A 288,358-nucleotide genomic window follows, 5' to 3' on the forward strand; every position below is an offset into this window, starting at 1 on the left:
CATAAACAGATATCACTTCCTGTGAGCAAAGGGATTTTTCCCAGGAAACTGTCATTCAATCGTTCATTTCCAGGGAAATGTTATGAATCCTTCCAGTAAGAACGACTCCAAGGACATAATTCTGGATAAAAACTGGTGTTTGTTGCAGCGCACGGCAGTGATTAAGAGTTAAAGAATGAGACTTCCTGCTTTAGTAAGAATCCGGGGTGTGTCTGAGGAATTTGTCCAGTTTGACCAAAAAAGAGAAGTTGGTTGGACGAGTCTGTTGTTTGGAAACGAAAAGGAGAAGAGTCAGCAGTGTTTACTGTAAGCAGTCAGATGTGGTTACAGTCAGATGAATGGATGGATAAGAGCAACTCATTCATAAAGAAAGTACAGTATGTGTGTGTTTGTAAGATGGTAAAAAGATGCATTTAGAGCATCTTGTCTCTGTGAAAACAGTGTTTAAATGTGTTTTATTGCTTCGGGACACTTGAACTTTCTTTCTGACCCCCAAAACTTTGTACTTTTTTCTTTTTTCCTTCTTCATTTTTGGTTGAGAAACTGATGAATTCTGACCACCTCTTCTCGTCCGTGTGAGTCATTTATCAGCCGGCGTTGGCTAATAAGGACACATTTACCTCCTCTGCCCGGTGTTTGAGGAAATCGCATCACAGACAGGAAGTTACGCCTGAACACTGAGAGCCAGAGAGGAAACACAGAACACAGAGTGAAGTTTGAAAAAGTCACTATTTCAAAATGTTCTTATTGCAATGGGAGGGGGGGAGAGGCTGGAGTATTTCCTCCTCTCAGTATAGATTTGTAACAAAAACACACAGAGATTTTCCTCCAAGTGACCAGCGTGTGACACCAGGATGTGATTGTGCAAACAGGGTAAATTTATAGTTACTCCCTCGAGGCCGATGGGAACATCTTTGCCCAAAATTTTGTACTTAAAGATGATGAAATCCTGCTTATTTGCCCATACATGATTAACCAATGCAGGAGTTCTCAGCTGATTCAAGAGTTTGTGCTTTCTACATCTCGGTCGGCTGAAAACACCTGACTCAGTTAATCAGGTGTCAGTAGAACACAGGAAGGATGGGAGATGCTGCTTTATTTACTTATTATTATAAATTATATCCGTCTTTTAAAGGAGATTAAAGCGCTCATGTAGTGGTGGAAGAAATCTTCAGATACCTTGTGTAAGTAACAATATCACAAGGTAAAAATATCCATTACAAGTTCAAATCCGTCAGTGAAAATGTTACTTACTGCAGGTAGAAGTGGGCTATAAAATGTGCTTAAAGTATCAACAGCAAAAAGTAGGGCAGAACAGGGTAAATAGAGCCAACCCCCTTTATCCAGGTAACCATAAACAAAAGTAATCATGTGACCACACGTTAAGAAAGTATAGCTCACATGACTCCATCTTGGACTCAAGCACATGGAGAAATGTCATGCCAAGTGAATTCATCATGTTACTAAAGTTATCAGTCTTGTATCTTAATTAAAATAGATAAGTTTTGGACATTATTACATGTTAATTTAAGTCAGTGTAAACTACAAAACAAGGTCATAAACTCAGCATAACTGTGGATCTGAGTCACTGTGTGAAACAGTTTTGTCTAAATGGAGGTTTCGGGGTAAAACGTGACAGTGATGTTGGAGCAAGTTGAGTCAATGGATCAATTTACCCCCAAAAATTATTTTCTGATATTCTAGAGACCAGAGACACTGTTCCTGTTAATGTTTGATCAGTGTTACAATGTTGATGAATAAATACCTAATTGTTGACTAATGTTAAGTTTAAGCCACAAACAAACATGCTGAACATACAGACGGGTGACAAATTAAAGGAAAAACCAACATAAAGTGTCTTTAGTAAGATGTTGGGCCACCAGAACAGCATCAGTGATTCTACAGTCTCTGAACTCTTCTGGAGGGATGAACACTATTCTTCAAAAAGATAATCCTTCATTTTGATGATGGTGGTGAAAAGCGCTGTCTGACACATCAGTCCAAAATCTCCTGTAGGTGTTCAGCTGGGTTGAGATCTGGTGACTGTGAAGGTCATAGCATATGATTCACATCATTTTCATAGTCATCAAACCACTCAATGACCCCTTGTGCTCTGTTGATGGTGGTACTGTCATCCTAGAGAAGACCACTCTCATCAGGATAGAAATGTTTGATCATAGGATAAAGCTGATCAATCAGAACAACTTTGTATTGATTAGCAGTGACCCTTCCCTCTAAGGGGACAAGTGGACCCAAAACATGCCAGCAAAATACCCCCCAAAGCATAACAGAGCCACCAGATCCCCTCACTGTAGGGGTCAAGCATTCAGACTTGGACCAGTTTTTCCTTTAATTTGTCACCGTCCATATATTTACACTCATATTCATTCTGTAGCTACAGTAACACATAAAGATCACAGTTTAATCTTTACTGAAAATGTTAAGGTAACATGTTGAACAGGACATAAACATATGGTTTTACTTAAAAGTATGAGTTTTTGTTAAATTGACGGCATTAATAAAGTTCAAAATTATCTCAAATTTGTTTGATTTTATGTCATTTTTATATCAGTATATAATGGTATCACTATTTACCCATAGAGCGCTCTATTTACCCCATGCTCATTTTACCCCTACCTTGGGGTAAGTTGTGCCATAGGACTAACTTTTTTTGATGGGTCATTATTCTAAAACCATAATAATTAGATCACTTGTTTTAATTTCCATGGATACACAACAACCTGAGGTAACTATGGTAACTATTATTTGAAACAAACACACTTTAATTTTGCAGTAAAATCATCAAATGTAAAAAGTGGCTCATGTTACCCTGTTCTCCCCTGATGCAGAAAAACAGCTCATACAAGTTTTATAAATTATTAATATATTATTGACGCATTCATGTATATGTAGCATCTGTTACTGTTGTATCTGGTGAAGGTAGAGCTAAATGAACTAGTTTATATAATGTTGGGTAGTTTAACCTGTGACAGTGCGTCATATTATATGAACTCATCAGATGTTTTCTATAATATAATCTGAAAATATGTAAAGTAACTGTAGGTCTCAAATGAATATAGTGGAGGAAAAAAAAGGACATTTCCCTGTGAAATATGGTAGAGTAGAAGTATTAAGTTTTGTAAAATAAAAATACTTTCCACCACCGCACTCATGATACAACCTAAATTTGTAAAAAGGCCAAACTGCAACTGTACTATGAAAAAATGCAGGTGTTCTCTATTTGATGTCATTATAAACTTTAAGATTTCCTTTTTGTCAAACATTTACCTCGTTTTCTAAATATTATATTCATACTTAAAAGCTTAAATCCATCTATATGATGAACTAAAAAGTAAAGGTTCAGACAGGTGCGAGCTAACAGGAAAATAAGGAATTTCCAGCGAGATGCAGCACATTTCGTCACTGTGGAGATGTTTGTATTGCAGGTTTCGGGCTGTAAGGTGTTTAAACACAGCAGCAGTTTACAGTCAACCAAACTGTTTGTGTAATTCAATAATACTGTTTTACTTCTAATAAGCCAGAAGCCTACGTGCACACCGACACACTGAGGAAAGTGATTTTCCAGTTTTGACAGTGATGCAGTGATCAGACCTGCATCACAGCAGATAGATGTTTCTGGGAAGGTAAACGTTTGTCTCTGCACACACAAAGATCACACAACAGCTTCTGCTTCAACAGCTTTATTTAGCTCAAGAATGCATATCAGGATAAACCGTAAAAATAAAAAGGAAAAACATTACAACAGTATGAAATTTTCTCCCGTATTCTGAATCATTGGGGACGTTTAGAGCAGAGCCTGTGTGTTGCTGACAGGTCGTTTCCTCCTGGATGATAAAAAGGCACAGAGAGCTTTGGAAGAGCTAACATGTCTGAAATAAACAAAAAAAAAATGGCCATTTCACATTAATTTAGGACGGATAGTTTAGAGTTGGCAGTTTACATGTTATAAGAAAATCTTCCCTTAACTGTCTGTGGACAAATAAAAACAGACAGTGAAGTAGCATCACAATATTTCATTAAACTCTTCTACTTACATGTGAGGCACAATTTGTTACAAGTCAAATAAAATATAACAAAAACATTAATACTAGTGTTTCATTACATTTCTAAACGTATATATATATATATATATATATATATAGAGAGAGAGAGAACCTCTACCGTTTGTCTCATTAATCATTAACTATTTCACTACCGCAACTTAATCAGATAATATATTTAAAGTTATAATAAAAGGATGTATCAAACTACATGAATCAACATGTTTCATGGTTTTTGTTTTAGTCCACTTTGACGCCAGACATCAGCTGATAGGGAGTGTTAGATAACGTAAACCCCACCCACCCGGCACGTCAGGAGGATTAAAACAAACACCTACAAGAATAAATTGCAGATAACTGTTGACTCAGGCAGATAACATAGAAGTTGAGAATTCATCTTTCTTGTAAAATGCACCATTTAAAAAAAAAAGGAAGTGTATAAAAAGATGCCACTGAAACGATCGATGTTGCCACTGATGTTCGCAAGTTTCTTTGACTCAGAAAAAAAACAAAAAAAAAACGCAGAAAACGTTGTTCCTATTCGATGTTTGGCTCAAAGTCAAAGCAGAGCATTATGGGAGTTCCTGCACATGTTTAAATGATGACAAAGATGTTAAATATGGTCAGAAAAAACTTGAAAGCTGCACAGAGAAAAAGACTTTTCAGGTTTGTCACGCTGTTAAACGTTTTTTAACACCTTTTAAAATAAAATGTAGCACCACCTGCTGTTTCCGTGAATCAGATGAAACAGACAGACCACAATGACGATTCTTTCTCACATTAAATCAGCGATGAAGTGTAGAAGAACGGACCGCAGCACTTTCAGCCTGACCTTTAAAACACCTCATCTCAGCTTTTGATTCACAGTGAGAGAAAGAAAAAAAAAAACCCATCACATGTGACTGTCTTGATTCAGCTACAAGCAACGGCATGGTTACACAGCGGATGTTGTGAGTGTGTCTAAATGTGTGTGTGTGTGCGTACGAGTTTCGTGGTGTGTTGAGTTTGTATGTGTGTGTGCGCGCTCAAGGTTGCTATGTTTTTTTTTGCTGGACAGATCTGGCGTCGGAGTTTCTCGCTTTTGAACGCAGAAGTTGAGCCATCTCTTGAACTGACTGACTGACGGGTGCTTCATCAGGTCATAGGTGAGAGAGGCGGCGACAGGTCGGGCGGGCGTGGTACGAAGATGTCCCTCATCAGAGCTGGAAGAGACAGAAAAGACACTGTTAGGTCGGATCATGCACATTTGCAGCTTTATATTTGTAGACCGGGGCTCTACTGGAATATCTTTACATGATACAGTTAAAAAACCTCCTTATTTATCGTAAACTGGCCCTTAATGCAGCCCCTCAGTTCAGCCTCTGTCTGAAAACAGGCCGTTTTAGCTCCTGCTCTGTTCTGATTGGTTAAACAAACAATAGTTTTTCTCTTAATTTACTCAAAATGTCAACTTCTCACGTATCGATGGCTGAAGAGCAAAACCTCCGATCTGAAAAATGCACTTTTTTGAGAAAACTAATGCTATTTGTTAAGGATACCCAATATACAATACACTGTTTTTGGACTATATTATTATATAATGTGTTATAGGTATTAATGCCTTGCAAAGTGCAGATCGGAGCTTTTGTACTTGGTGCAAGTTGGAAGAGGTTCTACAAAACGATGCTCTAAATTAAGTTAATAATTAAAATGAAATTAAAAATGAAATTAAGTTTGTTTTCAGGTAAAAAGATGCAGTAAATGTAATAGTTTCTACATTGTAGTATACTAGGGTCAGAACTCCTTATATTCAGTGTATTTGCTTCCTCTTTCACTAGAAATGAAAGTGATTGTGTAACACACTCGTGCTGTAGCCTCTCTACACACTCAGGGACTCTGCGTTGTGTTTTTGTTTTGTTGTGTGACTTTTCTGTCACAACGAAGGGCGGGATTATCTTACAGACAGACTGAATATGAGCAGCTTTCCTTGTTCTCATCATCCAAAGTGAACTCAGCCAATTAGAAAATTCTGCAGATAGGAGGTTTTGTGCTTTGGCCATCGATATATCCGTACATGTTTGAGCCTTAACCGGGGATGCACTATGTGTGCTGAAGTCCTCCACCTGCTTCAGTTGATTATTGAGATGCAATTACAGTCCAGGCAGAATCAATATGATCAGAACACTTATCAATATATGGTGTAAACACAAACTGTCCATGATCAGAGGTTATTATCCGGATACATCACATGTTAATATCAGAAATGGGGTTTTAGATAAATAAACATATATCTACTGTATATGTATACTGTAGATAGAAGAATCTCTAATAAAATCAAAGACTAACAGAATATGTAATTGTGTGACATAAAAATATAAAATAACTTAAAAAGTGGATCTGAAAAGCAACATCAACACCATGACCAGTGTCGTCCATATGTGAAGTAAATATAAGTAATGTGCACTAAATAAACAGCTTGAGTAGCTTTGAATTAGAGAGGAGCGAGCTGTGAGCTGTTATGTAATAACATAAATCTGTCCGATGGATCAGTGATTGATAACACAGGCAGGAGAGACGTAGAGCTCCGACGTGGCCACCAGAGGGCGTCGTGTCACCTTGATCACTCTGGAAGCTACAGCCTAAAACATGTTTTACTATCGAAGTTAAAGTCAAACCTCAAGATCTCGATGTAAGGATTTAATTAGACAGACTTCTCTATTTCACTGTTTCATTTTTATCAATTAGTTGTGAGGGGATTTTTTTATTAGAAAGCTGAAAGTAGAGAAGTGACAGAAAATGAAGCGGAAGAGAGAGAGAGATGGAAAATAACACGCAGAGGTCTATAACTGTGTGTGTGTGAATCATACCTGCAGTATCACAGAGTCCCTGCATGCCTCCTAGAACAGGGTCTCTGTCTGTGAGCAGCTGACTCCGTCCTCCAGGACCCGGGTCCAGGAGCAGATCTGATTGGTCGGTTTCCTCCAGAGAACCCTGAGCAGGAAGTTAAAAAAAAAAACACAGTCAGAGGAGCGACAGAAACTTAAACATGGAGGTTAAAATCCCTCTAAGTCATTAACTTACACTGAAAATGTGTTTTCTAGTTTTGAAAGGTAATATATTAATGAATTACACCTGTTAAATCCTGTGTAAACTGATTTATTATAATAAAAAACATATAAATGTGATTGAAATATTGATTAACAGTGATCAGAGCTTTAAAGTGCAGCTTCATAAGCTCATCTTGCTCTGTGCTTCCTGTCTGTTGCTGTCGATCGGCCTGCGATCTGTCAGCGTTTATCAGAATTTTTAGGATTTCACTGCAAACGGAGCTCAAAAACAACCAAACCGAAGTGAATCAAAGCAAACTAACTAAACAAAGAGTCTTGTTTCACTCGACAGTCTCTGCTCTGCAAAAAAGGTCAGACATATTAAAAATGTCTCCTATCAGCAGATCGTTTTTTCTGACAGTTTCACTTGTTTTCCGGAGAACCGATTACTAACAGCGGAAAGTTCTCGAGCCAGAAAATGATCCTTCTTTTAAATTCCATGATTCTCTGGTAACCTTTTAAAGAAAAGTGCTACATAAACATTTTTTCCCCTTGCTTTTATTACTCCTCTTCCTCCTCCTCCTCCTCTATTCACCAGTAATCTGTGGCTGAGAAGCAGTTCCTCTTCTATTGAGGAAGGATCCTGTTTCTGTCTCTTGTCCTGAATCATCAGCTGGGACGGCATTTCCTCATCTGGGTTATGGGTCCTAAAAGAGAGACAATAAATCTTGTGAGACATTTGTAGTCTTTAGAGATAGCTCACATTCATTCACTCCCAATGTAGGATTAGTAAAGATTAAGAATAGGGAAAAATGTTGCAATGTTATTAGTCATCTTATTTTGAAAGGCAAATGTCTGGAGTTTCAAGATAGCTGCTCCCACAGACCGTCATATACTGTATGTTCAGATTTCTGCTGCTTTGCAAACGTCCTACTTTACTCCAAAAGGTGCAGTTTTTTCCCTTCAAGTCTCCTCCAAATGACTTCATATCAGACGTGTAACGTGACTGATCATCAAAGTCTTGTACACAAATATAAACAAACAAGACAGATGTTGCAGACAGCAGCAGGAGAAGGTTATCTCATCTTTTTATATATATATTTTTACACACTTGCATATTTTTGTGACATTTTCTCGTCTAATTAACATGTTTACTGTCAAACATCTGCTCCATCTCTCTCTTTAGTTCATATTTTCTACACTTTTTCCCTCTTATCTGATCATTTGAGGGTTACAGGAGGGACGTCGTCGACTGGTTGCTGTCGGTGGTCTTTTGAAGGATAAAACGTACGGGAGGGAACTGTTCTATCGTACCGTTTCCTGCTCGCTGAGACTACGGGCGTCACAGCTGAGGGCTCAGACGAAGAGGAGGGAGATTTGTCGGCTTCCTCTGGGAGGCTGCTGAGGAAGGTCAGCTGGAAGTCATCGTCCATAGAGATGTAAGGAGCCAACATGTCCAGGTCCATCCCCTCCATGTACTGAGAAAAGACAGACAGGAAATTAAAAATAAGAGAGAAACAGAGATGGAAACTAGTGTTCATACTCTCAAAGTTGTGCACAAATAACTAAAATCTTACTTTCACAGTTTTAGAGCTGTTTTGTTTTAAATGACTTAATCTCTACATCTCGTGGGCATTTGTGAGTTTCTATTCTGAAACACATTTTAAAAGCTGGAGCATGAGAACTTACACTTTTTACAGCTACAGTATCAGATGTCGACCAGGACGATATCTGATGGATTGTTAATAGTTTACGGATCACAGCATCTTTATCACAATCTTGCTCGTTTGAAGTGCGAGTCAGATGTTTGGCCCAATTTTCACAAACTCAACTCATATCAGATTAAACTCATTTCATTCTGAATTGAAACCAAAAGTTGTTTTTTTTCTGCTTCAAGAGGTTCAGTTTCTAACGAATGATTCCACAAATAGAAGGTGAATAGAAAATAGAAATGCAAATAAGCAGCTGTTCAAAGTTATTTAGAAAAACAATAAATGCTTCTACACTGTTCTAATATTCATCCTGAGACTTGTAGTTCACATTTTTTCATAATATCGCGACAAATAAAAACAAATAAGGAGCCCTTCAGATTTGATGACGTCATAAATAACAGAGGAAAGAACAGAAACATGGTCTTCTAATCTAAATGAAAGTATATCTGTGTGTCCTGCTTTTACCTCCAGTGTTTGTCCTTCTGCCTTCTGACCGTCTTCTGGCCAAACAGCGAAGAACTGCTCCACCTTGCTGGTGTCCATCACTTCCCGCTCACAAGAGCTCTGAGGGAGGAGACGACAAATCTGACTGAGAGACACTTTGAGAGGAAAAAAAGAAAAAGATTTTAAATATTTAAGGTTTGTATTTACCGGCTCTTGCTTAGGATCAGGTGATGATGATGATGATGATGAGGGTGGAGTGATGGGGTTGAAGATGGGTGAGAGGAGCTGGCGCAGCTGTGGCGTGCAGAGATCCTGTGGATGGTCCAGCACTGAGCTCGGACTGAGCGGATTGGCGAACGACAGCTCGACGAAGTCTGACAGAGACACAAAACACGAAGAGTTCAGACGACTCAGCCGAAGGATTCAACAGCTCGGACACAGATCACTGATCGAAGACAAACTGTCTTATTTAAGATTCTTAAAAGTCACAAAACAAGCTTCATGTAAAACTATTCCTCTATAATTTAATATATGATTTGGCCACATTATTTTATGCAAACTGGGGAGAAAAAACTCCCATTTGTTTCTCTATATTTAATTTTTTGCAACTTTTAGTGCAACTTATTCACCATATATGAGGCCATAATTATTGATACTGTCAGTACAGGTAGTTAAAATAAAAGTATTACATTCATCATGTACCGTAGTACACTTTTGCATGTTAGAGAGAGGAACAAGAAAAGTACATTTGATTCTGATAATGAGAAGTTTTATAAAGTAAGTTAGCTGCCAGTTCCTGTTTTGTGTAGACAATGAGGTAAATTAATAAATGACTTTTTAAAGAGTGATGCTCCTGTGAACATTAAAGTCTGACACAAACCTCCGGTCAGCGGTATGATGGTGTCTCCGGGCTCGGGAGCCAACTGGAGAAGCTCCTCCGGCTCCTCGTTCAGTTTCAAGAAAAGCTCTGCAGCGCTGCCGGGATTCGAACCCGCGTCCTCGGTCTGACCGCAGTCAGAGAGACGCTCGCCGTCGGGGTCACAGAGGTCAGAAGTCTCACGTTCCTCTGCTGCAGCCGAAGGTGACTCGAGTTCAGCTTTAGGCAGCTGGCTGCAACGGATCTGCTCGACGGAGAAAACGACGTCCGGCTGCTCTACGGCGCTGCAGAAGAAGACGACAACAGAGGAGGTGAGAGAGAAGAAGAAAAAATAGAAATAAAAAGAAGTTGTCTTCTTGGTCATGTTTTGGTTTTCTGAGCTCTGTCCCAACTCGTGTTAGAGCAAGAGTTATGTGACGCAACCTCGCTGTTTTTTTAAAGTACCTGAGTATGAAGTTGAGGCAGACGACGGCCTCGGGTTGCGACGTCTTGCTGCTGTAGAGGACGGTGGCCTGAGTCTCCGCCCAGACGAAGCCACCGCTGTTCGCCAGGAAACGGTAGTGACTGGTGCTCACCTGACCTTTGGAGAGCACTACACAGCGTGGACGGAGAGACGTAAACAGGAGAGAGTTGAGTAAAGAGGGATGGACGCAAAGTACATACATGAGATACTGCAGCATTAATAAAATCCTGCTCCTGTGTGGGCAGACACATCCTCTGTCTGGTTTGTTTGTGTTGCTCTATGGGCAAAAAAAAAAAATCTACAATCCTTGAAACAAAAGAATTAGAAACACATTGAATAACCTCATGTGCAAATATGGTGAAAAAGCTAAAAAATGCTCATTTTCTTACAGTAGTTCATGGAAATTTGTACATTTTGCAGATAAAAAGGTGACAAATCTTGTGTTTTAAAGACAGTTTAGATGTTTATATCCATTATTAATACTGTATTCTAGGTATTTTTATAGAGATGTGCTGCTTATTCAAGTTAAAAACAATAAAATAAAACAATTTTCCTCATAATCACTTCATTGTAATTACATGTGTGTCTTTTTTCTGATATGGTACACACACACACACATATACACTCACATGTGTGCAGGCTCTTGTTGACGTGATCAGAGTCGAGCGCGTGATGAAACTCAAAGGCTGAGCGGCCAATCAGATCGTCAGGTTTGTATCCCACTAACTCTGTCACCCTGGAAACAGAAAGAGGAAGAGAACAAAAACAACAGACGAATTAAAAAAAAGAACAAATAAACAGGTTTTCTGAGGGATTTGACATTCTGGTTTTTCATTAAATAAAACTGTTCTCTTGCATCCCATCTACAGGAGGTCAAAGGTCAGGGTCAGCTGGTGGTCCTACCTGCCCTCGCAGTGTGTGAAGCGCAGGTCCATGCTGTGGCGGGTGAGGAAGGTGCAGGTGTCCAGAGGGAACTCCACACTGGACGGGTGAGGGACAGGCTCACACAGCACAGTCATCACTCTGGCTGCAGGGGGCGACGAGGAGCCGCCGAACGGTCGCATGTGACCCGTGCAGTGAAGAACCTGCAGAGAAGGGAGATTCATTTAGATACCGTTTTAGTAGCAATTTCACAATAATACTTTTTAAATAGCTTGATTTACTGAGTAGAAACATGTTTTTCTAAACTAGTCTAACACCGAGGCCCTCTGCAGGACAACACAGAGCAGGCTGAGGTCCTTCAATATGTGCACTAGGCTGCTACAGATGTTCTACCAGTCTGTAGTGACCAGTGTTTGCTGTGGTGTACTGGGGGAGGTGGCATAAGGACAGGCAAGCTGGTGAGGAAGGCCGTCTCCGTGGAGGGAGATGGAGCTGGACGGTGTGGAGGCAGCGACAGAGACGAGGATGAGAGAGAAGCTGATCATGGACAACGACTCTCATCCTCTCTACGCTGAGCTCAGGAACACGTTCAGCCACAGACTCTTTCAGCCACGTGTCTTTAACCGCTTAGTGGATTCCTTTGTGCAATCAGCCATCAGACTCCAAAACGCCACAATAACTCCTACCTCCACTGACTGAGACTCAAAACCACACATCACTCACAGTTTAACTGTCACTGATATTGCACATGTTTATACAGATACTACTATGAGTGTGTGTACGTGTGTATATTTTTAGGACAGGCAGATCTACTTTACTGCATCTATTCTGTTTCTACTTACTTTTTTTAATGTATAAATTTGAATCCCTTGTGCTGCTGTGTCAAACTGAATTTCACCTTAAAGCCACAAACTGTTTAATCATCTTGCATGTCGTCTATGTCATGTATAGTCACAAGTCTTCATAGTCAAATCTCTCTGGTGTCTGATGCTGGTCATTAAAATGACATGAAACTTTAATATTTTCTGTTCAGAGCTGTTTATAGTGTGTTTTGCACATCAAGTCCCTTTGATGCGGTTAAATATTCCAGCTGTGTGACGCATTTCTGTCCCTGTTTTATGTATTTACTGCTTCTTGGCCAAATACTGAAACGTCTGTGTTTATGCTTTCAAGCCTGAGGTCAAGTTTTTTTTAGAGAATTAGGCCAAATAGTCAAGTAGATCAAGTCTCACAATCTAAATCATGTTTTTATTTCTGTCTCTCAAGTTGAAGTTGAGTTCAAAGCTTCGGTCTGCAGCTCTGGTGTCAACAAATATGGTATCAGGCATAAATGAACACAAGACATCTGTTGCTCTGCGGTGAGTGTGTGAACTCTATGTACCGAGTGTGTTTCAGTGTGAGCAACTGTGAGTGAACCAGGAACACAGAACAGCATGAAGAGAACAAGGCCGACTGCCAGAGATGGTCCGACCCACTCTTATCTCTTTCAAACTGGACTTGTGTACAGTACCAGTCAAAAGTTACCAGTTGACTGGTACTGTATGTGTGTGTGTGTGTGTGTGTGTTTGTGTGTGTCCTCAGAGAAGCCTCTCTTGGCTTGGCTTTAGCGCTGAGTTAAGTGTGTGTATGTGTGTCTTTTTATAAAGTCTGTTAAAACAACCTTCCATGTGGCGGACTTGATGTTGACGGTGCGCCCCCTGCTGGTCAGTGTGCTCTTCATACGCAGGAAGAAGTTCCTCTCGCTCGCCTGTTCTGTCAACGGTTTCTTACTCGAACCTGAAAACAACGAGACAAAACTAACTCCTCTCGCTCACAGAGATTTTATCAACTCAAAATAAGCTCTTTGAGTTGTGTTTTTAAACCAAGACATCTATCATTTATATTATATTATAGAAAAAAAGTCAGAACTATCTCAATAAAATGATTGAAAACACAGAAATCTTACAAAACTATGATCAAATCATTTCTTTGCCAAAAAGAGTGGGTGTGTTTGTCCAACATTAACATGGATCCAAGCTTTATGTCATAATTCCTGTTTGGATTTGAGAGGAAATCTTGAATATGTTATCTGTTTTTAAGGATTCTTATCATAATAATAATAACAATAAGCGGTGTGTCTGACCTGGGCGTGAAGCCAGCAGGTCTCGGAGCTCCTCCTGATCACAGGGATGAACAAAGTCATAGACACTCTGACCCAGCAGCTCCAGCTGTGGACCATAAAAAACAACAACATCTGTCAGTAACTTGAGGTTTTGCACATGTGTTATATGTAAATACATGTATTTAGTACGACTGACGCCTTAGTTAGAGGCTTGTCTGGACTTCACTTTTTAAACTACATTATACTTTCTGGAAATGTTGAAATGAATCAAAACAAACTGTATCAAATTAAATCCTTGTGCTGAATCTTTGCTGAGAGAAGTGACAGTGAATGTTATGATTACTGGATTAAATCATTACAGCCCTGTGATACTCAGTAGGACAGGAAGTTTCACTCTGTATTTCATCACGAGGTTATTGTAACCTAGTTGTGCTTCAGTGAGAAACTGGATCTCAAACAGAACTAAAAATAGATTTCAGGGATGTCTTGTCTCTCTCCATCCTGCTCGAGTTACTGAGAATAGGTCACATACTATCCCAGAGGCGTACAGTAAAAGCACCGACTCCGATTAAAGAAACAGTCGTTATAAACCAAGTGTAGTAAAAATCTGGAACCACAAAGTGTATATATGAAATGATCATGATGGAGGTAATTCTACGTCTAAAGTTGAATGAACCTAAAGAGCCTGACAGGTGAGAAAAAGGAAAGCAGCTGAAACAGACACATAAACAGGAAGCCAGCAGGTTTGAAATGTGTGAAAGAAACTTAATACATGAACATATCAGATACTTTATGATCTGTGTGCACAATGTTTTTACCAACATGTGTGAATCTAATTATTATCATTATTATTATTATAATAATATATATATAATATATATTATACCTGAGTGATGCCGATGTGTCTGCTGACGTTGTCTGTCAGGTAGATCATGTCTCCTTCCTCCGTCATCACCATGATGAAACCAGCCAACACCTGAGGATAGAAAGAGTCCATCGGATCTTCTTCCACCTCCTCCTCCTCCTCCTCCTCTTCCTTCTCCTCTTCCTCCTCCTTCTTCTCTTCTTCTTCTTCTTCTTTAGACGACTCCTTCTGATTCTCACCTGTTGTAAAAACAACCAGATGATTATTGCGGCAGACAGAACTTGTTTCAGAGCAGATCTTTAATTGTTTGTAAACCTCTGCTGGATTATAAGTGAAAATTGAAGAAATAACTCAATTTCTGCACATAATGGAAATGATATTATACATTAGTGGAGTTTTCATGAACCAAAAGTATTTTCTTACCACTGTCTGACTATAACAATCCATCATTTGTTAATGAAATAACAGTTAATATAATTATCCCATTTTTCCAGTGATTAAACAAATTTAACCTTGTAACGAATTCAACTCAAAGTATAAAAACTTTCACCCACAGTTGAGTAAAATAAACCGTTCTCTTTTTTCCTCCCTCCTCCGGCGGAGTTTCGGGTTATGAAAGCTGTCAGCGGAGCCACGCGTCAGAGATCCTGATGCATTTTTCATATTTTGTCATCTGAGTAATATAAATTCAACGATGTCCCTTCATTATTGATGAGTTCATTACTCTGTTCTCACACCTGAGGGAACAAAACTTATGCCGAGCCAACTCACATCACCGGGATAACACGCTGATAGAAAAACACTCGTGCAGAGTATCGGAGCGCTGCTTTTTCCAATCAAGCAGGCTCGAGAAGCCTGACTGAGTTCACTATTGAATCTCCTTCAGTCATGAAGGAGAAACGAGAGGATTTTAATTGAGACGACTGAGACGTGGGGAATGTTATAGCGGTGTATCAGCCAGGTGGAGGCCGAGCAATCGCTCAAAATCCTCACGTTTCATTGAGTTATGATGTTTTTTAAGGAGTTAGAGGAGAGTTAGCAAGTTAAAGACAAACAAATAATTGAGAAACCGTGTCTGAACCTGACGGGAGTATCTGGTTCAGGATTATCTGCAGATTCTCACCGGGTTGGAGGAGGTGGCGCATCCGCAGGTAGCTGAGGGTGACTCTCATGATGGCGGCTTTGTCCAGGTGGCTGGAGATTCGGCGGGGGAGGGGGAGAGTGCGGGCGAGCTCATAAAAGACCTCTGTCTCCTTACTCCGCCTGCACCTGGCCGCATCACGGGAATGCAGCTTCCTCTGCTCTGAACTGGTCCTGGAGGAGGAGGAAGAGGAGGAGGAGGAGGAGGATGAGAGGGATGTGGGATAGGTGTGTTGGGACAAGAGAGAAATGTTTGAAGAAAGAAGAGGAAGAAAGTGAAAGAAGGGGATATAAAAAGAGGAAGAATGAGAGGGAAAGAGGAGGAGGAGGACAAAGAAAGAAAGAGCGTTTAGATGTCATAAACAAAAAAGAAGGGAGAGGCAGGTGGGGAGATGAGGAGAGACGGCAGGAATGTGGGAGAAAAACAAGAGTTGAAATGGGACAGAAAAGAAAATATGTCAGCAAGGAGTTAAGGATCAACAGAAGAGGAAAAAAAAAAGATCATATCACACTCCCTCCATCACGTCCTCTCAGCCTTTTAAACATTTTCCCCTCAAAAACAACCCTCAGGTATCCATTTTTTTCAGTTCAGTTCATGTTTTTCCTTTTTTTCTCTGCTAAAGACACTGTTTTCATTGTTTGTTTGATCTAAAACACAAATGCATTTCTGTAAGTTCAATGATAAGAAACTGAAGAAAACTCTGATTAAAATACTGTAAATACACCAACGTTTCATATTACTAACGTTTGCTAAATGGGAAATTAAACCTGCAATATTAAACATTAAAGTTCTGCTGCTGTGATCTTTAAAGCATCGTTATCATTTATCTGTTTTTAATGTCTCTTTTCTAATCATATTATCATCTGATGAAGTCACATCTATGACCAAATAACACGGATCATTTAAATGAAAACACTCTTTCAGATTGTATCAACAAATTCCAAAAGGTTCCTCCCAGATGATGTTTTCCAACTCAGCTGTGATCTGTGATGACTTTTAAAAAACTGTTAGCTGTAAGAAAATTTGGGAGTTTTGATGCAACAACGAGAAAACAAGGACTGCATCTTCCTGCTTATCCTCAACTAACACTCATCACTGATACTTTCAATTATGACGGATATGATTCAAACTTTTATTGCTCTTTAAAAGTCTTAAAATCTTCTGTTTTGTCTTGAGACCCTCCGACGTCCCGCTGGAGTTTCCTCGACTCCGCTTAAGGAACCACAGCAGCGACCCTTCTATAAATTCATCCCTGGCATTCTTGAAAGTGGGAGAGGGGCGGGGGGGGCATAAAGACCTCCATCTCTTTATTCGGGCTATAAACATTCCTAGATTTTTTTTTTTTTTTTTGCCCAAAGTGGGAAAATAACGGACAGCAAAAATAGAGAGAAATGTCCAAAAACCGAAGAGAACAGAATGTTATTTAGCTACTGGGAAAGTGTCCAGATCCTCCCTCGCTGTTTGTTTTTTCCCTCTCTCTCTCTCTCTGAATCCAGAAACATGTGCTGACAAAAGGGACAAAAGCAGGGTTAAATTTCTCACACACACACACACACACACACACACATATGCAGTGTTTTGTACAGTGGGCGGATATCCAATCACATCCAATTAGACACAGAAAGCAACACTGTGGATTTGCTCTACTTGAAATGACTTCAAACGCAACTAATTTCTGCCCTTTGAAACTACAAACACTTGTAATGTGCAGCGACAGTTGTTAGAGTGCCGTAACAAGACAAAAAAAAAGGAACCAATAATCACTGACAATAAAAGAAACATTAACTTTAGTATCACTCAGTCAGACTCTCCGATGAATGATTAAACACACGACAAGGACAAAACACAAGATACCGCTTCAAAACTATCTCCTCAGTTGTGACTGTGATACAAGATAAACTGATACTTTACACTACAATACAAAACCATATAATTCAACATGCAATAATGTCTGCACTTCCTGAAAATTATACTGTAGTTTTACTGTATACAGTGTTACAGTCCGGCTGTGGGCGCGACATGAAAATGAGAAACACCAGCAACAAGGAATTTTGGCGCCCTTTCAATGTTTTTGTCATAGTTTTTTGGCTTCAGGGTGGGCTAGCAGCAAAACAACAACCAGAAGGAAACTAAAGTTACTGAACCTCGAATTACCGAACCAAACAAAAGAAACAAAAATATAAATCACTGACCAAAAGAACAAAAACAGGAGAAGAAGTTAAATCAAAATGCTGCCCGCCCCTGCAGAACCCAGGCTGTTATTTGCAAAAGCTATTTACAACCTTCTACACAACAACATAATGGCCGGCAGGGTGGTCAGCTTGGTTCCAGCCTTTCAAAACCACAAGTTTGGAGACTGGAACCAGTCAGCTCCCTGAGTTAACCTCCACACTCACACTCATTCACTCAGCCAATCAGGGAAGCTCATCTGCAGCCCGTTATACACAGGATTAGCAGAGAAAGTGAGAGAGAGATCCTCGAACAAGCACAGAGACGACTAAAGCACATACACAAATACACAGAAAATGTTTATGTGACCTCTGAGTCACAACAGCAGTGGCCCTGCAGGGTGTGTGGAGGATATTCATCATTTTGAGATTAGTGCACAGCTTGGATTTGGCATCCTCATCCTTGTTGCAGTCGAGTAAAAATGGTTTGGCACAAAATATACATAAACTGTTCTTATAGTTTTATGTAATATTTATATTTTTCTGTCTACTCTGTTTATACAACATTTATGACATGGATCTGTCCTGGAAGAAGGATGCTTCCTCTGTTGCTCTTCTTAAAAAGGTTTCTCTTACACTCTCTTAAACTTATAATAAACTTCACTAAACTGTAACATGTTTACACTACATTGAGTCGCCTGTTAAAGCTACAATATGCAAGTTCTGGAAATCAAGCTAGCGCTAGTATGATCATGCCTAAACCTAACCAACCTAACCAACAAAAGCAACGAGTACTAGCCAATCAGAGTAGGGCGGGTCTTCGTGGATTGCAGTACCAAAATATTGATAAGTTCCTGGTATTTATGTAACGTTAATTCATGCTAACATAGCTGGCGTACGTGGCGGTAATGCACCTTAACACGGGTTGCCATCTGCCATGGACGACAGAGGAGGAGGAGAGGAAGGAGCAGCAGAAGAAGAAGAAGAAGAAGAAGAAGACCACCCAGCAGCAGGCTGAGGAGACAGCTGCCGCCCACGATGAGTCTGAATGAGTCTGAGGCAGGAGAAGAAGAGCTGCCCGCAGGAAGAGAGACCTTGCCCGGGCTTGTCAGGCTCCAAGATAACGTTATCTTCTGCCTTCTGCTCAGACGTGCTCACAGTAACGCAATACAATATAGTCTCTGGCTTTTGTTTGATATCTAGTATCTGCAAAAAAATGCTGCCTGCGCCAGATATCACCCACTGATGACACAGCATAGTTAGCACGCATTAGCTCGGAGGGCTAACTTGGCTTGTTTATATCACGTGAATAATTTAACTGTTATGTTTGTAAATAAATAACTGTTGAATCTTTTCATGTCATGTCTTTATTTTTTGCACCAAATTATGGAGAGTAGTATCAATAAGAGTACAGACAAGTATCAATGTCGATAAGCAGTACTGGTATTAATAAATCCTAATGATACCCATCCCTGACTGGAAGTAATGGAGATCTTGCACTCAACCAGTGCAAGTATTGGGAGCCATAGCGACATCTCCCAGCAGCTAATACAAGCATGTAGCCTTGTTATGAGATGAGTAGTGGAAGTGTTCACATATTGATTGACAGCTGTCAGCTCCCACCCCTGACTTTGGCTTCCTCTGATTGGTTAGAAGGGCGACGCTCACTTAAAAACTTGAGAAGGGAATATCTCTGTTTCGCTGCCCGGCTGGTCATTGAAGCCTTTGACATCTCTCCATGTTAAGATATGCTTTGAAGTATATTTAACTAAGAAAATATAGGGGGGGGAAACTTACATACTGAGGCTTTAATTCAATTACAAATGGACAAAATGGCGCAGGTATATGGACTGTGGAGCTGATATGATTAGATGTGAGACAGTGATCTTTTATTAAAGAAACAGACCTCAAATTACAGTCGGCAAAAAAGCAGATGAAAGACAGAAAAGTCTGCACATATCTGATATTACATGATTTACTTGTTCATAAGCAGAATATGTCACTCGTATGACCTGTTAGGAGTGCAGCGTCGACCGGGGGAAGTGAAAACAAACACTATTCAGTAGTGAGTGAACAGTGTGTGAACTCAGCTCTCAGTATTCAGACGGTAGCACACAATGTTCCTGGACTCTGACAAAGACTCAGCTCCACTGCATGTTCCTCAGCCAATCTGACAGTTAGCATTAACAGCGAAGCAAAACTTTATGATTACCATGCAAAAACATTTGAGGAGGGATTAGTGATGTTTGTGTTTTTCAGTGCTGCTGGATCAGAAGATGACACAGTAAATTACTCGTGACTGGCTTTCACTCACAGCTCAAAGTGGCAGCAGATGTTCCCAGAAGCAGTAAATACACAGGGAAACAAATCTATTATGACATATTCATCCATGTTATGGCTTTTATACAAAGGTTAGCAATGTAACGCACACATGCTCACGTGTATCAGTGAGTGTCACAGCAGCCAGGATACTGAGTCAGTCGGTTTATCTGACAAGTCTTTGTGTTTTCATGTTGGCAAATCTTACTTTATATCTGCTGCTCAGTGTACAAACACAAGATATCAGCTGCTTATCAAATGATAAGTAGGAGCTTTTACCGAAAAGGGATTTGGTTTGTTTATCACCGATGCTGGGAAAGGTTCGATGTTTTCAGAGAATTTCATTAGAATTGTACCCAATAAAATCCTGTTTTATTGTTTAATCAACATTTTTGGTTGAAGTCACTCATTGCAGTGATGTTTTTCAGCTGGACTGCAGAGGTGGAAGTCTGTCCCTGACTGACTGACTGATGAAGTCACACCTCGGCTGACCGACGGTGTAACATTTGGCCACATGTCACCACTTCAGTCGCACTAACGGTCGGTCAAGTGTCACTTCCTGTATCCGTCTTCTCAAATGAAAAGCCCTCCAGCGTTCCGTACGCGGTCCAGCCATGTGTGAGGTTTTGACCTGGTCTCGTTTCACTACATCTGTCACAGATCACCTGTCAGAGAACCAGGTCGTCTTTTATTGGATTTTCTCTGTGATGTTTTAGTTTATTTAGAGGATATACATTTTTATTTTTTTTACTTTTTTTGTGTTTCTTTTTATAAACAAGTTCAAATTATATAAAAAAAAACACATTACATACCTCCTGTACACCAAATTAATTATTTTTTTTAACCATAAATCTGTTATTGTCTAATATGAGTTGTTGTAGAGAGGAAAACTGACATTTATGTGATAATCTGATGGCTAATTGCTTTTTAAATAAGTATGATTATCAAAGTTTAACACTTTGAGAACCAAATGAAATATTTCTGCAGCATCAATGATCAAAAACTGTCTTCGTCCTGGAGAAGACACTGAAGGACTCGCTGCAACAAAAAAACACATCCTGCACCGCGCTACGAGCTGACAGCCAGCCCTCGTTACATAATGTGAAAGCGATACGAGGGGGTGTGACATTACTTCAGACCCCCGTAACTCTATCTGAGTCAGCAGTGCATGAGATCAGCTGTGAGCTTCAGGATGCAACACACATCTGCACGGTGTCTATAATCTGTCTGCAGAGAGTCTCTCCTGCAGACTCGACTCTCAGAAGTAGAAAATATCTTTCTGTGCTGTGTATCAATAAGCAGAGTGTTACAAAAAACCAGTCTGGTGTCACATCTGACATGATGGCACAGGAACTAAATATGGACATAAGAAACAATACTGGTGTAAATTAATGTTGAACTTAAAACTTTCCATTAATTTGTATCTTTATATACAACAACACATTTATATATTTCTCCTGTTTTGCACAATTAAGCCAGAAGATGTGATTTCTGGCTACCATCTTTGTTTGGATTGAGAAATATCTTTTTTTATTGTAAACCAACTTTCTTATGAACAGGAGTTTCTGACTAGAGCTGCAAAAATTAGTCAATTAATTAATTAGTGGCCAACTATTAAATGAATTGTCAACCAATCAGTTAAACAAACTCAAAGCAAGGACATAAAGACCTGGATGAGCTGCAATTATACTACTAAACTCAGATAAAACTGAAGTTATCGTGTTTGGCCCTAAACACCTTAGAAACTCATTATCTAATGATATAGCTACTCTAGATAGCATTACCCTGGCCTCCAGCACCACTGTAAGGAATCTAGGAGTTATCTTTGATCAGGATATGTCCTTCAACTCCCACATAAATCAAATTTCAAAGACTGCCTTTTTTCACTTACGTAATATCACAAAAATCAGACACATCCTGTCCCAAGAAAAACTAGTCCACGCATTTGTTACTTCTAGGCTGGATTATTGTAATTCCTTAACAAGTCTCTAAAGACTCTCCAGCTGGTCCAGAATGCAGCTGCACGTGAACTGACTAAAACTAGAAAAAGAGATCATATTTCTCCCATTTTAGTATTATCCCACTAGACCACTGCACTCCCAGTATGCAGCTTACTGGTGGTTCCTACAGTCTTTAAAAGTAGAATGGGAGGCAGAGCCTTCAGCTATCAGGCTCCTCTCCTGTGGAACCATCTTCCAGATTGGGTCCGGGGTGCAGACACCCTCTCTATGTTTAAGAGTAGGCTTAAAACTGTCCTTTTTGATAAAGCTTATAGTTAGCGCCGACCAGGCTCACCTAGTTATGCTGCTATAGGCCTAGACTGCTGGGGGACTTCCCATGATGCACTGAGCTCCTCTCTCCTCCTCCTCCTCCTCTCCATCTGTATGCATTCATGTAACATCAATGCATGTCACTAACTTGGCCTCTGAGTTTTTTGTGCTTTCTCATCTGGCAGGAAACCCTGGGTTGCAGGCCGAGCCTTCACGGTCCTTCACAGTCCTGTTAGCGTCCTTCCCTGGCTGTTGCTGCCTTTATTGTTATTGTTATGATTGTTGTTATTCTGTACATGTTTATTTACTATTATTGTTTTTATTGTATTTATTTCCTTTCTCTCTTTTTTTGCTGGGGGAAGGTTAAAACTAGACCAATAAAAAAATAGTCAGCAACTGTTTTGATCAATTAATCAAGAAAATAACCAGCAGATTAATCGATAAGGAAAAGAATCGTTAGTTAATCCCTTTCACATGTGCTGTGTATAACTGTACAGTATATTGGCTTTTATAATGTTATATTTTGTCTTGTATCACTCATTAAGACTTTTGTTTTTTGTGTTCAAATCTACATAACTTGAAGAGTCTGGAGGATTTTGAAAATACCTTCAGCAGTTAAACATCTTGTGAGTCAAAGATCGTCAGAGACAAAGAAAAAAAATTCTTCTTCTTCTGTGACTTGAACGTACAAACAGTATTTTAAATAAACTGGGTCTACAGTCCCACCGGCTTTGTGTTTGTATGTCTGCGACTAAATTCTTCCTAATTTTCGTCCAACTGAACCTTCAACATTAGACAGTTTTGTTCTCTGGTGTGTGTCGACAGGGCTGCAAGCATGACTACAAGCTTTTCATCCTGTTAAGATTGTTTTGGTAAAATATTATTAATTATTTTGATAAAAACACAGTTTACCAGTTTTACCTCCTCTGTATATTAAAGAAGATCTCGAGCATACACGGTGTACCGTTTCAGTCCCTGCATGCAGACGTGTCTCTTTTGAGTAAATAAATAGCGTAGCAGCCGCGGCACACTACAAATAGTTTATATATAAAAAAGGTCACATGCCAGCGCCTCCAAACACAATTCCTCCTGTCAAATATATTTTTATATTTGAGGATTGTCACGCTACATCTGAGAGGAAGCGCAGCTGAACACACAAACGTCAGCGAACCACAAAAGGGTAGACAGGACAACCATTATATACACATACTTGCATGTCGAGACACATGAGGGTGTGGAGACAAACACAAACCCACGTCACCCAGAAACACACATCAACCGTCCGGTTGACAGGAATCACAAACAGACAAACCCACTGCGAGCTGCTTCTGAGGGATTAAGACGTCTGAGCGGTTCACATGGGGACGACTTCACTCAGCTGGAAGTAACAAGGCTCCTTCTGATTTCACAACTTGTGGCTTTGTCACATTACTCGTTAAAGATTATCACATGATCCCGTAAAACTTTATTCTCAGAGCGGCCTGGGAAACCGATGAAACGACGACGGGGGACTCTCTGACAGATGATTTGAATCATAAATGTAAAGGATGCTGCCCTGAGAATGTTTGGTTTGGTTTGACTTTGTAAGGCAGCGGGTCACAACCTGGGGGGCGTGAGATTAATTTAAAGTCCCGCTTCACTTAAAAAAAAATGTGTTTTTCTTCTTTTTCCGTCAGTTGAATGTTTGAGCTTCGCTGTGCAGAATGATGTACGTGCAGAGTTTGAACCTAAAAGTCTGTTCTCACATTCATCTGCTGAGAGTGGAAAGTTTCTCTGCGGTCACTGAAAATCTGATTTTTAAGGGGGCGGGGCCTATGAGCAGGATTTGTGACATCACAAGTAATTTGGAGCCAATTGTGGACCAGTATTTAACTTAAACAAGTATGATGTGGAAACCTGAAGCCTCCAGAAACACAAACACCGCTTGTGTCCAGCAGTTATACTTACTTTATATATGCTATATACTATACTTGAAATTAAACTTGCATATCTATAGATTCTAGATTTGTTTAATGAGGAAGTAGATGCCATTTTATGGATTTTAATGTTGTAATTACACTTTTTTTGGTGGACAAACAATATCAGACACATTATTATTCCAAGCAGAGTATGTTATGTCTTAATAAATGTCTTTTGAAGCTTTTGAAATGAAACATATTTGCATATTCATGTATTCTGGATTCTTTAATGAGGTAGACAGAAGATGCCATGTTAAGGATTTTTAAATGATTTAAATGTGGTAACTGAACATTTCTTGTCATGTCAAGTGTAATTTATTATTCCAAGCAGATGATTTTTATATGTCCAAGAACATGTCTGGATGGGATCTTTACGGGATCAGGAAATGATTCGATGATTTTACTGGATAATCTGACGTCTTCAGGCCTCTGAATGTTTTTAATTAGTCTGAGAAGGTGAAATAGACAAAATCACTTACGTGATGGTTGAACCGGTCATAACTTGTAGAGGTACAAACTGTCACAGTGAGTCACAAGCAACGTTTGGTTTTAGGAAATTCCAAGTTTCACTGAAGTGAGACATAATTCAATATGTGTGATGGATCGTCTGACACTCTTGTGATGTTGAATTATTGAATTAAGTCCAAACTAAAAATGTCAGTCATAACGCTGCTGTATGAGGGTTCGGTCTGGACTTTCTCTGACATTCATTTAGCGTTCAGAAACATTTTAACTGGAAAGTTAGTTACTACTTTTACTGCTACTGCAAATAGTTCTGCTAGTACTTCTACCACCATTGTTAATATTGCTACTATAGTTAACACTACAACTAATACTATGGTGCAGAATTTGAATACAGATTCAGATAAATTGGCCTTTTATGGGTTCAGTAATATCTCCTACTTCGTCAGCACAATAAACCATTTAAAGACGTTTCGGATCATCTGAAAAACGTTTCGTCACAAAGCTGAAAAAAGGCAGTTTTTCCTCATGAAACTGATGTTTTGGAAATATGTAAAAAAATAAATGTAATACATAGAAAATAAAACTGAAAACTGTATTAGAGGGTGTATCACACTGTAAGAAGAAGCAGGTGTTTGAGTGGACCGACTATTGTCAAGTCAATTTTATATCCATCAACCAGCTTTACAGTCTGTCTGACCTGCCATCAGTACACCTCTAATAATAACATTACTGCCATTGTTACAGCTAACACTAATCCTATTATTACTAATGTTAATAATAGTACCACTGCGGTTAATAATACTGCTTCTGCTGAACTGGTGCGGTCACTCGGTCTCTCACAGCAGCAACACAAGTGTGCCAGCTGGGAGGAGCCTGAGGGAACAGACTGTCCTTGGTCAGAGAGCAGAGCTGCATTTTGGCGACCATTTGTTATTGCTCAACACGAGTGTGTGTGTGTGTCTGCATGTTTGTGTGTGTGTGTGTTTGTGTGTCTGGGAGACTGTGAACACCACAGTGTCTGTGTGTGTGTGTGTGTGTGTCTGTGTCTTGGAGAACAAACTGTGGTTACTGACTATAAAGCTGTTTATTTGCAGGAGTCGTCCTATGAGATTGTGTAAGAGGGAAAACACCCACACACACACACACACAATCTAAATAAATACACACCTCCAGCCTGTACTCACACACACACACACACACACACACACACACGCAGACGTCTCGTATCCCTGCTGACATACATGTCAAACTCAGAAGAACGTGAAGCTGGGACTAGTTTGGGTTGGAACACACTTCAGCAGAACAAAGACGACTGAAATGTGTGTGTTGGCACAAAATCCGCTGTTGCTTCCAAACAACACATGGGAGTTAACATACATAACTGTCTCGCAGTCTTGCATGATGATATTAAAACAGCTTTGTTATTTTTTTTGTTTTTTTTTTCTCCCCCACTGGTAACTGCTGAATTTGCCAACAGCCAGTATTTTATGAGCTTAAAACAGTAACAGTTCAGTTTTGGCATTCAAAATAAAATTTGGCATTTGCAGTAAAAGAAATTACTTATCTTACTTTACTTTGATATTTTTGGCATTTTAATGTCAATCTTCAGTTTTTCAGTTTTTTTCAGTGTCACCAGCATCATCTTGGCTGCTGGCGGTCCGACTCCTGCGTCATCATCATCTCGAGGAGAGAAAATGATCCGACGAACCGATCCGTGCAGCTCTTTTGGTAATTTACCGCTGGCTCTTATGTCTCTGCGGCATTTTGATATATGATATAACTCCTATTTGGAAGATAAATGTCGGTCTCACAGATGAAATCTAACAATTGTAGCTGCCACATTAGTTTGACTGAATGTAAAGTGAAGATTCATGTTTCAGTGCTGCCAACAATCCCACAGTGCAAAGAATTTTCCATTGAGGACACTCTAGTGGATACATGTTACTCTCAGCATATGGACCACTGCATCAAATTAAAGTCAATATCAGCAAGAAAATAAAGGGAGTATTTTAAGACTCAGGACATCATCATCATCATCATCATCTGCAGTTGTATGTCATCCAAACAAAACAGGTTCAGGTTCCAACTGGACTTGGCTGTAAGTGTGCAAAATAACAAAGTGATCATATTAGATGACGACCACACAGATGAGTCACAATCTGATGCTGAGTGCAAGCTTGAAATGAGTAACACGCCTATATACTGCATATACCAGCGGAAAATATCAACCTCGGCTGAGTGAGGTCGTGTATGTGCTCTCTCTCTCTCTCTCTCTCTCTCTCTCTCTCTCTCTCTCTCGCTCTCTCTCTCTATGGACTGGGAGTGAGTCCGCTCTATTTCCAGCTTCAGTGTTTGCATTAAACATTCGCCCAATATTTATACCCAAATATGGATGCCTATACTGATTATCGACATGTATTTGAGATGATTATAGACACAGCATTAAATGAAAACTGTTGTAATGGATATTTTTTTACTCTTATTGTGTTAAACTGCCTCCTGCTTCCTGTGTGAAAACGTTCCCAGCAGGTTCCATCACAGGTGAGCTGTGGGACTCGGTCACTGTAACTTTGGCTTCTCATTAGCCAGAAGCAGAGCGGGAAAGTCCGGGAAGGAAAGGCGGTTAAGGACTCGACCTTCAACTGAAAGAAACCCCCTAAAGATACGCTGAATTAATTAAAAATAACTGGTAGGGTGACAAAAATGGGATGATTGTGACGCATGCAGCTGTATGTAAAAATACAGTGAACTTCATACAGTATCTACAGATCCACACTTGCAAATGTGTATTCTTGTTATTGCAATAAACCCTTGAAAGACAACCACCACAACTGTAAAATCAATATTTTGTGTTATGCAAGTTAATCTGTCCAGTTATTTTTGAGACGATACCACTGAAATAGCTCAATTATATAAACTTTGGTCTGCCTGTATTCCATGATTGTCCTTGCAGGCCACCGTACTCTCTAGTTCTGTATCAAAGGATGGATGATAATAATCTATAACTTCCAACAAAGCAGGCTGGTTCACACGAGATATAAAGCCAAACATACATTCACGTGTATTTTCTAGGCCAGAATGAAAATATGTTTCTTACTCAATCTTCCTAAAACATTACTTCATTTTTATCTTTCACTATTTAGTGAGTAAAGATCCTCAGAGAGCTAAAAGAAACACTATTTTTAATCTTTTTTAACGCCCAGTGGTGTTAATACATTTTTCAAGCGTGTCAAGACTCCTTTTTTTAAATGATAAATCATACTGGGAGAAGAAGTTTTACAAGTCACCAGAGGCCAGTCAACACTGTGCTGCATGACTCAATGTGTCCGTTGCTGCGGGACTTGATAGCTAAATAAAAGCAACGTAGCATGAAATGTGAGTCAACATAAATCCTTGAGGCAAAACACCACGAATGATTTACACTAATGACCAGTCGGTGACATGAACTAAGGCTTCTATGGAAGTCTGACCAACTATAATGACGCGACAGGACACTATACGCAGATTAATGCAAGAACATACAAGTACAAGTACATACAAATATACCAGAATACATGTTGAGAACCATAAATAAACCACACAGCCCTTTTATAAAAAGATGCCGTGTGTTATTGAAATAAGACCCCACCGAAAGAGAATTGATTTTAAAGTTATTTTACTTGTTTAAAAAGCTTTACATAACCTTACTCCTCCCTACATCAGAGATTTTCTTTCACTGTATGTTCCAGATCACTAAATGTTCCTTATGTGTCCCATAAAAGTACCGTTGAGGCTTCCTTCTGTCTTTATACCCCTGAACTGTGGAAAACGCTGCCTCTGATATCACAATGGCAAGCTCTCTCTGTGTTTTTAAAAGGAAATTAAATTGTAATTCGGAGTAATGTTATAGCTTTAGTTTATCTTTCTATCTGTCTATCTATCCATCCATACATCCTTTATTTAGCCAGGAAGATCCCATTGAGTTACATGATCTCTTCTTCCAGGGAGTCCTGGTCAAGACAGCAGCATTTAAGCAGTTTCACAACATTTTAACATGATAGAACATAAAATACATCTACTAAAGGAGGGAATCTCTGTCTGTATGTCCTTTGTGTAATGCTTGAACCATTCATCCGATTAACTTCACACTTGGCGGGTGTTTGGCTCGGGACCAAAGGGAGTGCAATGTTGAATTTGGTGCAATCTGGACACACAGTACGATTAATATTAATAAACTCAAACTCTGAATAAACAAGCGATCAGCAGTGGCGGGGTGGGGCTTCTGGTATCTGTGATTGGAGCTGTACAACCCCGTCATGAGAGATATGAGGGGACGACATCTCTCTTTGTTTGTAACGTTAAAAGTTAGGCTTTGTCATGGGTTTCTTGACTTGTTTTAAAAAAGACAAGAGAAAAAGAGAGAGATGAGAGCACAAGCGGGAATCAGAGAGACAGACTGGAAAGCTTTCCCTGAGAGAGAGATAAATGACAGACGGCCCGGGAATGACAGAACGTTATCTTCTGATTGTTTCATGGTGGTTACGTCCTAAAGCACAAATAAACAACCATCAAACACTCAGCAGGTGATTTACTGTGTAACGCCACATGTTATATGTATGTTATATATATTAATAAGCTTTGAATAAAGGGAACAGCGTGCCGCTCAGCTCTGTGTCTGAGCGCAGCGGGGGCTGTTTGATATAAACAAAGTCACATCACAGCGGGGCGGGGGCAGGGATTCTGGCCTCAGTTAAACTGCCCGTGAGAGAAGAATGAGAGAAAAACAGAGCCGGAGGCAGTAAAACTAGCCAATCTGAGTGTTGACATGTTTGATTGGCAGCAGAATCAACCAATCAACCTCAGTTTAATCTCACTGGTAAAGTCTCTGGCTGCGGTTGAAAAGTATCATCTTTTCCTTGACCTTGATGGAAAACGTCACAAGGTCAAGGAAGGATGTGAAGGAGAATTCATAAAAGACAACCGAGGTGATGAGAGAATCCTACTGCACTCACACCGGGCTACGTAACTATGCGACGGCAGATGTTATTGACGTGGGTCTGCTGTGGTGAAACTACAACGTTCTGAAGATGGATGGATGGATTAGATACTTCACCCTGTGTGTTCTTACTGTGTTGTTTCATGCATTTAAATAAATGTGGACAACATGTTGGTGAAAAATGTTACTTCATTACCAAGAATATAAGCTACCAGCAACAAAACTGTCACATTGAGATCCACCCTCCTGAATCCAAATTATTGTATGAAAATGAATAATAAATGTCTGCATGATAACATGTTAGGCCTACAAATCTACTACTGTACGTATCATTTTGTTTGAGTTAGTATGTGGTGCATCACTTGGTTGCTTTAAATATTGCTGCTGCAAGGAATCGTGGGCAGACTTATCTCCTTTCTTTTAGTAAAGGATGGTTAAATGTACCTTATGTTAAAGGAGATAAGAAACTGAAGCACTGAAGCACCTTTCCTCAGCAGCTGGAGAATGTGACCAGCTCTTAAGATACTTCCAGATCATTTCACTCAGTTCCTTCCTGAGCAAAAAAACTATTCGACCGCACCCTCTGTCTGGATTCAAAGCATTTCATTTATTAAGTCATGATCATTTTAATTGATAAGTGGTTCTCGAGAAATATTCAGCAACCGGCCCGTTCTGAACAGTCACTGCACCAGTAAAACATGAGAAAGAATAAAAGAAGAGAAAACAGGCTAGAGGCCAAACCATCTATAACCACAATAACACAATCCACCTCAAGTCAAGGTTATATAAAACAACAGCATGTTTCCTTCAGGGCAGCTTGCAAAAGGCCCTCAACAATGGGAGTGCCTTTAAGATAAATGGTATTTTGCAACTCATTCCAGACCCATGATACATAAAAGGAGAAAGCAAGATGAGTTTTTAAGTTTTAACTGTTGCTTTTTATATCATTTTTATTCCTGGTGTTTATTTTAATGACTTTTAATTATCTATTTTCAACACCTGTATTATTGTTGTATTTTTTAATCTTGTTTTCTATTTTGCTTTTATTTGCTTATTTATTTATTTGTCAGTGTTGTTATAATCCTGCTAAGTGAAGCACTCTGAGCTGCATGTTTGTATGAGAGCTGCTATATAAATAAAGTTGAGTTAAAAATCACTGTTAGCTGCATAGATTATAAGCACTGAAAGGAAAATACAGACAGCCTATATTTCTCTGTAATGCAAGCAGCATGTGGTGTTAAAACCTTTCTAATCTGTATCAAACAGCCACTGATGAGTTTCGAGGTTAAACGACATCGCACCGCACAGCCCGCATTGTTTTCCTCACCGGGACGCGTGTGGGAAAGTTGCAGCGGACATACAATACGGATTAAAAACATATTAAATGTGTATTTGAATAAACCAGTCTTACCGTTTGACCACGACGGTCCCCTCTTTCTTCTCCATCTTCAAACTGCTCGGTGAACCACGATTCTGCCTTTATTATTATTGTTTATTCTGGCACGACGACACCGTGGAGACACCAAACCCTCCGCCGCGTAAAGTGCGCAACTGTTACACAACGCTGTTTCCTGTCATTGTTTTCAAAGCAAGAGTCTCTTTGAGCTCACATGATTGTCTGTTAGTCAGGACTAAGATACAGCTTAAGATTCTTGTTTATAAAAGTATTCATAGTGTAAAATAGGATGGTAGAGGATTTCAGGATAGGATGGTGAGTCTCATTATGGGAGTCAGAATGACAGAAGAATGAAAAGTCCAAAATTCAGACTTTAGTGATTTATTTGCACAAATGGTAAAAACTGACACGTGTGGTAAAAAGTTGAGGATCAGTCAGGAAAGAAGCAGCAGCAGCTTAAGTAGCAGCGAACAGGTGAACACGATCAGGTAAACGATGGAGGCAGAGACACAGGTGCATTCTGGTCAACTAATGAGGAACTGTGAAGGATACTATAAAGAATAAGGAGTGAAGGTAGTGAAGCAGTCAAACACATAGAGAATGATGATTTCTTTACACAGAGTTGTCCCTGAATCCCTGAATTTAGCAGTAGTGGAAGTATATTAACTCAAATATTGTACTTACACATTTTATGCTCCTTTATACTCAGCTGTCATTACATTTTTACTCCATTACATTCATTCTACAGCTACAGTTAGTTCTCACTTTGATTTTACAGACTAAACATATCATCAACTAGTAAAATATGATGCATTATAATAGATTAAAGGTCCTGCATCTTCTCAGGTGTTCAGTTTCCTGTAGCTATCACAGGTATTCATGTTGGAGTTGTACAAAGCGACGCTGGGATTTATGTGAAGTTGTCAAACTTCATGAACTAACAATGCTGATGCAGATGTCAGGTAAGTCCAGTCTGTGCACATCTGCACAGTCCTGAGAAAAGCTATAATCAGGTCTAACCTGTGGGGGGGAGGACCATGAGTGTGCACGGTCTTTGATCTACCTGACACTATTTAAAATATCTACAATCAGCTTTAAGTCAACCAGTTACATTATAATGCTTCATTTTTTTTACTATAGTAAATTGGCATTTTTGTGCCATTTCATAGACTAAATAATTAATTACTCAATCATTATTTTAATCACTGACTAATTAACATTGATCAATGATTAATATGGGCTGCATTGTACCACTGTGGTTTGGATTGTAGCTCGTTTGTATGTTGCTTTGGTTTAAAGTGTCAAAGCCAAAGGAATAAATTTAAATGTAATGAATATAATAAGTAGCTGCAGCCTCAGTTAGACTACATATGAAAGTTTAATGATCCCTGAGGGGAGAAACTAAACCATCTGATCATACAATCCTTTTCTTTTCCTGACAGAGATTTTATTCTAAAGACAGAATGAAAAGGTTCCGGTTGTTCACTGACAGTCTCTGACTTGACGCAGACAGAAAACAACCCCCATCATGGGCGAGCAGACGGAGCTGTCGGGACGTCACGTCACGTCACGTCGGCACTTTTTTTTCCCACCACAAGGACAAAAATTGAAACTGGCTGTATTTGTCTGCACTGCCCTCTATCGATAAAAGAAAGGGATGAGTTATTCAATAACTACTGAGCTGCAAAATACACTCACCGGCCACTTTATTAGGTACATCTGCACAGCTCTGATATAAATTCCACATTTATGAAGCTTAAACATTTTCAGTTGCTGTTGACATTGTCAGAAAGGTGATAATTCTGCTTAATGTTTATTACTGAGGTCGTAGTGGGTGGTGTGTTGCTGTACTGGGGTGCATTATATTGAATGGTGTTCTTAATATTTTGTAATATCTTACTTGTGTTCTGAAAATATTTCTTTTGAGGGAAGATCACTTTAATAAAACACTAAATTATTTGATCTATTCTAAGTCTGCACTGCAAGGCCTTTTAATGGCTTTAATGTGACTAAGACAAATTTAATGTAGACTTTCAAGAGTCTGATAATGTAATTTTATAACATATAGATATAAATGGAAACCAAAGGATAGAAAATATCTTCTAGTTTCTTTATAAGGCAACAACATGGTTTCAAGGTGTGTTTAATGTGTGATTAATGGGATAAAATATGTAAAAAACAACAACAAAAAAAAACACTGAAATTCACCACAGATCAGTGAAATAAGTAGTTATACATCATATTTTATGCCAATATTAAATAACTTTAGATTTGATCATTTTGTTTCCCTGCAGAAACCTCTAAAACACTCCAAACCTCTTCACTAGAACAGATGAAATCCTATTTACACTTTATAAATTTGTAGATATTTCATAATAAAATACTAGTTAATAACAATAATTATTTCTCTGTGGCTGTAGTCAGAGAGGAACCGCCGTCATATTGACAGCAGGCATTTAACCAGTATCATGTTATTATAATATACTGTAAATTAACCAGTAAAACCAGTATGGATACAGCACGTCAGTCACACACAGAAAACATGAGAAGATGATTGTTTCAGTTTCAACGTTTTAATAACAGATCTCCATATACAAACCGGATACAGTGACGTCATTCTGCCGTTATAACCTCCACCAGAACAGGCAAGTGTGTGAAAGCGTGTTTGTGTGTGTATGTGTGTGAGAGTGTGTGTATGTGTGTGAGTCTGTGCATGTGGTAACTAACGGTATGGTGATAATAGAGAATGCATATTTTAACACATGCACACACACATACACACACAGAGAGAGAAATAAAAATAACTAATAATTAAAATAAAAAAACAAGCCTTTAAACAAAGTGTCTTGTCTTACTTCAGCCTGAAATATCAAATTAAAAAAACGATCACGCATACTGTACATACAACATACATGGAATGATATTTGTTCCCTCAGGATGTTTCTCTGAGTTGTAGAACAAGGCTTTAAGAGTAAAAACACAGTCTGAGCTTTAGTTTTTCAGTGTATTCTGGCATCCTAACTTTTTGTTTTTTTTAGCTTTGTTGGCTCAGGGTTGTTTTTTGTCTTTCCACTTGACATTGTTTGTTTTTCCTTCTTCTGCTCATAGACAGACCGGACACAGCGATTTGTAGAGGTGAGACGTGAATTATTGACTTCGGGCCGCAACAATCGTCTGTGTGGGATTACAGCCGCTCCGGTAATCAAAGCTTTTCTTCTTGAGTTCACAGTCTCTCGAGAGTCGGTCATATTGCTTCTCAGCCGAATTAAAACACTACTTCAAACACTTTCCATTCATTTAAACCATGAGTTGGCCCTGTTTCAACGGTAAAAACATCTGAGTAATCTTTGCTCCAAAATGAGGCAAAATGATCGGTGTTCCCTCTAATAGGTATGAATATTTCTTTCTCAAAAAGGAAGCAAACTAATTAGGGTTGTTTTTAAAGCACAGGAGGTACCTTACATCACAGGATGACAAATAGGTAGCACTTAAAACACACTAAATCTTGTGTTTGTTTGAAATATTGAGCGTTCCAGTGAGAATTTTCTTGTTTTGAAGATGAACTACTGATCTGCAGGGTGTTTTAACAAATGCAGGATTCATATTTTGTTATGACAGTTTGGCTGTGACCACATCTGGGCTCGATACCGCAGACAAACCGTCATCTCTGCTCCGTTACAAACCAACAGCTCGCTCGTTATTTTACACCGGCCTTCACTGTCATCATTGTCCTACTGTAACTTATCTGCAAACTATCTTACAGTTAATATCTACGACTTTCTAAAACCGTCAGTTGAATCTAAGCAAAAAGTTTTACACACGGTGCCAAAAATATGACTTAAAAAATGTCAAATAGTGATGTGAGTGGGAGGGTATTATGAGGTGATGATGTACAACACACAAAGTTTGACGACAAATTTAACCGACTCATGTCTTCGCACCTGCGGTCACTTCTAGTTTAGCCCTTCAGTTCAGGAGCAGGATCGTTGTGTTCTAACTCCTCTCATGTTTTTCACAGATTTAGCCTATAAATAGGAAATGTTAAAGTGCAGGACAATCCGAGGCTAAACAACTGTGCTACGTAAACCAAATCTCAAAGATTTACCTCTTATAAACTAAACTCCTCGCAGACGACGCCCTGGTGTATCACTATGATTGTAATCGTTTAGTACATTGTGAGGGGGAACCAGGGTCGTGTTCAGACCTGCTGTCTTTTATCCAAAAACAAAACATCCTGATTATGCTCTGCATGAATTAGAACATGTCTCAAATATATCTTGTATTAGCACTTGTTTTTGAAAAGGAAAAAAAATATATATATATGTTTCGCTTCCCCGCTCACAATTTATTTTAATATTGGGGACCTGAGCTCACTGCTGCACAGAGAAATATATATTTATATATGCATTTTGAAGTAGAGCTAAAGAAGAGGACTGTGATTAATGTTTGCACACTTAATTAAAAAAAAATCCCACAGAAAAGCTTCAAATGAAAAAGTGAGACATGATAATGAGGAAGAGAGAGGGACAAAGTGTGTATTTACTTTGAGTACACACTGAGTTTGCAGGGTTTTGCATCATGTACAGATACCAACGTACTGATCAGGCTCACTTTACTGCAGTCAGGTATACATTTGCATCCACACAACAACAATTATAGAGAAATGCATCCCTGACCACATATGAATGTGAGACATTAGTGTGTAACAGGGCCTGTGAGATAAGCAGGTAAACATCAGACAGATGGACACAAACATTTAACCACAAAATACTTGGATTCAGCTGCACAACCTGTTCGGAGAAATTCAAACTTGTGTCCTTCAGCGTTTTAGATGAATCTGTGGTTTAGATCATTTTCACACTGGGGTGAATTATTCCTTAAACATCAGAAGAAAGCAGATCCTAGTTCTTCTTCTTCTTCTTCTTATCTCAGACATCGTGATGAAGCATTAATTTAGCCTTAAAGCTGAGACTGACCCTTATAAGCCTATGTGCTCATTCAAGATACACTCAGCAGACATGCTGTTCCTATGACAACAAAGGCGAGTATACGGGGTGCAACAATCCCCCCCCCTCCTCCCCACCTCCCCCCCTCCCCTCTCTCACACCGGCTCAAACACAGAGCAGGGAAACCGGTGGTTTGTCTGTTGCTCCAAGGGCAAAACCTTGGCTACTGCAGTCTTGGAAGTTGCTCTGCTATTTATAGGATGTATTGTCAGGCAGGTAACTCTATAACTCACACAAAAAAAAAAGAACAAAGAAAGCAAAAAAACACAAAGGCTGACAAAAAAAAAAAAATACTGCGGGCATGCTGCGCTGTAGTGTAGTTTTCAGTTGGCATTGACATGTAAGACAGGTAAGTCAGTCAGTAGCTGGTTATGGCAAAAAAAAATCATAAGATTCTGTTCAGAAACACCTCTGCAGCTCCTTCTCTCTGGTTTATGGTTTAGAAGTGGACAGAAGTGGTTTGGCATATAGATTAGCAGCTAAGCATAGCGCTGGGTATCGAGAACTGCTTCTGAATTCAACAACCAGCTATTTGTTATTGAGAGAGATGCTTTTTCAACTTCGACTCCTGAACAAACATGGCAGGACAGGAGCGAGCAACTAAAGTGTTTCACAAAAGGCAGTAAAGATACAGTAAAAAAAATGTAACAGCTGCACAAAAATATTTTTCATGTATGAGAGAGTGTTTTTGTCTGGACTCTGGAATCTTTGTTCACATCTTATTTTTTTGTTTTTTTTTCCAGCAATTAATCAAGCCAATCAGAGTTTTGTAGTTGGTTTAAAGAACGGTGAGGTCATTTTCCTGCACCAGAGTCAGAAAAATAGTGAAAATTTCCAGGAAAATAAAGACAAGCATGGATGAGATCTCTGCAGCCGTACAGGTCATTATAAGAGAGTCTCAAGACAAGGGAATAAAATCTAAATCTCGACACACTGCTGTGTTTTCCAGTCGAGATGTACAACCATTAAAATATCCAGTGAGTGTTGGGGGTTATGGGAGCTGTTTCTGCACAGATCAAACAAGACAACGACACCCCCTTTATGTGTGTCACCCATGGCAGCTCAGGATGGACTGTGGATTTATTGAATGTGCAAATTCTTGCAAGAGGCAATTCAGGTGCGACAGGAATGAGTCCAAGATACAGTATATATGATGCTACACCATAAGGGGATTGCATGTGTGTGTGTGTGTGTGTGTGTGTGTGTGTGTGTGCATGTGTGTGTGTTGCGTGAGTGCATGTACGCGTGAGCCATTTTTTAAGTCCCGAATGTGCAAGTTTGTGTTCGTGAGCAAGTTATTCGTTAATATGCCGTCTGTCCACGCGTGATGTTCAGGAGAATTAGTATTATTTGGACCTATTTTGACTCGGACAGTCAGCTGAACTGTACAGCTAGCAGCCACTTCAAAGATTGCTCTCTGTGCTCGACTCGGGTCAGTCACACTGGAACCCGAAATGTTTTCCGCCTCGACGTCGACGGATCACACTCAGCTCGCTTTCAGGGACAAACTGGAGAAAACTCTATCACACGAAATAAAAACACATTGACATCTTCAAGTTCCCTAAAACAGCAGACATTCAATTTTTTAACTGTGGTTGCTATGTACAATAGAAGGATCTTCATATATTAATATTCTCCATCTTTCCTGTTTTTTTCTTCACTTCCTTGCTGTCAAGTCATTATTTCCATACACGTTTTGTCCTTTTTGTATTTATAGAGTATTTTCAGTATTTACAATATAAATTACTACACAGTCTTGTGATAAAATAAATAACTTAAATACAATGGCCGTGGCTTTTGCAGTGTCTTTTGCAAGAGGGGGGGCGGGGGGGGGATGGGAGGGATCAGACGGAGGAGGGACTGAAGGGCCGTTCACTCCTTGTTGCTTCAGGGTTACAGATAGAGAGGATAAACAATCTCTGTTTGATGCAGTCTTTCTGTAGAGAAACACGGAGGGGAGGGGGAGGGGGTGAAGGCAGAGGGCTGAAGCACTGGGAATAAAATTTACTCCCACAGTGGCATGAGGTGGGAAACTCTGAAGAGCAAGTACGGTGTAGCTCTGCGCTACTGCTGACCACCTTAATAACATCAGGAATCAGACATTTATCATTTCAAATTGAGACAAAAGGTAAAAGGAGGAAATGCTGCCCTATAAATCTAGTTACATCATGTCAGAATACTAGTTTCTGGTTTTTGGCAGGTGTCCATTAAAATCATTAAACTCTGGTGAAACCAACTTAACTTCTGGTTAAATCGAAACTTTAAAAGTGGATGACTACTAACAAACAACCTTAATTCTCCTTTGCAAAATGACACTGATGTTTACACAGCAGAGAATGACAGACATGGTGGAGGTGAAGGATGCCTTCATCATCATGACACCGTATCATACGGTACATTATCGCTTACTTACTGCCAAACTCACTTATTTATCAAGTATGACGATACAGTAGATCTTCATATTTGATGAAGCACAAAACATTGTGCACTGTTTATTAGAACCTGTGGGTGTAAATGAGTCTTGTACTTAAATTTTAAACAGAACACGAAAAACTATAGTTGTAATTTTTATATGGCCAAAAGTAAGTGGACACCTGAAGGTTACACCCATATGTGATTGTTGAACATGTTACTCCAAATTAAGGGCATTAATATGTTGCTTTAACAGCCTTCACTCTTCTGAGAACACTGTCAACACACCTGGAACCTGGCTGCAGGGATTTTCTCCCATTCGGCTACAAGAGTATCAGTGAGGTCTAACACTGATGTTGGGTAATAAGGCCCGGCTCGCAGTTCATCCCAGAGGTGATGGATGGGTTTAAGGTCAGGGCCCTGTGCTGGCCAGTCAAGTTCTTCCACACCAAACTGGGAGAACCATTTCTTTATGGAGCTGACTTTGTGCACAGGTACACCGTCACCTTGAAACAGGAAATGGCCTTCCTCAAACTGGTGGCTCTGAACAGCCCAAGACAAAAGGTGAGTCCACATACTTTTGGCCATGCAGTAGATATGGTCCACTGCAGCTAGCTACCAGAACCTATTCCAAGCAATTAACTGATGGCTAATGGCTAACTAGCTGATATGCTAACTAGTGTCTCAGTTGTCCCGGCTAACCTTCCAACTGTTAAGTCTTTCTGAAGTAATGTTGCGTGCGCCGATGCTTCAGCAAGAGTTTCCCACCAAAGTGGCCATCGTGAGAGTAAAATCATTAGGGAACAGGGTTTTGGGTCATGGCAAGAACAGTTATAATGAGGGTATAATACTGCAGTGGTAGGGTACGGTCTCTGGTTGTTGGCCCCCAATTTGAAACTTTTGAGGATGGGTGGAGAGGCTTTCGGAGAGGAGACAGGAGACAACGGAGATGGAGGGAGGGATGAGTGCAAAGCTTCTCCTCCAGCTATACCACTGTGCCGCTTGGAGAGTTACCGTTTTGTGCTGTCAAGTTCTGGAGAAGAGACAGAAAGACAAAAACATAATAGAAAGTTAGACAGTCAGGGACAATCGCAGTAAGAAAATACAGTCTCCATTTGAAGGTGCAGGAACATAAAAAGCCATTGTTGTTGTGGAGAGGAAAAGGTGAAATCATCTCCAAATGTTGAGTCATTTTTTAAGCTTTTGAAGTGGTGCAGCCTGAAATATCCACCCGCTAAAAAATACACTCAAAACAAACTGACCTGCAAAGAAAATAAAACTTGTTTACAGAATATCACTGTACTTATGAACTTGCCTAAAATTCATTGTTGTAGTCTAATTACAATATATAATGAATGGCCTGAAGTTAAACCACATTGAAAGGCTGTATGACTTAATCTCATGGGTGAAATTATTATTTATAAAAGGGATTAATTTGAGGCTTTACAAATTTAAAAGAGAATGACAGACCAGAGTTTAAGATGGCTGCCGACAGCAGGGGTGGTTTGCCTCTATATACCATCTTTTCTTGCCATTTTTGTCTTCACATCTTTGAGTGAGTTTTGTTGAGTATTTTTCAACCATCTCATCCTGATTTAAAGGACAACTTCAATCCTCCATTCAACAACATAGGAAAAAGTTACAGACATAGAGAAAGGGTGTATGCCTGCTTATGGCGGTTTTGTTTTTTCCACTTGGACAAAGCCTCAGTATAGGAGACATCATATCAAACATCAAACACCTCTGCCAAAGTTTCACTCTTACCGGACAGAGCACAACTGAACTTTTTTGGCCACGGATACTTTGTAATTTACTCCACCTGTTGGCAGAGAATCGGCGTCGTGCGACAAGCAGAAGCCAACTAAGGGGAAATAGCACACTGCATGTCTTAAACACACTACTATTCCTACTTCTGCTGAGTGGAGATATACGGCTGAACCCAGGTCCAACCCCAGACCTTTTAAGTAAAGCATCAAGTGCTCAGTCCTCCACACTCAACTCTGGAAATGGATACAGCTTCGATTGGGACTGTAAACCAATTTCACCTTGGTCTGCCTGGGGTGTCGGGAACTATTCCTGGCTTGGCAGAAAAGAGGAATAACCATTTCCTATATATCATATGGACACCATCCAAGACACGGCGTCTTCTGAACAGCAACATCTCAGCGCCGACTTACACCAGGAGAGACGCGAGACAGTTATTGGTCATGCCGCACTTAAACATGCAAAGGTAATCTGGGACTTAAAATCTAAACTGAAAGGAATACTTGGAGGTAATTTAAATATTTGGAGTATTATATCAAACAGAGATCAGGTTCAACATCTATTGATGGACTCTAATTTGTGTTTCTTGGCTCCGAGTGAAACTTGGCTGAACAATGATGTTCCAACAACTATGATTGATGTTCCCAGGTATGCTTGTTATAGAAAAGACAAGAAAATAGGGAAAGGGGGGGTGGGGAATCCTGATCTATATCAGAGACACCCTCAAGTGCTGTGAATTTAATCTGCATATGTTTGATTTAAAATGTCTAATCTTAAATATTGTCTTGTCACTTAAGATGAATTTTAACATTGTAATTCTGTACAATCCTCCTTCTTGCAATGTGTCTTTTTAATTGTAATTTAGATTAATTGTTGTTGTCAAATTGTCACAGTTAAGCTATATTTCTTGGAGATTTTAACATACATTGGCTAGACAAATAACATCAAAATATAAATTGCATCAAATGACAAAAGGCCTCACAAGACTGAAACGAACAAGTTAAACATTTATAGATCTAATGTTTACGAATAAACCTGAGTGAGTGACAAGAACTTCATTTAATTTATCATAATTTGACCTTGATTGTCAGGAAACTGATGAAGAAATGTTTTCTATGGACCAAACATCAATAATCAACAGAATTGGATTAGAAAGAATAAAATCAGTTTTGAGATTAGTTTGAGAGGTAAGTATGGAATATAAATTGCGATTCAGTTCTACAAACATACAATTTAAATAAATGTTGAGGTATCTTTATATATTCACTAACAAATACAATTCAAAAATGTATAAAGCCATTGAAATAAGTAAAAAGAAAAGACCATCTCTGCCTTGGGTTAATGATATTCAACTAATGAAAAAGAGGGATTTTGCATTTTAAAAAAATCACTTTTTACTGTGTAATTATACACAGATACTCTTATTTTTAAAAGGACTAAAGGACTAAAGTGGTCAATGAACTGAGAAAAGCAAAGACCGTCTACTCAGTGCTGTTAATTGCACAATCAGGGGGAAATAGCTCATCTCTTTGGAGACATATCAGTGGACTTACTAAACGAGAGTCTAATTAGAAAAAAAGGAATAATTCAATTGAATGTAAATGGAGTGATCACTTCTGATAGCATGGTAATTGCGAATGCACTTAATGCCTATTTTGTCCAATCAGTGGAAGAACTGGCAGCAAACTTTAAACCAATAAAGCTGTCAAAGACTTTAGTATGTGACACAGCAAATTCCTTTTCCATCACACTGACTGATCAAGGTAAAATTCAACAAATTATTAATCAATTAAATAATTTATAGGCTAAAGATGTATTTGGGTTAGACACTGATTTCATATAAAAAGTATACTGATACTCTGATAAGGCCTATAACATATATGATAAATGTATCCATCATTGGGGAATTTCTTTAAATATTTAAAGAAGGAAGTATAACAATTTTTATGTCTGGAGAACCGGACCAAGCTTGTAATTATAGACCGATCTCAATTCTCCCTGCAATCTATCTCTTATTGAAAAGTTAATGGCAGAGCAGCTGATTAATTGTCTTGAAAGAAACCACCTTCTCCATCCAAAACACTGTGAGCTTCAACAGAAATGACTACATGTTATCTTGCAGAAATGATTAAGAGGTCACTAGATCAGTGTTTTTTTCAATCCTGGTCCTGAGGCACCCCTTCCCTGCATGTTTTAGATGTTTCCGTCTTCCAACACATCTGATTCAAATTATCAGCTTCTCATCAAGTTCAAGAATTCATTTGAATCAGGTGTTGGAGCAGGGAAACATCTAAAACATGCAGGGCAGAGGTGACCCAGGACCAGGATTGAAAAACAGTGTACTAGATGATTGTAAAGAAGTAGGAGCAGTACTTTTAGTGCTGAAAAAGGCCTCTGATACTATGAATCATGAGATACTTTTAAATAAACTTGCTTTTTAAAATTAAATCTTTTCCCAACAAGCTCTCAGCTGGTTTAAATCATATCTGGAATCCCGAAAGCAATGTGTCAAAATTAATGGTATGACATCATCCCTTTGAAATTGCAAAATGGGCGTACCACAAGGTTCCATCCTGGGACCACTGCTCTTTTGCTTAAACATTAATGAGCTACCAGACAGCTGTAAAGAGGTTGGGTGCCAAATGTATGCTGATGATGCAATCGTTTATGTATCGACAAAGACTCCACAACAGACTGCAGAGTTACTGAACAGACAAATGATCGGTGGCTTTAAAATAACATCCTAACTCTGAACTGTGCAAAAACTTTTTAATGTGCTTTTCAATACATGAGTAAATGAGTTCTTCAAGGTGTTATCTTGGATTCCCAATTAAAATTTGAAGCACATATTAGGAAAATGTTCAAGACCATCAAGACTAACCTTAACTGATTTTTACTTAGAAGATCCTATTACCCATAAAGGCCGCCCAACTATATATGCACGCCTTTATTCTATCGCATCTCTCTTATTGTGTAACCGTCTGGGGCCAGGCAACTCAATTGGCAATGAAACCTATAATGTCATTATATAAACAGGCTTTGAAAATACTTGATCAGAAGCCAATAAAATGGCACCATTATAAAATTCAGAAAAAGCATAATTTATTAAGCTTTGAGAATTTTATAAATCTCTCATTTATGAAATATATTTTTAAGTGTATGAATGGCCTTGACTCAGAACTAGTCAGTCAAATGATTTTAAAATATAAAAGCAAAGGAGCCACTATGAGGAGAGCAGTTAGTGGAGACTGAAAACCAGCAAAATGCAAAGCAACATTCGGTCAGTCCTGTTTTCCAGTTAAAGGCCCACAGATTTAGAATACCCTGCCATCAGAAATAAAAACATTTACTTATTTTAAAGCTTTAAACAGTAAGGCAAAACTACGGCTTAAACACTGAGATACATGGGTTTATATAGCATACATATTTTCTTTCCCCTTTGTTCTTAATCATGATTTTCAGTCACTGTTCTTAATTGTCATTTGTAGTGTTTGTTGTCTCAATTATGGTTTGTAGTGGTTGTTTGTCTATGTCTGTTTTATTGTTAGCCTCTATGCCTGTATCAGAGAGTTTTATTATGGGTTTTATCCCTTAAAAGCCTAAACAGGGACAAGGACTGCAAATTAGCTACAGCTAGAAGTCCTATATACATCAGTTGCATTTGTTTAAATGTAACAATGCTGGCATGTATCATAAATGAATAAATAGATAAAATTTAGATATGTAAAACTTGGAAAAACGTGTAACATGTCATCACCCTACACCTGGAAATTAATCTATATTGGACACGTCAGCTTCATCTACTTCATCATCATGTTTTTTACGTTTTAATCAGTTGTTAATTGATGTCACCTTGGGCTCTGAGAACTTGTGATTGGCATTTTTCACCCATTACTTACACTGAGTCGACTAAACAATTAATTGAAAAAATAACTGACAGATTGATTGCTTACAATGAGAATAATTGTAAGTTTCAGCCAAAGTATTGATGTTTTATCAATGTTTTTCCTAATAAAAGAGTTAATCAAAGCCGTACCGCCTTCCCCGGTCGTGCCCAGGTACAGATGAGACCCTCTTGGCAGGCTGTGATGATGCAGTCGTCCATGAACACCAGGACGGTCAGCCTCTCGTGTGCAATCTTCTTGCACACTAGCGGCTCCAGCAGGGGCACTTCATGCATGCGTGGGCACAGTGTGGTGCCCAGGACCTTGGCTGCGTCCAGCCGGTTGCTCCTCGGCGCCACGTTGATCTTATCGTTGCTCTTGCTGATGTTGCCCAGGCTGTGGTAACGCTTGTGCTCCTTCTCCACCCCACCGCTGCCACCAGACTTGTCCGACTTGCGCTCCTGGAGTGACAGCGTGGCAAAGCGGCCGATGCTGAACGGGGTGCTGTTTCCTCCGCCGCTGCTCCCTCCCCCTCCTCCTCCTCCCCCGCCGCCCTCCGAAGCGCCCTGGCCCTTGGAGGCGTTTGCCACGGCGGGGTGGGGCAGAGAGTTGGAGCGCGAGAGGGAGCGAGGAAGGGGTAAGGGGAGTGTTGGTGGGTTGGTGGTGCCGGTGTTAGTGTTAGGCGGGTGATGGTGTCCCTCCACCCCTCCCCCACCTGAGGTGCTGTTGACCCCTCCGCTGCCAGAGTTGGACAGCGAGGGTCCAAAAGTGTTAGTGAAGGCGCGAGACAGCGGGAGGCGTGGGTACAGCACATCATCCGTCAGGTCCCACAGACAGAACTGGGTGTCCTGCCCCACTGAACCAAACCGGTACGTGACCGCCGCCGAACCGCCGCCTTTAGAGCTGTGCCGAGAAAGACGCGACAACGTGCTGCTGGTTCGAACCCGGCCAAAGTGCATGGAGTTATTTGGCGCCCCCTGGTGGAGGTCCTCCTCACTTCCGCTAAGCTCCATGGGTTCTTCATCTTCCAGGGAGGTCGTGAAGGGGTCAAACGCCACCACGTTGACCCAGGACTTGTGGCCGTGACCCCTCGCTACCACGCGGCTCTCTGCAAATGACCAGACGGTAACCAGGTCATCCTCTCCACCCGTGGCGAGATATTTCCCATCGGGGCTCCACGACACACACAGCAGCCCGCCAAAGTAACTCTTCATCACCCCTTGCAGCTCCATCGAGTCAAAGTGGAAGACGCGCAGGCAGCCGTCCTGGCCCACACACGCCACATGCACGCCGTCCGGGGAGAAAGCAAACTCGTTGAGGCCTCCCTCGCCCACGGCCCATCGCAAAAGCGGGTTGCGCGGCGTCTTAGTTTTACAGGCGTAAACGGCGAAGCCTTCGCCCTGTCGCAGCAGAGAGTACTGTGGGGCCGTGGTGCCACATGGGTGGTCCACATTGTAGAGGTAGAGGTGGCCGCTTGCATGGGAGGCCAGGAACAGGTTCTCCGACTTGGGAAGCCATTTTAGACACGTCACCTTGGATTTGTCTATCAACCTCTAGGAGACAGGAAGGACGTGGATTGGAGGAAATGTGGGGAAAAATAGGAAAGAAGGAAGGATGGAAGAGGAAGAGGAAAGAAAGAAGGAGGCACGGGGGAGACAAGAATAAAAGTAAGAGTAAAGTAAAGATAAGACAAAGTTTATTGTATTATGTGGACACTAGGTAGAGTCACATCATCGCTAGCAAAATGTAAAATCTAAAAAAAACCCCCAAAAACGAAATTTAAACTACTGAGAGAAGCACACAGAGAACAGAAGCCTTGGAAGACAGAGAAGGGCTGTAGAGATCTAGAAACAAGCGTGAGCTGCAAAGAGACAGACTGAAACCAACAGAGAGAGAAAACCAAGGGAGCAGAAGATTACGAAAGAAAAAGATTTAGAAAAAAGCGAATCCCAAGGAAGTGAATAGATTCAGAAGACACGCAAACAGGAAAGTCTGCATGCAGTCGTGCACACATACACTCCCAGCCTCTTAAATTTAATAGGGAGTCCCATTAAAGAGAATCCCATTAAACAGACAGGCAGTTCAGGAGACACAGAGAGAAAAAAAAAAAATCAAAGCATTTTAGACGGACAACAATGAATACAGTGTCTGAATGTCTAGGCTACATCACAGCATCTAAAGTAGGGGAAAAAAAAAAAAAAAAATCAATGCAAGGACAAATTACTACCTCTGCTGAACTGCAGCAACCTTTGATTACAACTTTCCCTAACACAGAGGAAATCTAATATTTGCAGATACAAATGTAATACCTCCTCATTGAAGAGTTTACTGGTTTCCTTCTTGATGGGGTCGAGATACTGGACCTGTCCGGCCGAGAAACCCACGATGAGAGCTACGCTCTCTGCCGTGGCGGAGTACTGGTTGAAGTCGTGACACGTCGGCTGAGTCCCCTTGTAGATCCTCTTGTCTATCGGCTTACTGAGGTCTACAGCCTGCAGACGGACAGAAAAAAGGGGGAGACAGAGAACTGTGATGTACAAGCAAAACATCTGCCAAGAAGTGAGATTCAGGGACATTTAGAGGTCCGCTAGTCCCAGAAGACTCGTTTGAAAACAGAAATCCACACTAAAACAATTTACCACAGCTACAAACATCTGCTGACAATGTGGCTCGTATTTCAGGGCTGTGAGGGAAATTATGGTATGAATATGAACAAAATGCTTGTGCGAACTTGTGAAAAGGTTAAAATGCTTAGCGACAGTCATAGAAACCGAGTCTGTGAGTCTGAACGGTGTGTTCCCGTGTGAAAGAGAAAGCATCTCTTCACGCCATGGGTTGGTGTGAAGGAAGTCTTCGCCCCACTCTTCAAGCGCTCGCTCCTCTGCAGCAGTTCGTGTCGAGTGTGAGTGTGCCATGCGCTGAGCATTAAAAAGGAAGTGTGACAGCTATACTGAGAAATAGTTTCTTTCCTCATAGAAGTCAAACGCGAGAGGTGAACCCGCCACGACAGGGCCCGTTTGTTATTTTCTGTTTTTCTTATTTTGACTTAATCAATCACTGTCACATTGAGATAATTCCAAAAGTAGTGACAGCGGAGTTTGATGGGAAACATTCTTCATTTATCTAAAAAGATCAATGATAAACATCAGGTTTCTGGTGTCGGAATGAAGAAGCAAATGTTTCTTTCCAGTGCTGCTTTGTGTCTGCCGACATTCAACAGTCATACAGGGAGAAATCCATCATACGAGAGATGCTGACGTTTCCGCCGACGGTGGCCACGAGAGACCGGGGAAAGCAACATGGCTGCAGGTTTATTTCTAGACTGGAAACACACTCGCTCGTGTTATTGGTCTCCTCGCTCCCCCGCCGACAAAACGCTGTAAGGTCACACCCGATCTCTGAGGGTTTCATACAGTCATTATACTGTATTCCTCACTGTCAGGATTTAAATTTACATGAATATATCAAGCTGGAGCAGAGTCACAATCAACCATGATACAAATAAAATGATACCGGGGAGAGAACAGACTCATTATGCCTAATAAATCATGTTTTGACAATTATTTCTTGTGAGACATTTTACATTAGGGAAATGTGGGACGTCTCAGACTGAAGATAAACGTAGATGAGACTCCCCAGTGAGAAGTGATTTTTTGATTTACTGGTCGAATCCAATAAACGACAAATCAAACTTTTCAACCGAATTCAGGACAACTATCTCTATCGTCTTGCGAATGAACGCACGCTCGCTGCAAAGCAATTTACAACACTCGATCATATAATAACTTTGGAGAGGCAGTGCACATTAAATCTGATTATTAGAGATGCATTGATCCCATCTTCCTGATCGTATCGGCACCGATAATGACCTCATTAGGAGAATCTGGGTGTTGGCCGGATGTGAATGAGTTTTCTTGCCATCGGTTACATTCATGTTGATGATTTCACAGTTAAATCTAGGGCTGCAACTAACTGATTTTCATGAAATATTTAAAAAAACAGTGAAAAATTGGCATTCACAGTTCCTCAGAGGACACTGTGATGTCCATTTGCTTGCTTCATCTGTAGAACAGTCTGTTTTTGCTTGACTGAAACGATTAATCGATTATCAGAATAACTGCAGGTAAATTATTCAATTAATCAGCAGCTCTAGTTGGATCATTAACCGTACTGGCAGCAGGTGAGACTGTGTACAAACCTTTGAAAGAGCATCTCTTCTTGAGGTTAGCTGACATAAGGAAGATTGGGAATCCCTGAGGATGTGGAGTATAATTTACTGCATGTCATGCTGCCTGAATGCACATGCTAACTAAATGCTGGATGTTCTGCATATTAATCGTGACACGTACCTTCAGCCGTCTACATGTACGGTATCTGTATCAGTGATAAAGACACACATATTCCTGGCAGATTAACTACATTTATCATATTTATGGAGCGATTTCATTCTGAACCAGAGAGTATGTCTGATGGCGTAGAGTGAAAGAAAAGTCTTGACATTTTAAAATGTAGTCAGTTACAACCCTTTCCCCCCCTCCCTCATCGATCTATGTCAGGTCCATGTTAGAGGAGAAGCTTTTTACATTTGTCCTCTAAATGGGTTATTAACATCCCTCATTAAGAAGCAAGTGGTGTAGCTAGCTGCAAGCAGTTTCAGCTCTCTAAACAGGATCCTTGGTGAATGCTAGCAATGCTAAAAACAAGCTCTGTAAAAGGAAAGAAACTGGAGAACAAATGCAGATACTACTCCTTCCTTCAGGCGAGTGTGTGTTAAAAAGGTGTCAGATTTCAGTGATGTGCACATTTGTGAAACAATTCTTGTCACGAAACAGATTAAAAACATTGCCAATTATGTTTTTTTTTTCTCCATAATGAATTCTGACTTTTAACACCCACTTCATTATGAGCCTGTAATGCAGTGTGAGAGCTACATGGAGATTTTTTTTTTTTTTTTTAAAACAACAGTGTTTTGTCTTGAATCTAAACCATCTGCTGCCAACTGAGTCACCTTGCAGCACTCTTCATCATGAGTACACTACTTTTACAGCAACTCCAAACTGTATGATTAGAGGACAAAGTAAAGATCCAGATTAACATTCAAGATGCAGCAGAGGGAATAAACTGCCTTCAGTTCACATGGTTTCTAGTAAAAACGCAGTGAATAGAGTGCTGTCAGAGCCTTCCTGTCTGTTTCCTGCTCGTTATAGTAACACTGTTGCCCTGTATCCGTCTGGATGATGCACCATTCACTGTCTATTCAGCCAAATTATCTGCCACTCCATCGCACTGCATAACAGACACACATTGAATTATGTGCATGTTCGCCAGCTGTGTGCAGCGCTAGCAGCCAAAGAGGCTCATTTTAAATAACAAAAAAAAAAAAAAAAGATGACGAAATGCAAGCTAATAGCATCAAATCAGCAGTGCAGGCTAACATGCTAGGCTAAAACCTGACCATCCGATCTGTCATTCCGGCCAAGAGCGGAGAGAAGAGCAGGCTCACCTTCTTGATGTTGGTGTACGTGTAAAAATACAGCTCCCTGCCGATGTTGAAGCACACCCTCTCCGACTCCTCGCTCGGGTCTTCTGGCTGCAGCTTGACCATAGAGACCCGGACCGGCGGCAGGAAGCCCGCCGGAGAGGAGTTGGCTGCGGCATTGGAAGAGGAGGAGGCGGCGGCAGCAGCAGCGGCGGCGGCGGCGGCAGCAGCCCCGGGCCCCTGCAGCAGCCCGACCCCTCCGCCGGGTATCGGACCGGTTCCAGCCCCGGGGCCCAGCGTGGCTCCGGCGGACGGACCCCGCGGCAGCCCGCCCCGCTGCTGCGAGTCCGAGAGGGTGAGCAGCTTGTAGAAGCCCTCTCTGGTCCGGAACTGGGATTTAATCTCATTGATATCCTTCAGAGCACCGCCATCTCCGGCCATTTTTAGTACAAACAAGCCGCACAGGAAACAGTGATTTTGACCTGGAAATAATAACGCTGCAATAAAAAAAGTACTAGAATAGAAATGGGAGCGGCGGAGGCGAGCAGCAGCAGCCGAGCTCAGCTAGGCCGACCAGCACACCCGGTCTGCTCCAGTGCATTTTACACCAGAACCGGCGACCATACCGCTGCTACCTGGTAAATAAACCCCGAGAGAAAGCCCTTCTGAGCCGGTGTAAGCATCATCCTCGACCAGCTCTTTGCCTCCGTTCATCCACTGTGCGTAAATACGTGCGATCAATGATGCGTCGGCTGCTGGCCCAGTCTGGCACTGCGCACTCCCACTAATGTGTCGGGGGTTAAAGAGAAGGCGTCCGGCCCTTATCCGGCCCAGCTTGATTTATCAACCTCCCGGTGACACCAAGACCAGTTTAAGATATGATTTGTTGAATCAAGTGTGCCACTCATGAAAAAAAACAACACTATAATAGGCTTATTGCTTTCAGGACATTGGCTATCGTTTTTTTTTCTGGTACCTCTTTAAAATGCATTATGTGGTGTCTTTTTATGGAAAGAGATTAGTGCCACAAGCGAGGGCTTCATTTGAATTGCAGAAAACTGACACTGTCATGCTCACATTGAGCTTTTAAAGAAAACTGCTTCCCTGAATACATTAAAAAAAAAAAAATAAATTAAATTTAAATTAGGAATTTGACATGCACGGTCTAAAACTGAACGCAATGGCTTGTAAAAGTAGATGCAAATATTATTGATCGTGTGTGTTTTGTAGTGAATTCAAATTTGTTGTTTCGCCAACACTTCCATGCACACTATTAGCGAATCAACATAGTACCACAGCTTGTCAAATGTGACCTAATCACACCAGCTAAACACACTGACAGAGATTACTTAATTAACTTTCACCTTTCATTAACTGTAACTGATTTGCCCCGTTTCCCCTCCAAGATCAATACAATTCACCTCATCTTGTGTTAATTAACTTTATTACAGTGTAGCGGCAGTGAGAAGTGTGTGTCTTCGATCCAACACTGACATACAAACTCAAGGTTACAAAACACACAACATGAGCAACAGCAACAGTGCTGCTATGCTCCAGTCCTTTATGCTTGTATGAGGTGTCTTTGGGGAAGCCGTATATATATATTTCAGTCCTGCGGGCAGCTGCTGCTCATATCGACAATGCTGTGGCAGAAAAAAAAAAGTAGATACTCCTCTGTAGTGTTAGAGGAGGACCTTCCTTCACTATTCATTTAGGGTTTTTTCTCAGCTATCAGGATTCAGGAGATTGTTCAGGGTTTCACATACCAAGTTGAAATTAGCATAAATAAGAGCAGACTCCCCCAGTGTGAGGGATAAAGGCAAGAACACAACAATCATCTTAAGTCGGTGTAACTTTGCAACATCCTGCCATCACTTCCTTCCTGATGTAGTTCCTGTCTTCTCATTTAGATATAAAAATACTGTGGCAGCGACGGATCCTTGCCCGTCAAAGTTAATGATGACAGACGACGGAAGATCCAAATGTTGTTGACAGATGTGTCCGTTCGCTTCCACCCTTGAATGCTGCAAGTCCCGGGGTAGAGGCATTCATATAGAAGTGGTGTTTGGGAGTTTCCCAGCAAACGAGAGACTCAAGGCAGCATTACGTAGTTCTCAGCAATTTCCAGGACGTACAGGTTGGACAGCCCCGACTGGTCCTCTATCTGGTGCGTCTCCATGACGACCATCCTGCAGTGAAAAGGTCAAGCGGGTCAGAGGAGGTCAAGCAGGGAGATAGTGAAATTTAAACCTTCCTGCACTAAATTTATAGGACTAACAGTATCAATCTGATGTAAGTTATGAATGAATAGGGATCACATGAACTTTTCTGTCCTAGTTGCAAATAAAGGATAAAATATTCAGATGAATTGCTGAGTTTGGATATATTCCTGATCTTTACCTCAGTGGAAACTGTATGTTTCACCTCAATACCTGTTTATCACATCAGACAGTTCCTCAGTGAATCCAAGATGTGTAATGTTAGAAAAATCTGTCAAATCAAAGCGTAGAAGCGAAGCAAATGGTGTTTTTTTTCTGTGGCAGTGAGATAAAATCTCTGCCACCTAAAGATGTGTTGATGTGTTTTTACATTTTCTATCATTTGACACCAACAGAAGTGGAGCTGAGTAGTTGGCATTAGCAACGGTAGCCTCCCTGCCTGAACAGATAAAGAAAAAACTGCCACCTGCAACATGAAATCTAAGCAACCAGACATGTATTATCTTTGTTCTTATTTCCTTTGCCCTACTCAGGTCTCTCTTGCAAAAGAGATCTTGATCTTAATGAGATTACCAGAAAAAAAAACAAAAAAATCCACAGCAGTGAGCAATGAGCAGCAGCAGCAGCAGCAGTCAGTGAGGGCATGCTGTACCTGTCTGACTGCACCAGTCTGTAGATCTTCCTGGGGTCTGTGGTTTCCTCCAGCACCTCAGTGAAACCGTGTCCTTTCCTCTGCCAGCCATGACGCCACACTGCTAACAGTGTGTCCTCAAAATACACTGGATAAACAGACAAACAAACAGAGTTAACGCTGAGCTACAATCATTTATGATTTGGTCATGATGGACAAAAATCTAAATCAATGCAGCAGAACCAGAGATATTGTCTTTTTTATTCTATTCATTCTTTATCCTTCATTCCAATGCAACTCAATTGCAATTCGGGTGTGGTTAGCTACTAGCTGATAACGTAGCCTAGCAGAGATGAGGTCTGGTAACCTCACTTCTTTCAGTCCCAACTGACACTCACTTGAAGATATTTATCAGATTTCACACAGCTTCCTCTGGAGCCACAAAAGATTTTTTTTTTTTCACATATGCAGTCGTGCTTCCTGACACCTGTAAACAGACTCTGATGTGTATAATTGGTGGACTTCCCCTTTAACTGTCACTGGTTTTGTGGCTGCATGTACTCACCTATAGACTCCACTTCATGAGAGAAGGTGGTCTCATATAGCGTAGACCTGCTGCTCTTCAGCTCCCCCTCCAGGCCTACTATATGTACTGACCCTGTGGAGGAGAGACGGGTAGTCGAGAGATTATCATCTGCTACATCAGTGTGGAAATATGGAAGTAGATTAAACATAACGCCGTTATAAATCCCATTATCACAATTATTGCCAGATTCTAACCTTGTCTAGCAAACACCTGAACTCAACAATCTATACCTGAACATTTCTCACCTCACTTTAATTTAACTGCCACACAGCTTCTTCCCATAACTGCACTGAATTTATCTGAATTCTTTTATTACTATTATTAATGTACTTTTACCATCAGAGCACCAGTGGGAAACAAAACCCCTCAAACTCTGACAGTTTTAGGTCTGCCTGACGAAGAGAATGACTTTTTCACCTTGTTACCTAATTCTCCATATTACAACACAAACCTATTGAAGAATAAACACCAACCAAATTATATTTTATTTCTTTTTTTATTATTATTTATTGGTATTTTGATATCAATATCCTGATTATTTTAACCTTTATACAAATAATCACTGTTCAATAATCGCTGCTGCAGGAATTTGACCAAGTGAGACCATAATAGATACATAATATCATGATATATTGCACCATAATAGGCTGGATGTCCTTTATTATATGATGGGGGTGGACACATTAATATGAACACCTGTACAATCTAATGCAACCCGACACAAAAACCATGGAAACCATTGGAAAACCATGCAACAAATGGTCTCTTCTGAAACTGATGATGTTCAGTGTGTCAAAGTATTTGTGAGGTCAGAACCGGCAATATTATACAGGTACTTGTGTTGATATGTGCTCTTTGATAATGTCTGATAAATATTATGTATTGTGAGTCTTTTAATATGAAAAGATATTAAAAGAAACTTGGATTTACTTACTTTCTACGAGGACGAGCAGTGAGTTGGGGTCCAACTGGTTTACTTGAACTACATCCGGGCAAGGTTTCTCTGTAAGAACATACACACACAAACACCATCATCAGCAACAACGACAATAAACAAATAAACAACAGCTGGTGTAAAATGCAGAAATTTTTCCTGGGAATTCAGATCACGGTGGGTTGTTTGTACCTCTTTGCATTCTAAAGTCCACTTACCCAAGCCAGAGTTGGTAAACCAGGAAGTGTTGGAGTTGAGGTTGATGTATTCTACATTGACCGGCACGTTGGGGCTGGACCCCCGAGAGACACCGATGCACACCAGCGGGTACTCATGATGGGGCGGCATCACCATCTCAAACACTCGCAAAGGGTTGGGCAGGGGGAAGTCGAAATTCTGCAAGTCAAGATTTTAATTTCTTTTTAAATGTCTTTGGGTATTTAGCTGTTTTTCAGCAGCCTATAAAGCAGACAGCTTAAGTGTTTTGCTCAAAAACACTTAAACTTGCAACCTTTCAGCCGCAGGATGGCGTATAACTCAGGGCACCAGTGAGTCTACCCTCAAAACCATAACCATTTTATGCTCAAAGGTCTAAAACTAGCTCATAAATTTAATGGTGACCATAAAATGTTTTATTTTCCTTCCAGTCATTTTATTAGTCGCTGTCAGTGTTAACAGTCTCATAAAAATGGTAAAAAGTTAAACACAGACAAGTAACAAAGATCAGCTAATGGAATTAGACTGTACGTCATCTAAACTTGCACATATTTTATGGTATATTTTTATAATGCACATGTATATCCTATTTAGCATTTATGACTTTTATTCTGCTCCTTTTCCTTATATTATCATATATAACTATTTAATTTACTCCCCACAGAATTAGACTTAAACATTAAAATGTCAGAACATACAGGAACAATTAATGCTCTGGAAAATTATAATAATTCTTTTACAGTTTTCTGCCATTTTATATACAACCAGACAATAAATGGCAGATTAACTGGTAATAAAAATAATCTGCAGTTGCAGCCCTACATACCTTAATGAGCATGAACTTGTGCATCGGCTCGTACCACTGCAGCAGCACCACGCTGGACTCCAGAGCACAGCACAGGAACACGCAGCCTCGCTGCATGTTATCTGCTGCAGGGAGACATGACAGAACACGAGGTTTAATTGGTTATCTCTGACACACTCACATCAACACTGGAAAACTGCCTACTGTGCAGTATCTGCATCCTAATGGAGCTTCAAAATGAGAAATGAAGTTTAAAGGTACCCTGCGGAGTTTGTGCGGGTGGCACGATTCACCTCCCGCTGCTGGTATCACGCTGTTCAGCTAACTAAAGGATGGGTGCACAATTCTTCAAATGTGTCTTGAAATAATAGTCAGGTGTCCTTGTGAACAGTGAAAGAGGTTTTCCTCACTGTAATCATTCCTCCTGTTCATACTGGCTATTAAAAGATCCTTCAAATGTGCTTTCAATATAAGTGATGGAGGCCAAAATCCACAGTGTGTCCACACAGTCATTTAAAAGTTGATGTGAAGCTTCTATGAGGCTTCATCAGTCTGAGTTAGTCATATCAAGTGGATATCTGACACATTTACAGTCTTTTTAGCATCAAATTCCCTCTTTGTGTTTCCTCAGACAGTGTTTCCCTGTTGAGCTGTGGTGGAAGTATAGTAACAAAAAGAGGAACTTTGGCACTAAAAAGACTGCAACGCTGAAAGATATCTACTTGATTTGACTCATGTGGACGACTGAAGCTTCATATTATCTTCAGATAAACTTTTAAATACATTTTTGCACAGAAGGAGGACTGTGGATTTTGTCCCCCATCACTTCCATTGTAAGTGCATTATGAAGGGATCTTCTAATGGTCAGTATGAACATGAGAAATGATTACAGCAAGAAAAACATGCTCCTGACTTGGAAAAATTGTGAACCCATCCTTTAATATCTAGTGATGGTAACGTGCAAACAGACATACCAGTGTGCCAACAAATGCAAGGGAGAAGCTGACTGCCATCTAGTAAACATGGATGTGATTTATGCACAATTTAAGATATTTCAAAAATCAGCTTTGCAAATGTTTCTTGAGGAAGGAAATTCAATACGTTTGTTAAACCTCAAGGACACACACACACACACAACGTGTTTTTGGTGAAAAACACTGAACTGAATATAAACTGAACTTTTGCTTGTTTACAAGAAAACTCCACAGGGCACCTTTAACTTCTCGCACTAGCAGGCAGCCAATTTGGTTTTTGAAAACATCAGGGAGGCAGAGAGGTGTAAAAGAAAGAAATTTAGAAACCTTTCCACTACATCAACTAATCAACTACATCTGAACACACACACACACACACGAACATACACACAAAATATCAAACATTACTTGGTCTTACCAACTGAGCAGGTCCTGCAGCCTTTGGTATCAGGTATTTTACAGGTCACTGCACATTTCCTGATAACAAAATAAATAAATAATTTTTACTGAAGAATTAATTGGCATAAGCAGATGTGTCGCAGTGTTTCGAGACAAACTTTTCAAATTAAATAAAAGAGAACAGAAAATGAAACGCAGAGAAAGTCCAGCGTTACCTAGGTAACAGCCGGTGAGTCGGCAAGGAAACCATCCTCTGGTCTTTCCGAGCCTGTTCATACAACTCCTTCAGTGAATGGGAGTGAAGCTGCGATGATTTACCTGTAAACACATCATGCATTCATTGTTTCTTGACCTAAATTAAGTCACAGCAGAAGAAGAGAAGCAGAAATCCTTTGAGCTGTTAATTAAAACATGTCTGGTGCTTTGTTAGCAGCTCCACAATATGTTCTTTAAAGTTTCCAGTGAGACTCCCAGTGTCTCTTCTCTATTTACCTGATACAGACATGAGGACGTTATTAATGATGTAGACCCATGTACACTTCCCGGGATACAACTGAAAGAGAAAGAGAAGACATTCATTCATTCACTGCTTCCTTATTGCTCCAGTGTCTCTTATTTTTTTGTTGCTTTTGTAAGAGCTTTGCAGATAAAGTGTGACAAATATTTTGAGATGAGTCTGTCAGACTCATCTCCAATATTTTTTTCTGGGACCACCAAGGGAACAAGTTTGGCCAAAACAACATTACCAACGACCCAAAGTAAAATATTGCTGTAGCTCTGCAGTAAATTAGAAAATGATCCTACCAGCTCCATCGTGGCCTCTGAGCTGTTGAGGTTCAGGGTGTAGATTCCTTCCTCTGCCCCCAGGATCAGATGCCGGTCTGAAGGGGGGGGAGGGAAGAGACACAGACTGGTCAGACAGATAAAAACACAAGTCTGATAAAGATGAAAGACAGCAGAGAATTTACTGAGTGCTTTATTCCAGGATACAACCTTTGGTAGCCGGGTTTTCCCAGGTTGTGGAGCAGTTGATTTTAAGAGGGCAGCCATGGAAGATCTTCTTAAAGTACACCTGGAAAAAGAAGTGACGGCGTTAAATTCATTTAATCCCATCTACAGTAGTTTATATCAGTTATACATCTTCAAACCACTGCATGAAGTCTTGCTAGAATGACTGTATTTATCTACAAATGAACACTTCCTCACAATGCTAATGCTAATGATAATTTGTTTAGTGTATTAGCAAGCTAGCACCAAGCAGAATTCATGAGATTTGCAGGTATTTAGTCATAAACCAAAGTACTGAACAAAATGACATTTTGACTGTGATTGATGAACAGTTAGGAATTATTACAGTTCATCCTCTGGGAGCCATGAATGTGTGTACCGAATCTCACAACAATCTATCAAATAGTTTGTTGAGATATTTTAATTAAGAACTAAAAGTTAACCTCAAGGTGGCGCTAGAGGAAAAACCAGAGGGTCACCATTGTCTGAGGAACATTAACTTCTGAAACCAAATTTGTGCCGATCCATCAAGTAGATGTTGAGATATATTATAGCATAAGTCAAAAGTTTGACCTGTTGATGGTGCTGGACAGGGTCACCAAAATCATTATATATACATATATAGACCATGAATGTCTGTACAAAGTTGCATCAATCTGATTAATAGTTGTAGAGATGTTTGGACCAAAGTGGTGGAAAATGAGCCACTAGCACGGCTACAAAAAATGAAACATAAAAATATTACAAAAGGGTATCGCTACACAGAAGCATTTTGTGTTTAATATTTTAAAAAAAGATATAAATTACTCAACAGTTTTGTCTGCTGGGCCTTTTTGAATGTTTTATATGGATCCCAGAAGTGAAAGATCCAACCTTATCATCTTTAAACTTGAGATATTGTAATAAATATCTGGATCCTGCTGGATTTTAAGCACTGACAGTCTCCCTTGGGTAAAGAGACGGTACACACATGTGCAACAGTCTGAAAACATCAAACACCACCCCAGCATCTCAAGACAGTAGAGATATATGAGGGGAGGGGGATTTTTTTTTTTTTTTTTTGGCAAAGCAATAGGAACTCACAGGAGGTTTCTTCATAATGGGGCTGACACACTCAGCAGGGTCCTGAGAACAAGAAAGGAAAAGCTGATGATGAGTGTGTCAGGATGTGATAACAAGGGGAAAGAGAAGATGTGGATAATCAAAAAGGAAATGGAAAGACATGTGACTCATTTTCCTTCATTATCTACAGCTGAACATGAGCTTCTGTAAAAGCAATCTGTTACTTTTGGGGATATTTCTACTATAATAGCAGCTAAATCCTGTTCTAACTAGTGTGTAGTGTGACTGGAGGTGCACCAACATTTAAGTGTTGAACAGACACTCTCAGGCAAAGAGCTACGAAAGTGAGTGAGTGAGTACAAAGAAGGGAAAAATGAAATCCTTTTCCATCTTTTATATCCTCTGTTCTACCTTTGTTAGGGGCGTCCGTCTGCGTATGCCTTTAGGGGGGAGCTCAGGAGGGAGGAGGTCTGCCGGGTTCTCATTCAGGTGGACAGGGAGGGACGGAGGATCTGGATCACACACATAAACACGTAGTGAGAAACTGTGTGATGTAATTGGCACTGCATTCATGTAAAAAAGGTATTTTCTGTTATGTTCTACAGTTTCCTGGACTTTTTTCTAGACTATTGTGTGAGTGGATGTGTATGTGTGTGGGTGCTGGTTTCTTTCAAACTATGTAGCACATCCTTTATACTGCGAGGATACAAAACAGAGACGCTTAGTGCTGGGGAACTTATTCTCTGCTGGTGGAAAGGTCAAAGGTCGAATATGTTAAAGCTCAAAGCTTCATTTAATCAGCCCATCAGAATAACTTAACATCAGGCTGAAACAGCAGTGTTTTGCTGCCCTCTCTGGTTAAAAGTTTTAAAGTCTGCCTCACTTGTGAACATAGGCAGCATCACTGATGGGTGTGTTAGGAAGTGTGCTCTGGTGCACACCCAACAGTGATGTCACAGCTTCCTGTTAGTTAAAGCCACCAGAGGTCAGTAAAAAAGAAGATTCTCATGGGATGTTAAGTTACTCTTTAATGTTTGTATCATTATGAAAACATTAAAAATATTGTATAAAAGCAATATTTGCTATATTGTGTATTTTGGTATTGAATTCCTTCAGCTGTGCCTATAATAATAATGTTCCTTCCTCTCATATGTTGTGACTTACATACAGTGGAAATGTCCGGTGGCTCACCTGAGTGTCGTGTGGACCGTGGTTGGGGTGTAGGTCGGACATGCGTCCCACTAGAGGTCCTCATGAGAGGAGTGGGGGCGTACAGCGAGCAGGGTTTCCTCGCCCGATCGTCATCCCCCGCCATGCTTTCCTCTGAGCTGGTCCGCGCTTTGGGCTGCGCAAATGAAAACATACAAACATGTGTCTTTACATTAAGATTTTTATGAACTGGTGTGGTTGTATGAGTATCTATAATCAGTCATGCATGAGTTCTTCTATCCATGTATCAGACAATGATCCTGTTAATTAATGAAATTTCCAAGTAATACGATAAAATATACAAACTCCTAATTGAGTAATAAGTTCCATATCCATAAAACTACTAATATTAATAGTCAAATAACATTGCTAACTAATATTTAATAGTAGAATAATATAAAGAAAAACATAAAAATTGTCACTTATACAAAAATTTGATGTCAAATGTGGTATGACCTCTGATGTTTTTGGTGATTTTGCAATTGTTTAACACCTTACATTTCAATTTTTGGTTTTTACATGAATGTTATAAAATCCAAGAATGTAATAATCATGTAATAAAAGTTATAATAACAAATATGTTTCATTTTCATTATGTTTTTTCATGTAAATAGGATGTAATAATACTTTTAATAATACTTTGGTTTAACCTTCACAGTTTGTCACTGTAATAAACACACATATAAAACAACGTTCTATATATAGATTTGGTTATTTGTTCCTTATCGAATTGATAATCACCTTCGGAGGAAGTGGAGGAGGGGTTTCATTAGTGGGCATGATGACACTGTTGGCACAGAGAGGTTTCGGTTCAGTCTGATGTGTTTATGATGCAAATACACATTAAAACAGATGTGACAGTTTTTGCTTTGGCAGTTTACCTGGTGGCTTGTATCGTAGGGCTGCAGTGGACAAAAGACAGAGAGAAAATGTCACTGTAGTCAATTAAAATTATTCATATAATCGACCGTTAATAAAGAGAAAAATATGAGGAAATAACTGCTGGGAATAAAGTCACAAGCATTAGTTTTTTTCTGAAGTAACTACGGTCCTTAGCTAGAAAAAATTCTATGTGATTGTGTGAGTTTGTAAAATATGTAGCCGCTAACATTGCGTAAGAGTTCAAATTCAGGCTACTGCAGTGTTTTGGAATTAATGATTTATATGCTGTGTATTGTAATTGTGTGATGTCGTCCTTACATATCCACATCATCGTAGTCATCATCTGAGTCTGTGTCCTGGTCCCTGATAGAGAGAGAGAGAGAGAGAGAGAGAGAGAGAGAAGTTAAGTATTTATGCAGATTTGTCATCGATATTTAATGTGACTCCATGTCTGTGACTGGTTCTATGATCTACTTACCTCATCGGACTCTTGGTAATGCTGGGTGATCCCACTGAAACCCTTAACTGTAGAGAGAACATTTTATAAAAGGTTACAGTCTATACAGTCTCATACAAACGTATAAATGTATGAAAAACAAGGAGGTAAAAAGAAGAAACCGGAAAACACAGAACCCAAAAGTCACAAATTCTCATTTTACACCCCTCTATTTGTTGTGGCAAATTAATATTTTATGATAAATATAGATTTTGTGCTCAAATATACGCTTGGAAAGTCTCCATCTCTCTCACAGTAAAAACAAACGAGGACTCAGAGTTTTCTCTCTGATGAGTCCTGTAGTTCTTGTTGACATTAACAGGACATAACAGAGGTGAATTTTGATGGAGAGATCTATTTATTGTTTGTGTGCCTGTCTCAATGTCAGCAATGTTGACTTTTAATAGATTGTGATATTACTAGTTTGAAAATAGCTAATATTTACTTTGCAACACTGACAGTGATCAAGATAGACTGTTCACATCACTAGTTGTGTCCTGTAGGGGCACCATGTACAGTATGTATATATCTATGCAATATGCAATATATGCACATACTATATGTACATATATATACATATTAATACATTCACAGTACAAGTTGAATCTATGTATGTACAATTATATGTATGCTTGTACTTTATGTGCACACTGCTAGTAAGTATGTATTTATATATGTGTATATCAATGTAGTGTATGTTTGTTCATACATGCATACTGAACATATAGTACATTTATGTATGTATGTGCATATTGTGCATATACAGTATATGTTTGTGTACATGGATGTATGTCTAACATTAAATGTGACATATGCTTACCGTGGTGTCAGGGGATTGTTTCTTCATAGGTCTCTGAGTATAAATCTGTTCCACTGAGAAACAGTAACATTTTTCACAATTAGAAACTTAAATAACAGCAGCTGCAGTACTGACTTGTATTCTTTCAACAGCATCATAATCATCCAATAAATAAATAAAGACTAACAAGACTGAAACAGATGTGCCTAGTTAGCAGAATGAGTGACTTGATGTGATCCCCAGTTTATTCACACACCTTCATTAACATACATATATATAAGATGAAGTACTGAGAACACAAGTAATACACATACAAGTAGTGGCACAACAGGTGAATAGTTTGTGCTCCATACCATGTGATCGTGGTCTTGAGTCAAAATAAATGAATGAATGAAAGAAACCATATCTACTGTATATGGATCTAAATACAAACACCTGTAGTATTGTGAGTATTCATGTTGCTATAAACAGATTAAGTTTGTTATTTACTGTTTACAGTGTATCCACATACTATATATTATATATACTATAAAACTAAATGTGCATATGCTGTGATGATAAGCTGTTAAGTTGTAAAAGATGCTGACAAGAAACATTTGAGAAAATCAGATGAAAAAATATATTCAAAATATATATTATATATATATTATACTGAGAAAGGGTATGTTTGCTTACAGCTAATGTCAGAGTTGGTCCTCTCTGCCCGGTTGTGTTTGTTGATAGACTGGATCCTCCTTAAAGATCCAGGCACTACCACCTTAAATCAACGAGAAAACATCTGGTTAATGATATCAGAGTCTGTAATCTCAGCTAGAACATGTAAGAGATGGACAGAGATAGACATCCATGGTCATCAGTTGGCTAAAAATGTATTTTAATGCTTTATTTCTAATGTAAAATCAAATTAAACCCCCCAAAATGTAAGTAATGGATTTAAATAAAAATATATTTTTTGCTTCATCTACAATAAAGATACTGATAACTTAAGGCTGAATCATGATGACCGTGACCAGGCTCTTCAGTTTATCATAATTAGGTGTTAATAAGAATCTAGTTAAAACCTCCATCTCGTCATCGTCTGACACCAGGCTGGTCTTCAGTTTCTCAGGGTGTCTGAACTTCTCCAGCAGGTCCAGGGTCAGCTCCTGGTTCAGGCACTGCTGGGTCAAAAACATGTGCTGCAGAGAGGGAAGAGGGTGGAGAGGAGACGGAGGGAGCAGAGGATGGAGACAGAGACAATCAGTACAGCTGACGAGAAACAGTAAATAAGCAGAAGTGAGATCCCGAAGACTGTAAGCAGCAGGGCGGCGGTCTAAACTAGCTCAGTCCAGACCAAGTATAGACAAAGTTTACAGGAGGCCAAGACCGAGGAGAGACTTCAAACTGAGTGAGACTGCATGACAACGTAATGCAGTCGCTAGATTTTTAACACAGGAAGACTGAACTGTGTTCCACTGTTGCTTTGAGTTTTAGAGGTGTAATATCTCTTTCAAGTCTCTGTAAAAATCAGTGCCGCTACATTTTCAGGGTCATTGAAAAACACATTACCTGCCTGTAACTACAAAAAACCCCCACTAGAGTCTATCAGATTGTATCCTTCCACCGCAGCTCAGCAAAGAGCCACAAAGAGGGAATTTTGTACTAAAAAGACTGTAATTTTGGGAGATACCCGCTTGTTATAGCTAACTCAGACTGCTGGAGCCTCATATTAGCTTCAGCATTTTTGCACAGAAGAAGAGACGTGAACTTTGGGAAATAGTTTCAGGGCCAGTATAGAGACTAGACATCATTATAGTGACCAAGACCTTTATCCATGTACACATGACACATGACAGTATTGTATTAAGACAGACTTGTTGCAGAATTTGATGCAGAAATTGCACAATATAAACTTCTTTGAGCGTATGTGAGCAGTACTGACTGAGAGCATCTTGGCAGCGCTGGGTCTCTTCTTCGGGTTCCTCACCAGCATGGCCTTCACAAAGTTATAAAACGTGGAGGACCTGCAGACAGGAGATATGATGTAAGATGTAATCTACATGTAATTACTGGAACAGGAATGACTTCAACGTCAATACAACTTATCTACATTTGTTGCATATCATATTATTAATGTATTTTTATGAGCAGCTTTATCTTTATCTGACCTGCAGAGCTTTTACTGCAGATTATATCAGATTTAAACATTTCATATGTGTAAACTAAGAAAACTACATGTGATCATAACAGCTCGATTGACATTGAAGGAACCATTTGTTCCCATAATTAAATGATTAAATAAAATGTGGATATGATAATAGTGTGGTAAGTGGTTTTATTTACCATTTTGACTTGTCCTTCAGTTTAGGAGGCTGGTAGCCACTTTTGGACATCAGAAACAAGACCCTACAGGGAAAAATATGATGAATGAGAATCTGCATGTGCATGAAATGTCACATATATTTACACAGGTCCTGTAACAGATGATGTTTGCAGGCTGGACCACCGTGCTTTGTTTTTTACACAACCACACCATGGGCGCAGACGCTGGGACACACGACGACATCAAGTTCCAGTACAAAGACAAGACTTCACACTCAACCAATAAAAAATGTTTAAAAAAGGCCTCAACACTAGTGATAACCAGCGAGTCATGACTTCCCTTGAACTCTGGTCTTTTTCTCTAAATTGGGACGTCACCTTCTTTCCTGTGCAGTGCACTGACTGCAGCAGAGATGCAGGCAGACATGTTCTACCTGTTGATACGTGGTGTCCCTCACCTCATCCTTTCACTTGGTAGCAACGAGCCTCACCGGGAGGATGTCACACACAGGATGTTTATTTTATCATCGTGAGCATCAGTATTGCCTCGTGTTAACAGTTAGAACATCAGAACTACTTGAAGACAGAAAGTAACTGGGACACTGGTTCTGGAAAGAGGTTTTTATGAGCCATTTTCCTGTTTTATCAGCACCATAAATAAGATGAGACTTAATTGATCCCCACAGGAGACATTTACATTCATTGATGAGGCATGAATTATGTAGTTAATGGTAACAACTGTGCACCATCTGACCAATCAGAATCAAGCATTCACAGCGGTTACATTATTACTGTGAATACTTGGGAACACGTAGCCACTGAGAATTCTTGAGTCTGATTGGTCGAACGGTGCTCAGCAGTTGCCGTTAACTGCATGGTAACGTAATTTTCACAGCTGGAAATCTCCATTTAGCTATTACTAGGCAACAGCTGCATGGAGGAGTGAACTAACATTTACATTTACTAAACAAATTCTTGATGGGTAAGCAGTCACTGCAGTAATGCATGACGTGGAGGCTGATAATTACATGTGTGTTTGTGCAGAGGTGTGTAAATGTTCAGGCATGTGAGGGTGTGTCTTTTAGTGTGTGTGTATGTACCGCAGCGGGTGGACATCAAACAGTGGCGGCTGCAGCTCTGCCAGCTCTATGGCTGTGATGCCCACAGACCAGATATCACACAGTTCGTTGTAGCCGCCTTTAATCTCCACTGCTGCCACCTCTGGCGCCATCCTGAGGAAAGGAAGGAAACAGCAACAGGTGATTTTAACATCACGGATATGAAATATGATAAAGCAGAGTGGATGTGTAGTTATATTACACACACTTTTATCAAAGGCAGAGCTGCTCTAAAGAGAAATAATCACATCAAAGTATAGTCCAGTGAAAACAGCAAGAAGTGAAAGAGGATGAAGCTTATTATGAAGCAAAACAATGATGCTACTAAATATAAAAGATTTTCTGGGTCATTTACAGCAGTTACAAGATAGGAGCATGCATGCACAGGTGAGGTGCTGGGCTGAAAGTAAACAAATGTAGAAATAAACAAGTAAACAGCTCACACACTGCAGGGCTCCAAAGTATACTTATTATTTATTGCACTGAGGTGATGTTTTGAGCTCCTCTGCTCTTCATCAGACTGCTCACTTGAGTCAGATGTAATAAATAATGAGTGGACATTGGAGCCTTGCAGTGTGTGAGTTGTTTATTTGTTTATTTCTACAGTTACAGCAGTTTGCCTAAGTAAAAAACTATAAGACATATACTGAATATCACTGCAGAAATGTTTGCACTAGGCACATAAACATGTAATATATCATTTCAGTTGTTTCTCACAGCTACTTTTTTGCAGTGATTTTTATTTAAACTGAGCTTTTGAGGTCTTTATATGTGTTATCAACTGAAAACTATACATTGTTTTATATGTTTAATAAGAGTTCTGTTCATGAGTTACCGTAAATGATATTGTATGCATAAGAAGCATTAAACAGTGTCTAGAAATGTACTTCCTGCATCTACATTTTCAGCTTCAGGTGTTTACAGGACAACATCAGAAGCTGCAGGTTGATCTCCGGGTATTGAACTTACCAATATGGCGTCCCGATGAAGGACATCCGCCGGGCCAGAGTGGCGGTGATCTGAGCTGAGATCCCAAAGTCAGCTACACAACAAAGGAAGCATAATTTTTTTTTTTTTTTAAAAACACAATAGTCACTAATGCAACACCTGTCATATTTGATACAGAGTTAGTTTTGTTATGTCACTGCAGCTGGTGTGCAAATTAAAAACACAGCTGTGTGTTCAGACCAGGTTCTGTATCTTTTCATTTATTTCTGAGTTCATGCACACTCTAAGCCATGCATAACGCCACTTTTTTTGAAAAATATCTTTCATAATTTCTAAAATCGTTGTGTTTTCTTTGGATTATAAATCATTTAATATTTCTTCCTTTCTTGATTAAAACGGAAACCAGAGCGGTGCATCATCAAAAGGACCAATGCCTACCCCTTATCACACTTTTGCTGATGAATAAAACCAAATATTAAGTGTGATTCAGATCACAACAAAACAACCTCTCCATCGGTTTTAAACACCGCGACGTAGGCCAATTCAACCCGTCAATAACAAACAAATTAACGAGGCAGCCGAGACGTGTTAATTGAGGTGTCAACTCTGGGGGAGGATGATTCATTTTAGCAGACAGTGTAAACATCTACTCACCCAGCTTGACCTCGCCCTGATCATTGAGGAGGATGTTGGCACCCTGCAGAAAGAGGACGAGAGAAACATAAACACAAACACAACCGCAGGAACACGTTATCATATCCAGACTCTCTTTCACCCACTCACAGATCTTTCACTAAACCCACGCAAGATGGAAATTTAAAAAAATCTGTTAACTTAAAAGCCTAATTGAAACTCATCACCTTATACCTAATTACTTGATAAGCATTTGATGCATAACCTTCAATAAGCATACTTATTTTCTAGATTTTAATCTAAAGACACACTGCATCGTTTACTAAAATCGTTTTTCATCATAAAGTTATATGATGATAAGATTTTCTTCATGATGTTTTAATCATATCCGTCAGGAACACGCGCCTGTCGAACTCTTATCTTCTGCAAAGTGTACGTTATGTTCTTGTTTACATCTTACTCTTTGCTTGCTGCAGTGACCCAGTTTTTCCAACAGCAATCTTATAGTTCCATCTGTATTCTAATGCGTCTTACCACCAATAAATGCAAGATACAAAGTAAACAAACAAAAAAAAAAAAGTAGAGTAAAAGTCACCGCTCACCTTGATGTCTCTGTGGATTTTCTTCTGTGCATGCAGGTAGTCCAGACCCTGCTCACACACACACACACACATACACATACATCCTTATTATTATTATCAACTGTATGATGTTTCAGATGATCAATAATGAATTAATACTGTAATAAATGTGACTTTACCTGTAGCATCTCCCTGCAGATGTATGCTATCTGTGACTCAGACAGAGGACCAGTCACTGTGGAACACAATTTACTTTTTTATAATTCAGTTACTCAGATATTATTGTTTCATGTGGTGATAACTCAAAGGAAAGTAGCGTTTATAGTCTGCACATGACTGGAAAATACAAATAAAGCCATCAAGATTCATTTCAATATTAATACAGTTGCGTAATGCTTATTGAGTGACTCAGGGAATGTTTTATATAACATATCAAAACTGGAAACTGAGACATTTTATAACTCAACGTGACGCCACAAATGATCTCATTTGCACAAATGTTAATAAGGGGGACTGAAAGAACATTTAGGTTTTTTTTTTTTGCAGTCTGGGTTTTACTTTTGTAAATGTGGATGTGAAAACATTTTACTGACCAGTTTTACTGTAGAGAGACACAGAAACCACATGTGTGTGATCAGACAGGTTTCACAAAGGTCCAGTTTAACCAAATCAGCTAAATCACTACTAGAAAACAAACCTGCTGTATACTCGTCTCTTTTCATCGTCCATTTCCTCGTTAATTCCCTGTTGATTCCTTTGTTAAATCATGCGTGCAAGTGTCACGGTGCCCGTGTGTCTGCAGTAAAAGTTGTGACTAATCTTTTGGTAACATTTGCAAATTGATAGTGCTGATTTCCTGTTTTTGCAAGAGATAATAAGACAGGAGCTGTTACCAACATTAACACTGATTAGTCATTTTTCTTATACAATAGGTTTCGAATTAAGTTTTTTTTGTCTGCGTTTTTGTGCGACTTAAGGATCGGATGGTGTAAATGTTCTCAATTGAACACGTTATCCGAGGGATTTTATTTCTAGATATATATAAATATATATATATATTTATAATCCAATTGCATCAGATGAATAAAAATATAATCTCATGGTGGGTTTATCAAACATCAGCCACCCACACACACACACACACACACACACACACACACACACACAAACACACACACACACACATACATTCCTACATTACTAACAGTGGACTATCACTCTACATCGACCAAGTGTGGACCTCTGTTTCTGCTCATTTTAAAAGAACAAAAATAGAATAGAAAATATACTTTTAAGGTCTTTTCCTATAATATTACTGCAAATGTGCTTTTTAAGAGGGGACTTGCATCCTTGTGTGATGTCTACCTATCAAGGAGAGGACCTCCATATACTGCGGTGCAACTGTCTGTACGCCATTCTTTCACCAAAGGAGTGTTTGTTTGTTTTTTACCACAAAGACTTTCACACACACACTCACCATGATAGATATCCTGGAGGGATCCTCCTCCACAGAACTCCATACAGATCCACAATTTATTGGCTCTGGAGATAGAAAAGAAAAAAAAAAGTTAATTGCTGTTATCTGAGATTAATAAGCGAGCGAGAGAGAAAACGCAGCTTACCGTATGTAGCTGCCATAATATGCCACTATGTTGGGATGTTTGCAGCTTTTCACTATGATGATTTCCTGCTGGATGATAGAAAAATCATCCTCTGTGGGACCAGAAGAAGAGAGAGAGAGAAGATACGTTACACATGAACAAAGGTGTAATCAGTGAATATTCAGGTCGAGCACCAGCCGGTTACAGGTCTTATTTAATATAAGAGGGCAAACAGAGCAGATATATGAACGTGTGTAGCCTAAAGTAACTGAAACTGAAAAGGAGAAGAGGGTCAGAGTGGGCTGACCCAACCACAAATACATTTAGGGACAAATTAAAGTTTTCCTTCATCTCACCTCTTTAACACATTCTTGATATGAACCAAACATGAGAGGACAGTTGAAGTTAAAGCAAAGGTCGAGCATATAAATATCTTAAGTATGTTTCAACTCCCACTTATACCCCCCCGTTTCTCATCTGGAAACATGGTGAAACCTCCATGTGAACAAAGGTAGAGTGGATAGTGTGAGGGTTTAGAGGACAGAACAAGGTCAAATCTGAATTTCATGTCCTCATATGTCATTTATCTGTCATTCTTTATCCACCTAACATCCAGTTTGCCCTCTTTGTTCCCCTAAAGTATCTTTAAGGTTGTTAAATCTTATATATAACATACAGTGCCAATCATAAGTGGGAAGGTGTGCCCAACACTCCTTGTTATTTATGGCTGAACTGTTCCATCCACTGGAAATATTCTACTTGTCTTGTGCGTAATGTTTCCCCAACGTTAAGCTTCACATATTTAGTATCTTTGGAAACTTTGAGGTGTCTATCAGCATTTAAAATGAAATATCTGTGGTTTGGAACAATGATTGACCCACAGGAAGGTCAGTGAGGTTTAAACGGTTAAACCAAAGAGTCGAGTTTCCATTTCCGCCTCACAACAGAATTTCAGGTAAATAAAATTAGTCAACGTGGTCTAAATAAAGAGGTCAGAGGGTGCTGCTTTGTCATTTAAGTAGAGCGGCTTTAATGATACATTCAATGATACACTGAACCGTTAGGCGTCTAATGGAAGAAAGTCGCAGCTTGTTTTCATTAGTCATTGCTGGAGTCTCATGATTTATAGCTTTGATTTGTATGATTTATGCCGCTGCCGTGAGAAATAATGACTCCCTTTGTCACTATGTGTGCGAGCTTTGCTCTTCCTCTTAATGTTTACTGCAGTCTAATGTTTTGTTAAAAGCTCCCTTAATGGAATCATAATGAGTACGGGAGCTGGTAATTGTGTTGTATTAAATCAAGTTTAGAGACTTTCAACAGATAAAGCTGCACTTGACACAAACCAGAAACATGTTTATTCCCTTTGTCCAGATCCCTCTGTAGCTCACTAACAGCACTGTGTTCGTCTTTTAGCATTTTAGCATCTCATATTGCAAAACGTTTATTAAAAAACAAAAAAAACACTGTACACTGTAATCACTAGTAACACTAAAACATCCACTCTACCTCCAAATCACATATATTTATTTTAGTTTAAAATACAAAATGTGCAATAACATAACCCCCTTTTATTTATGTTTTTACATATTTATAATCTTTTCTTTAGCTTTAATATTATTTATCTTTTTCCTTTTCCCCTCACTTTTACATGCAGGCACATATGTAGATGAGCAGGAGTATAACCAGATGTATATACATAGATATGTGACTTTAAGGGTATATGTGCACATATATATGGGTATAAATAGGAAGATACCGCTTTTGTTGTTTTGTGTTTTCTTTTTCTTTTTTGTTACTATGATGATGATGATGATGATGATAAAAATAAATATTTATCACAGCATTCTGTTCAATATCTATTTTAGCATTCCTGGCACTCTTTCACACCTTTGCATTATTTATATCCTGTTTACAGTTCACATAAATGGTTTCACCTGGAAATAAACACTGTGTGTTGTCGTCTGCTTGTTCTTTCTCTACGTCTATGTCTGATTTTTTATTTTTTTCACCCACATGCTTATACATGACAGTGATACGATCATGTCTTAATTATCTTTGTTCGGCTTGTTGTCCTCGTTTATCTGTCTGGAGATGTTCGTGTGTGACCACACTGCGAGCCATTAGAAACCACAGTCAGACTCCTTGTTTGTGTAAACATCCTTTGGCCAGTAAATTCTGATTCTGACAGTTTTAGTGCTGAAATGTAACATATGGGGAGGCGTAAATGCAAATAATGCATATGAAACAAAAGAAGAAACATTCAGATAATCTCACCTGGCTCCATCTTGATGACCTTAATGGCTGCCAGCTCTCCATTCTGCTTGTTACGTGCCTGAACACACAAACAAAACAACAACACAAAAACAGGTTTACTCTATAGCTGTCAGTACTGTGCGGTGTGTTTGAGTTGTGTTTTCCTGTGTGCCAGCAGGGTGGTATTTGCATGTTTGCTGTCCAGATCAGTGGAGTGCAGCAAACAGCCGACTGCACACCTCTTCGGCCTTAAAGACAAAATAAAAATACATCTACGGTAACACGAGCACATTTATAGCACTTGTTCACACGCGTGCATGATGACCTTTAAAAGTGCTAACAGATAGTGTCAATTCTGTTTACTTATGTTATTAAAAATGGTAACCATAGAGACTGAGACACATGATTTCCTTTATAGTTAAAATATTCTAAGTGATTCCAAGTCCTTTTTCTGACGTAATGGTTGACCTGACGAGAAGCTGGAAAAAAACAGACAAACCGTCCCGCAATAAGATTACAGTTGTTTGTTTTTTTTCGATTGCTTAGACACATTTCTTGAAATTATGCTCCATTTCCCATAACTCTAAACACAAAATGTTTAACTGCAGTCTCATCTTCACAAACCTGAAACGTCCATGTCAAAACCAAACTCTCCCCTCGAAACCATGTAATCTTACATCTAAACCAAACTTTGTCCCCCAGACGACACACAAAAGCCATCAAATACACATGAACTACAAAACACACGAGACACTACAGTAAAAATCTGTTACTGTAATGAATAATGGCGCTTATGGTTTTTCCCCCCAAACGAGCAAGATGAACACAATCTAAAGACACAACACATGTATACATTTTTTTTTTTAAAAAGTGTTTAATTCCTCAATGTACTGTGGTAAAATAAAGTCAGCAAGTGGAGAGTGTAATATCACACGCACACTAAACTACATAGTTTAGACATGACAGAACTGACGGCCCACTCAGTTCACTCAGAGGAAATACCCATTCACACTCTGCCACTCCAAAAATAGACAACAGTCATGAGAACACTCAGATCAGTGAGGACAGGACAGGTAATATATACTGTAACAACAGAAACTCCCCAGCCTCAGAGAGGGATTTTTAAAAACATGACACATTGAGTTTTGACCGACGCTTCCGTTCAAACGCGCCAAATATTACCCAAAAAACGTGCAGCCGGCGTGCGCTGCAGAGTTGATGCCATACTCGATCACGAGGTTGGGACGACGATTAGAAGATCTATACATAATGTGTGTTGTATTTAAAGTTAGAAGAGTAAGATGTCTTAAGATGCTAATTAAACGTGGAATACACTTTCCCCGAAATGGAAAGGCGACTTTTTCTCAGACACGACTACAAAGCAGCCATTGCCACCTCCGCTGTCAAGGTGCCTACATTTGTTTTGTCGGAAAGTTAAACAACCCCCCCCCCCCCCTCAACTGGCAGCTGACATTTTTCAGTTGGGGGTATCTCTTATGTCGGCGGTGGTCTGTGTTCTACCGAAAGTCTGCCTTTAAAGTTTAACATCGAAATGGCACAGTGGAAAGTCAGGGTGTTGTGGTCGCAGAGGAGGATGGTCATAAATAATCGTTTCACATTTAAAAGAGACATTTTTTTTATTTTCAGCTGGCGTTTTCCTTTTTTAACAATGACCGAAAACAAACATCACCTTTACTCAAACTGATCTTAATCACTAAAATCACCGAATACAAATCTCTCACTTTCCCCTCGTAGCATCTAGACACACAGGTAGCTTCGTTTTATCTGCTGAGGTTTTGAGATATCTGCCTCTTAAGACTTCCGCCACTACCCCAATGATAATGCAGGTGAATAAAATTTGGTTTGTGGTTCTTCTCTGTGCTAAAAATTACATTTAAAAATTAACATATGTGAGCGGTGTGTCTTCTCAGAAACATGAGTGTCCCTGTTAATAATGATGATACACTGACGTTGGATCTACTTTCCGATGAAAAGGTCTTTGAACTGGGCCGGAGTTGCTTTAATTTAAGGCTCCATTAAGCAATTTTTTGACAAGAAAACAAACTTTTAGCAAACAGTTGCCAGTTAACACACCCAGAGAGCAACAGGAGTGTTTCTGGCCAGCTGATGAAATTTACACAAGTCCATTTTTCACTGGTCTAACTGGTCCACCAACTCCTGAGAAAAGTCTTGAGCTGCCAGATGCTACATTTTCTTTGCATACACTCACTGCAGTGAGAGTCAACACACAGACTATGCTAACTAGACATTAGGTGTTCATCTTCTGTAGGTTTAGGTCTTACAAGCGAGAGTAATTTCCTTGACAATATCAAAAATATCACTTCAGGCAGGTTTAACAACATGCATATTTTTTCAGGGAATGCCTGCTTCAGTTATCAAGCTGCATTTCTTCTACTGTGCATATGATTCTTCTGTAGTTTGTGCTCATGTCACTTGAGCGGTTGCGTTTAACACTAGACAGCGACGACCTTTTCTATGTGTCCCCGAAGCTCAGTGCAGGCTGTGGACTTCAGTAACAGTCTGATGTCGACAGTCAGATGTGTTTTGGGTAAAGTTTAGTCATGTTTAGAGAACAGATTACATGTACCGGTAAAGTACCTTAATGGACGTTCATACAAAACATTTCTGGTTAAAACTGAGGCATAAAAGACTCAGTCATATTGTGCTGTACTCATGTGTAGAGTACAGTACAGACAAACAAAAGCATTGAGTGGATGAAAGGTAAGTAAGATCATGAAAGCAACAATGACAGTGGAAACACCGTTCAAGCAAATGAGTCTATGTGTGTGTGTTTTACTGTTTTAAGTGGGTGTGTGACATCAGAGAGGTCACAGAGAGGAAAGCCGCCCTGCGAGTGATCAGTAAACAACTAAACACACGCTACAGATATGGACGTCAGAGCGGAAGCCGCGGCCCTTCCACAGTAACATTTCCATCTCGATGTTCAGTAGTTTCATCTGATCGGTTCAGCGTGGACGGGTCTTTCCTTTCGCTGACCTCTGCGATGACACATAAACACAAAGCATAAACAAGTGCGGTAAATAAGTGATGTTGTAACACTTGGGATTTGTTGCTAAAGCGAACGAAACCAACAGATATGATCGCGCTCACAATCCACCTCGACAGAGACAAGAGAGGAGATGAGGACAAGTGTAGAAGTGGACGCTGTCTGCCTCCTTTAACGATAAATCCCTGAGATTTGACTGATTAATATGAAAGGTCACAGGTACAAAGTGGTTGAAGTAAAAGGCTTGACTGATAATGGGAATTCTCATCAAACACATTATACTTTAAAAAAGCTGTCGAATAAAATGATAGATTAATAAAAACACAATGCAAAGTGAGTTGTAATGTATACCGCACACGTTCAACACACAGACGTATTACCTATTTATACCAACAAACTTTAACCTGTAATCTCCAGTAATAACCCCTAATTCACCTTACCATAACCCAAAGCTTATTAAACCTTTTATTCTAATGTTTAACCTCAATACTCGACTGAGCCTTTACCAAAACCCAACCCCCTCAACCACCAGTTTCTCAACGTGTTACTCTCCTCGTTAAAGGAATTCATTTTGGCAAATTCATTTATTGCTACTTTACTGACAGAGATGAGAAGATCAATACAGAGGTATTACCAGTACCTGTTTGGCCTAGTTTAGCAAAAGACCTGTGGTACAAGCTGACTCTTGGATGTATTGATGATTAGTTTGCTACTTAACGAGATAAAACAGACGGCTTTTGGAGTTAGATGTTATCTTTTTTTTTTGGAGAGTATCTGTTTCACCTCAGCTGAGTCTGTGTGCTAATCTGAGCGAGGCAAGTTTTTCATTCAGCATATCTTATACACAAAGGTAATTCATTCAGTATTTACAGAACGTAACAGATAGACAGATGAGTTAGATAGATAAAGATGTCAGAAAGTGTGACACACACACACACACACACACACACACACACACACACATACACAGTGCCAGTTAAGGGCTGGCATTTGGTTGCAATTTATTTTAAAGTTCTTTGTATCATAAATGATTTCTCTTCCTCTTTTTCTTGGGTTAAAGATAAATCAACGCTAGCCAAAATTCATGCACATTTCACTGTAAAACACACACACACACACACACACACACACACACATATACACATTAAAAAAAAACCCACACTGCTTCAGCAGCAACTTGACATAGTTAACTCGGCTCTGCAGGCAGATTCTCTGTGTAGTCTGCCGCTCATTTATCTCACTTCTTCATTTTTTGCGCCTGAGGTTGCACACACACCAGGTGCAGCCCACAGCCTCTGTGAGGCTACAGGATGAAACTAGAGTTGCACTGTGTTGAAGAGCAACCCCAACTGCAGCTTAGTAGCACAAGCCACATCTGATAAGGAGAGATACAGTATCTCTGCAGACAGTAGGCTTGATGGTTGAAACTAATAAACATAAACTAAGTTGAGTGTCTAGTTCAAGGACACACGACTGCTGCGGGTCATGGCCTTTATCACTCACTGATTCATACATCGGGGGATCCATCAAAGGTGAGAAAACAAACATTGTGTAGGGACAGATGAGATAATAAAACACACAAAAAAAATCCCTAAATGTTCGTCAAGAAAAACGTCAACCTTTGGATAGATTGCAATCTGGTGTATTATTCATCCTCTCATAATGAATTGTCATGACTTTGTATTATGATGAACATAGATAGTGAATACAGTAAACGTTACACCTGCTAAACATCACCGTGTTTGCATTGTCACTGTGATCCTGTTGCTTTTGTACCGTGCAAAAGTTTTAGGCGGTTTAGATGTTTATCAGGGAGGTGTCTGATTGATCCCAAATGTATTCTGCAGCATGACAACGAGCCCAAACATCCAGCCAGAGTCATAAAGATCTATCTACAGCAGCAAGAACAACAAGGAGTCCTGCAACAGATGGTTTGGCCCCCACAGAGCCCTGATCTCAACATCATGGAGTCAGTCTGGGATTAACATGAAGACACAGAAGCAGCTGAGACGCTGAAACCACAGAAGAACTGTGGCAACTTCTACAACATGCAGGAAAAAGCGACCTGCTGAGTACCTGAAACACTGTGAGCAGGTGAACTGTGGAGAACTGCTGCTGTTTTAAAGGCGAAGCTGCTTTGTGTGAAGTTAATTGATAAATAAAAGTGATTTATGACATTATGTTTTACTTTTAGTGCTTAAAACTGCATATATATATATATATATATATATATATATATATATATATATATATATATATATATATATATATATATATAGGTATGTAGCTTATTTTGGAGGAAAAAAAACATCCTTGTGTCAACACACATGGATTTGATTAAGTATTCATATGTTAAATGTTGGAGACAAACTTGTTTTAATAAAATTAACAAATTGGATTCAGTTCAACTTGACTCGACACTTTGATGTGTAGCTACTGGTTGCTGTACATCCACCTCATTACTGTGTGTTGTACGTCTAACAGGTAAAACCAGCTTCTACCTCTAGAACAATAGTTACAGATTAGGAAGTATGGAGGACAGGAACGTGATGCCTAACAGGATAGAAATGTAGTCTGGGTGCATGCCTGCATGTCGGCTGTGATTATTCTTGTGTCAAAACTGTCACATGAAAATAAAAGAAATGTAACATGAACCACTTAAAAATGTCCAGTAGTTTCTCTTCTCTTTTTTTGCTGTCATATAGGATTTTCGAAATGTTTCAATTTCATAACTTTCTGTTTTATATGAGACTTGTGTCAGAGTTGATTTGGCTGCTCTTCAAAGGAGGATGTCCATCTCAAATGTCTGTTTAGCTACTCTGATTCACCATTATGACATACATTAAAGGTTTGGCATTTACAGTTTTTAAACTCTTAATGTAGTAGCTCTTTCCTCACAAACAGAACAAGCAATTTATATTCAAGATTTCAGAAATAAACCTGAGAAATTCACATGAGCAGTGACAGCTAGCATGACAGAAGAGACAAAAGACAGAAAAAAAGAAAAACTCGAACTTAAAGGTGCAGTACCCCTTCTCATTAACGACACCGGTGGCCGTTGAGTAACCTTCAGTCAGCATCCTGTTGTCCTCATTGTGAGCGAGCAGCGGTGCTAACAACAACCCTCTAAAACCACAGTATCACAGTATATTTCACATGCTTTGCAGTAACGTTAGCTTACCTGCCCAATAAGAGGAATGCCAGCTCAGGGTTCAGAGGTTAGAAGACTCCATTTCTAAGCTAACATTAGCTAGTGTTGCACCCTGTTGGCGCTGTAGGGGGACGGGAGAGAGATTAGGCGCTTGGGAACGCGCATAAACGTCACATCCTGTGGATTTTCCTGGCAAAACCGTCTCCAGTCCTTTATACAGAAATCAATCTACAGGTTGTTATAGGCGACCAAGAAAATTGAGGAAGGTCTTATTTCTTCACATTCTGTTGTTAATTTTAGCTTATTTTTGAATGTTTTAAATTGAAATTCTTACATAATTCTTACATATTGCACCTTTAAACTCCAGAGCACCAGAGATGTCACCTGAATCCAAGAAACACAAATTTAATGGAAACCGATTAATGAATAACAGGAAGAAAACTAAAAAATGACTGTGCTGGTTGAACAACACTAATCCAAAAAAAATCTACTTTCACACTACTGCTGATGGTGCAAATGTGCTGCATTTTGCAGGCTGACCTCTGATATACTGTGATTGTATCAACACAAAGCTTATCACATGTATTTGAGTTATGTGTGTGAGTGCAGGTGCATGTGTGTGTGTGATCATATCTGTATATGTGTGTGTGTGTGTGTGTGTGTGTGTATCCATATGTGAAGGAAGGACTACTATGTAAATCTCTCTCACTCTCTCTGCTGACCTGCTAAGAGGAAGTGTGCTCACTTCACAGCGAGCCTGCTTTGCATCGGTTACATTCACGAGTTACTGTACTACACTATGAAACAGTAGAAATTACACAAGTTTCATGACAGCCTGATATTCCCCAGTGTTGTCAATATGTCCATAGATGAGCTGAAGCAGGCAGCAAACAGCTCCTCCAAAGTCAATTATAAGCCCAAACTGAAGCCTAAAGTTACTATAAATTATTATAATTATTATTATTTTTTATATTTTTGAAGGTAAGCATCTGGTGACATCCAGAGGGGTGATGAACTGGTGGTTGGGTTTCTGGCAGAGAAGAGTCATCTTTGCAGTATCTGTCTAATATGATGACTTATAATATCGTAAATATTACAAATATATGCCGGCTAGTTACTGATAGCACAAGATTTGCGGGTAATATACAGTAATGTCCTGTAGGCTACCCTTTAATGTGACAAAAATGATGAGAAGTTGAGTTTTTCCAGACTTCAGTAATTAAATTTACGTTGCATCATTGCTCAAACTTTGCAATTCTGTCTGGAGATTTAAAGAATCGAAGCAAAGTAACCTTCACGGTATTGTTTGTTCTCAGCCAAACAGACGATGTGCTAATACCACGCTACAACACAGCACACCACCATTAGCCTTACGCAGTATGACGCGTCAAAGTTTTTTGATTTCTCCACCGATATCCACGCCTGCAAACCCCAATGCATGATTAAGGTACTTTTTGTTCTCTCTGGGTAAATAAAAACGCACTTGGTGAAGGCTTAGTAAAGAGGAAAAATGTCAGTGCTGACTGAAGCATGAGATGAGATGTGATGTCTCTGGTGTCAGAGGTGTCAGAGTCAAGTGCTTTGCACGCCCATTCATCCACGCCGACCTCCACAGCTCTGAATGTCACCAAGTGCTTGCACTTGCCAGCGAAGGCACACTCCTGACGTATATTAGTTGTATTTGAACGTAATCTGTGGGAGACTTTGGAGGATTTGACACATAGAACTTCTCGTCTGCCAAGCGTAGGGATTGGATGGCTCTATTGATGAACTCATAGGCTCCAAGGAACCTTTCATTCTTTTGAAATGAGAGGCGCTGGCACTGAAATGAGTCCTTCCCTGTGTTTAGATTTCTTGTGTAACATATCTCTTCTGGTCAGTCGGTAGGAAAGGGGTGGGGGGGGGGGGAAACAGTTCACTCTGATGATTTTTAACTCTGATATGAGCTATGATGTAACTTTTCCATACAAGATTGTTTCAGGTGTGACTAGCTTTGTGGAAAGTACCAAAGAATTCTTGAATACAGTTCACCCACACGAGGGGTCACATGTTTACTGTCCTTCTTTCACATGAAGACACATTTATTTTTCACACCTGACCGTCCTCGCTGCGGCCGACACTGTGTCAAAGTACATTAGTGTATGTGGCGTGGGAGGGATGACATTTATTTTGATTTGATGTATATTTAATGAGAAAACATTCAATTATTTTAAAATATATTACACTGAATATAATTCAAATGCAGCTAATTGTACACTCTTGAATATAGAATACTAAAGTGTACCACAATCAGCTTCACAGTCGTGTCACTGTTGAGGTGTTGACCATTTCACGAGTCCAGAAAAGGCGGAGAAGTCTCGTTATAATCACACCTGTCGGCACCAGACATGCTTGTTGCTTCTGTCCGCAAAGTTTTATGTTCGACAACTCTTCAGCGTGTAAAACACAAGTTTATTTGTTGTTTTCTCCACAGTGCAGGTAGTGCAGGCACCACTAGGCTCCTGCTGGCTCTCTTTGTAATTCTGAGTCTACATACTGTTTAGAGAGTCACGAAAATAAAAAAGAAATTCGAAATCTACCGATCAGATTTCAAAATACCCGAGAATACGATTTAAATCTGATCAGGAAACATCATGTCCAGATTCTTTGCTGTTTTTCAAAACTGATGATATGCAGCTTTTAAAAGATGACGCGAGATTAGCTCCCCACTTGTTTACTAAATATAAATAATCAATGTTATCAAAGGGGGTTTCTTGTGTTATCAGTCATGTAGAGGTTTTAGCTTCATGTGCTGAGGTCTAAAGACACGTCTTCTCCCACCAGAAGAGATATTCATCAGTGAAGTCTGTGAATTTCCAAGAATAGCACAGTCATTATTCCTGGAAGAACGAGTTGCATTGGAGTTTTTAAAGTGTATTTTTGCAAAGCTTCGAGCAAAGCAAACAAAAACTCATTAACCTCCGTTGTGTTCGGGTGGCGGCGAACGTTTCAGAGGCGGGTATATCTCAGAACCTCAACAGATAAAACCAAACTTTTCTGAATGACTATGTCTCTCTAACGGTAAGTGTTAGATAACAGAGTATGTTATACCTTGTGATTTGGGTGAACTGCCCTTTAATCTCTATCGTCTAACATACAGAAGCTTCAGTCTTACTGAGGCACAGAGCACTGGAGGTGAGAACGAGTCCCTGAAATCTCACATCATGTCGACTTGTTTCATTTAACATGTTAACATTTTAACTTTGACACTTCCTCTGGACTGGGGAGACGACGGTGTTCAGTAATGTGGAACTAATCCTGCAGTGGTACAAAAATAAAACATCATTTCTGGTGCATAAAAGCAGTAACACGATCAAGGCCGTGCTGTGTTATGAATCTTGATGCCAGCATGAAGAGAGACGATCATCCTGCTGTCAAACAACCGTAGGCCACAGTAACTGACTCTGATGTGTGTGTGTGTGTGTGTGTGTGTGAGTGTAGAGACAATAATATATATAAACCTCAGACCTCAATGTCCTTATTATGAAGCCTGTTCTTAGTCAACATTCACACTTACAGACACAGAAGGTCAAAGGTTGGATTTTCATTCCTGTTTATCAGTGACTGAACATCTTAAAATAATCTACTTTAAATAATTTACATCACACTTTGCATGTTTTTTTTTAAACAGGTTTCAAGAGAGACATTAAATAAACAAAAATGACCCCTGTGATAGATATAAAAGAGAAAAACATGGCTGCAAATAAAATCACATAAAAAAAAGCCAGAGGAAGATGTGAAAAGTCAGCCAATCATGGACCACAACATCTGAACAAACTGAAACTTACAGACCATCACCGCATCCTTTACATCTTTACTTTTCTTAAGAACTCAGGCCCTGAAATCAGCAGTTGAAGAAAAGATCTACAAAACACTTAAACTTAGTAAAAGTTTAATTACAATCCAGTAAGTTCAGATTGTCTCCTGTTTCAGTTGGAGTAAAATTCTCAACAAAGAAAAAAAAGACAGCTATTAACAAGAATACTTTCACTTCTTGTAAAACCACTTCCTCCAGCAGTGCAGGAGCCTGCACTGAAGTTGTGACTGCAATGAACCAATGAAACTAGAATCAATCACACCTATATATCTTCTTTTAAAACTCATCAAGAAGTTCCCAATGAGCACAACACAAGATAGTTACCAGGGAGAAACAAAATATCTCATCGCACTGTGTCAAACTGTGAGGAGACACAGATAACTTATAAAGTAAAAAGAAACATGCTTGACTTGTTTTGAAGATATATATATAAAAAAAAAAAAAGATGACAGCAGCCAGTGTGCCAAACACAAGCATCACAGTGATGAATTTAATCTGCTTTACAAGCTTAAATGTGCATTTTATTTCAAAATAAAACACCGTCTCTTCTCTGGAACTGTTTCAAGAAGTTTTTTTTTCTACTTTCAAAGTTTCTTCAGATGTTTCAAGAAAAAAAAAGAGATTTTTTTTTTTTAGATCAAATCGCTTGAACTTTTCGCTGTGAGGAGATAAGACAGAAACTCTGATCGATGACATTTAGCAGCGGTACTGAAAGCAGGTTAAGTTTAAATGTCCTGACCTTATAAACTTCTCCATACGTTCCTCCTCCGACTCTCAGCAGGATCTCGAAGTCATCCTGAGGGTTCCTGGTGGAGATATCCAGAGCCGTCCTCTGCTGGAAATCCATTTTGATGTTCGTTTCAGGCTACTGATATCCCTCCTCGGGCATGTCACACACTCTCATTTACACACACACACACACAAACACACACACACACACACACATTCACTCACTAACACTCTCAGCATCTACATCTACAGGCAAAAACCCCCCAAAAAACTGGTAAACTGCCAGAAGAGGTGAATTGAAAAGACACTCGTTGTCTCTTTGTCTGAATTTGTCGTGTGTGTCGTTCGGCTCCTGTGTCTCTCTCTCTCTCTGTGTCACACACACACACACACACTCACATCTTCCTGTTTCTGTTTCTCAGGCTGCTATCGATCCTCCCTACCTCTGTCACTCCCTCCCTCCCTCCCTCACACCTTCCTCTCTTCTCTCTCAAACTGTTTTTTTTATCACCTCATTTGCATAATCCAATTTTGCTTCCTGTTGTGTGTATGTGTGCGCGCGCGCGAGAGAGAGATTAACAGCTTTTTTTATGTGAATCTGTTTCAGATTTGTGTGTTCTTGTGTTTTTCATTTAAAAAAACAACAACAACAACAACAACAATAAAAAAACAATTAAAATCTTTCAAGATGAAGAAAATTTGCCGGTCCTCACTTTTTAAGAGCTGGTCTCTCTCTCTCTCTCTCTCTCTCTCTCTCTCTCTCTCTCTCTCTCTCTCTCTCTTTCTCTCTCTGTGTGTGTGTGTGTGTGTGTATGTGTGTGTGTGTGTGTGAACATACTTTGGGAATGTATGCGTGCCTCTGCGTATGTGTTGCTTGAAGCTGATTAATTGCAGTTGTGCTGTTTGGGGTTTTCAGAGTAAGTTTCAGTCTCAGCTTCACGCCCACTGAAATGTGTCTGTTTGTGTGTGTGTGTGTGTGTGTGTTGGTGCGTGTGCATGTGTGTGTGAGTGTGTGTGTTGCAGCTCTGCAGAAAAGTCACTCGTGCTTGGAGCTCCCTGTCAGCTTCCTGTTCAGAAGCATTTCCCCGCAGATAAACAAGGGGCACCCATTACATCCTGTTAACAAGTTAAAAATGAGATTGTCAGTCGTGAATTCGCTCTGACAAACTCCCTTTTTTCATCGTGCGTCAATCATTTTAACTCACTGCTGTCAGAGCGGGAAGGTGTGAATGGCCTGAGCGGTGCGGTTACAGATGATAGAAGACACTAACTACTTCATAAAAATGATATTTGTTACAGACACCTGCTGGTATATGAACACGGTTACTTATTTCTTTGCTTTGGTTGATTTACTTTTGTTGCTGAAGCTTCAAGAAGATCCTCAAAGTATTAAAAGACACAAAAACAGATGCAAGCCCCGAATTACCTGATTCACACCCACTGATCTAAAAAAGAGTTATTATGAAGTTTAAAAGATCAATAAAGCAGCTGAATGTGTGTTATTCATGTACAATAATGAACGAAAGGGAAGAGAGTGCTTAATATCCATCTTAGCTTCATGTAATGATACCATCATCTTCATCTGTTGACATTTATCCTCCCTCTTCCCTCTGTTGCCCCTGCTGTCTGCAGGCTGCAAGTCTACCGTCTCCTTTCTTCCACGTGGCTCGCAGACACCCACATGTGACAGACACATAGAAAAGACCAGTTAACCACAAATAACTGCCTCAACCTTAACTGAGCCGATGACAGCGGGACTGATGAGGGTATTAATAAAAACAGACCAAAACCATCCTCACACATGTTAAAACAACAAGACTTCACAATGAATTCATTATGAAAGAGCAGAGCAAAGACCGTTAGAGCCGCCACATTAGTCAGTTAATCGATTAGCTGTCAACTATTAAATTAATCGGCATCTATTTTGAGAATGGATCAATCATTTGGAGTCAAAAAAAATGTTCTAATTTTCTGATTCCAGCTTCTCAAATGTGAATATTTTCTGGTTTCTGTAGTTTTTTCTGACGTCACCCTGAGCTTTGGGAAACAGTGATCGATATTTTCCCGCAATTTTCTGACATTTTACAGACCAAACAACTAACCAACTCGATTATGAAAATAATCGTTAGTTGCAGCTTCAGTCAACTAGAAACTCGGCCTACTGAAGATCAGCCAAAAGCAGCCTGAGACTTTTGGCCACACTTTGTGATGAAGCATCATGTGACGCCCACTGACGCCCATACACAACCATTATAAAAGGCACAGCTGCAAAATGATGAAATTTGCTCAAATGTTACTCTATATGTTATGTTATGACACTGTCATGATAGAGGTGTTTTCTTGATGAGTCATTTAGTTTATAAAATGTCAGAGATTAATGTAAAATGCCACGATCACAGTGTTCCTGAAGTCTGATTCGACGCCTTCAATTGTTTGTTTTTTTCCAGCCAACAGTCTATAGATCTTAAATTTAAATATTCACATCTGAGAAGTCAGAGGCAGTGAACTGTTGTCACCTACGCATAGACAAATTACTTGAATCATTTATCAAAATAGTTGCTAGTTAATTTGATGTCGATCAACTAATCTATTAAAGGGCAGGTTCACAATTTTTTTAAGTGTGTCTTAAAGCATCAGTCAGGTGTCCATATGAACAGTGAAAGAGCTTTTCCTTGCTGTAATCGTTCCTCCTGTTCATACTGGCTATTAAAAGATCCTTCAAATGTGCTTTCACTGTAAGTGATGGAGGCCAAAATCTACAGTGTGTCCACACAGTCATTTAAAAAGTTGATGTGAGGCTTATATGAGTCTTCAGCAGTCTGAGTTAGTCATATCAAGTGGATATCTGACACATTTACAGTCTTTTTAGCACCTTGTTGAGCTGAAGTTTCATATTAGCTTCAGATAAACTTTTAAATACATTGTTGCACAGAATGAGGACTGTGGATTTTGTCCCCCGTTATTTACATTGTAAGTGTATTATGAAAGGATCTTCTAATGGTCAGTATGAACAGGAGGAATGATTAACAGCAAGAAAAACATGTTTCACTGTTCATTTGGGCTCCTGACTGTTTTAAGACAGACTTGAAAAACTGTGAACCTGTCCTTTAATACACTGATTGTTTCAGCTCTACATGTGTTGCTATTTCGTGTCAAATTACATCTCGTTAAGTTGTTAATATCACACCATGTCATGCTACATTATGTTACTTTTATTATTTAGGGAGGATTACTCCAGAAAACATTGGTCCGCCCAAAAAAGAAGTGAAAATGTTGATTGAGCTGCTGCTTCACTGTTTCTTAAGTAATTTTATCGCATTGACAGCAGGAGGTTTCAGGCAGCTGGCAGTCAACTGCAGGACATTGTTTCGCCCACCTGTGCCAGCGAGCAGCTGTCTGTTTGAAGTGCTCTTGAGCAAGACACTGAACCCCCTCAAGCTCCTGCAAGGCTGCACTGCAGCTGACCGTGATCTCTCTGGAAACAGGCAACCAGAGAGAGAAACTTCCTGTCTTCACGGTAGTTTGACTGTGGGCAGAAGTAACACCAAGCAAAGTGCAAATAAAGGTGATATTTATTCATTTTATTTCTCTGGTGCTATTTTCTGCACTGATACATATCAGGGCATAGAGAAGGAGGGGGAGGGGAGGAGGTGTTATGGTGTAAAAAGTCTCTCAATTCACCTCAAGCACATGGGTCAGCTGATGTTCTAGTGCTGAACCAGCTACTCGAAGGTCTTCTAAGCTCTTAGTAGTGCACCTCCAACGCTACTTTTATAGTGCTGGTTTTGTAGTGTCTGTAATCTTTGTGCTGGAAGAGTTCAGGACAGAGATGATTTTGGCCTTCATCCTCCTCTGAACCATAATATTTAGACGCTCAAATCTCAGGCCACTAACTTATCGACCAGCCTGAGACTGTTGTCTTTACTAGTCTTCAAAAAGTGAATTGGCTTCTACCAACTGATGGAAATGAATCTGACAGGGAGTGAAAAATAACAAGTGGTGGAAGAAGTATTCAGATCCTTTACGTAAGTAAAAGTACCAATACAACAATGTAAAAATACTCCGTTACAAGTAAAAGTCCTGCATGAAAAATCTCACTTAAGTAAAAGTATTATGAGCTTGATGTAGTTAAAGTATTGCAGTAAAAGTAGTGGTTTGGTCCCTCTGACTGATACATTACTATATATGACATCATTAGATTATTAATACTGAAGCATCAGTGTTAGAGCAGCATGTTACTGTTGTAGCTGCTGGAGATGGAGCTAGTTTCAACTACTTTATATACAGTTAGCTGGTTTTGTTTAATCTTTAACAATTTGTTGTATTTTAAAAGCTTGTTATATTATCCATTGTGTCAAATCTTCATCTGAAAAGTAACTAAAGCTGTTAAATAAATGTAGTGGAGTAGAAAGAACAATATTTCCCTCTGAAATGTAGTGGAGTGGAAGTATAAAGTAGCATCACATGGAAATACTCAAGTAAAGCATAAGTACCTCAAAATTGTACTTAAGTACAGTACTTGAGTAAATGTACTTGATTACTTTCCACCACTGCATATAACTAGATGCCACTAAATTCTACACACTGGTCCTTTAAATTAACTTTTCTCATCTGTATATAAACATTTTTTTAAACAGCAAAATCACAGTTCTTCTGTTTATAATTTTAAATTAATTTGACCTTTTCTTATTCATATATTTGACTACAATGTAACAATGTGACATATTCTGTTTACACATTACTTCATTCTAGTGGATCTTTACTAATAGTTGTTTTTTTGTATTTATTTCACACTTGTTTTGGCAATGTAAACGTATGTTTCCCATGCCAATAAAGCCCCTTTGGATTGAATTGGAAATTGAACATTGGTAGTATGCCATCATATCTGTAGTGACGCTACAGTGATGAATTCATTGGGTTGCAGTTCCCCATTATGAGGAACGGAGTGTAAATAAACTATGTGTGTGTATTAACAGGATAAGCATGAATATCTGTATGTTCCTACTTTCCTACGTGACAACAAAAAACAGTTAAAAAGATCTTTTCATAATATATCATCGTTTATCTCGGATTGCTTCCGTTTTGTCCTTGTATTTCGAAAGTACTTACCGGAAGTGGCAATCTGTTATCATGTCACCATTGATGCTGTTTTGACTAACTACGTCGCTGTGGGGCAGTAAACTCTCATGATTATCAACCATTGACTGTATACTGACCATGGATTATCGCCTTCCAGTGGTCACAGAGTGGAACTGCAGCACATTTTTTTGATTTATTAATTGATTGATTGATTGATTCTTTATTGACATATAAAACAATTACAATTTTCTTCCACAAAATGATCATATACAACATATCAAAAATTTCTTCTTAGGGTTTGCGAAAGAAAAGCAAAGAAAACAAACAAACTCTGAGCTCTAGGGAGATAAAGTTCATATAAAGATTTTAAACAAAACAGGTATCAATAGTTTTTACAGCTTTTGGATTCGAGGAAATCGAATTGAATCAATGTATTGTTTGACCTCCTTTGTGAAAACCAAGAAGTTTGGCTTTTTATCTGTCATTTTTCTTTAAAGAATATGAAATTTGGCCAATAGAATAAAAAGATTTGTAAAATATAGCTGATATTTCAATTCATAAAATGTTAATTGTAAGACACATTTAGATAAACTACTGCGATGTTTACGGAATATTACATTTAACAGCTTTATTGATACAAGTATACAGCAAGTTAACAACTTGTGTCTACAAACAAACAAAGAAAAAGACATAGTTAAATGAATATCTTGTAAATCTTACAGGGTTTTATTATTAAGTGTTAACTGCTTTTTTGTTCGTACATTCTGATAAAGAATAAATGTTTTGTTTGATATTAACAGTCAGCTCTTTTTTTCATTTTGATTTATTAATATAAAATTTGGTCGTAATGAACAAATTAATTAAATAGACAGTTAGTGCTGTTGTGGTCCATCAATTGTTTGGGCTCCGTACTTCCACTTCCGGTTCCGGCCCGTCGCTCTTTCCGTTCCGACGTTCTTTCCTCCCATTTCTACCCAGCGGTCCACGTGTGGATTTAATTCGGTTTTTCACCTTAACGTTTGCTTGAAAAATCTGGACCAAATGTCGTCATCAATCGAGCAGATGAGGGCGAACGTGGGAAAACTCCTGCGAGGAATCGATAGGTACCGATTACTGATCACGGATGGATAACCGGACGAACAAGCTAACGATAGCTTAGCCTCTGTGCTAATGTTGAAAGCTAACGTTTGCTGAGTTAAGACGGAGGCGGTAAACTCAGTCAGAGGCTTTCTTCTTGTTTCTTTTGTCAGTCTGGTGCCAGTGTGAACACTGTGTTTATAAGATACATTTGCAAAAGTAACTGAATATTAAAACTGGAGAAGTTGTATCACATTCTGACAGCTAACGTTAGCTAGGTGACATCCTTCCCATTAAATTATTTCTTCCAAAATATTTACTAATGTTAAAGACTCACCTGACGTTTTGTTGCCCCAACAAACTAGTTCAAAGCTGAACTGAAGTTTAATGTCAGTCGCTTTTTCACACAGGTGACATGATAAAGGACAGGTTCACAATTTTTCAAGTCTGTCTTAAAACAATAGTCAGAAGCCCAAACGATCAATGAAACTGCTTTTTTCTTGCTGTAATCCTTTCTCCTGTTCATACTGACCATTAGAAGATCCCTTCATAATGCACTTACAATGTAAGTGATGGGGGACAAAATCCACAGTCCTCCTTCTGTGAAAAAATGTATTTAAAAGTTTATCTGAAGCTAATATGAAGCTTCAGCGTTCAAATGAGTCAAATCAAGATATCAAGATATCTTTCAACGTTACAGTCTTTTTAGTGCCAAAGTCCCTCTTTTTGTTACTATACTTCCACCACAGATCAACTGGGAAACACTGTCCGAGGAAATTTGATGCTAAAAAGACTGTAAATGTGTCAGATATCCACTTGATATGACTAACTCAGACTGCTGAAGCCTCATATAAGCTTCACATCAACTTTTAAATGACTGTGTGGACACACTGTGGATTTTGGCCTCCATCACTTACACTGAAAGCACATTTGAAGGATCTTTTAATATCCAGTATGAACAGGAGGAATGATTACAGAGAGGAAAACCTCTTTCACTGTTCATATGGACACTTGAAAAATTGTGAACCAGTCTGATCTGACCTTTAACAAATGTTAACTTGCTCAAAATTGATGACTCCAAGAAGGCACCAGATGTTAGCTGGGTTTCTCACTCAAAAATATTCAGTTTATTATCATAGAGGACTAAAGAAACCAGAAAATATTCCCATTTGAAAATCTGGTATCACAGAATTTGGGCATTTATTTCTTTAAAAAAAATGACAGTCACGATTAATTTATTATCAAAATAGTTGGTGATTAATAAAGCTAAATTTAGAGATCCTGAAAACATCTGACTGGCAGTGCAGAATAAGTATTTCCATTACACAGTTACACAGAAATCATCTACACTCGATTCATGAGCGATGATGTCGTCTCTCCTCGCAGATACAACCCAGAAAACCTCGCAACGTTGGAGCGCTACGTGGAGATGCAAGCCAGAGAAAACTCCTACGACCTGGAGGCCAACCTGGCTGTTCTGAAGCTGTAAGTTACATCATCATCATCACTGTCACCGGCCGACATTCAAACCGTAGCGGATATTTTTAGCTTACACTGGAACATTTGCTGAATCAGCCAGAAACTGAGAGAATTAGGTGGAGTTTCCTTTTAAAGACATTGTGTTGTCTGAGTTGTAACGATGGCTGAATGTTTCCGCGGAAAGAACTTGTTTTCTACAGTTTAATATCCTGTTGGTTGTTTAACTTGTTTGACTGTGTTTTCAGGGTATTGACACCCTCAGGGCTGTGTTTGTGTCTAGCTGTACTGTTCAGCTTTCTGCTGACTCGGAAAACAGCAGGAAAGCCAGACAGTACAGGTGGTGTTGATTATAAAACAGTTAAATTACGATGTTCAGCTTTGTATGTTTCTAAATTAGTAACATTTTTCATACAGATGTTAGTTTCCAGACCTCCTGACTTTTAGAAATTGCTTTAAACGTGTCGGTGATGTAAAGTGACGGTCATTAAATGTGTCCCATGCAGGTACCAGTTCAACCCCGCCTACTTCCAGACTCAAGTGACCTCACAGGTCCTGCTGAAGGCTCTGACCAACCTGCCACACACCGACTTCACTCTGTGCAAGTGCATGATCGATCAGACACACGTATCCTTTTGGTACTGTTTCATGTATGTCACGTTACAAGCTGTACAACGGGGTCCGACAGGGTTTGGTTTGGTGTTAATTTGCTCTGAAGGAGGTGTGTGTGTGTGTGTGTGTGTGTGTGTGTGTGTGTGTGTGTGTGTGTGTGTGTGTGTGTGTGTGTGTGTGAGTGAGTGAGTGTTTTGTCCTTCAAGTTACAGCTTTCCATAAATCTGCATGTACTGATGATGTCATTGGTACATTTTTTCATAGAGGTTGATCTTTTAGTTTTCACACTCTTCTTTCTGTCTTTCTTGCGTCTACATTCTGATCTTTTTATCTGCATGTTATTTTTTTCCACTTACATCACTAGCGCAAGTAAAAAACACACAGTTAAGGTCTTTTTTCTGAATGTGCTGTCAGTGTAACCACAGTTCTGCATATGCAAAAATAAAATTTTTGTATTAAAAATGAAGACGAGGACTTTCTGCACAACAAACTGAGCTCTGGACTCAGTTTAAAATGAAATGACATTAATTCAAGCGTTTTCTGCAAGTAGACAATGAATGTAAATCAGGAGAACTTAATCGTCTCCTTTGTTTCTTTCACCTGGTTTCCACTTGTTCCTGTTAGTCTGAGATTTGTGTTAATATGAGTTTAACATACTGGAGGTTTTTAGTAAAATAATGTATGTAGTAGAAGTGATATAAGTAGAGTGTTGTAGCCAGTGTCACTGTGCAGGAGTGTGTGTAAATGGATCCACGGTGGGGTGGGGGGGTGGGATGGGCTCTGTCTTGGGGTCAGGGGGCGTTTCCTTGACTACAGTGTCGCAGCAAGAGGAGCGCCCCATCAGACAGATCCTCTACCTGGGGAACCTGCTGGAGACCTGCCACTTCCAGAGCTTCTGGGTACGTTACACACACACACACACACACACGCACACACACACACACACACACACACACACACATGTTGGCTGCAGTCATGCACAGATTTACTGATGTATTTAATGTATGCAGTCAAGTCAGTTTTATTTTTACAGCCCAAAATCACAGAGTTGCCTCAAATGGTTTTACAAATCTATCTATCTATCATTAATCCATCATTTCTGAGGAGGAAAAACTCCCAAAATATTCTTTAATGGTGAAAAAGGAGGAAGAGCAACAGAGGAGAGATTCTTCCTCCAGGACAGACAAGCATCTGATGTTGTTTATATACAGAATAGACAGAAATAACAATTATTAAATTCTGTATGGAGTCGTAGAACAATATCGGGTAGATAGATTACAAACGATTCCTCATGATTAAATATTAGTAAAAAGTTGGAATTTTTGATTGTTTCAATAAACTTTTTAAAAAAAATTTATTAGTTGCTGATTAATAAGGGGAGTAGAGCCACAACCATCAATTATTTTCATTATTGATTAATCATTTTGTCAATAAAATGTCATAAAGTAGTGAAAATGCCCGTTATAATTTTTTTCTCAAATGTTTTGTTTTGTCCGAAATCTAAAGATATTCAGTTTACTATCATGTACGACACATAAAAGCTTCAAATTCTCACATTTGTGAAGCTGCAACCAGCAAATATTTGGCGTTTTCTTTATTCAAAATAATTGTTGATTAATTTCCTGTCAGTCAATTAATTGATGAATCGTAATAAGTAATCAGAATGAAGGAAATGTGTGTTTTCTCTGTTTACACAGAAACAATATGTATCTCAAACACAGCTTTATACCAAAGAAAATGTCATTATTTCACAAAATTTAAATGATAAACAAGCCTAACAGTGTCTGTGTCGTATGTCATGTTTAATTTTGAACATTAAATTATGCAGCAGCGTTAGACGGGAAATAGAAAGAGGCTGACCTCTTAAAAATCCACACAATAAATTAAACCTTTGGTTGCTGCTCATATATGTTGTTCTGTCTGTGGTTTCAGTGTTTTAATGAATACCATCAAGCAGCTGATTAGACGTCGATCAGGGTTCATATTGTTGATTTCTCTGATTTCCTTCTTGTTCTGGTTCCTGTTTCTCTTCCTGGTCTCCAGACTTTGTGAAACAGTTTGTCCATCTGGTATCATTCAGTCACGTTCTCTTCCTTGTTTCCCCTGACAGACGAGTCTGGAGGAGAACAGAGAGCTCATCGACGGCATCACCGGTTTCGAGGACTCTGTTCGCAAGTGTGAGTATCGTCTCTCTGACTGACTCACCGCAGTGGACAGTTAGAACTTACAGTAAACGCGAGCAGCTGATTGCATTCGACAGTTTGTGGGAGATAGCAGGAAACAGCCACACCCTAAACTGTAAACATGTCATTACATGAACAAGACAAGACTTTAACATTGTTATTTAATTGATCTTCTTCTTTAGTCATCTGCCATGTCGTGGGCATCACCTACCAGACCATCGAGCACCGGTTACTGGCTGAGATGCTGGGAGACCCACTGGGTAAGAACTTCAACTGTAGAGAAACACACAGCTGTCAGAATAACTCAACAACGATAGAAGCTTCATCTGTAGACCACATGTCCCCTCCGCCCCCGTCTAGAAATGATGATCTGATTTAACTTTAAAGCTCATGTAATGTTTGTCTCTCCTCTCCGTATGTTTGCGCAGACACGCAGGTGAAGGTTTGGATGAATAAGTATGGCTGGACGGAGAACGAGGACGGTCAGATCTTCATCTACAACCAGGAGGAGAGCGTCAAACCCAAGAACATCGTGGAGAAGATCGACTTCGAGAGTGAGTGCTGATGGAATGAATCAACGTTTTTTTTGTTTTTGGTCCATGTTGTTCCTGGTAGTTTTTGACAGTGTTATTTATAGGTATTTAAGGTATTTTATGCTAATTAAACAGCTGACAGTGAATGAACAAGATATTAAAACCAGCAGTAATAGGTTGTGCTCCTGTCTGCAAAGCTTTAGGAATAATTAAAAGATTAATTATCTTATAGTTTTGTTAATTTCACTATAGATCTAACGGCTGCTTTTCTCTCATTGTAAATTGAATAACAGATAGAAATAAGTTACATCCCAAAATCCATGCATCCTCTTTGTAATTTCATTTTATCATCATATTTCATGTCGAGTGTTATTTGTGACTGTAACTGAAGACAAAACTTTTTGTTTCCTCTTTCCACAGGTGTATCCAGCATCATGGCTACATCTCAGTGATGCAAATACACACACATACACTCACACTCACATTTACAGATACACACACCAGTCATCAGAAATTCAACTTGCTCTTTTCGCAATAAATGTAATTTATCATTTACAGCCTCTGTGTGTGTCTGTGTGTGTATCTTTGAAGTTACCAGGAAGTTTTATCTCCTTGCAGTGGAAATGTTTGACAGTTCTTCCCAGGAATTGTGTAACTTCCTTGTTTGTCTAAATGGTATCAGGGTGTTGGCTAAACACTGTTATTAAGCAGAAGAATAACTTGACATAAATCAGGGCAGCCTGGATCAAAGCTGCTGCTGAGTCGTCATGTGAGGTGTTGTGTTTATCGTTGCTCTGTGTCTTCCTGCTTGTTGAGTGTTAAAGTGACGATTGGACAGAGAGTTTCCTGTGTTTCATGTGCTCGGCAGGATTATAGGTGCACTAGTATTCGAGACTGTGTGATAAAATCCGTCTGAGTGCTTCATATCAGTATCAGGAGAACAAAGGAACATTGTCCTGAAGTTATTACCTGTAGGTAACAAATATCTGGTGGCCGTTGGTTAAAAACACTTCTGGGTTTAGGAGTCTGAAGTATTTTCCGTTGATGATTTTAAAACACAGAGGAGATGTATGAATATCTTGTCAGTACAGCCAAACAATTAGCAACACACTTCAATATAGTCCAGTACAACAACACAAACACCATAATAAATACAGGTTCAGAAATTACCGTAGATTTGAATCAATGCCTCTGACAGTGTTAATAAAGGTGTAAACTCTGCAATGAGGGAATTAATCACATTGTGCAAATATACCAAATAAACCAGCAGTGAATGACATTAAACCAGTTCAGCTGTGATGTGGTGATGGGAGGTCAACCACTGCAGGAGACTCACTCGTTGTTTTTTGTAGTTTATACACAATTGTTCTTTAAAAACATGAAGTTTCACAGAACTTAGTGAAGAAATGATACTGTAGAGTTCAATGTTCTTCTGATGAAGATGATCGGAGGATCACTGTCTGGACCGGGATAATGCATCACTGATCCTTGAAATGAAACCATTTGGGATCCCCAGGACGTATCAGAGTCCTCGACACAGAAAGGTTTTGGATCCTCTGGGAACAGAAAGCTCGGTTGAGTGTTTCTGATGAGTGTTTCTGTTCGAGGTGGTTGTCAGAGGGTTAAAACTTCATATTCCAGCTCGATAATAACAAGATAAAACTGTTGGTTTTACATTTTGCAGCCTTGATTCATGGTTATTACACAGAAAGTGTTTCCAGGTAACAAATCACAGCATTAAAGGAATTTTTACAGTATTACATTAAAATAAACAAGAATGTTTGGAACATGAGGGAAGATGAATTTCAGAATTATAATCTGGTATTTACCTGTTTTGATTTATAAGAATTTTCATGTGGTTTTAAAGGTTAATTACACTGATAGTATCCCATAATATTACCTCATTATTATCAGGTTATCACCCCATTAATGTCACCATATTACCATTTTTAATCACACTGATACAACCTTATTATTGTTAACAGGTTATTGTATTATTATCAGAATGTTAGTATGATGTTACCAGTGATGGGTCACTACATATTGTTAACCTACTGGAACTACAATTTTGACTGTAGGCAAATAGAAAAGAAAATAAGATCAGATTCTGCTCTGACATGTGAGCCGACAGGTGACCTTTGCAAAGGTAAAGTTGAGAAATGGTCTAAAAGGAGACAGTTCAAGATAAACAAGTTTTAAGTTAACATCTAAATGCAGTTTTACAAGTTTATATTTTTGCATTTTTTTCTGTTACTGTGTGAGAAGAAGCTACACTTTGACTTTTCAGTTGAATATCTTTTGCAATCATTTCTCTTCATTAGGTATTTGCCTATATGTTATAATTTTGTATTTCATTGCAAATGTAATTACATGTTTTATGAAGTAGTTTGAACTACTTTTCCCAAGTAACTTTAGTGAACTAAACTATATTTCTATTAGCTTTGCTGTAGTTCATCTCTCATTGTGACGTAATTTGCAACTTTACGCTTCCAGAGAAGCTTCCCGACATTGGATTTACCGATTGTCAAAACCGATCTGTTTCCTGGTTATTATTTTAGTAATTACCATGATATTACCTTATATTATATTATATTACACTATTACCTTGTTATTGTCGAGCTGGAATGTAAAGCGCTACCGTGAAAAGATAATGAAACCTCTAATTTAGGCTGATTTTGTTTAATGGCGAACCATTATTATTTTAAGTATATCTGAGGAGTCAGTGCATACTGATCAGAAACATGTGGGAGTGCCTGACTGGGCGGGACTGGAAACCCCTGCCGGCGTGAATCCAGAGCAGCACACGTTCCGCCCAGGTGAGCATCTGTGCACCTCTGCGGGAAGGTGTGGCCTGTCTGTGTTTATCACCTGCACGAAGTGAAAGGCGCACACGTAAATCGGAAGTTCTGCACTACTGACGGTTCAGCAGATAAGATATTAGTTTTTGACATGAAAAAGTCGTTGAGTTTGTCGTCTGAGGGCTCCCTCCCTCCACCGGACGATGATGTGGACTCGGTCTCTCCGGACGAGCTGCTGGGCTCTCAGTCTCGCCTCTGGCTGGCGGATGTGTTATCCGGGAACATGCCCTCTGAGGGCGGCCAAGCGAACACCTTCGGACGGGACGGACTGTTCGTGGACTATCACTTCCCACTGGGAGAGCTGGAGATGCAGCCCGGGGTCAAGTGGAAACGACCAAAGGTAAAGAAGACCTCCTCTGCAAGGTGGTTTCAAAGTCACCCCGCGGTCACAGGTTTTATATTTAATCACAAGGAAGGAAGTATTTGTGCTGTAACATGCACTGCGTCAGTATCTAACCCTAATATTTGCATGTATCAACTGAAGCATGTGTTGGTACATTAATGTGTAAACAGCATTTGAATGTCCTTCCTGGTCCAGCCAGAGTTCATCAACTTTATACTGTTTCCTTTATGACAGTGCATCATAATTTATGAGTTTATGACATGTCTTGCTGGTTAATCTTTATCTGCTCAGTAACCGGTCAGATGCAGATGTAGTGGACTAAAAAGTATAATATCAAGGTGAAATACAGGAGAACACAGAAGTAAAATTGCACGAAATGGAAATACTCAAAGTATTTAAAGAATTGCTCTTAATTACAGTACTTTATGACTTCACAGTTCTGCCTCCCTGTAGAAAAGAGAACGAGGACTACTGACCTAAATGTGTTAGTGGGATGTTGAACTGTGCAGGCCCAGAATCAAAACAAACACAACATGTAGCTCAATGTAAGTCTTCATTATGTAGATTTAGAAAGCCTATATAGAAGAATAGAGTCTACTTTCACTATGATAAAACGTTATGAGAGGTCAATGAAGTGGCTTAACTTTAACAGAAAGTGAAAATGAGAAGCATAAATGAAGGAAGTTGTTCTGTAAATGCACTAAATTGTTGTGTCCGATAGTCATTAGCAAGTGGAAGCTTGATTATAAGAACTGCAAAATACTATAAACAGTGTAAAGTCATACTTAAAAGTGCAGGAATAGGAGGGAAGATTGTTAAAAAAAAAAGAGAAGGATTGTTGGATCATTTTATGCCTTTTTATTATATAGTTGACAGTACAGAGCTGATAGATGAGGGGGGAGAACGATGGGAATGACACATATTAAAGGTTTATGGCTGAAAACGAAAGAAGGTCATTACAAATTATGGGCGTTGCCTTAAACCACGAGGCTGTCCTCATAAGTATCACTTCTTATAAACATCAGTCTCACCATTAAATCCTTACAGCAGCACAACAGGAACACTGTAGTCAATCCTTCAGTAATTCAAAAAACAAGGTAAAAAAAAAATTCTCTCCTCTTCTCTTCTCTTCTGACACATTAAGGCAGGTCAAGGTCAAGATAAGATCAGAGCTCATGGTGTATTTAGATAGAGTAAATATGTGGCCTATCAAATCAAGGCATCTCTACATGAAACTACCTAACCCAACAACAACCCATGTGTTGCAATGTAGAAGGTAATATGCAGTTTTTATTTTTTAATTCTTGCCTCGTTGCTATTAGCCCACTAATGTTTTCTACTGGAGCTGGACAAAATAACAAGGACATTTTACAGAACAGTATAATGCAATTTAATAGTTTTCCTGAAAACGTACTACAGATCAAAATCAAAACCTCTCTGGCACACAGTCTCCACACATCTGGAACATTACAAACCTTACAAAAGATGCATTTATTGCAGACTGAGCTGCACGTTGGCATTCATGAGCCTTATATTAAGTGCAAATGCACACAAACATAACAGGTTTGCTCCTCTGCAGTGCCCTGCAGACCTGATAACAAAAACAAAAAGTGTCATACTTAAGTGATAAGGTGAAGTTGCATTATCTTTACAGCAGTCTGGATTTTTTGATAAAGATTGCAACACAAGCAGAAGTTTATCACGTACAACAGTCAGCGTCTTCTCTTCTGCTATTAAACCAAAGCCAAACATCTTTATATATTATGAAAATCACTTTGGTTTCATAAGTCAGCCAACGGCGTCAGTCCTTTGGGTTGCAAGAGGAATTTTACCTTCTGTATTCTTGTAAAAACTTGGACAGCCATCACCTTTAGGGTGTTTTCTCCTTGTTTAGACAGCAGGACAACTGAGAGCGCCACAAACCAGCAGCAGCAACACTGGTTTAACAACTGCTGCCGGGTCGATGTTACATAGAGAATGTAGTCTGAGCAAACAAAGCATGTCTCCATGTTAACCAGCTGCTCACGATCATTTCCGGAAATAATTCTCAGTTTTTCCTGAACGGTAAAACCAAGAGCCCACGCAGATTTTATTACACAAAATTAAACATTTGATAACTGAAATCAAACATTGTCCAATATGTGAGTTAAACTTTGCCTTCAGGTTAATGCTGCATGATATATTGTTTCAGCATCGACATCACGATGTGACGTCAAGTAAGGAAAATGCGTGACACACACAGGAAACTTGTTTTTTACACACAAAAAAGTTATCTTGTGCACACAAAACTTGTTCCCACAAGATGATTTAATGTATGAATATTACATTAATTATACATGATTATTACATAATTATAATTAAAATAATCATACAAGATAATTCTCTTGTGCATACAAGATAAAAAAATATCACCTTTTGAGACTTTAGGGGCTCCGTACTTTTCAAACAAAACAACATAAACATATCTCAAGGTCCCCAAACAGAAGTAACTTCAGATTTGTTATCTAAAACCACAACATGTTTTTAACCACAACACTAAGACACAAAGTTCACTTTCAAGCCATCCTTAGGATCAGCATTCAGTCAACCACTGCCCCTTCTAGGTAACGTGATCTATAATTGTCTTAGAAGATTGTGAATCCTCGTGTTCCTGCTCCTCTTCTGATCCTGTTAAACTGGTACTGTGATGCATCACTGACACATATACAAACAGAATAGATACTCTTTACACACACACTGACCCCATTCACTCCTTCTGCACAGTTCACAGTGAAATATTATCTCATTTATCTCAGTCAGTTCTGGGTTATGTTGCCTCGACAAACTAAAATCCCAAATGAAAGTGTGACTGAATAAACTTTATAGTTTTATTGGTTGCTGGTTGCAGATGGTTATCATCTGTATTTATTATCTTAACATGTTTTAATCTCACAATCTAAACAACATTTTTAACTTAAGTCAGTATGTTTCTGACCAATCAACCATCAAAGTACCTGAACTGATTTATTATATATCTACTTACTACTTATTTATTATATATCTACTGTCTTTTGTGCAATAAAATTGCTTTAATTACAATATATGTAGTCTGTCCTTTCACACCTGTGATTCTGTCTTACTCTACTAAACATTTTTATGAAGCACATTTATGATGAGTTTCCAAGTAAATAAACAGACAATGAAAACAAAGAACAGGTCAGTCTATTAAACATGTTTTATGACAGGATGTAAACAGTGAGTATGTTCCTTACAGCCCTGAGCTGCACGTACGCAGGTCCTCACTGGTTAAATAAAAATGTGCTGTAGGCCAAGTTGTCCAAGAAACTCACCATCAAAGCTCACTGATAACAGAGCAGTTCATGCCTAAAAGTTTACTGCAAAGGGAGGATTACTGTTGGTCCATGTAGCTAAAACTAAACAACCCTTTAATAAATACATGGAGGTTATGATGTTCAGGTTTGGTTGAAGCTGTTTTACAGAGGTGTTAATGCAACTTTTTGGTCATTTTGTAGTTAATCGTGCTTTTCTGTTGTATTTAAAGTTGATTCAAGTATTATGTCCATCCTATTTATACAATGGGATTATTATATATTTGGTAGTTTTTAGAATTATTGATTGTACATCTACAAAAATGATATTTATTACACATCTAGCAACACTACACAGAGATAAAACTCATCTCAATCCTAATAATAATCATAATAATTTATTTATAGAACACTTTTTGAGCAAAAAAACACAAAATGCTTTCCACAGTTAGGACATTCAAAACAATCACAGAACATTTGCTGCATTACAAACAGGTGAATGCGCTAGAAAATAATAGTAATTTAAAAGACAGAAAGTAAGACACACCGTTCTTTAAAAGTGGGTTTCAAGATGAGCTTTAACAGCAGACATGACCTCAGTGGAAGGCTGTTGAGGAGCCAGTAGAGCAAAAACTTTGTGTTTAACCTGGACTCAGTTAGTCCTGACTAGATCCTTGCTTGTGTTGTATCAGTCTCATATGTACATCGCTTCGGATAAAAGCGTCTGCTAAATGTAATGTAATGTAAAAGTTAGGAGATCCAAACTAGCAGAATTGAGGACAGAAAGGGCTTGGAAGTTATATACTCCGGTGTCAGGCCATGCAAAGCCTTGTAAGTGATTAATGGTGCTTTAAATGAAGCACTTTGTTCCGGTTAGTAATCTGTCTATTGAATTTTTAACAATAGCGTGATCGTTCAGATAAGCGAACAAGGTGTAACAATGATTGAAGTGAGAGGATATAAAAGCATGTAAGTTTTCTCTGTGTAACTAAAAGAGTAAGACGGCGCCCAGCTAGCACTTTGGGTAAGAAAGTATTCCTTCAAAGGAGCAGATTTTTTGAGTAGTTTATGCCACATTGCTTTTAAAACTGATCTTTAATATTTAGCTCCCAGGAATGGTGCTGTTGAAACATGCTAATCTTATTGTATTTATCCTCATCTGACTTTTTCCCTCCCCACCCATCTCCTCTTCTCATCTTCTCATCTCCTTCTCCTCTATTCTAACCAATCAACCATCAAACTCCCTGCTGTGTTTAGGAGCTCTGTGCGTCGCCTCAGTTTATAGTAGATGGAGCAACGCGCCTGGACATCTGCCAGGGGAAACTCAGTAAGTACACAAGTACTGTAGTGTTATACAATCAGTTTTTTCAGACATGATAAGTGCAGAAATCATTAGGAACAAGACAAATGAACAAAAAACATAACATGTTTAACTTTAAAGTACTTTGTAACTACACTGGTATTTTTTTGTCAGATAGATACGCTTAAAAGGTGGATACATTTTTATAGAAATAGAGTCACCACACAAAAGTGAGGTCAGGTGAGTTCACCTTCCACTACATTTCTGATCAGAGCTTCCACTTGGACTCATCTGTACTGACCTGTGTAGTCTTCTGCTTTAAGGAAACAGTCAAGGTTCCTGTTACATTTCATAAGCTTTTTGTTGCTTCAGTCTAGTTTTTATGTTTGCAGGATTTAGACAAAATTACATAACACATAAATCAACACTTTATGTGATTTTTCAGAGCAACATAACCAGGTCCATAGAGGATAAATTATCTGTGAAGGAAATGCGGGTGCATGAAAACAAAAATAAAACGTGATGCACCAGCAGCTGATTAAAGATGCTGGTATTTTGGTATTCTGGTATCTGGTGTTCAACCAAAGATGACTCACCTTCATTTTTTGCAATGGAGATTTATTTACATAAAAAGTCCCTTTTAGCAAAGGTTTCATGTAATTTTGTCTTACTCCTGTGACTATTTTCTGTAGGACATAAACAATTGACTGTTCAGGGAAATTAGGGTTAGGGTTAGGGTTATTAGGGTTAGGGTTGTTAAGGTTATTAGAGTTAGGGTTATTAGGGTTGTTAGGGTTATTAGGGTTATTAGGGTTATTAGGGTTAGGGTTATTAGGGTTAGGATTAGGGTTATTAGGGTTAGGGTTATTAGGGTTATTAGGGTTAGGGTTGTTAGGGTTATTAGGGTTGTTAGGGTTAGGGTTATTAGGGTTGTTAGGGTTATTAGGGTTGTTAGGGTTATTAGGGTTATTAGGATTAGGGTTAGGGTTAGGGTTATTAGGGTTAGGGTTGTTAGGGTTATTAGGGTTATTAGGGTTAGGGTTATTAGGGTTATTAGGGTTGTTAGGGTTATTAGGGTTGTTAGGGTTATTAGGATTAGGGTTAGGGTTAGGGTTATTAGGGTTGTTAGGGTTATTAGGGTTGTTAGGGTTATTAGGGTTGTTAGGGTTATTAGGGTTAGGGTTATTAGGGTTAGAGTTATTAGGGTTGTTAGGGTTAGGGTTATTAGGGTTAGGGTTATTAGGGTTGTTAGGGTTATTAGGGTTAGGATTAGGGTTAGGGTTATTAGGGTTGTTAGGGTTAGGGTTAGGGTTATTAGGGTTAGGGTTAGAGTTATTAGGGTTAGGCTTATTAGGGTTGTAAGGGTTATTAGGGTTATGGTTATTAGGGTTAGGGTTAGAGTTATTAGGGTTAGGGTTATTAGGGTTATGGTTATTTGGGTTAGGGTTAGAGTTATTAGGGTTAGGGTTATTAGGGTTCGGGTTACGGGTTGCAATGAAGGGTTTTTCTTTTAGTTTCAGTACCACGATTGCCCCCAGCACACTGTGTCAGCTGTCTTAATCCATTCATTGTCCCACTTTAGAACAACCCAATCAGGAGGAATAACTTTCAAACATTAGTTGTGTCCAAAGTAAGCAGCCTGATCCTTTTGCGATGTGTCCTAAAATGTGGGCCCTTCTGAGAATCTGAAGATCAGACTGAACCTGCTCCTCTTCTACAGATACTATGGTCCAGTCAAATCACAGATAGGTGCATTCAAGTGGTTCTTATCTTGTAAACTTTTTCAAATTCATCACCTGGAAGTTGCATTCAAACAGCTGCCAAAGTGAAAATAAAAGTATTAAACCTGGGATACATTACTATATGCGTGACTTGATTACGTGAGTGTCAAGTTTCATCTCAACACAATAACAGCTGACAAACGTACCAGTTTAGTGGGAAAAATATCCATATCACTTCCATTTATCAGCAGCACCCTGTGATCAACAACATGTCTATGCTGCTAACAGGAACAAACTGTGGAGGTAATATCAGACTTCCATCGTTACAATCCAATACAATCGAGTGATATTCCTGACTTTACAAGTTGACAAAGGTAGTCTGCATCCACCATGAGTCATCTTACCAGTGCACAATAGATTATGGGTTACTGAGGGATAAAGAGGATGTCCCAGCTGTGTCAAAATGGGGAAAAAGAATGCAGCTTTAAAATGAAAACAGTATTTGAAATTGAAATGCAGATTTAAAAGGATGCAGCTTCTGAATGCAGCATGTTTACCTTCCTGTTGACCCTGACATGCTTCTCAAACCCCTTTTTTTCTTTAGATGACTGCTGGTTACTTTCCGCTATCGCGTCTCTCGCAGTGCATCCATCTCTGCTCAAAAAGGTTGTGCCTCTAGGACAGAACTTCCAGGATGGATACAACGCCTGCTTCACCTTCAGGGTAAATACCTAAATGCTGCCTAACATGCTGCAGCACAAACATGCAAATGTCAGCTTTTTCAAGGTTTAAATAATATGTTCTCAGTTCTCTTTGTTATTATCCTGCAGCTCAACAGGGGAACAAAAAGAGGGAATGTTGTACTAAAAGACTGTTACTTTGGAAGATAAACACTTGGTTTAACTAACTCAGACTACTGAAGCCTCATATAAGCTTCAGATAAACATGTTGCACAAAACAAGGACCGTTGATTTTGTTTCCCATCATTTACAATGAAAGCACGTTAGGAGGAGATCCTTTAATGGCGAGTATGAACAGGAGGAACCCTTAAAGCAAGCAAAACCTGTTTCTATGTATATGTATGGGCACCTGACTGTTGTTTTAAGAAAGACTTATAAACTGTAAACCTATCCTTCATCTTGATAATGCAAAAGAATCAACTGCATGTCTCTAGAGGCACAATGTTGACACAATTGATGATTATTGATGCTGAATATGAAACTGTAGCTTTCACCTAGATAATAATAATTTCTGCATGATGGCAGATTTTGTGAAATTCATGAAACATATAAGGATATAAGACAACCTTTTGTAGCCTTTGTAAAGCTGGTCAAAGCAGGCCACTGGCATTATGACAAAATAAAAACATCTTTCCCTTTTTTCTCTCTTCATAGTTCTGGCAGTACGGTCAGTGGGAGGAGGTAAAGATTGACGACTTGTTGCCGACTCTGAACAACAATCTGATCTACCTCAGCTCCCCAAACAAACACGAGTTTTGGAGCTCTTTGCTGGAGAAGGCCTATGCCAAGTGAGTCTCTGTGTATGTGTGTGTGTGTGCGGATTTGGAAGCAACTACAAAAAACATTCCTTGAATTGCAACACAGCCACTTTGATAACATCATTGTTATCATTAAAGTAATCGCAAAAGGGCAGAAGATGGCTTGTAATGATTATTGTGACCCACCCTGACACATTGTATTGCACCACTATCTGGCCAAAATATCCACTTACACATAAGAAGTTTAAAAATCTAATGGGCAGAGTTCATTTTTCTTTCACACAGTGATAATCCCTTTTGAATTTTAGTTCACTTCTCAAAGAACAACAATCTCATCAGGACACTTTTCACAGATTGTAGTGGAAATTCTCTGCTGCTGCTGGTGAAGAACAAAATATAGACTTCTGCCGGCCGACAAGGTTTTATTTTCTTTGCAAAGAAAACGTCATTCAACAGGCGAGCGGTTAACGAAGAAAGACCCCGAGCATGGGTAGAGCTAAACATTTATACCTGAGGAACACCCCCCCCCCCCCCTACCCAAAGATGTGTTTTCATACCTTCTGGTCTGCTGTGGGTATCGGAGCCGACCCCCCTAAGGTGTGGTTCTCACCGGAGGCATCCTGCAGGTCTAGTGTGTAAATTTGAAGAGGTCTAGACATCATAATTAAAAACACAAAAGGGAAGATGGGGTGTCTCAGGTAGACAAAGAAATGAAATTACAATTACAGTGTGTACTACAGTGTGCAGCCTCTACAGCAGACTCTTGGTCCTCTTTTGCCTGTTACAGATGTTTCATTAGTTATGTTCAATATCAAAAACCTCAGATTTAGTAGCTTTTTTATTGTTAAATACATTTCTTTATCCATTTCTAGTTAACACTGAATGAAATTATCTGTAACCACAACAACCATAAATAATAAAACATGGAAATACACATACATGTTTTGAAATGTTTTCACAGAAGTTTTGCATTAAAAATAGCTGATAAATCTTAAAAATATAATATTCATAACGTCCCTGGACCTTAATTTCATGCCATTCCTCATCTGTCTCTCCTCTTGTTTTATGTCCTGTATACTGTCAGCCATCTAATAAAGGAATAAAATCCCCCCATAATGTTTTTTGAATGCAGATGTGCCCGTCTAGCTGAATGTAAAACTTTTATCTTTTTGACTGATCTCTCTGTAGATCAATGATCTCCATCACTTCTGTCAAACAGCTGGTCTGTTGAGCTGCTTTACTGTCTGCTGTCTGACTCCAGACTGACTCCACTTTATGGCGGATGTCTGTCAGTATTTCTCTCTGGATTCTCCGGTTTCACACTTTAAAAAGTCAGCAGTTATTTGTCAAAATATTCCAGAGGCAGCAAAAAAATAGCCTTGTGCTTGTGAATAATGTCACCTAAATTGCAATGCTCAGCAGGTCTGCTCGATGGCGACTTTGATTTCAGAGCAAACTGTGCAGTGTTGCGTCTGTCTCACATATGTATAATGTTGATTTCACACCCTGAAGTTTCAAGTAAAGAAATCATCCTCAGTCAAAATTAACACCTACAGGAAAGTGCATCCTCAGCTCTATCTAGAAAGACAGAGTTAATAACTTGTGGCTCCCTAATATCTGAAAATCTGCTCATCTATTTACTCATCATAAACCACGTGGAAACTGTCTGATGTTTTTGTTCTTCCCATGTCATCTGTCCCAGACTGAAAGGTGGCTACAGAGCTCTGGACATGGGCTTCCCTCACGAGGCCATGGTTGATATGACAGGTGGGGTAGCTGAGGTTATGAAGATCGCCTTGCTGCCCAGAGATCTTCCAACCCTTCTCAAATACCTGCTGGATAAAGGAGCACTTATCAACTGCGCCAACTGCCAGGTATGTTGAGGTTAGCTGTGGCGTGAGAGGTAGAGAAATTGACTTGTAAGATCTGGTTTAAATCCCTGGAGCTGTTGGGCAACACTGATGCGGTACATTCTCCCATAGAAGGTTTTCTTATTCATGATGAGTCATGTAATTTTGACATTTCCCCGACCCGTCATAACTGTGGGTGGATTTTGTTGTCTCTGCAGGGTCCACTGGAGCAGAGGAATGAACTGGGGATCATGTTCAGACATGCTTACTCTCTGACTGCGATAGAGAAGGTAACTGTCCCTAAAAAAATGTTAATAAGTGTCTGTTTTGACTCATAGCTTGTAGTTTAGCTTGTCCCTCTGAATTTTAATTATAAGCATACATATCAACAGCAGATGGGTCTGTGCAACAAAGAGAGCAGTAAGATGCTCCAACCAAGTCCACAAATACAAACCAAAGATGGGTTTTGGTTTAAAGTTAGAATGTGTTATTTCTAGACTTTACAGTAAAAGTGCTGATTCATCATGGATTGTTCTTCTCACTGCTCTCACGTTCTTTCTGTCTGTCCTTCTTTCCCCCTCCTCTCCCAGGTGAAGACGACACATGGCCCCGTGGATTTGGTGCGAATCCTCAACCCATGGGGCAACACAGAGTGGGAGGGTCCGTGGAGTGACTTTAAAGGGTACAAGAGAGAGTTCTCGTGAATGTGCACGCATGCATCAACGTTGTTTGTCCGCCAGACGCTCCGTCATAAATGAACATTTTATCCAGTTTGAAGCCATAAAGCCAAATCACGTGATATTGAACACAATGAACATGTATATTTTAAGAAAAATAAATCAGAATATAATATAACAGAACAATATAACAGGGGCTGGTCCACCAAAATGAAAACAAATAGGACGCACCATATTTGTAAGATTTCAGTTATATTTGGGTGATAAAAGGATTTTTTATGAACTTTTTGTCTCTCTCTTGTAGTCCAGAGTGGAACACGGTGAGCATTGCGGAGCAGCGGAGACTGGGGAGAGTCAGACAGGAGGACGGGGAGTTCTGGTGAGTTTGTGACATTATCATGTGTCTGAACGTCTCTCTGTCACACACACATCGCTGCTGACTCTGACTCTCACTGTCCGCCTTCAGTACACATGAAACAAACCATTCAGACATGTAAGTCTCAACCACAAAAGAGACCACAAGACAAAGAAGTCAGTTTATCGCTGACATGACTTTTTCTTCTGCACACATGCTGTTTGCTTTCACATTTGTCAAAGAAAGAAAAAAATAAATAAGGAAGCAGATATCGTGATGGTCAGAGACACAAAACCACACATTTTTTTCTCAGTAATTTTAACTAGCTAGCAAGTTTATTTATATAGCACCTTTCACAGACACCAGTCACAAAGTGCTTCGCAGTCAAAGAAAATAAAATGCAAGGAGAGTGGAAAAAATAGACAAATTAAAATATAAAATACCACATACAACCCAAATGCCTGTCTGAACAGATGAGTTTTTAGCTGCTTTTTAAAAGAGTCCACAGTAACCAAGGACCTTAAGCCTATTGGGAGACTATTCCAGAGTTTAGGGGCTGCCGACTGGAATGCACAATCTCCCTGAGTCTTAAAATGTGTACGAGGGACACTTAGAAAGCCCTGGGTGGAGGATCTAAGAGCTGGGTTGGTGGTGTAGAGGTGCAGAAGGTCTGTAATATACTGTGGAGCCTGGCCATGTAGAGTTCTTTAAGTTATAAATTGTTAAAATGAATTGTAAAATGAACTGGAAGCCAGTGCAGTGAGGTTAAAATAGGTTAAGAGCCTAGCAGCAGCGTTTTGCACAGATTGTAAGCGTAGTGTACGGAAGATTTATTAAGGCAGGTAAAAAGAGAATTACAGTAGTCCAAACATGATGACATAAAAGCATGTATTAACATCTCCATTTCATTTCTTGATACCACTAAAATGTAAATAGTCTCAAAATAAAAACTAGTTCTTAAAATGGAACATTAACAGGTTTAATTATTGAGAACAATAAAATTGTCGTCTAACATGTTTGGAACGATTGCACCACACACAGTATTTGAGGAAACTGGCTTGTTGGTGAACATACGAGTGTTTCTGTCTCCATCAGGATGTCGGTGTCAGACTTCCGTCAGAACTTTGAGACGATGGAGGTGTGTCACCTGACTGAACTTCTCAATGAACCAGGCTACAGCATGCAGCCGTGGTCCTGCATAATGCATCATGGGACATGGGTGCCCAGCATCTCAGCAGGAGGCCCACCCTCACGGGGTAAGACGCATGACGATCCATAATGAGAAAATGTTTTTGTGTGTGTGTTGTTCTGTGCATGATGATTGTTCACTAAACTCTCGAACTGCGGCTTTAATGCAATTTTTAAGAATCATATTGGAGTATGAAGCCTGTTTTTTTTCTGATATGCTCCCATGTGCAGTGTTGATTTACTGTAATGCACATTCAACATCTGTTTCACATTGAAAGCCTTCTACAACAGTCAGGATTTCCTTCAAAAGCTGTGAAACATCTGCAGGAAGTGTTGACTTTTATTAACAGCAGATTTACAAAATAAATTACAGCAGAGTCTATGTGAAACAACACCTTACTGAGTGAGAGCGGTAATTCTGTTACAAAGAGAGACTACGAATACGACTGTGTTGCTGTATTGATGGAATTATCACCAGGAAACTTTTAACTTAGGCTACAGGTCTATATTAGCGGTTTAGCTAAAATCCCTGCATGAAAAATTCTACTTAAGTAAAAGTACATAAGTATTATGAGCTTGATGTAGTTAAAGTATTGCTTTATGTAAGACGTCAAAAGCCAAAAAGGTTGGAAACCACTGGATTCATCTTTAACAATGTGTTGTATTTTAAAAGCTTGTTATATTATCCATTGTGTCAAATCTTCATCTGAAAAGTAACTAAAGCTGTTAAATAAATGTAGTGGAGTAGAAAGTACAATATTTCCCTCTGAAATGTAGTGGAGTGGAAGTATAAAGTAGCATCACATGGAAATACTCAGTACTTGCATAAATGTACTCAGTTACATGACATCACTGAAGTGGAGGAGGGGTTGGAGGCATGATATTGTTTAAATACAGGTATAATGACCCACATTTTCAGATAGTCTCTCCTCAAAGGCATCCATAGTGTGGCAGAAATAATTGTGTCAGGAATGTGAAAAACAGAGTTAGAGATAAAAGTTAAACTCCCGGCTCCTTTCTCACCTCTGCACTGCTGGCCAATCAGAGTGAAGTAGGTGTGAATGGTAGCTCATCAGTTCCAGGACACCTTTCCTAATGTGAAATCATCAAAGATGTGTGTGTGTGTGTGTGTGTGTGTGTGTGGGTGTGGGTGGAGGGGGTTTCAAAGCTAGAATTGTTGTTTCAGGGAAGCTCTGCCTCTGAGAACTGTTTGTATAGTGTTAGTGATTCACTGAACATTAGGATTAGTTGAGACAAGTTTATTTATACAGTTTTTAATAACAGAACCAAAGTGGTGTCTGTCTGTAGGTGTGGTCTTATGTAAGCTTAATTTAGGGCGCATCTCCTCAGATAAAGGTTCTCATTGATTCAGTTACCATGGATGAGAACACAAAGTCCACCAAAATGAGCAACAATCCAGTTTACACTGATCACTCAGCAACCATGGCTCCTAAGCACAAAAGAAAAAGCACAAACAATAATGAAATGTGATCCAAATTACATCCAACAAATTCTGTACATTTTGTTTGTAGTATTGCAGTTTTCACTTTTGGATGTGTTTTACAATTTGCAGCATTTTTGCATTTGAAGCGCATTTTTATTGTTTGTGCTTTTGCATTCATATGTGTTTTGATGCATGTTGCATCTCTCTTAATGTTTGTGTTTTCACTTTTGTATGTGTTTTACAATTTGTAGCATTTTTGGATTTAGAGCCATTTTCCTTAATGTTTGTGCTTTTATATTTATACTGTTGCTACACAACTGAACATAATTAAAGATCTAAGCAGAAAAATTATTGATGTTGAATTTGATGCTTTGGGTGCAGATGTTACCAACAAGAGTTTTATTAGCAGTCCTGATAGTGACATAAAAGGCTTTTTAATGGAAACAGTTGTCAGCTGTCTAGAGAGGACATTTCAGCATTAAAGACAAAGATGGAACTGACTAAAATCAGATTTGATCATAGTCCGTGATCAATATCAAATTAATGTGACTGTGACTGAGTGTAAGTTTGTACCTGCAACATCTGTAAGATGCAGTTGTTTGTCCTCATGAGGAAGCTTTCAAACCAACCAGCTGCCAAACATCTGTTCAGTCTGTGTAGAAGGTGACATCATGCTTTTTGAGACCTTACATGTCTTCATAACATATTAACCCTTATATGTATGTTATATACTCTAAGTTTGACATTAGTATGTGTAAATAAAGTAGTTGAAGTGTTTGTGCTGACTATAAAAGTGTGTGTGTGTGTGTGTATGTGTGTGTGTGTGTGTGTGTGTGTGTGTGTGTGTGTGTGTGCGTGTGTGTGTGTGTGTGTTTCCAGGTTGGTTCTGGCGAAACCCTCAGTTCCACTTCGTCTTGTCACATGTGGACAACTCTCAGAAGACCTGCTCTTTCATTTTGGCTCTGATGCAGAAACACCAGAGACGCAGAGGCATTAACCTGGCTCTGGCCCTGCATATATACCCGGTACACACACACATACACACACACACACACACAGCGAGACACTTGATGTCAGTTATTAATTAACTAAATTATCAAACTACTCACCTAGTATGATAACCTTAAACCAAGCAGCGTCTGATGATGTGGAGATGAGTCAGAGAAGTCTACATGTGTGCCAAGGTGAGCAGAGCCTGGATAGCTCAGTCGGTAGAGCATCAGACTTTTAATCTGAGGGTCCAGGGTTCAAGTCCCTGTTCAGGCGGAGAACTTTTAAGATGCATGCACCCTGCAGCTGAGTTTAGTCACCAGCTGTATCTAGATTCTGACCTAAATGGTTTATAATCTGCACTGAACACTAAAGGTGTCTCTTAATTCCCTTATTTGATATTTCCTCACTTAAACTGCAAGTCATTCTGGTCCACCATCTTGAAGGCCGTCTCAAAGCTCTTATTCCTGCTCCGAGGAGCAAGGGGGAATCTCTGAGGAGCTGTGAGTGAGGAGACACAAGAGCAGCCTTCACACAAGTCTTTGACCGTCTGACTCGCCCTCTTATGATTATCAGTTACTGATTAAACGCTGCGGCTGATCAGACTGATCCGATGCATCACAACATCACTGGGTGGAGACAGACAGATTACAGATTAAACTCAAGTGAATCACTCCCAAGTTTTATATTTTATTTGTTTTCTGATTCACCTTCTAGTTAAAAATCTCTGTTAATTATTGATCTGATCAATAAAAGAACCATAAACTACTTTATTCATTTATTAGAAAGAGTTTTCTCTTCATGATCTTGTATTTCCCCTGTTAACTTTTATTATGGACAAAATTACATTTAAGTCCAAGAGAGACTGTCTGTCAGCAAGAAACACATTATAAACAAATTAATATTTTACATAATTTATCATCATTTCCATTCAGTCACACGTGAGGCTGAGTGTCGAGTTTGATATGAGTTACATAATTTACATTTTCCCTCAAACATTTATAAGTAATTTCCAGCGTTCAAAAGACATGCTGATCATATTCTGGGTTATTAAATAATGAATTCCCAATGAGAATATCAATAAATACAGACACAAATAATTAATAAATAATCTAAGCGCATTCTGCCAGTAGAAATGGTTCATGTGTCTGAGCAGGAAACAGAGAGAAAACAGCTGTTCACCTTTATTAGTTTTAGCATAGTGCACATGTGTGCAGACAGTATTTTATATACATCTTAAAACATGTCTTGAGGGGATCTTTAAGGAAATAATGCAACATGGATGTCAATCAAACTGCAACTTTGGAATGACACTTTGAATTAAACACAAAGAGAAAAACCTCTTTGATTTGCTGATTCTCATGTTGAGTCATTATCTTTATCTCAGGTCCATACTAGAAATGCTGTGATTAAGAAGTGTACATGTAGGACTTTAACATGCATTTTAGATTTATTTGTTGACTGAACTTCAAGCTCTGACTGTAGGTTATTTTTCCCTTCGACATCAAGCGTTTCAAAACTTGTCTCGCCCGAACAGGGACTTGAACCCTGGACCCTCAGATTAAAAGTCTGATGCTCTACCGACTGAGCTATCCGGGCTCTGTGGGAGTGTTAGAGCAGTTTAGTCTTACTCTCCTCAAGCTTCTAAAACTCTCAGACCTGGTCTCATTTGTATTTAGAACTCTTAAACCTAGTATCACAGTGCTTTTAAAGCATATTGATGTTTTAAAAACTACACAGGAGGGTTAAAATGAAACAGTGTATTGGGAATAAGAAACGCCAGATTTTTAAGTCAAGGAGGAGTTTTAAGCTGCCTGAAGCAGACAACAAGAACAGGAATACAAATCTGACCTCTGGCGTTTAAGTTTTGGAACATGAACAAATGCATTTAACAACTCATTATAAGATTATAAGCGTGTGCTGTCTCTTCAGGCCCATTCTAAGAATTCACACCTGTCGCCCGAGGACTTGCGTGTGCTCCGCCCGGTCCTCCGCAGCCCAAATTACTCCCCACATCGGGAGGTTGTTCTTCGCGGCTCCCTTCCGCCGGGTCGTTACGTCATCATCCCGTCCACCGCCGAACCCAATCAGCAGGGAGAATTTCTCCTCCGGGTGCTGACGGAGCACGGCAACGCCGCCACGTGAGTCCTGGATAAATCTATTGACGTTTAATTTAACACACGGCAGGTTTAGGAAGGAAACCTGAACCTCTGAGAAGAAGGATTGTTTCTCTGGATGTCTGACATTAAGATTTATGATTTTGTGATAATTCTAATGTGTTTTTATTTATTTATTTTTTCCAGTCCAGCTAACAAACCAGAGGCACAAGACATCTCTTCAGTAACAGAGGTAAGAGACACATAATCTCAGTAATTGATTCACTAAATGATCAAATTATTCATCTAGTGAGGTTAACTGCACCTCGATAACTTCCATCAGTTTAGTAAATGAAAGTGAGGGAAGTGCACATGTGAGAGAGTCTTATTAGAGTTTAGATACATCAGCTGGTGGAGCATCAGACTTTTAATTTGACGGTCCAGAAGTCATATTTGAAAACCCTTGTTAGCACATCTTTGGTGTGATGTCTGTATGTTTGCTTACTTAAAGATGTTAGCTGATTTTCTGTTGATATAATCCTCCCACAATGCAATGCAAATATTAAATTGAGGTGGAGGTGGAAGAAAGTAATTTTGCCACTCTGGTAAGATTTGAAAACACAAATATATTTCTTTGTGAAGTTTGACAGTGGCACTCACACAAAGTTGCAGTTTATTGATATTTGTTAGTGCACATATTTCATTACTATTATTACAATAGTGAGAGTGACAGTTAGTACGTAACTGATAGTCAGTCATAGCATTTGTAGTTGAGACACATCAGTGGTTCATGGGGAGGTTTTTCTCTTTATGTTCAGTTAACAGTAGCGTTCTCAAGTTGCAGTTTGATTAACAACCATGTCACATGATTTCCTGAAAGAAGCAGTTCTTGAGTACTAATGACAGTTAGTGTACGACACGTATGGCAAACCACTGATACAACTTGTGACTAAATTCAGTTGCTGAACATCTTTGCTGCATCTGAGAACTTCCATCGCCTGAACAGGGACTTGAACCCTGGACCCTCAGATTAAAAGTCTGATGCTCTACCGACTGAGCTATCCAGGCTCTGGATTCTTTGTTTACTGCTCTTAAAGAAAAAAAAATAAAGAAGAGAAATTATATTTTACTGTTAAAGTAAATGTCAACTAACTTGGTTAGGGGAAAAACGGGAGGTGAATTACACCATTACATGAAAAACAAAATAACGCATTTATATATCCTGTTATCAAACAAGTTGATGTCTAGTCTGCCGGACTAGTTGCTGGTCAGTTGAGTAGGCGGTACTTGATTGTGGCCCAGGATACATTGCGTTTACACCGGCCAGACCACCTATGACTGTGGTCTGAGTGATGAGATCTCAATCCATCCACACCTGTTAAAGCTGTCCGCTTGAGATTGCATCACCCAAGACAGACGTTAATACCAGATGTAAACAGGACCTGTGAGTGTTCATCTTTTCTTTGTGTGCATCTTATATTGATCTCTCACCTTCATCATTATGCATCTTAGAACTTCCATCGCCTGAACAGGGACTTGAACCCTGGACCCTCAGATTAAAAGTCTGATGCTCTACCGACTGAGCTATCCAGGCTCTACGCTGTTTTTTCACTTCTTTTAATGACAAAAAAAATAAAGAAGATGAATGATATTTTATTGTTTAAGTAAATGTCAAATAGCTTAACTGAATCAAGACTTCAACTCTTGACTTCAACAGTGGAAATGAGACTGAAGAACAGATACTGACCTCTACAGTTGAGCTGTATTTTACTTCAGTTATTCCACAGTGGAAATGAAGAGAAGTAGTTCAGTGTGGGAATGACTGTGAATGTGCATCTTTTCTTCATCTGCTTTAAACATCTTATATTAATCTTCCGCCTGAACAGGGACTTGAACCCTGGACCCTCAGATTAAAAGTCTGATGCTCTACCGACTGAGCTATCCAGGCTCTGTGTTGTTTTTTTACTGCTCTTAATCACATAAAAAATAAAGAAGATAAATGATATTTTATTGTTAAAGTAAATGTAAAATAGCTTAACTCACTGTGCATCCTGAATCAAGAAGCTAAATTGTAATTTAAGTAGTGAAACTCCACAAACACAAATGGAGAACTGATTATTATAGTGTAGAAATATTAGTAGTCATAATATCCTGTTTGTGTAGTTGATATACAAGAAATCAATGTACTTTAAGGAAATGATGCAACATGTTAATCAGGCTGCTACTTTGGAACAACACTGTCAGTTGAACTTCACAAAGAGAATTTCTGTTTTTAAAAAAATATAATTTATCCTCTTTTTTTATCCTCTATGTCATTAAGAGCAGTAAACAAACAACACAGAGCCCGGATAGCTCAGTCGGTAGAGCATCAGACTTTTAATCTGAGGGTCCAGGGTTCAAGTCCCTGTTCAGGCGATGGAAGTTCTAAGATGCATGATGATGAAGGTCAAGGACGCTAACATGCTAAATATCACATAGCAAGAGTGGTACAATACCTGTTATTGTAGTTGATATACAAGAAATCAATGTACTTTGAGGAACATGAACATCAATCAAGCTGCAACTTTGGAACAACACAAACTTTTTTTCTTCTCTAAAGATTTCATACATTTGATTTGTTGTCCAAACTGTCCCTATAGCTGCAGCTGTAGTTAATGTTGTCATTTATCCAGAATGAGGTAGAGAAAGAGTATAGAACTGAGGCAGATACTGACCTCTACCATTGAGTTGTATTTTACTTCAGTTATTGACCTCCACAGTGGAAATGAAGGGAAGCAGTTCAGTGTAGGAATGACAGTGAACACTCATCATTTCCTTTTCTTTGTCTGCATCTTATATTGATCTTTCGCCTGAACAGGGACTTGAACCCTGGACCCTCAGATTAAAAGTCTGATGCTCTACCGACTGAGCTATCCAGGCTCTGTGTTGCTTGTTCACTGCTCTTAAAGAAAAAAAAGAGAGGAGAGAATAATGTAATTTAAGTAGTGAAACTCCACAAACACACATGGAGAACAGATTATAGTGTAAACGTCGTAGATTCATAGATTTCAATATGGAGGTTCTTGATTCACTGTCTTTGTCAACAACACTGCGATCTTTGAGTTAAAATCATTCCTGCTGTTTCATTCTGAAGATTATTTTTTTGTATTTATAAGATGCATTATGAAGTATTTTAAAAATGGGAATGTGAGCAAATTCAGCATATGTGGAGCAGCCAGCAGAGCCCGGATAGCTCAGTCGGTAGAGCATCAGACTTTTAATCTGAGGGTCCAGGGTTCAAGTCCCTGTTCAGGCGACACAAGTTTTAAGTTACATCATGTCAAAGCAAAAACAATCAGTCACAACTGAAGTTTAGTCACCAAATAAATCTCATATACCTGCTCAATATCAGACACTAAGAACAGTACAATACATGTCTTTGTACTCTGCACTTGATATATAAGAAATCAATGTACTTTAAGGAAATGATGCAACATGAACATCAATCAAGCTGCAACTTTAGAACAACACAAACTTTGATTTGTTGTCCAAACTGTTCCTATAGCTGCCTCTTCACCATCTGTGATTGAACAACTCAGTAAAAAATGAAGTTTTTCTTTTTTAGCTTGACTGACTTCTTTGATTATAAAGTTGTCATTGATCCAGAATGATGCATCAAAGACTCCAAACTGGTTTGAAAGGAGTTTAGAATTGAGGCAGATACTGACCTCTACAGCTGAGTTATTATATTTTACTTCAGTTCAGTCATTGAGCTCCACAGTGGAAATAAAGACTCAAGTAAAGTAGTTCAGTGTGGGAATGATTGTGAGTGTTCATCTTCTCTTTGTCTGCTTCAAGCATTTTACATTTCTCGCCTGAACAGGGACTTGAACCCTGGACCCTCAGATTAAAAGTCTGATGCTCTACCGACTGAGCTATCCAGGCTCTGTGTTGTTTGATCCCTTCTCTGAATGACAAAAAAAAGAAAGAAGAGAAATGATATTTTATTGTTAAAGTAAATGTCAAATAGCTTAACTCACGAAAAACAGGAGGTGGATTACATTTTTAATTCACATGAAAAACAAAATAATGCATTTGTTTATCGTTTTATCAAACAAGTTCATGTCTAGTCTGCCGGAAAATAGTGGACATCAGTTGAGTAGGTGGTCGTTCAATGTAGCCCAGGATGTATTACATTTACACATGCAGCCCAGACCACCTATGAATGTGGTGGATTTGAGTGATCAGATCTCAATCCACACCTGTATTTAGAGCTGTCCACTGGAGACAGACATTAATACCAGATGTAAACAGGGCCTGTGAGTGTTTCTTTGTCTGCATCTTATATTGATCTCTCACCTGAACAGGGACTTGAACCCTGGACCCTCAGATTAAAAGTCTGATGCTCTACCGACTGAGCTATCCAGGCTCTGTGTTGCTGGTTAACTTATATTAATCACATAAAAAATAAAGAAGACAAATTTTATTGTTAAAGTAAATGTCAAATAGTTTAACTCACTGTGCATCCTGGATCAAGAACCTGAATTGTAATTTAATTAGTGAAACTCCTCAATGCAACGTTAATCAGGCTGCAACTTTGGAACAACACTGTTAGTTTAACTTCACAAAGAGAATTTCTGTTTTTTATATAAATATAATTTATGTTCTCTACTGAGTTTTTTTGTCATTAAGAGCAGTAAACAAACAACACAGAGCCTGGATAGCTCAGTCGGTAGAGCATCAGACTTTTAATCTGAGGGTCCAGGGTTCAAGTCCCTGTTCAGGCGAGAGATCGATGTAAGATGCTAGAAGGAGACAAAGAAGAGGATATGATGAATGTGTTTACACCTGATATTAATGTCTGTCTTTGGTGATGTGATCACAAGTGGGCAACTCTGAATACAGGTGTGAGAACCAGTCATTCAGACCACATTCATAGGTGATCTGGGCTGCATGTGACCATAACCTTTTAGCAGTGTAAACGCAATGCATCCTGGGTCATATTGAAGGACCACCTACTCAACTGACGTCCTCTATTTTCCGGCAGACTAGACATCAACTTGCTTGATAAAAGGATAAACAAATGCTTCTGACGGCGTGTCGGAGATTTAGATAATCAATGAAGTTACGCTGCTGTGTCTTGTGCATAAATGCACACAGCGTTTCTCAATGGAGGCAGCTGCATATAACTCTGTATATGTGTCATTTCTACACTGAACTGCTTCCCTTCATTTCCACTGTGGAGGTCAATAACTGAAGTAAAATACAACTCAGCTATAGAGGTCAGTATCTGCCTCAACTCTAGACTCTTCCTCCACCTCATTCTGGATCAATGACAACATTAACTATAATCAAAGAAATCAGTCAAGCTAAAAAAGAAAAACTTCATTTTTTAACTAGTTGTTCAATCACAGATGGTGAAGAGGCAGCTATAGGAACAGTTTGGACAACAAATCAAATGTATGAAATCTTTAGAGAAGAAAAAATTCTCTTTCTGAAGTTTGTGTTGTTCCAAAGTTGCAGCTTGATTGATGTTCATGTTGCATCATTTCCTTAAAGTACATTGATTTCTTATATATCAAGTGCAGAGTACAAAGACATGTATTGTACTGTTCTTAGTGTCTGATATTGAGCAGGTATATGAGATTTATTTGGTGACTAAACTTCAGTTGTGACTCCTGATTGTTTTTGCTTGACATGATGCAAGTTAAAACTTGTGACGCCCGAACAGGGACTTGAACCCTGGACCCTCAGATTAAAAGTCTGATGCTCTACCGACTGAGCTATCCGGGCTCTGCTGTATGTTCCACATATGCTCAATTTGCTCACATTCCCATTTTTAAAATACTTCATAATGCATCTTGCAGGAATGATTTTAACTCAAAGATCGCAGCGTTGTGGATGGAGACAGTGAATCAAGAACCTCCATATTGAAATCTATGAATCTACAACGTTTACACTATAATCAGTTCTCCATGTGTGTTTCTGGAGTTTCACTACTTAAATTACAATTTAGCTTCTTGATTCAGGATGCACAGTGAGTTAAGCTATTTGACATTTACTTTGACAATAAAATATAATTTCTCTTCTTTCTTTTGTATGTCATTAATAGAGGTTAACAAGTAGTACAGAGCCTGGATAGCTCAGTCGGTAGAGCATCAGACTTTTAATCTGAGGGTCCAGGGTTGAAGTCCCTGTTCAGGTGATGAAAGTTCTGAAATGCATGATCACAAAAAGTGGGTTTCATGGGTTTAGTCACACTATAAATCTCAAATACATGCAAAATATCCTATAGTAACAAAAGTACAATACATGTCACTGTAGCTGATACACAAAAAATCAATGGACTTTCAGCAAATGATGCAACATGTTAATCAAGCTGCAACTTTGGAACAACACTGTTAGTTAAACTTCACAAAGTGAGGTTTTGTTTTTTTGTCATTAAGAGCAGTAAACAAATAGTGTAGAGCCTGGATAGCTCAGTCGGTAGAGCATCAGACTTTTAATCTGAGGGTCCAGGGTTCAAGTCCCTGTTCAGGTGATGGAAGTTCTAAGATGCATGTATACATTAAGAAAGGTACAATACCTGTCTGTGTATTCTATCATTGATGCACAAGAAATCAATGTACTTTAATGAAATGATGCAACATGAACATCCATCAAGCTGCAACTTTGGAACAACACAAACTTCAGGAAGAGAATTTTTTCTTCTCTAAAGATTTCATACATTTGATTTGTTGTCCAAACTGTTCCTATAGTTGCCTCTTCACCATCTGTGATTGAACAACTCAGTAAAAAATGAAGTTTTCTTTTTTAGCTTGACTGACTTCTTTGATTATAAAGGTTTCATTGATCCAGAATGATGCATCATGAACTCCAAACTGGTTTGAAAGGAGTTTAGAATTGAGGCAGATACTGACCTCTACAGCTGAGTTATTTTATTTTACTTCAGTTCAGTCATTGAGCTCCACAGTGGAAATGAGACTGAAGTAAAGTAGTTCAGTGTAGGAATGACTGTGAGTGTTCATCTTTTCTTGTCTGCTTCAAGCAGCTTACATTGATTTCCCGCCTGAACAGGGACTTGAACCCTGGACCCTCAGATTAAAAGTCTGATGCTCTACCGACTGAGCTATCCAGGCTCTGTGTTGTTGTTAACTGCTCTTAATGACATAAAAAAAGGCAGAAGATAAATGATATTTTTAAAGAATAAAACTCCTCTTTGTGAAGTTTAACTAACAGTGTTGTTCAAAAGTTCCAGCTTGATTAACATGTTGCATCATTTCCTTGATTTCTTGTATGTGAACTACAATGACAGGTATTGTACTGTTCTTATAGATATTTTGCATGTTTTTGAGATTAATTGGTGACTGAACCCATGATACTTTTTGACATCACAAATCTTGAAATTCCATCGCCTGAACAGGGACTTGAACCCTGGACCCTCAGATTAAAAGTCTGATGCTCTACCGACTGAGCTATCCAGGCTCTGCGTTGTTTTTATTGCTTTTAATGACAAAAAAACAGGAAGAAAATCAATTATATTTTAAAAAAACAAAAACCTCTTTGGGAAGTTTAACTGACAGTGGTGTTCCAGATTTGCAGCTTGATTGATGTTCATGTTGCATCATTTCCTTAAAGTACATTGATTTCTTGTATATCAACTACAGAGTACTATGACAGGTATTGTACCGCTCTTGCTATATGATATTTAGCATGTTAGCTTATTTGACCTTCATCATTATGCATCTTAGAACTTCCATCGCCTGAACAGGGACTTGAACCCTGGACCCTCAGATTAAAAGTCTGATGCTCTACCGACTGAGCTATCCAGGCTCTGTGTTGTTTCTTCACTTCTCTTAATGAAAAAAAAAATAAAGAAGATGAATGATATTTTATTGTTTAAGTAAATGTCAAATAGCTTAACTGAATCAAGACTACAACAGTGGAAATGAGACTGAAGCACAGATACTGACCTCTACAGTTGAGCTGTATTTGACTTCAGTTATTCCACAGTGGAAATGAAGAGAAGGAGTTCAGTGTAGGAATGACTGTGAATGTGCATCTTTTCTTTGTCTGCTTCAAGCATCTTATATTAATCTTCCACCTGAACAGGGTGATGAAATCCTGGACCCTCAGATTAAAAGTCTGATGCTCTACCGACTGAGCTATCCAGGCTCTTTTTGCTCATCTCTGCATGTTCACTTCTCTTCCTGACATAAAATGTGAAAATTACCTAAATTGTAATTTTGGGCCATAGCAAAGCTCCAGAAAGACACATGTAAAACAGATTAATATAGTGTTTATACTTCATAGTAATAATATACAGTTTATAGTGTGTTGGGAACCCAGCTCCTGTGTCTCAGTGAGTTTCCTCAGCTACTCCAAATTCCTCACACAGTTCCTCCCAAAGACGTGCACATTACTTTGATTTGTGACCCCAAACTGTCTGCAGATGTGAATGTGAGTGTGAATGGTTGTCTGTCTGTGTAGCCCTGTGGTGTAGACTGGTGAGCTCTCCAGGGTTTATACCACATCTTGCCTGCTGCAGGGTGGGACGGGCTCCAGAACGCACTGGGTTTGGATAATTGGCGGATGTTGTCTGAATGCAACAGATGCTAATCTGTACTCAAAGACAAAACAATGCTAAAACAATGAAAGCCACAACAATTATAAATGTTGTCTGAGTGCAATAGATGCTAATCTGTACAGCAAGACAAAACAATTCTTTCCATTTCGAGTAGAGAAAAGGGCTGGTTTTGACGTTTGAGTGCTAGATCTGCTGCATCGAAGCAACATTAGTGAGAAGAAATACACAGCACCCAATATATGGCTATAAAGGCTGGAGGTAGGCATTTATTAAGATAAAGGCTTGTTTCTGTATTCAGCTTTTGTATTTTCTTCCTGCAGCCTTCGTTTCCTCACCTGGCTGCTCTTCCTTCACCTGAAACTACAAGACAACTGTTCAAGAAGCACTGCAACCAGGTCAGATTTACCTGCTACACACAAACATCTGCAAATAAGTTTTAACTTTAACCTTATTTAATGCATCATTGGAAAATGACTTTATTCCCAGAAAGATCAGACAATCACAAGAAGTCATTAAAATGTCATTTCTGTGTGTGTTTCATTGGACATTATGTCTCGTGTTGTGAACGTTTCCTGTTTTGTGTCATCAGAAGGGGTTTTGCAAACCAGTGCATCTCCACAACCTGCTGACTGAGGCCATACAGGGAGGAGGTCAGTGATGTTTCTCCTTCTGTTTCCAAAAGTCATCTCTGATGTTGTTTCTGTGTACAAACTTTATGCAAAAAGCAGCAGCAAAAGATTCTTACAGGAACAAGAAAACAAAAATATATCTGATTTTTACAGTAGTTCATTTTTTTTTACTTTAGTATCAAGCTTTGCTGTGATTGATCTGCAATCCTCATATATCACAGACATCTATAGATCATCCAAACTGTTAACAAAAACTAGAGCCGAGTGGTTTGTTTTCATCTGCTGAGCTCAGGTTACATTTCTCACAGTTTTATTATTTTTTAAAATCTTTTTACAGCACTTACCTTCTGTTTTAATGATGTGTTTTTAAGGCTCAAGGTTAGGATTAGATTATGATTGTTATATTAATAGTTCTCATTGGTACGACTACTACATGTCTGTGAAACACAGCGGTGGCCTTTTTTGTGAAGCATGTTTGGCTTCACAGTTCTTAGTGTCAGATCCCCCCCCCCCCCCCCCCCCCCTACTGAAACAGGCTGTTTGGGGTTAATTAACACAACAATATCAATATTCAGGACACTCGTTACCTGGCAGAGGTGCTGATCACAACACTTACATGCTACATCTACACGTAGCAACATAGAAACCTGTTGAAGCCTCATGTTTTAAACAAATTCACAAAGAAAAATTCACAACATGACTACATTTCCATAAGACTTCAATATAATGTATGAATGTAGCGATGCACTAACAATCCTACTTGTTGTGTTCAGTGTTAGCCGGCAGTGAGAAGAACTTGTCTCTGGAGCACTGCAAGAGCCTGGTGGTCCTCATGGATGTATCCTTGAAAAAAAAAAAATCTTGAAAAGATATTAAAAAACACACAGTTTTGGAGATTAAAACACAAACATTCACATGTCCGCACTATCAGACAGACCAGCCAACCATGAAGTGAAGAACTGATTGAATTATTTCCTGGATCCTGGTAGTTTTGAGGACTGCAGGACAATACTCAGGTGCTTGCAGAGCCTGGATAGCTCAGTCGGTAGAGCATCAGACTTTTAATCTGAGGGTCCAGGGTTCAAGTCCCTGTTCAGGCGATGGAAGTTTTAATCTGCATGAAGCAAACAAAAACAGGGGAATGAACTTCACTCGCTGGCTTCTATATTGAACGAGTTAATTTCTGTCTCATTTCTAGTGTGGAGCTCAGTCACACATTGAAGATCTGTATCTCTAAAGGTTATCTGGATGAGGAAAAACACAGTGAGTTGAAAGGTCATCTAGCTCTGCCTCTTCCTGTCAGCAAGTCCTGCAAAAACTACAAGTAGCAGCAGTAGCTAGAAGTCTTCCTTCACAATTAGTGATTTAGTAATAAATGACATCCGTTGGAGGCATCCGTTTCCTTGACATGTGACACAACACATTTGTTGACACGTCCGCCACTTAGCTCATTTGCATATCGAGATCCAATCACAGTGTGGTCGAAACTGAGAAAACAAGAACGTGTTTTAACAGCAGGTGTAAATGCAAAGATCCATGGATGGGATGTCATTATCCAGATAACGTATCCAGATACACATCACATGTAAATACCTGATGTAAATGGGGCCTAGAAGTCACGATCCGTACCTCAGTTTCCTTTCAAACTAGTTTCCAGTCTGTATTGTGTTCAATCTGGATAAATAACAAAAAAACATTAACTGTACTCAAAAAAGTCACTCAAGCAAAGATGGTGAAGAGGCAGCTACAGGAACAATAGGAAGTTTAATCGACAAATTGCATAATTTCCTTTAAGTGCATTGATATTTAGCAGGTATATGAGATGTATTTGGTGGCTAAACTTCAGTTCTGACTCCTGATTGTTTTTGCCTTTGACTTCATGCAATTTAAAACTTATCTCGCCCGAACAGGGACTTGAACCCTGGACCCTCAGATTAAAAGTCTGATGCTCTACCGACTGAGCTATCCGGGCTCTGCTTGACCCCTCACACATGCTGAATTCTCTCACATTCCCATTTTCAATCTATTTAATAATGTATCTTATAAATACAAAAAAAGCAGCAGATATTTCAACTCAAAAAACAGATTGAGTGATTCAAGAACCTCCATAGTGAAATTCACAGTCAACCAGGAAACGTCTGCTGATGTTTCTCAGAAGTATGACCACATCTCTGTTACTGTTTCTTCCTGTCACAGACACAATGTTGCTACTTGGCTCTCCTGCAGCCTTTGTTGTCTCTTTCACTGAACTGAAGGGGGATAAACATGTTGGAAGTGATTCTGCCATCGTCTTCCTTCCACCAGAAAGCTTTTGTGCTGGAAACATATTTTGTTTAGGCTGCCAAACGTTTCTGTGGAGCTTTCATTAGTTTACAGTAATTATACTACTGTCTTAAAATGAAAATAACATAATACAGAAACTATACTTGTCATTAATCACCTGCTCAGTTGTGATATTTATGAGTGTCACACACAATCGTTGAGATATTGTTTAAATTTCCTTGACTTCAGTGGTTTTTTTTAGACTCAAGGCATCGCTCAGCTGAGCTGGACGGGGTTCCAGAGTCTGTGGGAGAAGATCAGTAGGTGGACGGTAAGGTTTGACGACGCGCCACAACGCAAAACACAACTGTAAGGTCAACACGAGGTTAAAGTAAAGGAAGCTGCCTGTGTACAGACGCATTGACTGGATATTTACAGATAATTACTGATTGTCTCTGTTTGTCTGTTAGATTTGCAAAATTATTAACAATTTTATATCAGGGATAAACCAAAATATATGAACTAACATATCTAAAAGTATAACGTCCAAGATATTTTCATTCTCAGTCCTTCCTCTCTGTACACGTCTGTACACTGAGACGATATTTTAAAGGGGGAGAGAATGAGGTTAATCAATAATATTAATCCTTCAAGAGTTTATTCCAACAGCTCTGCTATTTTCCAGATTCAACTCTCTATAAAATCATCCATGTTATACTCTTACATTGCTCAGATTATCACAATTCCCTTAATTAAAAAAGAATAGTATTTGCTTTACATTGATAATTTTAAAAAAATTAAAATTTTTTTACCTCTGTGTTCATCTGCAGTTTAGTCAGCGATGAGACAGTTAACTGTACATAAACACTCTGTGTGTCGGCGGTATTTTATTCATTAATCTGTCTTTAATCTCCTGGCAGGATATCTTCCTGGTGTTTGACAAGAACAAAACGAAACGCCTCGAGTATCAAGAGGTGGCTCCCGCTCTGAAGGCAGCAGGTAGGACTGAAGACACACAGCGACATAAATAAATAAATAAATACATATTTCATTACAGATTTATCATGTTTAATACATGTGTGGCCTCTGTTAGATTCTGGTTCCAGAGTTCAGGTTCCTCATCTTTCAGGGAATACCAACAGGGGGAGCCAAAACACTTCTCTTTACCTCTTTATCTCTGCTTTTTAAAGCTTTCCACATAGAGGTGGAGGCACTTTATTATGTTTACTTATTATGTTTACTTTGACCACATTCAATTTCAGATATAGTCACATATATATTTGAATTGTTTGAGCCACATATTGAACCAGCATTATATTTTGAGTTTCTTGTCCTGTACTCTACTTTTGGTGATGAGGTGACACTTTTCTTTATATTCATGCATTAAGTAAGTTTACAGTAAAATAATGTAGTATCTCTCAGGACAGTTTGTATATAATAGGAGGGTTCCAGGAGTTGAACTATCGTGATGAGCGTCGGTCAGGATGCGTATGAAGGAGACCATGAAAACTTGAATTCACTCTCAAGATATTTATTTAATAATGTGGATTGTAGAAGTGAATGGGGAAAAGCAAGGGGGGAAAAAGACACACATGGGTCTATATCTGAAAGAAAAGAAATACAAGATTAAATGAACACAGAAAATTATTCTCATATCTTTAAAAAGGAAATATTGTTTCGACAAAACTAAGGATAAATCGTGGTGCAAAATAAACTTCTCACCAATTCTGCCGCCACCGTGTAGAAGTGAAAGAATGAATGACAGTGAGGGGATGTGTTTAAAGAGGACCAGAGTGCACAGGTGAAATAAATCAAGATAATGAAGTGTAAACCAACCAAACAATTAGTGAGAAGGAAAAGGGACGGCAGGAAGTGGAAAAAATAAGGCAAAATTAGTGAATCTTTACAACAGTTTGAATTTAATAAATTACAGAGTACAAATACTGGATAAGTGTGAGACCATATGCAGTAAAGAGTCCTTTGTTGGTGCACTTAAAGCTATTATAGTATTTTAAAAACATTTACATCTTAATAATCTAGTGTGATTTTTTTCCTCTCAGCTTTCTGAAGTAAAAAAAAACTTACACCCATCACTGGATTTACCTCCAATAAGTCACTCACTATGAGTTCATTTTAAATGAGCTACTTTTGAAGTAAATGTTTAACTTTCTTCCTTTGTTCACTCATAACTTTCTGGAACTCACATGCTATAAACCCTGACACATTTATAACAGTGTCTACATATATGAAGTTTAATATGTGAGGTCACTTGACTGTTTCTGCATCTGTCAATTAAAGAGACTTGGAAGTGATTGTGATCTAGATTTGTTGATCTGCTCCGTCTCTGCTTCAGGGATCATGGTGGATGATTTAGTGATGCAGCTGGTTGGACTGAGATACACAGAGGCGGACATGACCATCAGTTATCCCGGCTTCCTGTACCTGCTGATGAAACTGGAGAGCATGATCCGTGAGAGAGAGAGAGAGAGAGAGAGAGAGAGAGAGAGAGAGAGAGAGAGAGAGAGAGAGAGAGAGAGAGAGAGAGAGAGAGAGAGAGAGAGAGAGAGAGAGAGAGAGAGAGACGGGGGAAGAGGGAATGGCTGATTGGTTGGGAATAAAAACAAACGGAGACGAGCTGGATGCTACAAATTATAAACATTAACATGTTTAATTTGCATAAATGCTCACATCCACATCACATGTAAATTATATATCGTTTTTGTCCTCTTTTGTAGACAAATTTCAAGCGTATGACATGGTGGGAATGGGAACTGTAACCATCAACTACAGACAGGTATGAACTTCCTCTTTATCTGTTTTAACTGCAAAATATACTAAGATCAAGTTAACAGGTGTGATATATGTTAAAATACTTATGACACATTCAATATTATAACATGAATTAATTTAATAATAATAATATAATAATTGAATTAAGTTTTCTCTTCTCTGATTGGCTCCAGTGGCTCCACATGACCATGTACAACTAACCTGATCCGCTCTGACGACTCGCCAGGATTTCCTTCGTGTAGTATTTTTGTAGCAGTTTTTTTAATGCTTGATTTTCATTGTGTAGTATTAATTTTTTTAAATTGTATTAAAGTTAATGTACAGTTTAGTTCAGCAGCAAAAAAAAAAAACAGGATTTGTACTTTTGGACTTTTTGTGCCATTTGTCCTTTTATACATCGTCGTCATATAGTCAAACAGTAACAGTGGAAACTGAAACAAACGATGTCAAAGGTCAAAGAAAGACGAGCTGCTGTGAGGAAAGTTTATGATTCACTGTGTTGGTGACACATTAGCAGAAACTTTGATGTAACATTTCTCAGCCTCAGTTAGAGATATTAGACTCTCCTCCCAGTCTAACATGAAAATGAATAGGCAGCCATGATTAGAGCTTCAAGCAACAGTTATATTGATTTATCATTTAGTCGACTAATCATTTCAGCGTTTTTCTCCACTATGCATTTCTTAAGTGACAAGTAAAACTTGCTGGGATGAGTTTTGACCTGATCTACAGGATGCTTTAAACATGTTTGTAAAAATGTATGTAGCGGGTTTTGAACTCACTATTTCAATTTGTCGCTGGCTTTTTTCAGCATAAAGCTGTTTGAATAAAGATTATTGAAAGAGTCAAAGTGTGAAATCCTTCTTCTCCAGTTTGTTGAACAATATGTTAAATTATATCATTTCTTCTTAGATGTATTCACCCATTTTAGAAACAAAGGTCAACGGCCAACAGAGTATATAAAGGTAAGAAAATACAATAAATAACGAATAAAAGAACAAGATGATCCTTTCACTCTGGTTTATTTGCTTACAAAGTTGATGAAAATTGGTTTCTGTGTTATCTGTCTGCTGTGTGTTGCAACATAAGTCGTTTTGCTGTGTCTGAACTTCAAAACACACACGAGTACTGTCATGAATAAAGACGTCTTCCTGACGTCGCCCTCTGATCTCAGACGCTCTCTGTCACATATTTGTAAGTCATAGGTCACATATTTTAAAGCATTTCTACAACTGTTTCTCTTCAGTTTGATGTTTGCTGCTGCTGTATGTTTATGGGATCTGTTTTATTGGTTTATGTTATCCCGTCTGTTTCGCTTCCCTTCCTCTAAATTTTCATATCACAAGGCCCTTTTTTCGCTCTCTTGAAAAATTGAAACTGATTATTCATCCACTAGCCTGGTTATGTAGGTTTTTTCTCTTGCAGCTTTTCTACGGGGTCTGTGTCTGCCATGACCTCAACCACGGGGGATATTTTGAGCTATGACCCTCTGTTCTGTACTAGTGTTTGGTATGTGTAAATATCCGTCTTCCAGCATCATTCTTTAAAGTGAGAACAGTCAGAGATACACATACCAGAGGCTGTGTGTGTGTGTATGTGTGTGTATGTGTGTATGTGTGTGTATGTGTGTGTGCTCAATATCCTGTTGTGCTACCGCTGTGTTGGTTCAGTCTGTCTTTTAGGACGGCATGTGATACTCATACGTCAGCCACACCCAAACACTTCTCTTCCTGTCTCTGTCTCCTTCACCTTTCAGTGTGTTTTATTGGAGTATCACTGAACATTTTATTTCTCTTGCACTCTGCCTTCTTCGTCTGATCTCACAGGAACTTATTTATATGAAAATAAAAGCCAGTGTCAGTATACGTACAGTGAATTGCGTGGGCTCGACCGGCAGTTGTGTTGTTTTTCTTTTCAATCTTTGTTTATTGGTTTTTCAGAGGATACGGTTCACGTTGTAGAAGAGTTACAAGAAACATTGTTTTATATGAAAGTAGAGAATTGTAAAGCATCATGTATAAAACCCCCCCAACACAGAGAACAAAACCATACATGCACACGTGGTTTTTCCATCATTCTCCCACCCAGCTCTTACTTATAAATTCCCCCAAACACAGAGAACAAGTCACGCCGCCTGATTTGTCAAATAGCACTTAGCAGTATTAATAACTCAAAGAGTATGCACAAAATAAATAAATAAAAAGCAGGAGGGTATTAAAGAAAAAACAGATAAACAAGTAATGGGCTAAAAAAAGGAGCCCAGGGTAACAGGAAAGAGTTATGAGTCTAAAGAGAGAGTCTTCAGTTTATCCAAGTATTGTGTAATTGGACCCCAAGTGGATTTGAATTTCTCAGGAGATCCCTGCAGCCAAAACTTAATTTTCTCCAATTTTAGAAAGAACCAGTGTTTGTTTTTACAAAAACATGAGACCAAATCCTTAATGTAAACATGAAAGGCCAGTTCACCCAAATAAAAGGCTATAAGTGATTAAAAAAAAAGAGCTATTAATACTCTGACTCACACCAGCAGCAGTTACATTAAATCTACGCTGGTCTCAGTGCAAGTAAATATCACACTGAAAGGGTCAAATGACAAAAAAACACATTTTCTGGTATATATCCATGCAGATAGCTGAATTTGAGTTATTTGTCTATGAAATGTTTGCTGCCACGTCAGTACAACGGAGGTGAATGAACACATCTTTATCCAGTAATACTGTCCCTGTTACACTGTCAACATGTTTTCATAGGGACTATTTCTTCAGAAGAGAGTAGTAGATGAAAACTGTTGACAGTACAGATACGTCAAGTCTAGCGAATAAAACCCAAACTTTATGCATTATATCTGCTGATATAAGTGAACCAAGCATTGAATTTTCAAGACGTGCAGAGACAATTTGGTTTATTTTCTTTTGTTTGCTTGTTTTTTTTTTTTGTTTTTTTTACAAAAAATCAATTTGTCATCATCTAACTGAAAATATTTCTTGCAGGATGATGAAATTTTGTGGTTTTCATTGGAAAAGTACAAACTGGAGTTAATAACAGAGAGATTGTGTTCCTCACACACACAAAACACAACAATGACTGAGTTTTTGTGCCTCAGCATTCATATCATCACAATGAATGTCACCAGCTACATTTGGAAACCAACTTCTCTTTGCCTCTTAAAGAAATAAAAATAATAATAATAATACATACTATCTATGCATTTAGTTTAGTTTATTTATTTGCACAAGGTTACAATAAAATATTACACAGTAAAAAAGTTATATTAATTGTGCAGGAGGGGAAAGACCTCGCCTTCATTTCAACAATTAATTAAAAACATACTGAGTCATAAAAACAATATAACATCAAATAGACAAAAAAATGTATATCAGAAAAGACAAAAAAAAAGAAAGAAAAAGTGTCTCTTTCTGTATGAGAAGGGACTCAGATTGTAATTATGACTCACGTCTGTTGTGACCAATCACGGAGCTGTTAGTAGTAGAGCTGCAATATATGGCGTCACATGACAACATCAAAGCTTAAACACGGTTCTGCTACAGTCTATATGCTGTTGCAGGCGGCGGTGACACTAATCGACCCGGACAGCCTGAGCATGACCTACTTCTGTAGGTGGCTCCTGCAGGCGGGACAGACGCCCTCCAAACAAGCCCGAGCCTCCACCTGGCGGATTTAATAGATGACACCACCGTTCAGACCTTTGGTTTTATTTTATGAGTGTCAGTCCTCTGGGTCAGTGGTTCTCAAACGGTTTGGATCATGACTCCTCAAGGGTCACAGGCTACACGTGAATCATCTAGTAAGGATTGATTTTCTCCTGTTCAGGTTGTTTCTTTTTTTTTAATTATCGGAAAAGGAAGAAAGAAAAAGTGAGAATAAACAAGGATGATGGAAATGTTTCAGGTTCTTTTCTGATGATGCATCTTCATCAGTGACTGGCCTCTCCCTTGTTGAGAGTTGTATCTCTCTTTTAACTACAATTCGTCCATTTCTGAGCATTTTTCACGGTGCTGTTTGCAAAAGTTTCCAACGTGTGCGATTGCTCGTCTTGTTGAAACATGGGCCTGTAGGTGAGTAACTGCACTGACTGTACAATATGGATTTTGGAGTACAAATACTGTGTTTCAGCTACACTTTGCTGCACTGTCACAATGTTACACAAATGTTACACCTGGAAGCTGCCCACTACAACCAGAGTTAACCTCTGACTATTAAGGGTTTATGATTAACTGAAGCAGTTTGGAGTTAAGAGCTGCATCCTTCTGGTCATAAACTGCTCTCTTTAACGTTTTCAAGCAATGCTCATGTGGATCTCTTCCTCTCATTTTTTATTTGATACGTATGTTGAGTCATGCAAAAGTGACTATTCTCAGGTCTGAACTGTCACACAAATTAATAATTATATTGTTTTTATGTAAATGACTGAGAGAGAGGTTTATTAGATGAAAGAGGACTGTCGGTTGGAATTTTTTAACATGGCTGTAGGTATCGTGTTGTTGATCTGATCACTTTGGTCCAGAGAGTAAGTATTTGATGGGTTGTCATCAAATTTTGTGCTGACTGCAGAGGAAATGTTGGTCAAACTGGTGGCCATCATGGACAACGCCTCTCATCCACTTTGTGACACTCCGGCCAGGCAGAGGAGCAGCAGACTCATCCTGCCTCTGTGTAACAGGACATCCTTCTTGCCCACCACCATCAGACTATAACTCATCCCACCCCCCCCCCCCACCCTCAAGCACAGACACACATTATTCACCTGGACATTTGCTCTTTTGCACAGCCAGCTCTAAAATAGCATTTGTAATTTCAATCCTGTAGAATTTGTTGTTTATTGTCTATTTTTTATAATTATTCTTATCCCTTCCTTTATTTGAATGTTTATTCTTATTGTGTTATTTATTATGTGTATTGCTATTGCAGCTGTAACAAAGAAATTCCCCCCCCGAGGGAGATTAAACTTGACTGACTCTGCAATGCAGTCAAATTCTAAACAACAACAACAGAAGGACAGCTGAGCAATTATAGATTTATTTTTTATTTATGTTTTATTGTTTCAATGTCTCACGTTCAAATGTTACATTAATATTCATGAGAGGTCTGTGGAAGCTACTGGAGACCCTAGCTGAAGACAAGTAGTCAATATACGCACATATACACAGAAGACAAACGAGATTACCTTCAAAATAAAATACTCTGAACTTCACTGAGGAAGGGAGATGGATTTACAGAATAACCAGACTGACACTTCTACCTATCCAGTCAAGCTCTAGTGGTAAAATTTATAGTAAAAGAAGCCATTAGATGAGGGGAAACATTTAGGGTTTTTCAGTGATTTATTTCAAAATAAAATGAAAAACAAATTCCTCCTAATTTTATTTTATGTTTTTTTACTAATATAATTTAACCTGTATGTTCAATGAAAATGTGTTTTAATTAAAAAAAAAAGTGAAGAAAGTCAGAGTAGGCTGACTTTGTGCTGGATAGAAAGAAAAAAAGAGTGAAAACGGACAAAACAATCAAAAATAAAAATACAGGAAAAATTTAATTAAAGGAATAAAATAGCAAAACATGAGTTGGAGGGAAGGAGGAGGAGGTCGGACAGGGCGCCAGGGGAGGAGGCGCCAAATGAGTGGGACGTTTTTTTCTTTTGGTTTTGTCTTATTGACAGGTGTGCTTGTTTCTATACAAATTCTTGATGTTTTCCTCTCTTTTTTTCCCCGTTTACTCACATGGGTTTTCATCTGGTTTGATTTTCAAAGCCTTACCGGTTGGTCAGCTTTCACCCGACAGCCACCAGACTTCATGTGCCACCTCACGCCACGCCACCAAACACTGGACTGAACGGCACCTTGACCCCCAGTTTGCCTTTTTATCCAGAGGACTGGAGGGACTTTATCTGGGTTGGAGGTCCCGATATTACATTTCAATATGAGTTCTTCATGTTCGAAGTTCTGGGATTGGAGGAACTATTATTACACTTTTTTGGGGGGGGGGCTCCAGTCTAAAATCTCACCTAGGACACCAACACAGTCAGGTCCGGCCCTGAGTGGCAGTGTGGGCCACACATGAAGCACATATATAACTTTGAAAAGTGATACCGGAAGCGTTTCGCCTCGGTGAGTCAAGCTTACCGGTGTCGCTGCAGCCTGTAGGAGCGGTCGGTTCCTCCCAGCAGCCACACCGCTCACAGGGAAAGCTTTTCTTCTCTCAGCAGCAGCAGCGGGGTTTTCTGACTGCACGCACCGGATATTCAACACATTAAAAAACACACTCACGACTGAAAGCGGCGAGAGAAGAAGGACACAGTCCTGGGTCGTGTATCCCTCCCCATCCCGCCTCTTTGATTTCGGGCGTCGTTGCTTCTTTTTCATTTTCATTTTTTATTTTTTGTATTTTCCTGACAGTTTCTCTGTGGCGCACTCAGGTTTCTTTTGCTGACATGGTAGATTATCACGCTGCCAATAACCAATACTCGGCTGGCGGTCCACCGACCTACATGGAGCAGGAGAATGACTGGGACCGGGACCTGCTGCTGGACCCGGCCTGGGAGAAACAGCAGAGGAAGGTAAGGGAAACCAAAGTCAGGCCCAGCTGCTGGGCCGAGCCGAGCCGAGCCGAGCCGGGTTGAGAGGAGGCGGCGGGCAGAAAGAAAATGGCAGGGGAGGGATGGGATGGGGAGTGGAGGTCAGAGACCGAAAACGGGCCTCGGCTTTGCTCTGTAAAGCCCGCAGCTGCTCCACTTTCTACCGACTCATTTTTTCTTCGCAGCCTGCCTCTCCTCTCCTCTCAGCCCGTCCCGAGGCTCCTCTCAATGTCAAGCTGTTTCATTTCACTCCGATTAAAAGCTGCCTCCCTTCTCTCTCCAATTCGTCTTTCCACTGTGAATGAAAAAGTCTGTTGTACGTGCAGAGCCCTGTCTCTCTCTCTGTAACGTTAGCTGCTGCTTTCACTCTAAGGTATTTTTTCTGGCACCTTTTTTTTTTTTTTTTTAACCCCCCCTGAGCGGAAACAGGGCGCCACATTGTCGCAAAAATCAAAATTGTAACTGTGCGGACATTTGGCGCTTGAAACAGGACAACCAAACGGTGTTTTCTGGAAGCTTTAGGGCGTTATCAATCCTTCCTGTCCCACTTGTCTGCCTGCCTGCTTGCTTGGCTGGCTGGTTGGAGGCCAATAAGACTGGTGAGGCGAGTTTCTGCTGCTGCTGCTCACTACTGGAAGATTTGACCGATACGGTGGTTTTCAAGGCCGATATATATATATATATCTATTTAGTGTGTTCACATTAAATCACGTTTGTAAGAAAGATTGAAGGAAGTTTCTTTCCACATGATTGAACTCATGGCTGGTTGGGAAAAGCACCTGATTAACTTTTTCATTGAAACCCATAGCCTTCAGTGAATGGCCTTATATGGTTAGCAAAACATTACTGAGGAAGTAAATGACTGTGCAACATATTTTTTTCCCCATGATTGATTGGCAAATCAGAAGGTCATGAGACACAGACTCTGTTTATGTGACAGGTCACTGTGGAGAGAAGCTATCAGCCCCACAGTGTCTGGAGTACCTGTGTTTTAAAGCTAAACAAGACCGCCACCATGAGCTATGCTATGTTGAGCACACTCGCTGTATATGCAGAATATTGTCATATCTGATGTGACAATCACACCTGAGCTCATATTCTGCCCACAGCTGCGGGGACATACATGTTCTCTGTAGCTACGCTCGTCTCGCAGCGCAGAACTGACGCCTACCTGCTCTGCTGCAGGTTTTTACTCAGCTACAGTAATAATCTGTGTAAATATTTAGACACCAAATAACGTTTGCACCATATATCTCATCACACCTTGCGTTTCCTTCTTCTTTAGCCTGATACTTCCACCAATCATCACCGCCGTTATCACCATTTACACATCCTTTTTTTTAAAATATATATGTATCTAAAACAAGCAACCCCGCTCACCTACTCTACTCTCTTCCCTCACCGTCTCCAACAACCAGTTTCTCCTCATCCTCTAATCCTCTTTCCTGCTCGTCATGTCTGTTAACAGATGATGCTTATGTTCCCGGGAAATACTTTGGCTTCCTGTGTGCAGTTTTCCCTAAGGATGTGAATGGAATTTGTTTGATTCAGTTGACTAAAGCTCTGATAGGCTCCAAAATGGATACTGACCGAGGATGCACATCATCCTGATGATGATATGTATGTCACAGGGACCCGTTTGTCTACATGGACACATAATACCACCTTAAAAGTCTCTCACATCAGTCTTACGCCCTCTAAATCCCCATCAGGGAGTGGGTAGGCAGAATAATTAAGGATAATTTGAAGAACCATTGCTTAACAGCGTGGAATGATTGAGAGGGTGTGTATTTCTGCGTGTGTGCGCTGTGTTAACCAGACTACACACCCTATCTTATTCACTGACTAGCCAGATGACTGGCATACTTTCTAGTGGTGTGACAGCATGCCGAGCATTGAATCGTGCATTTTTATTAGGCCACTCAGCATTTTAACCGTCCACATCGGACATTCCCGCATTCGATTGCCATCAAACCTGGCAGGTCCGGTCCTCAGCTGTTACCTCATGCTGGTTAGCCAGGCTGTTTGGACGCTCTGTGCATATTTGTCCAGAGATCACACGGGTCAAAGTTTCCTGAAAAACGTACCAATCATTAACAGGCTTGTTATGCAAACCATTCCTCTGTGTTCACGAATATGCACTCATCGGTGGATGCTGATAGGTGTTTGATTGATTGGGAACAATGCAGGCTGGGGACATGTAACCCCCACCCCCCCCCCACCCCCCCCCCCCCCCACCCCCCCCCCCTCTCTGCCAAGTATGAGCGTTTGCTGGCCCCCGGTGAGGCGGGGGAACCAAGGGCAAATTCCTGTGGTGTATTCACGCTCGCTGTGCCAGTTATTGCGCAAAAGTGAGCAAATGCCTCCCACAGGAATATCAAGAAAGACGGTAGATGTAATGAGTGTGGGAATGGATTGTGTCCTGTGAAGCGGTGAGTCCGTGAGGTCAAAAACAGGAGTGGACTGTAAGAGGCAGAGTTTTCCGTCACGCTGACGCAGCACATTTACCATTTTGAGTAATACAAGAGGGGGAAGGAGACGGTAACGCTGAGGATTTTTGACATTCTTGCCTTTATTTGGCGTCCACAGTACAGAGAGAGAGAGAGAGAGAGAGAGAGAGAGAGAGAGAGAGAAAGGGAGAGGAGACGAGAAAACATGACAGAGAGACAGTGAGACGACATGTGACACAGGAGGTGCATAGTTCACACTTATCACACTCTTATCTAATGAAGCCACAAAGACTCCCCAAAGAGCAGGACTTTATCTGCTTCTGTAAAAAAAAATGCAGTCTCTCGCCTCTATCTTTTAAATAAACAAAAAATGATGCAAGCTTAAAAATGACACTCGGCAGCAGTCGTGCTTTTACTTAATTTGCACCTTTTTTGACTAAATAAATGAAAAGTTTCCCAGTTCTTCAGACTTCAGAGTTTCACTCAACACAAGAAGAACTTGTTCTGGGACTCTCTTGTGATATTTCATCCCTGTACACACTTGTACAAAGTGAATCTGTGTTTCTTTGGCAGAGCTTTGTCCTTTTTCAGCATGTTTCCAGTTGTCCGTTTCGTACATTTCTCAACATTTCTCAACACCCCAGAGTACCTGGACCGAGCCCAGCTGAGTCCAGTCGACTGTTTAGTTTCAGGCGAAGCTCCTCGTTTCGACAAACATGTTATTAAGCTTCTCTCTCTCTCGCTGCTGAGGGATCCACCGCACGTTGAAACATGTCAAAGTACGCAGTGACGCCACCGGAGAGGTTTTTATTGTAACATGCGGAACATGCAAATCCAGCTTCTCAGTGACAGTTAGGCAGAGCATATTTCTCGTGTCATGAGACGGGGAGAAAGTACAGCAGAGGTGGGTGGGTGAGCTAACAAGGGAAGCATTAAAGTATACATACCAAAGGGCCTGGAGCAGCCTGCATCATCGGTGATTAATTAGTACTCGTCCTAATTGGATTAATTATCACTTTTCCTGTTTCTCTCTCATGCATATCAAGTAGTTTTTTGACTAATTCACAGAAAAGATAAAAGCAGAGATGATGACGATGTAATGCAGTAAAGTGAACAACCAATGGGAGGCGTGCAAATCAGAACAATTTCGGTATTCGCAGCCAAAGAAATGAACTTTGGGGTTTGTGTCAGAGTTCCGGCGTCTTCGTCGTTAGCTCGTATCAGGATTGTGGAACATTTCCTCTCATAAACCATTTGTGTTACTGAGGCAGAGTCAGCTGTGGTCACCGACTGTGATGTTTATCTGCCTTCATTTTCCTATACTGGCAGCCGTCTCAATCCGTCAGCCTGTTTGCACAGAGGTGATTGGAGCAGCGCTGTTATACGGACTCACAGCTGAACAGGCTTTACAGTTAAGAGATGTAAGTGATGGAGAGATGAGGAGGTAGACCTGTGATGGGCTGTCACACACCTAAAGTTGTTTTTTTGTCACACAATTTAACATTTCTTTAGTCTGTTGTTTAATTTTTCCAGTCCAGATGTGTCCTCCCAACGTCTCAAAGTAAGCAGCATGATCTTGTTTGTACGCTGCCTTCCCTGACACACCCCAGCAATGCCCAAACTTGCAAAACACACACATATTTTTTCCATTGCTGCCAAGGTGGGCAGCTGGACACAATGTTAGTTTGTTCTTTTACCGCCTACTTTCACATGCTTTCTGTGTGACTGACTGGCTGGCAGGCAGGCGGAGCCACTTCAGATGGTCAGGGTTGGCTCAGGACGAGCTGTGAGTGACGTCTCGTCAGGACAAACGGACCAAACAATACATCCTGCCGTCGTCAATACTCTGACTAAGATCTGGCTGCGTGATTAGCTGCAAGGCCACTTTTTTTTTCTTTTCTCCCGGACTCTCTTCCTGTTCCAAAAACAACGTTTAAAAGAATGAAGGGAGCTAAAAATGTTTTAGGAAGGTTGCTCGCTAAACAACAATAGACAATGCCCCGTTTGTAGGGAATACAAGGAGCAGACACTTTCGATTGGCTGTCTGTTTGTGGGTGTGATTTGCTGATGTAGTGTTGCAGGACCAACCTGACTCGGATACGGTTTGACACCAGAGGAATCTACTCGTATCTTGAATGACAGCAGTTATCATTCAGTCCTGATATCAGTCAATTCTGCCCGATGATTGAAAATATTTCTCTCTTATGTTGCCGAGTCTGTTTTTCTCTGTTTCAGGTGAAACAATAGGTCAGATTAATCCTTATTACACACTGATATGTTGTGTTGTAGCTTAATCTGCTTGACCAGGATCATCCTCTACAGTATGTACTAGATATAAACTCACAGTGACTCCAAGCTCACACACCTGAAACCAGATCTTTTTGATTTTGATTATGGGGAAAATCTGATGCGTACAACTTTATTTGAAAAATTGAATTGAGCTCAACACATTTAACAACATTTTTGCACAATAGTTTTATAATAGATTGATCATTTAATGTATAGATGAAGCAAAAATGCCCAAAAAAATTGTGTTTTGGACTGTTTGTTGGTGAAAACAGTTATTTTCAGAGGTTTCTTCTGCTTTATGAGAATGAAATTCAACGGGAGATGTTGCCGCAAATAACTTCCTCTTCCAGATGTGGACGGTTTACATAACCTAACATAGTCAGAGAAGACGTTTCTCACGGTTTTAGTCGTAACCGTGGGACGTCTGAGAACATTTCGGGATGTGAGATAATGGAAGTGGAGCCCTCCATCGTCCCCCTCTCTGCCAGCTGATTCCAGGTCAGCTGTGGGAAAGCCCTCTCCCTCAGCTGACCGCGATCCAGAATCAGCTTGTGGACCTAAACAGCGAATCAGTCAATTCAGCAGACGGCCCGCGAGAGGACAGAGCAGAGAGGAATGTACCCCTCTGTATTTCCCCCTCTGTCCTTCTCTCTGTTCTGCTATTGGCCGCGGTGAGAGAGAGAGTATGCAGGGGGAAACATTCCTTTGGTGGCCCATTATAGCCTGCTAGGCCAGTGGGAGGGGGTTTGTTACTAAAGGGGGGCGGGGTGTCCTGTTTTTTTTGCCCGACAGGAAAAAAAAAAAAAGAGTTGGAGGGATGGGGGGGGGGGGGGGGGCGGGTGGGGGTGTTTGCAGGATTGCAGATGTGGAGACGAGAGGGAGAATCCTCCTTAGGGGCAGAGGGTGCTCGCGGGGGTGGGTGGTGGTGGGATGGGGGTGTAGCGAGATTTTCCAGCTGGTTATGATGTGGCGGAAGTTGTGGCGCCAATCTTTGCTCCAAATATTTGTTTGCAGAAAAAGCTCTCAGACACCACCGCTCTGTGACTGACTGCACTTTGGAACCATTTGCTTTATTTCTAGTGCAGCGAGTTAAAGAAACAAACAGTCCGATCAGTTAAGAGATTGTTGCGTAGTGTGTAGCTCCGCGCTGGTATTGACATTGGTCGGCCTGTGTGTGTCGAGGTGGTGGAGCCTAATGTGTTTCTCTTTCAAAGAGATTTCTTTACGGTCTGTTTCTCTCCCACTCTCTTTGTGTGCATTTTGGGCCAGAGGGGAGGACTTGGGTGCGTCCGACGAATGTCATAGAAGCCATGAATCCCCTGTATTCAGTTTATGGCTGACATAACCTTAGCTCGCTCACTAATTGTTGCTGTTCACAGGCTTACTTCTTGGCTATTGTGCATAGTTATGAGGATTAGTAAATGGCATTTCCCACTGATGAATTGAAATTGGCAACAATGGGAACTAAGTATTTCCTTTTGGTTGGCTGCCAATATGCATGTTGATGGTTTTAGCTTGAAGCTCAGACCCCCCTCTCCTTCATGCATCCTCCTAGTTTATCCTCGACAAAGGAATTTGAAGGAATATAAAGACGTTTTTTTGGCAAATAAGCTCTTTGGTTCGCTTGCATTTGTGTTAACAAGAGTCTACAGCCGTGCTAGCGGCTCTGTGAGGCTGACGGAGGCCCAACGGCGCTTTGAGCTAAATGCTAACATGCCAAATGGTAACATGCTCAAAATGACAATGCTAACATGCTGATGTTAAGCAGATGTAATGTCTACCATGCTCACTTTCTTACTTTAGCGTATTAGCATGCTGATGTTTGCTAACTAGCACCAAATACAAAGTGTAACTGAGGTATTAATGTTGCAGGCGTGAGGTAGTAAATCAAAGCACTGGGCAAGTTAAAATTTGACCAGATGATGGTGTTAAATGAATCACGAGATCACCAAAAGTTACTACAGTTCATTCTGAAGGGGACATGAATATCTGAACCAAATTTTATGGTAATCCATCCAATAAGTTGTTGAGACGTTGCACTCAAAGGCAGAAAAGTTGAGCTCATGGTGTCGTTGGTCTTCAGGATTCATCATGCACTATGGATATCTGTACCTCATTTATGTATCAATCCATTCAGTAGATGTTGAGACATTTTACAGGATAAATGAAAACTTAGGGGTGCTAGAGATCCTCTGAACACCATCAACATCTGTATAAAATTCCACGGTAATTCATCTGATAGTTGTGGAGATATTTTGGTCTCGCCGTGGTCAACTTGTGATGGGCATTTTTCACTTTTATATACAATTAATTGGAAAGGTAATCCATAGACTAACTGATAATGAAAATTGTGCTGGCTGTCTTTTCATTGGACATAATCCTGCAGAGATTCAGGTGTCAGTTGTTTTTCTTTCTGTGCTGTTGTGAATGTTGATGATCAGTGATGCAGGATCATCACTTCCAGCAGACTCATGCCAAAAGCTTGTGTTTTTTTTGTTTTTTTTTGTCTGGAACAGACTGTGACAACATTAGTATATTTCAACAGAGAAGTGTGTCACACTGTGTATGAGCACATTCCTCTGTGTGTGTGTTTTCTAATTTAGCCTCAGTGTTTTTGTGAAGTTGGGGGTGGTGGTGGTGTTCGTAGGAAAGCAGCAGCAGCAGAAGAAAGAGATGTGTGTTTAGGTGTGGCATGTGTGTTTAGATGCCTGAGTGTATGTATGTGAAGGGTGGGGGTACCATTATATTATGGGTTTTGGGTAAGGGTGGGGAGGGGGGGGGGGGTTGACTGCAGTTTGAGAGTGAGGTTTTCCCCTCCTTCTAGTTTTCCAGCAGAATCACATAGCTGTGGGTTTGTGTGCCTGAGGCTGCTGGTAAACACGGTGCAGTTAAACAAACACAGATCCCTCTCTTGTCCTCACCTACTGCACGGCTGTGTGTAGGCATGCATGGCTGCTTGCTTGTGTGTGTGTGTGTGTGTGTGTGTGTGTGTGTGTGTATGAATCTGATTAGGTGAAGCTTTTTCAGATTCCACCTAAAGGTATTTTGCATTATCTACGGTCCATTGAACATCCAGGGAAATAAACTGAGGAACAAGGTATTATTAGAATATGTAAAGCTACACTTCACTTTTCTTTCAGCAAGTTCCCCTATAAACAAATACCTCAGTGTGTTTAAACGGACGGACTTCCCACCCCCCCCCTGCTGTTTGTAGGTGACTAACTGGGCTGCACTTATAATTCTAAAGAATATAAACCTCATACTGTGGTCGCCACTGCAGTTTTGAAATTAGAAATCTCTGCGGGTTATTTTTAAGAGGAAATGTATTTTAAGGGCATTGTGGGGAATCCCTGGCCTGCAAATCTAGATAGTATTATTGAACTATCAGTCACTATATTCAAACTAACCTGTACTGATAAGGGCTGAATGATATGAAAATGATGTCTCACCATCCCTATTTGAGTGATTTTTTTTTTTTTTAAAAAGATATCAGTGCATCCTCACTGTGTAACACTGTTACCTATCTTTTGAATATCTCTGCTTGTCCTTGAATTTCTCTCCTCTGTCTCCATGGCTGCAGATAGTGTTCATACATGTATCTGTGAGGCTGTAGTGAAGCCTCTCAGTTCTGAACCACAGCACTCTGCAGGGCTCTGTATTTTTGGAAACAACCTCTTCAGAGCTCTACTTTCCATCCCGCACCTGACAGAGCGAGAGAGTTCAAATTCAATAAAAATTTGATCAGAAAAAAAGGGGTAGAAGAAGAAGCGAAACCCTGTTCTCACTGTTGCCGTTTCACACTGTACTCAGCCGTTATGAGGGTTTCTGACACTGAAGGCTATAGATAGATGTGCGTTAGCACATGTCTTATAAAGGACTTTTTATGGTGTATGTGGTTGTTGATGGGTTAGTTAATGCGTGCTGTTTAGCTGTTGCTCTTGTCCAAAGTGAGTTGTTAGGAATTGCAAAACTAAAATACTTCTTATGAAAGCATCATTTTTTTTATAGCCCACATGATTTTATAAAACAGACCGGGACTTAGAGAGTTAAAAAACTATATTCATGATCTTTGCAGCAGTTTGGGGACCTGTTTTATGGATAATAGTCCTTTTATTGACAAGTATTAACAGGGTTTTACACATAAGGTCAGTTTACTAGTCACAGGGAACACTACTCAGCCTGAGCTTTGTCAAGTCTGACAAAAAGATGCTGCATAGTTGCATCATGGGAAATGTAGGTTTTAGCTTGACCCATACTAGGGACTAAAAGTGATTTTGACCATTTGTTTTTAATTTGTCTTGTGAATCCACCAACTTTATGAAAGTGCAGCATTAAATCAGTGGAGCTTCATCCCTCTGCATTCCTTATATTGAGCTCAACTCCCGTCTCTGTTTTCTCAAGGTTTAAAAATACCTTCTTTATCTGTTGCCAATTGAATTTACCTGAGACTCTCAAAGTCCTGAAAGTATGTTTTTGTTCTTTTTTAAGAGCAGGTGTCATGTTTGTTAAATGGTTTATATTTTAGTGTTTAAAAAAACCTCTTCATGTCTGCACACATAAGTTGTAGCAGTGTGTTAGACTGAGCATGTGGTCTGTTGGTCCTCTTGAGGCCGATGGATCTGTCAGAGTGGAACAGACCGCCTCACCCAGAGATTATATCCCCGCTCAGATGACCAGATTGTATCCAGATCTGACATATATATGAGAAGAATAGAAAGGTGGGGACTGATATGTAAAGGCACATGATTTACATATGCATGTGGCTGCTGATTTGTTTTGCAGTCTGGTGGTTAATTAAGAGTGCACTGTCAACAAATGTGAAGAGTTATAAAGATGATTGTCATCAGAGACACCGACCTTCAGTCAGAAAGCTGCAGTTCACAAAATAAGTGCCATAAAAACACCAATAGAAGCTGTAATCTCCCACAAGTTAGTAATTTGAGATACTAAATAAAACCCCAATGGAATCTTATCTTAACATCCCCCATTTTTATATGATCTGCACAGGCAAATTCTTCTCTTACCTTTTTATGATCTGTTTTATCGCAACAAATAAATTTTATGTACTCAAGAGCAGAAAAGGAAATAACACCTCTGTGGTATGGAAACAACATCTTAAATAGAACAACGTATGAGTTCAAATGAACTGTAGTTTCAGTTTGAACAGATCAAAATTATACAGAGCTGATTTATTTTCTTGGCTGTTTTGTCAGTGCATCCTCCGGCAGGTCAGGTTCCAGAAAGCAGACCATGCTCGGGTGATAATATTGTTGTTCTGTAGAATATAGAGCTTGATGGATATCTGCATGCATGGCCACACCTAGACAGGTTATCCTCCCTCTGGGTTGGGTGTGTGAGTGTGAGAGAGAGAGAGAGGGAGAGAGAGCACAACAAACAGGCCATGCTAGTCTGGTAACAAAGGGTGAGCTGGGATGGTAAGGCCTCATCCTACATCTGGGGCATGCTTATACCCACACACATACACACGCAGCAGCAGACATCTGGAGGGGATGTTTGCATGGATCAGGGGTTTAGCACCGCAGCTGCAGCGTGCCAGACTCCTCCACCTCGCTGTCAGTCGGATCGTTGTACAGCTGCGGCTCCAGACCTTAACAACAATTAAACCAGTATTAATCAAACAGATACACGGAACATCTAATGCTCTTCACCGCACACTTGTCACATTGTGGAAATAGCGTGCATATTTTTTCTGTTTCTTATTGAGCACACTGTGCACAGCAAAACCTGTTCCACCCTCTTACTGCTTATGGATTCCTAAAAGTGTCGATTTGACATACTGTGCTACCTCGCTGGTTACGCACATCTATGCCACGTGTGGGTTTCAAACCTCAGTTTTTATTTTTAATTTTTTTGCTGTTGAGCTCAGTTTTGTTCGTGGTGCAGAATAAGGAAACTGTCAAGTACCAAAAGCTGGTCTGATCAGATTAATAATCCTGTTTACTTATTTATTGATCAGATATTTCTTGGTTTAGATCAGAAATTTGGAAAGATTCTTGTATGGTTGCCTGTTTTTAGACAACAATTAACATTTAAGAGCTTCTTTAGTTAAATGAATGAGTTGAAATGTTGTGGCTGTGGAGAGTTTTTTTTAATTGAAAAGCAGATACATGAAGTGTATTTACATTAACAGAGTCTTACTTTCAGATTTCATTACAGCTCCAAGAAGAACATATCTTGATGAGGACAAGTTTCTGTATATTTCCTAAATGTCACATGTTGATTTAGGATTCTTCTTTTCTTTCTTGGAAAGTGAACTGAATTCTGAGGGGGAATTACCCAAGTGAGGCATCGGTTTGTTGCGGTGTCGAGACAAATGGCTCCATCGATAACGGTGGCTTTTAAAACATTGTATCACAGGTGAAGACGAGGCAAACAAACCCTGCTTCGGTTTGAGTGTGTGTGTGTGTGTTTGTTTCCTCTGCGGCCGTCTCTGATTTCTTCGGCTTCAGCATCCTGTTGTATTATTTAACAGCTTTCAAAGTGGGGCACTGTGCAAAGAGGTGATGAAGAGAAGCCTACTGGGACAAACACATACAGAACATACTAAGAGCAGATACAATGGATGATGTACACCAGGTTATTTAAAACCAGCAGGGCTCCAGACTATTTTCACCACTGTCCCAAAATCAAAATGTCCCTTTACTTTATTATTATCATCTGTAGTTGTTAGTGGCATAATAATCTCAGTCTTTGTATCAAGGTCTTTGTGCCCTGAAGCCACTACTCCACCACTCGGTCACTGTTTTCACTGAGTCATACTGCTGGGCAGGAGGGTCATGAACAGAGATTCGCAGTGCAGCATATTTGCGAGGTCCTGCCAGCGAGCTGTTTGTGACTGATAGATGGACCGGTACCATGGGAACATTTCAGGTCTCGCACTGAGTACCCAGTCAGTGATAGTAACTATAGTAACAGCATGAAAATACGTGCCCCAGTGTAGGTAGTGCTCAGTTCAGTTTGTCATTTGCTAAGTGATAGTTTAAAATAATATAAAATGATATATAAAATCCCTTTTTTGTCCGGGAGGCGTCCTGGGGAAGATTACTGTTTGTCTCAGACACGTTTTCTATTGTTCCCGGGACGACGGGACACTGTTAGTCTCGAGTCCTGAAACCCACACACACACTGCTTTCTGTGAAATACATTGACAACACAGTAAATCTACTGTAGAGATGTAGATAAAGTATGCTGTGATGTTTTTTTTACCAGTTGAATTTTCTGCAGATTATCACTGCTAAAACAAACCAGAAACATAAAAATATATCACCTCTTGAATGTAAGAGGATTCTCCTGTCAAACAAACACCTGCTGTTTAAAACGCTAATATAAAAGTGTGATAAACAATCTGTAAAAATATTCATTAGTTTGTAAATGTGCCAGATGTTTAAACTAATATGAAGTTAAAAAAACAGGGAAATGTTCTGTCTGGGTTTTGTACACCTGACCTGAGGCAGAAACATTCAGTGGGTATCAGTGGAGCCTGTGTTGGTTTCAGGGCACATAACAGCAGCATTAAATATTTACTGATTGAGCCTGGCCTCCAGGTTCCTCTGCTCTCATTTATAGCAAAGACACCCTGCTCACCAGATCCCACGCAACAGCACTCTTCCTCTCATTCTCTGACTCTCCACGTTTATTTCTTCCTTTTGCATTTCTCTACTAGCTCTTTCTGTCTTTGCCAGAGTTGTTACGGCAACAGGCTCAGACAAAATAGGATAACCGGAGTGTGTGTGCTGCTATTTATAGGACTTTGTTGGTGTGTTTTTTGCCATTGGTGTTGCAATACCAAATTGTTTTTGTGTCTGTGTGTGATTTAACAGTTAAGCTCTGGGGGGGAGGTTCTGTCTGTATTGTGGGATATCTTTCTGGTCAGACATCTCCAGGACCAGCCTGGAGCCTGTTCATAACTTTAGTCTGGTTTTATTTGCCTTTCATAGTTCAAAGGTGGTCCCATAGAGACTGCAAGCCTCAAGCTTTTACAGAGAGACACAAGACATGGACAATAGAGTCTAATTTTTCAGTACAAAGAAGGGCTCTGGAATCAGTTTAAATATGCTTCGGCTTGTTTTAATATGTGGAAAACTGACACACAAATATGTGCAAAAAAAGGAGACACCTTTGTGTTAGCGTAGCCTCTTTTCAAATGGGTGAACATGTGCAAACAAACACTCCATCTGAAATACAGATACAAATAACAGCTTACATTACAATCTGCTTGTTAAACCTTTTATGCTTTTATATTCAAATTATTTGTGCTTAATCTAATCGGTTCACAGTGCTACAAATCCCTCTTACACATGTATTTTGTTTTTGTGATAAAATCTTTCACATTTATTGCATTGAATCAAAGTTTCAAACACATCCTGTGAGATCCTGAGGACAGACGGTTTGTTTTTCTGTATTATGCAGCCTGAAAGTTTAAGACCACATTTAGACTCACATGCAGACAAACAGAGAGATGCAGAGAGCTTGATACAGATGTCTTGATAAACAGTTACTGCAGGTTCACTGCCAGTTTATGCAGCTGAAAAGACAGACGATCCAAAACACGCTGCTGCTTCTGCTGCTGCTGCTGCTGGTTGCCTCAGGGTTTGAAATGAAAATGGAAAGCAGAAGGATACTTTTCCTCTTCCCTCGTCTTTTTCTGTTGTTGTTACTGTTCTTAAACTTTTCCTGGTGACGGCACGGAGGCCTTGAACATCTTCTCAGGAGTTGTTCAGGTTGGTTTTTGAGGTGAAAAGGCTTCATCCATCACTTCTAAACTGTTTTTATCGTTGGTTACTGGTCACTTCACTGCTACAGTTTCAATCAGTAGAAGAATTATTGGTCAATATAATCTGTAGCTTTGGACAAATCTGTTATTGCGTCAGACATTCATCTCACAGAGAAGAGAAATACTCTGAATACTAAACAAATGATGACCTTTGATAAGCGGCTCAGTGGTGAAGAATAAAGTTCCCCCTCAGAGAAGGAGAAGGAAGGAGAATGACTGTGTGGCTGTGGTACTCTTCTCCTCCTCCTCTTGGGAGTCGTAGTAGTGGAAGAAAGAGGAAGGAAGGCTCTGAGGTTTCTGTGGTTTTCAGCCCCATCCCTGTTTCAAATATAAAGTCACCACGCAAACAGTCAGGCAAGCCTTCTGAGTCAGACCAGCAAGACAGACATCACTGTGTTTGAGTGTGTCACTGTTGCTTTAATGGACCAGATGGCTGGTCTGCCAGTATAAAACAGGGAATATTTGTATGTCTAATTTTGCCACATTAGTGACTTAAAGCTGTTGTGAATAATGTTTCCTACCAGTTGTCTTTGAGTACATGAAAAGTCAGTGGAAATACCAGGATAAAAATATTGCAATAGTTATATTTGGCTGAGTTGGATAAGTTTGTGTACTGAAACAGTAGATAAGATAAAGTGTGATGGAAACAGTTTTTGGGAACACGCACTGACCTTGCAGGAGCTGCTTCTGTAGCTTCTCCTGCTATAAACACAACTTTACATTTTATCGTTCACCGTAACGTGCTGCTGCTCTGCAAGGAAGCCCAAAAAACTACACATTAAAAAGAGAGAGAATAAAGTGATAATCCTCAGTTTGAGTCCAGACATGGATCCTGTCTGTCGTCGTCCCCACAGCTGATAAAAGCATTGCAGGATATTATCTGGACACATTATTTTCATATAGAGGTAGTTGATGGAAATGCACATTTTAGCTCTGTTGAGAAACTGTTTATGACTTCCTCGCCAGTATTGGATATCCTCTTCTATTGAAGCCTTTTCATCTGGTACAGTATTTAAAAGTCAAAGTTGACATTTCAGTCAAAGTAGCCGCGTGTAACAGAAAGTCGTCTAGCTCGCAGTCCCGCCTGGTCTTAATGTGGGTCAGGGAAGTCCTCTGCCCTCTCTGCCATCGGCCACGAGCCTACTATCCTGTCTGATCCAATCAAAGCTAGCCTGCAGGGGATTATTTAGCTACCGTTCCCCAGTTAACAAAGACTCCTCTGTTGGCCTTCCTCTGACTCACAGTGCTGTGGGGAGTGCACGATAGCGTGCACGTGGAGTTAACACAGACCCTGGCACCCTGCAGTAGCTCTAGAGCGGCACAGTTTTGTCTTTTAGTATGTGTGTGTGTGTGTGTGTGTGTATAAGCTCAGCGTTCTGGTTTTGACACCACTGCTGTGGAGACATGAAGGCTCGCGATTCTCACGCTGCAGCGTTTCCTGCTGGGCTCGCCACCACAGTACGAGACAGTTTCTGTGCAAACACGTCCTCTTGGCACCTTTTGGGATTGAGTTATTAATTTATATTTGCCTTCTCTCTGATATTCAGGAACACTCTGACAACTGCAGCAGTGCTGGTGTTCCAGCTGTGCTTCGTTAAGTCTTTACTTTGTCACATCAAATCCAAGCGGGAGCATCATGTGAAGTCTATTTTAGAGAAAGAGGAGGATGCAGAGAAAGATGGAGAGGGATAATAATAAGCAGTAACACACTAATGGATGAGAAGCTGAAGAACATAGTGTTTTTTAACAAAAGGCAGCGTGCAGAAATCTCTACTAAAGAGCCCAGTAGTGTGACCAGTGCGTACTATGGACATCAGGTACTGAGATGCATTTTAAACCTTCTAAAAATAAGATGCTGTAATCGTAGGTTGCTTAGCAACAGCCCTGAAGCAGGGTTGTGGTACTTATATGGCTGCTGCGGTATCCTACAATGACCAAATTCGGTATAACAGTTTTTTTTTTTTTTTTAAAGGAACTGATCAGCAGCCGAAACGGAACTCAGTGCAGCTAAGTATACACCAGTGACCCCCGCTGAGCTGTGAGTGTGTGTGTGAAAAGCATCTCAGCATCAGCCTTTACATGCATCAGCATACTTACAGCTATCAAAGCTCTCAAGTAGATCTATTATTATTAGACTATTGTGATGTGCCTCTCACTCTTGCATACTCGGAGAATACGTCCAATGTTGAATAAACTGTCAGCTGATTGATGTTTTTCTGCACGGTGCAGCTGGTTTTCTTAGCTCGGGTTAGCGCCGGTCGTCCGTTGTTTGTATACAGACGGACAGAAAGTGTTTGAGAGGATCAGACTGTCACTGATTCACTGTCTACACATCCTGGGCTGCTCCATATACAGCAGAAGAAGAGGAGGTGGAGGGGGGGGCGTTGCTATAATATTAAAGTCATTTTAAAGGGATTACATCGATCTGGAGCTGTAACCCCCCCCCCCCCCTTCCAAACCCGACCTGCACTCAGTGGTAGCTGCCATGAGTGAGCCCTGCACCCCGAGGGGCTTGGAGGGGGGTCGTGTGTGTGTGTGTGTGTGTGTGTGTGTGTTAAGAGCTCTGCATGAATCTATCTGGGGCACGAGGATCACTGCATTAACTGTAGGTTTTAGGTTGGTGTGGGTTGGAGTGCGTTCATGTATAAATGTGTGTTAAGAGGGTGTCGGTCATTGCGGAGTCATGTAACCTTTTTTTTTTGTTTTTTTGTTTTTGCAAGTTGTACATCTGTGGGCACAAAAGGGATAACGAAGTAAATCTTCCTCCTACAAGTAACAGTAAAGGAGACGGAACAACCGAACTGACGCTGCAAATCTCTCACCAACCTAAATCTGCTCATCACAGCTTTCTATAAATAACGTGGAACTTTTGTCGCTGACTGACTCTGGAAAATCGTGATGTGAGTTTGTCACATTTCTGACCTTTTTATAGACTAAACAATGAATCGCTTAATCAACAAAATAATTAACAAGTTAACTGGAAAGCATTACTTGCAGCATTACAAAACACACACCTGTTTCCTTCTTTTGTTTAGTCGTAACACATTTGTTCCCATTATATAAAAAAAAAAAAAAAATCTGCCTGGTAATCCCTGACTGCCATTCTTAATTTTTTCCTGTCTTGTTTGGTGTGACGCTCTCAGCAGTTGATTAATGTCCATTTGCATGCCCATTTGCCTTGGCATCTGTTTTCACTGTGTGTGTGTGTGTGTGTGTGCATGTGTGTGTGTGTCAGACAGGCGTAATGCCAGTGAGTCATGAAGCCATAAAGGGCAGGGTGAGCTCTGGAATGTGTGACAGAGCTGGACCGAGGGGGTGGTTTTGGCTAGACCTCTCTCCCTCATCTCCCTCTCTCTCTCTCCCTCTCTCTCTCTCTCTCTCTCTCTCTGTGTGTGTGTGTGTGTGTGTGTGTGTGTGTGTGTGTGTGTGTGTGTGTGTGTGTGTGTGTGTGTGTGTGTGTGTGTGTGTGTGTGTGTGTGTGTGTGTGTGTGTGTGTGTGTTTTGTATGGGTCATCAACAAGCGGAAACTCAGAGGAACAAACAATGTGCCGCTCCTAGTACCGGGTTTCAACCCCTCTGTGCTCTTTTTACGAGGTCTCCCTCCTCCTTTGCCGCTCCCTACCTCTTCCACGAACGTCTTGAAGCATCAGGGAAAAGTCTGGAAACAGTCTTGTGTCATTTAGATTTAAGACCTCAAAATGAAGTATTCGTGATCTGTGATTTGTCTGATAACCAGGTGGGAATTGCCTACATTTTTTTTTGAATCGCTGACTAAATTTGATATGTCGTCGGGGTTTAAATTCAGCTCTGCACAGCATAAAAAACTGATATTTGATTTCCTGAAAGCTGCAGAAACTTAATGACACAAACACATTGTATTAAAATTCACCCAAATGGGAGTCAAGGCCATCTAAGGACATGCATACACTCCCTTTTATACACACACACACACACACACATACTTGTTGACACACTGTGTTTGACCTGAGTCTCCTGTAACGAGGCAGGAAGTTGGGAGGTGTTTGCAGAGCAGCTTTCTTCATCTTTTTCTCTTTTATTTCACCTCTTCGGTTAATCTACAGCATCACTTCCTGTGTCTTTTGTACGTCAAGCTTTTTCTGCTTGTCTGTCCCTTTGCTTTTCCCTCTCCTGTTTGTTTCTGCTGCTTCAAAGGAAGTAGAGGAGGAGGAGGAGGAGGAGGGGGGGAGAGAGAGAGAGAGAGAAGAAGGCAGGGGTGTGTGTGTCGTGTTTCACATTCCTGCTCTTTAGAGTGCACGCACACACACACACACACAAATACGTACAAAATTGATGCAGTCAGGTAAAGGATCTGTGTCACTGTCATCTTGAAAGTTTGTGTTCATGTCATTTATAATCATTCATGCACGTCTGTTCTATGTGTGTGTGTACGCGCGTGTGTGTGTGAGTCAGCGGGGGGTGCACCTTGCTGCCCTCTTACATCACCATTGTCGCCGTGACAGGCAGTTAAGTGCGTTGCCTTATAAGGTAAAAGCGCGCGAGACGGGTGAAAGGAGGAGGGGCAGGAAGAGCCTGTTACCGTGACAATGCTGTCTGCTGCCGGGCAACTGGGTCGGCCTGAAACTCCCGTTTGGCCACATTTTCACGCACACACACACACACACCAGACACACACCACACAGCCCCTCTGTGTTTCCTTTTTCATTTTCCCTCCACCTCTTGAGTGCCACATGATTCATTCATTTAATATGAAGTTTGTGTTGTTAGAGAACATATTTTTGTCTCTTTTGTTGTCTGTTTAGTCTCTGGAAGGTGTGTGTGTGTGCGCATACATGTCGGTTATCGTCATAGATAGTCGTATGAGATCAGCGATAAAACTCCCGGTTCAGTGGGAATACCGAGAATAAAGATTTATAGCCGTTGAGATGTCTCTCATACCACACGAACACAGATTAGCTCTGAAAACAAGCAGAGCTGTTAATGTTTCTACTTCTTTCTTTTCCCATCTCTTGTTTGTTCCTCTTCTTCCTTTCCTGCCTGTTTTTCTCCAAATTTCATTGCAAAGATGTCACATGGTCAACCTGCAGTGACCTTGATTTGTTTTTTTTTTGTTTTTTTTTAAACTGAAATTGTCAGCTGTATGTCTGATTATAGCTGACAGAGGTAGATGAAGTGATGCTGCTGGCTAAGCACGTTTTGGCTGGTGTCTCTGGTGTGAAGACAAGTATTTTTTTCCCCCCCAGAAAGATTAAAATAACCGAGTGCTGAGTAATTCTGTCTTGGTGGCTGAGTTTAGCACTTACTCATCCTATCTATAGTGGCGTTTACTCACACATGCTAGAGTCAGAAAAAAATCCTCTCTGTCCCTGTAAAGGCAGTGAGAGAGTGCTGAGGAAATAATATTTATATATCCTTGCATTTGAGGTTGTGTTTTTTAGGAAAAGACAGTTTCATTTCCTAAAAATATTGTTAAGGATGAATGCAGAATAAGTTAAATTCTCTCACGCATTTGCACAAATGTAATGACTTCTCTTTTCTCACCAATAACTTCCTCTAACAGGCTTCGACTAGTTTCAGATGTTTATCAGTCGTTGTTAGAAATAGACTGTGTTTGCTATGTGTGAGAAAGAGAAGAAGAGAAGTGATCAGCACTGAAACAGAGTTGTTTTAAAATACAAAAAAATGATTAATTAATTATAATAATGGCATACTGGCAATATTGCAAAGACAACAGTACAAATAAGTCACCCAATGCATCACTTTTATCACTTCTATTCACAGAGAAACTCTTATTTTATTCCTGTTTTGCAGTCGTGTCCATAAAAACTCTTCAGATGCAGGTGCTGCCTGTTGTCTTGCATGTGATCTTTTGTGTTTTACTACTCTAATGTCTCACAATATAGAGCTTTTAATAATATGGTACACACAAGAATATATCACTGATAATAATAGTAGAGGAACACATTCTCCTCGGCTCAGATAATGATGCTCCAGATAAGTCAGAAGGGTCAGTGAGAGGGAACTGAGTGTGTGTTGCTGTAAGTGCTGTTGCATCAGCCAGCTGATCATTTTTCCTCTGAGTCGTCACGTCATTATCATCATCAGTGTCATAATAGCGGGCTGTACCACAGCTCAGTCAGCTGTTACTCCCAAATATAAAGGTGCACACACCTAGTCACACCCAACATAAAGGAGTAAAATGGTCACACACTCACACACACACACACACACATACACACACTTCCACATGTCAGTGAATCAGGATTTTTGCAGAAACACCTCATTCTTTAGCAATAAACACATCGTCTTTATAAAAACCTGGTGTTCACTCAGAAAACTCCTCTGATTCTCATTTATGTTTTAGATGTTTTACTGTCTGTTGAACTACACACACTGACGCCAGATGGCTCCTCCATCCTTGTATGTGCTTAACTCAGCGTTTTTCACCCTAAAAAAACAACAACGCATAGATTTTGTCATAGATTTGTTAGATGTTATTTGAAACAAAACAGGTACCAGATAAACAGCAAGTTTTCCCAGAGCACTCTGATAATGTTTTTTCCATCTTAAACATATCATAAAACATAAAACATAATCCCATTTACATGCATATGCAATTATTTCTTTGTTCTGAGGATGTATTTTTCTAGCATCAGTCTGGCTTGCTATATTCTTATTCTTATATTCTGTTATGTTTGTCTGACGGTGGAGACACTTCTATCCACCAGAGATGACATCGGAGGTAGTTTGGCATCAAGACAAACAGCGCGTTTTCTAACAAAACCAGGATTTGGTGGAGCAATTCCGTTTCCTCCTGCCTGAACTGATCAACAACAGCACCGCAGAACTGTCGCGGAGCTCTGGAAAGATTCAGCCAGAGGTTTTAATAAAAGGTCGACACAAACAGCTGACGCTTTGCCCTGCCAACTTCTAACAGGCCTGCCAAACTCCTGTTGGGGGCTGTGTTTAAAAAAAAAAAAAAAACACACACACACATCACACACACACAGAAGTGGGTGTGTAGTAATAAAAAATAATAATAATAATGACCTCAGCTCATTCAGCGATTGGAGAGTTCTAGTTTTGTGATTGAGAGGTTGGTGAAAGAAAGGAACGCCGCTCCGACTGTTGGAGGTCGTCCATATCGACTCGCTGAAAGGACCTGCGTTTACGTCATAACAGTCCAGGCGAAAGTTTAATCCATCAAGGTCGAAGGAGACGTTTGTGTTTTAAGAGTCATGACTGTTTTAACGCTCTCTCTTTTTCTCCTTCTCTCTATTGACTTGCGATAATGTAACTTTGATTTGCTGCCAAGCTGAGGCTCGAACAGCGTGCAGTCAAGTCAGGGAGCCAGACCTCTGCAGCAGTAGCGCATGTCTGCAGTGATCTTAAGGTCATCACATGAAGTCGCCACTTATGAGTCAGACGTGGGGTTGACACTCTTATCCAGGCGTAATGAATGAATGTGTGTTTATTAAGTGAGTAAAACGGGAGGACAAAGGAGAACAAGCGTAGGTGTTAAGACCTCGACTTTTGTCCTGTGAAGCTACATTTATTTTGAAAAACTGAATAAACTCAGAGCAAGTCAGACATATTAGTAAAAACCTGAAAATGAAAGAAGAAATTGAACCATTTCTGTTTTTTTTAACATTGATAGTTGAGATGTGTGCAATCATGCTCTGTAGATGCTTGCAGTTGTAAATCTTAAGAACGATATCCCTGAGAAAAATGTGACTTTTTGATTGCGTCGTTAATTTTAGTCCTAGATTTATTTAACTTGGACATGAACTAGTTGTTTTTCTATCTGCCTGTCTCTCTCTCTCTGTGTGAGTCCCCCCTGTACATAAGATCCTGTTCCATTGTGTTGGATTGTATGGCAGTTTCCAGGTGTTATCCATGACCCCGGCTTGGCCTCCAGGCGTTAGTCTGGTCCAATCAGGCCCCTGAATGGGATCCTTATCTGGATAACAAACTGCGTGCTGCCATTCAGAGAGCCGGTACAAGAAACAGACCTTGTTAATGGCATCGTGGGTGTGTGTGTCACGCAGCATACCTCAGCTTTGTTAAATGTTGGCATCTGTTAGAAGTGAAGATCTTACTTTATCACTGATCTGTATGATCAGGATAAAAATAATTGAGCTATGTCGTGTTTTTAGTTTTACTTTTTCTTTCAAGGAATTTGGAGTATGTATCACATTTCTGGAATAGTCACTGACTTCTTGAAGAATTCTGCAGTAAAAGCAGGTGAAGCGGTGATATGTTTGTTTAAATGAACGTCATGCATGGTGTGTGTGTGTTCCAGTATTTACTCAAGAGAAGAGAAACTTTTAACTGTCGGTTGAGAAATGATGGTCTGCTTGAGTCATTTAGTTCCAGCTAGTGGGCGGTGATGTTGATTGTAAAATACTTTCAATCCTTGCGACACCTTTCCTTATCTGTAAAACGGTTATTCCGTCTTTTTGTGTGCTTGAGGCGCGGCTTCTAGACTTAAGGACTCTGCTTAATAAGAGGAGGTTTTTAGAAGTATGATGATTATTTTATTTGCAACATTCCAACTTGTTGAGTTAGACTTTTATATGTCTTAGAGAGAGGTGACACATCCATCTCTTGGCCAGTGAGAGTGCAGACTATGAGAGTGTGTTAGTTGGGGCCTCCCCAGAGCTGAAACTTTGCCTCTAATATGGTTACTTCATTTGCATTAAACCACAGTTTGAGTAAATAAAGGTTGTTTCATTCTGAGCAGGTTTGAATCTTTGGTTATTTTAACATTTATTTGGGCAGGTGAGAAAACACCAAATAATATCACCTAGTTTTCTGAAAATGTGAATTTGGAATATACTGCTTTATTGTTTTCTACGCTTTAGAGAGCGTCTGATAGCCAGGAGCAGTTAATCATGTGGGAAATCTGAGTACTCGGTGAATCCAGGTTTTTTTTTTTTTTTTTGGACTGCTGAACAGATGATACGAGCAATTCAAAGACATGATGTGGGAGATTTGGAAAGGCATTTTTCAGTAATTGATGTCAGTTTATAGACTAACCGATTACTCAGTTATCCCAAAATCAAGATCAACAGCCACACCTCTAGTGTCTCTGTCATTAACAGCATCTTCCTTCCCACTGACTTCATTCAGCTCTCTGAATGAGTCACCTTGCTTATTTGAATCGTTGAGCCCCGTTGTCATTATGTGTCATTGGACAGGGGGCTGTAAAAAAATGTTCAGATGGTGGAGTTTTACAAGTTTCCAGCATTTGCTCAGGGCTTAATATTTTACATCTTGTACAGTTGGATTCATTCGCTGCATTCCTGGAGAATTAACATGGACATCCTCCACCCCCGCCGCTTCCTGTGCTGTGCCTCTAAAGACAGGAAGTGGATTAGTTCACCGCTGATTGGCTGGGAAGAGAAAGAAGTGATGGTGTGATATGAGAAAAACAGACACACATGAAGTGAAGGAAACACTAATGCCAAGTAGTGCTGACTCTCGCTTCCGGTTCTCTCCTGTCCCCCCCCCCCCCACCCCAACCCCACCTCCCTGCTCTGATGTGATCTTATCCATCCGTCCCCTTTTAGCTGCAGTAAAACCTCCTCTTTAATTGTGTATGGCATCACGTGCCACTCTTGATTCTGGGAAAAGAGAAAGGAGGAAGAGATCCTTCTCTCACAAATAAATGATAAAAACTGAGTGGCTTGTTGAGTTTCTCCAAGAAAAAAATACCTGTCTTAAAATCACTGCTTTACTGCTTCAGGCTGTGGAAAGCAAGATCTAAGTCACATGAGACCTTTTTTAGACGACCTCGTCAAAAACTTGGCAGCAGATCGGACCTGATGTTAGGAACCAGCTGAGTGCCTGCCTGTTTCAGACCTTATTGGATAATTGAGTATCGTCATTCTTCATGGTTTGATGTTTTAGGTCCTGCAGTTGAAACACCCTTTGAAGAGTCTTTATCATTTAAACAGGTTTTTAAGCTGTTTCATAGCCAATCTTGTAAAAGCAAGAAAGGCAAATAGATGTTTTTGAAGCTAAATCCAAGTTGACTTCAGTCCTTAACTGCACTGGGGGGGATAATCTTGACTTGACTGGTTTCCAATGTACTGGGTCATTTAAAGTGCTTTAGGCAACTGTCTGAAAGTGTGTTTCCATCCACCTGTTTTCAATGTGCATGTGTAGGAAATTCAGGGGGAAAAAAAACCCTTCAAATATCGCAAAAGTCTTAACGTTTGGCTGAGGTGGAGAAGTCGGGATATAAATAAATACCTGCAGAACAGATTGAGACTTTATGAGGGAGGATACATGTCAGGTTATTTATCAGTTTCTGGACTAAACAAGTCATTTTCTGGAAAAGAAGAGATCACCCAGAAGAGGGCGGGAAGAAGAAAGAGATGAAATAGGTGAGAGGGAGAAGATGTACAAGAAAGGGAGGCAGAGGGAGGAAGAACATAGCTAACATTCCTGACATCTCTGTCATGTTCAGCGGGGATGACACTCATTCATCCGCCGACTCTCCGCTCGGCTTTCTTTCTTCTTTCATTCCTCCTTTTCTCTCTCTCCTCTCACCCCATACCTTTTTTTTTTTTCTCCTGTCTTCTGCGTGTTCTCTTTCTGTCCCTGCTATGCAGACTTGGCAGAAAAAAAAATCCAATTTGGAGGAGAAAAAAAAAAAAATGTTTGTGGTTTGTTTTGCCAACTGAAGTGGGTGGAGTCTGCCACATAGGACAACACAGCCAACGCCAGAGAGTTGAAACAACAAAAAAAAACCTATTTCACTTGTCTGTGACAACTTGGCAGCTGTAGACAAACGATCCAGATGTGGAGAAATCAAACGCATCTACAAGGTGATAATCTATGACATTCATATACAAATAAATGTGTTTTGCTTCTCTGTGTCCAGTGTACTTTAGTTGTACTTTGTTCATTTTTTTATTTGCTATTCTTACTATCCAATGTTTGCTAAGTCTCTTCCCTTTTCTTCTCTCTTTTGTCTTCTTTCTCTCTACTTCCCTTCCAACCCTCTTTTGTTGAAGAGAAGACCCCGTTCCGGATACGAGATCAAAGACTTTATACACATCTCGGGGAGTCTATCCCATTTCTCTTGTTGCCTCTCCCCTTCATTTAATCTCAGTAAGAGTCCCAGTGTCTCATTAAAACTCTCCCCCTTCCCTCAGCCTCCCTCCTGCACTGAGCTGTCACCAAAGTAAAGCCACGTGACACAAACCCACCAGAACATGATTCTCTCTCTTTTTAACTGTCTTCATCTTTTCCTCCTCTGCTCCTCCTCCTCTTCTTATGTGGAATGACCTGTGAAGGAAGTCTTTGAAAGCTAAACTGATGTGGATTGTAGATGATATTTTTTTCAGAGTTTAGGTTGTAACACAGCCAACAACCTTCTGGATAACATACTAAACAAGTTGTGAAGTTTGAATGTTCACATCTTTGCTATTTGCCCTCATATTCGCCTGATATCACATGCAAAGTCTTAACTTGCTTCACAAGCTAACAATAGCAACGAGAAACTGCAACCCCAGAACTAAATTTCTAAAAAGACAAGCAAGGAAAAAAATCCCCTTTAAAGCCTCAGTACGTAAGCAAAAAAAAAAAAAAAAAACCTCAGAAGAAGAAATTGAAATTGTCTTTTGGTACACCAAACCTTTTAGAAGTTGTGGATTTGAATGTCAGTGGAAGGCCTGAAATGTAAAAACAGTGGATTAAGCAATGAACACGGAGGTTTTGTGGTAGGTCGTGTCAACACGCTGTTACGCAACGCTGGAACCATCTGATGTTAAGTGGAGCAATGTGCCCCAAAGTCACCAGTAGTTCTTATTGACACATAGCTGTGTGATACGACCAGAATCTCATATCCTGATGGAGGTCATACGCATCACAATAAAGCACATTCTCTGTAAAGTCAATGACTGAATAGTTTATATAAGATGACCACATGCAAAGGCCTCAACAAATAAAAAGTACTTGATCATATTTGATTATTTTTTTCTTTTTATTTAGAACCTTTGTGCAAATTTTCACCTTAGCATGTGACAAAATATAAAATATCAATGTAAAAAAGGTAAATAGAAAAGACTTTTCAACTATATTTGATAAAGGATGGGATTCCCAGTGGAGTGTTAAATCCAAAATCCAGTTGGCATGTTCCAAAAATATCAAAAAAAGTGTAGTACTTCTCAAATTTCCTTGTCAAGGAGGATAAAATATTAATATTTCACTTGTTTATTTAGCTCACATCACTTTAGAAAAACGCTTACGTGTTTCAGCACAGAGCCTTGCATTATTAGAAGGCTCTGAAGGCTCTGATTGGACGGACCAAACAGCTGAGATATGGGAGGGTTATGTTAAAGGTTTCAAAATCTGAAACCTGAAAGTTACAAAATACTTCATGAGAATTACAAGCTGATATCCTGAATTTCAACATGTAGTTAAAAGTGATGAATTAGCCTTAAAATTACTTAACATGACGTTTTTGTTTTTTTTAAAAATGTTGCAGTCAGTTGAAACCTTTTTAACTGCAGGGTTAATTCAAATAATAATAAAAAAAAGTAAAATATTCAAAACTTTAATGTTTTTACCATGCGGTCATATAGTCACAGAGCATTGCAATGATTTATTCTTTTATTATGCATATTATACAACCGCTATGTATAAAAATACTTTCCCGCTGTTAGAGAGCCTAGCGGATCCTAAAATAGGATCCGAAGGGACAGCGCCACACACACACACACACACACACACACACACACACACACACACACACACACACACACACACACACAGAGAGGTCTCTGTCAGTGCAATCCGACCCGGGGCCGGACTTTTTGAGCAACAAAGACAGGAAGAGGCATAAATAAATGAACAAATAACCACATCGCTTGACACTTTACCCCCCTCCTCCCTTTCTCCTCCCCCTCCATCCTCCTCCCTCCCTTATTTCCTCTCTTCTCTCCTTTCTCTCCACCTTTTTAAGTTTCCTTTTTATAAAACAGTAGCAAATCACTAAACCCAACCAGACCGCTGCTGATTGGCTGTCACTGCAGTCGGTAAGATTTGTCTGCTCTGGCAGGTAAACAGACATCATTCATTGGCTGGTAAGATGAGTTGGGTGAGGAGGAAACTGCAAAACAACACATTTTATTTATTTTTTTTCCCCAAAGTCTGAAAACCTTCAGTCGTCTTTCATTTTTACATTAATCACTTCATGTTGTGCTCAGTTCTAAACATCCCTCCTCCTCCTCCACTTCCCTCTTTCATCTCACCAAATACTTTTTTTTTTTCTTCTTCTTCTTCTTCTTCTTGCCTCCCTCATCCCACATCCCATCTGTAATCCCTCATTTACCCTCCTCCAGCGCTCGGGAAAATGACTTTGAAAAGTGATTAGGTGCTTATTACTTAAAAGTACATTTTTTAAAAAAAAAGAAAGAAAGAAAGAAAAAGGTTTAGAGCACTCTTTCATTCCCACAATTTAGCAGCATGTTGTCAGGACAGTCATGTTAAACCATGGATACCCCCCTTTCCTTTTCCCACATTCATCATTTTCCACTCTTTCCTCCTCCACCTTCTCTTGATCATCTCCTGGCTTCCTCTCCTCTCTCTCCTCTCTCTCTCTCTCCCCCCTCTGCATTTCCTTTCCCCTCCCCTCCTGTCCTCCTCTCCTTAATCCTCCCTTTCCTTTGTTTCTGTTAGCTGCTATATTAAGGCTCCTCAGGAGAGTTGTGTGTGTGTGTGTGTGTGTGTGTGTGTGTGTGTGTGTGTGTGTGTCTGGCTGGACGCAGTCGATGAAGCTTGTTGAAAACAGTCGGCGTTAAGCTGTTGACTCACATAATGGCATATCTGAAGGACATTAGGCCAGCCAAGGAGTACACACCGATTACATGTTTGTCAGCTCCCACTGGGAGATGTGTGTGTGTGTGAGTGTGTGTGAGTGTGTGTGATGGTGAAAGATTGTCCCCACATTACAGCTCTGTTTTACTGACTACCTGTCAGCACATGAAGCAAGAGGGAGGCTCCCTCACTCTGTGTGTGTGTGTGTGTGTGTGTGTGTGTGTGTGTGTGTGTGTGCACACATGTTAATGATCACCTGTCCAGACTTGAGAGGATAATGAGACCAGAGCAACCTCTGCTCTGCTTCTTCGTCTTCCCTCCTCTTCTTTAATCCATTCTCTTTACTGACATTACTCAAGATTAGCACCAGTTTGGTGACCGCTAGGATTTTGAACACGACCGTCTCGGCCAGCTGTTCTTCTCTCTCTCTCTGTGTGTGTGTGTGTGTGTGTGTGTGTGTGTGTGTGTGTGTGGACACTTGGCTCGGACATTGAATTCCAGTTCATCTCTATCATTCATCATTTCACAGTGGGAGATGCTGCCAGTTATGTGAGTTTGGAAATTAACACTCTCCTTTTAAGCTGTTCAGAAACATTCTGTTCGCTCGTTCAGCCCTTCAGTTATCAACCTCACACCCTCCAGAGGTCCCGCTGTGGCCTCCTGGGAGACGGTGTCGTATTCCTGCGCTGCGACTCTAGACCGGCGCTGCAGTGGCTCTACAGTAGCAGGGCTGCGTATCCGGTTACATCACCGCCCGTATGAACGGACCTGCATGGGACCAAAGTGCACTTGAATCTAGAGTTCACTGAGTTTTTCCCTTTTGTGTTGTCATGATGGTTCGAGATGTATCTTCACAGTCAGCATGGATGTAAAAATGAGTTTTAGAGAAGCTGTTCTAGATTTTTTCTGGATCTAGGATGTAGTGTCATCGTTGGTTGTGAGATTTTATCACAGCTTTCAAGCAGCCAAAGAGTTTGTTTGTGTAAATGTGGAAGGCCCCCAGTGTTAGTGAATAACTTACAAAGCCTGTTACACAGTTACTATGTGAGTAAATTGGTAAACCTCATGACTCACTCGGTTGCATATTCTGTGTGTCCATATGGGGGGGGGGGGTGTAAAGTTTGTCTGCTCCGCATATCCCCAACACACAAAGACCGACCTGTCTTCTGAAGTGTTTACAGCTAAAAGAGCGTGTGACAATAGCCAGCAGTACTAGTGTGTCGCACACTAGCCACAGCCCTTTTTTAATTGGCATGCATCTAAGAATAGGAGGCCTTGTGTCAGGCCAGACCAGACTAGTTACTGACTGAGCTTTATTCACAGGGCCAGGCCAGCATGGTTTTGGCCCAGCTCAGTCTGGTACAGCCTGGTCCGGTCTACTGTTTCCAAGCTCCTTGAGGTCGTACCTCCTGCCAGCAGGTCCCTGTATATAACTCCTTGAACTAGCAGTACAGATCTGCTCCTCGGTGCACTAAAGAGAATCATATTTGCTTTTTTTTTATATTTGCTGACACAGTGGTCAGGCCGCACCTGTGCTTCATGTACAACAGGCCAGATTAACACCTTCAGTACAACCAGTTTTACATTGTTGGATGTTCTGCTGTGCAGGTGGGGCAACAGGGATTCAAATGCCTTGCTCAAGGGCATGTTTACAGCTGTTGTTCCTCAGCTACTTCCTCACCACTTATCTCTTCTGCCTTTTTTGCATTTCCTCTTTTTAATATTTTGATTTTTTTTTTTTTTTCACCACAAGCTTGCTTTCTCAACTGGAGGAAGACGTCTAGATGAAGCACCTTTTTCCTTCCTAGGAGCAGATGTCGCCGTGTGTCTCCACCTGCCTGTCTCATTGACCGTTGGCCCGTCTTTAACCTGACACCTACACAGCGGGAAGTTGACGTGTTATTAGCAGCCTGTGCATAGGTTGTGGGTATGTCGGTGAACCTTGGCCCTGAGGATATGAGTTGTTCTGAGAATATGTGAATCATATAAAGACCTTTGGCTACGACGTGTGATCCGAAGGTGTGAGACCGCTCTGACTTTTTCTCTTGAGACGTAGCGTGCACAGTCATCTCATGGTTTGTCCGAAAATAAATATAACACCGCAAGCGAGAAGGCTTGACCCACAGAGCGAGCGAGCGAGAGAGAGAGAGAGAGAGAGAAACGGGCAGTGTTGATGTAGATAGAAGTGACCAGCTAGCACAGAAACAACAGTCAGCGCGCAGAGTTGGTTTAAGAGTGAGCTCATCAGTGTTGGCAAGAAAAAAGGGTGTGTGTGTGTGATCTAGAAAACGCACACACGCCCACACACTCATGCACACACACACACGCACACACACCGCTGACATCATGCAGAGAATGTAAGACAGTTGAGCAATAACATTGTGTTCAACCTGGCTCATTTTTTCCAGGTGTAGCAAAGACACACCCTTTATCTTCCTGTGTGTGTGCGTGTGCATGCACGGGTATACAATACATACAATTGTCTGTGTAGTTAAATAAATTGCACATGAATTGAGAAATTGGGTGCGGGAATAACTGGTGTGTATGTATGCTTGAAAGAGTTTAAGTGAGCTATACGTGTGTGTGTGTGTGTGTGTGTGTGTGTGTGTGTGTGTGTGTGTGTTAAGCACATTCCTGTTAGAGGAGTGGGGTGTGTGTGTGCGTGACAGAGCAGAAAAAGGTGTAAAGACAGTTTTATCTCGCATGCATGTTTTTGTCATGTTTGTGTGTGTGTGTGTGTGTAATCATGCTTTCATGTGAGCATTTTAAAGCTACTGTTGAGTTTAAACGAATAATATCTATCTGAACCTTGACCTTTGACCCCGTAGAGATCAGAGTTGAAAGACGGTCGGGGGTCACACCGATGTGTTTTAGAAAACAGACATCAAACAGCTGACCCCTCTAGACCCCATTAGGCTCCTTCTCTTTTCCACACTCATCTAGCAGTAAAGCAGCGAGGAGACAGTTATATATCTGCCATAGAAGAAGAAGAAATGTCGGACAACTTAAACACTTCCAGACATGCCGGGACACACACAAACAACAAAGATTTCTACACCCTGAAGAACTGAACCGTAATCACACACACACACCCCTCTGTTCACCTTTTGGAAGCGATTCATCGGCACCACGCTGCCTCCAAATGTTCAGTTAAGTTTCAAATGAGCTTTTGCAGAGATAATGAGAAACCAAGCAGGTTATTGTTACAAATCAAGACTATTGCAGTTTAAACTTGGTAATGATTTCCATTTTCCCCCATAAACTGGGCACCTTTTTTTATTCTTGTGATGAGCTCATCAAAGTCTATGAACACGAGCTGATGCTGCAACATCTCATCCCTACAAAATAAAGCGCTACAGCTGTCGGTTCAAACAAAACACACCGACCCGCCTCATCAACTTTTTAACTATTTTGACGCCCAAAATTTAGCACCAGCCGCCAACCGAGTGCTGGTAAAATATGCAAGTGGCTGCTAGATTTGCCACCATAAAACAATGGTGATCTATTGAGCTGCTGGTGAAACTTAAACATTCACTTTGGTGGACAAAGAAGTAAATTTTGAACCCAGCTAGCAGTAATCATGAGTGAAGTGGCTCCAGTTTACTCATAGTTTGCATTGTAATCATACTAAAACTAAACAAAAAGTTTTTCAAATATTTACACGTATTGAGCCAAAAGCAGTTTTAAAACACATCAGTGTTATGATATTTGAGAATGAATCAGTAACAGGCCAGAGATCAGTTTAGCAGCAGTAATAATAATAATAATAATAAGATCACTGTGGCTGCTGCAGTTATATACAGCGTTGCCAGATGGGAAATGTTAAAATTATGTACATTATGGGACTTTTTGGCCTTTTATTGATCGTACATGGCACAGAGGGCAACGCTGGTTATGCAATAAAACTAGAGGATAAGAACACAGTGGCACCGTGAATAAAATGTAATCACTCAGATCCAGCTTTGTTTTCCTCTGTAGCGCACGGCCTTCAAGCTTGTTATCTGTGTCCTCAGCTCAGGTCAAAAAAATCCTCTCATGTGAATCATCTGATCTGATCTGATCTGTGTAGCCAACACAGAGCGGCCACACGGACAGGTTTAACAGGCTTCACAGGCACGCATCCGCTCCGCTGCGCTCGCTCTCTCAAGGAATCGGGTTCGGTTTGCCTTTTTAATTCGGCCAATTTAGCGAAATTAGAATCAGGATTAAAAGTGGAACTCTTTTGACGGGAAGGAGGCCTTTTAGGATAGTAAATACAAAACTGTAAAGTGATGTTTAAGTTTGCATTAATGTAGCGTAATGTGAAAGCCAGTCATCTACAAGTTCACCATGTTTTTGCACAAAGGAAGTAAAGTTCAGTCCGTGTTACCTGTGAGTCAACTTGCCTGAAGTATAAGATGATATCAGGTGAAAGATAGTTTGATGATGTCACATGTTGTAACTGGTGCTGACAGCTAAGAGGAGAACTGTGTGCATTCAGCTCAATAAACAAGACATTGACAGGAAATGAGGAAGAGTGAGAGAAAAGCCTTGAGTTGCTTCAGCTTATCTGAGCTGTGTGTGTGTGTGTGTGTGTGTGTGCGTGTGTGTGCCAGTTCGAAGTACGCAGCAGCACCACACCTTGTTGTCTCTGAATGACATAATGTCAGAAGCACGCTACTTCCCTGATACAAAAAAAATGAACCTGACATAATTCAACGAAGCAGAAGTTGTTTTTTCTGTCTTCCTCATTGCTACAGATCAGCCTGTCAGACAGACAGACGACCGTCTCTCGGCAACATGAAGGATTAATTCAGTTTGTGATAAAGGCGAAGCGTTGTTAGTGTCAGTTTGAAGATCTGAACTCGGTGGATGAAAGAGTATCGAGCTGCAGAATATTTGGAGCGTTGTGCGGCAAAGAGCTGCTCAGGGTCTCCGCAGGTCTCAACCTGTTCAGTACAGAGCGTGCAAAGATTTACACTATTCTCCTCGTCACCACTCCCAGAGTCAGCCGTCCTGTTGGAACACGGCCGACTCACTGCGGCGCTAATAAAGCAAGCCGCGCGGACACACACTCACTCACAGGCCTCACCCGAAGCTTCCCCCCCCATCCTTGTACAACAACAGCACACGTCGCCTCATTGGCTGAGATTTTTGATGTCATCCCAAGTCTGGTGAAAAAAGGCTTACTTGACCCAGTGCTAATTGAGTATCACAATTAACATAAGTAACACATGTAACACGTTATTTGCGCTCATTGACTCCATTAGGTTCATATAACTGTGTATAATGAGAAGTGACTGATCTGGGAACGTTAACATCCCAGAACGTTGTTTGACATTCTTGGTAGAAAAGTCACTTTACAGTAAAAGAGAAAATATATAAGAATAATATGTTTGTCCTTCCTGAATGCTGAATATATGATGTTTAATTCATCGCTACATAACATTACGTACTTTAAGTTATTTTCTAAAAGTCATAATACATTTATGCACATATTTCCACAGTTCTTGTTCTGTGTTTATGGTTCCTGCGCTGTGATTGGTGTTTGAGTGACAGAGACGGATGTAGCAGCGCTCTGATTGTCTTCTCTGTACTGAACTAAGCTGGAACTTCCTGTCATTGCAGTGCTACTTCCTGTCACATTTACATTAACACTGTGAGTGAGTGTGTGAGATAGTGAGTGTGAGTGTGTGTGTGTGTGTGTGGTAGAGGAGGCATTGTTTTTCCGCTTCACTCTACTGCCCCCCAACTTTGTCTGTTTGTTTGTCTGTGTGTGTGTGTGTGTGTGTGTGTGTGTGGTGGGGGAGTTTAGTATCGGGAGGTCTGGGGGGGGGGGAGGGTCAGAGAGAGAGAGAGAGAGAGAGAGAGAGAGCGAGCAGGCCGAGGCCGAGTACGGGGGTGCTGAAGGGTGCTATTATCCACAAGGCTCAATGGCCGCTTTGTGCCGGCGGCCACAGCGGGACGGTGGGGAGAGGGGCAGGACGGCCAGCAGCACCCCGTCATAATGTTTTGAACACACAGTGCAGGAGAGAGAGAGAGAGAGAGAGAGAGAGAGAGAGTGAGAGAGGCAGTGAAAGGGTGGACTGATCCTCTTTCACATGATTCACTTTCAACAGTCTTCAAAGTCGCCTTTTTTTTTATTATCGATTCATCTCGATTGTTTTTATGAGTCGTTTAGTCAGAAAATGGTGAAAAACGCTCATCTTTATTTCCCCGACCAGAGCTGATATCTTCACAGTCTAAAGCTGAAAGGTGCTGAAACATATAATATAATATAATATAATATTTAGGCAGCGACACTAATTTACTGCTGTCCGTCAGTTTTAGCTGACTCATTGAAGTTGCTTGCTTTGCTTCTTCTCCTCGTCCCCGTTTCTTCTTCTTCCCGCCACATAATGGATTTTCCCTCCTTAAATCTATGTTGACATTTCAGCTGTAATTCACTCATGTTGATTGAAACACACTCACAGATCACTGCAACCAATATTAGTCTTGAAATCTTCAAATTCTCTTCAATGTTGAACCGTTGAACGGAGAATCAGTGACGGCAGCTTTACTGACAATGTGCAGGGCAGACCTTCAACATCGGTCACTCGGCATTTTTATGCATTTCCTCTAAAAAAAAAAAATTATGTAACAACTTCAAAGTGTTTTCTGACACATAGATTGATGATGTGCCATAACTGAGATTTTTGGAGCGTGGCGTCACATAAAGCTCGTAGCCAGCCGGCCGGCGGTCCCGTGCCTACCTCGGTGCCACGAGCTTCTTCAAAATAGAATGATTCAAAACACATTTCCGAAGAATGTCGGCGAACCAGAAGCACAGGAAGATGGATTCCAACCAGCTCTGTGTGTGTGTGTGTGTGTGTGTGTGTGTGTGTGTGTGTGTGTGTGTGTGTGTGTGTGTGTGTGTGATTTGTGCTGGTGTGGGCCTTTTTTTTTCCTCCCCAGATGCCTGTTTGTTTGTGGCACCATTCAGATCTTTTAATCACAAATATCACAGATGTTGTTTGATTTCTGTATGGTTTTCAGATAGTAGAGCGGGTGTTTATGTAGGAGGGGTGGGGGGGGTTTCCAGCCAGTTTGGCAGTGTTTCTAAACCTGTGGCTCTCAATACCAGTATGTATAGTCTGGTAGGGACATAGTCTGGTAGCTTCCTATGAGACAGAACGTGTGTGTGTGTGTGTGTGTGTGTGTGTGTGTGTGTGTGTGTGTGTGTGTGTGTGTGGTGGGGAGGATGAGGGATTTGTTTACTCTGATTCTGTCTCCGGCTGAAATGATTTGCTCGTGGTTGAAGAATGTGGAAGAGAGACACAAGCGGGAAAATGATGCAAAAACATGAAACAAGCAACCAAAGGAAGAGTTTTTTTTGATAGTTGTTGCCAGTTAGGGTGTGTACTTGAAGCTAAACTATATTACTTTAAGTACTCATCACAGTATTCATCATTTAACCGCCAACCGCGCTTTTTCATTCTAGTGACAGATGGTCGAATTGTTCTTTGAGATCAATAGTACTTCTTATTTTGAAGGTATTGTGCTACTTCCTGTCATATAAAAGCGACTGCTGACCTCCCTTTCCCGTCCATTGAATTTTCATTTTCTTTTCTTTTCTTTAATTCAAAGTGGTTTATTGTCATAAAACCTTGGATAAACATTACAGTCCGGTCTCTGAATAATCACCATCGTGTCCTGTTTCTTGTGCTCTCGTGCAGACGTTCACAGCGTGGTGTAACTCCCACCTGCGGAAGGCCGGCACGCAGATCGAAAACATCGAGGAGGACTTCAGGGATGGGCTCAAACTCATGCTGCTGCTGGAAGTCATCTCAGGTAAACCGTCTGTACGACCTCACCGGGGAAACGAACAGTTAAAGTTAAAACAGCTGTGATATCTTAATATTTTTTGAAATTTTCCACATAGAAGCCGCAGTGAAATCTCATCCAACCCGCCACACACACACATACACACAAACACACACTCATTTGTCACTAAGTAGTGGTTTGTTTGTTTTTCGAGGTGTCAATCAGAGTGAAAAACAGTTTCAAATGGGTGAAGATCCACATCCAACATCTGTCCATCGTTCCAGGGTGTGGTCGGCCGGCTCACAGTTTCCAAACCTCTGCTATACATCTGTCAATGTTTACGATCGCTTTCCCCCTGCTGTGGTTTCCTCCTCATTAATTGCAGGTTGTAGCAGGAAAAAAAACTTCCTATTGGCACAGCGGTAGATGATCTTTTGAACTGCCGTCATCCTATAATGAAATTTTTTGGCGTGAGGCTTCCTTTTTCACATTCGTTTCACTTTTTTTTTTTTGCGCTGCTGTGAGCGACGCCAACATCATCATCATCATCATCACCGCTGTAACTTTAACTGTCCTTCCTGACTGACTGTCGTTCTGCTGAGCCTGTGGAAACATGCTCTGCTCCTGTCACACCACACCAGCTTATTCGCTCACTTTTGTTTGTTCTCCTCTGTGTGTGTGTGTGTGTGTGTGTGTGTGTTTGTGTGTGTGTGTATCTCTATGTGTGTGTGTGTGTGTGTGTGTGTGTGTGTGTGTGTTTCTGTATGTGTGTATGTCCGCAGGCGAACGGTTACCCAAGCCTGAGCGAGGAAAAATGAGGGTCCACAAGATCAATAACGTGAATAAAGCTCTGGACTTCATCGCCAGCAAGGGAGTCAAACTCGTCTCTATTGGAGCAGAGGGTAAGCACACACACACACACACACACACACACACACACACACACACACACACACACACACACACATATACACATATAACAAATAGATGCACATTACACCAAACACATCCGATTGATTTTTGTCTTAATGAACATCATCTAGGAGGATTTCTGTAATGATCTGTGTGGTGCTAAAAATCTAATGAGGTAAATGAATCTCTTTTTCATGAACTACAGAGTCCGTAAAACACCCAAAAGCACAAACAAAACCACCGTCTCATTCATCCATATTAATCCTCTTTATATCTTGTTAACCCCAGACTTAAATGGCCTTCAGAGTAACCTGAGTGTCGAGACTGGAAGCTCAGCAATCGATTTATGTAATTCCCAGCTGTGTGGAAGTGTGCAGAACTGTTGTGCTTTTATTTACAGACTTGTGCAAAACGAATGAAGTGTTGTTGTAGTGTGTTAGTTAATAATTAAACATCCAATCAGAAATGAGCATCGCCTCATGTTTTGCACATCAGATTCAGACGCAATGACACTACCTCTCCTCCGCACTGCTGATTGACTCTGAGTTTAGTTAAGACAGAGGGCAAAGGTCGAGGGCTGAGACATTATATCACACTGAGAAACAGCCTTGTCTGCTTGTGTGTGTGTGTGTGTGTGTGTGTGTGTGTGTGTGTGTGTGTGTGTTTACTGGAGGACAGTGACCTTCCTCCCACTTGTACTGAACTGCTCTCACACACTGAAAACATCACCAGAACGCAAAAAGCTTTAAATTCTGCACATACTTCTGCATGTCAGGAACACACACACACACACACACACACACACACACTTTCTCTTTCTGTTCATCTATAAAAGCAGCCCACTAAAAGTCATCTGCTGGAAACTAGAGAGGGAGGAAAATGCCATCAGAAGTTGGAAGAGGAGACACTGGAGGGGACGAGGGAGAGACCAGATGAGATCTGAGGACATCCTACAGATATTCACAGATTCTTTTAAACTGAAACATTCTGGTTCCCAGAACTCCCATTTGATCTTCAGGGACCTTTCTGTTAAATATGTTAAAGCACAGGGTTGATGTCAAGTCTGTTCACGGAGAAGGAAACTAATGTTACCACAATAAAAGCTTTTAAAATGTGACACACAGCAACTTTAGCACAAACAGAAACGAATCAAGCAGAATAAGATTCAGCTGAAAGTGGAAGGATTAAACATGAAGGATGTTAGCATGAGAATGAGAGCGATGCAGAACAAATCCACAGGTGAGAGCTGACAGCGAGAGAGTGATTAATAAACCAGAAGAAGAAACAGCAGGTGAAAGTATGATGAGAGATAAATATTCTTAGTATGTGTTTGAACTATGAGCGGAATCCGACCTGAACTACATGCCATGTCACTAACATATCATCACACATGACTTATTGTCCTGTTCTCTGCGTGTGTGTGTGTTAATTAATCTGCCAAATATCTGTGGATCGTGGTGCAAAAACTGAGATAATGATATTGGAAGATGTACCTTGCTGTAAATATTTTCACTGAACTAAAGGAGTGAAAGTCACAAGGTCATTAGCTGAAGCTCTGCTACTGCAAATCAAAAGACAATAATTGAAATGTGTTCAATGGAAAGTTATGCATAAATACTAATATGTGTCTCCTGCAGAAAGGGTTAAACAATCTCAGCTGCCTGTGTTTTATTTCTACTGAGATCATATTTGAGAAATAAGAGACTAAGAGAAATGATTGTTAAAGCTTCACACTCTCCCAGGAAAATACTGGAGATTTGGCAGCCGCAGGACATTAAGTGTAGTTGTATGTGTGGGTGTGTTTGCATTATTAAATAGAAGAGCAGATGTAAGAGTGTAAAAACAGCAGCGATAGACGAGATTTATGGAGGTTTTAAATGTAACATTAAAAAAAAAAATCTGTGTGTGTTTGTTGTGTAGAAATCGTGGACGGAAACGCCAAGATGACCCTGGGAATGATCTGGACCATCATCCTCCGCTTCGCCATCCAGGACATCTCTGTAGAAGGTACGACCACTTCCTGCCGTTTAGTTCAATCACACTTTCAATACTGGCAGCAACTGTCTTTGCTAAAGAGCACTACGACAGCTCGACTCAGTCAGGATTAATTAACCAACCTACAGATGTGCAGGAATCTTCGGTGTTTAGACAGATGTGCAGGTTGAAGACGCAGTGTGGGAAGTAGAGTGGAAGTAACACACACACACACACACTGAGTAACAGTGGGAAACAGTTCTGGCATAGATGACTGCACAGTAAGACACTGATTATGTGAAACTACTGAGTGCTACAACCAGTTTTAACTGATATTAATTACATCATAATGTCTTGTTACTCTGGAAAAAAACGCTGCACGATAATTTCAGTCTAAAAAACGGCGTCTAACGTAACGACTTCAAACTATTATAATTATTTTTTGGTTCAAAACCCAAAACATTCACATTACAATGATATAAAAGTGAGAAAAGCAGCAGTTTGAGAAGCTGAAACCAGAGAATTTTTGTCACATTTTGTTACATTTTCTGTCAATTAATCAATCGATTAGTTGATTGATCATTTCAACATTAAACTGTCATGAAGCCCAAACACTGCGAGGCGTCAACACCGCACCGCTTCCACTCTCCACAATGTTTTTTATTTTATTCTTGCCGTTAATTTTATGTCGATAAATGTTGACGACAGAATCTTTATTCCTCAGAAGTGTAATAACTTTGACCGCTAATTAAAACTGTGTGTGTTGAATTAACTGCGGTGAGCGTTGGCTGAAGCATTTCAAGTCATATTTTTCATTTTTTTCCTGCTTTGTTGTTGATACTTTTCAGATTTCTCTTCAGTCACATGTAGTAAACAAACACATCCACTAATATAAGTACTAGAGTTTATATTTAGAACCCTTATAAACAGGCGTCGCAGTATTTTTTTCTGTCTTCCTGTTCGTTGTTTACAGAATAAAATGATTCAAGCTTCTAATCTGATGTGATGAAGAGACCTTTCTTCACTTCTGACTAATGCACATTTCTTCTCCCGTCACTCCTGCTCCTTCTTCTTCTTCTCCCTTTTTCCTTTTCTCCGTCATCCTCTTCCTTCCCCGCAGAGACCTCGGCTAAGGAGGGTCTTCTTTTGTGGTGCCAGAGGAAGACCGCTCCCTACAAGAATGTCAATGTGCAGAACTTCCACATTAGGTAACAAACACTCTCTCACTCACTCACTCTCTCTCTCTAAGGTTGGACTGCTCGTAGTGTCATTTTTGGATGAAAGCTGTTAACGTTTTGCCAAATTTCAACACATTTAAAGGGCGAAAGTTCTCTACTAGTAAATTATAAATACTCAACCTTAACATCAGAAGTCCTGTTCTTGATCTTGAGGTTGGAAAACAGCATTTATGTTTTCATGGGTCATCAGTGAAACTCTGCTAAAATGCATTTATGGTCAGCTTTCATGATATCAGAGCAAATGCTGATACTGCAATCTGAGCCACATGAAGTCAGAAATTTGACTCAATAACATACATACAGGCAGCGACACAGCCACACCTGGTGTTATGTGTATGTATAGACGGAGATGCTGCAATAAACACAGACTGTTTGATGCTGAATGAAAATCTCAGTGCAAATCCAGGAATATATAAAATATTCCCAAAGTAATCTGTTGTCAATCTGTAGAAACGTCGCCCCCTGGTGGAGGAATTTAATTATGTTTCAGGTAAATCCATCAGAGAAATATTGTCAAACAAATTTGATTTATAGAGAATATTTAAGATTCTGAATTAAATTTAGATTCTGTAAATTAAAAATTCAAATTCATGTAGATGATAGAGTTTTTTAAGTTGTGCTCTGACAAGTTGTGAGACCAAAAAAAGGCAGAACTGAGTAAATTCCAGCCTAATCTAGACAGACAGTGAACCTCAAGTTAAGAATATTTTGTCAACAAGATGAAGAATGAACTTTAAAGCTCTTTATATAATAATTTCATATTGTCTTATATTCCTGCTGCCTGTTTATAATTTTCAGAATAAACTCGGTGGAACTTTTCACTCAGTCAGAGGTTTTGGTTTTTGTTGCAAAGTGGAACATCTAAAGTGTAGATCAGAACAGTCTCTGTGAATGATGGCTGATAGTTATGATAGCAGCTTGTAGAGAAGACAGACATAACTGTGAGCGTGTAACTAGTGACCCAAACAGCCTCATGACTCACTGTTTCACTCTGTCTACCAGCTGGAAGGACGGTCTCGCCTTCAACGCTCTGATCCACAGACACAGACCTGAACTCATCGATTACGACAAGCTCAGAAAGGTAAACACACACACATTTACTGCTGGTTTATCTGGTTTAGTTTATTCCACCACCTACTGTCACACACATACCGTAACATTACACTCGATCTAAGCCAGTTCGTCGTCCTCTGACACTCTGATTGGTTGTGCAGGATGACGCAGTGACCAATCTGAACAATGCCTTCGAGGTGGCTGAGAAATACCTGGACATCCCCAAGATGTTGGACGCAGAAGGTAAGCCTGGAATTTATTATGTATTGTTCATTGTTATTGTGCAGATTTATTGTTCCTGCGTAGGTTAAAAGTGTATCTGACATGTCTGTAAATGATGTCGTTGTTGTTGTTAAATTGTCTAAAGTGCAAACTGTTTTCAGTAACTGGCTGTATTTACATGCACACAATAAGGTGACTGTTAATAATGTCAGTAGTCTGACTAAGCTGCTTAAGTTATTTTTTTTTAAATTTTGCAGCTCTTGTATTAATCTCATCTACATTAGTTTAGTGATCATACTGCAGCTTTACTAAAGCACTGAAACAGCTGTGATTCAGCACTCGTGTGTGTTTCAAAGTGTGTGTTGATGTAGACAAACTATAAAGCAGGTTTTCTAACAATTTAGATTCTCAGACCAATCTGACAAAACCTCATTAAATCCATGTGTTGTGGTGCACTTAAGCTTAACTGCAGCTCCATTTACCTTAAGTGTGGAGCAAGACGAGTCAAGTCAAATTGACCAAAATTCAAATTGCAACTTCAAACTGTTTGTAAATGCTGATATAATCACTGCAGCTACTGTATATTCTCACTGTAGCTGTTTGAATGTAAATACAGTCCATCCTGTCCTGATTGAATGTAATCATTGCTTCACTTCCTTTACAGCCATGTTGTTGATGTGCATGTTGTACCTGTTAGAGCAGAAGATAACCTGTCATCTTTAGGATCGATGGAGCCCCCACCCCCCTCCTCCCCCGCCACCTCTGTCCCCTCTAATGCTTTGGATTGTAAAGCAAATTAAACTGTCTGAATATTTGTCAATCTGTATGTATGAGGGTTATACCAGTATGAGGCTTTATATAATTTTTATCATAGATAATAAGTTTCTCTCAGCAGAATTTCTTCTTGTTGATCAGGAGGATCATGTTAAGCTTTTACAGCATCACTGGACGCTAAACATTTAGTGTATTTCAATTAAAAAATATTCCTGACAAAAGATAATAAAACAGCTCATAAAGTCCAGTCTACTGACTGCTTTCCTGCAGCTTTGATGAGGGAGGAAGCACCATCATCGTCTGTAGTGTTTTTAGTACAAATAGTGAAACAGTGTACAGTATGTGTCTGACCCTTGTATGTACAGTAACGTCAGTTCTTCGTCCTCTCTCTCTCTCGTCAGTGTACTGTTTGCCTGGCTGTGCGTCATGTTTTTAGATGTCTGGCTGTTAACAGCTACAGCAGCTTGTTGAAGTGTCTCCGTGTTTGCCAGTAATTGTAATAATATAATAATAATAATATGAGTGTGTTCCTACACGTGTGTCCTGTTGTGTTCATGCCGTGTATAATCACGTGTCCTGTGTCTTGCCTGTACATGTGTGTCTTCATAACCATGGTCTTCCTCCCCCCCTCCCCTCGTCTTCGTAGACATTGTGAACACTGCTCGTCCAGATGAGAAAGCCATTATGACTTATGTGTCCAGTTTCTACCATGCCTTCTCTGGAGCACAGAAGGTACCCTCTGACCTCCCCCCCGACCCTTCGACCTTTAACCTCCCGTTACTAACAACCGCTCCTTCCTGTCCGGCATGGCCTCTCTCACTCTCTCTCTCTCGACAGCGCTGCTAAGCAGTGTGGACCACAACAACAAGGACGCTGGATTTGTTGGGACACAAACACACACACACACACACAGTGTTAAAGTAACTATGCTGGTGAAAGCAGTATGAAGACGACAGTGATCTTTCTGCTTGATACAGATGTTTGTCGGGTTTATTTCTCTGCTTGTTTTATTCTGCAGAGGTGAAAGTACTCACTAATTCACAATAAATAAAGCAAATATTAGAGCAGAGGTGTTCAGTCATGTGACACAGAGGGCCGGCAATCTGCAGGTTTTGATTTCAACCAAGAAATCACCTCTGAGATGATCAGCTGGGATGAAAACCTGTAGACGGTCGGCTCTCTGTGGACTGTAAGAGAGGAACGTATCCTGTGTTTTATAAATTTATGTCATCGTTCATCCTACTTTCAGAAAGCACGCAGTAAAAAATGTGAAGGAAACATCATGAAACTTCACTAAATGCTTCAGGACAATCTTAAAACGTCGCTGTGCTGGAGATATTAAAGTGTTTCATGAGAAAGATGAGGGAGAAGTGATCGCATTGCGACTCGTATAATCAGGTTAAATATTAGTAATAATCAAGTGTGCGTTTGAAGAGCAGTGTAAATAACAGCGTTGGTTCTTTACTGCGTCTCGTACAGTATAGAAGAGAAAACAAAGTCTTCGTTTTGCAGGCCGCAAGTGTTTTTCTGTTATCTGAATTATTATTTATCCTTCTCTTGTAATTCTCCTCCTCTTTCTTTCTTTCTATGCTTCCTTGACTTTTTTTTCCCTCTCCCTCTTCTCCTCCTCCTCCTCCTCCTCTTCTTCTTTTTTATTTTTCCTCCCCTCATCCTCTCCTCTTCCCTCCCCGTAGGCCTCTGACAGGAAGCCAGTTGATGCGTCTCTTGTTTTGCTCTTCCTCTAATTAATTTTCTGGCTCATTCAGAACTTGTTTGTGTTCTGCTGCAGCGGTCTCAGGAGAGGTGTGTGTGTGTGTGTGTGTGTGTGTGTGTGTGTGTGTGTGTGTGTGTGTGTGTGAGACAAATAGACAGCTGTGCATGAGTGTGTGTGTGTGTGTAAACTTGTTCCATGTACCGCTTGTTCTCGTTCTAGTTCTTGAATTATTTACACAAAGTCGAGTGCAGAGACGGTTTTTATTTGTAAGAAACTTTATTAGAAACAAAATCAGACTTACTGCTTTCACCAGCATCACACTTTATTTATCTACATCACTTTATTTAGTCCCGTTCGACCTGAGCGAAGAGTTTATTCAACATCTGATGTGTGGCTGTTTTATTTGGTTCACTTGGTCATGTGAGAAATAACTGAACTGAAGCTAAAAAATGTTTATCAGAGTCTCTTCTAACAGCAGTGAACTGTTAGGAGTAAAAAAAAAAATCATCCAAAGTAGTGAATTCAAGTTCAGACTAAACATGTCAGCACTGTTTTAATGTTTAAATATTTTAAGAACATATGAAGAATCAGCTGAATGAGTCCAAACTGAATTTCTAGTTTAAACCAGTGATTTTTATTCTTTTTTTCATTCTGTCAGTTGTTTTTTGATTGATTTTTGTTCAAAAAATAGTGAAAAAGTAGCACAAATTAGCCAACAGTCCAAAACCCAAACATTTACACAATATAAAACAGAGAAAAGTGGCAAATCTTCTCAGAATGGAATCAGAGAATGTTTGGCGTTTTTTCATGATAAGTGACTTTAAACAAATGATTGACTCATCAGCTAATCGTTTCAGTCATTTCCTGTCGTTATTTCACTCTGAACCAACTACACTTCAATGCAGGAAGAGGACAAAAAAAAAAGCCTTTTAGTTTCAGACCTCAGTGTTTCTTGCAACCAGATTTATAATGACATCATTCTCACCTGCTAAGTAAACCAAACTAAACCACAACTTACATCAGAGTCTGAATAAAGCTCTTCAGGTTATGAAAGGTTGGCGGTTAATCTGTGTGTTTGTGTCCCAACGTTGATCTTGTGGCTCCAGTGTCTCTCATCTCTCCTCGACTCCTGGTCCCCCCCCCTCACATCCCAGCCCTCCTGGTGTCAGTGTGGGGGGGTGTTAGTGGTGGTAACAGGTGGAGCTTGAAGCTGCGGACGCCCGCTCAACTCTTCCAAACTCACTTTGCTCTCACATCCCGCTGGGAGCGAGGACCATGTAGCTTTGGGTAGCTCTGGCTTCACTCTCTCTCTCTCTCTCTCTCTCTCTCTTTCTCTCTCTCTCTCTCTCTCGCCCTGCTGGGTGCTGCTGGGTGCTGCTGTGGGTGATGTGTAGACATCGTGGGTACGCTGAGGCCGGATGAGAAGGCTATAATGACCTATGTATCCTGCTTCTATCACGCCTTCTCTGGTGCTCAGAAGGTGAGCTCCTCACGCTTCAGACTCACAACAACACGCCTCCGCAGCATCGGAACAAACAAACAAACAAACAGAAACACCAGCAGGGTTCCCATCGGTCATCATATGAAGTTTCAGAGCGTTTATGCTTTTAAACATGCAGGGAGGCGTCCTCTAATACACAAGACGTGATAATTATCGACACCAAACTAGTATAAAAACGTGCAAAGAAGACAGGATCACTTTATTAGAGGTTTATTTATATTTAATTATAATTATTATATACTTATATATTCCAGACAGTGAGAGAAAGTATTTAGTAAATATCTAAAGTGGGTTGAATCACAGGAATGTAGCAGAATTAGAGGAATGTTTTTAGCTTTATTTCATTTCTCCCCAGTGAAGTTAACTTCAGAGGAAGTCGGATTGTTTATATACGATCAGTTTTGCGGTCATGGCGACGTTTCAACAACTTTTACAGTTTTTGGAAACTCAGTGGAACGTCAGGGGAATATTTACAGGTCAGGACCAGGATGGGAACCCTGAGATAAACACTTTCTTCACTAGCTTCTGTTTCTATGCTTCGGACATCGACTGTGTTTTCTCCACCCAAAAAAAAGTGATTTACTTCACGGTCTGGACTCTTCCAAAGTCATGTTGGCGCCGCGATCGGCGGAGCTCTTCCACTGAATAAATACCATGTTGTGCCTTCAGTAACTCTTAACGTGGGTGTCAGTTTGCGCTCTTTTGGGTTTCCACTGGGATCATGTTCTAGCTTTACTGAACGTCCCAGCTGGACAACCGAAGACGCACAAACACACACACACACACACACACGCTCCAGAATAGTTACAGCAACGTGTATTTCTCCAGCGGAAGACAATAAAAGTTGAAAGATTATATTACTGATGTGGTTTTGGGAGAGCAGACCTGTTTTGGTTTATTACTGTGGGAAACACTGCTTGATGTCACTCCAGTTTCTCTCTTCAGCTACAATATTAACACTTTCCAACTCTAAATATGTTGCAATGAATTTTGATGTTTTTATGTCTTTTATTTTTTAATATTACTTGTTTTATTCTATTCTTTTATTTTGATATATATATATTACCTTAGTTAAGTTTAAACTCAAAAGATGACAAAACAAACAAGGCTTTTATGGTGAAGGAATAAAAAATAGAAGCTTTTTGTGCAGGAAATCTTAAATCCACTTGTCAAAGTCTTTCTACTCTTCTTTTTTTTTATTCCAGCGGTACAGTAGTGTAATATCCTAGACTCTGATGTTGGACTACAGCGCTACATGAACCTGTAACTAGATGTATGGATTGACTTCCTGAGTTGTGACAGGAGACGCATGGAGCTTTTAAAACGTGACTCTGGCACATTGAACTAACCATCAGCAGCAGCTGGAAGCATGTTTTTATTAGTCAAACAAGGCTTTTTTTTTGGTTTTTAATCTTTTTTTATGCACTTTTTTTTTACAGTGTGCCTTTTTTTAAATAATAATAATAATGTGACTGGCCTTGTGTTTAGATTTATTCCAGTTCACTGCTTGTGTGTGGAGTGTGTTCGCACAAATACTTAAATTATGACAAGGTTGAGGTACTAATAAGAAGCACTTATACTAGGTTTAGTTTTTAGTGAGTTTAATTTGCAGCATTTTGTTTTCAATATATAAACATGGTGGATGTTCTCACTGAGCTTTAGGCGCAGTGAGTGGACTCATGGGACGGTGTTTCATCCAATCACTGTGAGCACCACTCATCATTCTGTTTCTTGATAGGCTGAGACAGCCGCCAATCGTATCTGCAAAGTGTTGGCTGTCAACCAGGAGAACGAGCACCTGATGGAGGACTATGAGAAACTGGCCAGTGATGTGAGTCCCAATCAGCGTCAGATCCTCGGTCTACGTTTTCCATGGATAACAATATTTTCCTGACTTGTGTTCTCCTCGTCTTCCTCTCTCTCTCCGCCCCTCCAGCTGCTGGAGTGGATCCGCAGGACAATCCCCTGGCTGGAGAACCGAGCCCCAGAGAAAACCATGGCCGAGATGCAGCAGAAACTGGAGGACTTCAGAGACTACCGCCGTGTCCACAAACCACCCAAGGTTTCAGAATAACTTCTGCAGCGCTTTTCTGTTCCCAAAAATATGCAGGGCGACGTTTGAGAACAGTCGTTAGCTTTTTGTTATGCGGTCAGCCCGGAGCTATTTTAGGATTTATTCCCTGATAGCGAGTTTCAGCGTGTTTACGTCTGTCCGCTATCACTCAGCCGACTTCTGTTTCTGTCTGCAGGTCCAGGAGAAATGTCAGCTGGAGATTAACTTCAACACTCTGCAGACTAAACTGAGACTCAGCAACAGACCTGCCTTCATGCCGTCAGAGGGACGCATGGTGTCTGTACGTATGCAGACATGATTCATATCACTCAAAACATGCAAAAAAGTTTCCCCTATTTTCCCCTCTTTGATACGTCTTGGTATAAAAAGTGATCCAGACCTGTCATGCTGATAAACAGCAACATGCTTGGTGCATTTTAACATTTTAAAGTCTTAAGATTAAAAAAAAAAAAGTTGCCTTTTGTTGTCACATACAGAAATAAAATGGCCTTGAACTTAATTTTTCCTGAACTACAAAGGCAAATAAACTGGTACCATAATGTACCTAGTGGTGAAGGACTGGTATCAGTGGTTTCTTTCGATTGCTCTCAGGACATCAACGGAGCGTGGCACACTCTGGAGGGAGCAGAAAAAGGCTACGAGGAGTGGCTTCTCAACGAGATCAGACGTCTGGAGAGACTGGATCACCTGGCCGAGAAATTCCGCCAGAAGGCCGCCATCCACGAATCCTGGACCGACGGTATAGAAACGCTACATCACACAGATATTTATATATTATGAACAACACACAGTTAAAGCTCAAACTAGACTTATGATCATAGTGCGACTGCCAGGTTGGATGTGATTTAAAGGACTTTTAAATGTGTTTGCCTGCAGGTAAGGAAGCCATGTTGACCCAGAAAGACTACGAGACTGCCTCCCTGTCAGAAGTCAAGGCGTTGCTACGGAAACACGAGGCCTTTGAGAGCGACCTGGCAGCCCATCAGGACAGAGTGGAGCAGATCGCCGCCATCGCACAAGAACTGAAGTAAGGAGGGAGGAAGTCATCACACTTAGATGTTCTAGTTAAATGTGCAGCATATTTAATGCTTTACATGGTAAAGCATTACACAAGTATGTGTGTTTGGGTTTTTTTTCACTTGTCAACAGGATGCACTTTGACTACGGTTATCATAGATGTCAGAAATTACAAAAAGCACAATATGTCCTCTTTAAAACCAAAGAATATAACAACTCTTAGAAAGTTTTCTGATTGTCAACTTGGCACATTTTAATATGAAAGCACTATGAGACTTCCTGTCATGTTGTGTAAATACATAAGATGGACTCACTATAGGCCAGATGGAATTAAGTGGGTAAAAGTCACTTTTCTTGCTTCTGTGGAAACAAACTCAGCAATAAAATGGCTAAAGTAGCAACCCCACACAATCTGTCAGACACTAATGTACACAAATTGTTCTTAATTTGTCTCAACTTTAAAAAGCTGCACTCTCCCGATGCCAACAATTGAGTGCAGCTGCACCACTTAAACACCCCTTGTCTTATTATTTAATCATTTCTGTGTGTCAGGAATAAACTCTGTTCTCCTCTATGCTGTGTGTGTGTTTTCCAGTGAGTTGGACTACTACGACTCTCCCAGCGTCAACGCTCGCTGTCAGAAGATCTGCGATCAGTGGGACACCCTGGGAGCCCTCACCCAGAGCCGCAGGGAGTCACTGGAGGTACGACTGATGAATCATGAATGATGTGATTTCATCAGAGGGTGTCTGTCTCCAGTTAAAAGCAAGACGGCATGTTTGAAGTGCAAGTTTCTCGCTGATGTCACTTTGTGAACCCTCAACTGCACTTACAATGAAACCCTAGCCTGTGTAAATTATACATGAGATCAAACTAACCCCCCTACCTCTCTCTCTCTCTTCTCACCAACAGAGGACAGAGAAGCAGCTGGAGTCGATAGATGAGCTCTACCTGGAGTACGCTAAGAGGGCGGCGCCCTTCAACAACTGGATGGAGGGAGCTATGGAGGACCTGCAGGACATGTTCATTGTCCACAACATTGAGGAGATCCAGGTAAGTGGACAAAACACGAGAACAAATACAGGCTAAGATATTGCAGAGGTCTAGAAATATGCCAACGATGCACAAAAGAAATTTGAAGTTTACAGCACTGGAGATCAAATCAACAATCTCTACAAACAGTTCATGTAATAGTAAACAAACTATTTGTGAGATACCGTCTGGTTGATATAAAACCAAACATTTCCTTTCCTCCCTCAGGGTCTGATCACAGCTCACGAGCAGTTCAAGTCAACCCTGCCAGACGCCAACAAGGAGCGGGAGGCCATCCAGGCCATCCAGGCCGAGGTGCAGAAGATCGCCCAGTACAACGGCATCAAGCTGAGCGGAACCAACCCCTACACCACCATCACACCGCAGAGCATCGACAACAAATGGGAACAGGTAGAGTACAGGCCGGGTCGTCACTTTTCTTATACCTGAAACTCTGCTATCCTTCGTCGTTCGTTGTGGTGACTGTTTCTCAGGGGATCGGTCTTTGAGAGGCTGTTATTATGAGTTTATTATGAGTTTAAAGGTGATACACTCTCAGCTTAATAACCTCAGAGCAGTAAACTAATAACAGTAGCAGCCACTAGATGCAGGTCTATTTTTTCACAAATGTTAGCCTGTAGTGAAGTGTGTATAACAGAGCTATAAACAGGAACACTAATGCAATGCAATATTTATTTAGAGGTGATGTAATCACTTTTGCTCCGGTCATTGATTCGATTTATTTAAACGAAACAAAATTTGCCCGTATAACAGCGGCGAGATGCTCTACAAGCTGAGCACCTCTGACACGGCCTCCGGGGGTCTGGAAGATTTTAATGACTGTCTCCAGCTGGTGTTTTGTGTGTGTAGATGCATCTACAGGTGGTTTCTGTTACAGCTAAAGAGTGTTTCTATTGACTTTGTGTGTGTGTGTGTTTGCAGGCGCAGCAGCTGGTGCCACAGCGTGACCAGGCCCTGCAGGAGGAGCTTTCCAAGCAGCAGTCCAACGACCATCTGAGACGCAAGTTCGCCACTCAAGCTAACATCGTCGGCCCCTGGATACAGACCAAGATGGAGGTAATGGATTAGCCCGGCGCTCGAGCGCTGCGTTGAAGCGGTTCATCTTTACTCAGCTGCTTGTAGTTTGTCACAGTTTTTCAGGCCAACATTGTAAAACAGTGAGCTCACCAGGCCAAGAGTCAACAGGGTTTAGGAGTTTTGTCCACAGGAATGTTATGAACCCTGCTTACAGTTTGTTATAGATAGATGAGCTCATTTGTGCATTTTTCTAATTTCCTTATTTATAATATTTACAAATATTCATGATAATGCAAGCAGACCGAGCGATGTGAGTCCTTTTGTTAAAGTGAAGCACTCATCAGCAAGATCGCAGCCGCTAATGTTGTTTTTGTTCAGCTGAAGTAGAAAAATGCAGCCGTGTCAACTGAAGAACAGGGTCAGTATCATGTAAACACTATAAGAAGTGTCTACAGTAATGTATGCAGTGCAGAAGATACTTCCCTCTAAAGATTTAGCATCGTGCTGCGTGCGACGATGGACGTCACATTTTGAAGGATTGACAGGATCCCGTTACGTTTGTGTCGACAGGAAATCGGCAGGATATCCATCGAGATGAACGGCACTCTGGAGGACCAGCTGACCAACCTGAGGGAGTACGAGCAGAGCATCATCGAGTACAAACCCAACATCGACCAGCTGGAGGGAGACCACCAGCTCATCCAGGAGGCCCTTATCTTTGACAACAAATACACCGCCTACACAATGGAGGTAAAACACGCACACACACACACATCTAAAGTTTTGTTGAGAAATCTGGTCACAATCATCACAGTTCAGCTTATACATGGGGGTTTCTGTGGTTTTACTGGTTAAGCACATAAAAGCAGTTTGTTTTTGTGTAATTACTTCAATTTATTGCCTTAAACTAAATATGGGAAGTCCAGTAAAGCTGTCATCCTCTGCTTTCATAATACTTTGTCTTGAAGCTCTTGAAGACACTAAGTAACCTGTCTTTCCTCCCTACTTCTCCTTTTTTTTTCTCCCCCCCTTTTGCAGCACCTCCGTGTGGGCTGGGAGCAGCTGCTGACCACCATCGCCAGAACCATCAACGAGATCGAGAACCAGATCCTGACGCGTGACGCCAAGGGCATCAGCCAGGAGCAGCTCCACGAGTACCGCGCCTCCTTCAACCACTTTGACAAGGTCAGGGGCCCGAACTCCGGGGTCACAGCTTGTTTACTACACTTGTTTTGCAGTTCGGTGTCAAAGTTACTGCCGGTTGATATAAAAATCCAGCTCAGTAAAACATACATACCAACACATACAAGGAGGGATGTAGTGAATCCATCACATTTTTTATCCAAATAACAATCTTAAGGATTTGAATTCTGATTAAACACTAATTAAACATTAATTTATTACCTTTATATTACAACATAAAACATGCATACTCGCCCATACAGACTAGTGAATAGATAATGTAGTTTTATACATGTGCTGCACATAATTCATCACTGCATTTATTATATTGACACATGCAATAAGACAAATAACGATGTACACATGACCCAACTTAGCCCTCAACCCAAATACTTGTTATTTATGATATTTCTGTATTATTACTGTACATTACATTATATGTATATTTTAAATAATTTCATGGAAAGCTAATTGTCAAATCAGTTTGACCTAACATTTTGTATGTATTTGATGTGAAGATAGTCTTTTTTCTAGATATTAATGTACAGCATGAATGTTTAGACCTTAGGAGGGGGTGAGAGAGGAGCCAAACGTGTGAGTATTTATTCTGATATTCAACACAGGCGAGCACGTTGAGGTGTTTATGGTGAAGGCAGAACAACATACAGTTAGTGAATAGTGAATATATCAGTGTTGTTGTAAGTTTACTGGCTTTTATTGTAGCTGAGGGTAAAGAGTGAGGAGGGAACCATCACAATAGCTTCGTGGTGGTGGTTTGAATTTAACGGATACATTAAAATACAACATTTAGTGTTGTAAACCTGTTGTTGGAGGTCACGCTTTGACTCGTGAAATTTCCCTACAGACTCGTGTTCTCACAGGATTATTAATTCCATCTTCATGTTAATGGCTGTCAGGAAAGTTAATTAAATTTCAGTCTGGATCAAACTGTCGACAGAACAGCTGCTTAATTGGTTGTAAAAAAAAAAACAACAGCAAAAAAAGCACAATATGTCACAAACATCTGTGTTTGTAGTGGTTGTCGTCATACCTGATCATTTCTAGACGTTGAACCACGTCAGGATGAGGAGAACACCACCGTCACTTACCATCTCACACCACTGTGTGTGTGTGTATGTGTGTGTGTGTTTCACTCTGTGTCACTGATTCATGCTGTTGTCTGACATGACGGTTCTCCAGGAATAATCTGCCATCCGCTCCGTGGTCACTCACACATCCAGCTGTGCTCCACTCTGAGTGAAACCTGTCGTTTCTTTTCACATCAGTGCGTCTGACTACGCAACGCATCTTGAGTTCTTTTATTTGTTTGGATCCAACACAATCTGATTCATTTTCAATACAGTAAAAGGAAAGTTATTGTTATTATAATAAACTCCCTTTAATCAATCTGTTTTTCAAAGGAAGCCAGCGTTGTGAAGGCTGAATGTAGCTCATGTTATTAATCAGAAATCATTTTAGTCTTTCATGTTTCCATTAAAACATTTGTTATGTGTTTCCTACATAACTCAAGATGTGTTGTTTCATACAGACGTGTGTATGTGTTGGAAAAGTGACAGATAGTTTGAGTGTGCAGGGTCTTCACAGGTCGATCATTGCTGCCTGTTGAGTCGTGTGTGTTGACATCATCTAAACATCCATGAATGTCTGTCTGTCTGTCTGCCATCTGTCTGTCCCTCCGTCCTCCTCTGTCTTCTCCTTGCATGCCGTGGATCTCATGGTCACCATCCACCACCACCACCACCTCCATCCCTATTGGTTCATCCTCATGACGTGGCGCTCTGTCATTGGGTGTTTGGCCGATCTCAGGACCACAGCGGGGCCCTGATGGCCGAGGAGTTCAAGGCCTGTTTGATCAGTCTGGGCTACGATGTGGAGAACGACAAGCAGGTAGGAGCTCCAGGACAGGATGGAGGGAAAGGCTCAGTGTTTGTCAGGCCTCTGAGCAGGAGAGCAGAGCGGAGATCGCTGCCAGTCTCATCCACCTCGTCAAAATCTGCCGAATTAGGGATAAAATAATGATTATTTTCATTACTCTTTAAACTACTTTATTGCTCCTTTAACTCATAAAATATATGATGTATAAGATGATGCATTGCTGCTGTGTCTGTTTTTGACACTGCAGGTCAAAGTCCAAAAGTTTCAGATATTACAAATAGTAGCTTTAGATTTATAATCAATGAACTGTTTCTTGTTAAAAAAATATGAATTGAATAATCATTTTAGCATTAATCTGAATCATACAGGTATTATATGATCCCTGTTTCTGCAAGTGTTTTTACCTTAATTTGAGTGACTTTTTCTGTTAAATCATTTCATTTATCTGCACAAGAACACAGTGCAAACAAACTTAAGTGCACTTATTTTAAATGACATAAGCGCAGGACGTCATTATGTAATTATTATCATAATTACTTGTACGTCCCAAAAATCACCTTGAATACAGCCTCTAAATGGGATCATGATCAAACTGATTCTGGGCTTAAAAAGATCATAATCGCTGCGTTTGAGATTTGAAAACACTAATCAGGTGAAAGGTGATTATAGTATATAATTCTTAGACTAAAAAAAAATGACAGCTCTTAAAAGCTAAGCTTCCCGCTTTGCCAAAAACATAAGAAACACATAAAGATCCGACTGCTTAAAATGATCCATTTCCTTCTATTATTTATTGTCTGCGGCCTCTCCCTGTGACTGCAGGATGAGCACAGCTGTCTCTGAGCGTGACATCATTTTCCTGCATTATTAGGATTATGAATTGCGTCATTTATCTTTTTTTTTTTTTTTTTTACTCCTACAGTAGTTTGACAGACTCAGTAATCCAGTCTGTACCGAAGACATAACCAAAACAATAACTGGTCAGTGATGAGTCAGCGCTCCTGCTCTGAGGCTCTGCGGGGGTCAGGCAGGGTTCACCGCTCCCGTCAGCATGGAGGGGCAGAGAGATGTCACGTCCCTGTTTGTCCATCAGGGGTCTCTGTTGCTTTGCGCTGCTTCAGCTTGTCCGGGCTCCCTCTCACTCTCTTCAACAGACCTCGTCTCCGTCTGTCTGTCAGGTTCTTACTTTGCTCTGAAGCTTCCTGTTAACTGTTTGTGCTTTTTTATCTGTTTTTTTTTCTTTTCACCTCCCCAAACATAACTCGCCCCCCTCCCATTCTCTACATCTGTAATTCTGTTCACCGCTTCTTCCCTTCTGCTCCTTTCTTTTTTCCATCTTGTATATTTTCATCCGCTCTCTATATCCATCCCCCCACCCCCCATACCCCCCCCGCGGCCTTTGCTGTGCTTGTGGTGGCCCACAGAAGCGATCAGGACAGATGGTCGCAGATGATTTCCGGGCTCTGCTCATTTCTACAGGATACAGCCTGGTACTGCTGCTGCTGACATGATGTTCTCACAGGGTGTCTGCAGGTCAAAGAGCCTTCCAGTTTCATGTCAGTTTGATAAATTCAGCCCTGAAACCACAGTTAAGAAGCATCACATCTGCTGTCAAACTAGTCCTGAAAGTTGGTCATTCTTACACTTTGCTGTGATCAGATATTACCTCATTTCAACTATATTATTATTATTATTATGGTCATGTAAGACAGTATGTTTTCAGGTATAGTTCTTGTGATGCATTAAGGTTTTGTAGAGAAATACCAGTAGTTTTATTTTCCTCAATGTAAGATATTGAAAATGTATTGTTTAGGCATCAGTATCGAAACTCAGTATTGGCACATGTATAATAGGCTATTTTTAATGATAGAAAACATCACTTTGATGACCTTGTTTAAAGTTTAAAGTATATTTCTGTGTTATAAAGTGTAAAGTCTTAACTCTGACCTGCAGACAACCTGCTCTCTCTCTCTGTTTCTAACACTGCTCGTCTGATTTTTGTCACATTTCTGTGTCGCTTTTGTACTTTCTGCACTTTTCTGCCCCAGTAACTGAAAGAAAATGTGATTCGTCATCTATTTCAATTTATATAAATGTTTGTCGTCAGTGCTCTCATCTGTCTGTGTTCACTAGAGATCATTTTATATCTATGAATGCATGTATAGTAGTGTGAAAAACAGCTTATCAGGACCACCTTCTTCATTATTACTGGGTTTGGATCCAGTGAGTGAGTGTATGTCATGGTGATCCTGATGTTTTACACACCTGTAGTTTCCTCCTGACTCTCTGTGTGTGTGTGTGTGTGTGTGTGTGTGTGCGCGCGTGTGTACAAAGTGCCGTCTCCCCGGGTTAACCTGTTGTTTTTTCGGTTGCCAGGGTGATGCTGAGTTCGCTCGCATCATGGGCATAGTCGACCCCAACAACAGCGGCGCAGTCACCTTCCAGGCCTTCATCGACTTCATGTCCAGGGAAACGACCGACACGGACACCGCGGACCAGGTCATCGCCTCCTTCAAGATCCTGGCCGGGGATAAGGTGTGTGTAGTTTCCACCATTTTTTTGAATCGGTCCTTTAAGAATGAATCTTGTCAGATGAAGCAGGAAGTTAAGTACCATCCTCTCTGTCTCCATCAGAACTTCATCACTGCTGAGGAGCTGAGGAGAGAACTACCCCCCGACCAGGCGGAGTACTGCATCGCCCGAATGGCGCCGTACACGGGGCCCGACGGCACCCCCGGAGCCCTCGACTACATGTCCTTCTCCACTGCCCTGTACGGAGAGAGCGACCTGTAGAGGGAGCTGAGAGGAAGAGGAGGGTTGGACAGATGAGGAAGTGAGGGAGAGGAGGAAGAGGGGGGAGGGAGGTAGAGAGGTCTCCTGCGCTTTTACGTAGCGGCAGGAGGCGAGCATTTGGAAGAATTTGAGTGGTGGTTGTGAGGTGCCCCTGCGTGTGCCGGTTTAGAAATCATCATCAGAAAAAAAAAATTTAAGACTCTTTGAGCTTGTTGATTGAACTGTAGTTAGATTTGGCCTGTGCTGAATGTTTTCCAGTTCCTTTATCACTTTAAAAATCGAGAGTAATCAAGGTTAATTTGTCGTAAAGGTATATAAGAAGAACGGGCATATCCAGGGGCAGCTGTGAGACAGGAAACAGTTGCTCTGTAGTGCGGGTCTTTAACTTCACCCTCTCTGCCTTTGGGGGGTCAAACAGGGGAGGGACAAGGAATGGGGGCGGGGTGGGGGGGAGGGGGGGCACAAGCTAATCTGATACTTATGCTATTTTTTTGTTTATTTTATTATAATTTTTTTCTTCTTGCCAGGGGGGTTCAGGGTGTCGAAACGCGCAGCGGGGGAGGGGAGGGGAGGGGAGGGGAGGGGAGGGGGTGGTGTTGACGTGCCGACTGGCGATGTTTGTGTATTAGATACTAGAGAGATACAGTTATATGCTGCGGGGTCGGGGGTTGGGGGAGGGGGAAGGTGTTGACCAACCAGAGATAAAATGACATATTTACCCATAATTCCCGTGTTGCTGGATAAGGTGACCTGTCTAACCTCAGCTCTTTTCCTCTTCCTGTCTTTGTTTATTTCTTTTTTTTTTTTTTTTTTTTTTTTTTTTTTTGTTTATTTTCTGGAGCAGGTGGGTGGTGGGGGGGGGTCGGGTAGGGATTGGGGGGTGGGGGGGGTTAGTGCGGGTGGAAGGGCGGGGCTCAGCGCTGTACATACTTATTTTTTCAGTGCGAAGAATGAGACACACACACAGAGTCCCAGTCGTTGAGAATCATCGATCGCAGGCTTTCCAGTCGGGCAAAAGTAGAGTGACATTTATTAAAAATAAAAAATAATAAAACATGCCAATGATTGTGACGCAGAGAGCGCAGTTTCACCAGTGGAAAGGTTTGATCTTGTTTTTCCTTTTAGCAACGGAAAGAATCGGTAGCCATTAGCTTGATGCTAGTGAACCTAAAGGCCTTCTCCTGTATAAATCCAGGCCACAACATTATTATTCATAAATATCTGCTTCTGTGAAACTATTATCCTTCTGGGGCGGGCATCAGGTGCATATTTAAATACAAAAAAAAGTATACATTTATATAATAGATAAGACTGCAGTAGTCAAAGTTAGTTCATTTTTTTATATTCCTGAAGACGCACACATACGCAGACATATACACGTCATGTCATGGATGCATTTGATTGGCCGAATGAAGGTTTTCTCTTCCTGGATTGTAAAGGTACCTTTGACTTTTACAATGGAAGTGGAAGTAATGAAAAATAAATGTGCCTGTTGGTGGCTACAGCCCTGTCCCACTCTCTCTCTCTCTCTCTCTCTCTCTCTTATTCTCTCCCTACCTCTCTCTCCCCCACTCCCTCTCCTCCTCTCTTCCCAATCCCTCCATCCCCTCATTTGTCTGCATTATAGACAAGGGAAAGAAAATTTACTAAGGAAGGAGGGAAGGGAAAAGTCGAGGAGGGGTCTTTATGTAAACATTCCATTATGTGCAAATAAAAACTTTAAAAAAAAAAAAAGGAAATTGCTCTGTAAAAAAAAAAAAAAAAAAAATCTATGCAATCACGTGTTCAATATCTGAGTTCTTGGGAAAAACGTGGGCATCGATTTGAAACTTTCTGAGAACCAGAAATAGATAACAGATTTCTCCAGTGTTTGTTGGTTGTTGCAGGGGGGGGAGGGGAGGGGAGGAAGGGGGAGACAGAGGGAGGGACAGACAGACAGGGAAGGAACTGAGAAGAAAAGAATCGGACCAAATGGCTTGTTTCTTTTTTTTTTCTTTCTCTTTTTTTTTCCCATGCAGAGGTTGGAGAGAAATGAACTCTGGAATTGTGATTTTCCTTTTTTTGTACTCTTTAATATCAAACCTTATCTGCTGTACTGGAAACTACAACGCCTTCTGTCTAATGATAAGTGAGTTTCACAAAGCACACATAAAAGTTTCCTTACAAAATACGCCTGCTTGTCTTGATGTGTTTTTTTTATTCTTTGTGTTACACGTAAGATGTCGATAAGAGGCTGTAAAAACAAAATATAAAGGTTGAACAGTGTTTTAATAAGATATTAAACACAACTGTAATAACTTCAGTAACAGTGAATGATCAAATAAAACACCAAGTCCATACAATATTCCATATAAAACACACTTCTGTCAGCACATAAATGAAATTTATTTAACAACATGGTCGCTTTCCAACATTTTCAGCCAAGTTGGAAACATAACTCAGACTTTCTAGTGATTTAAGATCATTTGATTTACACTCAAAGGGTTTTTGTGAGTTTATTGCCAGTACCACACAAGCACAGGTGTTGTTCAGGAGTCCTGCCTGCAGTGGTGGTTCAGTGTTCATGTGTGAATACAAATGATTGTAGCTGCAGGTTGTACCACACACTCCTCTTATACAATACGTCCTGTTATTGGACCCCTTTAGTATGTGATTAGCAGGACATCATTAACTTGGTCGTGAGAGCAGCTGTGGTCCATTCAAACTCATTAATTCATTCATTTATTCTGTGCCATGTAGTTATTAACCTTTTAGTTCAGCCTCAATTTGTTCAGAAGTGACTTTGTACGTTTATTGTATTAAATAAATATATCCTAAAGTCTTACTGCACGAGAGCCCAAACTGTAAGGGACCTTTTACAGTTTGTACACAAAGTGCTTCTTTCAGAGTTTTCAGATATCACAAGTTAAATGAAAGTTAAGTGCGGAGATAAAACCTCCAAATATCCCTGAGCGGACCGCTGCGAGCAGTAGACCTTTAAAGCTACACTTTATGCATTGTATGAAGTGGTTTGAGGAACGTGGAACGGAAATGGGCAGTACATTTGGAGAGGAGAAGATCTGCGCGTGCTGCACCGACTCAGAGCTGCTTTCACGCGCGGGGTGCACTACCGCCGTACAGCTGCTGGAGACTCTTAACCCGAACAACAACAACAATAACAACATGAGCAGCTCGGTGACTTTACAAGAAGTGACGGCTAAGTCGTGACGTGACTCTCCTCTAGTCTACGTGAAGACCCTTCCTCACCGTCAGTATCAACCGCACGCTGGCCGCTGGCCGTGATCCGCGCGCACGAACCTCGGAACAACAGGGAGACAGAGTCGCGCGACCGCTCCTCTTCTGGTCCGCTGCTGCTGGAATGATGCTCGCGCTCACCTTCACCTGCCGCGCGCTGCTCGTCTTCCTGCTCTCGGAGTCTGTGGAGGCCCACAGGACAGCGGTAGGATGTGATGTTAATGTGCACTGCACGTGGTCTTTGGAAGAGATAAATTATGTCTAAAAATGCATAAACAAGTCATAAATATGTTAAACTGATATATTATATAATATATATTATATAATGTTCCATATAGTGTTGGAATGTATATACAAAGCAGCCTACTGTGCTTAAGAACATGTACTTTGCTCGAGTATTTCCATTTTATGCAACTTTATACTTATACTGCACTGCATTTAGGATATCTGCTAGCTGGAGTTACCTTGCAGATTAATATTTAACTTACAAAACATATGATCAGTTTTTAAATATGATGCATTTAAGTGCTAAACAGTGAGCTGATTTTTGCTGATATATTTTACTTCATGCAGGGGCTTTTATTTGTAATGGAGTATTTTTACATCATATTGCTATTTTTTTCTTACATTAAAGGTGCATTGTGTAGAATTTAGTGGCATGTAGTGGAATGGACTTGGCAGAAATGGAATATAATATTCATAAGTATGTTTTAATTAGTGTGTAATCACCTGAAAATAAGAATTGTTGTGATTTCATTACCTTAGAATGAGCCCTTTATATCTACATAGGGAGCGGGTCCTCTTCTGTGGAGCCGCCATATTGCACCGCCATGTTTCTACAGTAGCCCATAACAGACAAACCAAACTCTAGTGAGGGGCTTTTGTGTTTTTCATGAGTTTCAAGGCCACCGCAGGTCCTCCTACACACTTTGAAGGGGAGGGGTATTCAGTTAGATGCCACTAAATCCTACACACTGGTCCTTTAACAATATACAATTAACTTCCATCACTGCTGACTCTATACATTAACAAGAGAGATTACACAGTAACTTCTATAAAGCTGATTAGCTCATTATTGGCACACTGGCTAAATGCAGTCAACCTTTAAGATAAACTAATTAAGTCAGGAGTGAAAAGGAAAAAAAAAAACAAAAATCAAACGCAACATCCTCTAACTGATTACAGTTACCAGGAACCAGATAAACACCTCTCATCAACACCAGCCTATCTCTTTCAGTTTTGTCCAGACTGGATAACAAAAAACAATCCCTTCGACTATAAGCAGTAAAAAACATCTTTTTAAAATGTATGTTCAGGGACCATGAGCACTGCGGCTACACACTGGCTCTCATTGGCCAGGCTTTGTCATCTTTGGCTTGTAATTGGTTTAATCAAACCAAACAGACTTAACAATACAGTCCAGCCTCCATGGTATTATTATTTTTTTTGGGGGGGGGGATAACTTTGGCCGCATCAAAGACAATATTGATTTTCTGGATAAAGAGATTCATCATGATGTTTGATTTAGAAGTTGTCTCCTGTGTGTGTGTGTGTGTGTGTGTGTGTGTGTGTGTGTGTGTGTGTGTGAGCTCCCTGAGGGGAGTAACACTAACTTGCAAGACCAAACCACAAACACACACACACACATCGCTGCCAAGCAAATATTTAACCTTCTACTCAGGGGAAACAGACAGGTGTGTGTGTGTGTGTGTGTGTGTGTGAAAGTGGGAACTCTTGTGAAAATTCTATAATATATTTTGACAGAACGTTATGCAAATATCACAACTAAACTGTGAGTACATGTAGAAATATCATAAAATATAAAATATGGTTAGGTCACTAGAAACTATCAGCAACTCATTATAAGGTCCAATATGAACATGGTTGTGGTTATATAAGGGAAAAACAACATTAAGTACCATAATGTATGTATAAAATAACTAATAAATTATAACTACAGTAGAAGTCATCATATATTGTGTGAATGTTATGAAGATGCCACATGGAAATACCAATAAATGTAATTTCTTTGTTCAAGACAGATGATGGTGTTGCATGCTGTAGCTTATTAATTACAAATAAACAATAAATTACTGTCAACCATTCTCCAAAGTTCACTATCGGCTGTAATCAATCACAGTAAGCGTTATGCCACCTTAATGTCCTGGTCAAAGTATCGTCATGTCGTAATGTAGTTGAGAGCAGGACTGTTTGTAATAATCTTCCTCTGTGTTGCATTTAAGTACTTCTGGGAAGCGCTGACGTCTGAGACTTGAGAGTGAAATCGCAGCAACATTTTGCAGTAATGTGAAGAACAGTTTTGTTCCACAAGTCCTCCAAACTAAATTGTAAATCAGGCCGTTTGTAATCGCCTTCCCAGACAAGCCATTAGAGCGTCTCTCTGATCTAGCGCTCCAATTGGCAGGTGATTGTCAGGTAATTGTGAACACAGGTTGTTTTAGACATTTGAACAAATAACCAATGATGTTATTTTTCTGGCGAGGACAATCTCCTCTTATTAGTAGAATAAGCTCTGGCCTTTGATGTTGTTAACAGTCAGCTTCCAAACACTAAATGTTTAACAGCAAGAAAATTTAAATGTCTTCATTTTTGCTTATTACTTTATCACCTGAATACACCAACAAAGAAGTATTTTAAGCCTATTAAACCTGTTTTCTATCCATATACAATGGTGTCAACTACTGTATTACTGGATAGTAAAACTTAAAGGGGACATATTGTGCTTTTTGTGATTTTCTATTATTTTTATACTGTTATGATGTCGGATGTTAAACATGCTCAAAGTTCCAAAACTTGAATGTATGTAAAAATGCTCCCTGCAAGTCAAAAGCCAGGGCTTCAACCTGCTCTGAATGCTTCATATGCAAAGTTACCTCTACTTCCTCCTCATGATGACATCAGATTGTTCACACATGCCCACAAACAGCCGTCCGTTCCGTAGCCTTTTTTGCTAAGGTTGTTCCACGTTGTTCGCTCGCATATTTCGGCTTCAACATGTATGGGTGTGTTTGAGAAGTTTATTTCAAGTAAAGAATGAGAAAAGAAGTGAAATCCTACTCTTATTGTTTATATACGTAGCCTCCTCAGCTGCCAGAAGTCGGCAATATGCAGCTTCTGAGAGCTGACCAATCTGAATAGAGTGGGCTCATCAGGAGGCGGGCCTTAAAGAGACAGGAACTAAAAACAGCCTGTTTCAGACAGAGGCTGAGCTGAGCGGCTGCATAAAGGACAAGTATAAGATAAATAAGGATTTTTTAAACTGTAAATCATGCAAATATATTCCAGTAGAGCCCCAAGAATAAAAAATATGGCCCTGGAAATGTGCAGAATATGTCTCCTTTAAAAAAAAAAAACCTTGACAACAACAAGCTATTCCCTGAGTGTTAGCATGTGAGTGTTAGTGCTGGAACGCTTTCAAGGCCTGTTAGGAACTGTACTGAACTACTGTTGAATGATAATGAAAAACACTTGGTTGGTTTTGTTTTTTTTTTCCTTTGTTGAAAGAAGTTCACAATCCAGTACAGCGGTGACTCTCTCTCGTTTACAACACGGACAGAATACCAAGTACCAAACACTATAAAGAGAAATATTCTAATGAGAAAACCTGTTGAGGTACAAATGCTGGTGTGGAGTAATGCTCACTGTACTGTGTCTCAAATAAACTGCAAGTCTCTGCAAGTTGACTTTATTTCCATACTTGCATGATCCGAACCCTGTGGCTTTTTGAGCAGTTGGAAATCAATCTAAAATTTGAGTGTATGTTTTGGAATTGGTCAGTGGTTCATCTTAAGTGCAGGTAATTTGTGTTTAATGGGCTAAAACATAAAAAAAAAAACTACTAGTCTTCTCTTTTAGGGTTTATATGAACTGTGCAGCACAGACGCTCTCTTTATACCTGCAGGAATATTATAGTCTGATTCTTCATGACGACACACACACACACTCTCTGAAACCCCCTGAGATGTTAAACATGTTATAATCATCCCTGTGTGTGTATGTGTGATGTGTTAATGATCAGTTTTAACGTATGTCATACAGGTTAAAACTAAGAGAGATGGAAAGAGCTGCGTTTACAAGAGAGCTATTCACTCCCCAGCGAGCTCCTACACGACAAAAAATCCCGCCGCTCGGTGTCAACAAGCCTTTCAGCAGCATCAGCGACTCTTTTTCTCTTTTTCTAGGCCACACATTATATTTCGCAAAGCTCTGGAGATGAGTTTTTATTTTTTTCTCCTAAAACACGCCGGTCGGTGGTATCTGGAAGGTGTGAGGCACGAGGAGACAGTGGTGGCTTGTTCTCACTTTCTCTGCTGCTCGCTCGTTTCCTGTCTCCTCTCTCTCTCTCTCTTTCTCTCTTTCTCTCTCTCTCTTTCTCACACACACACTCACACACACTCATGTCTCAAGGTTTATAGGCCCAAAAACACTGGTGGTAATTGTTTTAACACTGAGGATATTGTAGCTGCTGTGGTTCTACCTGACAGACAGGAAATCCAGCCTGCCCACTACTTTGCACCTGGGCTGCAGCCTTACACTACTCTACACTTCTCCTTTCTCTCCTCTGTTCATCCCTTCATTCATCCCCCCCATTCCCTCTATTTCCTCGAACCCTCCTGCTCTGTTACTTTCTCTGTTTGGCTTTCTTAATTCATCACTTTTTTTTTTTTGACCTCTAATTTGTCCACAATAGCTCCTTTCAAACATCTCGCTTCCCCTTCGCTCTCCTTCCTTATTTCCTTCTATTCTCCCACCATCTTCCCTTCATTTCTCCATTCCTTCATCAATTCCTCCATGACTCCCTGTATTCATCTTCCTCCCTCCTTATCCTTCCTCAGTTCTTCCCATATTCCTTTATTTCCCCACTTTTCCCACCTTTTTTATCCCATTCTTCCCTCCGTCCTTTCTCCCATCCTCCATTTCTTCCTCCATCACTCCGACTCTTCCTCTCTTCCTGCCTTCATTCCTTTTCCTCCACACTGACGTCTTTCTTCCTATATTTCCATTCCTTCACTTTCGTTCTTCCTCTTCCTCCGTTTCTCCCATTTCTATACTTGGTTCCATTATACCATCATTTCTTTCCTTCCTCCACTCCTCCTCGTATTAATTTTTCCATCGTTCCCTTCTCTCCAACCTCCCCTCCTCCATTCGTCCCCTCACGTCCTCTCTCCTTCTTCATATCGTCCTTCCTCTCCTTTCAGCCTTTCCTTTACATCCTCACCTCTGTCTCTCTCTTCTCACTTTATCTTCATTATAGTTTGACATTTATGCTCAAACCCGACAGGACACGGCTGATGATTTCATTTTAATTTAACCTTTAATTTAATTTATTTTAATTTAACCTGTTTGCACTGATGCTTTGACAAAAGGTAACTTACATTCTCGGCTATTAATAGTCATAAAATTCTTCGTGTGTCAGCTGTTTGTGGAGTTTAGGCTGAAGCCATCTGTTTCAGTGACAGTTTGGGCAGAAATGATTTGGTGCTTTGCTTGGACTGGCTACAGTTTTCAGACCTCAGTTAAGTTATACTCTTCATGTTCTGTTCCAGTCTCCCTCCCCTAATCCTCCTCCTCCTCCTCCTCCTCCTCCTCCTCCTCCCTGCACCGCCTCCTTTATTCCCCCATCATCCTTCCAAAAAAGCATACTTTCACATTTTCACTTTCAGCTGGTTGTTTTTTTTTCCAGACATGAGTTGAGGAAGGCCAACAGAAAAGTGGATAGAGAAAGTGTCAAACAAGTGTGCGTACAACTTTATTTATTTTCACAGTTAGAAAAGGATTTAAGTAAAATTACATCATTTTCGGTTGGTAATCATCAAAAGAAAATCTACCTTGAGTAACACCAAATATCAAACATTTAAATCAAAGTACCCAGAGTTGTAAAAGATCCTTACTGCCTGTACATAAACACATATACAGTATATGAGAATATACTCATTAAGTGAGTCTTAATGTTATTGTATTTTTAAATTAATTATTCTATGTAGTTATTTAGCCGCAACTAATCTTTATTAATGAGTTTTTTTTATTATTAAATATTTATAAAATGTCAGGAAAATATGAAAAAACAGCAAATTTGCTTGCTAATATAATCAATTAATCAGTTATCATAATTGTTACTTTATTTTCTGTAGATTGACTAATTGTTATCATTTACTACTTTTCCTTTACCATCCTCTCTTTTCTCTCTCCTCTCCTGATTGGATCTGACTGGTTTATATAGGAGCAGATATAATTACACACTGACGCACAGAAGCATTTCATCTTAATCATCCAATTTTACACCAATTACTGGCTCTGTTCCCTAGGTGGGTTTCTCTTAAAGTCTCCCTCCAGTCAAAAATATGTTTTTCTTCTTGTTCCTACAGTCGGATGTCTGAGCGTCAGTGTGCAGAATGACGTATGTGCAGAGTTTGTTTTCACATTCATCTGCTGAAAGTGGAAAGTTTTGTCTGAGCTCATTGAAAGTTTGATTTTAAGGGGGCGGGTCTACGAGCGTGATTTGTGACATCACAACTATTTGGAAGCCGATCCTGGTCCAATATTCAACTTACATAAGTGTGATGTGGAAACTTGAAGCCTTCAATGCACAAACACTGAGAACTTCACAGTGAAGGAGGAGACATCTTGTGTCCAGCAGCTAAACTTCTGAAATGAAATACATTTGCATATTTATAGATTCTGGATTTTTAAAGAGGGAGAAGAGGAAGATGCCATTTTAAGGATTTTAAAGTATTAATTATACTTTTTTTGTGGAAAAACCATATCAGACACAGTATTTTTGTATTTCTTAATACATATCAGGAGGGAATCTTTAAGTTTCAGGGGACAGTGCTTTCATGCTTTCAATCATATTTATCAAATAGAACACAACATCTATTTTACAACAATACAATCTTATTTTCTGAAGTAAAGTTTGGTGTACCCCAGGGATCGGTCCTTGGCCCTATGTTTTTTGCTATCTACATGCTTCCCCTTGGTGACATCATTTGCAAATATGGTATTAATTTTCATCGCTACGCTGATGATATGCTGCTGTATGTAGCTGTTAAGCCAAATGACCTTTCCCAGCTCCTAAATTTACAGGCATGTCTACCAGAAATAAAAAAAAATGGATGGATATGAACTTCTTGCTGTTAAATGCTGATAAAACTGAGTTATTAGTTGTTAGACCAGCAAAATATGAGCATCAGTATGAGAACCAATATTGATGGCTGTATTATCTCTGAAAGCTCGACCGTCAAAAACCTTGGAGTGATTTTTGATTCCCGTCTGACATTCTGTTCTCATATCAAAGCTTTTACCAAGACGGCATTCTTTCATCTTAGTAATATTTCCAAAATCAGACCTATCACTGCATGAAGCTGAAACCTTAATCCATGCATTTGTATCTTCCAGACTTGATTATTGTAATGTTTTTCTGGTCTTCCTACTTGTTCTACTAGAAGCCTGCAGCTTGTTCACAATGCTGCAGCAGGAATCTTGACAAAAACCAGAAAATTTGACCATATCACATCCATTCTGGCCTCTCTTCACTGGTTACCAGTGCAAGCTAGAGCTGATTTAAAGCTTTTTCTTTTAACTTATAAGGTCTTGCATGGACTTGCTAATTACACCATACACACCAGCACACCCTCTTCGCTCTCTCAATGCTGGTCTCCTGGTATCGTGTCAGATCGATGGATGACAGTTGAAAAAAGATCCAGATCCAAAAACTCTTTGATGATAAAAAATCAGGAGTCAGAGGTCCAAGCAGCAAAGTGTTCTTTAATGCCGGCAAAAAAGGAAAGAAATCAGTGCATACAAGATGTACCAGGCGTAGTTTTTATACCCTTGGGTCAGCATAGGTCACACCTATTGTCCATCCTCTTTATCTTTATCTTTGGCCAATTACACCGTTATATTTTATCTTCATCACTTGTTGTTGGTCAAAACTCTTCAAGATAGGTTTTGAGTTGACGTGGATATGAACTGGCATATTCAGCTCTATCTAGTTATGTCCATTTTTTTAATATAATTATTGGGGATCATTTTACACCATTATTGCCAAGTTGTCTCCTGGCCTTTATTTTTTATAAGTTATTTTGGCCACATTACACCCTTATTTCTTTATCTCCAAAGTGTATTTTTAAAAAAAGGTGAAGACTTTAATGCAGACCCGGGCAAAGTGACATTTAATACAAACACACTCAAATTTATCCAGTGTATGATTATGATGTCTTTTACCGTGCTTCTATACTTATATCGTGATTAAATGTGATTTATGAGATTACAGATACATCATCAATAAGATTTTAACATGCTATTACTTATAATATTTATGAATCACCCTGCATAGTTTAATATTGTCTATTAGCACACCATGACTCTCAATGAAAATACACCACACTGGTCATTCCTTCATTTAACAGAAAAATCAGTTGGCTTCAGAGCATTCGCCTACTGTGCCCCTTATCTCTGGAATGGCTTCGTTAAAGAAGCACCTTCAGTTGAAATCTTTAAATCAAGACTGAAAACTTACCTTTATTCACTACATTACAGCCTCCCCTAAAACTTAGGCGGGCCTATCACCTTTTTATTTAACATTGATGTTTTTAATGTGGTTGCTTCACTTTTAATTTTTTATTATTGTAAATTGATTAACTGTATGTTGTCCTTTTTAACTGTAAAGTGCATTCACTACAACTTGCCGGGCCCATCACCTTTTAACATCTATTTAACATCGATGTTTTTAATGTGGTTGTTTCACTTTTAATTGTTATTATTGTAAATTGATTGCTGTGTGTTGTCCTTTTTAACCAGATCAGAAGAAAGAACAAAAGGACCTTTTTTTTGCTCATGAGAAACAGACGATATGAAAAAAAAAAAAATAACAAGGAGTGAGCGAGCAGTAACATGCTGACATTCATCCACATTGATCTCTGCAGTCAATATATAAATTAACACCTTGACATTAAGGCACAGACGTCTCATTCACCACTAAATTATGTCAACACTGTTAGACACAGCATAGCAAATGTATCTCAGAGCTCAGTGTGTGTGTGTGTGTGTGTAGGTGAGAGAGGTGAGGGTGATGGACAAAGAGGTACTGATGAAGAGTGAGAGGGTGGACAGCGGCCAACTTTTCTACATGTGCGTGCGCTACCTCGCTTGTTTCAGGTGTTTTCAGTGAGTTTCTGTGGCGGTGTGACGAATCCAATGTATATTTTGGAGATGTGTGTGAGGTTGTGTGATCCCGAGCTGAGGAGCATGTGGGAGTAATTTAGTTACATGGTGCTCGCCAGACTCTCCTCTCCTCTAGTCTCCTCTCCTCTCCTCCTCCTCTCCTCTCCTCTCGTCTCCTCTCCTCTCCTCTCCTCTTCTCTCCTCTCGTCTCCTTTCCTCTCGTCTCCTCTTCTCTCGTCTCCTCTCCTCTCCCCTCCTCTCTTCTCCTCTCCTCTCCTCTCCTCTAGTCTCCTCTCCCCTCTCCTCTCCTCTCTTCTCTTCTCCTCTCGTCCTCTCCTCTCCTCTCTTCTCCTCTCTTCTCCTCTCCTCTCCTCCTCCTCTCCTCTCCTCTCTTCACCTCTCCTCTCCTCTCCTCTCTCCTCTCCTCTCCTCTCCTCTCTTCTCTTCTCCTCTTGTCCTCTCCTCTCCTCTCTTCTCCTCTTGTCCTCTCCTCTCCTCTCCTCTCCTTAAATGAGACCACAATGATAATTAGTCACTTTTTCTTTTTCTTCTTTCTCTTTCCCTTTTTATATTTAGAGAATCTTAAAACAAGCACCACTTTTTTTCATTGTTTTTGCTTCATGGGGAAATATTTGACCCATATTTGGTCAACTTTACTTTTTATGACTTTGCACATTGAGCCAGTAATCACAGTAGGTCATACATGTGGCCTCAAAACACTGTTAAATGCTCCTGGTATTATATCTCATTAATCACATAAAAATACATCTCTCAAAAATGTTCTACCTTTTTTTGATAGATATGGCAGCAGTTGGACAGAACAGATGTGTATAATGCCCTGGTGGAGGAGTGTAGGGGAATATATTGACATATGATTTGTATGATCAAAGATAAATGATAAATATTATCTCAAAATGTCACCATTGTGCAATACGGCTTAGCTTGTGCTTCTTTCCTACACAGCTACACGGGATAAAGTACAAGTCATGAGGAATATTATGATACTCTGTACTTTATCCTCTCACTTTATGTCTTAAAGGGACATAAAGGAAAATAGTTTAAATGGGAAAACTCTACATTGCAGTTTAGTTTGTTGCTTGCAGTTTAGTTTTAGTTTGCAGTACGTGCAAAAGCTCCCATTTAGCTTTATAAACTTTCACTCTTCCTCAGTAGATGTGTTCCTCTCAGGCAGAAAGCTGACTGCCCTCCTTTCCTCCTCCTCCTCCTCCTCCTCCTCCTCCTCCTCCTCCTCCTCTCACGGCTCCTGACAGCAGACGCAGGGATACAGACAGTCTCTCTGCAGGAAAGACGCTGCCATCCTCACCTCAATTAGCGAAGTTTATTTCACACTAGTTTGCAAAATTGGAGCTCTCACAGGCACTCTGTGCTCAGCCATCCTGATACGTTTGCATGTTTCAGATGTGTTGGCTGTTTGTGACTAACACCCTCCCTCCTCCTCTCACCACATTCACTCTCTGTGTCTCTCTCTCTCTCTCCTCTTCCCTCTGTCTCTCTTTTTCTAGTCCAGGTATTCCAGGTGTCGCTGCCAAGTTATCTTCCACAAACAGCCAGCCGTGCAGGGGTCGTGACATGCTCCTCTTTTCCTCTCTGTTTTGAACAGTTTTATTTGTGCACAGACACATGTAGTTTTTTTTTACTGATGTTGTGTAATTCTTTGGGTGGAACAGATGGACGGGAAGGAGGAAGCACGGATGCCAAACAGAGTTCGCTCCGTGCGGTACCGGCTGCATGAATAAAATAAGAAACTGACTGCAGCACTGTGTGAAACAGCACTAACTGTGTATCTCTGTGTGTGTGTGTGTTTTTTTTGTAGCCTTTCCTGATCACGGAGAACATGTGGCCTCGCGGTTGTGTCTTGGACTGCCAGAGGGGGCGCCACAGACCTGTGTGCGGCAGCAACGGCAGGTTGTATAAATCGCTGTGCGCCTTCCAGAGAGCGCAATGCATCAACTCACAGCTCCGCCTCGCTCCACAGGCAAACTGCTCAGGTACACACCTGTACAGAGGCCGTTGTTGTTTACTGCAGGTTTCCTACAATACGTTGCTTATACTGTAGTTATGCTTTATTTTTTCATCGTTGGCTTAAAGCAGCATACTGTATATTATATGCAAAAAATATATAAGTAGTGTTGAGTTGCTTTTTAAATGAAAGAAGTTAATTTTGGCTTGTTAATTTTGTTTAAAGTTTATAAAGTCCCCCGCCCTCATTTCATAACACTGAAATCTTCTTGAATCAGTCCACAGAGCTGAGAAAGAACAACTTCTTATTGTGCAGAGTTCACTCTATGCAAGCCTGTGTTTACAGTGAACAACACTCACACTTTCCACACTCCCTATCAACGGGAACACTTTTCCTTTTCATTTTTAGATCCGAGCCAATCCAAATGCCATCTGGCCCGGTCTCAGGCGCTGGAGGCCAGCACCCACAGCGGTGGCAGCCATGTCAACCCTGCAGCTGCCATCTTCGTGCCAGAGTGCAGCCCAGACGGTCACTTCCTGCCGGTTCAGTGCCACAACCAGACCGGATACTGCTGGTGCTCCACCCCTGATGGCAAACCTGTCAGTGGCACCTCGGTGCTTCATCTGACCCCCAACTGCACTGGTCAGATATACTTTAATCAGAGATCCTGATGGCAAATTAACGGAAAAACAACAGTCTGAAAATCTCCCCAAAAGTTTAGTTGGGCAGAGTTTGGTGACTGTGAAAGCCACATGATATGATTCATTTTCATCTGCATTTGTTACACATTTATTCAGGTTTATATGCAGTATATAATGACCCGAGCAAAATTAGTGAGGACAATTTTATTGCATGCCACATGTTCAACAAGCCCATTGCTTCCTGATTTTATGCTCAGTTTGTCTCTTAACTGAAGTGGAAGTGATTTTACGTTTCACTCCTTTAACTGGCAGGAAGTAATGAAATTTCCTCTTGTAGCGGGAAATCCTGTTAACTGTAAAAGATAAGTAGTCGTCTTGGTGATTTTCTCATTTGTTGATGTTAATTTTGCCAAAGAATTGACAGGTTTATGGTTTATTCATATTCAAATTACACTTTTAGTACCTTTAATCTTCATTTGTTCAGGGAAAAGTTATTTTTCCTCCCCAGTATAACCAGTCTCCACATCCTGCTGTTCATTAAGATATTGGATGATATATATGGGAAAAGTCTGTTGCTTTGTTCTTTAACATCTGCATGGAGTTTTGAGGTGTTGTGTTTCATTATAATGTCCCAAACAGATCATATCAACATGTTGACTCAGACCACTGATGCAGATTCAGCTCCAATCAAAGGTGGGCGATTGTGTTTTAGTCCAAAGTCACTAAAACAGTATTACTACCTGCTTTACATTCATTAAGACAGCATTTTAATCTTCACATTATACTGTACACATATATATATAGTTCTTAGTTCTGTATGTTTCTCATTTGTGCATTTTTTCCTGGCGTGATGCTGTTTATTTCTCTGCCAGACACACCTGCAGGATCTTGAACATTCACAGGCCGCTCCACATGCCAAGACTCCAAAAATGTCTTTCTCTCCATCTGATTCTCCCTCTGTTCTCCTCTGATTCTTCCCACACCTTCCTCCCTCTGTCACGACTATCTCTTCTTACTTTCTCTCTTTTTTTCCCCCCCTCTTCTTCTCATCTGTGATATATATCAACTCGCTCCATAGTGTGATAAAAATGTATACAAGGACTCATTTAGATTTCTAAGTTTGTTACCCAGCAAATGTATTTACTGTTCCAGATGAAGTTGATGAACCTGGTCCTACGCTGGACAGCAGAAAACATGCAGGTGAGAAACTGGACCAAGATACTCGAGACACAGATACTCTTTATCATATAATTCATCAAGCAATTATACATGTATTGATTTATTAGAGCAGAATAAGGAGCTGTAGGTTATGGTTTATATGCTGTCAGACTGACCTGCTGAGTAGATAAACTCAACAGCCAATGAAAAAACTTGAAGTCTAGAAAGATATCTTCCTAAAGGGAAAAGTGGATTCCAAGCGTACTTTCACAGTGGGACTCAGTCCTCGGTGTGTTGTGCTATGCTGTGCTGCTGTCATGCTCTGATAAAATAAAAGGCTTTAGGGCTCCTCGTGTCCCAGCAGGGTTGATTCACTTCATGCTGCAAGAGTTTAACAGAATATATCTGACTTGTCAGTTAAAAAAATCACAAAGCAAAGCTGCAAGAGAGAAGAATTTTCAGTTTCCACCATCACTGAGATGACGTTTCCACCTGATTGCTTAAATTAAACACTGGTGTTCGTCCACATGCAGTCATAATTAAAACTTTTAAACTCGTAACCTCTGTTCATTCTTTATATCCTCTCTTGTCTCTTTGCTCAGCTGCTGTGTGCAGTTTACTGGCTTTTCTCTCTTTCTCTTCTGTATCTTCACAAGCAGAAATACCTTAAAACAACATTCTTTGACAGTAATATATTATTAATATATTATTTTGTCCAGAGCTGACAGCTCCTCCGTTCTGGGTGACCATCCTGATGAACTCTGACCCCAAAAGAAACCGCTCAGTCAGAAAACCCACTGGTAAGAGTCAGTGTGTGTGTGTGTGTGTGTGTGTGTGTGTGTGTGTGTTTGCTGCTTGTGGTTAGACTGATATGATGTTTACATATACGTGAGTGGAGAAATATGTCAGATTAACTCAGTGAATTTGTTATGGTCTGCAGATAAATATGGCTGCCAGAAAATAATCTCTCAAAACATTCATATATGTCTTCTCTAGAGAGAGAAGACAGGGTTTCTTTACTGGAAATAATTGCAATTAGCTGCAGGTTAGAGCAAAGATTTCAAATGAAGGGTTTGTTGTCTGTTAAATTCTTAAATATGCTGTCTTAATACAATGTGTGTGTGTGTGTGTCTTTTCTTGTATGTGTGTACAGGAAGTCCTCAGACGTGTGAGCGTGAGCGAGCGTCGCTGCTCTCTCAGATGCGTTCAGCCAGGCAGGAGGAGCGTTTTATCCCAGAATGCACTGCAGATGGCCTCTACAGTTCCGTGCAGTGTCACGTTGCTACGGGTTACTGCTGGTGCGTCAGGGTGGATAGCGGCAGGCCGCTACCAGGCACCTCTGCAAGGTAATCGATCAGTCAATCAGTTAGTTCTTTGGTTCATCGATCAGTTGGTGAACATGTTGTTTGTTGTTCCTTTTCTTTTCCCTCTATTTGTTCTTTACTCTCTCTCTTTCTGTCTGTTTCTTTTCTTTCCTTCTCTTTCTTTACCATCCTCTTTTCTCTCTCCTCTCCTGATTGGATCTGACTGCTTTATATAGGAGCAGATATAATTACACACTGACGCACAGAAGCATTTCATCTTAATCATCCAATTTTACACCAATTACTGGCTCTGTTCCCTAGGTGGGTTTCTCTTAAAGTCCCCGCTCCACCCAAAAATATGTTTTTCTTCTTGTTCCTGCAGTCGGATGTCTGAGCGTCAGTGTGCAGACTGACGTATGTGCAGAGTTTGTTTTCACATCCATCTGCTGAAAGTGGAAAGTTTCTCTGAGCTCACTGAAAATCTAAGTTTAAGGGGCCTGCGAGCAGGATTTGTGACATCACAACTAGTTTGGAGCCAGTCGTGGTCAAATATGTGACTTACACAAGTGTGATGTGGAAACTTGAAGCCTCCAGAGCACAAACACTGAAAATGAACTTTACAGTGAAGCAGGAGACATCTTGTGTCCAGCAGGAAAACTTCTCAGATTAAATATATTTGTATATTTATAGATTTAATGAGGGAGGAGGACGAGATGTAATTTTAAGGATTTTAAGAAGATAAATTAACTTTTTTTTGTGCAAATCAGATACAAATTATTATTCAAAGTAAAGTATTTTATATACATTTTAAAACATGTCTGGAGGGGATCTTTAAAGGAACACACACACAGAACAAATGAGAATAAACTGCGGTTGAACTGTTCTGGTCTCAAGTGGTTTTTATCAGTGTTGCTGCTGAGCTGCTCACAAACTCCTGAGAGGAAAGTGTTGGATGTTTTCATGTGATGGTTTGACTTGGTTCACTGGTGTGAGGAAAAAACCCCTTTGAGGCTTAAGATAGTTTTTTTTAAAATTCTCCTTCTTATGAAGACGTGTATCTCATTTAAAAATTACTTTCTGGCCAATTGAATAATACGTTTATTGTTTAATCTAAATGTAACATTACATAAACAGAAGAGCCACAAAAATACATTTTGTATTTCTGTGCATTTGCAGAAATTCACACAGATATCTACAGTGGAAGCGTTCCCACCAGTATAAACTATGACGTCTCACTCCATGAGAAAAAATGTGAACAAAGTAAACAACAGTCCAACTACTGTACTCCTAATTAATCATGTTTTTCCACATCATTTTTTATTGTTGTGATATTGAACAATATTTTAAGGGTCTATTTTTCCCAGAGCTGTTGGTTCTTTCTGGGTTTGTCTTTAGAGGAATGAATCACAGTTTATACACATGTTCAGGGTTCAGTTTCATGAGCACGCATACGTTTACCCTGCAGAATGTGACGATATAAAAACAGTTATATGAGCACCTACAGATGTACTGGATCACATTCAAACACAATCTGAAGTTTGTGTGCTTTTCATGACTGGATGATACAGTTTGCATTAAAGTTAGAAAGCTGAATCTTACCTTCATGAAGGTTATAATGTTTAGTGTTGGTTCAAATCATTTTAGAGAGGTGCTGATTGTGTTGTGTTAAAGAGAGAAGTGTTATCTTATGGCTTCTCTATTTATAATACATACTGTAAATGTTGTGTTGGTTAATTGACATTAAAGTTGCTGTTTTTGTCTCTTTGTAGGAATCGTATCCCAGACTGCACCGGTGCAGAGGAGGCGCCAACGGACAAGATGTACCGGGAGAAACCTCTGCCCGGTAAATATCACTGTTTCAATTTACATGCTTGGAAAAAACTGATTTATAGTTTTCATCACTAAAATTGCAAGAATTCTGTTCTGAAATGTACCATCGCAGCATAGAAAACTGGCTGAAGCAGTTTAGAGGAATGTAAACACCTCCTCCTGTTTACTTCATTTATAATTTAATACAACGTTAATAACAACGTTTTAATTATCCATGCAGGGATTTTGTTGCTCAAAGGGAGGTCAGCTTAAAAAACAAAGCTGCAAGTACATTTATTCAAGTGCTCGAGTACAATTTTGATGCACCTGAGTATCAATTTTATGATACTCCAAAACATTTTAGAGGGAAATATTGTCCTTTTTACTCCACTATATTTATTTAACAGCTTTGTACACATGTTACATGTATTCTTTACATACAAAACGTGATTAGTTTGTAAAATATGATGCAGTGTTATAAATTAAACCACCCAACAGAGCGTAAAGCAGGTAGAATTAATTCTATCTCAACCAACACCAACATTAAAGTACATTTACATTTTAAAGCTTCAGTAATAATGATCTAATAACATAATACTGACAGGTGCCAAGTGCATTTTAATACTGTAAGTGTATTTTGTTGCCAGTACGACTTTTACTTGTAATGGAGTATTTTTATATTGTGGTTTTGCTACTTAAGTAAATGATCTGCATACTTCTTCCACCACTGGTTGAATCAAGTGGTCTGTTCTGTTCTCTCAGGGTGTCCAGGAGCTCATAAGAAGCAGTTCCTGCAGAGTTTGGTCAGAGCTCTGCAGCTGGAAGCAGTGCATGCTGGGAGTCTGAGTTCCTACCAGTAAGTCTATTAACTGTACATTGCAGCTGGTGGAATGATTTCCTCAGCAGAGTCCCAGTTTACATCATTAAATAAGTAAATAATGAGTCAGAAAAGAATTGCAGAAATTTGTTAACTGGATTATACCATAGACTGTATAAAAATATGGACGTAGTTACCGTGACGTCACCCGTTGGTTTCTGAAGAGCGGTTTTGAAGCTCAAAGTGAGCCGCTCAGGCCATCGCCATCTTGGCGGTGCATGATGCTGCCTAACTCCCAGCCAATCAAAAATGGGCAAAGAGGCGGGCCGAATGGCTGAAACAAGCCACCTAGCGGCTGGCGGACCTGTCACTCAAAGCAGCCACGTCTTTCATTATGCATAACTTTATGGCTTAATAAAATTTAAACGGGTGAATTATAAAGAAATTCACCCACGTACAGTTGTCATGAAAGAGGAAATTAGCTATAGAGACCAAAACCGTTGTTTGTACCAGGCTGTAAACATGTTTATTTCTGCTGTAAAGTTGGACATTTTAACATGGAGGTCTATGGGGATTGACTCGCTTTTGGAGCCTCAAGTGGCCGTTCAAGGAACTGCAAGGAACTGTTTTTGGCACTTCCTCATTGGCTTAATTTTAAAGCCCCAGAAGTTGCCGCTTGGGTTATACTCAGTTTCTGATCATATTTTATGTTATTAACTTCAGAGAATACTAACTTGTTGAGTATCTGAAGCTCTGCATTAAATGTGCTTTAAAGGTGAACAGACACAATTTGGTTAACATTCAGAATTTGTCACCAAACTATCATTAACATTAACAAACATGCTAAATTCATTTTTTACCTCAAAAAAGCCAATTTTAAACTTTTTTGAACTTGTATTGTTTTATCTGTCGTCGCCCCCTGCAGGCAACAGACGATGTACATCGTGTCAGCCCGGTCCTCATGCGCCTGCCCGTAGGACACGATATACAAACAATATCGGAGCCGTCTCATCGAAACATGTCTCCACGGTGCCATATGTGGTCAAAAACCCCACCGGCTGCCTTAAATTAGGCCAAATTATTATGATTTTTTCTTCTAACCTGTCACAAGTTAGCCTTCAATGGAGCATAAAATTCTTCTGCTGGTACATTACAGCACTGAGATGCTTTTCAAAATGCCAAATCAAAACCTATTTCACACTTCAGAGCACGACACAGACCTGATCAATGACCTGATTAACTGAAAGAAAAGCGTTTGGGAGAACAGTGCAGACTAATTCCATCTGCTTCCTTGTTTTCTGTGTTTCTCTTTGCCAATCAAGTGCTTCAGTCTCGTACTAACCTCGTTCCCTCCATCTGCTTCTCTCTCAGTTCATGTACAAACATCACTCTCACTTTTGGCTCACTTTTTCATCATCATAAATTTCTCTCTCTCTCTTTTTTTTCCACCTTCTTCTCATTTTCACCCATCTGTGTCTCATCCTTCACCCTCGCTCTCTCTTTCACAGCCAACTTCATGTACTACCTTTTTTTTTTTGTCAGATAGCGCTGTTACAAACTCACACGACTCTCAGGTTTCATATCCATTTTTCTCTCTTCTTGATAACATTGTGTTTGCTGTTTTATCAAATTAAGATTTATTTGTGTTTCGGTCTGATACGGAAAATTGAAGTTGTGGTTTTTGCTCGCTGTATGACTGATAAGGAACCTCGGGAGCCATCTGCTGAATTGGTTTCTCACGAGGCTGCCATGTCCTTGTGAAATTTGATATTTACTGAGTTCTGCTGGAATACCGTGAATAGAACTGGTGGGTTATATTTGGTGGAGGTGCGAATACTCGGGAACACTTTAACACACTATCAAGAGACACGCTTGACCTGTGGATGACGCCTGCTGTGGTGTATATTTTTAGTTTTGGACGCAGCTTATAACATTGTCACAGTCTGCTGAATGTTGTTTATAATGGAATGAAGAAAGGAAAGTAAAACTGTTCATCACACCTGAACCAAAAGTTCAACAAAGCATAAAACAAGTCTCATCTCTTTCTACCAGGGCCTCAAACACACCTCCCTCCAACTCTCCGACCTCTGCCTCTCCTTCCTCGTCTTCATCCCCGTCTTCGTCCTCCTCGCCTCCGGATGCCGCTGCTCCTGAGAGCGCGGAGTCCTCCAGGCCGGAGGCGGTGCTACGGTGGCACTTCAGTCAGCTGGACGTGGACTCCAGCGGGAAGCTGAGCGAACGTGAGGCTCGACCCCTTCGTCAGTTCCTGCGGCGAAGGCTGAAGCCGCGACGGTGCGCCAAGAAGTTCGCTCAGTACTGTGACAGGGACGGAGACCGAGGCCTGACGCTGGAGGAGCTGAGGGTCTGCCTGGGCCTCTGAGGTGGGCGACAGCTAGGTGAGTGTGAAATATGTTAGAGGCTGATTGCAAAGAGTAAAATATTTGCTGCAAACATGCAGATATACAAATATCTTTCGTTCATGTTCTGTCAGGCTTCTCTGTAGCTTCCTGTTCTCTATGTGTTTGTATTTTTTATATCCATCATGGGGCGGCTGTAGCTCAGGTTGGTGGTTAGATCCCTGGATTCTCCTGTCCACATGTTAGTGTTCATGAGCAAGATGCAGAACCCAAAATATCCCCAGCGTGACTATGTTTGGGGGAAAATATAAGTCACTTTGGATAAAAGAGTTTGCAGGATGAATGTAATGTAATCTAAGGTATCAGTTGAAAGTATCCCTTCCAATCTTTTTCACTTTATATTTTCATTTGGGCTACTTTTAAAGTACTTTTCCCCTCTGTACGCAATGTATGAGCACCTACAGTAAAATAAATCAATTCCCCTGAAAAACATGGATATAGTTAATGTTGAATATGTTTTCTTTAAACCACTTTAAACACAAAAGCTTAAATTGTAAATACTGCATGTACTCTGAAAAAAAAAAACCAAAAAAGGGTTTTTTCTACCATGTACACATTTTGTAGAGGAGACATGTTAAGAATCAGGCAGGATTGCAATGAAAATTATATGTACCTGTGTTTATAATTGTAGATAATTAATTTTAAAATGTGTTGTTATTTAATAATGATCAAAATAGCTTTAGCTAAAATAGCATCCTTACCATAACAGACTGGTCATAACTGCTACTCTATAACCAGTGTTTTAACTGCCTAACACTTATTTTTAGGCAATAAATAAGTTTAAACCCAAAAAAAGACGTCCGGTCGGCCACCTTTAGCCAGTTTTCAGTGTCAAAAAATAGTGTTGATCCCAGTGGTGTACTAGAGGAAAATATTGGGCAGTGAATTACAATTATTACCATGAATGCGCCTCCTGTGCCGAGCCAATCAACCAATTAACCTGATTCAGAACAGGTGCACCGGCTGGCGTAATGACAGGAGACTCTGCCTCCAGCTGGTGCTCAGAGCAAATCTGCTACTTAACGCCAATGAAAGCTCATTTGGTGTTCTTTAATTAGCCAAATTAAAGAGAAGAAAATCTCAAAAATCAGAAATAAAACATATTGATAAACTGTTTGCTATCAGCTGAAACTGATCATATGTCCTGCTTCCCTTTAAGAGACAAAAACAAAGACATTTTGTATTATAATTCAGGTGATAAACATATTTCCTTCTTTCAGTTTTTGGCAACATTTTCTACATTTATGTTAAGCAATATGAAAATGCATCATCGAGGAGATTATATCAGATTTTTCAAGTTGCATCAGATGGCCATTAAACCAAAAAAGCCATTTAATTTTAGGGGCAGCTAATTAGCACTATTTTTACTGTTCTGTGAAAACAACTAAGCATCTGTTTTATGCACACACACACACACACATCCTTCTCTGCAGCACAGCATTACAGCACGTCCTCATCGGTCCACCAGCAGTTCTCACTCCTGTTGATCCCAGGAGAGCCCAGAGAGTGTTTTGGGACGGTCGCCCGACAAAATTACACCCACCGATGTCCGAGTGTTTATGTACATTCATGAAATCAAAACAAACGTGGGCAGTAGTATAATGGTCTGCTTGTCAGTGAGCCATCAGTCACAGTCTGGCCGTGACACCGGCTCACTAATCAGGCAGCCGCAGATGTCTGTGACAGCCTGAGGAGTGTGTGTGTGTGTGTGTGTGTGTGTGTGTGTGTGAGTTGCAACGACATGGGAGTCGGGTTGTTATTACGAGTGTGTGAGGGTCACTAGCTCACTATTCAACCTGTCTCGACTCTTTCTCTACATGAATATTTATGCCGTTTCTGTTGACGTATCTAAAACAAAATATTTGGTTCATATAGAGAACTTAAAGTTCCTTCAGATCCTGTTAACTTACATAAAGACTTTTTATTACATAGTATAGTGTGTGGCACAGTGGAGACATTAAGGAAAGATAAGAGAGAACAATAGCACTTTGTGTACATAATGTGGGTCATAACACATTTTTAATCATTTTGGATTTACATTCAATAAAGGACTCTTCAACAAACTGAAACATTCATATTCATTTCCCCAAGATTAGAGCTGCATGGTAATTAAAATGCAATTAAACAGGAGAGCCTTTAATTTAAACTATGCAGTATTTAAAATCTAGCAAACCTGAAATGGCAATTAAAAATTCATTCATCTTTCACTACTTACTGTATAAAGTAATAAAGGAGGGAAGGATGTTAAATGTTTTGCTTTGTTTGATATTGTGCTGGTGTGTTTTTATTCTGTTTGCTTTGCCATCATGTAGCACCTACATACATATATGTAAGGACCCAAAACAAAATTGACAAAAATGACCTTGAGATGACTATTTTTAAGCTCAAGAATGAAGTTTTATGGTTAAATTTGACAGTTTTAACTAAAAAAAAGGGGCAGAAACAAGGAGGCGACAATTTGTGGTAGAAAGTATGGTGAAGGAAAGGCAGTGAGAGGACAAACAAAGCAACAAGGTGAAGTGCGGAGATAGAGTCGTCCACACAAGCAGCGATTTAAAGATGACAGCCAGAAAGGAAAAGGTAAAGAAAGACAGGAAGGACAAGAGGCGTGAGGAGCCGCTGATAATTCAGAGATAGAAGAAAAGAAACGCATGTAGAGGGCGAGGAGGAGGTGTGACATGAACTAACATGTGTCTGGGAGAGATAGCGGTGACCTCCGGTGGTGATGGAGGACTAACCTCCCCAGAGACGCTGCCAACACCCAGAGAACCGCTGTTTGCCAGATTAAACGAGACGGTGGCTCTGATTCATTTTTCCTCTCTGTTGATTTTTAGTGTGTTTATTCTACACTGTTTTCTTTCTTTCTCTCTTTTAGAGCAACAAGACAAATCACCTGACGCCAAAGGCCAACTCGTCTCCCACATCATCGTCGTCTTTCAAGGCTCAAGTTTTTTTTATTTATCGTTATTTATCCTCTTCTTATCAGTTTTACAGATGTTTTCCATCCTCCGCAGGATCCAGCAGTTCAATATAAAAGACATGAAACACATCTGCAACATCCTAAAATCAACATTAAATGATTTCTAGCTCAAGCAGTAGTAATGTTTCACTCATTTTTAGTGTTAGCTGTATGTATGAGATAATTCATATGGTCAGTCCAAGTCAGCCGATCACTAAACATCACTCACTGAATATTTATTCCACTCGCTCAACATCTGCTTCCCTGCATCTTTTTTACATAATTCCTTCCACCTTCCCTTAACTCTTCCCTCCTTGGTGTGTTTTTAAAGGACAGACCTGTCATTTTTGTGGCGTTAAAGGATATTTTTAAGTATTTTTTACCAACACAACCTTGTAAAACCACATTCATGTAGTATGATCAGTGGTATTGGCCCTGTTTGCAACAGAAAGCCTTGTGAAATTTGAGTGTAAAATTAATTTTTTGGTGCATTTTTACCAACAAAACTTTGTAAAACACAATCAAGCTGCAGAATAACAAGTGTTTACCTTATAATTAAAAGACAGATTAACTTTTTTGGGAGGGAATTGAAGGCAAAAAAAATCTAAAAACAGACATTAACTGTAAATTTATGGACAATGTTGTTCAAAAATGTGAAATGCGTGTAAAATTATGTGAAACTTTACCCCATATTTTTTGTAGATTTACTTTTTTTTATACAACTTAACCTCCTTCTCTTAATCCAGTCTTGTTTCTCTTCATCCCTACTTTCTTCTCCGCAGCGTACATCCTTTGCTTCCTCATATTTTATATATATATATATATATATATGTTGCCAATATATTGATGTAACATATTTTGATACACATTTTGATCATGTTTAATTCATAATTTGTTTTTTCTACATTATATCTATAGACATCATATCATTACAGCACTTTCTTAAGACACTAAGATAATTATTGTGACTTTGCCATGAAACTTAAGTCCAATGAACGTCCAGTAATTTCCTGTTTTTGATGCGTTTCTCTGATGTTTGTGAATCGGACTTCAATAAAAGGATGTTGTTATCTCCTTTTCATTAACCTCAGCAGTGATATTATGAACACTGTTTGTCTCTGTTTATTTGAGTGCCAGTAAAGATCAGAGGACGTGAACGGAGTCGCTCCGTCATTCGTTTGGTCCCGCAGGAAGGCCGCCGGTTGCCACAGTAACAGCTGTCCTAATGGCCGTCTCACAACAAACAAATCAGCAGATAAACAGGAAACTATAGAAGAACAGCAGGTCACATAACAGCCAAGTAAACATGATTTCCCAGGATGCATTAGCTCTTCTCCTGTCGAAGGTCATCACTGTAGCTCAATGTGATTGGACAGGATATTAACAAGGCGCCGTGGCTTCCTAACAGCTGCAGGAACGAGACACCTCTCTGCTTGTAATTTCTCTTCTTCTGTGGTGTCCAGACTGAGCCTGAAGGGTGGACGTGACTCTGTGACTTAGCAGGCTGCAGGGGAGTTGTGTTGTTCACTATCAGCGGGCTCTAATGATTCTGTCACAAAGCGACGACGGACGCTGAAGACAACAATGCAGAAATAGTGTTCTGTCAAAAATAATGACCATCTGCTTATCTGTCCCTAAAGGCCCGCCTGCAGAGGTCAAAGGTCAGCATTGAGGTTTTCAGTGGCTTTGGAGAAATTACACTGTAATGTTCTGTTGATCAGCTCGTTCATTTATCGACTAATTGTTTAAAATTAGCTGCAGACTGGAGTTATATGAATAACTGGAGTTATTCTTTATAATTTAAACTACTTTTTAAATTTTGAACTTTACTTTTGGGCAGGATGTGAAGAACTGCAAGACCTGTTATGTCTGCTAATTCTCTGGGAAGCTTATTCAAACCACTACACCATGTCCACTGCATGCCAACCGTTGCCGAGACCTTTGAGCATGTGCTGATCGACTGAGACCAGCTGAATTTTACTTGTGACCCCTCGTAACACGTCGTATATGTCAGTGATTTGAGGGCAGTTCCTCTGAGGAGTGATTTTTTCCTTCTCAGATTCTTTCATTCGAATGATTTTTAGTGGCTTGAAGAGATGAAACTTTGTAGTATTTCACAAAAAACAACAACAGAATAACATGATTTTCTTCTTTCTTATCCTGCAAACCATCTTGTGACCCTTCAGTCCTACCTATGACCCTTATTGACCCTTAAAACACCAGGACGCCTCATAAAAAAAACCATTCTTCATCATTCAATTCATCATCAGATCATCAGCTGACCACACCCTGTTTCCACAGGCTCTTCCACTGCTCACAGCTGCATCACACGGCTGTCGTAGCAGCGACCAACAGATGGCGCTCTGACTCTAAGGCAGCTGTGAGAGCAGCACCACCAGCAGGCTGGGAGACCTCCTGCAGTCACAACACAATGTATCACTCCTGAGACACACCTCAATAATAGCAGCCACAGCTGAACAGACAGAGAAACTGCACGCTGATGATAGATGTCACAGAAAAACACAGGTATAGATTTTATATATAATACAAACTGCTCATGAGATGGAAGCGAGCAGAGTGAAGAGCCCCGGGCGTATGAGGTGGGAGGGGTTGATATGGATTGTGTAAATGACATGATATTGATATGAATTATAGATGAGCTGGAGCATTTAAATGTATAGTTTTGTAATGGTTACTGTGGGTAGAGGGAGAGAGAGAGAAAGTGTGTGTGTGCATGTGTGTGTGTGTGTGTGTGTGTGTCAGACTGAGAGTGAAGTGCTCCACTGAGCCCATGACTTTACAACAAAGAAATGGCCTGCAGGTCACACACGAGCATCAATCTGTCAAGGATTTCAGAACAGGAGGACACACACACACATCATGCACACACACATTAATACCCCGGGACATTTGCATGCTGGGATTAATCTATAATTCATCTGGTTAAATCCATACCTGCCATTTTCCCTACTAGAGCCACACTGATAACATAGAATCCTCGTGATAAAAAAAACATGGTGACTGAGTCAGCACATACAACACGCACACAGAGAGCTGCAGACCAGTACGTGCTTCAATACACATTCATCAACATTAAACAAGATGCACTACGACTCTCCCCTGGAGACATAGAGGAGTCGAGGACTCAAGATAAATAAAGATGCTTTCAATTGTGATTTATGTATCTCACACATTACTGTAAAGCACATACTGGACAGGCTGTATACACAGACGTGTTCAAAGTATGGTAGCCAGGATGAGCCGAATGTGATAAAACAGCTGCTTTACAACAGGACAGCAGTTTATCCTGATGCTGCCAGTCTTTGGTGTCACATAGACAACAACAGGCGGTTTGACGCTGCCAGTGTGTGTCGCCGTTTAGCATCTTGTAATCATGAGAAAAGTAACTTATAAATGCAAAATCTTTCACTATGAGATGCAGACATGGTAATTACATGACATATCTGGTAATTATGGATTTCTCATAAATTAGAAATGGTCACTCACAGTTGCAGGAAGTCATAAAAGTCATAATTGCAAGAAAAGGTATCACATGTTTTCATTTGGTGAATGCAGTGTGTTTTAATCACTGTTCCTGGCCTGCCCTCGTTGCTGTTGGTGATATTATTTTATTAAGCACAAGCTTCACTTGTTAATCAGTTCAAAACATCATTATATTCCTTGACTCATTGGAAATTTTATCAACAAAAAAGTAATAATTTCATTGAAACTACACTGCAAAATGCTTCCCTGCAACATTGCTGTAAGTGAGAGTGTGTTTGTAGCTCAGTTAGCAGCTGCAGTAAGATACTGGCATTACCTCAATGCTGAAAATGCAGTGGTAACATCACCTTCAGCAGGAACTGGTATTCAGCAATTACAAGAAAATCTCTGTAGAGAGAGAGAGCCTGGGGCCATAAAGTGCAGGAGAATCCTGAGGAGATATGAGGTCATATTTGTCGAAATAATTGGCTATATCTCTTACCTTTTACTTCAACATGCTACTGTGTGTCCTTTGACCTTGGAGAAGGTTCCCTCAGGAGGTATCATGACATTGATGTGCAGTAGAGTCTTGTTACAGTCATGTTTTAACACACCTCAGTGATTCGAATGGTTTGATATGGAAGAAGGTTGTGTTAAAGGTTCAGGATCTGCTCCATATCTCTCAAGGTTAGAAAAGTGTGCATTTTTTTCAAGATTCAAGATTTTTATTTGTCTCTACATGTGCCAAACATACAGAAGAATTCAGGAAACATTTCTTAGTATCCCGCGGTGGCAACATTAAAGTAAGACAAGGAAGACAATAAAATGCACAACAAATAGACATATACTAAAAAAAAAAATATGATAAATAAAAAAAATATATATATATATATATTGTCCTGTATAGTGCAAATAGTGCAGCAGCATGATATTATGCAGTAGTAGTGCAAAAGACAGTCTGTTTCTGAAGGTCAGGGTTCAGAGTCCAGGGTGCCCAGGGAGGAGTGGGAGGTTCCTGACAGCCTGGTGTATGAAGCTGTTAGTGAGTCTGGTGAAGCGGGCACGGAGGCTTCGGTACCTTCTCCCTGAGGCCGGGAGGCTGAACAGACTGTGTGCGGGGTCGCTTTGCGGGTGAGGTGGGTGTTATAAATGTCTTGCAGGAATTAATGGAAAGTTCTGGTTAAATTGAAGTTGTTCAACAAAAAGTAATAAAGAACAGTCAATCGAGTCTTTTGATATTGATTTCTAATGTATTATACATTATTTGGGTATCTGACACTCACTGATATGTTTACATTTCAGAATAGACACTATGAATGACTGAAAACCAGAAGATGATTCAATTTGATTGGCTTATCTGCTTATAAATAAACCAATTACAAACATGTTTAACACCAGCAGACAATCCAACATAAAGTTCAGGTGTCCCACCTCTTACCTGGCTCTCAGGATTGCAGCAATGACGTTCTAGCACCTGGTTTCCACCCAGTTCAGACCAGTATCTGCAAAGTACTAACACTGGAGTTTGCATGAAGCAGAGCTCTTCCTCACAGCGCCGTACAGACAGAACTGATGTAAACTCCACGGGACCTCAGCACAGATGGTTGGAGCCAGAGGCAGGATTTGTATCTTCATCTGTCATTGAGGAGCAAAGCTTAATTAATCCAGCAGTGTAATGATGTAACTAAACACTGAGGCCATTAAAGTGTCTAGCAAACTAAATCAATTTAATACAGTATTTGGAGCTGCTAAGTGGGTGAGTGTTTGCTCATGACTTGGTGAAACTGCTTCTCAAAGAGATGAGTAATAAAATTCAAGTCAAATAGGCCTTTCAAGACCAAGTCCAAAAGCAGGTCAGAAGAGTAAATTGAATCAGCTCTAAAACATCTAAAAAGCCTTGTTTTTAGAGGAAGTTTGACTCAATACAAAGTCAATGAAAAGATTTATTTTATATTTGTTTTGTTGGTTTAATTAACAGAAACAGTGCACGTTAATAAACATTGCTGTAAATGCACCAGAGTGAGCTAAAAGGCTATTTTTCATTTGCAGTCCCTGGACAGATATTACAGAGTCACCCTTAAAAAACAGAATATGAGACTGAAATTAAAAAGATATGGAGATCATTTATAAGCATACAGAACAATAATAAGAGGAAGAAAAAAAAAGAATATATTAATGTTAATAAAAAAGATCATTTGGGACACCATTATATTTATATATATATATATTACATTGTCAGGTCTATTTAAAACATGCAACACAGAGGCTCATGATACAAGATATGCAAAACAATAAATACATTAACATACTAATGTTAACAGAAATGTGGATTAAATAAGACCACATTGTGCTGCATTATTGGACACTAACTAAGATGTGAGTGAATGCAAACACACACTAATTCCCTTTAGGCAACAAAGACGTGTTTGCACAAGTTGAAAATCCAATATGAGTCCATTTCACAGACTTGCAGACACTAATGGAAAAAATGAGTGAAACTGGACACAATTGAAAGATCCTGCTAAGCTTTCAGATCAGTCAGAGTCTGAGCTGTCCTACTAACACATGTGCAAACAAATCTGCACATAAATTAGTGCATATATTATTAACCCGGTGTTTAAATTCACATGAATAAAGTCAGCTGAGATCAGTAAACCTTCAGTCTTCAACCCTGAATCCAGACACAGTTTGTTGCTTGTTGTATTTGATGAAAGACAATTCATTGTGGTTAAATTCATTCACTTTGCATCACAAGTTGATTGGATGAACTTGAAAAACTAGTGTTCAGAATTAGTGGTTCGGAGGAGCAAGTTTTCAAACTTTCAAAACAATTTAATCAGGATAACAGAATTAAACTGACTGTGAACACTAATGTAGCTGTTTTAACTCTTCTTTTTATTCTTTGGATGACTAAACCTCCACCTCATGAATTCAAATGAGGAACTCAGACAAAGTTTTGGAACAAAATACAAATATGTGTACTGATTGATATACTGTCTAGTAGGTGAATACAAATACGTTATTCAGCAAAGCACAAATAGTGTTTTTTTTTTTTTTACGAATATTTGTTTCATACAAATATTTTAAAAATTATTTGTTTTTCGGGAAGAAAAAAAAAAACATGTTAAATACCAGTGCACAGGTCGGTTACATCGCTACCTCAGTGTCTCTCTTCTGCTCCACTGTTACGTCTATCAGCAGGTCTCAACGAGGGGAGTCACATCCACCTGCTACATGACGCACATTTCCCAATTTGGACATCACTCTCAGAGTTGGGGGTGTTCCCCAGAGATAAAGCTGAGCTACTGACACACGCTTCATGAACACTTATTGTAACACTTTAATTTTCTAAAATTAAAAAGTGATAAAAACAAAAACAGGATTTTTAAACCTCTTTCCACTTTTATTCGAATACAAATACAAATAATTTTGCTGCCTCAACAAATACAGATACAAATACAAACACTGGACCCTCTGCACATCCCAACTGTATAGTAATCTACTGTAAAATCTACTGTGTTACTGTTGCCATCACTTTGTCTCCAGATTCAAACTTTTAACACCACTCATGCACAGACACACACAATGTGTAGCTGAATCAGATAAGTCCTACTTACAATATGGCAGGAGATATGCACTGACGCGGATTAAAGTTGCTGAATTTACACGATGAAAATGTGTTATCCTTTTACACCGGTGAACACATTCACGAGTGCTTCAGGTGATGGATATAAGAGGATTAATGAGTTTATGTGTGTGTGTGTAATTCAATTCTCTCTGATTCTGAATAATGACATGCTAATTGGGACTAGAAAGCTCACATCCCTCCTTCTGACTCTCATCAAACCATTCATCAAAGAACAGCCAGACCTATAATATGCAATCTGTCTTCTAAAGTGCAGCTGATTGTTGAGGTGACAAAGAGATGAGCTAATGGAAACAGTCAAGTACAAGACCCATTACCGCCGACTCTGCACTCACATCACACTCTATGTTACCTTTCCTGCATTTGTGAGCAAGAATTTCCAGCTGTGCACCAAGATGGCAGATCTCGTGTTACTGACTCTCATCTGAACTCCCTGATTGTAAACTGGAGATCTTGATCCACTGAGGTTAACGAAACCACATCACCTCTTACAGGCGAAAAACAAGCCAGATGTCAGACTCATAAGTCATCATAAACTGGCTCGAGGAATGATACAAGGAGGATAATACAGGGTGGACGGCACCTGAAGGAAGAGAGAATTGAGTATGTGGACCGATGAACTACATGAGCCCCGTTTGATGAGACAATTTCAGATGACAAGGTCCAAAGTGACATCTGAAAAGACGTTGCATTAATGCCGAAGACCAAGTCAATACAATACATCAAATGTAAAATGACGTTTTAATGGAACTGAGGAATTTGTTATGACTTTCATATGTATTTTTTCTGATCCAGTCCTACAAACCTACAAAATACTGTATGTGGTGCTGGAATCTAAGTGAAGAACTTGTGGGTTGTTATAATTGTTCAATAAATACGAAGAGCTCTGGTAGCTCCATTGTGGGTGCTTCTCATTAAGGGTTATATAAAGTTAAAAAAAATGCAACACAGCTCTGATTCCTCGGTTCTCTCCGTCCACTCAAAGGTCAGCACTGTCAATACAGTTTGCAATCGGACAACTGCACTAATTTGTGCGTTTAATGGTTCAGTAAAAACAGACTTGGACCCAAAAGAACAACTCCCAGACAGGGCAGGTAAGATAAAACATTCATCTTTGAAGGAGAGGTTCACAACAGTCAGGAGCCCAAATGAACATTGAAATAGGTTTTTCTTGCTGTAATCATTTCTCCTGCTCTTACTGTCCACTAGAAGATCCCTTAATAGTGCACTTACTAATATGAAGCTTCAGCGTCCAAATGAGTCAAATCAAATAGATATCTTTCAACATCACAGTCTTTTTAGTGCCAAAATCCCTCTTTTTGCTACTATACTTCCACCACAAATCAATAAGGAAACACTGCCCGAGGAAATTTTATTCTAAAAAGACTGTAAATGTGTCAGATATCCACTTGATATGACTAACTCAGACTGCTGAAGCCTCATATAAGCTTCACATCAACTTTTAAATGACTGTGTGGACACACTGTGGATTTTGGCCTCCATCACTTACATTCAAGAGCACATTTGAAGGATCTTTTAATATCCAGTATGAACAGGAGGAATGATTACAACGAGGAAAACCTCTTTCACTGTTCATACGGACACCTGATTGTTGTTTTAAGACACACTTAAAAATTGTGACCAGACGAGGGTCGAAAATCAGGCAGGCAACAGGCAGATGAATCAATAGGGGGAGTTGGCAAAGTGGCCAAAGTCCAAAAAGGCAGGCAAAGGGTCAGAACTGGCAAGAAAATGGCTGAAACACTAGTGGCTTAGATACAAAAGACAATTTGGCAGAAAATGAATGGGAATGGGCCAGTAAATACTTACGGGCACATTTTGGAAAGTCAGGTGATGGGGGTATGGCGGGAAAAGGGGTTACTGCAGGGCAGGTGGGTGTGGCATGATCTGAAACAACAAGAGAGTTAAGAGATGAGGCGGACATGGATGAAAAACTGGACTGTGACTCAGCAGACAATGTGACAGTGAGTCACACTTTACCAAAGTAGGATTCTGCTAGAAAAGCACTGTGCGAATTTACTTAATCTTTGTGAGAAAAGCCATTGGACTCACTGTGCACTGTACTAATTGCATTTAAAGCAACAGTCTCTATTTAATACTGATGATCTACCAGTAGTGTGGGCAGAAATCACAGTGTGGGTGGCAACAGAGAGAGAGAGAGGTGGGCCCAGCTTGTAAAAGACAAATCAAACTTAATAGGTTCTGAAACGCATATATTAACCAAAATAGGCCACTACAACCAGACTTGCCTGAATGCTAATAGCTAATGTTACAGGCACACACACACACAAGGAAAGACAGGAAAGACAAAGAAACAATAATTAAGTGCAGAGTTCATTTGAACTTAGACTTAGTGCTTTCTTGTTTATTTCAAAACATGAAAAAGGAGAAAAATACATAAAAGACTGACACTGAAGCACAACATAAGCAGTATTCAGGGGGGATTGAGTCAAGACTTGCAAATGAACTTGGACCCGATTTTATGCCAGATTGGGACAGATGGCAGATGCAGCAACATCAGCATAAAATCCAATTGTGCACCCAAGAAAACCTACATTAGTATTACACAATAGTATTGAAACAGGGAATAGACTACCACAGTCAGAGATTGTTTAAATTAGCTTACTTTTGATGATTACAGCAGCAGATGTTGGGGCTTGGTGTCTTTCAAAGGAGAGCAGGGACAAAGAGTTCCCTCTGTATGTCATCACTGATGCCCTGATGCCAGTTTTTATCTGACTAACAGTTGAAAAGAGTCTTTCAACACTACAGCTTGTTGTTGCTGCTGACAGGTAAAGGGCTGAGTTAGCAGCCACGTACGTACTGTTACTACTTTGCACTTTTTGAGGAGAAATTGGCGCAGGTGGAGGTGTCTGGGTTGAGAATGATGGTTGAACTTGAGCTAAATTCTCTCCCTCCTGCTCCTCACAATGTCTTTTTGTGATAAACTTAAGTAAACTGCTTTGTTTCGATGTGGTTTTTATTTTAACCTACATTAAAAGCAGCTAGCTAGCGGACAGTAGGCTTCTGTTCGGGCTGTGCACTGAGTGAAAGAGGAGGAGCTGCTCGCTGCTCGCAATCTGGCATTTGTGAAATGCACTGCAACTAAAAAACTCTGACCTATTAACATCATGATATGGTAAACAAGCAAGAAACAAAATTTATTTTTATTGGTGGTGTAGTCAGATAATTGAAACTGTATTCACTGGCTGCTATTCACTGGATGATCCAGCAAAAAAGGAAGCTTTCTGATTGGGTGGCCAACCTAGACCCACACACAGCTACGCGCCAGTGACCTACATTAGCAAACAAGACTATCAGCGAGAAGACTGATATTTCTATATAGTTATTCTAAATGCCTGCCATGCAGACCGGAAGAGCTTCTGTTTACATTACATGTAGCACTGTAGCCCGGTCGCCAGAATAAAACGATGGCAGTTTATGTTTCTGCAAACAACATAAACGTTTAATATATAATATGTTTCAACATGTGTAATACGTATCATATTAACATTTCAACAAAACGTATCATCTCAACATTTCTAAAGTGACGTAGTTCACATGTGATCTATATCAGCTGACTTTCCTATTAGGAGGAGGAGGGGAAGAGAGGAAGTTTCTTGGCAGCAAGTTGGAAATAAATCAGCAGAGAACACGGTTCGAGACCACCTCGAAACCAATGCTCGCTTCCCGTTTCAACCGACAAAAGCGGGTGTTTTTAGCGAGACATCAGGCATTTTTATTTTATTTTTTATTTCTATTTTAACCCAAACCATGATCTTTCCCTAACCCTAACCAAGTGGTCTTTGTGCCTAAACCTAACCAGACCTTAACCACAGCGTTGTCACACCATAAAACATCATTATTCAACAGGTAGAAATGTTGATATGATACGTATTACAACGTATTGAAACGTATATATTCAATGTTTCTGTGGTTCAATGCCAACATTTTGTTCTGGCCGTCGGGTTGAGCCTTGTAGCATAGAGAGGAAGTACAGAGAGGTTACTAGGATAAGCACATTTCTCTAAGTTTGACAACATTAATAGTAAAGTTAGACTTGTTGTGGGCTTCCCGACTCATTTTAAAAAATAAATGGAGGTGTGACTGAGTACACGGTGTGAGGACAGCATGGAGATTGCTTGTGCACACTTGCTATGACTGATGAATGCCTGGACTTCATTGCATACCTGCTCTGGAAACTGCCCCCCTTCATCACTGTGTATAACCTGTCTGTTAGTGCTGCAGCCAGAGGTTGCAGTATGAATTGTAGTGTGGTTTGTTTGCTGATAGCATCCTTTTTCCACATCCTTCATCTTACCTCAGAGCCCGGTGGCAGGAGCTGACAGTAAACACACAAACACTACCTTTTTAAATGAAATGTATTTCAGGGAACCGGCTTCTTGCCACTAGTCGTGTCTGCAAGCATCTCTCTTTCCTTCAGACCTGATTTCCATCACAGTGTCGCTCAGTTCTTTATTCTATTGTTGTTTTTTTTCTAATTTTCCATTTTTAGGAAGCTGGTGTGCAGCTGATAAGCTTTACAAGTTAATGTGACAATATGAATTCATGCAAACACACACACACAGACACACACACACTCCACTGCTCATTACTATTGAAAAGTTATAGTCTGTGTTGTCTATGATGTCTGTACTGTCTCTCTTAGTTCGTCATGTGTCTCAGCGCTAACGGTGATGACAGCAAGGTGCCAATGCAGGTTTAAATATTGATTAATAATTCCTATTTATAACACCGACACACACACACACACACACACAGAGCCGAACACTCTTTTGCAGCTCTATTCATTGTTTCTCCTCCTCTCCCTCACTGTCTTATTGCCGTCTCTTCTCAAAGCACACTTTTCACCCTCTTCCTCCTGCTGTCGACTGATCCTCCTCGCATTAAGCAGATTCTCTTGCTTATTGTCTTTCTCTTCTACAAGCAACGTTAATATAATTTTCTCCCTCTCTGCGGTTTCTTTAAATCCATTTTCTTCTCTCTATCAGGGCTTTTCCAGTTTTTTATCCTCCTTGACATTTCACTACTATCTGCCTAATATCTGCCTCTCTTCTTTTGCTTTTCTCTTAAACTCTCCTCACTTGACTTTGTCTTATCTTTCTCTGTCTCTGCTGTCTTTGTATCTCTGTCTAAACTTAAAATATGGACCCAGCCTAAAGAGCCTGAGTCATGCTGTAGCTTTTTGTAAACCCAAACATGTCTAAAGTTCAAAATCAATAAAAACCGTTTTACTGTGATAAATTGCAAGTACAAACACTTTTCACACATATTCTCACACTCACGCTTGACCTGAAGATGAGAACTTTGTCTTTAGACCAGTCAGAACCGTGAATCTGATGGCCGACTACGACCTTTCTGTGTGGAGGTTGAATGTTCTCCTCATGCATGGGTGTAGATTTGGGTGTAGACGGTGAGGACATATTGGTAGGACATTTTAAGCCCACATAATGTTAACGGTAAGACGTGTGCAGAGTTGCCAGGTTTGTATGTTTTCTGCAAAAAGTGGGTTATTATGATAAAGACTGAGAAGACGGATGGGGGATACTCGACTTGATTACCTGGCAACCCTCAACTTCAACCTGTGTTACGAATTTTCGACTAGCAGCCTGATAGCAGCAGTAGTGGACAAAACTAACATCAGTCAGTTTATATTATATTTAAATTTCAGGCGTTAGGTGTTAGGTGTTGGTTAGGTGCTAATTTGATCATTGTTCAGACATGTCATTTAATTAAACAACTCTGTGGGTGAAAATGCCTTTCAAAGCAAAATCAGATTCTTTTTTAAAGAGGGACCAAAGTGTCACTGACAGCTGAGCTTCGCTAATAAAATGGTTCTGTATTTAATCCAAACATGAATCTTCTTTTAAATTAGTGGGAGAATTATTAACTATTTAACACCATCCTTCCCTTTTCAAAGAGTGGATCAGGAGCAGAGTGATTATTGCTTATGTGTCATTATTTATAAGGTAAATTGTCCAACTGATCTTGTCAGCAGCAGCCTGAGCAGCACAGAGACACACTGACAGGTGACAGCAGCCTCTCAGCTGAGCTCTGATGTCATAGTGAAAGATTTAGCCATGAGTTTAGAAGTTGGATGAAATATAATACAAGTAGAGATATCAATCAATCAAAGAGAAAGAAGGTAAGAGTTTGTTTGAAAGTCTTACAGCAGATAGTTGGTTTAAACAGAGTAACACATTAGAGTAACAGGCTTTTATACATTTATGTTTGTAACTTTTATTGTGACGGCCTATGAAAAGTCAATTTTAAATATTAATTTTGTGTCTCAGATTTATATCAATCAAATAAAAATCAGTGAAAAATTCAGGATGCAGGTCTGGTTTCAGGCAAGTCAGCAAATACATATTCAATGAAGTCAACATTTTGCAGAGTCGGGCTCTTTATGTGCATAGGAAAGAGAAAAGAGAGATAGAGAGCAAATGCACAACTATTTAAAAAAAAAAGTGCCCCAAAGTTAAAACCAAACCTACGCCCTTGTCCTCATGTCTGTTTCAATGTCCTCCAGGTTCAGGTGCATGTGACGTGTACTGAAGGTGTGAATCAGAGTGGGAATGTGTCAACATGTGCCTACTGTGGGCCAGAACAGGCTCCAGCAGCCCCTTGACCCTGCACAGGATGAGCAGTTTAGAAAATGTGCGGATGATTCATATTAATGAGGCTTTAACACCGTGTCTACACTGAAAGCGTCTCAGCTGCGTATTTCCATCTGACTGAACAGTGCGCTTCTATGTTAATCAATACAGCTGATTAACATACCTGAAGCATGGGCTATTTTTAGACTTCCATTTGCATAATTATGTGTATAGTTCTTGATTGCTGCACGTGATGTTAAAAAAAAAAAGATGTTGTATCTGTTTAAGTGAGAAGGCCAGGCTGAATTTTCAACGTCCATCAGTAACATCAGTTATGTTGACAGCAGCTAATGAGACGAGTCTGGATGTTCAGCCATGCTGCGTTGCTAAAAGGACCTGGCCTTGATCCATCAGTTTTGAAAAGGTGCTGATCATCGTCCCTGAGCATCTCCATAATCAAGTCCAGCCACTGCTCGGTAGCCTCATCCCAAATATTAAAAGCACTGCTAAGAATCTGGGTGTTATCTCCGACAGGGAACTAAACTTTAGACAATTCTGTCTTTTAGCACTGCAGAGAAAATTATTCACGCTTTTATATCTTCATGCCTGGACTATTGTAACGCTTTGTTTACCAGCCTCAGTGTCCGTATGTTGCTCAGCTTCAGACTGACGAAGACCAAACGCTCTTCTCACATCGCTCCAGTTTTAGCCTCCTTGCACTGGTTACCAGTTTCTTTTTTACAATCTATTTTAAAATTCTACTCATGACTTACAAGACTTTACATGGCCCGACGCCAGAGTACATCAGTGAACTCTTAACTCATTACTGTCCAATAAGACCTCTTCCATCTGCCGGGTTCGGCCCGCTCGCTGTGCCAGAGTCGAGGTTCAGGTCAAAGGGCGGTCGAGGTTTTGCTGTGCTGACACCTCGACTATTAGTATTCAATCTGCTGACACTGTTTCAGCTTTTAAAGACACATTTTTATTGACTCTCCTTCTCGTCTGACAAGCAGACTCATTTGTCTCCATGATACAGCTCTGGTGTGCGACCAACAGATTTTAAGATTATTTGAATAGTTTCTTTTATCTTATGGATGATTTATTTATGTAAATTTCTTTTTATACATCATATTTCTTCTAACTGTGTGCTTGTATTTTGCTGTTGTTGTGTTTTTCTTTTTCTATAGTTGCTGTCTCTCTGCAATGAAAAACACTTTGTGCTCCTAAATTTAAAATGCTACACAAATTAAATGATTAAATGATATGAGATGATTATTATTATTATTATTTATTGTAGTTGAAACATAATTTAATTTCCTGTGTGCAGCTTTAAATATAGGTTAAAGAAGTCATATCTGATTTTTCAACATGTTCTCACACCCAACTCGTCACATATCGACGCTTGGTCAGGACCTCTTGGCGTCACATTTTAACGCACTGAGTGCCCCTTTAGCATCATTTTTCAACGTGCAGTATCACGACAGTCACTGTTAAAAATTGATTATATTATATGGTCTGACAATGTGGTGGTTAAGGTCTGGTTAGGTTTAGGCACAAAAACCACCTGGTCAGGGTTAGGAAAAGATCATGGTTTAGGTTAAAATAGGAAATAAAATAAAAACGGCGAGGTGGTCTTGAATCATGCTCTGTGCTGATTTACAACTTTCTGCCAACATCATTACAAGCCATCCACCAGCCCCTCTACCTCCTAATGAGAAAGTAAGTCAGCTTATATAGATGTCATGTGAAGTACGTCACTTCAGAAATGTTGATATGCTGCGTATTACAGATGTTGAAATGTACATATTCAACGTATCTGTGGTTTGCAGAAACATACAATACCAACGTTTTATTCTGGCGACCAGGCTGAAATTTGTCACCTTATATAGACGTCATCGGTCTCACGGCGTCTATTTCAGACGTTGTGGGAGTTCAGCAGAAGTCTATTGGACTACCCTGCATGTTAAAAAATGACGCTAAAAGGGTACCCAGTGCATTAAAAAGTGACGCCACGGGGTCCTGACCAAGCGTCGATACGTGATATGTGACGAGTTGGGACTCATTCAGTTTTCCAACATCTGTCATTTTGAGACACTGAAAAGCTTCAGCACCATTTAATTTGGGAAAACTCCCCTTGTTTTGCACCATAAATCAATTAGGCAATCATCTTAGAAATTGTACTTCTGATGGTAATGATGGTGCTATGTATCCTTTATTTTTCCATTCATCAGCATCTATATTTCCCCAGTTATAAATTCTACATATCTGATTAACATCTTTCTCACTTCAGTGTGTCTAACTTTGAGCTGGAGACTGTGAACTTCCAATCAATACAATTTTTGAAGCCTTTGTTGCACTCCACTGAGAGGTCAGCCAACATGCCTGTATTAGCTGGAAGAAAATGCTGAGACTTCCTGCTGATGAAGCAGCGAAGGACAAAGACTTCACAGTGAGCTTTATCCGTCTGTTCTCCTCCATCCAGCCACAGCAGGAGGGTCAATCCAATGATTTCCAATAGGATTTAGCAGTGATTTCTCTCTTTTTAACTTCCATTTAAACCCTTTCCCCCCCCTCCACTCATCCTGCCTTTTCTGTGGACATCTCAGAATTTCTTTCTTGGCCTCTGTTTGCTTTTTTTGTATCTGTCTATCTCACCTTATCTGTCCTTCTCCCAGCTGTCTGTTTTCTATCTCCAGCTGGCCTGATCCAGCCCACTCACAAGACACTCGTTGGCAAGGCCACTTATGACACTTTAATTTGTTTTCCCAGAGTGGTGTGTATGTTTTTTGTGTGTGTGACAAGAGAAAAAGAAAGGGAAGACACACTGAGATGCAATAGGAAATGGCCTCGCGGCGTCTTGAGGCTGATTTAATTTAGATTTAATGCACCATGCAGAGCTTTTTGGGGGTCAGATCGGAGCGAGGCCGAGGATGAAGATGTCTGGTCGCCTATTACAGGACCTGTAGTTACACAGAGGCAGGGGAAAATATCTCTGATAGTAAAACCTCCTACTGCTATGAGACAGCTAACACCATCTGTCGCTGGTGAAAGGTTCAACTCTGCTTCAACACGTTAGTGTCACTGAACATTTGAAACAACTGCCAGACATTCATGTGCCAGCGAACCTCCGTGGCCGACGGTGTTGTTGACAAAAACTGGAACAAAATATATTTATCAATGAGTTTAGTGGTCACAATCTCCATTACATCATTGATAACAAAGGGAAATTAGAGATAGAATCTTTAAATGTAAACAAACATTGAAATTTTTTATTATCTTTGATGAAGGAAAAGATAAGAAAATGAGACGTACAGTATAAAGAGTTGAGTTGAAGTGATCGATTTAACATTTTTTGCCAACAATCCTCTTCCTCCAGAACCAACAGTGCTGAAAATACTGTTGTTATGTGGGGGTTAAATTGAGGTTTTCTTGACTAAAATCCAACAAAAAGATATATAATAAAGAATAAAGTTCACTAAATCTTGACAACAAGGCAAACATACCCAAAATGATACTTCTATTAAGTCCCTTTGAAACAGGAAGCAGTAGTTTTTGGGAAAATGCAGACTTATTTGAAAAGCATTAACACTATCAATCATCTTACCAATAGTCTCATTTTTATGGTAATTATCAGTGGTGGAAGATGTACTCAGATCCTTTACTTGTGTACAAGTATCAATACAAGGTAAGATACTGTATATTAAATACATTTCACACAGTAGATCGTTAATACTGATGAGTCGGTGTATAAGCAGCGTGTTATTGTAGCAGGTGGAACTGGTTTGAACCGCTTTGTAAGATACATCCGAGGGGTTGTGAGATGATAGATTGGGTAAAAACTTAATTTACCAGAACTTTTCTTTAATCTTTGCATTTTTGTGAAATATTAGAGAGTTTTACCTCTTTGGGTCTTATTTCTTTCATTCAAAGGGAAATTTAGAGTGGGAAAGTCTCTTTGGTGGAACTGCAAACAACTCACAGACATCTAGATGTGACAAAGAGACACAACAACAGTACACAGTTTAATAATGTGTTGTATTTTAAAAGCTTGTCCATTGTGTCAAATCTTCATCTGAAAAATAACTAAAGCTGTCAAATAAATCTAATGGAGTAGAAAGAACACTATTTCTCTCTGAAAAGTAGTGTAGAAGTATAAAGTAGCACAAAATGAAAATACTAAAGTTAAGTATAAGTACCTTAAAATTGTACTTACATTCCACCACTGGTAAATTATACAGAAGTCTCACAATATATTTGATTAAAATGCTAAAATGTATTCAAAAAGATGATGATACAAGATAAAAGGGGGGATGCGTTCCCTTTAAACAGATGTTTTCTACATGTCTCGAGGGTGAAAGTTATTGTGCATCTGCACAGTAACAGATGTGAAAAAGGTACATCATACATCATATAGTACTGTTAACATTTTCAACCCACAAGACATACAGTAAAGACCTGATTTTAAATATTATGAGCAGTGATGTCACTGTTAAATGAATTAAACACACCGGTGACAGGTGCAGTTCTTCAATGTAAAGACAGACTGTTATCCTCACAATACAAATATCAAGGTTGCACAGATTATAAATCCTCATTAAAACCAATCAACCGTACAGCAAATTCAGCTCAAAGATTTATTCACACAGTAATTAACGTCTTATTGAAAAACAAGATAATTAATCAACAGCCCAAAAATTATTTACAGGTCTGTACTGTGTGAAGAGACAAGAGCAGCATATTTAATAATATATTTTAACATGATTTATGAAACACAAAAGCATGGCTGATAATTCGACACATTAGAAATGGTTTAGATTGCTTTATGTACATTAACAAAGCAAACTTATGGCATGTTCATAAACACTGAGAGTGAGACAGATAAATGTTTTTCACCTGCGTCTCTGCTGCTTCATTTTAACACTATTTTAATAAAGAAGAAGATGTATAGAAGAGAAGGTGATTCCCCAATTTCCTCCTTAATGAGATGAAACAGATGGAATAAAGAGAGATCCTGAGTACTTTAAGGTGATGCACACAATCACCTTCCAGATCAACTGATCGGCTAAACAACTGCAGGAGCATTAGCTGCTGACAAAACAGAGACAGGCTGGTTGTAGAGAAAGCAAGTGATAGATTGGACTTAATGTTGTTGTTCCTTCCTGGCCGGTTCTCTTCTCTTTCTGTTTTGTTTTGTTTTCGGCTGACTGGACCACCGGGGTTAAACAGAAACATGGTCAGTTTGTTGATTTGCTATCACACTCCACCTCAGGTAGAATTACAATGAACCTGAGTGTGTGTGTGTGTGTGTGTGTGTGTGTGTGTGTGTGTGTGTGTGTGTGTGTGTGTGTGTGTGTGTCAGGTCTTCTCATTGTGTGCTGAAGTGTGGTATTTTGGGATTTTTCACAGGTCTGTCTTTGTATGTTTGTAGGTGTGTGTGTATATGAGTGTGCACACACACCTGTCCCTGTCAGTGTGTGTACACATTTTTGTATGGTAGCAGTGGGTCATGGGGATCGGTGTTGTGTGTCTTTGCACATGTGTGTGTGTGTCTACATTTCAGTCAGTCTGCTGTATTTTAAATTTTGTGTTTGTGTCCACAGTGGTTTGCACATGTCAGGTGTCAGTGGACGTCCCTTCCTCCTCTACACATCAACAGCTCCATGGTGGAGAGAGTAGCCAGCACCAGATTTCTTGGTGTAAACCTCACTGAGGATCTGTGGCTGCCATGTCACATCCATGAGACCAATGAGGCACAACAGCGCCTTTATTTCCTGTGACTCCTGAAGCGAGGAGGCCTCTCCCCCTCCTCATCCTCGCTACCTTCTGCCGAAGCTGCATCTCCAAATGGTTGAGGTCATGCACCTCTGCAGTCCACATGACAGTGGAGAGGGTCATTAGAGCCCCTCTCCCTGCCATCTAGGACACTTTCTGTAAGAGCTGCATCCGAAGAGCCAGCTGCGTTATATTTGACAGTTCACATCACTCCCACAACCTCTACACCCTCCTCCCCTCCAACAAGAGGTTCTGCAGCCTGAAAGCCAGAACCTCCTGCATGAGGAACAGCTGTTTCCCACAGACTGAGACTCCTCAACGCCCCCCCAGTACCCGACAGACACTTATAGAGAGATTCTCTGCCCCACACACAACTATACCCCCCCTACATATACTCACACACATAAAATCCAATTGCATTACCTCAACAAAGTTGTATAGTCAATTACTGGATCATCTGATCTTCTTGCACTCTGTCTGTTCTTTGCACAACCATGTTCATGAACACTGTTCCCAATTCAACCTTGCATACTAGATTCTTTACATTCTGTATTTATAATCTTTTTCCTATTTTTTTCTTTTTTAAACCTTAATTTTTAATTCTTCTAAAGTTGTAATACTTGTGCGTTTATGTTACCTTTTCACAAAGCCCGGGAAACGCAATTTCACTTCTTCATAGGCAGCATTTATATTTATATTTTTCATTTAACAGATGCTTTTATCCAAAGCGATGTACATATGAGACTGATACAACACAAGCAGGGATCTAGTCAGGAGACAACAAAACCAGTAAGAGCCATAAAGCTTAAGTTTGAGCCCAATAGGACGTAGATGCCAACAGGCAGTGCAACAAGGCAATGATTAGAGTGCATAGAAGCATGTTTTTTTTTTTTGTTTTGTTTTTTTCTCTCCCTACAGTTCATCAAGTGCAGAGGTGTTTGCGAAAGAGCTTGGTCTTTAGTCTTTTCCTAAAGATTGAGAGTGACTCTGCAGATCCACCACCGGGGAACTACAGAGGAGACGAGTCTAGCTGGTGACTTAGGGCCCTGTTGTGGTACCAGGCGCCTTTCGTTGGCAGAGCGTAGTGAGTGGGAGGGAGTGTAGACCTGAATGAGGGAGTTCAGGCAGGCAGGAGCCGTTTTAGTTGCTATTTTGTAAGTAAGTGTCAGGGTTTTTAATTTGATGCGGGCAGCAGCTGGGACCCAGTGGAGGGATTTGAACAGCAGGGTGACGTGTGCTGTTTTGGGCTGATTGAAGACCAGACGCGCTGCCACGTTCTGGATCATCTGCAGAGATTTAACTGTACACGCAGGGAGGCCTGCCAGTAATGAGTTGCAGTGGTTGATGCGTGATATTACGAGAGCCTGTACCAGGAGTTGTGCTGCATGCTCAGACAGGTAGGGTCTGATCTTCCTGATGTTGTAGGACGAATCGACACGATGGAGCGACTGAGGCCACATGAACCTCAATCAAGTTTCAGGCAGACTTTGTGGGCATGAGTTGAGTATTTGATACTGAAAAGTATAAATGAAGCTGTGTTGAAATGACAATAGTGTTTGAATACTTGAATCCTTGAATGCTTGTGTCCTGCTGATTTGTGCATATTTCTTTGAGTTTTCGCTGCGTGTGTTTGTGCGTGTTTGTCTGTGAATGTTTCCCCGCTCGGACCTCCCGCTGGTTCAGTCGACTGAAAGAAAAACAGACAAATAATGAGAAAGAAAGAAAGAATACGAGGACAGAATATTAGAAACGAGTCTCAGTATAATCACTACACCACTAACAGGCTCCAAACAAACCAAGTTCAACAAACTCCTCTAAGACTGTGTCAAGAAAAAGTAATTATTTGCTCTATATTATAATTTATTGCAGGTGTACTGAAGATGTACCATAGACTGTATATAAAGATGCATGTAACGAGGTGTGACGTCATCCATTGGTTCATTGTGAATCCACATCACAATTATAAAAGTATAGAAACAAACAAACATCATTAACTGACAACAGAAAACATGAACTGATGAGGAAGGTTTGTGGCAATTAAGGTGCTGATGGTAGTTTTTTTGCCAGATGAGGAATCAGTGGTTACTAATCACAACATTAACATTCACAGTTATCTGCATACAATGTATTTTTGTCACATTTGCCAGTTGGACCACCCAACAAAACAATAGTTTTAATAATGTTTGAATCCCAGATGGGTACAATTTTAATGTGACTATAGTATCTTTCAAATTATCTATGTATCATGCTGTTTTTTAATGAGACAATCATGGTGAAAGACTTCATGTGAGGGCTGTGTGAGCTTGTATCTCATCTGAACGTTATTCAATAATTTATTCAAAAATTTGATGACCGTTGTTCCATGTAACCCACCTGTCATATCTTCCTATCTCTGAGGAAGGGTAAATGAGAATTAAAATGGCTAAAAATAAAATAGCAGTGTGATATTACCATAAAAATCAAACACCTACATACAAAAACTAATATCCAGATACAGCAAAGTCTATCATCAGCCTGCATCTGACACTTAAATAAATGAACATTGTTCATACATGACTTCTCCTCCTCTGCCTTCATTCGCTATGATTTAATGACACGTTATATATATAGAGAGAGAGAGGGAGGAATCTCTCACCGCTGCCTGCACTCATTTACATAATCACCACAATAGCTCTCACACGCCGGGACTCATGTGATACATCACATCATTTATCTGGATGGAAGCAGGAGAGTCGCTGCTCCGGGCAAACCCTGTTCTGACTCTATGTTTATGTATAATTTAAGACACTGTGATGTGTGTGTGTGTGTGTGTATTTCAGTGTGATTTGTGCTTGTGTGGGTGTACATGTGCGTTACATGCATCTGTTCTCTGTGCAGTAGATCCTGTTTGGAGATACGCCCTAAATTACCTGACCCTAAAAAGCCAAAGGTCAGTGACTTCTTGCGTATAAAGAGCCCTGAGCTTGTGTGCGTGTATGTATGTTAAGACTTTGCTTAAGATTTATAGCCATTAAGCTTTATAGTGCAGTACAGAGGTCATTCTGGGGTCATCTAGCCAATCGGTTCCCTCTCTTCTTACGTTTAATGGTTTTTACTAAAAGCTGCAAGAGGCCATTTTTACTGTGGTAGGATTTCGTCTCTAATAATTCATGTGGCAGAGAAGAGAATCAGTGTTGTTTGTTTTCTTTATGTGCATCCAGATACATATGTTATATACATAGCATATACTGTATATGGCATTCACAGCCTAAACAAGACTGCAGACACGTTAGCTGCTCAGTGAGGCTCAAGTTAGGCAAAGTCCTAAAATTTGCTAATGCATTTGCTAGTGTTTAGTACGGTGGCCCTGAAGTGGAAATCACAACAACATTAACTTCTACTGGAAAAGGTAGGTACCTGCTATCGACAAAGCTTGTTGCTGATTGGAAGGACGCACTGTTTGTCTTTTTAACAGGCCAATCAGCGATGATCCTTGTCAATAGGAGAGTGTCCAATCAGCAACAAGCTTTGTCGATAGCAGGTACCTACCTTCTCCGGTAGAAGTTAATGTTGTTGTGTTTTCTGCTTTTGCGGTTGTGTTTTGGTATTTGTTGTTGTGATTTGCACTTCATAGCCACCGTAGCTTAGTGCTAAAATTAGCACTAAACACAAAGTATAGCTGATGACGATGGGAATATCATTAGTTTTGCAAGTATTTGGTCAAAAACCAAAGTAACAGAAATTAATTTTCATACCTGATTATGGCACTAAAGTCAGAGGATCCTCACAGTTACTACAGTTCACCTTGAGGGGGACGTTAGCGTCTGCAACAACTTTCATGAGACATTTCACTCAAGACCACAAATACCAACCTCATGGTGGTGCTGAAGGAAAAATCAGGGGCTCACTGAAGTCATTAGGAAAGATAATATTGAGATATTTTGCCCCAAAACAAAAATGTCAACCTCTTGGTGGGGCTAGAAGGAAATCTCATCCTAATCCATCAAATAGTTGTTGATTTATTTCAGTCTGGTGGAAAATGATGGACCTACAGACTGACATTGCCATTCCTACAACCGTGCTGCTAAAATGGTTAAAACATACAGTGTACGGTGCAGTTTAACAACCTTTTTCACTCCAAGAACTTCTGCTTGGCTTCTGCTTTTGGCTTCTTCTTTTGTTTCCACTTTGTTCCTGGAACTAAATTTCCACATTGCTCGGGAGCTGATAGTAAATTCAGGTTCCAGGTACCTGCGGAGTTTGCTGACAAGTGCTTTTGACTATGATTGGTCAAGCAGATGTGTCATCACATCACAACAAGAACAACTAAAACAAACATAACAACAGTAACCAACATTATACTAACTCATCTGTATGGAGCAAGACAACCAATACTTTATTATAGAAAATACAGGTCATGATATGTGTGTGCTGGAACAGTTTTGGGTGACCAGTACCTCGGATGGATTCTACGTTGGTATATAAGCTTGCATCTAATGTTGATGTAAAAATGTAGAAAATCAATAACAATATCTACACCACCTCTTACTCTGTTATCCATCTCACAGCTGCTTCACTTCCCTATCAAACAGCGAATCAAATAATACAGTTAGTCCTGCTGTAGCCTCTTGTAAAGGTGAATATCTGAAATGTAACGGTTTGTGAGATGGTAGCACCGAGCCTTCCTAGGTTCCTAAAGGAGACATATCATGCCATTTATATACTGTTATAAAATATCAGATTTATAAAAGTTGAGGTGAATGTATGTGGAAAATGCTCCTTGCAAGTCAAAAGCCAGGGCTTCATCCTGCTCTGAATGCTTCTGTCATGGACTCATGGTTTTTGGACATATGGTTTTTTTGGGTTCCTGTGTTCACTCTGTGTGTCTGTTTGAGTCCAGTTCTTCTTTATGGTTACTGAGCCTGTTAAGGTTTCAGTCACAGTCCGGCTCTGTGTCCCTCGGTTGCTATTCTCCTCAACCTTTCCTCCCTGTTATATTAAGACTGGACTGTGTTGGAGGAGACTGATTTTAGACTATCTGGCGTGATGTTAAGTTGCCTGTATTTGTTTTTATTGCGGTCTGATCTCACACAGCTTACTCACTTATTAAACGCGTTGTGTTTTCTGGGTTTTGGTTTTCTGTTTGCTCTGTGTTTCCCTTCTGTGTTTCCTGCACTCCTCCCCAGCCTGTTTTTCCCTCCACACCTGCCCTGCATCGAGCTCGTTAGCCCTGCCCTGCTCTCAGTGTTTTTCCCCCAGCCTGCTCTTCCCTTCACACCTGCCCTGTATCAGCCTCGTCAGCCCTGCCCTGCTCCCTGAGTTTCCTCCAGCCAATTAGTCCAGTCAATCTAACTCAAAAAAGGGCGCAACCCAGGAGAAATGGTCCTAATACCCTCCTACATCATATATTAAAAATATACCTTTGCAGATTTAGTGGAACATACTTTTTTTCAAGGTCAAAAGTGACATGGTCTGGGTAAAATGGTGTTAATATTGGAGGGTCTTTGTACACCTATCCAACATATTTAGTGTATTTTCCTAAGTTTTTGAGGTCAATCTTTCCAATAAAACACTTTTTCAGAGGATATTCTAATGTCTTATACCTGTATCTGGAGCACTACTAGCCCAACACCTAATTTTATGCCAAATTTTCCACTCAAAGTGTGTGTTACACTGCTCCTATGGGTGTATCTGCAACTAAAATGGGTAGAAATTTATTTTATGTATTATAATAATAATAAAATATTGTTATAAATCTGCCTCCTGCCTGTTCTCCTGTCCAGTCACCTGTTCCCCGTCCCCTCATCAGTTCAGTTTGTATTTCAGTCCTGGTTTTCAGTTCAGTCTTTGTTGGATCCTTTGTTCAGTTTGATCTGCTCATCCTGTATTCTGTTTTTGATCAGTCAGCTTTTGTTTTTGTCTGCACAATCTCTGAATAAAGAAGTTTCTTCAGATTTTTTTCTCTGCCTGCTTCTCTTCATGACAGCTTGGTTTATAAAGTTACCTTCATCTCCTTCTCGTGATGACGTCAGACAGGTTGTTTGCATATTTCCGATCAGATTCGGGCTCAAACATGTACAGATTTATTTGTATTTTGAGCAAAGAATGAGGAAAAGGTAGTGAAATCTTGCTACTATTTGTTTACGTAGCCTCTGAGGGGTTAGAGAGGTATGTTGAGCCTGCAGGGTTTTCAATGTCATGAAGGTGTCTCTCTTTTCTACATCACCATGGTAACATGCTGCAAACTTTACCTGGTCCGGAGCAGGTTATGTTCTGAGTTTTGGCTTAAATCAGCAATAAAAAGTCCTTTCACTAACTACCTGATTTGCTGCCAAGTCTGTTTAACACTGCTGCTGCTGCAGCTATTAGAACACTGATCAGAAAATTGATTAGTAATTTATAATACATACCATTGATCTGATAGGTTATATTGTACATTTGTAATGGTGCAATAGGTTTGGGCTACTTGTTGGATGGGATTTTGTTACAATATATCACACTGTATTTCAAGTAGTAAAAAATAACAAAACTAAAACTAATGAAAAAATACTTCAAACAAAAATAAATAAATAAATTTGATGAGTCTATTGGTATTTATCACAGGTAATATTTAATCTATAAAATTAATTTCACTTTGATTTGGCCAGAACCTGAAGTGATTCCACTTAGAGTCAGACCTGGATGCACTTCTTGAGTATAATGTTTAAATCTGCTGCATCAAGTTTAAAGTTTTAAGAGCTGCTCTGGATGCGGGAGGCACTGAGAGTGCATTGAGTGGTAAAATAAATATATTAACTAATTAACGAATTTAGACGATCAGCAATTTTCTGCCAGCGTTCCTCTCTTGCCTTATGTGCAGAAACAGCGTTGCTTTTTGCTGTGATAATGTATTTATATTATTCATAGCTCTCCGTTATAATGACCTGTTCCTCCTGACTGAAGCAGATGGCACGCGATTGGTCCATTTTGTGCAGAAGAAGAGTCAAATGACACGCCAAACGCCCCCTTTTATGGGTTGATATTTTGAGTAAAGAACAAGAAAAGTAAGTGAAATTCTACTACTATTGTTTGTTTACATAGTGTGTGTGTGTGTGTGTGTGTGTGTAGCGTAGCATTCCAGGAGCTGACCAATCAGAACAGAGTGGGCTCATGGGAGGCGGGTCTTAAAGAGACAGGAGCTAAAACAGCCTGTTTCAGACAGAGGCTGAACTGAGGGGCTGCATACAGGACCAGTAGAAGATAAATCGGGAGGTTTTTTGAACTGTAAATCATGCAAAAATATTCCAGTAGAGCCCCAGAATAAAAAACAGACTTGGAAATGTGCAGAATATGTCTTCTTATGAGAAGCCCCAGGTTACAGGTTGTGAAGCTCACGCAGTGGAAAAGAGATCAAGTTCTTCAACTTGATTTAAAATATGAATAAGAATTGAGTCAGTATACAGAGGCGGGCTGTATCCACATTAATGCACATAAATATGAAAACACTAGAGATATCTCTGTTTAGGTCTCCCGTCAACGCTAAGCTGCTGTTTTTCTACACCAAAAGATGTTCTTCAAACTCTACATGTCACAAAGAGAACTATTTATTGAAAATTAACAGAAATTGAGCAGACGACTCAACAGAAAACTGGACTTAAATACAAACTAGACTGATGAGGGGATGAGGTGCAGGTGGAGAAATGTGCGGAGAAGCTCAGGTGAGGGGGGGATGAGGTGATGAAAGAGGTGAACAGGAAAGGAGCTGATTGGCTGGGGAAAACACTGGGAACAGGGGGGCGGATGTAGGGCAGGTGTGGAGGGAAAAAAGCAGGCTGGGGAGGAAAACACAGGAAGAAAAAACAGTACAAACTGAACAAAAACCCAGAAAACACAATAAAACCAGACAGGATCGAATGCTATACATTTGAAATGCTGGTCTCGTGTTGTTATTTTCAGAAAACTTGAGATTTTGGAAAACCCTCATGTGAGATATTGGATACATTTTTGAGAATCAGGACCTGCTGTAGCACTGTTATCTGTTCATACCCAGCAGAATATCATTAAGCTGCTTTTGTTGTTGTTGTTTTGGTGTTTCAGAGTGGACAACAATCTTTTAGAAAATGACTGGAAAACATCAGTGTGGACAGAAAGTCTTTGACATGTAAATGTAGCCACAGATTTCACACCTTTAAAAAGCAGAAACACTTGAATTTTCTTAAAATATTTAATGTTTACCATTTAAATTCTTTATATTGTACCGTAGAGTACTGCATGGTTGCATTGAGTTACAGCTATCAGTGATATATTATTGTTATTACATCATTATACTCATAATTTGTGAAGACAGGTGGGCAAAACCTGCCTCAAATCAACAAGACGTTTACTTTAAAGTCTGAAATCTGAAAACACACTTACTCGATAAGCCTGAGGAGTTTAGGAATAAATTAAAATGATTAACAAGACCTGGAGCTGAATTTGTTCATTCACAATTCATGAGAAAGAAAGAAAAACAGGCTTTGAGGTGGTAGCAATGTAAAGAAAAAATACAAAAATAACCAAAAAAGCTAATATTATCTTTAAACAAGTTCATACAAAAGAGAAATTCCCTCAATACCAGCAGCAGCCTCACACTCTGAGATTAATTTTAGCTTTAAGTTGAGCCTTTTTTTCTCACCCTTGTCCCGAGAATGCTGACAGAGTGAGGAGGGGATGAGGAAAAGTAGAGGAGAAGAAGGAGAAGTCTGGTGGATGAAGTGAGAGGAGGAGGAGGAGGAGGATGAGGAGGAGGAGTGAGTCTCAATCTCTGACAGACTCCACTCGATGGAGTCTTGGAGGTGGATTTAGCACGGTGTCTCTATTGAGACAGACTGCTAACCGATTGGCTGAGTGTATTTCCTGGCTGCTTGGTCAGCAGGCTTCAGCAGTCAGAGCGGAGCTTAAAAACGTTGCACACCGGCTAAGTAATTGGCTCTGCTCAATACTTTGATAAATGCCCCCTTCTCTGCCCCCCCCCCCCCAGACCTCCTCTATCCTAAACGCCCCTCTGCACCCCCCCCCCCCCCCCCCACCCCCCCCCCTCTTCAGTTATTCGGCTAACTGAGGAAATGTCAAACAGTGGCGCCTGCTAATATCCGAATTTAGATATTAGAGTGTCAAGTATTATAATGTATAATGTGATGTCTAATATTAGAAAACAGGGAGATGACTGTCGAGGATGTAAGCCATGTGGGCTGCAGAACATCCTGTTACAGTCATAGTTAATCAATTTTCAATTTGCTCTTTGTTTTTTCTCCTCCCCTCTGCACTTGTCACCTCCCTCCTCTCCTCTCGTTTTTCTTCTTCCCTCTCCTATCCTCTACTTTCCTTTCCTTTCATTTCCTCTCCTCTCCTCTCCTCTTGTCTCCTCTCCTCTCCTATCCTCTACTTTCCTTTCCTCCCCTCCCCTCTACTCTTCTCTCTGTTCCTCTCCTACCGTCTCGTTTTTCTTCTTCCTTTCCTCTCCTCTACTTTCCTTTCCTCCTCTTTTTCTTCATTCCTCTCCTCTCCTCTCCTTTCCTTTCTTCTCCTCCCCTCCCTTTTCGTCTTTCCTCTCCTCTCTTCTCATCTCCTTTCCTCTTTCCTCCTGTCCCTTTCCTCCTCTTCCCTCCTTTTTCTTCTTTCCTTGCCTTTATATTTGTCACCTTTCCTTTCCTTTTCTTCTTTTGAACTCCTCTTACCTTCCTTTCATCCCTCCTTAATTTCATCCCATCCATCCCTCCTCCTTTCATCTCTCCTCTTTTTCCTATCCTACTTTGCTTTTTTCCCTTTTCTTTGAATTCTCTCTTTTTATCTCCTTCCTTTCTTCATCTCTCCTCTAAATTTATAGCTTCTCTCATTTTATTACTTTTTCTCCCCTCCTCTCTTCTACATCTTTCCTTTCCTTTCCTCCTGTCTCCTTCTGTTCTTCCTTCCCTTTCCTGCCCTCTTCTCCCTTTTGTCTCCTCATGGCATCTGTCATCGGCCTCTCCTCTCCTCTTCTCTCCTCTCCTCTTCTCCTCTTCTCCTCTCCGACGCGCATTACCCTGCTCCTCATCCATCCGCGTCCCCGTGGACAAACCACGCTCCTCTGCACCCCGCCCGGCTGCGCGCTGTGTGTGATGTGTGTGTGTGTGTGATGAGGGACCGCGGGGAGGGAGGAGGGGGGGGGAGCGCGAGTATGTGTGTGTGAGTGTGTGTGTATGTATGTGTGCAGTTTGTTGAGTGTGTGAGAGAGAGAGGGAGAGATAAACGGAGAGAGTCGAGCAGCGGCGGAGCGCAGTACCGAGGACAGTTTTCTCTCTCCAGTCTTTCATACTAACATCAGATACTATGCTTATTGCTTCGAGTGCGGGCTGGTACTAGAATAAAAGGTAAGAAACAGTTCTCTTACAGTTCTGCTCTGTTTGTGTACAGTATGTGCGGGTTTTTTTTTTTTTATTTTTTATGCGTGTTTGTGGTTTGCACTTGCTCATGTGTGCTTGCATAGCTCCATGCGGGCATCACTGGCTTGCTGATTGTGGCTGTCTACGACCATGTGGAGCAGCTCTCCGGTGCCAAAAACGTCTCCCTGGAAGTGTTGTTGGCGCCTGTATATGGGTAAATTATATATCATAAGCGATCCAGTGTATTTTCCCATAAAGACGTGCCAAAGGATTATCAGTTTTGACAGGCAATTATCATAATCTTTGAAATGAATTTGACATATTTACGCTCGACATCATCAGTATCATGTTTGCTGGTCCAACCCTGAAGCATCTCTGTGTCCTACATTCCCCCTGAAGTTTTTTTTTTTTTTTTAGCAGCGTGAGTGAAATGCTAAGGATGTTGCGGGGGTTTTGTGAGATGCACACAGACTACATTAAGCCCCCCCTTTACCCAACGCTTGCATGCAAAGTTCTTCCCCCAGTTTAATGAGCGTTACTGGGGAGGAGGGGGGGGACACACCATGCAGCCTGGCAGCGCTGGGAGTGTGTAGAGTAGGTTTTCAAGCGCAAGGATCAACAACTCTGACAATTGTGCTGACACTGCCTGTATTAAAGCACAGAGAAAAAAAAGTTAATCAAACATATCTGCTGCTGTCTGGATCTGGTTTTAATCAAATCTACGTTTCGCGCGTGACTTCCGCTGATGAGAAATCGTAACTGTAGGCTGCGTTTTTGCTCTGTTGTTTCATTGATGAGATCGCGTGAGGTTGTTGTGATTTTCTCTGATGTTATTGCGCCTCTCGGCTGCGGAGATCAGCGTCAAGTCAGCAGAGAGAAACGAAAGACTTCTGGTTGAGCTTTCACAATAAAAGCAAACAGCTGAACTGATGTGAGACTGCTGAGCTGCGCGCGCTTCATAGACTAACTGTAACCAAACTACAACTGTTGTAAAAATTAAAGATAAAAAAATTAAAAATGTGTGCTCTTGTTTTAGATGGTTGTTGCGTACATTTGTCCTCATTCCTGTCAAATAATGTTAGGGGATAATAATATTTTTAAAACCAGAATGCACAATTTCCATCTCGATCATGTTTAAATCTAGCGTTGATCTCCACATCTAACACATTTTTAAAACATTTTTTCCCCTTCAAAATATTTATTATTTTTATCTTTTATCTTGAAGGCTGCTTCGCTAATTCACAGACTTCCTCTTGTCTTTTTCTGTCCAACTTGACGCAGCAGATTGACGCGTCCGGGCAGGGCTTTTGGGTGGGATGGACGATGTTTCTCCACCTTAACGTCGCCCAATTAGGGATTCATTATGCCGGGATCACCTCCCCCCCCTCCTACAGTAGCTACTCAATGACATATTTTAATGCTTTAACTGACTGAACGACTTGTGCTTTAAAACCTCTTTGGGGTCGGGGGGGTTGCAGCCACTGTTCATCAATGTTGCGTAACGGTGTTGTGGATAGTAAAAAAAAGGTATTGTGTTATGGGGAATGTGCATGAAGGGAATACTTCAGGCTGCACAAAACGATCAGTTCCATAAATGCATTTACAGGAAATACTGCATCTTATTCTGCAGGATTTCTGAAATAATGGGTCAGCTCAGCAATAATTTATATCACATTGTGCAAGGTGTTCATGCAGGCTACTGTATGTCTTCATTCATGTGATTTCAGCCTTGAGGCAGATCTTCTGGGCACAGAGAGGGGATGCACATCACTTGCTTATAAATGTAAAACAGTTTTATGCATTCAGCCTGTCTTGAGTTTTAATGAAGGAGTCTGTTACAACAGCCGTGCTGCAGCACGCAGGCTGGAGAGAAAGAAGGAAGGGAAGAAGAGAAGTGGGGGATCCTCCTCCAGTCCACAGCGGCTGCAGCAGGGCTTCCCTGGGCTTTTCCTCTCCCTCGCTCTCTCTTCCCTCGTCTCTGCAGTTTTTCTGGGGCTTCCCTTGTTTTCCCTGCACCAGCCTTCAGCCCAGCCCTTCCTCCATCCATCTCCGTGTCTACGAGGCCCTCCCTCCACCCTTAATAAAAAAAAAGGCTGTAGGATGTTGTAGCCATGCAGCATGTTTACAATAAGGCTGCAGCAGACACATCATTTGTCCTTGTTTTATGAGTAATTAGAGCCGTGTTATTGTCAACCTCAACTCAGGGTGTACGCTGTGTTCTTCTTGTATGGCTCCTCAGATTTGATCACAGTAATGAATAGACTTTTTTGCCTTTCTATCCTTTTGATGTTTGATATTTGCTTATCTTTGTACAACTCCACCAACATGTTTAGCTTCTGAGCAATATCCAAGTGCTGCTTTACCTTTTAAATTGGCTGATGGATTATTCATTAACGCCCGCTCCCTCCTCTCTCCATCTCCTTCTCTCCGTCTCTCCCTCATCCTCTCCTCCATTATCTCCCAGCTCTCTCTCTCTCTCTCTCTCTCTCTATCTCTATCTTTCACTCTTGCTTCCTCCCATCTTCTCTGTCCTCGCCCCTCCCTTCTCATCCTTTTCTCCCCGCTCCTTCGGGATCTCCTCCCATCCTAACATCCTCTACGTTTTTTTTTTTTTTTCTTTTCTACACTGTGTTACATTTCACGGCTATAAGACACTTAGCAGATTCTCTTTTTCCCGAGCCACTTACACACACATGGAGGCATATGTTCCCCTGTTTTCTGCATCTTTTAACCTTTATTTACCCAAGGGATGATACGCTGCGCTTTCATCACCGCCCCACCTCACAATCATACATTTACAAATCACACTTGGGAAAAGCTCCAGCACAACCCACAGCCTTCCACTGTTGGTTCCTAAGCAGCTCTGGTGGAGCAGAAGGCCTGTAACATAACTAATTTACTCTCCGACTTGGCTGTTAAAGTGGTAATCTGCAACATTTTCATAGAATGAAATATTTCTTTCTCTGCTCTTATGATTTAGCAGGAAAACCACATCCTGACACATTTTCCAATCATTGTTTGAAACACATTATGTGTTTACAACAAGCAGAAGAAGGAAGTGTGAGGTTTGTATTAACAGAGATATGGACAGAGAAAAGAATGACACTTATAGGAACTCGAACATCATCAATTAGAAATTCAAAGAAAAAGATAAAAAACTATAAACACTGTTTGGCTGAAATGTGATTTCTGGGATGTGCTGTCCAAAAACACCTGCCAAGAATTTGTGACACCAAAGATGGGGACAAATAAAACTTTAAAAACTGTAAAATCTAAATGTGTTTTTACAGAGAATGTTCAGTATATATAATTTGAATAAAAATATGCATAAGGATAGACAATCATAGATACATGTGACACATGTGGCAAGTCCTGTTGACTGAGCGAGCGAAGGAGATCTCTGTGTTTGTTATGCATGATGACTTTCTACGATACACGGTTATGGCCTTTGGCGTACGTAATGCAGCGTTTGGTGAATGTTGTTCAGTCGTGGGTTGAACATCAATCTGGCTAAATGTGAGTTTGGGGAGGCCACAGTGACCTGTCTTGGAAGGGTGTTGGGGGGAGGTCAGGTTCGTCCTGTCCAGGCGAAGGTGGAGTATATTATGGCGTTTCCTGTTCCAACCACCTGAACTGAGCTTCGCCGTTATTTAGCTATGGTTGGCTATTACAGGGGTGCCAGATATTTTTTATTAGAATAAATGCAGTAAGTCATGACAAAATTGTGAAAATGTCCAACACAGCACTACAGAATCTCCCAACTGTGACTTTTATGTCACAGAAACAAATGGAAGTAGCGTTTCGTTATACTGTTGTAAAACCTGTTAGAGAGGAGGTTGAGGTGGACATTTGGGACCAGTAAGAGTGTGACTCTATCCCGTTTTTCTACCGACAATTACCAACTTTTAACAAAGTAATTATTTGTTTAATCATGACCACAATTGATCTGAAACCTTTGTACTTAAACCAAACCTTGGTTCCTTGGTCCATACCCTCATTTTCAACCAAATTTCAGGAAACCCTGTTAAGGTTTTTAAAATATTCTGGGAACTAACAAACAAATAGGATACAAACACATTACCTCTTCAGTGGAGGCATAAAAAATCCACAGATTACTTCAAGCAGAACCTTTTCTAGAGGGATTTCCAATTTGTTGACAACGACAGAAAGAACTCACAAACAGCAAGATACCAAAGAAATAAAAAAGAAACTTTTATCTCCTTTATCAAAGTAACCATCATCCTCTCTATCCTCTTTTGTCTCAACACCTCATTATCCATCTATCTCCTGTCTTCTAACTCCTCCTTCATCCCTCCTCCGTCTCCTCCGTCTCCTCCGTCTGATTGCTCTCTGGGGAAACATACAGGGCTGTTCCCGTACTTCTAGCCTCTCATCCACTGCTTCTTTTCACAGTTTTTAATTACACAAATGATCTGGCTGATTGGTGCAGGGTAAAATTATTTGTGTCTGAGTGGAGGTTGTTACACTGGCTCATATAAACGGAGACAGGGGGATTGATTATTTTAGGCAGACAGACTGACTGGCTGACATTTGCTGGAGTCTGAAGAGCTGTTATTTTGTAGGGTTTAACTGTAAAATCTGAAAATGGCAAGCGCTGCAGTGACATGTGTTGCTCCCCCATGATTGGCTAAAATTGGTTCAGTGTTATGTGAGTTATTGGCGAGTGGCAAACAAATGAGCAAATAAATGTGCAAACAGGCTTTTTGCTATCCCTACAACTCCAATTTCATCTTGGATGACAAGAAAACAGGGAGATTAACTTCAGGACAGAACAGACAGACGGAGCCTCTGGAGCACCGATGTCCAGTAAGATCCAGGAGAAGGACTTTGAGACAGGAAGACAGAAAACAAAAGCTAGAGATTAGATAAACAGAGGAGATTTATGAAGGATTACAGGAACAGAAAGCCGGCCAAAAAAACCTGTCATACAGGACAGACAGGAGGACAGAAGAGAGAATCTTTCGTTTCATGCATTAAGCTTTTAGTCCTTTAGTTTAACAGGAAAACTGTGAAAAAAACAGAAATCACTGCACAGAAAAGTCTGCCTGATAGGAATAATAATGAACTCAAACCAGTTTATGTTAGGAACCTAACAATGCAAGGGCTCATAGACAAATATGTAGACATCTGGCAGTGTCACAAAAAAGCTTCTCAAATTCAGGTATTTCTTCACGTGTTCACACCTGGTATAAACATTAAGAAGAAGATACAAGTGTGAGGAATCAGACGTGTTCAGACCCCCACTGGGCCTCGTCAAGTCTCAAGTCTTTAGTCTACGTTCAAGCCGTCATCAAGTCACAGTTCATCACCAGCAAACTGAAAACTAATGCAAATGCTTTCGATGCAGAAGCCTAATAATTAAATATTCCAGCTGTGTGGTTATGCAAGGCCTGCCTGTTGGCGTATCATCTATCTTTTATTGATCTGGGAAGGTTGAAAAGGTTTTCCTTTAAAGCCAAACTCTTTGGCTTGAGACATAAATATTTTCTCCTTCTCTAGAGGGTTAAGTCTCAAGTAAGCAAAGTCTCGCAGAAGTCGTGACTTAAAGTTATAAATCTTAAGTTTTCAGACGACACCTGTGTTTTCCGGTGTCGATAGCGAGTGCGTTTTACTTCTTTGTCTCCCGGAGTTACATTTGAAATCACACATGTATCGACCACCGAGGGCAGGTAACACACCTTGAGCTGCTAAACACAAATACAAGAGAAAAGTAGCTTTAGTATCTGTTTACAACACAGCTAAACAAACTGGGTTTAAAGGGTTCATTCAATTCAATTCAAAAGACATTATTCATCCCTCAAGAGGCGATTTAAGAGAAACAAGTGTGCAAACAGAAGTACACATAGACATTACATCACATTGTTTTTTTTTTACAAAGAAAGAAGTATATTGAGCAACTAGGATCTGATCTCATGCTGCAGCACAGTGGGAACACAGTAGTCCACACAACAGCATAGCACAGTCAAAAGCAGTTGTTTACTTTTGCCGTATATCCACAGGCCACGTTGGTCCGCTTTAGCAGCAGCATCACAGCAAGCAGAGCCGACTGCGGACAACCTGTGACGACCTCGAACAAGCTCGCGTCTTGCATGACTCAACACCTTTAGCTAGAAACCAGAGAGAAAGCTTTGTTTAGCTCTCAGTACTCTTGTAGCTTCTAACAGGAGATTTGTGGTTTTTTTGTTCGAGTTCAGTCTCTCCTGCGTTATACTTTCAGATGCTTGGAGAGATATTTGGCACCGTTTGGTCAGCAGAGCAGTTTTGTAAAATATTGCAGGGAGAAATAGTACAAGCAGGAACAGCCATAGTGAGATGTAAGATGGAGAGCTGCAGACAACAAGATATTACTGCATTCCATTGTCCATTTTTTATGTTTTATTTGTATAGCCCAATATCACAAATCACGAATTTGCCTCAGGGAACTTTATAGTCTGTACAGCGATAAAACATCCTCTGTCCTTGAGGGGGGGGGGGGACCTCCGGGAGAGCAACAGAGGAGGGATCCCTCTCCCAGGACGGACAGACGTGCAATAGATGTTGTAGAACAAGAAAGACAAATGACAGAAATACAGCACAGGATATATAATGGATTTATAACGTATATATATATGAAGAAGGTGATGAAGAGGACGCTGTGCAGCTTCCAGGTGCCACCAGAACAGAATAGGACCTGAGTCACACACACATCCATCACCATGGAGACCTGAGAGGAGGAGGATAGACTACAGATGCACACAGGGGAGAGTCACATCACACCATTCACATACACAGAGGAGAAGAGACAAGAAAAGACATTATTCACACAGGACAGAAAGAAGGATAAAGACATCATTCAGAGAGAGAGAGAGAGAGACGTGAGGTGAGGAAGATGAGGAACCAGACCCAACAACTCTGGAAATGCCATCGACAGCCAGGGAAGTAGAGCGGTTCCAGGATTGGGTGCTGGTCCAGCAAAGAGATGCCTGAGAGACAAACAGAAGGTTAGAGAGATGCAAAGGTTATCAGAACAGCTGCAATAATCAATAATCTCATCGACAGGACAGCATTTAGTCAATTCATTGAGACAGAAAACCGAAAACCAGGAACACCAATGCATCCGACAGAAAACCAGTACACCTCTGACATGTCATCAAGGTCAACAGCTTCTTTAACCTCGCTGTACTCGCAGTGGAAAAACAGTCGTAGCGTGCGAGAACGACTCGAACCGCTCACGGCCGTTCACGACACGGCTCGACATGACTGCACCCGCCACAATGGAAAAACCTTGTTTGATGACAAGTTGGAGGCCTGCAGCTTTTCACCTAACAGCTCGTTGTGAATGTTCTTCCATTACTCCGTTCCATAAAAATTGAAGCTCGTCCACTAACAGGAATCACAGATAAAGACTTTTTTTTTGTTTTGTAGATGTGTTTTTGTTGATCACCAACCTTTGCAATACACTGCATCTCCTGTGGCTGCTTCACAATAAAATCCACCCTATAGTTTGACAGTTGCATGCCGTAAATGTGAATTAGGAGCAGTAGGAAATGTTGGGTTTGCATTAGCAGTAACTTAAGCAGCTCTGATGTGGCTGTAGGGAGAGATTGGTAAACAGGAAGGCTTCTATCCATGAGATGCGGTTAGAATAGCGGAGTGCATGCATGCATCATTTCATGTATGTCAATAGGCAATTTAAAATGTGGGCAAGGTGGATTCTGCTAGAAACAATGAGAGCTTTAGAGAGGTAATTACTGAATGGCTCTTGCAGAAAAAAATAGATTGTATTGAAAAAAATCAGGTCTACAGGTCTACAGTCCTGCTCCTGCACCACCGACGTCTCTAATCTGACAGGATGACACGCTGCTAAACCTGATTAGCTACTTGTGACTTTTGTTTTCAAGCTGATTCACTTGAAATCTAGTTTTTTTCTACCTGAAAGAGAAACAGGAAATCACAAAGATGGCAGTTAAACAGGCCGATTCCTGGTGAACTACAGCAGAGAGAGTGCGACAGATTCTTCAGACAGACACGTAAGGACGGAGGGCTGCATGCATGTATCATTGATAAGCTGACTACAGGCAGTGTGAGTGTGTGTGTGTGTGTGTGTGTGTGCGTATCGTACAGTGGGAGGGTTGGGAAGAGAATAACTGCTGCAGTGGTTGCCTGCTGAGAGACAGCTCCTTAGTTCTCCTGCAATGAAATAATGAAATCACGCTCTCTTATTATCAGATAGGTTTGACACTGTGTGTTGTAGAGACAAGGGAACACACTCATACACACACATCCTATGGAGAAATGGATTTTATGTGTTGTTTTATTGTCAACTTTTACACCAGTGATGGGGTTGAGCTGAACTGAGCTTGTTATCTGTGTGACAAGGTTACACCACCAGAGTAATTGTGACATATTTCCACTCATATTATATTCCTCTCACTCTCCTGCCACCCAACCAGTGTCTCTCCACTACTTAAAAAGCTTCTTCCTGTCCATCTTTCACCTTTACACTTCACCCCGGCCGGCCCTCTCCCTGTGGCTGCTCTCCTATGTTTATTTCTAATTTCCTTTAATTTGCATTGAATTAACTTGTTACCCTTTTGCTTAACCTTTCCTCTACATTATTACTTATATATGTGACCTCACTCATCCACATCTTCTCTTCCCTCCTGCTCTCATCCCTCTCTCCAGCCTCAGTCTCATTAATATGAATGAGGATTATAGTGTCATATGCATGGCTACGACTTGTTTTATTCCATCTACAGATGCTGGTTCCACTATGAGTCTTACAGGCTCAAACTTCTCTGTTTATGTAATCTGTACTTTAGTTTGTGTGTGTGTGTCCATGTGCTTTTAAAAGTTTATTTTTCTGGGGACGTCCAGTTAGTCCAGTGGTTGGGACATTCCTGGTTTGATTTCCAGTTGGGAATCTGTGTCGCTTGTGACATGATACACAGTCTTCACACTATTCCACTGATCTACAGGTGGCTGTAAAAAAAAAAAAAAAATCAGCTTTGCAAATGTGTCATGAGGAAGGAAATGGATTCACCAGGTTTGTTAGCTCACAAGGACACACATAATGAGTTTTAGTGAGTAAATGTCAACATGACTTTTGTTTGTTTACAAGAAAACTCCACAGGGCTCCTTTTAGGAGAGCTGGATACAGCATAACGCATCAGCCTGGTTGCCAATTCGCCCCAGTGGTCAAACACGGTACTGCAACAAAAAGATTCCCCATAGCCTGCCATTATTAAAGAGATGTCTGTAAACCTCAAACAGCAAACAAGGTCAGTTCTTACTCGTTATAGGTTGAATTTTTATCTATTAAGATTAAATATTTGTAAAACCTTAAAGTGGAAAAGTCTGTGGTCATCTAGACATCTAGTTTAAACTACACATTTAAAAATTAAATGTTTAGACGTCCATGGTAGAATAAATGTGCACAGAGCTGTTATGATTTGCTATGAGTAAATCCAATAATTACGGCAATTCAATCCAAATGAACTGAATTTGGTTCATTTCTCACTTCTTTTACTTCCTCTGACCTCAACTGAGTGATTGTGCGTCAGTCTGCCTGTTTTTCCCCACGCTTGAGGGATCGTTCATTAGCGTGTTTGTGTGTGTGTTTGTGTGTGTGTGTGTGTGTGTGTGTGTGTGTGTGTGTGTGTGTACAGTACGTTCTGTCTCCACTCAGTGATTGCCTATTAAAGGCTCAGAGGCCTGCCCTGGCATTAGGATTCCTGTGGGAATGAGACTGCTGCAGGGGAGTTTACAGCTAACATGAGAATCAACTGCAGGGCATTTTAGGACCGTTCCTTCTATCTGTTCTTTTATATCCTGCTTCCATCTTCACGGCCTCTCTTCTATTTTTGATATTAATCCACCTCCCGTATCACACTTCCCTATTACTGCCCATACTTTTATCTCTCATTCATTTGCTTCCCTGTCATCCTCCAAATTTGTTTTCTCTGTTTTTTGGATGTTCTTTGTTCCCAATTCTCTGTTTTTCATTTGTCTTTCCCTCCAGTTTCAGTAAACAATCTTCATTTTTCTTCTTCTCGTCCTTTTCTCTTTTTACTGCCTATTGTTCATTTTCTACTCTCTCACTTCGGTTCCATCCATAAAATGACTTTTTCTCATCTTTTATCAACTCATTTGTCATCCTGTTCTCTTTTCCTCCTTTGCTTTTATCCTTCATCTCTTTTTTTCTCTCGTCCATTCCCCATCCACCGCTCTCCTCTCTCTCTCTCCTCCTATTTTCTTATCATTTATTTACTCCTTCTTGCATGTTTGTTTTTCTCCTCTTGTATGGGATGGCAGATTGGCGGATCAGTCCACAGCTCCTCCTGTCCATGTGTTGAATTGTCCTTGAACAAGACCCCAGGCTAGACCATTGGTGTGTGTTTGTGTGTGTTGACGGGTGAATGAGAGGCAAAATTGTTCAGTGCTTTGTCCTTTAAAGGGGACAAAACATGCTTTTTGTGGTATTCTGTTATTTTTATACAGTTATAATATCTATGTCAAACAAGGTTAAACGTCCAAAACTTGAGGTGCACGTATGTAAAAATGCTGTTTACAAGTCAAAAGCCAGGACTTCAACCTGCTCTGAACACTTCATTTGCAAAGTTACCTCCACTTCCTCCTCGTGATGACATCAGATTGTTTGCACACGCCCACAAACGGATGTCCGCTCTGTAGCCTTCGTTGCTAAGGTTGTTCCACAGGTTGTTCACGTTGTCCACCTGCATATTTCGGATCAGATTTCAGCTCGAACATGTCTGGATGTATTTAAGAAGTTTCCATTTCGAGTAAAGAATGAGAAACAGAAGAGAAATCCTGCTGCTGCTGTTTGTTGACGTTGCCTCCCGAGCTGCCAGATGTCGACCGAGATTAAGCTTCCAAGAGCTTTAAAGAGACAAGAGTTAAAACTACAGAGGCTGAACTGAGGGACCAGTATTCTTTGAGTATTATTTTTATTGACACATTATCATATCAACATATAAACCACACAAAAATCAATACCCAAAACATGTGCTCACACACACACCAGGGGAGGGGATACAAGTAAGATATAAAATAAGAAAAGTTCATCTAACCTACATGTCAGCACATAACAGTACAAATCATCCATATGTGACTGTTGATTACAGCTCATCAAAAATAGGAGTATTAAAACAACAGAAGAAGAAAAAACTAATCTATATATAAATACATATCGAGTCAAATTGAGTCCAGATGTTGCAAAAAGGGATCGTAAGATTCTTCCCATTTATGTCGACCTTTTAAATTATTAAATCATAGTTTCTCTATGTGGAGTTGGTGTCTTCCAGTCTCTGAGAAAAAGTTTTTTTTACCAGTACCATGCCCGTCAATAAAGTCCCTGTCAGTCAGGAGAGAGAGTCTAGTAAACCAAAGAGAAAAAAAGAAACCAAATTGGATGAATTAGGGAACAAAATAAATACAACAATGTACCTTCATTTTATTTACATTTATCACAGATTGGAGACACAGAACGGTTAGAATAATGAAAACTGTGAATTACTTTGAACTGAATTAACCCGTGTCTGCTGTTTATTGAACAACTATGAATACGGGGGAGTGCAGTCCTCCATATTTTATGAGGCAACACAGAATTGATTTCTCTTTCCCGAGACCTCTTAATACAGTTTCCAGATATAGAATCCGTAGAAAAGAAATTCACAAATTTAGAGATAAGCTTCTTACTCTCTGACGAAAGACAATTCCAAAACATGTGGACTCAAAATGGGGGATGTTTCCCCTCACAAAATGCTTAAGATGCATATAACAAAAAAAAATTAGAGTGAGGTAGATTGTACTTAAAGCTTATTTGACACTTTTACTCATCATGTAGAAAATCTGTTGTCCGGCAATGCTGGAATAAAGGCGTGGTTGTGACAAAATGGTGTATATTCAGTGAGTTTCTGACAACAAAACTGTGACTTACTGATTTAATAGCAGGTGCAGGATTTGTAATAAGTAAGGAAGACAATGAGACATATGGTTTTATTACGGACATGAGCTCTAATTTTAGCCACAGGAGTTAGAATTCAGTGATTCATGGTCTGGAGAACCCCATTGCCAGTATACCAATGCCCTAGCATTAGCTGCCCAATAGTAATCTTCACATGCTGGAAAACCCAGACCTCCATCCAGAGTGGGTCTAAATAGATGTATTTTTGATAGTCTGTGTTTTTTATAACCCTGAATAAATTCTAAAATGATTGACTCTAGCTTTTTAAAAAAGTCAGCTGAGATCAATATCAGCAAATTTTGAAAGAGACATAAAGATTTTGGTAGAAATACCATCTTAATGGCATTTACTCTGCCAATCATAGATAGGGGCAAAGTCCTCCAGTAGTCTATGCTGCGTTTTAATTTATCAATACCTTCTAAAAAAATTAATTTGAGCAAAAGTTTAGGATTTTTTTGAGATTTTAAGTCCTAAAAATGTGATATAATCCTAAACAACCTGAATGGGGCAACCCTCTAAAATGATATTTTTTCCAATAATCATAAGTTCACTTTTAGCCCAATTTATAGTGTAACCAGAAATTTTACTGAATGACTTAATATATTGTAAAAGAAAAGGAATACCCACTTCAGGATTTATTAAAATAACAAGTAGATCATCTGCATACAGTGTAACAAGACATTCTGATGAACCAGCTGGAATACCCTTGATGTGAGGAAGACTTCTTATCCCAATTGCCAGCGGATCTAGCGCTACATTGAATAACAACACAGACAGGACATCTCTCCGTCTCACTCCCTGATATGGACTAAATGGCTCTGTTGAGATATTATTTGTTATGATGGATTTAGGAGAGCGATAAATCATTTCAATCCAGTCCACAGAAATCTTCCCAAATCCAAACCTCCTCAGAGTTTCAAATAAATAAAGCCATTCGATAGAGTCAAAGACTTTCTGGGCGTCCAATGTCATGACAACTGCTTGAGTGTTTTTACCCCAGTCAGATTAAAACAAGCAACGCACATTAAAAAAGGAAAGCCTGCCTGGGATAAAGCCAGCTTGATCTGGGTGGATAATTGTTGCTGTATGCTAACTTAATTTAGTGGCCAATACCTTTGTTAAAATTTAGTTATCAAAACTGAGCAAGGAAATGGGCCTATAATTAGCAAGATTAATGGGCTCTTTTCCCCTTTTCAATAACAGACATACATTTGCCTCCTAAGGAGAAAGTGGAAATGTTTTCCTTGCAATTGAATCATTTATCATCCTGAGTAAGAAAGGTGTTAAAATCTCATGAAATGCTTGGTAGAACTCAGCTCTAAACCCATCTGGTCCTGGACATTTAGCCTACCTATGGGGAATGCCTTAATTGCTTCTACTAACTCAGCAACAGAAAACCTTCTTTCCAGAAGACGCTAATTGCTTTCATTTAGATGTTGCAAAGGTAAGGAACCAAAGAACTGAGAGTAATCTGTCTCTGTTGCTGCAGAAATAGAGACTGGAGTAATATTATTTAAAATGATTGTTAATATCTTGTTGATCAGTAAGTATTTAGACTGTATTATATGGGTAGCAGTTTTTGCCAGCTCACCTTTAGGTTGTCTTGAGAGTAATTTTTGAGGTTCATCTCTTCATTCAAAATGTTTTCGTCTCATCTCTAGTAATAGACTACAAATCAGAATCTTGTTATAGTCAGACTGTAGCAGAGATGTCTTATATATATTCGTTCTATATGAATAATTTCTTGTTCAATTTCTTTCAGCCTCTTAAATTTTTCTTTCTTCCTTGAGGTCTCAAAAGAAATAATGAATCCTCTTATGGCAACTTTAAGTGTTTCCCAGAGAGCAGAGTAGAGAGATTTTTGTTCATGTACTCCTTAAAACCTGGTGATGATAGTAGTGGGATAAGGAGCACTGTAGCTGCAGAGTAATGGGACTATGATCAGAGATCAATATACTGTGATGAAGTGTGTTACTAATATTGGAGATTGAACCAGCCTCCACTATAAAGCAGTCAATTCTAGTATATGACTGGTGCACATGTGAGTAGAGTGATTATTCCTTTTTGTTGGGGTGTTGTATTCTCCAAATGTTTACCATGTTTATTTAGTGTTTGAACAGAATTAATTGTTGGAGGAGCTTTAGAGGATGATCTGTCTAATCCAAATAGCAATTAAAACTGCCACCAATAAAAATATTGACGGAAATATCCTCAAGGAGTAATTCAAAAAATTTTACGAAAAAACATAGGTTCATCGGAATTTGGGTCATAAATAATCAACCAAGTTATCGGAAATGAATTAAAGGACCAGTGTGTAGGATTTAGTGGCATTTAGTGGTGAGGTTGCAAATTGCAACCAACTGAATACCCGTCCCCCCCCTTCCAAGTGTGTAGGAGAACCTACAGAGGGCGCAAAACTTGCAAAAAATGCAAAAAATGCAAAAATGGTTTGTCCATTCTGGGCTACCGTAGAAACATGGCGGTGCAACAAGGTGGCCTCATAGGAAGAGGACCCGCTCCCTATGTAGATATAAAGGGCTCATTCTAAGGTAACAAAAACACAACCATTCTTATTTTCAGGTGATTATACACTAATTAAAACATACTTATGAATATTATATTCCATTTCTGCCAAGTCTGTTCCGCTAAATGCCACTAAATCTTATACATTGGACTTTTAATATTATCAGAAATCAAAATAAATCTCCCGTTAGGATCTATAATCTTGGACTTAAGTAGAAATGGAAGAGTATTATGAAACAGGATTGCTACACCCCTTGCCCCTCAATGTAAAGGGTCCATGGTACACCTGTCAGAGGAAGTTAAACAAAGTAGTAACTGAGTGTCCAAATGAAACAGAGAAAATACTGAGCTGAACCACACACCCATACCACCCCACCCATCGAAAAAGAGGAAAAATACCCCATAATCAATGAGGAAATACAGGTCAAACAGCCAGCAGCTGAAAGTTCCTCCCAGAAAAAACTTAATTGTCCAGTCCAGGACCAGTATAAGACTAATAAGCAGTTTTTAAACTGTAAATCGTGCAGAAATACTCCAGTACAGCCCCAGAGTATAAATATAGACCTGGAAATGTGCATGATATGTGACAATTAAGGTGGAAAAAAAAAGTGCAGACTAGTCCGTTTCCAGTTCTCCCGTCCTTTGTTCGTCTCATCCACCTTCTCCATTCTGTTCTTCTCTCTCTTCTCATCTTCTGCCATCATTCCCCCTCCTTTCATCTCTCCTAACTGCACTTTTTTTTTCTCTTTCCCATCATTTTATCTCCTTTCCCCTCAAACCTCAAACTGTTTTCCCACATCCAACTCCTCTGCCTGTCAGTGCTACAGTATCTGTTGTCATCTGAGGGTGTAATCACGAGTATCGGTGCAGCGTGGAGGACTCTGTAGAGCACTCGTGTAGGCGGCTGTAGGTTGGATCAGTGCTGAGTGGACTGTAGGATTGGAGAGAGCAGTGATTTTGGGACTTCTCAGTGGTGCTACAGGGTTACTTTAATGATACGCTAGAGATGAAAGGTGCCCACTGAATGACCCACTATTTTATAACTTCTCTTCTTCTTCCTAAGTCTCAATTCTTATCACATCTGTTTAATAACTATGGATATTTTACTTTAAGTCCGCATGAAAAACTAAGACATTAGTACATAGGTACATTCTTCATTCTTAGATGACAATTATTCTTCTGTTGCATCAAATCAAGCACTCCTTATTTCTCAGTAAGTACCATCAATGACTGCACTACACAGATACAAATTAAATGCATGTGAGAGAGACAGAAAAGAGTGGATAAAATAAAGGAGAACAAAATTAGAGTCATGGATATCAAGGAAAAGAAATTTTAAAAAAAAGTTCTTCTATAGCTGCAGCATCAAAAACAAACAGCACATATATATATAACCACACACATCAGCACAAAACACAAAGCTTTGAAACTATCGAGGCCATGAAAGCTACAAGAAAGTCCCTGCAGCTCGACAACGCAAACATTCACTCTGTAACGGGAACAACATAAAGCACATCAGCAAACCAGAAAAGCTCAAATAAGCACAACGACATTTCAGAGACACGTTTCTTTTAAATGAAGAAACTACTGTGCTTCATTCTCTGTATTTTTTAGTCTCTTTAGTAAAAGACAAAATGTTAATAAGACTTTATCCAAAGTAATCAGTAAATATCTTCTCTCTTGTGATCCAAGATCTTCCCACTCATCATCCTTTTTTGTGTGACTGACAGATTCATTATCCACCTCATCATCTTTTACTTGTCGTCCTCCTCCTCTGTCCTCCATTCCTTCCCTCTCTCCCTTCACACATCATCCCCCCCATAAGCTACTCTGCTTTTAAACCCCCCACCACCACCTCCTCCCACCACCACCACCACCACCACCACCACTTTACCTCTGCGTGTGATTGACAGGCAGTAAATGTGTCCACTCATGTGTCTCCTCTCTCTCCTCAGGGATTAAGACAAGGAGAAAGTGAGTTATTAGTGGTTAGTGATGTCATATAGGACCATACAACGTGAGTCTCTTCTCTAACGTAACACCGACCTGATGTGTATTTTGTAAACTTTAACATCTTTAAATGATTTATTAAGAAAAACGATTGATGTGCGTGGTACTTCTGTTTGTTGGCTGCGTTGTGGGGAAACTTATAGGGGATCTGCCGTAGCACCCGGGCAACGACGGACCCCCTCAGGACCCTACGGAGGGGGAGGAAGAAGAAGAAGAATCAGGGAGAAACAGGAAGAGAGAAATAGGATGGGCGGGGAAGGGGCGCAGAATACGAGAGCGAAAGAGGGGGATAGGGTTAGGTGGGTATTTATAGGAATGCTGGAAGTGGCGGAGTTGAGGTTCGGTCCTGCTCCTGAAACTTCATTAAACAAGTTTAAATTAAAGGTTAAGATGGTTTCTGTCTGCAGAATTGAAATTCAGTTCAAGTAACTGTCAGTGTACATCTTGTTTATTTTTGTTTGTGTTCAGACTGACTGAGTTAGAAAACAGCAGTCTATTAAATCAATACTCCACTGAAAATCTTAAGTTCCTCCACAACATGGCTAAATATGCTACTCCTGTGTCTCGCTATCACCTCCTGAACATACTGTATGGATCAACTGTGGGGAAGGGTCTTAATTGGGAGACATTTTTGCTCTGACTCTGGGTCGACTTTGGAATCCGATGAAACTGAAGACAAGTCAAGTCAATCAAGTCAATTTTTACTTGTGTAGCCCGACATCACAAATCAAAAAAATCGGCTCAGAGGCCTTTTACAGTCTGTACAGCAACAACACATCTTCTATTTTTAGACCCTCGATTCAGACAAGAATAACATGTACAGCCCAAGTCTTCCACGAAGGAGCGAAATATAAACTGTTCAGAGCCGACTTTCAAGTCTGCAGGTGGCTTGTTACACAAAAGACAAAATTTCAGTGGCGTATTCCTTTATGTGTCGCCACTAGCAGCAGAGTTTTAATCCATGTATTGTTTGTATGTGCTCTAGCAACATGAGGACTGAATTGTGCAAAATAGTTATGATGGAAATTACGATCACTCGCAAAGTTTTTTTTATATCCAGTGCCAACGTTTTTTACAGTTCTTGCTTCCTGTAGTATGTGCGCATAGTGAAGATAGTAGTTATGGCAAATATAAGGCAGTTAACAATAGGCAACTCAAAAATTGTTTTTAAAGTTAGGGGAGGATTGTGGTTAATAAAAGTCGGATGCTCTACCAACCCCTCCACATCCTTACTTTCACCCTCATTGTTTTTGCACCTGAGCTTGATGATTGAGAATGTGTAAATGCTGGTGATGATCTTTGTCTATCAGATGTCTTTGTATTAAACTTCTACTCAAAGACAAACTAAACAATGGAAGAGCAAGAGGTGATGCCATAAAGTGCACAAACCTCTGCACAGGTTTGTGTGAAGAATAAGGCATCTTATGTATTTAGCCACATTATAGCCACATTTTGTTGAAAATATGTGTTTGGAACATACACATGAACCGGAGGGAAGTGGGTTATGTTGCAGAAGTGGTTTGAGGCATTCCTGTGGACTCTTTGATAACATTTTCTCCGCAGGGAAATCTTGACACAGTTGGAATTGATTGTAATTGTTGAATTCAAGCTGACCGCAGCCTCTGGTGGCAGCAAACTATTAACTTTAGGGAGTCTGTAGGGAGTGAGTTTTTGATACTGAGTTGATTTAGGGCAGACTATTACTTTACAGACACAGAAAATGTCTTGAACTGCACCAAAACACGAATGTACTTTATCTATCATCTGTTTCATTTATAGATAAACACACTACATCTGAAAATTCAAACACTAAGTCCTCGTTTAACAGATTGCTGTGCTCGGTACTTTACACATGGGAGACACAGCACCTACTGAGATGGCAAGTCATGCACCCCGAACAACTCCCAACAGGCATTATACACACATACACACACATACACACATACACAGATACACCCCACCAGTCCACCCACATACTGTCATTGGTGTGAGTCCAAGAACTGTGCCACCAGCTGTCCCCTTATTGGCTGTTTTCCTGATGTAGGAAGTGTGTGTGTTTGTGTGTGTTTGCATGTGTGTGTGTGTGTGTGTGCGGGACTCCCTAAAAACGTGGTATTTCACCCAGATGGGCGTGGTTTTGCAGGACGTAGCAGTGCAGTCTTCGGCGAACTCTCAGCTCGTGCTCTGAGTGCACGTTGATGAGTTTTCCACGATGGATGGAGGATGAGTTGTTAGTTTTGTACAAATAATGAACGTCACTACTCTTAATGTGCTTTTTGTTTTGTCTCTCACAGATGAATGAAATGCTGCAGCATCATGAGAGAGAGACATGCACGTACTTAGACACACATAAAGTGAAATCTTCATACAGGCAGCATGTGAAATATGGCGGGTATCAGACAAACCACACTGAATAATACATGCGTTCAATATGAGATAGCTTATTTGTGCAGATGTAGGCTATGTCATATATGAATGATTATTTGTGCAGATGTATGTCATACATATATATATATCCAGTCAAAGCAGACGGCCGCCCACCTAGAGCCAGGTTCTGCTTGAGGTTTCTTCCCATTAAAGGGGAGTTTTTCCTCACCGCTGTCGCCAAGTGTTTGCTCATGGGGAAATTGTTGGATCTCTGTAAATTAAAGAGTAGACCTGCTCTATGTGAAAAGTGCCCTGAGATGACTTTTGTTCAAATTGAATTGAATTGAATTGAATATATGAACATACAGGCTACATAATATTCTATCAAAGTATTCCTGTAATCTGTATATTTGGTCTTGCATATGTGTAGATGGGAATAATTCTTGTGTGTGCCTGTATGAGCTGAGCATCTTGATGTAAGAGGAGATACTTCTAATGACATGTTCTGACAAACACTAATATATCCAAATTATGAGACCCAAGTAGCTGCATCATGCACCGCCTCTGGTGATTGCACCAACTGAGATGTAGTTTGGTGAGGAGTTCCCAAACTTTTCCATGGTAAGGACCCTCAAATAGAACAGAAACCTTTTGGTGTCGAACATCATGCTATGTCCACTTGAGACGAGGTATCTTACTCTCGCAATAGGAGTAAGTAAGTGAGGAAGGTAGTGTGTATTTGGTCTGAGACCTGGGAGATGATAAAAATAAATTGCACTGTAGGCGACTTTATATGATGACCTGCACCTTTGTAAGAATGCAGAACAAAAATCCTGAATTATTTTGGTTTGATGAAAGTGGCAAAGTATGAGATAATTAGGAAATTTAGGCAAACTAGACTGAATAATACACACAAACAATATGGGATCAGTTTAGCTGATGCATGTCAAGTATGAAGGCATACATTCCTATAATCTGTATATTTGGTCTCACGCCTACGTACATGGAAAATTGATGCAGGATGCTTGATATCAGAATACAGACCCTCCATCTGAGCAGATTTTTGTTGTTAGTCCATCTAAATGTAAATATATTTTAGCACTATTTGGTTGTACATATTTCCCAGTATAATGTTATGATAGTCAATGTGAGAATTTAACAGTCAGGTTAAAGTCTAGTCGCGGTTGCAGCCGTGCCAACAGGATTGGTTGAAATGTTTTACACTTTTCAATCACAGGATTATGAATTCTGGGAGGGGCTGACTCACCCTGACAATCCTCTCTCTAATACTTGATTATTCTGTCTCTCCTCCTCTCTCTCTCTCCTCCTCCTCCTCTCTCTCTCTCTCTCTATCTCTCTCCTCTTCAGCATCAGTCAGTATAATTACATTGAGGTCATTTTCGACCACAGTCTCATCAAATCTTCTCCCTGTCTGTTTGAATCAAAACAAAGCGGACTCACACACACACACACACACAAGCTGTGATTGGTTATTGCATTGTAAGGTCATCTCTCCTTACACTGTGACTACAGACCTCAGTAAAACAGTAATGGTCTCAGTGATTTGTGAATGTGTGTGTGTGTGTATTGTTTGTGTTGGCAGTAACTTGATATTCCACAGCCTGATGCTTTCTTCATTCTGCCCTCCGCAGTAACAGCAGCAGTTAGTTTTAATTAATTGAAAAATCACAATATCGGCTCCTGCAGAATGCAGCAAATTGATGTTTCAGACTCTCTAACAAGGTGGTCGGATGCTCAGCAGAATCTTTGGCTCCTAAACAAACTAGAGCTCAGAGAAAATCTGTAATAAACAAAAAAAAAAACGGATTGAACTTCGATTTAACCTCATTGTGCTGGGATGATGTCCGTTTCCACTATGGCCTTACAGCAGGGCAGAGGGGACACACTGATCTGTGAAAATATATCCATCGATCTTAAGTTTCTGCCCTTCGCTGTGTCATCTACTTAAACTGATGCGGGAATTTTTCTCAATATACAGACTGACCCTACTGTTTGAACTTTGATGAGATTAAAGGATGAGAATTTCTATATTTTTTCTTATTGTCCACAAATGTTATGTGCAGAGCAAAACCAACAATGAACTGATCTACTTATAAGTATTGTGTGTGTATCCAAAGCCTGATTTATCTTATTCCTCTGTGCCGTAGACCTCCGTTGTTGTCCAGAAACTATTATAAACACATCAGTTACACCGCTGCACTGGTTGACATGACTTCACTCCGAAGACAAGACCGTATTTTGTTTAGAAACGGATCCAAAGACTGATAACAGCCATCACGTTTTTAGTCTCAGGAGAGTAGTTCTGTGTAAGGCAGATGCCACTGAGCATGTGCAGGAATTTCATTAGCTTGTTGTGCTACATATCACAACCTCTAGACTTTGTACTGAAGTTCTTTGAGAAATTTAACATGTAGTATAAAGTCAAGAAGCTGTGCTATGTAGCACAACAAGCTAGCGAAGCTCTGAAAACTCAACCATGTTCCCGCACATGCTCAGTGGCATCTACCTTACACAGAACTACTCTCCTGAGACTGAAAACATGATCACTGTTATTAGTTTTTGGAGTCATTTCTAAACAAAATCTGGTAACCGTTACCTTTAGAGTGAAGGAAACATGTCACCCAGAGCAGCTCTGTGGCTCATCAATGAGTTTTGAATCATTTGTGGACATGAGTGGAGCCACAGAGGAAACACACACAATGTTTGTCATTAGGATAAATTCATTGCTGATTTGGCTCTGCATGTGAGATTTGTTGACAATCAGAAAGATATAGAAAATCAACAGTCATATTCTTTAAAATACTGTAAATGTAAACTGTAAACTTGTTCCCTCCTACTACGTCACATTAAAATAGTCCATATTAAGACATTTTGACATGTTGCAGGGAGGACCAGAGGACATGTATTTTATTTTTGCCTCGTTTGCTCTCTGGACTGTGTCTAAGCTGTGTCATATAAGAAGCTTACAGATCATCTCCGTCCTAAAACTCCCGGCTGGATGTGAATAGTTACTATTAAAGCTTTTGCGTGTGGTGGTGTATTTATGTGACACTATGTGAGGCTTTTTGTTTGCCTAATGCTGCTGTTTCATATCATCTCTGTGCATACATCATATTATTGTATCCTAATCCTCCGTGATGGGTGTCTGGTCTTCCGTGTGTTGGCATATGGTCTTCACTGCAGCCCTTTGTAATCAAAGTGATAAGTGTGTTATATAAGATGTAAACATTGCTCATGCACAGTAAGCTCATCTGACCAATGACCTCTGCAAATTTATAACAGAAACACATCATATCCTCAGGCTCTTGTTAGATGATCTAATCTCTATAAACATATAATTGCATATGAATGCAGAATCTGAAGGCAACGGGACAAGATTTTGGTACCAGAAATGTTCTGGTTTCCATTTGTAGTCTGAGTCATATTGACCAGTCATGTTTGAGCAGGCTTTGGTTGCATGAAAGCAAAAGAGACAGAACACACTGGCCAAAATGCAATCTTGGAACCCCTCAGCTATTGTCTCACAACAATTTAGCTCTTTATTAGTTTTTTTTAATATATCTGCATTCATATGCATATATCTGTTAGGAGATTAGCCAAATTATTGTTCTCATGCTGCTCATCTGACTGTAAACAATGACTGGTGCACAAAAGAGGAAATCTGAGCCTCCATATCTGTTATCTGGATATCCGCTGGCTACACCGGAACCCCCAAACTATCAGCCATCGCCCCCCCAGATGCTAAATCATCATCAGACATATTGTTATTGTCTTTACTCTCGCTTTTATTTCATCAGTATTTATCCCAGAAAGCCTTTGCTGAGCATAAAGAGTCTGTTTTATAAATGTATTTTGAAAACACTGTTATGGTTGATGTTAGTGCATTGCCATAGCTCTAACATTTATTGTTCTCCGTTAATACTTTTCATACGACGGATGAATATTTAATACTCTGTAGCATCCCATAGTTTACTAGTGAGCTGCTCCACAAGCATTATGTTATGAAACTCTTAATGTGGAAGCATCTTGCAGAAGCCCCCGGCTCTCATTATGCTCACTGATGGTACTGATGGGATGTGGCTGCAGTCAGTGTTGTTTCTTAGACAGTCAGCAATTTATATTCTTCAAACAGATGCCAAGATTTATGCAAATGTTTTGATTTTCAGTGAAAACCAAATCTTGAAAGAATTGGATTAATAATGCACTTTTCATGGATTCAGTGGCGCTTGTGATGAACATGTACAGTACTTGCTTGTTTGCTTTTTGTGTATATGGAAGGTTAAAAGGTGTAATCACTTGGGGGAAGATCAAGACCAAATCCCCCAAACATCGGAAAGTCTTTGTGAGAAACTTTTGTTTTTGCACAATTTAATCATAACTAACAGCAAACGTGAACAGTGAACAGTTTCACTGTTTACAGCGAGCCACGAGCGCAGCTCACCCACAGCAGGACTGACAGTGAACGCAATCCTGAAATAAGTTTTAAAAAAACACATTTACAGACCGAAGCGTCTCACATGGAGGCTCTGACACTGACAGCCCACAGATACAAAGAGACACGGCAGATCCGTTTAACCAGCCTGCAGGCCACTAGCAGCTAGTTAGCATGGCTAGCATCGTTAGCATAGCCATGCTGTGCTCTGTGTCGCCCATAGACTATATAAAGTCTAGCCGCAGTGCAGGTGTGTTTACAGTGTTTGTGTGCTCTGAGAGACATTGTTATAATTAGAATTAAAATAAGTTCTCTTTCAAATCAAACATCCCAAGATATGAGTGGAAAGTATTGTTCTTGCAACTGCATTTATACCCTTTTTTTCTCAAACATTGCTCAACCATGTCATGTGATGCTACTTCCTTACAATTTAACAACAAATATTACTGGGACCACTATAGAAAATTGCAGATGAACATTTAATATCCAGGAATTCACATTATAGACGCTACCACTTACTATCCCTGTAACACATTGGCCACAGTTTCACTCATTGACCGTACACAGTCCGGCCATGTACCAGGTTTTGGCCGAGTCTTGTTGTGGAGTCTGCTGCTGACCTTACTTCACCTCCCGACATACTGCCTTCAGCGTTTTATGTGCTTAACTGAATCTTGTAGACATGCAGCATTAATTTTTAACATGTCTTAAAGGTTTAAAAACATTGAAAGACTTTGCAAAGGTTTCATGAGGTATGAAATGCATTCAACGTGTCTGTAAGGTGGAAAGAAGATGCATAATGTGTTTTGGTAAGAAAAGTGTAATGTGTTTACAATGAAAATCTCCGCAGGGCAGGTTTAATGTTAGTACCTCATTGCAGTTTGACTGAAGTCAAAACATGCTCTTAAAAATGAATCCTTAAATGTGATGTTTGGAAAATAATAATAATAATAATGAACTTTATTTATATAGCATACAAAGTGCTTTACAAAAAGGAAATAAAACCAGGCCTGGCAGATAAAATGAGAATAAGGCCAAAGGACATGAGCACAGAGAATGTAATGACAAAATGAATAAGATCAAATAAATACAAAAACATGTATAAAACATTTCCAAAAGCCTTCACAAAGAGAAAAGTTTTAGGAAGAGATTTAAAGGAAGCTTAGTGTGTGTGAGTTCAGTAGGTAGAGAGTGTGGAGGCTCTAAATGCAAAAGCCCAATCACCCTTAGTCACGAACCGTGACTAAAAAAGACATTTCTAATACAATAATTCAATATTCATATGGTGAGTGAATATTCCTGCATTGTATTCTGTGAATAATTTAAATAGAAATATCCCTGAGTCCTACATGAGTTTGCAAATCTGCACCATGACAAAAATGACCGGCTGACTGATCTCAGTGACTCTTTTATTTTTCTCTTCTTCCGTCTCCCCTGCGGCGGGGTACCATGTTGTTTTTTTTAGACGGCAGCCGGGTCAGAGCCGGGGTCAGACGCTGTGGCCACCGGGGCCACGGCTTATTGTTACTGACACACAGCTACAGCTACTGCTGCTATTATTCAGCATGGGGGGGGGGGGGGGGGGGGGTTCACCATGTTCACACGCATACACACACACACACACGTGCTCCCTCCCAAAAATTCACTGAACACACACAAAACATTCAAGTTTAGGCTTTCCCGATGGCAACCTCTCAATCCTCCACACAAGAAGAAAAATTGTCATGTAACTTAAAATACGACTCCCACACTCAAACATCAAACGCCTCCCCGACGCTGACACACGCCGCGCCGTGGGATGCTCCCTCTGTGTGTCAGCATGAGCGAGTGTTTTGTTCTGCTGGTAGTATTGTGTACGGGTGTGGGGGGGGTTTGCGTCTCTTATCTGGCTGCCTGCCTGCACCAACGTCTGGCTGCTCTTCCTGATAACACTTTGTTGTTCAGCCACAGCGCGCTGTAGTGTCCTCTTGTCGCAACACACTCATATCTACAGTGGACTCAACTTTCAATGAACTCTATTGTCACGCTGTCGGCACACAAATCAGTGCTGGAGAGGAGGCGAGGAGCGGTGACGTCAGAGAGTCATTTATTAAACTTGTGAGGATTTGCTACTTTTGTTTGTTTTATCTGATAGTTAATTGAATATCTCTGGGTCAAACGGACATGTTTCTTTAATTTATGATATGTTATGATTAATCGATTAACTGAAAAAATGATCAGCTGATTCACTGATAATGGAAATAATTGTTAGTTGCAGCCCTACTGCTGCTCAGTGTTCATTGTTGTCTTGTTTTTGTAGGTGATATTTTTTTCATTGACGTGTTTTTAATCATTTTTGGACAACAGCGGAGGTCTACAGCACAGAGAAATAAGATATATCAGGCTTTGGATACACACACAAGACTTGTTAGTAGATCAATTCATGTTGTTATGGCTCTGCATGTCAGATTTGTTTACAAAAATATAGAAAATCATCAGCTATATCTTTCCTACTACACTTTCCAGTAGTTTATATAAACTGATGACACATAAATAAAACATTCAGTTGTAAAAATCCAGTTAATACACATCTGCTGCAATATCAAAGCGTCCTTTTTTTCACTGTGAACTACATTGTTAATACAGTTACGACAGGTTAGCTCTGCACCCCGTGGCTGACACTATTTATTTCCAAAACATTAGTTTGTCAGGGATTAGGAGCAAAAAATCCTTATTTTTTATCCGACCCTCGGGCATTTTTATATGTTTCCGAATAGGCTTCATGGTTGCCAAGATCAAGAAAATGTCAACGCACCCTGGAAGGAAAATAAATGGAAAAACCAACAGGTGATAACAGCATTACATCAGTCAGGAAAAAAAAGAGACATCCAGTATGTGAAGAGAAGAACGTGCTGCTTATTGTTCCATCAGGGGACTTTAAAGAGCGCTGCGGCCCTGCAGACCTGAAGCCATGATGAGCAGCTGAAGACAGGCTGCTCTATTTCACAACCATTAACACCGGGTCACGTTGTTATCCTCAGTCAGACAGTCATAGCAACAGAGGAGCTTGCACGGGGGAGCAGTGGGCTTCATGCAAGAAGCGTACGAGCAGATTCATTCTTAAAACTCACGTATGAGTGATTTTTCTCTTAGATATGAATGAAATTTATTTCAATCAGGAGAGACTCAATTTCTTTATGAAGTAAATGATATTTATTGAACAAGCGTGATAGATGAAGGTGGAAAAGTCTTTGGCGATTAGACCCCATTGTGATGTCGCTGGATATGAAAAGGGGGGAGGTGAATGTGAGAGTAGTATGGGATCCCCCTCCATCCCCCCCGATGGAGTCTAGACACTGGTAGTGGTGATGAGGAATCGTTTAGATCTTGGAGGTGTGGTAGTGGCTTCTGGTCCTGAAGTAACAGAGTGGAGATGGTGAGATGGTGGGTGCGGCCATGCAGGTGGATGGATGGGGGCGGAGGAGGAGGGTCGAGATGATTGCTCTGGATTGACAGCTGACAGCGACAGAGAGGGAAACGGGTTTTAAAGTTTGACAGGTGAGCCGTGATTAATGGTTAGAAATCGTGGAGCGATCTGATTTGATAACTAGGAGTGACGCCCCTGAACAGCTGATGTGAAAGCGGGAGGAGCGAGGAAAGATAGTCTTCCTGCCTGAATTTACACTAAGCTTCATGAGTACGTGTCACAAATAGATCATCTCTGCCTTTCTTCACAGGAGAGAAACACTTATAAAACAAATCTTATAAACCAAACCAACAAACTCATAAAACAAACCATTTTCATCATCATGGCTGCCAATTTATAAAACCGTTTTTTTATAGATTTTATTTTGTGGCGCAGCAGCTTCTACATGTCAGCAGTAGTTGTAAACAGCAGCATCTGTGTCTCTCTGCAAGCTTTCTGTCCAATATCATGTTGTGTTGCAGCTGACGGTGTAACATCACCTGCAGACTGTAATATTCTCCTCTAATATCTCTGTGACTGTCATCGCCTCCCATCGCAGAGCGCTTTGCTTTGGAAAAATGTGTTTTAAGCATCTAACTTCACGTCAAATCGTTCCCTCTTTATTTCTGTCACAGCTGGATTCATATTTTCTAATTGTTCCAGGTGTCCTGCTGTCACTACTAAATATGTTATTTGTTTTACCGTCTGATTTATGAAAGCAGGACTTGAAGTTGCACATTGCTTTTTACTCTTTGGGAGCGTTTTTTGTGAATGACTCTCGTCCACAAACAGAGCATACAATGGGGCCTTCATATGGTAATTTTAGGGGTGTGGATTATGCTAATTATCATATCTCATAAACCTCCTCATGAACAGGTGACATTCATCAGGCTGAAACAAGTTCAGGCAGCTAAGAGAGTTTGTTGAATCCCACATAGGATTTTCTTATCTTCCTCTTATTGCTTTACGCAAGAACGAATGTAAGAGAGAAATAAGAAGAACATTCATGCATGAGGCCCAATGTGCCTTATTAAAGGACCATCGTGAATGTTCATGCTAAAATATTCCCCAAGCATAACAGGAGTTTTTAAATTAATTTCCTCAGTTTCACTGTATTTTAGTACAATATGAAAATCAACTTGCAGAGATTTAAAACCTCTATCTGGTGTTTTTATATATTTTTAAACATGTTAGTCCATCTCTCAATACTTTGCTCAGTATTTTCCTAAAACAGCTGGGTACTGTAGTTTTTAGCAAACATTAATCAAACAGGAGTAAATAGAGCATTTTTTGGGGACTATTTCCAGCAGTGGATTCATACACATTCAGTGATCAGCCTTTAGATAAATAGACAACACCAGTAGGATCGATTCATTATTGGTTTGGTCTTATGGAGCATCCATGATGTCCTCTGTGATGCATCTCTTTTAAGCCAGTTTCTAGTTTGTTTACTGGCACAAACTGAGACTGATGTGTGCCTGAAAGGAAAGAAATCAACCCGATAACTTATGACAATCTTTGGAAGTGGTCTGCAGAAATACATCACCGGTTTAGTATTCACTGTTTATCGTGTTTTCCTATTCTAGATGAGAATCAGCATTTCAGTCTTACATAGCCTGTGGTGTGTTAGCTGTTAATAATTTCACACGGACTGAAAACAATAATTACGTTAGAGGTGAGAGAGGAAAGGAAAGGAGAGGAGAAGACTGATGGAGGTCGCAGCGGTAAATGAGTTAGACTGTGTGAGTCAAAAACAGGTTGAAGCCGAGGATTACAAACTCTCTGTGTATGAATAAAGCCTTAAATTGTTTTCTCTCCGTCTTCCTGCGGTGTCACTGTTCTCCTGAGTGTTTTTTTTTCTAAAGTTGCAGTGTCACACATGATTAACTCACCTATGATGTATAATCTGAACAGAACTTGCATGGGGTAAAACCAATAATTGCTGTTGTGTAACGCAGGTTCCAGCTGTCTCTCAGTGCTGTGCTGAAGCTTTTCTTTTACCCCCTCAGTGTTTCACAGTCTTGCTCCACTTGCTCTGGGTTGGTGGTGTGTGAGTCAGGATTATTCATCAGCTTTGTTTTAAACAATGAGAGCAGGCGGTTTGGTTATTTTCATGTGGTTAATTTTAATTTGATATGTTCTGCCAGTTGTATAATAATACCAGAAACTGCAATATTTATGTGAAAATTCCCTGAGTATTGTTGCAAGAACAACTACAGTATTAACATTGTATTAATTTGTACACTATCCGTCACTGCCTCCTGCATTGACCTGCTGTTCAATACAAAAGAAAAAAGTGAAAGTGACTTTGAAAAGTGGGTGTACAGCAGTGTAAGCAGTGCTCTACAGAGCTGCAAGAAGATGAATATGGATGGTGTTCATGGAGAGAGTAAAATGAGTGATTTATTCATTAGAATAAAGAAGCACACTGGTATCAAAATAGCCATAAAACTGAATTGTCCTTGACTGTAAATTGCACCATTTATGTCAAAAGTTAATGAATTAGTGCAGCGATTAGTCTATAACCTTTAGCCTTGATTTTTTTTTTTAAAGTAACGTAACACCAGGCCGGAAAGCAGTGTTTTACTGCCCTCTCTGGTTAAACGTTTCAAGCCAGCAGCATCACTGATGGGTGTGGTCAGAAGCGTGCTGTGATGTCACAACGTCCTACAGCCAAGCGGCAACCTCCGGGGCTAAAAAATGAAGCCAATGCGGAAGTGCCAAAAACCTGCATTCTATCTAATGGCCATCAGGGGGCGACTCTACTGGCGCCAAAAAGAAGTCTGATTGTATGGAAGTCTGTGAGAAAATGACTCTACTTCTCTGTTGATTTATTATCTCAGTAAACTGATCCTGATGAATTTATGGTCTCAATCGCCAGTTTCTTCTTCAATACAGCATGATGTTCATTTTGTAAATTATGGTCCCATTTAGAGTAAAATAGACGATAAAGCAGGGTATGCTTTAAAGCTTGGCTACGTTGTGATTGACAAGTCGCTACCATGGCGACAGCGTTGCTTTTGGTTGCCCAAAAAAAGTCTTGTTCAGCGTTTGGTTGTAATAAAAGACCCATCAATGAGTCGGATGATCAGTTTTTCTGGTGAGTACATTTTGTTTTAACGGTTTTTGGCCTGTTTTTCGCTAGTGAAAATTAGCATTAGCATTAGCATGATAACTGTTAACCATAGATTGTAAATGCACCGTGCTAACCAAGCTAGCAGCCAGCGCTATGGTCAGCTCCACCCTCTCGTCCAAATATGGTCACTACTGGCTCCAAAAATCAAACACGGCAATGGCCAAATCCAAGATGGGGACGGCCAAATCGCTACACTCAAGGCTTCAAAACGGCAGTTTACAAATCAATGGGTGACGTCACGGTGACTACGTCCATATTTTATACAGTCTATGCCTACAGCGAGGTGAGAAGTTAAACCAGCAGAGGTCAAAAAAACAAAATTTTCAAGGGATGTAAAATCACTCCTTAAATAAATATATTTTACATGATGCGTGTCCAAACTACACAGAAATGTACTACTACAAATATCTTTAAGCCTGATGTATAAAATAACGTTCACTTTTTCAACTAAATACTTTCATGGAATTGTACCTTTGACCATCTTTATGTCTTTTCACCTGCAAGTTATCAAATCTGTACAGGGAGGTTTGTCTCCAGTTTTTTAGCAGATCTCTCTGGTACAAACACAGCAAAACACAGAAACGTTGAAAAAGACAAGATAAGGGTAGTTCGGTGCATGTTTGCCTTTAACAGTGAGATAGTATTAGAACATCACGATTACCGTTGCTGCAAGCAAATACAAGGTGCAAATAAACATTTTCACAATCCTTCCAGCAAACCAAAGTTTACCACGAACAGCTTGAATTGTACAAAAACTGTGAAACAGCAAAAGCAAACAGCGAAACCTTCCAAAGCCCCTGAAGTGAAAAACAGCAGGAGCAGTAACTGAACAGTCCATCACCTGCCACGTAAAGGTCACTACCAGGCATTTCAAACCTGCAGTTCTGTGTAGAGAAACAAAAATCCTGACATTACATCATGTATCACATCACATCAAAGCAGGATAAACTAACAGAATCACTGTAACCTTGTAAACCTGCTTAATAAAAGCTATGTCGCACATTGTTAACTGTCAGTCTCATCTTCATTTACATTTTTAGCCATCTGTGTTGTGAACAGACTGTTAAATGATGAGTGATTACAGTCTTTGTTAAGCTAACAAGTACAGTATGTGTAGCGTCCAGATGGGCAGCGTTAAGTAGCTGTTTTGTGTTCAGCGGGAACAGAAGATAAAAGCAGGTGGAAGGAGCCTGACAGACAAAACATAGTCCAGTGACCTTCAGCCGGACCCTGACAGACCCTGTCAGACTCAATGAAACGGAGAGAGAGAGGGCGAGGCATATAGAGAGTGACAGACAAGACTGAGAGAGAGAGAGAGAGAGAGAGATAAGGAGACAAGGTGACACGGAGTGAAAAGATGAAAGAGATGGGATGAATTAAGGGAAATTTCTTAATTTTAATAATTTTGACCACGATTCCTGTTTTAATGTTTTACTCATCAACGTCAGTGCAAATGAAATGCAAAAGATGAGAGAAAAAGAAATGTGAGGACGGAGTGATAAACACAGATAAAGACTGTGACCTTTTATGTTGTTTAATTAAAGACACTGATTGAAAAATGTATGATTGCACCCAAATGATAAAGCCTATTTATATGTAAGCTCACACACACACACACACACACACACACACACACACACACACAAGGGAAATAATACTTCAGGTGATGATATTGTACAATTAAACATCTAGAGAGAGAAATATCAGCTGTTGCTATATGTGCCCCACCAGCCTAAAGGCTCCAAACAGGTTAAATATTAGTTTGACATTTAATTCCAAACACTCATGGATAAGACTATGCCCACATGACCTTTCCATTGCATTCTGAAATTCATCGTATTATGTCGCACTCATGGTGAGAAACATGGTGAGTAATTACAGCAAGTCCTCAGCAGTAAGGTGAGGACTTCACACAGACATAAAACTTTTAATTTGCCAGTGATGATACTTAACTAACTAACTAACTAACTAATAATTAACCAGACTGAAGTGTATATTTGGGCCACATTTATGATCTTTTATGTTCATCTATGACACAAATAACATTTCTGGGGAAATTTTTTTGTTAACATGTTTCACCTCCACACAAACAGGATCCAGTTTCTCAACTATAAGTTAAAAAAGGTCCTGTATCAAAGGCCTTAAAGACCTCTTAACTGTCTCCATAAGTGATCAACAACTGCTTCAGTTTGGAATCTAGTTTCCACTGGGGACAATCAATCATTTCCACTTTAGATCAATCGGTACCTTAACAGCGAGTTGTGTCGTGAATTCAAATAAATATTGATAAGATTCCTTATGAGCCTCTCATAAAGCTCAGACTTTCATCTTTTTTAGCAGTCCTCACCATTTTATTGTATGTGTTACGATGTGGCATTTCCAGCAATCAGCTAGGCTAAAAACAAGGCTTAACTAGTCTGTTGCAGGCCACATTTTAGCCTTTATTGTGGCTCAAAAACTGACATCCATAGAAAACTTTGGTCTCATCTTGAACTGGAGCATCTGCAGATGAATTCCATACTTTTTTCTTTGTGTTGCATGCATCTTAATGAATGTAAGAAACCTTTAGTTGAGGCACCATGTTCATAAAGACAAACTGGAACAACATCTAGTGTGGGGCCCTTACGTGTAAATTCAGTAGCTCGATAGGAACGACGCCAAGATGTCTGACATGTTGACAGGTCCATATCATGACTCATCACACAAAGTAAATAAAGCCGTATTCAAACTTATGCTTCTTTGTGTGCCTCATTATCAGAAATACATAGTTACAATATCCAATATGTTATAATCCACTAAAGTTTGGTATGATACAAGATGAATAAATCCCCATTTTTGTTATCTTGGCTGCCATCTTGCCCGTACACACCTGGCAGAGATCTGAGCTCTACTGAGTGCTCTTGTCTAAGTTTTTTAATTAAAAGTTGTCACCTAACTGCAGATGAGAGCTGTGATGTATTATTTTAAACCCACTTCAGTCCCAAAGAGAAGATCAAAAACACAAGATGGATAAAAGGACTGTTAAAGCTTCGAGGCAACTGACTCTAATAGATTATACGAAAAATGATGAATAGCTTTATTAGCGATACTAATATAAAGTGTGCTCAGGGTATTGTAGACAGGCAGTTTAGGTTTTATAGCAGTACTTTTTAAAATATATTCACATTAAGTTTTCTTGTTGCTTGTGCATCAGCCTCACTACTTGCCAGACTAATTTGGGCCTCAGGCTCAAGTCAGCAGTAATCTGTTCTGTAAAATTCAGACACCTTCTCCTGTCTGGAGAATTATTGGTGAAGAACAAAACTTACCTGCCCTACAACTCTAACGATATCCGTTTGGATCTGACAAAGTGCTATGTCTATAAAAATCAGCCGATGTGTGCAAAACAGAAAGCGACTGACAGTAAGGCGTTCAGACAAAAAGACAAGGACAGTGTCAGATGTAATAAGAGAACTTGTTCACACATACCAGACAGTCAGACTGAAAACAGCGATGTCAAACGTACAGATAAACACAAGGGACTGCGTCGGCGGTGTTCTGGGTACAAGTACAATGAAAAAAGATGAGATATGTAACAGGAAGGAGTCTGTTTGAGTAACAGATCCATGAGGTTGAAGGCTCATCAGACACCAAAAACACTACATGTCGTACAAGCTTTTCTACCAATGCAATGTGTGTTTGCACGCATTTGATTGGTTGTTGGATTTAATTGGCGCAAAAGTGGAGCCAGGTTCAACTTTTCCTCCGCAGCCCTCTGCATCAGGACTATTTTTCTCTTTGATAAACTTTCTCTGCTTCTTTGTCTTGTTTCCTGCTTTCTTTCTGTCGCTGGTTTTCTCTCTGAAGTCTCTCCAGCTGCTCCTCTGATTCACTGCCTCACAATCATGCACAAATGCCAACCAGGCCAGTGTTAGCCTGCATCTCTGTGTGTGCATGTGTGTATGTGTGTGTGTCTTTCTATCTTTGAGTGTTCTGTGTGCTTGACTTGTGTTTGTTGACTCCGGGTCCCCCCCTCTCGTTACGCCGTCTCTCTGTCTTTTATTTCACTGTCTGTTCCCTCTGGCCCGCCTCGGTCTCTCACTCACAGTTTCTCTGCCACTCGTTCATCCCGTCATCCCTCGCTTCCTTTGAGCCTGTCACGCACAACTCTAAAGGCTTTGTTTTAGAGCACTGCAGCCTGACACTGAATGGCACTCACAGTCTCTCTCTCTCTCTCTCTCTCTCTCTGCATGCACTCTCTCACACTTGCAGGCTTCCTCACGCACACATGCAGAATTCAAACGTTTTTTTATGATTAATTCAATGAATCATACAAAACATTAAATTGTTTAGACGTTTAGAAGCTGAATTTGGTTGAAGGACATGTGAAGATACATAAAAATTACTGTCTGTGTTAAAGAGCCTGACAGACCGATGTGGCAGAAGAAACAAACACACACACACACACATGCACACAGATTCATGACAGCGCTGACAAAACACAGGGAGCATGAAAATTGCATTTGAAAAAGTCAACCGCAGTGTGTCTTTCCAGGAACATTGTCCAGATTACTCAGGATGATCCACAGACTTCACCGTCGGGAGTTTTCTACTTTATTTTCTGTCTTTTGAAGGAATTCCCAATAAAAACTGTTAACGTTTAGGTCTGTGTGCGGATTATCCGGAGACATCGCTCATACTGTATCTCAAATTGTAGCCCAGTTTTAGCCACGGCTGAAAGGGAAGTAAAAATATTTCTAGTTTTGGTATATTTTATGTTTAAGTGAATTTGGGTGAGCTAAGCTTTAAAACAAGTTGAATGAATCTGAGTGTGACACAGGCTCAAATATATATATACAGTTCACTAACGTAGACCACACCATTTGTGTATAGTTTAAATAGTTTATTTGATCAGCAAGATGATTCAGGAAGGAATAAGATGAGGGGCGATGGACATTAGGGTCGAGGGGAGGCGATGGACGCCGGATGTGGGTCACCGTCATGGATGGATAGTGACCGGTTGGAGTTGAGTTGAGGCTGGAGCATGTAGGAACCCGAGGATGGAGACTCAGAGTGGGGGCACGTCTCGATGAGCAATTTTTTTTTGCTTCATCATCCCCCCAGTGGTTCCACAGAAAGGCCCCGGGACAGCTTGAGTTCGTAACCCAGGACCTTCTTGCTGTGAGGCTACAGTGCTAACCGCTGAGCCACCGTGTCGCCCGCTGAGAGGAGAGAGGAGAGAGGAGAGTGGGGTTTTGGGGGGGAGGTTTGAGAGAACTGAGACGAACAGGAGAGGTGGAGGCTAGGCGTGCTTATATATGCGCGCAGGTATGTGGCCGGGAGGAACAGGTGATTTGGGTTAACGAGGCGCAGGTGTTGTGAATTGGTGAGAAGGAGCGGGGCGTGGTCTTGTTCCTGAACTTAGTTATTATAATAACTTCATTAATAGATGGACATCATGTTTGACATGAAGCATTTTACACATTTCCCACTAAAACATTATTAGAAAGAAACAGATCTCAGTCATCTGCAGGGATATTGTTTCACTTTTAGGGTTATATATTTGGCCTGACTTACTGTTTAAAGCTGCATTAAGGTATTTGTCACAGGGCTGCAAACACAGTGTGTGTGTGTGTGTGTGTGAGCCGAGATGAGGTGAAGTGTGATGGAGAAACTCACCAGAGTACCTCAGCTCCTCTCACCACAGCTCCAGCATACCATGAAGACTGACAGCTCAGGGAACTGGGACTCAGTCAGAACTTATTGGAGCAGTTTTTTCTTTTTTTTTTTTTTTTGAAACTTTATTTACTTTTTGATTTATCTAGGGAGCCAGACTCAGGGCACAAATGCTGTTTCTCACATAGATTGTCGACCGAGAGCTGCCCAGTATAGACCTTTAGATTGAGTTTCTGCACAGGAGCAGCCGGTTGGACAGTAAAAGGATTAGACTGCTGCTATTCATCTTTTTATTATCATAGACAAATCAAATGAAAGTATTAAAACGCTGACTTTATCCTATAAGAAGTATTGTCTGTGTAGCCATAACCTGGAACAGCTTATGACTCTAAAAATCATTAAAAACACACAAAAGATCACACGTTAACACTCAGGATTAGCTTGAAGGCTTTGGCTTGATAAATACAAGTCCTTACCAAGCAAGCAGTTTTATGCAAATATGTTGTAACATAAAACACAACAACAGTTTCCCACATTCAGGTTGTTTATCACGTAACTTAAAACAGTAAAAAAAATCCACATTCGAAGCGTCTCTGCTCTCTTTTCAGCTCCTGTGCTTGTCAAAGTCATCACGACTGTCAGACTGTGCAGGTTCTTGCCAAAAGCATTCATAATTTACAACTGGGACAAAAGCAGCAAAGAAATTAACCAAGTTTTATATTTCGAAAACACAATCAGCTCAGTTACTTTTGCCTCGGAGTATCTCCAACATGGCTGCCGGAGGGTTTGTTATTTCATTTCATCATTTCCCAACAAATAATTTCCTTAATTCAAAACCAAGGATTTGTCTCACTCAGTGTGTAATTATACTGTTTCCTGGGGGCCACGAAAGACAGATTTCTTTTGTGTTTGTGAGTCATCAAAGACCGCTGCAGATCCTGGTTCAGCATTAAACACTGTCCACCTCCGCACGCTGCAGAGAAACTCTTGTCATAACTCATAATCTGTGTGATCTTTAAGGCTGTATGTATTAATCTACATCTTGTAAACTCTTGCCATCTGCTGGCTCTTATGTGTTGTTGTATATTTCCAGAGCCTTCCCTTATAGCAGTAAGTAAAGTAAAGTAAACACATACATAGACCTTTTGCAGGAGCTGTAGAAGATTCAGTTATTATTCTTATAATATGATCAGGTGACATTGTTCCTTCTTGAGTCAAATATTCTTTTAAGTACATTTCTTTGTAGGTTAGAAATTCATCCTAAAGCTTATTGCAGTTAAAGCGCTAAAAGAGGACCACACAGCGTTTAATCAGTGTAAAATTATTTCTTTCAAATGTGTTTTATTAAATCTGCTTTGAAGGGAAATGTGTGGGACCAACTCCAAGAAGAAGAAGAAGAAGAAGGAAATTGTCTGAAAACATGAATGAAATAAATGAAATAATACACAAAACACTGCTGGGTTGAAGATTAAAATATTATAAAGATTTGCATCAGTTCGTCTCACTGAACAAAAAGCAAAGTCTACTCTATTATACTCACAGAAGGAACAAAGGAATGACGTGTGATTGGTCATTGTATATTATCTTAAAAACTTTCAACCAATCGGCATAAGGCCATGAGATGTCACATGATCTGGTCACGCATTCACCTCGTGCATGTCAAATATAGGGAGTTGTACATTCTTAAGACGTATTGACGTATTCTGCTTATACTAAAACCCAGAGTGTTACCTTCTTGGGCATGAAACAGGATGGAGAAGGCCAGCAGGGCCTCTCAACAATAACAAGAACATCTCAGTCCAAACGCAACACACACAGAGAGTCACAGAGAAACTGTAATGATCTCACGTCACATTTGTATATTAAAAGGATAAACCAATCCTTGTTGGTCTTTCATTACCAGCAGATGCCACTCAGACAAATCCTTGTTGGCATCATACGAAAGCACGCAGTTTTCTAGAAGTATATCATCCCTTTATCCTCCTCCTCGTCCTTGTAGTGACTTTTCTGTCACGTCTTCCTAACAGCACTGACTGACTGTTGTGTTTACTTGTTTGGAGTTTTGATCTAAAAGCCAGAAAGCAATACTTGTACTAATAGGGGCTTAGTGATGTTAAATCCGTTGGTGTTAATCCTGCCATTAGCCTGATTTACTATAATGATATAGTTCATCCCACAAGTCTCATCCGAAACAGGGACAACCTTGTGCTCATGTTGTAGCTTCTCATTAAATTAATAACGGTTGTGTTTGTCTCTGCGAGAGCCGGACTCTCCCAATGAGACTGTTCTCAGTCTGAGCTAATAATTGTTCTGTGGTAAAAGGTCTGATGAGTCAGGTGTGATCTGGTGCTTTTGTGTGTGTGTGTGTGTGTGTGTGTGTGTGTGTGTGTGTGTGTGTACACTTGTTAATGTGCCCAACTGAGAGTCAATGTTTGCCTTTGTGACTTTGGGTGTTTTTGCATACAGTCATATGCTTGTTGTGATTTGCAAGCATGAATAAATGTGTCTTTCTGGATGTGCTGAAGAATGTGTGTGTGTGTGTTTGTGTGTGCAGCATCTGTACAAATGTGTATTCATGTGTGTGATTTTGGATGTTAGTTAATTTTTGGCCCCCCAAGAGTTCCATAATGGTAGCACCGTAATCTGCTCTGCCAGTGAGCACCCTCCGCTCCCCCGAAGGCTCATTTCTCCCTCTATTTTTTTTCCAGTGGGTTGATGTTTTTTGCGTTATGTAACTTCTAGAGTTGCATTAATAATGTCTCTCATTTGCATGTCTGTGTTTTTAAGAGGAGATCCTAAAAGTCAGAGAAACAGAAATGATGGAATTTAGGGTTATTATTCAATATCTCTCTCCAAATTATGAGGATAAATGTCCATGAATGTGTTGTATAATTATATCAATAATGATCAAATTGACTTTTGCTTAAGTATCAAAAGTAATTGATGTGATTTATTGTGTTTTGTTTGTTGGCAGCAATAAATAAGTGAATAAATAGTGATGAAATAAATTACCTAACTAATGTTTTTTTAAGTGTTATTTTAAATACCAGCTGCTCGTATTGTGTGTTGGCACACAGCAGCATCAGCTCATACTGCTCTGCAACCGGAAGCCTCAGTATTTATAGATATGTTGAGACCTTATGTAAAATTTAAAATAAACCTCTGTGGGATTGAGGAATGCTTAAACACATTGCATGCATTTGTAGTGATGAATTGAGGCGGAAAAAAACAGCCCATAGTCTACATTTTGTAATTGTTCTCATTTCGCAGTGAAGGCCTTGAGGTGCATACCGCCATAATTTGTTAAATGTTTGCATGCCATTTATATTTTTTGTTGTAAGCGTACCGCCGTTCAAACAGGTTGATATCGTATTCTGTATAAAAAAACAACCATTGCGAGACTGTAGCTGCTGTTGGTGCCAAATCGTTGACTGTTAACTCTCCCTTTAGTTTGAAAAATGCTCTTAATAAAATTGGATGGCCTGGATGAATCACTTACTGCCAGGGCCTTCCAACCAAGGTTCATCTATTCCTCCTAATCTCTCCGTCAGTCTGTCGCCACATTCATCCCTACGCCGTCTTCACTCTGTCATCAGTCTCACCTTACGAGGCGACTGGTCACGAGAGATCACGTGAGAATCTGTCTTGTCGGGCTTCAATCCAGCTGCTTCGCGAGGTGAGACAGTGATAGACTGATGTTTCGTCTAATCACCTGCCAAGTATTTTTTTGAAAGTGCCTGCCCTTTTCCAAACAGTTTCAAAGGACAACCTCTCCGTGTAAATAAACCATCTGGCACGTCAGGTTACCATCAGTTTGCACCCACTTAAACTGGCCATTATTCAGTTTAAGTGCAGATTTGGACCTCGTTCTCTGGATCCCTGCAGAAAAAAAAGCTGTATTGACAACTCTTTTCTCTCTGCATCATAGCCAGTGGGCCTGCTGTTGAGCGTGAGGAGGATTCATGGCTTAATTTCAATGCGTGCTAAGTGCCAGAGAGATAGGAGCGTTTTATTTAATGAGAGGGAATACGTTGAAAATGAGATCATTAAACTGAGAGATTGAATTGCTGCTGTCTCAGCTGTCAGCAGATGTGATGGAGGGAGAGGTAAAGAAATAGCAGGCCAACTTTTACTCTACACCAAACACCAGTTTGAGCCAGAAGTGTAGTAAGGTGAGACAAGACTGTCAGAACTATGACCTGATGTTTGCAGGAGAATTTCTGTGAATTTTTCTTCCCCCCCACTGCTTATTCTGCAGTTATTGCTCCATTCTGGCCTCCCACCTATTCATTCATCCACCCATGCATCCATCTCTTTATTTACTGTGATAAAAGCCTTGGTCTGGTAATTTTATCACTCCAGTTATTCTTTCTTTTGTGCTACCTGCAGCCAAATGGGTTGGCTCGCACAGCTCTGCTTTAGCAACAGCGGACCATCTGTAAGATCTTCTCTGTGGACAGAAGAGAGGAGAGCAGAGGAGAGGAGGGGTTGGAAGGATGGAGGGAAGAGAGGAAGAAGGTGAAAGCGTACCGATGGATGTATTAATAAAAGTGGATAAAGTGGTCCAAGATGGCAACCCAATTATTCCACTCAAAGTTGCTCACCAGGTGCAACGATTCTGCATTTTTTTGGTCTATAACAGCTGCCTATTGTGGTCATTTAGTGAATATGCGACAGACTGAAACCTGTTCAGATTAGTCTGTAGTAGGGGTGTGCCCGAATACAAATACATTATTCGGCAAAGCACAAATAGTGGGTTTTATAAGAATATTTGTTTCATACAAATATTTTAAAAATTATTTGTTTTTTGGAAGAAAAAAAAAACATGTCATTTCTCATATTGATTTGATTTATTGAACAGGTTTAGTGTGCAGTATTAAGCAGAAATGATGCACTGCACCGGAGTTAGCTTGAAGCTAACTCCGCTAATTTGCATCCGTAGTCCATTATAATCAAAACATACAACAGCACAACATCAAACAGTACAGAGCAAAAAACAAACAAACACAAAATACAAAGCTACACACAACAGCACATCACATGCAGCAGGTTTTGTGAGACTGGACCTATCAAGGTCTCCACAGCCCAGTAGTGAAAAGTTATGCCTTGTGTTAACAAAGTTTAGTCTGTTAAGGGAGAAGCCCGGCTCAGAAAGTTGCTGCTCATTTGTCACCGGCACCAGAGGAGTCCCCCAGACGCACTCGGGCACAAATCAGCATCGAAGTTCTGCAGCACTCCAGGGGTCACTGGTCCAGGATTTAGCTGAACATCTCCGGAGAGCAGGATCAGCATGAAGAGGAGACCTGCTATTCTCTGAAATGTGGTGGCAGATGACCGGTCTTCTGGATCAGTGATTCGCTCTGGTACCTTGGCTCGCCCTTGCCGCAGGACAGAGGAATAGATTAATACCAGTTACCGAGGGACTCTCCATCACCTGTTGTTCCCCTTCTCCTTTCCACAAAGTTATGTTGTAAAAGCTAGGCAATAAATGAAAAGTGCAAAGCAAGAATCACCTTTGAAGTTCTTCTACATGTTGCATGGTGTACTGTCTCTGTGTTATGGGTGCACAAATAGTTAGAGGTCTGCCTGCAATGAGTCAATGAGTAAAGTTGTAGCTCAGTAATCAGCGCAGTCGTCTATGATCTGGGAGACTCCAGTTCGAGACCTGGTGTTAGGACCTCCTTCGTAAGGTAGTTTATTCATTAACACTTATTGTAATACAGCGAAATAAATACAAAAACAGGATTTTTAAGCCTCTTTCCACTTTTATTCCAATACAAATACAAATACAAATAACTTTGCTGCCTCAACAAATACAAATACAAATACAAATACTGGACTCTCTGCACATCCCTAGTCTGTAGCATGAAACTGCCACACAGAATAAGTGTTAAGGACACAGTTTTACATAAAAGTTACTGAAGTCCTCAAAATTAAATGAAAAACAACAACTGCTGAGTTTCATCAGTGATCACAGTATCCGTATGAACTCCTCTATTTCTCAAAGACGCTTTTAAGATGCCTCTGTACAGGTGGTTTTGGTTCGACATATTTCGAAAAATACCTTTTTTTACGGCTGTTCAAAGAAGCACTTCTCTGGGTTATTAAAGTACACTGAGTCATTGCTCTCCGGCTCTTTGATGAAGCCTGGTGTGGGCTGCAGTGCGTAGGTCGTTTTCCCTAATTAATGTTTCAACCACAAAATCAAGAGCTTTGGTATCCCACTTTTCTAACACTTTTCTTTACATTTTTATTATACTCGCAGTTGGATTCAGTTTCCATGCGGACAAGTAGATTACACTAAACTCTGTGAAGTATAGCGAAGCATCAAAATGAAGGGAGCTCACTTTTTCTGAATGACATCCTCCCTCATACCGTCTGACTCATCCTGATGCGCTGAACTTGACTCCGCTGGTGTTCATGTGTATAAAATCAAAAAGCTTAGAATATTAAGCAGGTAGAGTTGAGATGCACTGGTGAAGCCGGTCTGTGATGAAGGTTTTTGAACTCAGAGGAAGGTCGTTGAACTTAATCTCAATGTGCAGGCATGCCTCATCACACCTGGGAGTGAGTAGCATACAACTCTGTCTAGATTCTGTCTAGATTCATTATAGATGATCCCTGATCTTTCCTTGTCTTTTATGGTAAATAAGTTGTCCAGTCAACATTGTCCTTGCCTTTATTTTCTCTAGAGAGGAGAAGTAATTATGGTGCAAAAGCTCCTTGCAATAGCTGAAAGGAAAGGCCATGCACTCTCATAGCCAGAAATGCAAGATGCCTTCATCTGATGCGATACCTGATGATGTTTTTTTGTCTTCAGAGGGTGTTGAGGCTTCCCTTTGTCATCAGCTGTTTAATGTTTGGCTTGCACTCTTCCAAAATGTTTTGAGCACAGAGTCTTTGTGCAGTGCAACACCCTTTCTATCCACCCAGGCTCTTCAACACTCATTAAACTACTAATAGTGTGCAGACTTATCACTCTTTCCAACAAGCAGTTGTGCTTATTGAGGTCTGTGCACTTATTCCAGAGGAGAATTACTACATGCTTGTTTTTCACGCCTCTGCTTCGAGCTTCAGCAGCATCTTACTCATACTCAGTATCACTAACAGAAAGGAAAAAAAAAAAAATTTCCAAAGCAGCTAACAGGATAACTATGCTGTATGTATAGGGTAAGCATGTGTAACACTGGATAACATGTATTGCATCATGCCACATCCTCCCCAGTGCTGTTGCTGTGGTGATATGCAGAAGCGTGTCACTAATGCCACTCGGGCTGAGGAGGTAACGCACCATTGAGACTGCTGTCTACATATCAATACTAGAGTTAAAAAATAGATGCAGCCTCTTGCTATTCAGCCTCTGCAGCAACACAGCCTGGTGCTGCACTGCCTGCCTGCCTCCCGCTATGTTGGCGCCACATTCAGGTGCGTTGAATCAGTGAATCTGTGGGTTGTATTCAGCGCTGCCAGTAAGAGGCATGACAGTTAAACCAGACTGAGCCAACATGTCCCAAGGTAACATAGTAGAAGTGGCATTTTGAACAGATTAATTTGTGACAATGAATCATAAAACCCCCTGTAGAGGGCTTTCGGATGATGTAACTCACCCTCTGGCGGCCATATTGGAGGTCCTCATTATCAACAGTGGCTTTGAACAGATGATTAAGATTCTAAAATACAATTCAATTATCTCAACAAGGATTCAGGTTTTTTTTTTGAGTGGTGACTGATCATTATAAATTTAATCATGTTTAAGTTTATATCATCTTTAACTAGATTTAGATCACATGCTATCTAGTGGAAGCTTGGATTTGTGCAGCTCGTAATCAGACTTTGTGCAGGTGGCCTCGCTAACACATGACATTCAGATTAACTGAGTCAAGCCCCCTTGGAGCTGCTATGAGCAGTTACATACCCCAAAACACTTTTTTCACCATCATTGCCAATGAAACTGGTGTAAAACATTGAAAACAGTAACCTAAATATGGAGGCACATATAGTTTCATATACAGTTACGAATGGATCGACTTCTTTTTCAGCTTGTGTGTTTTAATACTGAACTTCTAACAGCCGCGCACAGATAAAAGAGTTATTTTCATTATTAAATGTTAAACCAGATTTAACCGGGCAACATCTGCTGACATCTTACTGATATTAAAAATTCACTTTAATTATTAATGCGTCTGGTCACGATGCATTGCAAAAAAGCTCATATTTGGTCTAAACCTTCGCCAGCCGCTGGACAGATGCAGGCACTCAAGCATGTATGTTTTTTCTATTTTCCGTTCGTCCAATTAATTTTCTCACCCCCACCCCCCCCGT

General features: G+C 40.1%; 8 protein-coding genes, 19 non-coding genes and 2 pseudogenes across 33 annotated transcripts in view; 13 read left to right on the forward strand and 16 right to left on the reverse strand.

Moving 5' to 3' along the window:
• Positions 1–3,685: 3,685 nt before the first annotated feature.
• hif1al (hypoxia inducible factor 1 subunit alpha, like) lies at positions 3,686–31,500 on the reverse strand. Of its 2 annotated transcripts, XM_067595454.1 has the most exons (15): positions 31,139–31,491; positions 15,555–15,745; positions 14,453–14,670; positions 13,588–13,672; positions 13,126–13,241; positions 11,487–11,668; positions 11,213–11,319; positions 10,565–10,712; positions 10,124–10,404; positions 9,451–9,617; positions 9,265–9,363; positions 8,402–8,565; positions 7,683–7,794; positions 6,908–7,031; positions 3,686–5,263 (listed from the first exon to the last, which is right to left on the reverse strand). In XM_067595454.1, exons 1-15 carry the CDS (start codon positions 31,171–31,173, stop codon positions 5,196–5,198), a joined length of 2,097 nt encoding a protein of 698 aa, XP_067451555.1. In that variant the 5' UTR covers positions 31,174–31,491; the 3' UTR covers positions 3,686–5,195. The 2 variants fall into 2 exon arrangements, with proteins under 2 accessions (XP_067451555.1, XP_067451554.1); XM_067595453.1 differs by having other exon boundaries at positions 9,265–9,617; positions 31,139–31,500.
• Positions 18,649–22,338, forward strand: LOC137186836 (uncharacterized; annotated as a pseudogene).
• A 2,176-nt stretch (positions 31,501–33,676) lies between the features above and the next one.
• Positions 33,677–50,841, reverse strand: zmp:0000000529 (WD repeat-containing protein 20). Its single transcript, XM_067595459.1, has 4 exons — positions 49,693–50,841; positions 46,499–46,681; positions 44,342–45,742; positions 33,677–39,574 (listed from the first exon to the last, which is right to left on the reverse strand). Exons 1-4 carry the CDS (start codon positions 50,107–50,109, stop codon positions 39,527–39,529), a joined length of 2,049 nt encoding a protein of 682 aa, XP_067451560.1. The 5' UTR covers positions 50,110–50,841; the 3' UTR covers positions 33,677–39,526.
• A 254-nt stretch (positions 50,842–51,095) lies between these two features.
• LOC137186482 (mitogen-activated protein kinase kinase kinase kinase 5-like) lies at positions 51,096–82,510 on the reverse strand. The gene is made up of 32 exons (XM_067595458.1): positions 82,101–82,510; positions 71,348–71,405; positions 69,092–69,182; positions 68,947–69,011; positions 67,649–67,704; positions 67,491–67,538; positions 66,910–66,952; positions 66,277–66,349; positions 65,290–65,421; positions 64,211–64,273; positions 63,810–63,891; positions 62,950–63,066; positions 62,564–62,645; positions 61,910–61,962; positions 61,072–61,118; positions 60,912–60,956; positions 60,593–60,613; positions 60,453–60,498; positions 59,694–59,847; positions 58,914–59,014; positions 58,524–58,565; positions 57,426–57,504; positions 57,237–57,313; positions 56,925–56,985; positions 56,648–56,750; positions 56,452–56,510; positions 55,081–55,184; positions 54,257–54,434; positions 54,039–54,107; positions 53,084–53,176; positions 52,540–52,666; positions 51,096–51,857 (listed from the first exon to the last, which is right to left on the reverse strand). Exons 1-32 carry the CDS (start codon positions 82,206–82,208, stop codon positions 51,761–51,763), a joined length of 2,574 nt encoding a protein of 857 aa, XP_067451559.1. The 5' UTR covers positions 82,209–82,510; the 3' UTR covers positions 51,096–51,760.
• Positions 82,511–88,089: 5,579 nt separating this feature from the next.
• eif3k (eukaryotic translation initiation factor 3, subunit K) lies at positions 88,090–93,607 on the forward strand. 2 transcript variants are annotated; one of them, XM_067595461.1, is made up of 8 exons: positions 88,090–88,272; positions 89,633–89,731; positions 90,229–90,349; positions 91,159–91,233; positions 92,445–92,511; positions 92,700–92,777; positions 92,946–93,071; positions 93,471–93,607. In XM_067595461.1, exons 1-8 carry the CDS (start codon positions 88,211–88,213, stop codon positions 93,500–93,502), a joined length of 660 nt encoding a protein of 219 aa, XP_067451562.1. In that variant the 5' UTR covers positions 88,090–88,210; the 3' UTR covers positions 93,503–93,607. The 2 variants fall into 2 exon arrangements, with proteins under 2 accessions (XP_067451562.1, XP_067451561.1); XM_067595460.1 differs by having other exon boundaries at positions 88,091–88,272; positions 91,156–91,233.
• Positions 93,608–95,815: 2,208 nt separating this feature from the next.
• zgc:85932 (uncharacterized protein LOC405875 homolog) lies at positions 95,816–127,387 on the forward strand. Its single transcript, XM_067595462.1, has 20 exons — positions 95,816–96,248; positions 100,817–100,886; positions 103,185–103,303; positions 103,975–104,108; positions 105,781–105,952; positions 106,147–106,218; positions 106,519–106,610; positions 106,910–106,984; positions 108,056–108,216; positions 110,472–110,617; positions 112,515–112,723; positions 112,886–112,931; positions 121,565–121,639; positions 121,834–121,894; positions 122,647–122,711; positions 124,398–124,466; positions 125,056–125,134; positions 126,489–126,605; positions 126,871–126,929; positions 127,099–127,387. The coding sequence occupies exons 1-20, from the start codon at positions 96,000–96,002 to the stop codon at positions 127,123–127,125; spliced, it is 2,097 nt and encodes a 698-aa protein (XP_067451563.1). The 5' UTR covers positions 95,816–95,999; the 3' UTR covers positions 127,126–127,387.
• trnak-uuu (transfer RNA lysine (anticodon UUU)) lies at positions 110,786–110,858 on the forward strand. Its single transcript has one exon. It is a non-coding gene; the product is annotated as a tRNA-Lys (tRNA).
• On the reverse strand, positions 112,109–112,181 carry trnak-uuu (transfer RNA lysine (anticodon UUU)). The gene has a single exon. It is a non-coding gene; the product is annotated as a tRNA-Lys (tRNA).
• Positions 113,674–113,746, reverse strand: trnak-uuu (transfer RNA lysine (anticodon UUU)). Its single transcript has one exon. It is a non-coding gene; the product is annotated as a tRNA-Lys (tRNA).
• Positions 114,200–114,272, reverse strand: trnak-uuu (transfer RNA lysine (anticodon UUU)). The gene has a single exon. It is a non-coding gene; the product is annotated as a tRNA-Lys (tRNA).
• On the reverse strand, positions 114,554–114,626 carry trnak-uuu (transfer RNA lysine (anticodon UUU)). Its single transcript has one exon. It is a non-coding gene; the product is annotated as a tRNA-Lys (tRNA).
• On the forward strand, positions 115,021–115,093 carry trnak-uuu (transfer RNA lysine (anticodon UUU)). The gene has a single exon. It is a non-coding gene; the product is annotated as a tRNA-Lys (tRNA).
• trnak-uuu (transfer RNA lysine (anticodon UUU)) lies at positions 115,525–115,597 on the reverse strand. The gene has a single exon. It is a non-coding gene; the product is annotated as a tRNA-Lys (tRNA).
• On the forward strand, positions 115,901–115,973 carry trnak-uuu (transfer RNA lysine (anticodon UUU)). The gene has a single exon. It is a non-coding gene; the product is annotated as a tRNA-Lys (tRNA).
• trnak-uuu (transfer RNA lysine (anticodon UUU)) lies at positions 116,530–116,602 on the reverse strand. The gene has a single exon. It is a non-coding gene; the product is annotated as a tRNA-Lys (tRNA).
• On the reverse strand, positions 117,014–117,086 carry trnak-uuu (transfer RNA lysine (anticodon UUU)). Its single transcript has one exon. It is a non-coding gene; the product is annotated as a tRNA-Lys (tRNA).
• Positions 117,372–117,444, forward strand: trnak-uuu (transfer RNA lysine (anticodon UUU)). The gene has a single exon. It is a non-coding gene; the product is annotated as a tRNA-Lys (tRNA).
• On the reverse strand, positions 118,378–118,450 carry trnak-uuu (transfer RNA lysine (anticodon UUU)). Its single transcript has one exon. It is a non-coding gene; the product is annotated as a tRNA-Lys (tRNA).
• trnak-uuu (transfer RNA lysine (anticodon UUU)) lies at positions 118,790–118,862 on the forward strand. Its single transcript has one exon. It is a non-coding gene; the product is annotated as a tRNA-Lys (tRNA).
• trnak-uuu (transfer RNA lysine (anticodon UUU)) lies at positions 119,126–119,198 on the forward strand. Its single transcript has one exon. It is a non-coding gene; the product is annotated as a tRNA-Lys (tRNA).
• trnak-uuu (transfer RNA lysine (anticodon UUU)) lies at positions 119,724–119,796 on the reverse strand. Its single transcript has one exon. It is a non-coding gene; the product is annotated as a tRNA-Lys (tRNA).
• On the reverse strand, positions 120,070–120,142 carry trnak-uuu (transfer RNA lysine (anticodon UUU)). Its single transcript has one exon. It is a non-coding gene; the product is annotated as a tRNA-Lys (tRNA).
• Positions 120,418–120,490, reverse strand: trnak-uuu (transfer RNA lysine (anticodon UUU)). Its single transcript has one exon. It is a non-coding gene; the product is annotated as a tRNA-Lys (tRNA).
• Positions 122,901–122,973, forward strand: trnak-uuu (transfer RNA lysine (anticodon UUU)). Its single transcript has one exon. It is a non-coding gene; the product is annotated as a tRNA-Lys (tRNA).
• trnak-uuu (transfer RNA lysine (anticodon UUU)) lies at positions 123,773–123,845 on the reverse strand. Its single transcript has one exon. It is a non-coding gene; the product is annotated as a tRNA-Lys (tRNA).
• Positions 127,388–133,088: 5,701 nt separating the features above from the next.
• Positions 133,089–191,231, forward strand: actn4 (actinin, alpha 4). Of its 5 annotated transcripts, none has more exons than XM_067595466.1 (22): positions 133,092–133,499; positions 168,554–168,668; positions 169,424–169,543; positions 171,474–171,560; positions 172,648–172,735; positions 173,768–173,846; positions 173,980–174,061; positions 175,461–175,546; positions 179,768–179,860; positions 179,966–180,091; positions 180,279–180,383; positions 180,695–180,842; positions 180,980–181,130; positions 181,716–181,824; positions 182,033–182,173; positions 182,381–182,563; positions 183,095–183,229; positions 183,761–183,940; positions 184,229–184,375; positions 186,200–186,280; positions 188,645–188,803; positions 188,903–191,231. In XM_067595466.1, the coding sequence occupies exons 1-22, from the start codon at positions 133,374–133,376 to the stop codon at positions 189,059–189,061; spliced, it is 2,700 nt and encodes an 899-aa protein (XP_067451567.1). In that variant the 5' UTR covers positions 133,092–133,373; the 3' UTR covers positions 189,062–191,231. The 5 variants fall into 5 exon arrangements, with proteins under 5 accessions (XP_067451564.1, XP_067451566.1, XP_067451569.1 ...); XM_067595467.1 differs by lacking the exon at positions 175,461–175,546 and adding an exon at positions 177,923–178,008; XM_067595463.1 differs by having other exon boundaries at positions 133,089–133,499; positions 188,645–191,231.
• Positions 191,232–191,374: 143 nt separating this feature from the next.
• On the forward strand, positions 191,375–215,641 carry LOC137186487 (SPARC-related modular calcium-binding protein 1-like). The gene is made up of 11 exons (XM_067595469.1): positions 191,375–192,500; positions 203,313–203,487; positions 203,868–204,101; positions 204,740–204,793; positions 205,253–205,300; positions 205,978–206,058; positions 206,412–206,604; positions 208,332–208,405; positions 209,134–209,227; positions 211,241–211,584; positions 214,481–215,641. The coding sequence occupies exons 1-10, from the start codon at positions 192,420–192,422 to the stop codon at positions 211,566–211,568; spliced, it is 1,362 nt and encodes a 453-aa protein (XP_067451570.1). The 5' UTR covers positions 191,375–192,419; the 3' UTR covers positions 211,569–211,584; positions 214,481–215,641.
• A 19,265-nt stretch (positions 215,642–234,906) lies between these two features.
• On the reverse strand, positions 234,907–244,118 carry LOC137186904 (uncharacterized; annotated as a pseudogene).
• slc8a2b (solute carrier family 8 member 2b) overlaps positions 243,629–288,358 on the forward strand; it is a 172,964-nt gene continuing 128,234 nt past the window's right edge. The window contains exon 1 of the mRNA XM_067595470.1: positions 243,629–244,449. The gene's annotated coding sequence lies outside the window, so the exon portion shown is untranslated. The remainder of the gene's footprint in view (positions 244,450–288,358) is intronic.

The sequence above is a fragment of the Thunnus thynnus genome, chromosome 7 (genome assembly GCF_963924715.1).
Source record: "Thunnus thynnus chromosome 7, fThuThy2.1, whole genome shotgun sequence".
Lineage (NCBI taxonomy): Eukaryota > Metazoa > Chordata > Actinopteri > Scombriformes > Scombridae > Thunnus > Thunnus thynnus.

Coding starts and splice junctions, on each gene's coding strand:
- LOC137186487 (XM_067595469.1), top strand. CDS start 192,420: ATGATGCTCGCGCTCACCTTCACCTGCCGCGCGCTGCTCGTCTTCCTG. Junction 192,501..203,312: donor TGGAGGCCCACAGGACAGCG/GTAGGATGTGAT, acceptor TTTTTTTTGTAG/CCTTTCCTGATCACGGAGAA. Junction 204,102..204,739: donor TCTGACCCCCAACTGCACTG/GTCAGATATACT, acceptor TGTCCCAAACAG/ATCATATCAACATGTTGACT.
- LOC137186482 (XM_067595458.1), bottom strand. CDS start 82,208: ATGGATTTCCAGCAGAGGACGGCTCTGGATATCTCCACCAGGAACCCT. Junction 56,986..57,236: donor CAGAGGCCACGATGGAGCTG/GTAGGATCATTT, acceptor TTTCTCTTTCAG/TTGTATCCCGGGAAGTGTAC. Junction 51,858..52,539: donor AGACTGGTGCAGTCAGACAG/GTACAGCATGCC, acceptor TTTTCACTGCAG/GATGGTCGTCATGGAGACGC.
- actn4 (XM_067595463.1), top strand. CDS start 133,374: ATGGTAGATTATCACGCTGCCAATAACCAATACTCGGCTGGCGGTCCA. Junction 172,736..173,767: donor GTGCAGAACTTCCACATTAG/GTAACAAACACT, acceptor TCTGTCTACCAG/CTGGAAGGACGGTCTCGCCT. Junction 180,092..180,278: donor GTGTCCACAAACCACCCAAG/GTTTCAGAATAA, acceptor TTCTGTCTGCAG/GTCCAGGAGAAATGTCAGCT.
- eif3k (XM_067595460.1), top strand. CDS start 88,211: ATGTCGTCATCAATCGAGCAGATGAGGGCGAACGTGGGAAAACTCCTG. Junction 89,732..90,228: donor AACCTGGCTGTTCTGAAGCT/GTAAGTTACATC, acceptor TGTCCCATGCAG/GTACCAGTTCAACCCCGCCT. Junction 90,350..91,155: donor GCATGATCGATCAGACACAC/GTATCCTTTTGG, acceptor ACTACAGTGTCG/CAGCAAGAGGAGCGCCCCAT.
- zgc:85932 (XM_067595462.1), top strand. CDS start 96,000: ATGAAAAAGTCGTTGAGTTTGTCGTCTGAGGGCTCCCTCCCTCCACCG. Junction 103,304..103,974: donor ACGCCTGCTTCACCTTCAGG/GTAAATACCTAA, acceptor CTCTCTTCATAG/TTCTGGCAGTACGGTCAGTG. Junction 106,611..106,909: donor CCGTGGAGTGACTTTAAAGG/GTACAAGAGAGA, acceptor TCTCTCTTGTAG/TCCAGAGTGGAACACGGTGA.
- zmp:0000000529 (XM_067595459.1), bottom strand. CDS start 50,109: ATGGCCGGAGATGGCGGTGCTCTGAAGGATATCAATGAGATTAAATCC. Junction 46,682..49,692: donor CGTACACCAACATCAAGAAG/GTGAGCCTGCTC, acceptor GTCCGTCTGCAG/GCTGTAGACCTCAGTAAGCC. Junction 45,743..46,498: donor GTAAACTCTTCAATGAGGAG/GTATTACATTTG, acceptor CCTGTCTCCTAG/AGGTTGATAGACAAATCCAA.
- hif1al (XM_067595453.1), bottom strand. CDS start 31,173: ATGGAGAAGAAAGAGGGGACCGTCGTGGTCAAACG. Junction 15,746..31,138: donor GGGACCGTCGTGGTCAAACG/GTAAGACTGGTT, acceptor CTCCTCCTCCAG/GACCAGTTCAGAGCAGAGGA. Junction 10,713..11,212: donor CAACAAGAGCCTGCACACAT/GTGAGTGTATAT, acceptor CACGCTGTGTAG/TGCTCTCCAAAGGTCAGGTG.